Consider the following 209,618-nt stretch of genomic DNA (forward strand, 5'->3'; position numbering starts at 1 on the left):
CTCAAAGACACCTGAGTTTTTTCTGGTTTTGTTTGTCTGCTACCTTGGGTGTATTGAAAGGCGCCTCCAAATAAAATGTATTATTATTATTATTATTATTATTATTATTATTATTATTATTATTATTATTATTATTATTATTATTATTATTATTATAATATGAAAAGTATGTTGTTACAACATGAAAGATATCTTGTTATAACATGAAAAATATCTTGTTATAACATAAGAAGTATCTTGTTAAAGCATGAAAAGTTTTTTTATGTATGTCCTTATGTCTGTAAAGAGTTGTTTTGTAATTATTTACATGATCATCTGATCAGGATCTTTTATTTATCAGTTTTATTAGTGAAAGAGAGATAAGAGTATGAGGACGTATTGATCACTTCCCACACGCAGCTTTAGATGTTCATAACTCAGTTCATCTCTCTGATTTTCTGCAAACACAATTTATTTTATTTAAGTTAATCAAAAACAAACAGTTTCTTAGAAATCACATTAGACCATTACATTTATAATCACTCAGACGTGCTTGCTGGTTGCTTGGCTCACCTCAGCTCAGCTCCACCTGTTTCCATTTTAAAAGGAGTCTGCTTGACTTAAAATCAGAGACCAACAGATCTAAACTTGTCAGTTTGTTCTGCAACTCTTTGCACTTATGGCAGTTATAATTCAGTTAAACTTAGACACTAAAGAAACATTTTCTTACTCTCTTATTTTTCTTATTAATTATGTTAATATTCCTTTTCCTAATCTAAAATAACATTATGTGTAATCTCGGTAAAGTATTCGCAAGGTTTTGCAAATTGAGGGTAACCATTTCGACTGCATAGCAAAGATTCTGGATGCTTTTTTCCACGTTGTAAAATGTTTATTTGGAATGCATTTCGATGATAAGGTTAAGTTCTTAAATATAGAGACATAGGCGTCTGTTAAATGTGTTCAATACCATAAATCTTTCAACTGTGATTCCTTATTGTTCACTCTTTGAGTTCTCAAACATATTGTTACTTTAATAAACGTTTTAGTCATGTAACTCGGGAGACATTAACCGGAATATATTTTGTTACAATTAGAAAAGTCAATTTGGTGCAGAGCATAGGTGCAGAGTAAAACCTCCTGTCATGTACCATCTCTGAGCTACAGCAGCGTCAAGTTAAGCAAAAACACCGGTATGGTATTAAAATGATTGACACATGATTTAACTAATATGATTAGCGTTTCGGGGCTAGCTGTTGCTGTTGTGGCAAGACGAGGTAACGTTAGAGTTTGTACTTGTTAAATGGATAGCCAGCAAAACTTGTGAAGATGTCTTTATCGCTATGTGACGGCTTTATTTGCATGAAAATAAATGGACTGGTTGTCTTTTTGGCGTGTAGATTTATTTGAGTGTGTTGTGTTAGGCTGCCTGAACAGTACATCTCAGTAATTAGCTCGCATTAGCCGTTAATGAGTACGCGGTAAACTAGATCGTTAGCGTGAGAGATTATCCAACTTTTTAAGATTTTTTTTAAACTTTATATTTTATTTTTTTAACCAATTCCCCCCCCCCCCCCTCGATGCCCCCTGAAATTTAAGTTTTTTGTTTTTTTGTTTTTGTTGTTTTTTGATTTTGGCTTGGTCTTTGGTGTGCCTTGGCCACAGAAACCACTGGTCTAGATCAATAGGTGTAATGGCACCTGCAGCAACATTATTTGAATTAGTGGTGGCTGCAGCTCTGTCGCCTGAGTTGCCTCTGTCTAACTGGAGCCCCCAGGGGCTGTGTCGTAACTGGAAAAGTCATTGTCTTCGCCGTAAATGGAGCTCTCGTTGTCAGGGGCTGTGTTGTAACTGCAGCTCTCGTTGTCAGGGGCTATGTCGTAACTGGAAATATCGTTGTCTTCGTCGTAACTGCAGCGCTCGTTGTCAAGGGCTGTGTCGTAACTGGAGCTCTCGTTGTCTGGGGCTGTGTCGTAACTGGAAATGTCATTGTCTTCGTCGTAACTGGAGCTCCCAGGGGCTATGTCGTAACTGGAAATATCGTTGTCTTCGCTGTAACTGCAGCGCTCGTTGTCAAGGGCTGTGTCGTAACTGGAGCTCTCGTTGTCTGGGGCTGTGTTGTAACTGGAGCTCTCGTTGTCTGCGTCGTAACTGGAGCTCTCGTTGTCAGGGGCTGTGTCGTAACTGTAGCTCTCGTTGTCTGCGTCGTAACTGGAGCTCTCGTTGTCTGTGTCGTAACTGGAGCTCTCCTTGCCCCCTGAAATTTAAGTTTTTTGTTTTTTTGTTTTTGTTGTTTTTTGATTTTGGCTTGGTCTTTGGTGTGCCTTGGCCACAGAAACCACTGGTCTAGATCAATAGGTGTAATGGCACCTGCAGCAACATTATTTGAATTAGTGGTGGCTGCAGCTCTGTCGCCTGAGTTGCCTCTGTCTAATTGGAGCTCCCAGGGGCTGTGTCGTAACTGGAAATGTCATTGTCTTCGTCGTAAATGGAGCTCTCGTTGTCAGGGGCTGTGTTGTAACTGCAGCGCTCGTTGTCTGGGGCTGTGTCGTAACTGGAAAAGTCATTGTCTTCGCCGTAAATGGAGCTCTCGTTGTCAGGGGCTATGTCGTAACTGGAAATATCGTTGTCTTCGTCGTAACTGGAGCTCCCAGGGGCTATGTCGTAACTGGAAATATCGTTGTCTTCGTCGTAACTGCAGCGCTCGTTGTCAGGGGCTGTGTCGTAACTGGAGCTCTCGTTGTCGGGGTCGTAACTGCAGCTCTCGTTGTCTGCGTCGTAACTGGAGCTCTCGTTGTCTGCGTCGTAACTGGAGCTCTCGTTGTCGGGGGCTGTGTCATAACTGGAGCTCTCGTTGTCGGGGTCGTAACTGCAGCTCTCGTTGTCTGCGTCGTAACTGGAGCTCTCGTTGTCTGCGTCGTAACTGGAGCTCTCGTTGTCTGCGGCTGTGTCGTAACTGGAGCTCTCGATGTCTTCGCCGTAACTGGAGCGCTCATTGTCTGGGGCTGTGTCGTAACTGGAGCTCTCGTTGTCAGGGGCTGTGTCGTAACTGGAGCTCTCGTTGTCAGGGGCTGTGTCGTAACTGGAGCTCCCGTTGTCAGGGGCTGTGTCGTAACTGGAGCTCCCGTTGTCAGGGGCTGTGTCGTAACTGGAGCTCTCTTTGTCAGGGGCTGTGTCGTAACTGGAGCTCCCGTTGTCAGGGGCTGTGTCGTAACTGGAGCTCCCGTTGTCAGGGGCTGTGTCGTAACTGGAGCTCCCGTTGTCAGGGGCTGTGTCGTAACTGGAGCTCCCGTTGTCAGGGGCTGTGTCGTAACTGGAGCTCTCGTTGTCAGGGGCTGTGTCGTAACTGGAGCTCCCGTTGTCAGGGGCTGTGTCGTAACTGGAGCTCTCGATGTCTTCTCCGTAACTGGAGCGCTCATTGTCTGGGGCTGTGTCGTAACTGGAGCTCTCGTTGTCAGGGGCTGTGTCGTAACTGGAGCTCTCGTTGTCAGGGGCTGTGTCGTAACTGGAGCTCCCGTTGTCAGGGGCTGTGTCGTAACTGGAGCTCCCGTTGTCAGGGGCTGTGTCGTAACTGGAGCTCTCTTTGTCAGGGGCTGTGTCGTAACTGGAGCTCCCGTTGTCAGGGGCTGTGTCGTAACTGGAGCTCCCGTTGTCAGGGGCTGTGTCGTAACTGGAGCTCCCGTTGTCAGGGGCTGTGTCGTAACTGGAGCTCTCGTTGTCAGGGGCTGTGTCGTAACTGGAGCTCCCGTTGTCAGGGGCTGTGTCGTAACTGGAGCTCCCGTTGTCAGGGGCTGTGTCGTAACTGGAGCTCCCGTTGTCAGGGGCTGTGTCGTAACTGGAGCTCCCGTTGTCAGGGGCTGTGTCGTAACTGGAGCTCCCGTTGTCAGGGGCTGTGTCGTAACTGGAGCTCCCGTTGTCAGGGGCTGTGTCGTAACTGGAGCTCTCGTTGTCAGGGGCTGTGTCGTAACTGGAGCTCTCGTTGTCAGGGGCTGTGTCGTAACTGGAGCTCCCGTTGTCAGGGGCTGTGTCGTAACTGGAGCTCCCGTTGTCAGGGGCTGTGTCGTAACTGGAGCTCTCATTGTCAGGGGCTGTGTTGTAACTGGAGCTCCCGGGGGCTCTGTCGTAACTAGAGCTCCCAATGTCTGAATCGTCTGCTCTGATGGGGCCTGGGCCCATATCCTCCATCAACTCCAAAGCTGCGTCTCCATAAGCGCTGCCGTCCAGGTGAACCATTGTGATAAAACGGTGTGTTAGGGCTTGGTCGGGCGTAATTCTTTTCTCAGGATCCAGATCGAGCATCCGTTTCAGTAAGTCTAAAAATACCATCCTGTCTCTAAACTCAATATCGCTCAGTTCCTCTGAGCTATCCTCAAATACTTTATCCAAATTTCCAACAGTGTTAAAAATCCACTGTGGAGATTGGGTTTGTAATCCAGTAGCCTGCTCGTACTGCTCTGGTGTCTTTAGTCTCCATCCTGGATTGGTGTTTCCATGTTCCCTGTTGAAAAACTGGTCGGTGTTCTTCCCAGCATTCAACAGGTAGTCTTTTGGCTGACCTAGCAGATGGCAAACAGTTTTCATTGTGTCGTATGGCGTTCGTCCTGGGAAGAGGTTGATACCAAAAAACAAGTATGCCAGGACACATCCCAGTCCCCACATGTCGATGGCTTCAGATATGGGGAGGCCCAAGTTCACCTCTGGAGCTCTGTATGCACGTGCTTGCAGGATCGCTCCATCTTCTACTGTGGCGGATGGAATGGCCAAACCAAAGTCGATTAATTTCACCCTGAAGGGCCGATCCTGGTGGTTGATAAGCATGATGTTGTCAGGTTTCAGGTCGGTGTGAATGATTCCAATTCCCTTCAGGGCTTCAAATGCTACAAGTAGCTGATGTGCTATGGGGCGGATTTCTTTAAGAGAAAATGGCTCCTTTTTCTGTTTCATAAGGTCCCAGAGGCTCCTGTCCAGCATCTCGAAGACGAGGCAAGCCTGGTCTTTGAATATAAAATTGTCTATGAATCTCAACAAGTTTTTCTGTTCTGGGTCAAGCCTCCTGAGTTCTTCCATCATTTTCAATTCTCCGATGTGATTTTTTATTCTTTTGCTGATCTTGATGGCCGTAATCTCGGATGTTTTTAGGTTGATACACTTGGCAACTTTACCAAAACAGCCTTCTCCAATAAAGTCCAATACAAGGTAGCGTTCAGACTTGCTGGAGAGTATGTCGTTCTTTTGTACGTGATATGGTACAGGCAGTGACACCTTGTTGTTTGCATTTTCATTATGTGAGGTTAAGTAAGACATTTTTGCTGTAAAATGTTCCTAAACACTGTCCAAGTTAAATATATTTAAAGTAGGACAGTAAGTAAGTAATTTGTCGTTAGACCAGAATTCTGACTGTTTTGTACTTGGTCCAAAACAACATCAAAGACAATTACATCATCAAAGACCAAACAGAATTGTGAAGTAACAGTTAGTTGTTAATATAGACTCGGAATGTGAAACGATGATGTCACATGATGACATCATAAATCTGTAAACCTTAAAAAACATCATTCTAAACTTCTTCTTCTCTTCTTTTTTTTTCTCAATATAAGTAGATTCGTGTTTGCCTCATACCTTTCCTTTGGTTTGCCTCCAGCTAACACTGTGATGCACTAAAAGTGTCTATATTGTACGGATGAAGTCCATTCTTTGATTGTTATACAGTACTATACAATTTCACACAGTTTAATACAATTACTTAATATTATGAATGTGACGATACTTTGCAAGATTGTTTATTCGCTGTTTGATTGTTAATAAATGTGTGACAATTCAAATTGATATGAAAAATGAATTACGACACACTTTTTCAACAGCAGATATCTACTTTTGACTTTGCTTGTTCGCCGTCCTACATCACTGTCGTCTTTAGGGTCTTTTTATGGCATACTATACTATGACATATCTTTATGGCATTATATTATGACTTTTTGTTTTATACACTTTTTCCGCATTGAGTTTGTTGTTGTGATGAAAACAGCAGAGACAGACCAAGGGACAACAGACAGAGTCATCATAGGTGAGGTGAAAGGTTTGAAATCTTGTGAAATAGAAAATGGTTTAAAAAAATCAGGTCAAGGTCTGTGTCTGTAATGTCCATGATTTCCCTTTAAAATCAGATGTCCTTATGATTCATGGCTTTGATTTATGCAAAGCCAGCATATTTAAAGGAGAGAGGGTCTTCTTCCCTCATGAGCTTAGGTCTATTTTGGGAACTTTAGTACAGACGAAAGTAAAACAAAGTTCTCTTAACAAAATAAATGATTAGTAAAGAAATAATTTCAGATTTAAATAAGATTTCCTTTTTCCCCCGCATTTTTTAGTGGCATGTCTCAAGAGAAAAAGTAAATGGTTGCATTACATACATTTCCTGTATATAATGTATAACACTGAAATTGAAATCAAGCGCTGAGCTGACTATTGATCTAATTTCTGTTACTACGTCTACCCAGTAAAAACATATTAGGCCACTGCCAAAAACTATGAAAATGACCAGACCACACATTCTCCAACTGTTTGTTCATGTTTGTTGCTTCAATGACTTTTATATTTTTAGAGTTATAAAGAATCTTAATATTTTTCATGGTGAACTTGAGTGAGCTTGAGGTGGTAGACTATGTATGACTGGTATGTTCAACCAGTCATCTCCGCTTAGCTGTATGTTAGCTTCTTCTTTCTTTTTGTACCAATACTATACATGTTTTATATTGTGCTATGACTTATTAATAACTAATATGTATTTGACTATGACTTTATTACTTTTGACATACTATGAAATTATACTATACGATATACTATACTTTGACATTTTATGTTTTATTGCATATTAATATTTGCTGTGAGAAGCATTTCAAAATATTCAAATGATTTTTGGAAGATGAGTGAATCCATGACTAGGCTTTATAAACTTAAAGGTCAACATGTCTTTTATTTCAATACTATTTCTCCAATATCTTGTATGCTATGACAACACAGACCATCAGTTTGACATAAAGTGCAATTTCAACTCTGGCATAACATCTTTCATTGCACAATAAACAATATCGTGTACGACAAAATTAACAAAACCAAGCAAAAGTCTCAGTGGCAAGATAGGCCATAATAGTTTAATTTATCAACATGTAGTGTAACTTAACGGACCCATTGGCCTTACAATACCTCACTTCTCCCTCGGTCAGTCGCTGAGACAAACTAGCTTGTTTACGTTCTCAGATGCCAAGGCTGCTCTCTTCCTTTGCACTATGTTGCCTGCAAGTGAGAAAGGTCTCTCAAGGGACAGAAGTGGCTAGATATTGAATATGTTGAATTTTGGACACATTTGTACTCCTTGACGGTGGCTTAAAAGTTGTGACGCCATCTGTAAAGCCTCCGTGAAGCCCCTGTCCTCTTCCACCTGCAGTCCATTGCAATCCATTTTGCGATGGAGTTGTTAATGTGTCTCAGGTAGACCGACTCATTCTGCGTCTGAAGGCCTTGAGGTCGCTCGCTTTAGCATCAGCGGCGGTGCTAGCGAGCTCCGAGCTAGTTGTTAATTTCTTTGCATTGAGGTGATAGTTCAGGCTTGAAGTTCTCCGATGGTTTGAAAATTATTTGCTGTAGGAATTGCACAGAACGGTGCTCCTATTAACAGTTCCATCCGGGAGTTTTTTTCTAAATGTAAACTTTCCATTCACTTCGTCAAGTAACGTTTTCTCATCCGCTTCAAGCATGTCGACAAGGCCACTTTGGCCGCACCGCGTCAGTTGACGTCAAGGAGCATCTAAGAGCGCGATTAATCTGCGTACATTTCTTTGTGGCATCATTTTTTCTGTGATTAATTAATCAAAATTAACGTACTAATTTGACAGCCCTAATATTTACATTAACATTTTTATTGAACACTGTAACATATTGCTTAAGGTTACTTAACTTTAAACCCATATGTTACAAGGCTGACACATGACACTCCCTACCATATCTGTCAATATGCCTATTGGAATTTCAAAATAAGGAACATTTTCTGGCGGACTCCGCCCATACCATAACAGCTTTTAGACACCCAGCCCCTACGCATATAATGTAAATGTAAACACCTAGGGGACGGCTATATACATTCAGGAAATACATGTTTATTTAAAGTATGTATTACTTTATAAGATGTATGTATTTTAATTGCATATATACATTGTATTCAGTGTGGTAGTCCCTAGCATCTGCAAGGGACTTGTTGTAAACATAGGTTGCAGACTTTGCCTGCCTCAAGGCTAGCTGAAGGCTACATATTTTGTTTTTGGCTCAAAGCATTGACATCTTTCCCTCAGCTTTGGTCACTTGGTCTGCCTCCGAAACAGTTCTTGTGACAAATGAAGTCATTGACAGTGTATGTTTTGTGCCTCTTGGGCGTGCTTGTGCTTGGACGATTTTTCATGGTGTGCAAATCTAAAATCTGAATGGCACATTTTACAAAAAGCACGAGTTTGCCCGACTCTGCTTTTTATTAAATATGCATCAGGAGACACTAGGGGCTTTATTGTGGCCGCCCATCCAAGTCCAGCAGCAAACTGTATCTGTACATACTGTAAATGTTATATTGTTTTACACTTTTCTGTTTATAATAATCATTAAATCATTTATTTCATTCATTGATAGGTAATTTCCTAAACTACATAATCCCTTTTCTAAATTAATAAATCATATGTACAAAATAAATCCTTCTTGAAATCAATTAATTAAGTTTTCATTCATTTTCATTTGTAGTTCATGTAAATTAAATACACAATATATTCATCATTATATATATTATTTATTTCAATTAATTTACATTTCATTTGTCTCCAGCAGAGAGAAGAGTCTGTCCATCCTCTCCCTGCTCTCCTCTCTTCTGCCTCCGTCTCCTTCTCCCTAAAACAAAACAACATGTTAGAGCAAGTTTATTACACCACTAAACAAAAGAAGATTAAGTTGCAAAATATGTACACTTATTATAAATAATAAAATGTGTATAATCAATCCCAACGATTGCACTGGACTTTTTAAGTGATATTCAACTGTCAGAAAACCAAGTAGGTAATATGAAGTATAAATGATCTATACAATCTATGTAAAATATAAATCAATATCTAAAACTCTTAGGTTTGAAAGTTAAGGTTTTAAAAGTGCTACTTTCAAAGGCTAACTTAGGTCGGATGCCGGCAGCCAAGTTGCATCCTACAGCAGCTCCAAACAGCTAGCTTAGCTAGCATCGCCACTAACGTTCCGTAACTTAACCTATCATTTTAGCGAACATTTTATGTTTTAAGGTCCTCTGATCTTATAACATTTGTATCGTTAGCTATTCGAGCGAGTTGAAACCCAATACTGCTGGCTCGAGGAGCGAGATAAGACAGATCCTGATCAAAGATAACGCCAAGATTCCTTATGGTGGAGCTGGAGGCCAGATTAATGCCATCCAGAGTTACTATGTCATTAGAAAATGCAAGTATGATAACTTCAGTTTTGTCTGTGTTTAACATCAAAAGGTTGCTAGACATCCAAGTTTTTATGCTTTAAGTTTAGCTAATTGATTGGTTTCATCTGGTTTAATTGATAGATATAATTGGGTATCATCCGCATAACAATGAAAGTTTATAGAGTTGTTCCTTATAATATTGCCCAAAGGAAGCATATATAAGGTGAATAGAATCGGTCCAAGTATAGAACCTTGAGGGACTCAAAGACTGACTTTGGCTGTCATGGAGGATTTATCGTTAACAAGTACAAACTGAGATTGCTCAGATAAATAGGACTAAATAGAACAGAGACAAGTCCTTTGTCTGATGCCAATAGAAGGTCATTGGTAACTTTCACCAATGCCGTCTCTATGCTATGATACGCGAAGGCGAACGGGCGGCCAGCGTCCAGGGCGATGTCCCTCCGGTATGCTGCTCAGCCGGTCCAGAACCGCCCTCCGGAGCTGGTCATAGCAATGTCTGGAGGAGGCTGGCAAGCTGTGTGCGGCTCGGTGGGCTTCCCCGGACAGCAGGGGAAGCAGCTGCACCACCCACTCCTCCTTCGGCCAGCCACACGCCGCTGCCGTACCCTCGAAGATGTCGCGGAAGGCCTCGGGGTCATCTTTCCCCGTCATCTTCCGCAGGACGATCGGCAGCGGCCAGACCGGATATATACCGCTGTGTATATATATGTATATATAAATATGTGTTTATATATAAATGTGTATATATATGTAATATATACATATATATATATATATATATATGTATGCAGTAAATACGCGTATATCTGTTTTGTTGACTATCCTGCCTGCTCTTCGTGGCTCGAGGTTGTTCCTGTGGTTTATTGCTAACACGGAGGCTGCCCCGTCACAGTGCATTGTCCATGCCCACCGGCTAACCTGCTGCTAGGACAGGGTCTTTTGTGTTTCGTGTCTATACTATAATAATAATAATAATAATGATAATAATAATAATAATAATAATAATAATAATAATAATATATGATGATGATGATGATGATGATGATGATGCTTCTACAGCACTTTTCTTGTAACTCAAAGACACCTGAGTTTTCTCTGGTTTTGTGTGTCTGCTCTCCCTTTCACTGTTTTGCTGTTTTTATCTCTTGTATTGTGTAAGGTGTCCTTGAGTGTCTTGAAAGGCGCCTCCAAATAAAATTTATTATTATTATTATTATTATTATATGAAAAGTATGTTGTTACAACATGAAAGATATCTTGTTATAACATAAGAAGTATCTTGTTAAAGCATGAAAAGTTTTTTTTATGTATATCCTTATGTCTGTAAAGAGTTGTTTTGTAATTATTTACATGATCATCTGATCAGGATCTTTTATTTATCAGTTTTATTAGTGAAAGAGAGATAAGAGTATGAGGACGTATTGATCACTTCCCACACGCAGCTTTAGATGTTCATAACTCAGTTCATCTCTCTGATTTTCTGCAAGCACAATTTATTTTATTTAAGTTAATCAAAAACAAACAGTTTCTTAGAAATCACATTAGACCATTACATTTATAATCACTCAGACGTGCTTGCTGGTTGCTTGGCTCACCTCAGCTCAGCTCCACCTGTTTCCATTTTAAAAGGAGTCTGCTTGACTTAAAATCAGAGACCAACAGATCTCAACTTGTCAGTTTGTTCTGCAACTCTTTGCACTTATGGCAGTTATAATTCAGTTAAACTTAGACACTAAAGAAACATTTTCTTACTCTCTTATTTTTCTTATTAATTATGTTAATATTCCTTTTGCTAATCTAAAATGACATTATGTGTAATCTCGGTAAAGTATTCGCAAGGTTTTGCAAATTGAGGGTAACCATTTCGACTGCATAGCAAAGATTCTGGATGCTTTTTTCCACGTTGTAAAATGTTTATTTGGAATGCATTTCGATGATAAGGTTAAGTTCTTAAATATAGAGACATAGGCGTCTGTTAAATGTGTTCAATACCATAAATCTTTCAACTGTGATTCCTTATTGTTCACTCTTTGAGTTCTCAAACGTATTGTTACTTTAATAAACGTTTCAGTCATGTAACTCGGGAGACATTAACCGGAATATATTTTGTTACAATTAGAAAAGTCAATTTGGTGCAGAGCATAGGTGCAGAGTAAAACCTCCTGTCATGTACCATCTCTGAGCTACAGCAGCGTCAAGTTAAGCAAAAACACCGGTATGGTTTTAAAATGATTGACACATGATTTAACTAATATGATTAGCGTTTCGGGGCGGGGCGACTGCTGAGTGGACCAATGAAAACATTTCACTTCCATTCTCGATAATCAGGAAGTTATTTAAAATCAACAAGAACGTGCTCGTTTGTTTATAAACCAGACTGTGGGAAGACGGCTGAAACTCCAGAGGGGATGTGCGATTAACTTTTGAATAAGTTTTATCTGAAGGGTATCGTGTCATTGGTCTTCTCCGCCAAACCAAAATGTACATATGTGTCCGAATATGGCTTCTGCTCCTGGTTTTTCACACACTAGCTGTTGCTGTTGTGGCAAGACGAGGTAACGTTAGAGTTTGTACTTGTTAAATGGATAGCCAGCAACACTTGTGAAGATGTCTTTATAGCTATGTGACGGCTTTATTAGCATGAAAATAAATGGACTGGTTGTCTTTTTGGCGTGTAGATTTATTTGAGTGTGTTGTGTTAGGCTGCCTGAACAGTACATCTCAGTAATTCGCTCGCATTAGCAGGTAATGAGTGCTTATTATGTTGATGTGGCTGTAGATGGAGCAAGCTGAATGTAATTAATTTAATTGACCCATTGAATGACTCTTTGTCTCTAATGTTTACTTGTCGGTTTGAGTCTATTAGTTGAAGAGAACCTGCAAGTTTCTGTTTAGCTTTTATCTGTGTAGTATTTATGTTATCCAGTGTCACTCTAATTTCCATTTAGTTCACACTTGTTGCTGTATTTACGTGTTTATCAGCACCTAGTTTTAGGATAATTTTACCCCTACCTGCTATTTAGCTTTCCTTGGCAAACATCTAGAAATTTGCTTCATAGGTGTATTTGAAAGCTATAAAGCAATGAATGAATTGTTGTGTGGTATTGTTGCTTTTAGGGAGGAGAAATGTCGTTTTCATCATGGCAGATGATATGCGGACATCATTAGGCTGCTATGGGGACTCTGTGGTAAAATCACCAAACATTGACCAACTGGCATCCAAAAGCCAAGTTTTTCTCAATGCATATGCGCAGGTCAGTTGGCGTTGTATATGTTGTCTTAAATTATAACCTCATGTAAATCCTTAAGTGTATTTTCCTCTCTCAGCAAGCTGTGTGTGCTCCCAGTCGTACGTCCATGTTAACTAGTCGTAGACCAGACACGACCAGGCTCTATGACTTCAACTCCTACTGGAGAGTCCATTCTGGAAACTACACAACCCTACCCCAGTACTTTAAATCTAGAGGGTACTTAACCTTATCTGTGGGCAAGGTATTTCATCCAGGTAAGATTATTCACATTCAAAACATTTTAATTAAAAATTTAAGTGAGTGATGAAGCACAATTTCCACAAGCAGGCACAGCAGCACATTTAGGAAGTGATGCATACATCTGTGTTGACTGGTTACCACTGAAACTGCAGTAAGAAGCACAGATGTACCGCATAGTAATGATGAGCCTGAGTTGTATTTTGAGAAGAACACACTTGTATTTTCTTTCTTTAGGTATTGCCTCTAACTACACTGATGACTACCCCTACAGCTGGTCCATCCCTGCCTACCACCCTGCTTCGTTTAGATATGAGAAAGAAAAGGTGTGTAAAAATAAATAAATAGGGAAAAGTATAATTTACACATGTGCAATTAAATAGGTTATGTCTGACTTGGTACACCTAAAAAGACTAATTGCGATTGAATATAATATCAGTGATAATTACACTAACCTTTCTGACAGAAAGAGATCATTCGAAATGTTTTAATAATATGAATTAAATCTGAAGTCTAATGTAGATCTAGCAAGTCTGATCCCTCATTTTGTGGCAGAAACAAACAACAAAACTGCCTTTTTATTGTACAATTTGTAGCTTTTCATTTTCAGAACACATTTAACTTTGGATATTGGTTTAGAACTTAGGGTTTTTAACCTGGAAGACATTGTCTCATTTCTTGTCTGAAACTGATCAAGAAATAAGTTTATACTGTCAACCTTGTTACAGAAAGACTGGTGGAAGTACATCTACTTTGCTTCAAGTAGCATTGTTTCTGCATGCTCTGTTGGTGAATGTACCAGAGAGTGAGCATTAACTTTGAAGTTATTCCTCCTCCTGTAATTTGTATTTAGATCTATCTATCTATCGTGTAGTTTTTAGGTATGAATGAGAACAGCTGGGTGAATTTCCATTTGGCATCAGATTACCAGAGCGGCCAACATAAATTGAAGATGGAAACTGACATTACATCTCAGCAGGAACTGTGCATACACTTGGCTTTTAATTTGTATAAAAACCTTATTTACAGATGTGTAAAGGAGACGATGGCAAACTCCACGCAAACTTACTATGTGCAGTGAACGTCACACAGCAGCCTGGGGGAACCCTCCCTGACCTGGAGAGCACAGACGAGGCAGTGAGGCTACTGAAGAGTCGGGCCAACGGTGACGTTCCTTTCTTCTTGGCTGTGGGCTTTCACAAACCGCACATACCCTTCAGGATACCACAGGTACATGTCCACAGGCCACCGACTCCTTCAAGAAGAGCCTAAAAACCTTTCCCTTTCCCAAAAGCCTTTCCATAAAATCTTATGTTTGTTGTTGTCCTGCATTTTAGCGCCTTGAGATTGCTTTTAGCTTTGAAAGGCGTTTTATAAATACAATTTATTATTGTTAATATAAACACCTGTGCACTCCTTAAGATGTAACATGCATAATGGTTGCATCACACAAATGATGTGATTTATAACATGCTTTAACAAGTTCATTCGTTAACACTGTTTTTGAATCGGCTAAGAAAATGCTGCTTGTAAGCCCACTGTATCTGAGCCACACTTTTTAAACCATAGCGGTCAATAGTGTCATAGTATTCATGTTCGTTTTACATGGCTCATACAGTGCATTGTAAAAGAGCAATGTATGGAAAATCCTTCTCCTGTCAGATGATCACATGCTGTAGATGTGTAAATGGCTTTCGGGATGCTTTTTTTACAATAACAGCCCACCTCAGTACAGAGGCTTGTGCTCACTCGTTGGCGGGTGTGGTTTGATAGAAAGAAAATGGTTCCTACATGAAACGGCTCACAACAAGGTCTGTGGATTATCTTGAGCAACGGGGTCATGATGTCTGGAAAGACATTGAGTATGTTCTGTTGAGTTTTTCAAATGTATTTCTTTTGCGATTTGTAATAAGTGCCATCTTGTTACATTTAGGGATGTCGCAAGAACAGACTTCAGTACCAAGTCGATGCCAAAAATTCAAAAAACATGACGGGCTTGTGAATTACCGGCGTCAGGTTGTCCTGGGTAGGGATGGGTGTCGAGAACCCTTTTTGAACTTGTTCCAAGTTGTCCGATTCCTTGGTATCCCATGCCTCCGTGACTATCAATTGATCTTATCGATCCGTTCCGGCAAGTTGCACATGCACAAAGACTAAACGCCTATACTATACGCTTTCTATATTATGTTTCAGTTTTCAGAGAAAGTCCTGCAGAGCTAACGTTAAAGTAGCGAGGTTCAAATGACTCTGTATGATGCATTCAAGCTCTATTCAGAGAAGATTTGTATTGGGCGTAGGTACATTTCTAACGTTATCATGAGGTGTTCAAATGAAGTCTTGTAAAATGTTTTTGGGAGAGAATTCTTTCTTAGCAATATATAATGGATTTGGACAGGGCCGTTTAACTTCCTACAAAAGACAGTGTCCAAACGATATCGAAGTGTATGTTGAAGTACATGGAATCCCCATGTCCACTTTGATATCGTTTGGATACATTGTTTTTATATTTGCTTTTTAGAATTGTGGAATTTCACTTTTATTTGTATAGTCTACTAAATGTCTGGTATTCTTAGTTCAATTATATTCGAGAGAAGGAAGACATCTGTAGACTGGTAAACTATCTACATTGATAAATAACTCTACAGCTAAAAAGAACCAGTTTGTTTTTGGGTATCGGCTGACATGTCAGTCTCTCTATTGCAAACTCATGGTTTTTCAACACTACGTGTCTGCAAACACTAACTCTTGTTGGCTGTACTTGACTGCATGCAACTATCCTTCTGGTGGAATTTCTGTAATGCTCATTCATAAAGACTGATATTCAGTCCCAGTGATGCATTATACAATTCACTTAGTCCCCATCCACGATACTTGTGGAGTGGAAAAGTGAAAGTCATTGTCCTGCTGCAAGAGGCTGTTATGCTTGACACTTCTGTGGTGGACAAAGACTCTAGGAGAGTCATGATTCTCACAAGACCAAGGCTGAGCAAATAATGGCTGAGAATGACAATGAATGATGGCGTTAACATGGAGGAGAGAGCATGTGATGACTGGAACAGAAGAGTGAGGAGTGAGAAACGACTTTTTAATTAATGGCCATGTTCTTATGAAGCGAAAGCCTAAAGTTACTAGTTTTGGATGTGGGAATGTTTATGTAAAAAAACGGGGAATAGAAAAGGAACTTCTGACAGATATAATTGAGAGATGCATACTGTATGTGAAGTGACTTTAAAGACTGATCTTGATATATAGGAGATGCAATCCGGCGTGACGGAGGAAGAGCGCATGATGAAGTGGAAGGAGTAGAATGAGGAGACTAATGTCAGCATGCCAAAGAGGTTCCCACAAGTGTAAATTGAGAGATAAAAAGAGGGAAAGGTCAAGCCAGCTCTCTGGCAGGTGATGTGTGCTACATGTGATCTACCCCATATTGTCTGGACACGCAGCAATCTCAGCCAGATTAAATATTTCCTCATTTGTACTTAAAAGAAAGTCCAAAAAACATGGGTTTTAGATGAGTTTTCTTTTCTTTTCTAGGTGGGACTGGTTTAGCCTCTGGCAGTAGGCTGTTAAAGAGCAACAGCAGCAAATGTGCCATCTTTGTTTCCAGCTTTCCAGACAGGTTTCTAGACCTGGGAGTCCTCCTTGAGGCCACACAGTAAAACAGCTCCTTTAGTACAGACTATGGCAGGCATGTCCAAAGTCCGGCCCGGCGGCCAATCTTATTTTTCATTAGCCTGGGATGAAAGCACAGATACATCTGACACTGCACAGCTCCTGATCTTTTTAAGAGGAGTTGACGATGATATTAATGTAACAAGTGACCTTTTTACGCATCTCAACCACTGCCCTCAAACAGACCTGGCCTGTCTACTGAAATCCAGATCTCAGTATCAGCCTTCTCATTAGTGTCAGTTACCTGTTTCTTGGTCAGTCTGAAACTCTGAATGTTTTGAACGGTAACATCGATCACTATTTACAGTGAAAAGCCAAAAGCACTTATTTTATTAAACTCTTGAATAAGATGTGGCTATAACTGTTGATGTTACTTACCTGTAGATGAGACACAAACTATTACTTTCTGAATGGTCTTGTAGAAGACGAGAGCAAAATTCACACGTTGTAAACTTTAATGATAACAGAAAACTTTGCATTACTTATAACTCCTGTTTAAAATGAACACGAGGTAGAGATATTATCAACTTCATGGAAGTTTAAGGTATTCCATATAGTTTGTTCAATGTTATCCGACTCTCCAGATATGAATGAAAGGCAGAACTGTTTTTACAGTTGTTCACGCCTGCCTGAGTGGCATGAATTGTGATAATGGTTACATTGTCACAATTATCTTTATTTTTCAACTGGCAAAGAAAATAGTTATTTAACAGTGTATTTTGTATGTAACTTTTATAGTTAAAAAATGTCAGAAGGGACTTTTGGCCCTGGACATCTTCACGTTATCAAATTTGGCCCTCTTTGAAAAAAGTTTGGACACCCCTGGACTATGTAATGCTTAAATTGATCCTAAAAGACAATGAAGTTGCGGTGTTCTTCCGGACCCGTTGGAGTTGAAATGGAGAGATGCTGAGGCAGGTGATAAAAGACTTAACGGTAGTGGAGACCGTACTAAAAGCATGGATACGTTTTCCAAATCTTTAGGCTGCTGGAATTTTTGCATCGTTTCTGACCAACAAACAGAACCAATGAAGTGGATCGTCATAATGCAAGTCCAGCTGTTATTCGTATTGTGTAGTAGGTGTACCTAGTTTTATTTAACATCCTGTTTCTTATATATTACAGGAGTACCTGAGTCTATATCCCATAGACCAAATGACTCTGGCCCCTGACCCCAATGTCTCTAAACTCCTTCCACCTGTGGCCTACAACCCCTGGATGGACGTGAGGAGGAGAGACGATGTCCAAAAGCTCAATATTAGCTTCCCCTATGGACCAATTCCTAAAGACTTTCAGGTATGAACTGGCTGCTCTCAAACCATTTACAGTGGCAAGAAAAATAATGTGAACCCTTTTGGAATTGCCTACATTCATGCATAATTCATCTGTAAAATGTGTTCTGATCTACATCAAAGTCACTCTAATTGTTTGATTTATGATTCTTTTCCAAATTTAGATGTTTATTAAACAATCTCAATATTAAAATCTCTGTCTAAATAGCTCTGTCACTAAGGTTGTGATTTATGTCTCGGCAATAAAACAGATATTGTGCGACAATGGTGCTCATGAAAGTGGTCCATGGAGGAAACCACGGTTCTCCCTTAAAATAAATTGACAACATTCTATTATGTTACTGAAAACAAAAGACCTTATTTTATTACAGATTGTTTGGCGTAATAAAGCAAATGTATAGCCATCCTAAAAGGGGAGCATGGACTATGGATCGACATGATTTGTAGTCGTTTTGCTGCCCCTGAGCCTGAACCACCAAGACTCGCTGAGAAAACAATGTGCTCAAATGTATTGAAATCATTTTTACAAGCTTAGGTTTTAGGGTGGCTGTCGGTCATCTGATGCTTAATTCGGGCATTAAGTTGGGAGAAATAACATGAAAATGCCCCATGATATGGCTTATACGTAAGAAAAGTAATGTTATCAATCCTGGCCAACTGAGACTCTGACATGAACTGAGACTCTGTGACATGAACTGAGACTCTGTGACATGAACTGAGACTCTGTGACATGAACTGAGACTCTGTGACATGAACTGAGACTCTGACATGAACTGAGACTCTGTGAACTGAGACTCTGACATGAACTGAGACTCTGACATGAACTGAGACTCTGTGAACTGAGACTCTGTGACATGAACTGAGACTCTGACATGAACTGAGACTCTGTGAACTGAGACTCTGACATGAACTGAGACTCTGACATGAACTGAGACTCTGACATGAACTGAGACTCTGTGAACTGAGACTCTGACATGAACTGAGACTCTGTGACATGAACTGAGACTCTGTGACATGAACTGAGACTCTGACATGAACTGAGACTCTGTGACATGAACTGAGACTCTGTGAACTGAGACTCTGTGAACTGAGACTCTGTGACATGAACTGAGACTCTGTGAACTGAGACTCTGTGACATGAACTGAGACTCTGTGAACTGAGACTCTGTGAACTGAGACTCTGTGACATGAACTGAGACTCTGTGAACTGAGACTCTGTGACATGAACTGAGACTCTGTGAACTGAGACTCTGTGACATGAACTGAGACTGTGACATGAACTGAAGAGAACCATTCAAGATTTCTTGACATACGAATATAATTAAACTGTTTTATACAACTCTAAATGTGGAGATGTGATCAACACATGCAGGACATATTTGGTGGAGGTAACTGCTGTAAAGTAAGGTTTAACTACTTTCTAAAATCATTAGGTCACTTTCTTTGTTCCAATCAGGTTCACTTTATTTTTCTTGTCTTGAAACTTGGTTTCCATGGTTTCTACCGCCTGAAATATACACTAGAAGTATTCTGTGTCATGTCTTCCAGCTGCGTATCCGGCAGCACTATTACGCTGCTGTGTCTTACATGGACGCTCAAGTTGGGCGGCTGCTCGGAAGTCTTGATGAGCTGGGGCTGTCTAACAGCACTATGGTGGTGTTCACCTCAGATCACGGTGAGAAGACTCACGCTTCGGTATAATCAACCATCCGAGTAAGATTTCTAGTCAAAACACAAATAAATAACTGTACAATGCACATTACTTATGAAGTTTTTAAAAGAAGATTTTGCAGACATGTCAGAGTTGACTCTTTCACCACCAGATGGCAGTGTTGTAACAGCATATTGTGCTATTACCTCCTTCCACAATTTTGCTGTACTCTAAAAACCCATCTCTTTCTTGCACTACCTCCCTTTTCTTTTTTTTTTAAACTTTGTGACTTGGAAACTTAATTTCTTTTTTTAATGTCTCCTTCAGTGGAGGATGCTGGAGTGAATCCTTTCCATGACTGTTTGATATATATATATACCCAGTAAAGTTCAATCGCATGCCATAATTTTCAAATATTAGATGACTGGGAATCTATCTAACATTTTATTTTTATGCTGGAGAGTCACAGATTTCAGTGTATTTCTACCTTTTGGTCTGTCTTAACATCTTCCTCCCTCCTGTTGCAGGTTGGTCGTTAGGAGAACACGGCGAATGGGCTAAATATTCAAATTTTGATGTGACGACACGTGTCCCTCTTATCTTCTATGTTCCTGGAGTCACCACATGCCATAATTGGCGAGAAGAGTCTACCTTTCCCTTTATTGATGCCCTCACCCAACCGGAGCGCATCTTTAAAAGTAAGGCCCCTTCACTGACAAAAAAACCCACAAAATGTGAACAATCCTTATCATTTAAAGTAAAAAATTGAAAGTTTGAATCTTTGGTCCTAATTCCTCATAAAAAAATGTGTTGGATGTATAATTATGCCAACTTGACTTTAATGAAGTCTTTGATATACACGGAGAGCTCTCAAAAGTATTTAGACAGGGATAGATATACTTTGATATTTTGCCTCGGACAGTTTTTACTTCAAGTGCAAATGGTGCAATGATGATGAAATCTAAGAGCAGGGCGTCGAGTAAATCTTAGTGGATATCTTGACTTAATTTGCTGTCAGTGGCTATGTAAGACTTTTTCTAATTGGCTGACCTCTCTTCCAGATGACAACGTTATAAGAAACGTGGTGGAGCTGGTGGATGTTTTTCCTACCGTCTCTTACATGGCTGGACTCAAAGCACCTGAACCTTGTCCTGATGTTTCTTTCCAGGTATATGTGGATGGGAGTGAATGCACTCATTGAATCTAGTACTTGTCACTTATTTAAGATATATGTGCCTGTGAATATACTTAAAACTTGATTTTTGTTCCAACCACAGTGGCAATGTTTAGTTTGTTGCGTTTTTCATTAGCAACAGTGGCGGCATGGCTCTAGGGGAGGAAAACTTTGTTTTTCCCACAAGCCTCCAAGGTGAATGAAGAATCTAAAAACAAAAGTTTAGCGGAATATGCATAACCAGTACTCGCACATATGAGTAGCACACCTGAGAAAGTGTGAGACTCTTTATGTGGAAGTGTTTTAAATAGTAAGGTTTTAGTTAAAATGCATGTGACTATGTCATGCAATGACTGGACATTTGGATTATACTGCACGAGTCGTGCACGATTGTAGACGGATGTTTTCTCATAGTTTTGCTGTTGGTAATCGCTGCCCCCACTTAGTTCAATTCATCAATAATTTGTTTTTGTATTTGTACTTTGAATTATTGACCATGTTGTGGGTGAAGTTTTCCTTTTTTTTTTTATCTTAATAAAATATTGTTCTTCAGTGTAACTTTGATCGAGCTTGTTGAACTTCTGTAGTCAACTTCCCTTTGGTTTAGTTGACTTCATGTCATTTCCTTTACATATTTCACATTTTACACACACTGCACAACAAGAACAGCACCGAGACCTTCAGGAACCTTTTGTACAGTTGGTTCAAATACCGCTGTGTTAACATTGACAAACAAACTGAATGGAGAAGTACACACTCCATTAACATGCCTGATGTGAATGTGATCTAATGGACTTTCCTTTGAACCCTTGTGTCTGTTTTCTTGCTTTCAGGAGGAGTTGTGTACAGAAGGAGACAACCTGGCCCACACCTTCCGACACAGAGAAAGGGGAGAGGATGAGGAAGCCATATCTTTTAGCCAGTACCCTCGACCTGCTGATACACCTCAGGTACCAGATGGGAGTGTTTAGAAAAGCAAATCAAAAAGCTTTCATGAGCCACCTAAAGGTTACATCATTATTAGTTTCTATCGGGCAGGCACATTCTTTAAATTAATATTTCACACCGTTACTTTTAATGAATGGATTATGTAGATGCATATAAAATGTTGAAATGAGTGAAGGTCAGGAAAGCGGAAGTCGTGTTGAACGAGTGTCGTTCCGCTCTTTGACCCCTCTGCTTTGTGTGCTTGCTCGTACGAGAGCTGCCAGCCACAAGCACAAGATCTTTGAATTAACATATCCAGATGAGAGTGCTGCACCTGCTGTAGGTTAATCTCCGTACGGAACACTTTGGCAGCCTGACAACAGCTCATCGGCCGGCTCGCAGGATGAGTTGGCAGCAGCTGTAGATTAGCACTGCAGAAAGTAGGGCTGCACCGAAGGTCTTTTTAGAAAAAGAAAAATATATTTTTATATAAACATTCAAAGCTTCATTAAAAACTTCAATAGAAGCATTGAATGTTTGTCCCTAGCAACTTTTTTTTATCTCAGGACAAAAATCTCAATTTGAATTAAGTGATTAAATGAGTTGCATCACAGTTCATTTAGCTTTTGTCCAAAGCGACGTACAAAAAGTGCAAACTGTTCTTTTACGGCAGTAAAAATGTTGTTTTTGAAAGGCTAACGGCAACAACTATGGATTGAAACAAGTTATTTCGTTCTATTAAAAACTCTAGGGAATGATCACATCTTTCTTTTTACAATGAATGTTGACTTTTTAACTTTATCTGGATTTATTGGAAATGTTTGGAACACACAAGGCAAACAATCCTACGAAGCTAGCCCTCTGGACTCTTTTAGAAATGTATAATACTAATAATATTAGTGTAGCCTGATCATCTGCAACTGTGCTCAATACCGGCTTTGTATGTATGAATAGTACGTTTCAAACTATTCGGTACAGCCCTAGCAGAAACGGTTCTACAGTTTTAAGCTGCTTCAATGTTCTTCTTTTAGGTGAACTCTGACCTCCCTGACCTTAAAGACATAAAGATCATGGGTTACTCTCTACGTTCCTGGGACTATAGATACACTCTCTGGCTGGGATTCAACCCAAAAACATATCAGGTTTGTACACCTGCACTGTGTGTGTGTGTGTGTGTGTGTGTGTGTCATTTTCAATGACTTTAACAGATAGTTTGTCTGTGATCCATCTGCCTCTATCTAGGTGAATGTTTCGGATGTCCATGCAGGAGAGTTGTACATGTTAGCGGACGACCCCGGTCAGGATAAGAACGTCTATAGTGACTCTGACCACGGGGTGATGATGAGAAAGATGGCCAATCTGCCTCGTGTAAGTTTTGATTGATTTAAGAAAAGAACACCAAAATTGCACTCGTTTATTAATTCATTTACTTACTTGTTTTCCGACTTGTGTTTGCTGTCCAGACTGTGAGTCTGCAGATGAGAATGAAGCTGCAGCTCCTCTACCTCTCAGCAGGGAGGAAAAGGAAGGCGTGATGACGAGAATAAAACACAACAGATGGACCGATGGAGAGGAGTACAAAGGGAAGATGGATGGATGACAAGCTAACAAGAGGGGAATGCCTTGCATATTTATTTTCAACATGATGCAGACTTGATTTAGTATTATGTGGTATCACTATCGATCTTTAAGGCTCAGTTCTCCAGGCTAATGTTCCTTGTTAAGACCTAATTGTCAGGCAGAACTGGGTGTTCTTTTACAGAGAAACATCCATAAGTACACAGACACTTCTGATTGGTTTGTCTTCCTGCTGCTAAACACAAGTTCCAGTGTTTTCATTGTCTGCCTCTTCACACCTGCTAATGATGTCTTTATAATCTGGATGACTCACTTGTGAGAAGGAAGTGTCATTCTAAGTTTACATGACTCCAATTTGAGCAGCTAGATTTCTGATTATCTACAGTGATGAAAACGTTTTTTTGAAATTAGCTTATTCGCTTCTTTTAGAGAGTTGGTTGAGAAGCTCTAGCTAACAGGCGAGCTTAGCGTAAAGACTGGAAGCAGGGAACACGGATAACCTGGCACTTTAAAGCACATTTATCAACAGGTTTTATATTTTATAAAATAAATGTAAAAATGACACGTTTCAGTTCTAGCACTGCCTAGCATAAAGCCGCACCTTGTTGTTTTTACATTTTTCTTTGTGAACGGACATATCAATGGAGACTCGACTTGTTAATCAGCAAAATGTTGGTTGTGGTTGGTGTTCAGCTTCCAGTCTTTATGCTAAGCTAAGCTAACTGGCACCTGGCTCATGTTGAGCGTACAGACATTCGGCGTTTAGGTCTAAAGTAAATCAAGTAGCATATTTCCAAAAATGTTGAACTATTCCTTTAACACGGACATCTGAGCAGCTGAACCAGGCGAGCTTTATTATTTTCAGACCACTTCACCTGGAAGCATGAACTAGTGACGGACACATCTGATGGGCAATGATTACATCACGTTTTACAAGCTTTTATCTGCAAAGTCTTTTCATCTGAAGGAATATTGAGGAAACCTGAAGAATTAGCCCCTTTTTGATTAATAGCGACACCAGTCTCTGTTTTCCGAGTGTTCTATTGATCATCCCGTCTGCCTCCGGTGTCGTCTCTTCACTTTGAAGTGCAACAGCTAAAAGGGACTTGCACGGTTTTGTACTGTAGTGTTAAACTATATGACATTTCTATTTGCACTTGATGTCACTCGCAGCTATTTGCTTCCCTCCTCGTAAACAGTCAGTTCAGATCAATTTGTGGACCCAAAATGAAGTTAGTAAATGCCACCTATAATTCAATGCAAATGAAACGGACTGGAGCTACATGTTACTGCAGTTCCAAAGCATGAGCATTTTGCGCTGTGGTAATTTTAGAAGAAAGCAATTTCAGCTTGAATTTCAGGTCCAATAACGAGGGGATTCGGTCTGTCAATTGTTACTGTAGGCTGCACTGGTTAATAAGATGCAGATGAATCATGTAATCAGTGTGGTTCTGTCAGGTGAATTCTTGACGTGGAAATGCATTGGCTAGTTCTTTTGTATTTCTTCCCCTGTTGATCTCATTACATTTGTGACACTTTACATAGTTCTTTCAGTGGTTTGCTGCTGCACATGCGTCCTGTAACGATGGATATAACCAGTACTGAACTGTCCATATGGGGGAAAAATGAGCTTATCCTTGATTTCTGTTGCGTCAGAGCAGCGTCGAGCCTGAGCTCCAGCTTTCTGAAGGGAAAATCTAAAATAAATGCTGCAGAAATAATTCAAATCCCAAGCTTGGCAAGGACATGCTGTTAATATATTTATGTCTGATTCGATTAGTTTGTTAAAAATTAAAAATATGTTTGCTGCAAAATTTTGACTGTTTGGTTTGTAATTTAGGATCACAACCTCCTCCTGTGTGTGTGTGTGTGTGTGTGTGTAAACAAAGCACACTTTGCAGCCTGTCCACACACCCCACCACTCCTGTTGTGATGCATTTTGTGCTCTCTCACAGCAGGCGTGTAAAGCTGCAGGGCGGTGAGGGAGCTCCTCAGGGACCTCTCCAGTCTATTCTGTTTTCTCTCCTGTCCTGTCTCAGAGCAGAGAATGCTTTGCTCTCTGGCGCTGGAAGAATTTGGACCAAACTGAACATTTCCTAATTTGTGCATGTTTCCAGAGTCAATCTGTCTGGGCAACACAAACCGTTAAAAGCCTTGTAATTGCATTTTCAAATATAGTATGAATTCAGTCTCATGCCTTTTGAGTTTTTTACCCTTTTTCAATTTCTGGGCAATCATGCAGAACATGTGTGGAACTCCGCTTGAAGTGAAGTCTGTATGGTACAAATGAAAAGTCAAAAATATCGAGTCCAGGGAAACGCTTCACGTCTCTCCCCTGCCAATTTCACCTCGTAATCATTTCTTCTTCTCTTTTCATTCCATTTACCTCTCCTCCTTTACACACAACATTCATATTTGCCTCATGGGTTGCAGTTGTACATTTCTCTATGATCTATTTGCAATGGATTGTATAAGAAATACGTATTTGTAAAACATAAATGATTTTACTGGCGAAGCTTCAACTTACAATTGTGTTTTTCTGGCCACTAGGGGGCAGCAGAAACTAGCTATAACACAACACTGACTATCACCTTTTTAAAAGCGCCATGGAGGTTGTTTTAACCCCTCTAGCACTATGGAGTGGTATTATGTGAGATTTAGTTTGTATCCTGCACCGGGACGATGGAACGGAACATGATTCTCAGTTCCAGGAAAATTTTATACTAATGAAAATATTGTTATGAATATTACATTTCTGCAAATAGATCAGCCAAAATACTAAACATTGGAGGAAGAAAATGTGAAGTTAAGCCTCAAGGATACACGCAATGACTTTTGATAAGCAACACTTAAGTAAACATAACTTTTGTTTAAGTGTTGCTTATTAAGAAAACTCCAGAGGGCAACTTGTAAGTATGTAGCTAACTTGTTAGCATAGAAAACTGTTGCCTATTCACATATCCAGCATATATAAGTCCTCATTTACACCAGCAGAGAAATTCATTTGGAGTCAAATTTCTGTCCACCTGATGACTAACTCTCCTTTTAGCTCTGTTACTGGTCTCCACAAACTCCTGAGGGACATATCTGACTTCAGCTGCTAAATGCTCCACTATGTTCACCAGCTAGATGCTATCTTTGTTTACCATAGCTTGTTCAACCTGAGTTGCATGATCTGAGTAAGTGCAGCTGTAACTACTCATCTACTCTGCCTGTATTCATGTTGGAACACATTTCTGCTGCAGTAGTTTTATCAGATCAATATTTATCGCCGCAAGCAGTGATCTCTGACTACGATCAAATTGATCTAATGACAATTACATTACTGTTTATCTGCTGTTTTTTCTCACTCTTTTGCTCTGCTGCTGCCCTTTTTCTGTTTCTCACTCTTACCTGCTCCTTCTCTCCAATCCACTCCGTCTTTGTCTCACTCTCGTTGCCTATCATTATTTTTCATACACTAGTAATCGCATTAGCGCTATGGGCTCATATTCTGGCAGGTCACACTGCCTTTCTGTTAACGTTGCCGACATACACAATTACATTAGAGAGAGGGAGAGTGTGTAAAAACCGCTTAGCTCAGCTGCATCATGACTAGGGTTCGTCCCGTGGGTGTGTGTGTGTACGAATCCAGGAATAGTAAACAAACTGTAGTATACTCTGCCTCCCAAGGACTTGAATAAGTGGTTTCAGAGTATTTCTCAGAGGAGCTGTTTTTCAACAGAAATCTTCAAGGGCCAAATTAATTTTGTAGACTCGGCTGTCTCCTCCTTTTGAGGATATTAAGCTGCTTACAGTATTTTATTTGGCCAGTTTTACATTGTTGTAAAGTTATAGTATGCCGTAGCTGTTAGTAAGTTTAGTGTAGCTGCTTATGCTCCATTATGTTTACCAGCTGGTTCCACCGTGTTGTGCTGTTTGTTGCTTAGTAGGTAGTGTACAGTGGGTTCAGTAGACCTTTTTCGCTGAATACAGCTAATGGGTGGAGTTTGAATTATCATCGTTATGTATGGAGTTTGGTGACCGCACACAAGTCCCATCACATTAGTGGTTTATCAGCCTTATTTAGTAAAAACACCTGTGTCGGTGTGCACCCATTGATTTGTGGACTACGGTTTGGAAACCTTGAGTTTGGTATTTTAGCCATCGCCATATTGTTTTTTTGGATCCAGAAGTGTCCATATTTGGACGAGAGGGTGGAGCTGAAGAGAGGCGGGGCAGGTACCTAACATAGCAAACAATAACTCACCAGCTAACGCTAGCTTGGTTAGCGAAGTGCATCCACAATTCACTCTAACTGTGATATTAATTGGGATGCTAGACAAAATTGTATGGAAAAAATAAACAGCCGAATCATTAGTGTCTTTAAGTACAGCTGAACACTGTGGTAGTGATGCTGTGGTAGCAACTTGTCAATCACTAGGAAGCCACAGCCATAAGCATAACCTGCTTCATAGATTATTTATCATCATTTACTAAATTGACATCATGCTGTATTGAAGAAGACTTGACGCTAGCGATTTAGACCATAAACGTATGAAGAAAATGTTTGCTAAGATAATAAATCAATTGAGAATAAGGGTAATTTTGTCATAGACTTCTATACAATCGGATCTTTTTACAACCAGTGGAGTCGCCCCCTGCTGGCCATTAGACAGAATGCAGACACTTTAAACTAACTTACTGTGTTTCATGCAACACTTGTCTGACATTTGTTTTGACCCCTGAGAGTAAAAACATGTCGTGAAAATACACCAAAATGCAAGATGTCATCTTTATTAGCAGGGTATTTAGTCATTCAGTCCTCTGCAGTAAACCAGTGTTTTGTGCTTCTCTGCTCCACTGTCTTTTCTGATTCACAATGTAGACATCTGTACTGTCACTCCAGAGCACGTGGAGCATCGAGGAAGCAGCCAATTAGAAGTCAGACAAGATGTGATATGTTGGCTGCCAATGTGAAACCAGTTTAATCAGGAGTCATTCAATTAGAGGTGACGAGCTCTTCCCTCGTTAGCGCCTCTGGAGCTGTGAACTGCAGAGATGAACAGGAAGCCCCCTGTTAGGATAAAATCACTTTTGCAGTGGTTGGCATGATTGTTTCTTCTGGGTTTGAACCTTCTGGGCCTTGGTCTTTGTAGAGTTTGCATGTTCTCTCTGTCCCTGTGGCTTTTTTCTACCACAGTCCAAAGACATGCAGGTTAGCTCTATTGGTGCCTCTAAATTGCCTGTAGGTGTGAATGTAAGTGTAAATGGCTGTCTGTCTCTATATGTGTCAGCCCTGTGACATACTCAGTCCATGGTGTACCCCGCATCCTGCCCAATGGCAGCTGGGTTTGGCTCTACATTCTAAAGGATAAGCGGGATTAGCTAATGGATGATGGACTTTTAAACATAGAATGAGGAGCACTCAATTAAAATTGCCTCTCCGCACAGTGAGACGGAGGGAATTAATTTTCTGACTGGGTTACTTTTAATGAAGTTGAATGACTGTGATGAACTCTTTGGTGGTCACTGGTGAGGGAAACCTGTGGTGTTAACAATGGAGTGAAATGTATTATTAGTGAAATGTCAATTACAGGCTACTGTTTGGAGAATAACAACAGAAAAGTCATTACAATAAATTATTATACAAAATCATAGTATGTCATAACAAGATTATAAAAGTCAGTTTTGTATTTCATAAAATCTAATCTTTTTATGATTTTTAAATATTTTATGAGAAAATACCATAAAATTATCATATTATATTATGCCATAAAAGTCATGAAATCATATTATAGTATGTTATTAAAGTCATATAGTATGTCATTAAAAAGTCATAGTACAGTATAACAAACGATTAATAATATATTATGTCATAAAAAAGGCATTAAAAAGTAGTATGTATGTATAAAGTATAGTATGTCAGAAAAAAAGTCAAGATAATGGATGCCATAAAAATGTCTAAATATATATATATATAAAGAATATATCATAGCATATTATGCCACTAAAATGTAATTAAAAAGTCTAGTTATGCCACTAAACATTTTAAAATACATAATTTTTTTGTTAAATTGGCTTTTGTTTGTTTTTTTCCTCATCTTATTATTCATTGTATTTATGGCAATATTCATTTGTATTTTTGTATATGAAAATATGTGCAAAAGTTACGTTTTAAATATATAGTATAGTGTATATAGTTCACCACCATCAAAACCTTACAGTATAAGTATGTAAAAAAAGTCATAATATATTATGGAAAATCTCACAGAAAATATAATTATAAAAAAGTAATGGTATAAGCGCCTACCGCTTATCCGGGATCGGGTCGCGGGGGCAGCAGCTCCAGTAAGGAACCCCAATCTTCCCTTCTCCGGGCCACATCCTCCAGCTCCGACTGGGGCATCCTGAGGCGTTCCCAGGCCACCGAGTCCTGGGTCTTCCCCGGGGTCTCCTCCCAGCTGGACCTGCCTGGAACACCTCCCTAGGGAGGCGCCCAGGTGGCATCCTTACTAGATGCTGAGAAGTGTGATACCCCTGTAGTTGGCACACACTCTCTGGTCCCCCTTTTTAAATAGGGGAACCACCACCCCGGTCTGCCAACCCCTAGGCACTGTCCCAGACTTCCACGCAATGTTGACGAGGCGTGTCAACCAAGACAGCCCCTCAACACCCAAAGCCTTCAGCATTTCTGGACGGATCTCATCAACCCCTGCGGCTTTGCCACTGTGGAGTTGTTTGACTACCTCAGTGACTTCCATCAGGGAAATTGACGATGATCCCCCATCAGCTTCCAGCTCTGCCTCAACCATAGAGGGCGTGTTAGTCGGATTCAGGAGTTCCTCAAAGTGCTCCTTCCAGCCGGCCGATAACCTTCTCAGTTGAAGTCAGCAGGGTCCCACCCTTGCTGTACACAGCTTGGATGGTTCCTCGCTTCCCCCTCCTGAGGTGCCGGATGGTTTTCCAGAAGCACCTTGGTGCCGACCTGAAAGTCCTTCTCCATAGCTTCTCCGAACTTCTCCCACACCCGCTGCTTTGCCTCTGACACGGCAGAAGCTGCCGCCCTTCTAGTCCTTCGATACCCTGCAACTGTTTCCGGAGTCCTCCCGGATAACATAACCCGGAAGGACTCCTTCTTCAGTCGGACGGCTTCCCTGACCACCGGGGTCCTACCACGGTGTTCGAGGGTTACCGCCCCTTGAGGCACCTAAGACCTTGAGACCACAGCTCATCACCGCAGCTTCAGCAATAGAGGTTTTGAACATCGCCCACTCAGGTTCAATGCCCCCAACCTCGACAGGGATGTCTGAAAAGCTCCGCCGGATGTGTGAGTTAAAGATCCCGAGGACAGGGGCTTCCTCCAGACGTTCCCAGTTCACCCGCACTACCCGTTTGGGTTTACCAGGTCTGTCCAGAGTCTTCCTCCACCCCTTGATCCAACTCACCACCAGATGGTGATCAGTCGACAGCTCCGCCCCTCTCTTCACCCGAGTGTCCAAAACATGCAGGCCTCAGATCAGATGATACGATTACAAAATCGATCATTGACCTTTGGCCTAGGGTGCTCTGGTACCACATGCACTTATGAGCATCCTTATGTTTGAACATGGTGTTTGTTATGGCCATTCCATGACTACCACAGAAGTCCAACAACAAACGACCGTTCGGGTTTAGATCAGGGAGGCCCTTCCTCCCAATCACGCCTCTCCAGGTGTCTCCATCGTTTCCCACGTGTGCGTTGAAGTCTCCCAGCAAGACTACGGAGTCCCCTACTGGAGCCCCCTGCAGGGCTCCATTCAGGGTCTCCAAGAAGGCCGAATACTCAGAACTGCGGTTTGGGACATAGGCACAAACAACAGTCAGAGTTTTCCCCCCCATAACCCGAAGGCGTAGGGAGGCGACCCTCTCGTCCACCGGGGTAAACTCCAACGTAGCGGCGCTCAATGGTATTGTATGCCACTAAAGTGTCATACAAAATTGTTACTAGGCATTCAAGAACATGTCATAGTATAGATGCCATAAAGAAATCATAATATAATGTCATTGAAAATGTCATAGTATTGTACAGCCACTAAAGAATTATAAACATGTGTCAGTCTTTTATGTCTTAAAAATATTTTGTTTTAAAAATCATAGTATACCATAAAATGTCAAAAGAAATCCTAATATCACATCCAGAAGTGAATTCATTGGTTCAAAGACGAACCAATTGCCTGAAATGCAGACCGGGATCAATCATCAAACCACACCACCCGGACTCAGTGGTTTGTGCAGCTTTGCCACTTCTTTGCAATAATTTAAGTTCAGATATAATATTTATTCACTCAATAAGCATATGGGCTCATGTTAGACATTCCACCCTCTCCCCCATTCAGTCAAATGACAAGCTCATTCCTGCATTTACTCTGTGGTCTAACAAAGGGATCAGATCAATCCATAATCGAAACATAGAAGAAACAATTGCATCTTTCTCTCAATTATCTCAAAACTATGACTTACCTAAGAATCATTCATTCCGTTATTTGCAGATTAAGAGCTTTGAACAAAACGCATTCGATTAATTTCCAGATAAAATTGCACATCAACCATATCCTTGAATTGAATTGAGACCGTATAGGATTGACATCCCAGATTTATGAGCTCATTACCAACATCAGTCCACACTCCATTGAACACGTAAAAACAGCCCGGGACTCTGATCTGGGAGTAGTTTTAACAGATGACCAATGGGACTCTGTCTTAGACTTGATACGCACGTCACCTTCGTCCACTAAACATGTCTCAATCCACCTGAAAGTGATGCACAGAGTTTACGCTACAGTTTATCCAAACATAGAGGCCGAACCTCTCCACCTTCTGGATAAGTATTTGTAAAGCTTTTAGTGAGATGTTTGTAGCTCAACATGATCCTGACCCGGTCTGTGCACTCTTTGGTTTCATCTCAATGGAATCCCGAGTGTTACCAAACAAAGCCTATGTGGTTTTAGCTTTTACCACCCTGAGACGTCTTATCCTCTTAAAATGGAAACGACGTGCTCCTCCGTCCTTTTCTCATTGGGTCAAAAATGTTATGTACTTCTTAAACTAGAAAAAAGTTTAATACACACTTAAAGGGTCTCTCAGACCTTAACTAGGTTATGGAGGCCTTTTTGTCTTCAACTGTTTAGACATAGTAGAGTGGAACCAATGAATGTCCCATTACAGTAGTGAGCATCCTCCCTTCTCTCTTTTTATTTTATTATCTATGTTTTTTCCCCTTTTGTTTGAATAATTCATACAATTATCAGATGTTTTTATATCTTACCCGTCCTTCACCTGCATGTATTGTGTAAACTGTAATCCTCTGGGCGGGGATATTTGATGAATATTGCTTCTTTGTAGTTTTTACAAAGAGAAAATGTAAGTTCAGTGCACGGCTTGCCCGTTCACATGTAGAATCATCCCAAACAGTAGCAATATTTATTTCAAACTCTCCTCATTATTCTTGTCATTTCTGTTCCTGAGTTGACTCTTTAAAAATAAAAGTCTGCATTTGATTTAAATACATATCCATATAAAGTGAACTCTGCTCTTCAGTAAGATGCTTTCATTTAAAGGCCCATAGCAGTTTTATATTCAGATAGTGTGTAAGAATATAACATGGGGATGGATAATGAGCTTCTTACAACTGTAAAACTCTGCCAGCGTAATGCGGCTGCTCACACATGAGAACTCGCACATGGGCCGTCTTGATGGCAGCGCCAGTTCTCATGTAAAAGTCAATAACAGCAGTGTGCATGAGCTTCCAGTGCTCATGCTACATTAGCTGTTTCTATCCAGCTGTGTAAACATTTAGTTTTAAAGAATAAATCCAGTGTTTCTATCTGAGCTGTTTAGCAGCTTCAATCGTGATGTTGAAGGATCTTCATCTATAGTTTGTATTCATGGCTTTAACTGCGGGTCACATTACCCATTGGGGTTAATGGATACTTATTGCTGCAATATATGTGTGTGTGTGTGTGTGTGTGTGCATATATTTTGTGTGTGTATGTTTTTCGTGTGTGTGTGATGCTTAACCATATCTCCGAGAGCTTATTTGACTGCATGGTTACCTATAGCAATTAAAGCTATAAATCTAAGCTGTCAGTGTGTTGGCTCTACACACACACACACACACACACACACACACACACACACACACTCAGCTAATGTCTCAGGATGTGCAAATAGGCTTTCCACCTCCTTACTCATTTAGGGAAATACTTAATTAGACGGAATTTATGTCACCCAGAAAATTCACACTTTAATTTGGCTTTTAACACAAGACCCCCTTGTCTTTGTCTTTATTCTTCTCATTTCTCTCGCACACTCTGAAGTCCATCGAGCTCTCCCCCCCCCCCCCCCCGCCTCTCAAGACACACGGCCTTCTTCTTCTTCCCTCTTGAATTCTAATGTGCGGCTATATTCAATGAATTAATCATGCATGGTGAAGTAGGCTAATAGTTGCTATGATGTAGAAATAAGAGTCCATTAGTGCTAATAAGAAGACTAGCTTGGCTCTTATAATGTAATACATCAAGGCCACTCAAAGGCGTATTTATAAAAGATTCTTGTTGAGTGCAAAATCAGAGAGATTATATTCATTAACAAAACTTATTGTAAGAGTGCATATTATGAACTTCATATTAGAAACTTCATAATGCAAAATGAAAGCAAGGTTTTATGTTGTCTTGTACACTACGTGCCTAAAAAACCTCATTATGAGTGCAAATCTTTCTCAAAGCCGCATACAGCCCAGTGTTAAGAGACACTACAGGTGAATAGGGTATATTTTTTTAGATGATAATAGATAACGCCATGAATCTTCTTCAGTTGATAACTTACATTAACACAAATAAGACCATGAGGGCAGCAGGGCCACTGGTTCAAACAGATTTTAATCCATATCTTAGAGACATTAAATATTTAAAAACAATGGAACTGCATCACAATTTCTGATCATCACAAACAACTTCATTATAAAAAGAACCATATAAAAGGCCAAAAGATAGCACTGATAGAAACAGAAAGAAACGGCTGAAGTTGTGCAACACATTTAAAAACACAATGCGATCCATGTTAGACAGACGTGTTCTCAGGTGTTGTTTTGTAGAAATCTTTACAACGTTGCGTTTAGCCTACGACTTTTCTGAGGCACCGTGTTGCTGCCCGTCTTAAAACCACCAAAGTCTGTCTTAAAACACGCTCATTTTAACACATTGGGATGCCCAACACTTGCCATGTAGCATTTTCACATCAATAAATGCCACATTAATTTTGATTCTGTTGTATACTTGAAATAAATAAAGTAGATTATCACGAGGATCGTGTCGACTGTGAATCTGCTGATTTAGGTTCAAATCAGCAGATTTACAGTCGAGGATTGTGATTAAGGCTTGTTTTGATAAAATCAGGCCCTAATGACCACTGATGGTGGGGAAGTGCTTCGTTTAAAAACAGCTACATAAGAGTAAGCTGAGCTGGGCCTATTCTACATGGAAACAGAAGGACGTGCTCAACGTCAACACAGCTCGTTTTGTAACTTCCTGATTTATGGGTTGTTTTTATCTGGGCCATTTTGAATCCCTGCATGATTTCACACTTTTGAGTCCGAGGATACAATAATAGCTATTAAAGTTAACTGCACATGGGGCATCAAAGCAACCTTGGCTTCAAAGGGAATATCACTGGTCGGCTGGTTAAAAGGATACTGCTATAATGTTTTCCTGTTTACTGTAACATCCAAAGGCTGTCTAACTGTTAGTTGAAGTTAAGCTCTTTGACTAACTTACTGATGAGTTTAATTTGATGATTTGTACGTTTGTCTTCTGTAAGGCCACTACATACAGAAGTCCTACTACATTATCCTGATACAAGCTTTATAGCAACTACAATACAAAGTGCCTGGTAAAGAAATGGAGCTTATTCGTTTTCTTTACGAGAACAAGAGAAATTCAATACCTTGGTCTGTACGTCTCAAGGCTAAATAACGAGACTCATGGGAAGGCGTATGAATAGCGTGCCACATGTCGACGCAATTTATACTTTTTCTTGTCATTTAATGTCCCATTCTCATTCAGTCTGTCTCATACGGTCACAGTTTTAAACATGTGCTTAACGTTGTGAATTCAATGTTCAACAACAACAAATCTACTTGTTAGGTTTAGGAAAAGATCATGGTTTGGCTTAAAATAGTATGTTTGTTAAGTAAATGAAGTGAAAGGCGTAAGTTAGGTAGTCAGCGTAAACACATACGGACGCACGGTCACAGTTCTGAACAAAGTGCTTAACGCTGTGACTTCAAACTAAACTACTTGGTTTGGGATAAAATAATAAATATGTTCAGTTTGTTTAGTGAATGGATTAAACAAACGGGATACAAGGGGTTGATTAGGGGGCTTTAGAATTACTATGCAGATATTTGAACTTTAGCGAGAGGCCGTTCCCCGTCTCGTCTTTATGCTAAGCTAGGCTAATCGCCTTCTAGTTTCTTGGTCCATACATAACACACTGACATGGGAGTGGCATCAATCACCTTGTCCAACTCTCGAAATAGAAAGCACATAAGCGTATTTCCCAAAATGACTTATTACAAAATGATTTGCCAAAGTGCTGTGTTTTATTACTGCCGAAGATTTGAAATCTACCACAGCAGGAGTAATTAAAAACAAAAAAAGGTCTATTCTTAGTAATTAAGCATCATTTAGAAAAGATGATGTAACATGTAAGCAGATATGTTCTAGAACTGACCCGTGTGCTACTGCCAGTGTATTAGTGTCTCCCTCCAGTGACCCCAACAAATGATTATTTTTGGGATAAATAGAGAATAATCTCTCTTAAATACTCGCATGACTCTGACAGTACAACTCAGGACAAGCACATGGAAAAACCAAACAAAGAAAAAAAGCATCTCTATGGTAGATCACAGGAAAAACAACTTTATTATCCTTATAAATAAATACTGCTCATTTACTGTATGAGGCAGTTTTGGCACTTTCCTAAGCAATCAAAGTGTATCTGTGATTTTCTGAAATGCAAACACATATTAGAGACACTCATCACTACTGGAGAGATTATCAACGTATTATCGGCTTGTACCCATCTGGTGTCAAAATATAAATCAGTCTGTTTAGCGCTCTATTGTAATCACACCAACAGCGACGTTGATTCTGTCACTGCTGCTTCTGATAAACAAGTTGACAACTGATAATGTAACAGGAGCTAATGAGATATTTAATAAGATGTCAGCAGAATAAAAGGCCATGCTGAGGCAGTCTGTCCCGAAATGTCTCCGAATATACCGACATACTGACATTGCATATAGTCAACAGAACTGTTGCATGAGTTCAACATTTACCATCATGTGACATGTAGCATAGTGAGATGAAACCGATGTTTCCCATGATGTCACCAATGCAATGTTTTTGACATTTTACAGCATATTATTGTATAAGTATATTGTACCGCTGCATATAATCAAAATAAGGACCATTGTGTGAAATGAACAATAACCATATAGCAACATCACTGTTTCACCATAAAACAAAACAACATCAAACATCATTGAATTGGACTGAGCAACACTGTGGATCAACTCTTGCCTTGTAAGGACGGAGGTCTGACAGTTAGTGGGTTTTGTTGGTTGGCTGTTGTAGAAGTTCATTGGCTCATTGGGACTCTGCTAATTTGGCTTCATGACCTCAAATCATTTTAGAAAAAGGCATTTTTGTTAAACAACAGGGAGAGGAGTTTCAGGCTTACAGATGAAGAACCACGAGTCCATTTTAAAGGAATAGTTTTGCATTTTGGGAAATACGCTCATTCACTTCCTCGCTGAGAGTTACGCCTCTTATGTCTGTGTGCTAAATATGGAGCTGGAGTCAGAAGCTAGTTAGCTTAGCTGAGCAGAAGACTGAGGCGACGTGAATAACGAGACTTCTATGTCAACATTCCCACTCGGACAAGAAATGTACGTATCAGCGCTGAGATTCTCTAACACTGACGCCCGGACATTGTTTTAAAATAACTTGTAAACATATAAACATTCTAATTAAGCCAATGATTTCTTATTTTATCCAGCCCTAAAACAAACTGGATACGATGTGTCAGTGAGATTTAGAGGTGCTAGAACTGTAGATAGATCTTGTTACCATTGGACAAAACCAAGCTGGCCGTTTCCCTTGGTTCCATTCTTTATGCTAAGCTAAGCAGCTGCTGCTAGCTTCATACTCAGCGAGTGGTATCAATCTTCTCATCTAACTCTCTGAATGCAGCGTATTTCCTAAAATGTGGAACCTTTCCTGTGAAGTGACTTGATGTTCTTGAACGTTATTACCTCCATCAGACTGTTAGCTTTTGCGTTGTGCATTTAAAGCGACTCTGTATTTGCAGGTGATGTAGAACATTCACACTGTAAATGACTGCAACAAGAAATACATTGACTGTTTTTTTTTTCCTTTTTCAAAATGGACACAAGTAGTTCTTGGTCTGAAGCTATTATTTATTGCATGCGATGGTTTACATTTTTCAGGCGTTTCAGACAAACCCATACCTGCTCAAATCATCAAGAAAAAAACCTCCAGCAACGAATGCAAATTTGACACGTTAAATCACACATTTGTCTTAAAGCCAAACCCTGGTGTCGTTATAAACGCCAGTAAAAAGCTTGTGGAAACATTTGATTTTACGAAAAACAATCTCATATTTATACCAATATGGTATGGAAAATCATTTAGATTAATTCTTTGTTCTTAAATAAATAGAGCAATTCCCACTGGACACAAATAGAGGCACTTGAGTTTCTTTTTTTTTTTTTGTCAAAGTGAAAATTAATTTTCACATCCGCATTGTCTTCCATACACATTCAGCGATGGTCAAATGATCCAAAACTTAAAAACTCATGCTCAATGTGCTGCATTTACAGAGGCGTAGAAAACAGATCCAGACTCTAAGTCTTTATATCACATGTGAAAACAGGAGGAGCCACAAGGAAACAAACTCTCCTCTTGTTTCGATGAGCCACAAAGGGTTAAAAGTCTGACTATGTTTGGTGCTGTGTAAATGCAGCCAAAGCCTGTGCATGGACACACACAGTCATACACACTCTCTCGCTCACACACACAAATATATATATATATATATAGATACCCTATTTTCTTGTTTCACTTCCTCATTCATTCACAAGTAATCATTCACAAGACACTAAAAAACAAAAACAAACAGTCTGTACATTATGGTACACACATCAGTATCGTCCCGTCAGGTAAGGATTTAAATAGACAATCAGCTGTACACATATACGCACTAACAACACAACACGACAAATGTTGGGACTCGACTACAAGATATCCAGCAGAGGATCTGATCTCATTAAGCGCTGCACAGATTTTTCGACATCAGGGGAGAAATGCCGACATGACACTTTCACCCTGTTTACTTGATCTGCACGTGGGTGGCGGCTTAATTAGAGCCAAATCACACTGAATCTTGTAGTTTCTTCCCCCCCGTAAGTGTTTGACACCTTAGTGGGTGGGTTACTATGGGAAATAGAACTGAGTGGAATTTCACAAAAGCCCATAACCAGTAAGAGAAGAACCAGACAGATGCTTTTTAAGATGGAAGAAAGTCCTCATTTGTAGGACGAGTGAATTGAGTGCTTGTTCTGCTGAGCTGTTAACTCCCCGTCCTGCCTCTTGACCAATCCTCAGTCTAGCTCAGTTAGTGTTCGGGTTATCTTGATTTGATTGTACAGCTTCTACTTAAACAAACCACTGATCCAGATCACACGTGAGTCACTCCATGGCAGCTGGGCGGAGTGAGGCGCTCCTGATAGATGCACTACATTAGGGTATCGAAGCTCAACACCCTTTTTGGACCAATATGTGCCAACAGTACTGTACAGGAGTATCAAAAACTGTCAAGTATGAATAGCTGGCATCAAATGTCAAATTCATTATCTTGTTTACTTATTCTTTGATTTCTGATTTCAGACTTTTTTTTACGGCAGAATCCTTGTATGACTGCTGTATTTATGTTTCTCTATATATTATTTTGGTATTAGCATTTAAACTCATATTGGCATAGTATAGAAAACTTTCAAAGAGCAACTGGCCCCATTTAGAGGTCTAAACGTGAATAATCAGAATCCAGAATTAAGAAGCAAATTTAGATTTAAAATGATAACCCTTAAGACTTTACTTCTGTTCGCTTTAGCGACACCTAGCGTAAGCATCTCTTAATATTGCTAGTCCTAAAATTTCATTCCAAAAAACACATTTATTGTTGACTGGGGCAGGAAACGATCTTTGAGCAGCTAGTCTGTCAGAAATACAACAGAAGAAGAGCAACTTGTGTGTCTGTATCTAGCTTCGTCATTGCTGCAGCTAAACATGTACAGACGCAAATATGCTTTCTCTTTAAAATGCCCGTGAAGAGCTGCTCTGCTCTTCTGGGTTATGTCATTGCATTAAAGCGTGAGCCATCTTTGGTTTTCCAAATTGCGTGAAATGTTTCCTGTGAATCCCCAGCGCACGTGTACGCCGCTCGAATCTGGCGCAGGAATGGCGGACTCCGCCACTGACAACGCACACTACTATATGAAAGGTAACTGACGATTGTAAATACATTCAATGGCTATAGCAGGATAAATGCCAGCCATAGATAGTATCAAACACTTAGTTTTAGGTGATGAAATTCTTAAGGATTCTAACGTTTTTTAAACATTTGACTGACTTCTTCTTATAAAGCAGTTTTGTATCCCTCATTTCTGTGTGTTGTTAAATTCCTGTAAGAATACACAACAGGCAGCTTCTAGCTTCTGACTGAAGCAGACGCAGAGACTAACTTCAGCCTCCATCAATTCAGCTCCTGTGGATGTAGCTGAGCCTCTTTTTCTTTCCCAGCGTGGTCCTTAACTAATGGATTGGACCGGTACTCCACTTGGATCAATATCAGCCTGAGGCTTTAACTCTAGTCCCAATCACAGACACGTTTCCAGGCCACTGCTGGAGAAGGTGAGCCTCTGTTGAGCTCCTTCCTTCCCTCCAGCCTCCTTAATCACATCAGCCTCTCATATATCTTTTTGAAAGTGATCATGTCTTAGTAAAAATACTTTTTAAACTTTCCTCTCTGCTTCTTGTTTCTATTCAGAGACATATATAGTCCCTTTAGGAATTTAAGCTACCTGCACTGATATACAGTTTCTCCAAAAAGCAGCATCAGCCAAATGTTTAATGTGCTAATTTGTATTCTGTGATTCACAGTATAAATCCCCCAAACTTAATTACTGTTCAGTCCTAATTGCAGGTGAATTTTAGCCCAATTAATCCACCCAGTGTACGCCGTTACATTACTGTAGGTGGTGTCGGGTCATTTGAAAGATCCCAGTGGGACCTGAAGCATCGTCATGAGTCTCATCTCACTTGTTATCCCAGTTCTAGCTCCAAGGCCCATTTCTTTCTCTTATTTTTTATTTTTTACATTTTGGCTGGGGTCCAGTCCTTACAGCAGTTGAGCCTCTAAGCGGAGCCAGTGCAGCCCCTGCCTGATGTATCGGACCAGCTCAGTCATGCTGCTCTGCTGACTCAACGCCTCCATCACTGAGTCCAGCTCCTGGAAGAACTCTACAGGAGGGCGAGGGAGAGACACAGTTACTGAGGGTTACTGTCTGTGCTGCTGCTTGTGCTGAAATGAAAAACATAACTACAGCATCAAGAGACAAAGTCAGGTCAGTCATTCATCCAAACATAGACACAATCAGAACTTGGTTTACAACACGAGCAGTAATCTAATTAATGAAAATCGACCCCTAACTTTAAATATTTTGCTTAATTTGGTGACTCAGGCAACATTAAATGGACTAATTAACTATTCCTTTCTAAAAGCTAGTTAGCTTAACACATGGTTTGGCTCAGGCAGCATGATAGTAATCTTGACATCTTGTTAGCATGCTAGTTAGCTTAACGTGGTAGCTGAAGATTGTTTATCTGATGCTTAGTCGGTCGCTGCCAGTGATGCAAAAATTCTAGCTAGCATGTTGACATGTTGTGAGCTGGTTGATGTTATAGCTAATAGCTGATGGATGCCATGCCATTGTTCGGACGACTCATTATTCCAGAGAGTAAATAGTCCAAGAAATTGGACCCATTAGCCTGAAAGCCTATTTGACAGCCTCAAGTGTTCCGTAAACACACTCACCCTGCAACAAACACAAGCTCATGTCTTTTTTTGAATGATGTCATCTACTATGAATGAATGCTATGACCCACCCTACTCTGCCTCTGATTGGCTTAACTTAACCCAGTGGTTCCCAAAGTGGGGGGCGCACAGAGCTATTACAGGGGGGGGCGCGGCAAGGCTTTAGCCCTGCTAGCATAACATGGACAAGTTTGTGACAGGGCTCCCAGGGGGGACTCGAAAATATTCTTATCGACAAAAGGGGGGCCCTGCAGAATAACTGCCCTAACCAATCTCTCTGAAATGGGGAAGGTCCAATGACGTCATTCTGCATATTAATAAGCCATGTGCTTCTGTTTGTTGCAGCAGAGTGTGTATTTTAGGATCAATGGCCGTTTGTTTTCAGGATAATGGCTATCGAACAAATGGGCTTTCAGTCTGATGGGACATTTCTCTGAGTATTGTTTTGGAATAATGGGCAGTCCTGAGCTGAGGATGTGAGCTGGTGATGGTGTAGACAAAATTAAGTATAAGCGTGGGCTGTGTTGAGTGGGCGCAGGTAAAGAGGAGGGGGGTTCTGGGACACTGCAAAACTCAACCAAACAGCAGTTATTGCACGGGCCCACCTGGTGACCTTGTAGACTGCACTCCTACACATCTTGAAACAATGTGTCTTTTCTTTGGTAACACAGGTCAAGGGACATCATTTCTCATACCGGTGGGATCAAGGTTGAGTATCTGCTCTTAGCTTAGGTGAGGGAAGGATTCAAGGATGCTTTTAAGGTGCATCAGGTCAGAGAATACTGCGAGAAACACGTCTAATATAACAACTATTTATAAGACTAGTGGGGCTCGATAAGCAGGGACTATTTCATGTCTCACTACTACTTCTAAACATTAGAGGAAATATAAATAACTATTTTTCTTGCCTTTAGAAAGATATATTTGTGTATTGGTGTTCATTAGTAACAGTTCTGTCTGTCATGACTTTTAAAAAATGTTTAACTTTCAGCTTGTCACTTGTTTTTTTATTTACAGGTTGATATGAAACATTTCTTTAGCCTTAAAGATTCATCTGACTACTGTGTGTGACTGAGCAAATGGCCAGTTGAAGAATCAGCAGTTTATTAAGAACATGTAAAGTCATTTGTGGTCCTACCTTGGCTGTCAGTGGCCAGTCTGTCAGCCGTCTCCCAGTGTTCATAGCTGCGCAGGATGTTGTTGGTGATGTTAACGTGACTGGCAGCCATGTGGTGAATCCGTTGGGGAATAGCCACACTTCCCGACGAGCCCGGGGCACCTCCAGATCCTCCTCCCGCTCCTCCACCTCCGCTGCTGGCTGGGGAGGGGCTGAGTGAGAGGGGAGATGGAGTCCCATTGACCCTGGAAAATATAGAGAGGCAGTGAGTCCCAGTAACACCAAGAGAATTAAACAGGGAGCTTCTGTATGCTGGAAGGGCTTTTGAGTTACTTGATAACATACAAAGAGGAAAGTGTGCACTCAAGTCTGTCAGCCAAGAGTTTAGTTGTTACATATTAGACTTACTGGCGTCAAGGATGTGTCTGCTTAATGCCGTCTTTATTAGTTTTCTATTTTTAAAGATACGACTGCGAAAAAGTGCTTGACTGCAGTCGACAGCACAGAACAAGAACAGCATTATTAAGTGGGTATGGGTAAGAGATAAGAGACTGATTCAGGAAGAACAAGATGGAAAGTAAAAGATTTGCCAACCAAACCAAAACAATGTGCCTAAAGGCTGTAAAACGTAAAGCTGAGAGGAGCTGTAGAGCCGGTGACGTGACACCTTCAGACTGCATGTAGTCATCTGATCTTTAACATACGTGTTTTGATTAGTGCAACTTTAACTTAATTTACCGATGATACAGTATGTTAATGTTTATAATAGGGTTGTCACAGTGAAAGCTTTCCCCCTGCAGTGATTAATGATGCCATTTTTTGTTTTTGCAAATGACTTAATTTATCCTGATCTTGGTATTATATAAATATGCTTTATTGTATATGGTATACTGTTGCTTTTTAAATGACAAAGATGACACCGTTTTAAAACAAAGTAAATACTTGTTTATCGTTAAAGGCAGAACATAGCAGGGCAACGAGGCGCACACTTTTTGTCCGGTTGCTGTAATACAGAATCTCGGTGAAACGTCAGTCGGTCTTCGCCCCGCTCCTTCTCCACTGTGATTGGACGGCTGGGTAAAAAGTGACGGATTAGTGCAGCGTTTACATAAACTAAAGTCTCGGCAACCAGAAAAGAAACGCAAAACGTGCAGCGCTCAGTGCACAATATCAGCTTTAGTCTACCTGCTGCCATTTGTAGCGTAGTGTAAACACGTGGCACTCTTTAAGCAAAGACTTAAATAAAATGCACTTGCCTGAGGGAAAAAATAACAATTTATTTAACATTCATTACGCACGCATTCAAGTGTCAAACAAGAAGTGCTAAGCCTGCTGAGAAATAAAACAAAAACGAGAACATAGCGTGTGTGGCTGCTGCTTGCCTTCCCCTGTGGTTGGTTTGTAAATAGCTCAGTATTGCGATATTGTGGTTATCGCGACAGCCCTGTAATGCTGTGGAGATGAGTCAAACTAAATGACAGTCTTTGGTTTTGGAAAGAACTATAGCAAGTACAAAAAAGAGAGTGATCATTTCATGCCATACAGCAATAAAAAGTGTTGTATGTGAGAGTGTGTGTGGCATGGCTGATCCAGTGTACAGTAACGTCAGTCCTGTCAGATCACACTGCTCCCTCTGCCTGCCACAGCTGGCTGTGTGGCTCTGCCAGTGATGTAAAGTCTGTGATGTGGCCTTGACCATTGCTGACCCAACGACTTGTGCCTGACACACACACACACGCACAGGCACACACACACACACACACACACACACACACACACACACACACACACACACACACAGCTCCTCCAGTCCTGCTGTTGTGCAGCGTCAGAGCTGTCCAAACTCATTAGCTTCACATCCACTGCTCCTCCATCTATCATCACCCCTTCTATCCCGGCACTCAGCAGCCCCTCCAGTCTTCTCCTCCTCACATCTACAACAAATCAATGCCTTTATTTGCTTCCTGAAGGGTTTGTTTGAGCAAGTGGCTGTCAGGAGGCGCCATGATATTTAGCAGCAGAGCTCTGTTGAATTATAAATTCTCAATTATCTCTGTGAATGAAGGGGGGACATACTGAATGTGTGTGAGTGTATACTCACTTTCCATTGGTCCTCCAGGGAGAGGGTGCTTGGTGGGAACTCTTGGCTGAATTCTGGGTCACAGAAAGACAAATGTATTAAAACATTAATTTTGTATGGCTTACACTTACAGTATCTGCTGTAGGAGATACGGGAAAGAAGGAATAGAGAATGAAGGAGAAATTAAAACATGCACCAGAAGTCATACTTTATACATTTTATCTGTCAACTATGAAACTACAGCCAAAGGAGCTGAAAGACTGAAACAGGGAAACAACTACCCTGGCTGTGTCGGGAAGTTACAACATCTGCCTACCAGCACGTCAAGCTCAGCAGAGTTATACCTTGTTTGTTTGTTTAGTACAAAACCCAGTTCAGCTGCTATAACTTCAGCAGACTGCTCCCACACATTGTGAAGTGGTTGCAGGTTTAAACACGTTTAACGTTGTGAATTGAAACAAAACTACTTGGTTAGCTTTAGGTTGCGTTTGTTTCGTAACGTAATGGATGTTACATATGTTGCGTAAGTTAAGTTTGTTGCGTAAGTTAACCTAACAAGAGTAACTTAAAACAAGTAAATATCGACTTCTGGTTTCACGAACAGCGGTCCCTGGTTGAAGCCCAGAGTTTGTCTTCATGCTACAGTACGTCACCTGACTTGCTCTTTTGATTTAATAATTCCTACGCCCACTAGAGGTCGCTACTGAACGATTTTGAACCTCCCTGCAGTGATCCAGCTGACTAATAAATAAGGAAGTGGGTGCAAAACACAGGAGCCAGGCTAGCTGTGTCCCCCGCCTGCTAGCGGCAGCTTCATATTTAGCAGACATCTAAGATATTCTCTTCTAACTCAATAAAGTGAGAAAGCATATTTCACAAAATGTTGAACTCCTTCTCTTTCTATTAATTGGTTTAACAGGGTTAGCACTTATTAACAAACATTGCTGTTTGGAAGCAGACATTTACTAAGTGATAAATAAAGAGCCAGTGCCTTACAGTCGTGTGCCTCCGCCAACTAGTTAAGTTGCAGTTTATTCCTGTCTGTCCAGACTCATATGTAGTGAACACTTTGAGGGAATTTAACTAAATGTATCGCATGTATTTCTTAGTCAAATGTAAATGGACGTGTGTGATTCCAGTGGATAATGTCCAGTGAGAAACAACCTGTCTACCTGTCGCACAGACGGACCACGGCTGTCGCCGGCACGGAGGCAAAACGTAAAAGCTCAACTAACTGAATACATTTTAAAGTAATTACCTTAAAATATATATATTTTTACTAATGCAGTAGGTTGAAATAGAGTGATTAATATCTATTGGCGTTCTTTTCCCACTAATACATTTTAACCCGTCATTTAATCAGCGACATAACAACCCTCTGTAGATCAGACATCAGCTGAAAGTCTAAAATATTAATGTTAATATAACATGAGCCGAACCCCACTGAGCCACCAATTTGCCCCGTACAGTATGTGTCATTTCTAAACATTAAACCGTATGTAATGTAACTCAGTGACAAGCACTTAAAATCCACATTAATGTGTCATGTGGATAAGTATATTACAGAACTGTTTTTGTGCCATTTCCCTTTTTAAACGAACTGCTCAGACGGCTTTCAGCTTCTCTCTCTGTCAACACGTTGTGTGTGTGCACAGCCTGCACACACAGACGCAGTAAACCCCCAGTCAGTCCCTTCCCAGGAATCCAATCCCATCAATGCAAATGCGGCACTGTGATAATGACATCCTCAGTAATTAATTCAACTAAACATAATTAATCAAAACAAGCACATTAAACCCTAACAATCCACTGTGATGATTGATGGAGCTAATTAATACATTAATATCAAAGAGAAAGAATGGATTTTAATAACGTCATGCAAAATTAATGCACAGGCACCATGAAAATGAATATAAAATGTATTTGAGGGATTGAAATTGGCTTTTTATGTTTTTTTCTTCCACAGAGGGAGAAAATGAGAGAAGAAAATAAAGTCTGTGTCCAAATGTGTGTGTGTGTGCAATCTGTGTGTGTTACCTTGAAGTACTCCATGAGCGACCGCGAGTACTTGACAGCGTGGTCTTTCTTCAAATGGAACATCCTCAGATACAGCAGAGACAGACAGCGGTTACTATGGAAACAAAACCATTAGAGAAGGCAGATGAGTCCGCTGCACACATTCCCTTTAAAGCTCCTTCCTCAGTATTGTTCTCATGTCATCCACACAAAATGCACCCAGACTTCAAACACGCCCCACAAGTCTGCATGGGTTAGGAAGAACTTCAGTGAAGTAAAGAATGTGGGAAATGTATAATGCTAATATAAAATCCACATCTTTGTGAATTCATTCATTTACAATTGACAAGCCGAGCACGCAGAGGGATATAGAACACCCCGAGATGTTTTTGGATCACTGAGGGTTTAGCGACTCGGCTGAAAGTGTATGTTTACGTGAGACCAGGGGTTACAGTGGGGTCCGGCAGGTCGGGGAACCTAAACGGCCGGTCCACATAAAAAGCTATTTTAGATCCCTCATGTGTCTCACGGGACAGATACGCTTCCGTTTTATTAAATCTATCAATCAACACTGACTCCGTGAGGCGCGAGGCGCGGTCGTACACCTTTTTAAATTGGGGGCTGATTTTAGGGGTACCAACAATATACATAGAACAATAAACACAAATCATTCAGTGTTAACGTACGCTTCATATATCTCTGCCCAATGAATAGTTTCCAGGGTCCAGCTCCAATGAGGGGCATAGACAGCGGTTTAAATCACACACACATCCCCCTGTACGTTCACATCCACGCTGAACCACCACAGGAACAGATTGGTTCTTAAATGGTACGGACAACTGATTTAAGAGTTTTTCTAGGTAGAGTGTTGCAGGACTGTACTACAAGTCATGCAGATTGTCTCCGCTGGGGAAAAACACTGGTTTGACTTTATATTAATAATGATTATAATTATATTGCAGTTTCTCACTCAGTGTGTTCATGCAGGTCGACAGTGTACCATGACCTACAGGCAGCCGCTGATGTTCCCATCTCTGTGACTCCTGACCTGCACTCCTAATCAACGACCACTTTGCATTTGCAAGATGTTTTTTAGCATCCAACTTCAAACCATTCCCCCTTTTGTCACATTGTTGGCAGCTGTACTGATGTTTTCTAATTGTTTCAATACAAACACTGACGGTGCTAAATGTGTTGGGTTTGTCGCCTGCTGCTTTCAGACAGCGCTGTTCAAATCTTCTCTTTTGTCTCTTCTCCTTTTTTTGTGGATGAAACCACAATCCGTACTTTTATGCCAAAGGTAAAAAGACGTGTCTGTATTTCTCCACCAGCATTTAGACCCTCATGTACTGTAGAGGTGTAATGCTGACAGACAAGAGGGGAGAGGGAAGGCATGTGCTCCAGGATGACAAACTTTTTTGGTGGCAGATTTTATCATCAAAGTTTAGGAGAGAAGGTAGAATATAAAATAACATTTTGTAATGAAATGAAATGTTTGACCACTGCAAATGCACTTTGGTGTTTTGGTGTGTGCATGTCATCAATAAAAAAACAGAATCATACCACAACACAGCTAGTTTCTTCTCAGCGACGGTGGCTGAATGGCTGGCGAAGTTCTTCAACCTCATGGCGTACCTGCGGAGGACCGACGCTCATTACTCATCTGCTGACATTTCCACTGGTTTACGGACGTGAAATGTAGACACACTTTACTTTTCTCTTAATACTGAATACATGTTTACTCAAGGTTCATTTTAATTAGAAAATAAAGGTTAAAATCATTCAAGGAGCTTTCTGAACAGAACGAATATAAGACGGGGGCATAGGCAGTTTGTGATTCATTTCTTCAGCTCGCTGCCAGCCAGCCTCCGCCCTGCTGAAGTGCCCTTAGGCAAGACAAGCTCCGGGTCAGCTCTATCTGACTCTGTGGGAGGATAAATGCGTCCTTTGGTTACTGATTAGGTGTTTTAAAAGATGCTGTAGGGTGTCAGCTGTTGCCTCCCGCCCTCAGTGACCGAATGTGATTGCTTAGCGAGGTGGTTAATCAGTCAACATGAAACTCAGCAGTGACAAGTGAATCAAGGGAGAGCAGCAACACTTTTAGACTTCATTGAAAGATTCTTGTCCTTTCTCCTGCTCCCTCCTCAGGGAGGCCAGAGGCCAGAGTCACAGATCAGCATCTTGCTTGAGGACACTTCAGCAGGACGGATGAGTGCAGACAAGCGGGGCTTGAACCTGAGTCCTTCACTTAAAAGACTTTCTCCCACTACAGCACCCTGCTGTCAGCTTTCAAAGGAAGCAGTCATTTGTTATTTTGGGTTTGCTCTCTTAAAGTCGCACTAAGTGACTTCACACAGTGGCAGCTCTGAAAGGCTGAACAACAGCAGAGATGCTGTAATGCAACACAAGTTAAACTCTGCTCATTAGCAGCTCTGCAGATGCTTTTAGACAACAAAGATTTAAAAAAAGACAACGATGGAGAGTCCACACGTGTCTGAGTAAAACACCGGCTTCACGCTAATTAGAGTTTATTCCCAAACTCAAGTCTGTTATTTTCTGTGGGCAGAGAGGTGAACACAAGTAACCACAGAATATTATTTTGACTAATAGGCTAAATCTATAACAGGTCAGCGAGGTTAGGCTGATAAGAGACGTGTCATTTTCTACATATGAATCCTGGAACAATATCATCTGGAAGCAATGTTATGGGAAATGTGCAGAGACGGTGCTCACGGTAAGTAGCCGCTCATTTACTCTGTTTTTAGGGAAGAATTATGGAATTACAGCAGATACACTCACTGGCCACTTCATGAGGGACACCAAGCTTCTGCTCAGCTCTGCCATATATTCTACCTTTACAGTTTATAAAGTTACATTCGTGTTGATATCGTCAGAACTGTGTAGCTTCCATGTCTATAATTGAGGTCATAGTTAATGGTGTTGTAGTGCTTGACTGCATCATTTTTTTATCTTCCCTTTTTACATGCATGAGGAAGAATATTAGAAACTGAATATAATGCAACACCACCACTAACGACGACCTCAATGCTTAAACATAGAATTGAAATGACACCTTGATGAAAACAACCCTGAACATTTCCAGCATGATAAAGTCTTCATGCCACAGCATGAGATTGCACAGGTGTACCTAATAAAGTGACCGCTGAGAGTAAAAGCTGTATATCTGGTTGTAATAGCAGCCAAAAATTATTATGACTGTAAAAATGACAGAGATCAATTTGAATCTTTTTCTCCACTTTAGCTGACTTTAATACCTGCCTGTTATTTACAGTCTCAACAACATTGTTTCCACTATGTTTATAAGACAAACGTTTACTTATATTTATGTTTCTTTCTTTTGATTGCTGGGGTATATTTGTATGGAGTAAATGTCTACCGTTCGATCCCCCAGTCGGAGCTGGAGGATGTGGCCCGGAGAAGGGAAGTTTGGGGTTCCTTACTGGAGCTGCTGCCCCCGCGACCGTGATGGACATGTCTACTAGTGTTAGTGGAGGGATGAAACCTTTTTTCATCATTCATTATCATGATAGTAGCATCAGTTTAATATTATTTCCTTTAATGATATATGACATAATTCTACAAGTGTTTCAAGTGTCCCTGAACTTATTTTGTTGTTATAGTTCATGATAACAGACCTGCGAACGCACACGCACAGCATGTTCATGCTTTCTGTTTACTGTTGTGTAAAGCTATACTAAAAGGGCTCTACAACAATAATAATAATAGAAATGACCAAAGCGATTTAAGGCATTTCATATACGTCTTTAAATCCAGGAACTTTCTCCCAGCACCCAAAACTTTGATGGACTTCCATTATATTATAATTAAAGTACCATTAGGGATATATGTGGTGCCTAATGTGCTTTAGTGCTTTGAAAGAAGTCATATAAATCATCACTTTGGATCTTGTGTTTAAACGTTGTTTCTCTGTTTCACTTGATGAAGTCACTTTTCTGTCTGTCCCCACGTCCAGTACCTGATTAGCTCCACCGTCTCAGAGTACATGGTGTACGGGGATTTGGCCTCGAGTGGATCTCGCTCCATAGCATTTCCACACTCTATGAAGGAGAGGGCGCCGTCTGCGTAGTTCACCGCTTTACCAAACTTGTCCATCTACAGAGAGGAAGAAAACAGAAAGGAGAACATATGAGTGACGCAGAAAAAGCAGAAGTGTGACAACGAGAAAAATGAAAACAAATGCAGCAAAGGAGAGACAGAACACATTAATACAGACAGAGACTGAATAAGTCTTCGCAGCATTGTGGCAGACGCACTCTTTGAATAATCTCCCGCTGAGATGCAAATCCCCAGGTAAATATGAGGAAACAAATGCGTAAACACAAGATAAATAACAAGTTAAATAAATCTCATTTCATTGTTCGGGAGGGGATCAGATAATTCTTTTGATATTGTATAACCTTGCAGACATCATCAGTCCTTGAATGCAATGTTCCCTTGGAGACAAATGGGGCAATAAATAACACAAATTATACAGTACAGTACTTGATACGAAATAGATTTTCATTCTTCGGAGACTCGTACACACACATGAGCGAGTGCACACATAATTAGAGTCTATACTGCAGATGTTAACATTGCTTGTTTTCAAATCATTTTCTGTGCGTCTCTTTCTGCCTCCTGTATGTTCTCGAGCGTAGAGGTGTACATGTGTGTGTGTGTGCGTGTGTGTGTGTGTGTGTGCGTGTGCGTGGGGCCTTACCAAAGCATCAGCCTTGTGCTTCAGTCTCTTGGCCTCCTGCATGTAGTAGTCTGCACTGTGGACTCTGGGAACACAGAGAAAAAGAACATAAATAGCATGTTTGCTCTGACACGTCGATTAAAAAATAAATAAAACTAAAAAGCCTGCAGAGTGATTTACATAATCACTTGCAGTGAGTTATATACAGTAGCCTACATACCTCAGGCTTAGTGTAACCTTAGTCTCACAACAAAACATGTTGTTTCATGAATAATGCACGAACCCTTTGGGACAAATAAGTAACAAGATGTATCATGTCTCCAGGTTGCATCACCACTGGACCCGTGCTGAGGTAGTTACAGATACTTCATGTAACATACAGATGAAGATGGAGCTCCTCCCTCTAATCAGACCACTTGTTTCAAGATAAGACACGTCAGAAGACACGTTTTACTCTTTAACTTATCATTATGAAGTAAATGTTGATTGCACAATGTAATGACTGTAGAATAAAGACACCATCAGTGTTCGGATTGGTTCCCTGTAAGCTTTCACTCTGCTCCCTGCCACCGGGTACCATCTTCCGGGAAGATGAAGGCACGAAGCTGCCAAAACAAAATGCAGTGTGTCCTGCGCAGTGTTGCCAAGTCTTTTCCAAAGAAGGCAACTAGCACGAGCTCCAAAAGACGGCAGATGACAGACAAACTCAAATTTGCATATTGGTGACATCGTCACACTTTCATTTGAATGAAGCTTAGTGGTTGTGTCGGTTGCAGCGAGGGAGAAATGGCCGAGAGGAGAGGGAGAGCAGCATTGGATGAATTACAATATAATATATTACATTAGATTGTCTGAATAAGTCGCTAAATTAGTAGTAGGCTCCGAGGAAAACAGAAAGCCATCTTGTTGTCTAAGCAACAGCAGCGCCAACAATAATACCTCAACCTCAAGGTTGAAGAGGGATCTGTTTCCACTTTAAGACCTCAGAGTGCATTTGAGGTCTTCATTGTTTCCTATAATCCGAGACCCAACCCAGGATGTGAGTCTGACTGCTCGGGTTAGTCTCAGGTCGGAGTCAATATGTCTGATACCTCCCGTTATTCAGAGTGTCACAATCATTACAGGAGGACAAGATAGAGTGTTACTTTATGTTACGTTCCTTTAGCAGGCGCTTTAGTCCAAAGTGACAAGTTCAGGCGGCCACCACTGACTAAAAGATATTGCACGGTTTGTCCTTTTTTGTACATCTGATTGCAATCATACATGTGGAAAAGTATAAATGTTGCCATTGCACCAAGAACACAGCAGGCGGAACAAAGAGAGAAAGAAAAATACATTTTCAGAGCGCAAGCTGCCGGTCCTCCAAACGTAGGGCAAGGAGTGTAAACGTGACAGAGAGAAAGCGTATGTGTGATTTATTATCCCAGTCTGTCAGAATAAATGCTCTTCAGTTCCCACAACTCTCTTCAACGCTTATCATTTCACTGGATCTGCTTGTGGCTTTTAGTGCAGATGTTTTGCAACGAGGATCAGTTGCACGGAGAGCGGGCAATTTTGGTGCAACGGTTTTTATATTGCCTCATTTAAATACGTACAAATAGTACAGGGAGAATTACACGTTTCTTAAAATCTTATTTGTGCAGGTTTAGCGGCCGCATAAGTCGTGCAATCCTTTTCTGAATCCGCCCGACTTTACAGTTATTATACTTTTGTTGGATAAAGAAAACTCTCCAAGTCTTAATTGAATGTATTTAGTTACCTCAGCATGATTAACACGATGCTTCTGATGCAAAAAACAAGAGACGTAACATTTATGCATGCAGTCCCATGTAAAGAGCAGACACATGCTGACTCCTAACGCAGGAAATCCAGGGATTACTTATACAAGCACGGTGCAGACGGCAACGTCTTATGAGCAACAACGATGATTAGAATGAAAATGTATTTATAAATCGTGACAGACTTCACAAGCATCAACCTGATGCAGTGTATAAGTACATATTGCTGTGCTTCTACATACGTGTCGCTGAATGACAGTTTTGGCCGGCGAGGTTCGACCGGTTCCGACCACACCTCCGAGTCTGACTGTCCGTTGGCATGGTAACCGTCTCCGCTGGGCTTCTCGCCGTTGGTATCAACTTCCTGAAGTAGAGAAGGCATTCAATCCACGGTTATAAAAGTATCACAGCTACTTAAACTTTACTGTTGGCTCACTTTGTTAATGAATAGTGTAGCTGGCACATCATGAGTCGGGGAAGATGGAAACAAAGGAGCCTCAGAGCGAGTTGGTTAAACTGATTCAACCGTCTCAAACTAATGGTCCTGAAGTCGTGCGTGTAAATACTACCCACTGTTTTGCTTTTAAACTCACTTTGTAAATTCTTCTGAAAAACTTGTGAAACTTAAGATGGAAATCTTAAATTTAAATGTTCTAACTACTTCTACATTTAGTCCTTTCCTGGGAGCTGCTCTTCATTACATGTCCTGCTTCATGCATCTGTCCTGCTGTCTCGATGCATTACCTGCTACCGTACAACGAAGTCATTACGTATATTTACTCAATAACTGTACTTTGAGGTACTTCTTCTTTCCATTTAACTCCACTGCAATTCAGAGGCAACTACTTGTGACTTGTTTTACTTACTATATTTATTGTATAACTTTAGTCATTTTGCAGATTTATATTATAAAGTCAACTGATAAATGATTGCAGGTTAAGCTACCCAGCAGTATAATTAAAAGTTCCCCCATCTTTACCAGCTGCCACATTAATGCAAACATAATTGTAACCCAGTAAAATAATACATATTATATAGTATTTCATAGTATGAGTACTCTTCCTTTTGTACTTTAAGTATATGTTGATGCTAATAATGCATTGGCTTTAACTTGGTGCAGATTATCTTTAAACTGTAGTATTGATACTTTTAGTAGGTAAAATATCTACTTCTTCCACCACTGAGCAAAACACTTATAGAACAACGTATTTGAGTGACTTTGGCTCCTGAAACGGAAACTGCAGGTAAGGAAATATGACTGAATATAATGTTGGTGGAGATGTGTGTCATGCTGTAGATCATGGCATGTCATTAACTCCAGAGTTATTTTTGGAACAGTGTCAGTGCCAGGTGAGAAACTCAATTTTGCGAGGACATAATGCCAGTAGCCTACTATCCCTCCAAGATACTGCAGTATACAAAGTGAGGACAATGAAGCACCAGAGCCTGAAAACTAGCGAACATGCTTTCTCTCCAGTCGTGTATATTCTAATAAGAACAAGTTTGCTTGTGTAAATGTTAAATATACAGTAATAGTACATTTTGAGCACTTACGCTGCCATTTCTTGCATGTGATGACGCCTTGCCTTCACCTCGCCTGTGTCTGTGTGAGGAAGTGGAAGTGGAAGAGGAGGAGCAGGGCAGCATCCCAGCGGCGCCGCCCTCCTGGCTGAGAGAAGAACTGCTGTCACAGGTTCGTTTACGAGGGGGAGCGTCAGAGAGCGGGGACAGGAGGGGTGGAAGCAGCTTGTCATCGCGCCGTCGAGACTGCTTCCTGTTTAGTGAGCTACTGAACACACACACACACACACACACACACACACACACACACACACACACACACACACACACACACACACAAAAAGGACAAAACAGTTTGATTATTAATTTATTTATCGTAGCTGAATACGATCTTTTAACTAAATGTTTATTTACAACATGTGCTCCAATTAGTTGGCTAACTTGTGCTGATTGCTAAAGTGTGATTCTTCAATTTAATTACCACCCTACCCGAGTGGCATGTGAGGATGAGAGGTGTGAGACAGTTCTGGTTGGCTAATAGTGATTGTGCTTCAGGTCGTGCGTACATCAGTCATGAGTTTGGTTTGTTAAATCTTCTCCAAATATTCACAAAACCAAGGATCACAAATAATATAATACAATAAAATACACCTTATCAATCCGGACTTTGTCAGAGTAGAGAAGATCATTTTGCATTTACATTAAAACAAATGCAATTTTTGTGGAGAATCTTCAAATGTTGTGCAAAAATGACTTCTACTTGCAAATGCACTCACTCTAGTGATGCGTTTCAGCCTGAAACTATTGAGCACAAGTGGAAAATGTTTCTTGATTTTAAAAATGTAATACCAAAGCCAACAAACTATGTGTATCAGTGACTTGTGTTGACGCTCAAAACGTATCATTTTAGTAGTTTAGTAATCTTTTGTTTGACTTTTCCTGACGCTGTTTTCTCTTGCTCCTAAGATACAGACCAGGTGTCGGGTCCTGAGGTCCCGCTCTGTACCAGAGCTGCCTACTGCGACCCTGACACGGATCCTCTGAGCTGCCCCCTCCCCTCACCCTCTGACCAAACTCTACTAATGTCCTCATATTAGACTGTATTTCTGTCATTGTTCCTACTTTCCATTCATTTCCCATGTCGGAGGAGGACCTGTCTTTATATTTCCTCTCCCAATATTTACAGTTACAGTATGTACAATGTTTTTATGTGTGACACGTTTTGTCTTTATGAGAGCTTGGACCGGGTCAAACATCTGTTTGATAATCGCATAATGAGACACTGATATATAAGACAGGATTTGGTGCAATGCAAATGAATGGACTTGATTTTACTGTCTGTGTTTGCGATCACAATATTTAATCAACAATGTCAATTCTAAGAGCCAAACTTCCAGCATGTAAAAGCGTACTTCTGAGCTCACCATGTGTAACTATGTTGCAGTTACTGAATGATATTTTCCTTCTAAAATTGTTGTACTTCTGCCTTCCCTGCTGGAGCATCGACCATTAATTCCCTCAGTAGCCGTATTGTTGCTCCTGTGACTCATACTGTTTGCAACACAACAGATAATATTTTTATGTTTTTCCTCTGCCTGGAAACTCTGGGGGTTTGATGCAGCGAGAAAAGTTGCTGAGCTTGCAGAACAGAGCCCCGGGCCCCGACATTAGTGATAATATACAAAACCAGGGAGACAAAGACTAATTAGCTGCTGTAGAGCGAGCAGTGTGTGAATGTGTGAGTTATGTGTGTGTGCGTGTGCTTTTGTGTCTGTGTTCAGCATAATTGATGTGTGCATGACTATGCTAATTTGTGTGCATTTGTGTGTGTGTGTGTCTATCCTTAAGTGGATGCCGGTGTGTGTGTGTGTGTGTGTGTGTGTGTGTGTGTGTGTGTGTGTGTGTGTGTGTGTGTCTCTCAGAGATATTTTAAAGGGATAATACCTTGAGAACATCACCAAAGCACAAAATGACCACATTATATCCGCCAAATATGCCATTGCAATACATTTGCAATGTACAGTTAAATATTTCTGGTTCAAAGTCCAACTTAAATTAAATAGTTGTTTTTGTCTGTTACAGAATTCATATCTGCTCTGCAAATCACCGAGTTCTCCTTTGAGTTAAAGTCACAAACCAAAAGAAAGAAATGTAGATTTCATATTTTTGGTTTCATGATGGCGCCCCTATCTTTCACTTTGTAGGAATACTTTTAGACTGAAGACTTGGTCCCAGGTTTCCTGCTCAAGTCTCCTTCTTATGTAACTCAAAAACATGAGCACACATCTTGTTCTGCACCATGGGTCTTTGAACGAAGACAAAACAAGCATTCCCCGGGGAAAAGGTGCACTGCAATGTCATTAAAACAGCCTTTTTTATTTTTAGGCATAACGCCAAAGTCAGACCTTTTTTCTCTCTCAGAAAGATGTTGAAACACTCACTTATTATTATTATTATTATTATTATTATTATTATTATTATTATTATTATTATTATTATTATTATTATTATCTCTTTAGACACATTCAATCCTGTGAAGGGCTCATTGCAAAGGTGTAAACACAGGGATAATTGTACCTGTAGGCACACCTAAATGCCTTTATTTCACATGGTAATTATGTATTTAAAATGACCGACACAGGTCTTCATCAGGGTCATGGCCAGCAGCTGCGCGCTGCTTCAATCTGCAACTTGTTCTATTCCTGACTGCACACACAATGACTACAGCGTCACCTTAACCTTCTATAGTTCCATACATTCAAAAACATTTTTCATGTTATTCTTGAACTGAGACTTCACAGAAAAGAGTATTTCATCATCACTTCACTTTATTTGTGAAGCTTTGGGCTGCAGGTTTGTATGAAAGGTGAAAGTTGAGTTTCTAACGTCAGTTTTGAGGTTAACTAGCTGGTTAGCTGCAGCACATTAAGCAGCATATAAACTGACCTGCAAATGACCTTTGGTTCGTTCAGATGCTAGTGGGGTCTTAACTTCTTAATATCAGTAACAACAGAGTCTGCCCACATGCTACAGGAAGTTTGTTCACTTTGTCAGCCTGCCGACAGCTGTCAATCACAACCAACATGGACACGCCCCTCCAGTCAGCTGACAGGAAAAGAAACATTTTTGATAGTTTCTCAAAAACTGTTTTTCATTTCATTTAGTGGTAAAAATCTATTGAATAAGCTTTTTAGAAAACACATTGACATTAGGATTTTACAAAAACAATAAGGGATGACTTCAGATTCAGAAGACTATTTCTGGCCCTAATTGAATTTCCATGTGTTCCAATGCTCAACACACAACTTAAACCCGATCATTAACATGTCTTCTCTAATTATCTGATATCAACAAACAACCTTTCTGATTAAACAGAGTGATAATAACTGTCAAAAGTCACAGTTTAGAAATAGCTGAAAGGGTCTGAGCAGGATAATCACATCATCCACTTTACAGCTTCCATAAAAAGCCTCTTAGATGATAAACACTCTGAGACGTCTGCCGCACAATGTCGTGGTTCAAGTCCAGGTCACCCCCCTTTCCCTTCCACCTCTCCCTGCTGTACACTCTTTGATAACGCTGAGATGCTATAAAAACATTTCCTCTGTGGATGTCACGCTGAGGCTTATTTATAGCCACAGCCAGCTTAGTCTGTTTTTAATAATTCACATGGAAAGCTGAAATTCAGTTTGTGGTTGCTGTGTCACAGCGTGGATTGAACTCACCTCTCCGGTGACTTACATCACCTCATTAGAAATGTTAAGCCTTCCTAAAAATACTCTGTAAACTTGTGTCGATTACCTCTGCTAGTGTCTATCCCAGTCACACATGGATTCATCACATTTCTGTCATGTCATGCAGCCTTTGTTATTGAATTCACAATGAGCATGAATACCTGTTAACTAATGGCACCTACACACGAGGTCCGATTGCTGAACTGATCTGTGTTGTGATGCGGTATCTTGAAGTTGTTGTGTTTTGCACATCACTCAAGTGATCAGCACCAGGGGGTCACACATTACAAGACTTTACTAGGAGGAATCCCCGACGAGTCTGTCTGCTCTCCGGAAAACACTCGTGAGAAAGGACCACACACAGGAGGAGTCTAGAAGTTGGCGATCTCAGACCTTGTCTTTGAAAACTTAGCGATCGTCTCTCACAGGAGTGAGTGCCGATTTGCTTCTGACTTTGGGTTTTTGTCGCGATCTCCAAACAGTGCCAGCAAGTGTAGTGTAAATGACATGGTTTGGAAACATACTAGTAGTGCTGTGGAGCAATGCTTCTATAGTCTCTTGTGCATGCGCATGTCAACGTTTAGGTGAAGCAATACATTGTCCTGCCGAGGGTCTCACACTATTCCTCTGCCTACACATAAGTGGAGAACTGAAGAAAAGTAGCTGTGCGCCAACAAAGGCAACGCAGAAGAAGATCGCTCGGAAGCAAACACAGATGTAAACAACGCTGGTTTCAAACTATTCCAAAATCTCAGCTTTGCAAATGTTTTGTGAGGAAGTAAACACATTCAACAGACTTCGTGTCTCAAGGATACACACAATGTAGTGCAAACATAACTTTTTGTCTGGTGTATAGTACGTTAACACTTACTCTGTCGAGCTGTTCTTGTGGTTGTGTATTGGAGAGATGCAGGGTGGGAGGAGCTGACAGTCTTTGTCCAACCGCAGCTTCTTATTGCCGTTGACTGATGAGTCAGTGTGGTCCGACTGGAACATAGAGGACAGAAAACACACAATATCTAAGTACAGGATTTACATTTGAGAGAGAGAAGGACACAGATTAGAATTTAAATATTGGAGAATTCAAACTGAGAATCCCGTGCCACACCTTGTGTTTCCTCTTGCTCTTGCTGGTGTGTTTCTCTGTGGGGACCACCATGTTTCCAGCTGCCTGCCTCCTGTGTTTGCCTCCGTTCTCTCCTCTCACCGTCCTCCCTGCCAGCCTGGGAATACTCTGCTCCGGCACAGGGGGGATGTCCAGGACCCCCAGACCTTGGCACACCTTCTCTCTGTCCCTCCCCGTCGTCCTCTGTCCCTCCCCGAGCCCCAATCGTTCTCTGTCCTCTCTGTCCATCTGCCTCTCTCTCTCTGTTAATCTGTCTCTGTCACCTTGCCTCTCTCTGTCCTGCACTAATCGCTCATTGTCTTCTTCCTGTTTCTCCCCTTTCGGTAACTTCTGCCTCTCTCTCTCAGCCTGCTTCTGTTTTTCTCTCTCGGCCACCCCGACCCTCTCCCCCTGTCTCTCCCCGTCTCTCCCATCACTTCCGTCCCTCTCTGATGTTCCCACTTTGGATCTTTCCACCGGACCCTGGCCAGGCACCCTGCTGAGCAAGCTCAGGTCAATTTTCACCCATAAACTCTGAACCTCTTGGTATTCCCTCAACGGGGACAGAGGCACCTCGTGTCCAATGTTGGAGGGTGGCGACATGGGCTCTTTGCACTGCCCTCCCAACCCTCCAGGATCAGGAACAGAGGGGCCAAAAGAACCAGTTGTGTTGCTAATGCTCAGGGTGTTACAGCTACTGGTGCTGTTACCACCAGCGCTGATGCTACTATTACTACTGCTGCTACCATTACTGGTCACGCTGCTACCATCTTTGACTCGAAGTCCCTTCCCTCCCAATGTTCCCACACTGCCAGCAGAGGCGAGGCATGGGAGGAGAGGCGTGTGTACGTGCGTGTTGGACAGAGTCTGTGTGTTAATCGCAGAGCGTGTGGTCTGAGGTGGCAGAGTGGGGATTTTGATGGCTTCCTCTGAATCAGAATGGCATTCGGACGAGGAGGAATCTGTTTCGATGAATTCTCTGGACTTGGGTGTGATTTTGGTGCTCGGACCTCTGTGTTTCCTCTTGTCCTGCTTTAGAGACAAAACATGACAAATGGGACAAAAGGGAGGGAGCTTTGAGACGATTGAATAATACTGCTAATAATTCTTTCTATGACGACCATGCATTATAAGCATACTTATAATGCATTGCAATCTGCTTATAGTACTGTCTAATTATAGTCATAAGCACTCATAACATATTTATAATGCTTTACAACAATAATCAGAACATATTATAAAGCATTTTATAAGGACTTATGAGGTCAGGCAACATTTTTTATAATTGTTGGTCACAGATTGTTGTAAGGATCCTAATGTATTATAATTCCCATAGTTGTGATGCCTTATAATCTTTTTATAATGCATTATTGTGTGATTATAAGTTACACTAAGTGGTTAGTCTGCTTTCAGAAAAGTGAAAGAAATCTTTAAATCTATGCAAGAACACAAAAAGTAAAAATAAATAGTTTTTACAAAGCAAGCAATGACAACTCATATACAATATGATTATAATGCATTATAATCATATTATAATTAGGGCTGTTGAATTAGCACGTTAATTGCGATTAATTAATCATTGGAAAAATAACGCGACAAAAGTATTAACGCAGATTTATCACGCTCTTAGATGCCCCTGACTTTTGCACCCTACCCCCGGAGCAGTAATTCTTGACCTTAATAGTAATTATAAACTGTTTTATAATGTGTAACACATTATAAGTATGTTTATAATAGATTATAGATATGGGCACTATCCTGAGAAGCACTGTGGCTGCTAATCAGGAACGTCCCCACAAAAACATAACATGTAACTTGTAATCTACACCCTCCACTGTGTGAAATACTAAACTACTATGCTTTTTATCTTTCACGATCTCAATGAGTAGCTTCTACAGATATGCTGTCAGCCAATGCATTTTTAAGCATCTGCGAAAGAAAAAAACCACAAAGTATAATCAGTGAAGCTGATGCCTTTTCTTAAAGCTGCAACACATGGCTGACTGCCTTAAGTGACCTTTCAGCCCTTCAAACTGTCAAAGTGCAGATTCTATATTTTTCATTGTGTCAACAAATATCATTAAAATACCAAAACCAACAATGTGTTAGTCCATCCCCAACATCGGTTCTTACTGAAGACGTACACCTTTTTAAAAGCATCACAATTTCCTCATTTCCTAAACAGCTGGGCACTGTGGTTTTTAGCAAACATTGCTCAAACAGGAAAAAGAATTCAGCTGTGGATTAACACACATTTGGTGCTATATTTAGTCAAATTAAACATGTTCCTGGAAATGATAACAACTTGTAAAATGGTGAGTTTTTAAGACAACAATGGAGTCTTCTTGCACAGAGGAATAATATACATCAGGCTTTGGATACACTGAAAAGATAAGAAATATATATAAATATATATAAATAGGATTTATTCATTGTTGGTCTTCTGATAAGATTTGTTGATAATAATAAGAATATAGATTATCACCCAGCCTTTAACATAAGGAACTGTCTTACAGCTGTTTGTGCCTCATCAATCCAACATTGAAGGCAAACCTACTGGATCTTGTGCAATGCTGTAATTAATATATAATTACATTCATACTAGTGCAATAATTACATTTATTCTAGTGCAGTAAATCATTGTATTGTAGCACAAAATGACATTGCATGAATTGATTTCACTGTTTTAGAGCTTGTGTTGTTGTCTGTGAATGCTTTTGTTTTTTTCCCCGTGTCTTTTAATTGCGCTGATCAGGAGTCGCGCTCCTAATTCCGTTGTATTCTGCACAATAACAATAAAGCCTTTCTATTGTACTCTGTGCTGACATTGTTCTTGTGTAAAGGATGTGTGCCAGCAAGCAGAACCCGCCTGCGTCTGCTTACTTTATTACTAGTTACCTGCATTTCTGACCTTGTTTTGTATCCGATCATAATTGATTCCTCTGATGTGGAATGTTTAATTGTAGATGTGAAATGACCAATAATTGTTATTAGAGACGAAAGGGAATAAGTCGCAGTGATGCGTGTGCAACATCAACATGAGAAAGCAACTACAGAGGCAGATGCAGCAAAGAAAACAGCACTAATGTTCCCCGTCTCAAGCAAAACCCACTCGCTTGGCAGACACAAGGCGACAGTTTTCTCAAAACTTTTGGAGTCTTTCCAATGCGTGTTGCCATCTGCAAAACACATTTTCAACAAATGCCATGTTGTGTTTTGAAGAAGAAGAAAAGAAAAACTGTCCCCTATATTATGTGTCTTTACACTGCTGGCAATAGCTTTTCCTTTATTGAGCAGAAGTCTCCAGCGATGCTTTCTGGAAAGTTCTTCTTTCCTCACTGCTCACACCAACAATAGCCGTCCTGCCAGCTGTTCTGCAGCTAAGGCTGGCAGCGGATCAGATGCAGTGACAGCACCCACAGCACAGACTGTAGATGTTAGCACTGAGAGGGAGTTTTAGGGTTATTTTTGGGCAAGATGGTGCAGGTTTAGACTGACTGACACCAGATTATGTAAGGCACTTCTATATGTAAATGATGTAGAGTCAACCACGGTAGAATGGATGTAAGTTGACAGCCCTTGAGAATTAAGTGTCTTTTTTTCTTCTTTTAATAATGTACATTTAAAGTCACACACAGTAGGCAAAGTATATGGAATGCCATTTAAGACAATATTATACATGATATTATAAATAAATGAGGCAAATAAATATATAAATAAATGTAAATATGAATATATGAATGAGTCAATAAAGTTCAATAAATTAATAGGTTTTTAGTTAAAACAATGGAATACTATTTATTTATTCATTTGAGTAAAACAGATGGAAATAAAAAGAGCAGGGAAATAAATGTGGGATTAAAAAACAAATTCCCTGAAAGAAATAAAAGCATTTATTTATTGATTAAACAATATTGACTCATTTATATTTATTTGTATAGTAACTGCCATGATTAGTTATTTTTATGATTTACTGTATTTCATAGGCATATTTATTTATTATATATATTATATATATATTTATTTTATTTGTTTGTATTGACATACATGGCATTCCATTGAGTTAAAGCCTTGTAGTGAAATTATGATTTTTTTCTCCCTTATTTAATTTTCTTGAAGCTGATTATTGTTGTAACAAAACATAAACATTTGATAGGTAGGCTTTTAATAATAAATGATCTGTACTGTGAGGTTGAATCAACGTTTGGAGCTATGAATGTCTGTCAGGCTGATTGGACGTCCGGGTCACACACGTCACTGTCAGGTCAGTTTCCTAAGCCTGTGAGAGGAGCTGCCTTGGTTGTTGTTGATGTCAAGATGCACGTTTCCTTGTTTCAGTATTATGGACGGCTGTCTGTTCATTTGTCTCAGAGTTTTCCAAGCATATTGTCGTCGGAATGACGGCATAAAGGAAAATAAATGTGTTTTTCGAGGCAAATAAATATAATGATGTGAGGCACCAGTGTCATAAAGATCAACACAGATCAAAACATGGCACATCCTAAAATAAATTCTACGTTGGGTAAACTGGTTCACTTCTTTTGTTCTTCCAAAGATGTGCGTCTCTCTCATATGTCAACCTTACTTCAGTGGATTTGTGTCTCGAGCTACATAAAGTCACCATTTACAGGATTATTTATGACTATGGACTCTTTTACAAACTGCCAACAATATCCTGTTGATTCTTTGTTGATGACATTTTGACCTTTAGATGTTTTAGTTTGAATTAAATTCATTTTATTTAGTAAAACTCAATTCACTGTAAAGATATTTAAATCCTCTGGAGCTATTTTACTTGTATAATTGTTATATAATCTTCATTCCTGTCCTTTTATATCTATGTCGCTGTTACATAAAGCCAGTTTACTGTGAGTGGTTTTCTTTCTCTCTTTCTCCTTGGAACTACCCAATCTTCATAAAACCACAGAGTGTTCACTCATTATGGGTTAAGACGATGGTCGATGCTTCAGTTCTCTCTCTCTGACTCCCTCTCTTACTTTCCAAATTTCGATAAAACCAGCCAGTGTTGAGCTATAATAGTCACGTAATAATACAGCTTTTATCCTGTGGAATTTTATGGCTCTGACCAATCATCCAGAGACAATAAGGTCTGTACAATAAGTGATCATTCCAGGATACACGGACAGTGTTACATGTGTGCAGTAACTATTTCTTTACATATTCCAGATGTGGATCAGTAAAGGGTAAATGTCCCGAGGTGCTTGTGTCATGCATGTCTTCTTTGAGGAAGTCATTTGAATGGAAAAGGGATTGTTGGATTAGCATTCCAGCAGTCATAAATAATTATTGGATTAATTTTGAGAGATTAGTATTATTATGAGCAACTATTAAGGTCTTCAGTGAGAAGAAATATTGAGAAACTCTTTGTCACCCACACACACACACCCACACACACACCCACACCCACACACACACACACACACACACACACACACACACACACACACACACACAGCCCAGCCCTAGAAACTAACCTGGTTTCCACTGACAGCAGGTATTGGAACGGGGGTTTGCTGTAGTGCCGCTGGTGGAGTTACTGTGTTGTTGTTTGAGTTGGTAGCACTGCGAGGCTCTTTCCTGGGGGCTGTTTTCCCACTGGGGGGTTTGCTGCGTGGCCTCAGGGGGTTCTGAAGCTCCAGGGAGGGGGGGGGCAACAGGTCTTTCTCCTTCGCTGCAGGGCTACAGTGGGAAAAAACACAACAAGAGGTAGCGTCACAATGCGTATTAGATTCACCCTTGAGCAAGGCACTGCTACTGTCACGCAGTATCACAGACAGACAGCAGAAGATAACGCTTGCCTTGGCCAGCTGCAGGGGGTGAATGTGTGTTAAAATGAAGAAAATATATAAGACAGCATGAAATAATTGAAAACAGCATGCATTCAGCCGAACTTGTTCAGATGTGGAAAGCCTAAGAATGGAAAGGGGAATGGAAGAAGTGGCTGAAGGAGAAAATAATAAAGAAACAAACCTGTTTTTTCTTCCAAATGTCTTAACATCAAGCTGAGCAGCCAGTTTGGCAAAGCATCTACTCAATCTGAACATTTTTCACAACAGATGTGGGAGTGACAGTATTCAATGGCGAGCTGCCAAGAAGCTCAGTGATCCACTGGAGCCTCTGTAAGCTCTCCATACTAAGTGACAGTGCTGCTTTAACTGCTTTTATAGTTTTACCAATAACAAATGACATGTAAGTTATAATATATTGTTATTAGACAAGAAATAATAGTTTTGTTCTTAAAATATGAAGGAATTTGCACTTCCATTAATTAGTGAAGACTGCACATCAACATGCTTTGCCTGCTCGTTCACTCAGATGCTCACAGGCACAACAACGATCCGGATTTAGTTATTTACATTAAGAGCCATTGGTTTCAGTGAAGCAGCCATGAAAAGAAAACGATACTTTAAAGTTTCTAAATACAATATTCAAAGCATAAATATAGCATCTGCTCTGTAAAGATATAGTGAAGTAATGTCTACCTGAGCAGAGAACGAAGTCGCTCTCCCTCAGTGTGTGTTGTCATCCAAGCTTTTCTGTGCTTTGTTTATGTAGGCAGTCCGGCCGTGTGTGCATGTTAGTGCATGTGAGTCCCTGTTTGTGAACCCCACGGGCTAGCTAATGGCCGCCGTTCAGTACAGGGCTCATACGGCGGTAACCAGTGATAAACGGCATTTCACTAATCCAAAAAGGTTGAGACTGCTCAAAAAAGCTCTGCATACACTTCTGGACCCGGCATATTTCATATATGTATGTTTATTTTCTTATGCTAAAAATAATTATTCAAAAAGATAATGGCGTCACTTTGCCAAATATTTTATATAAAGTTTATTTTTAGAGCACATTTAAACACGCTTAAATTGACAAAAGTGCTGAACAAGAAAAAAGTAAACATTTTAAACGACTCATAAATTAGTTTTACTTTTGCAATACAAACACTAATTGATAGTAACCACATACAACCAAGACGTCCAGCAGGGTTCTTGTTCTCTCTTACTCACCTATGCTGGTTTGTTCTGCTCCATGTCTGGCTCTGATTATCCTCCACACTGTTTGACCTCTCCGTCCGTCTGGGCTGTTTCTTCCCTGTGGTGATCCTCCTTGGGGTCGTGACCTCTGGCCCTGACAACAGGCCCGGTGACATCCTCATCTTTGACCTCTGGGCCTCCCCGGAGGCCTTCTGGCTAAGCTTGGCCTTGGCTTTCTCTCTGGCTGGGCTGCAGGAAAGAAAGAATTGATTTTTCTTTTATTTGTCACATTTGTATTGATGTTTGCCTACAATTCATTCATCCTTCTATCAGTATGTGATTCATTCATTAATTCTTTGAATAAATGTAATTTGAAAAGTTAATTTGGCATATTTCCAAACAAATACACAGCCTCTCGTACCAGAAGGCTCCCCTTGTATCCTTGTGTTCCACCGTAGGTGCAGCTGGAACCGGGGTGCTGTTGGATCCGCAGGGCTTGGTCTTGGCAGCTGTACCCACTCCTGCTGCTTCACTCCCTGGAGAGAAAGTCCCTGCACGCTGGGTGATGGAGCCTGGGCAGAGGATCATTGGACCAGAATAAGTATTCCAGATCAAAATATTTTTCTTTATTCCGTACCGTAGCTTCTGTTTAACACGACAGACCTAACTGTCAATACCAACCTGTGCCATGCTTTTGCTGTGGGGGAACCAGGGGTTTGGTTTGAGCTTGGACCTTATTCAACCAGCTATCCAGCTGCCACTTGTTGGCGGCGGGGGGCTCGGGCTACAGGGGGGGAAACAATTTATAGATTATTCAATATTTCAGAAGTCCATACACTCTACATTATATTAGGAGGGCTGTATGTATAGTGAAAGGAAGCCCTGAGAGGCAAGTGAGAACAAACAATTGATGATCCATTTTTTAAGTCTGATCTAAATTGTTTCTCTCCTGTGTTTATGACTTATGAACCGGTTAAATAAAACTGTGAAAACAGGAGGGAAAATGTTTTGGCAGGTGAATTTGTTTTTCTCAGGATCATTTTTCTAAGTGTTTGTTGGCTGCAGCGCACCACTACCCCATGTTATAGCATTAAAAGCATTTATAATTTCTCCATGCACTTAAAACACAAGGTACATATAATGATTGATATGTTGCCAGAAGAAAGACATAACAGTAATGTTACATAACTTGCTAACACACAACCTTGTGTCCTGGCAAAAATATATTGTTTAACCCGTTGGTAGTCGTAAACACAGGAGAAAAACTCTAGGAAATATACAGATGTGATTACTTTGATGTTTTAAAAGGGATTTTGTCTTGAAATCATAAATCATTTAAGTGCAGACAGAAAAAAATAATGTTTTTCAGTGAGAACTGAACATAGCTCTATCTATTCAGTTTCTATGTTGTGGATTGTTTTAACAAATGGCTGCATATCTTTTACTACGTCATGATTTTCTTTCTGTTTCTCTGCATGTCTCTCTCTCTCTCCGTGGATATGACTGCATAAGCCTCTGAAGCCAGGCAGCGCTGAGACATTAAAATAATGTGATAAATAACGTTATAATTCAGATCTGCAGTTAGAGTTTTATGACTTTCAGAACACCACCCAGAGACTATGGGAAGAGACCATTTAATCAGTCAGTCAGGGACACTGAAGTGAATAGTGGTGAATCAGGGAGAAAGGAATAAGCTAATGAAAGCGCATTTGTCTCTTTATGAAATGTTAACAAAATTGGAGGCACTTGTCAGCGCTGCAGACACACATTGCATTGTCAATATCTTTTACTGCCAATTGTTGAATGATTGGGATTTCTGTAACGAAAGCTAATGCTACCCCTGCCTTTGATAACAAAAGAGAACCATCAACCAGCTGGCGTAAACAAAACCTGACTGCGGTAATAATTGGCTGCCTCCAATCTGGAGCTAGAAATATGCAGATTGCTACTGTACTGACTGTTTGTTGAACAACAGGAATACACCATAAATGAAGGTTAATATCTGATAGTAATATTGATATATGCACTCTTGCCCCTGTTGTAAGGAGGTTGAATGCACTTATTGAATGGACCACAGTGCCTGCTTTATGACTGTAATGTCATGTTACACTGACGCAGTTGCTTAGACATAAACATCTATACACATTATAGAATAGCTCCATCATCTCCAGAACTTATTTCTTCTATATATTTCTCAATACATGAAACATAATATTATAATTCATGGTTCCCACACCTTCTTATGCACCAAATTCAAGGATTTTTCAAGGACTTTCAATGCCAAATTCCCTCAAATTCAAGGACACCAACACGGCATACTTTGTTACAACACTGAGACTTATTTACCAGATAAAGAGCTTCCATTTCTATTCTTTATATATATATATATTCACAAAATATAGAAATTCAAGCACTTTCAATGATCCATGTCTATCAAAAACCTTTATGGTCTTGACTTTTCCCCCTCAAATTTACAAACTTGGAAGAATTTCAAGGAGCCGTGGGAACCCTGATAATTACGTTAGTGATTTTGACATTTGTTACACAAAAGGTTCAGTTCTGCGTATGTTATCTATACATGTCATCCATAATCTCACGTTACCCACTGTGTGCGCACAGAGTTCACTTGTCATCTTACCTCTGGAGTGTGTGTGCGCGAGGCCTGGTTATACTCGCTGTCACTGGAGCTGCTCTCTGATTCATCTGTGTCCGACTCCGAGCTGCTCTCTGATTCACTGCTGCTCCCTGAAGCTCCACTACAGAACAAAGAATAAAGGAAAAATAAATAAATAAAAAGTTTCCATTAGTTATGTTTTTGTTTGTTAAATAAGTCATTCCAACAGTTTGAAAACGAAAGGAGAATTTATTTCTAAATCCAAAAAAGACAAAACCATCAGCGGACACCCGTCTATCTGTAACATGAGAGCAGCGCAGAATTAAATCAACATGTCACTGAGAACAGACAGTTATTGATTCACAGGACGGTGGGAAAGCACCACTTTAACTGAACGGAAGGGAAAAGGACTTCACTCTGCAAATTCAAAACACAAGATTTAACTTTATGCAGATGATATTTCACTTTACCTTCAAGAATGATCCAATCCTCTACAGGAGGCATTCAACCCCATACACCGTCACATACACGTACACGTCACATACACGTACACGGTCACATACACGTCACATACACGTACACGGTCACATACACGTCACATACACGTACACGGTCACATACACGTCACATACACGTCACATACACGTACACGGTCACATACACGTCACATACACGTCACATACACGTACACGTCACATACACGTACACGTCACATACACGTCCCATACACGTACACGTCACATACACGTCACATACACCGTCACATACACCATCACATACACGTCACATACACGTACACGTCACATACACGTCACATACACGTCACATACACCGTCACATACACGTACACGTCACATACACCGTCACATACACGTCACATACACGTCACATACACCATCACATACATGTCACATACACGTACACGTCACATACACGTCACATACACGTCACATACACCATCACATACATGTCACATACACGTACACGTCACATACACGTCACATACACGTCACATACACGTACACGTCACATACACCGTCACATACACGTCACATACACGTCACATACACGTACACGTCACATACACCGTCACATACACGTCACATACACCGTCACATACACGTCACATACACGTCACATACACGTCACATACACCGTCACATACACGTCACGTACACGTACACGTCACATACACCGTCACATACACGTCACATACACGTCACATACACCGTCACATACACGTCACATACACGTCACATACACGTCACATACACGTCACATACACCGTCACACACACGTCACATACACGTCACATACACCGTCACATACACCGTCACATACACCGTCACATACCACTTTTTATTGATTCCAAAAATGTTAAAGCCAAATTGACTCAATTCTATTTTTTCACCTTCTTAATTGAGAATGATAAATCTGACTATATAAATAAAATAAAATGACAAGATTACCTCTATAGGTACAAATATAAAAAATCACAACTGCTTAAAAAACATTCTAAGTTCCTGATCTTCTGACAGCTGGCAGATCATTCTTGACATTTTCCTCGTCGCTATAGATTGAAGCCCTGTCAGCTTTACTGATTCATCCTGCCAGTTAGTCTCAATCAGTGTCGGGGTTATTTAAGGTATCAGTTGGGACTTTCTATCTTGCCCATATTCTGTCGTTGGCGTTGGTTTCAAGATCGTAGCTTCCCTACCAGTGTAGTTGGAATGAGTTGACCAGCTGAATTGTTTGTTTGCCATTCCCATAAAGTGATGCTGGACAAGTAATATGTGTTTATTGATGGTATATGTTTGGTGGAGTCATGCTGATACAGTCCCAGTACAGCTGCTGTTTTGCTGGTGTAAGCTTTACAACTATAAAAACTTCGCTAACGAGGTTATATGTTGGTTTGTTTGTCAGCAGGATTGTGGAAAACACTAACCTGATTTTCATGAAACTTGGTGGATGGGTGCAGCATGGGCCAGGAAATAACCTAACACATTTAGGAGCAGATCCAAATCACGATGTGGATACACGCATTATTTTTCACTTATGGAAACGGCCTTGGCGGAGATCTGCGCTCTCCGAGTGCCCTTCTAGTTTGTAACATTGTTTTGCAGTGGAGAAGCTGTGCCTCTAGTCATAACACATGGTTTCTTAATCTTACAGTACATACTGTTATTTCCTGTGGTGAAATTACTCAGGTGGTGTAGTTAGATGTTCATCTCCTCCTTAGTTAGCACAACCTATTTTACCGCTCAGAAAATCTCCTCGACACTCTGTCCCATTGGAACAAAACACATGTACTCACCACATGTTTAAAGACAATTGATTTGGAGGTGTAGGGAGGGGGAATTTTCTACACTGTTGTAAAAAAACAACAAAAACATCAATATAATTCCTAATCTACTCCAACTGCCTCCATTATCAGAACATACCATCACACTCTTAAGTAACACAGAACCCTCAACGAGCTGTACAAACTACTCTTTGTTCATCGGTTTTGTGGTGATGTATCTCTTTTCACCAATTAAAAAAAAAAAAAAAGATAATTATTGGGGAAGCCAGCCACCATGTCACTGATTTAAATAAAAATGACACAGAATTTAATAAACGCCTAATAAGCGCATAAACTCAGCGTTTTGAACCCGTTCAATTGTCTCATCCTCTCTGGTGCTTTGGTTGGCCTCGTGTTCATCCATCCTTCCACAGTGCTTTGAAATGGCCTCCTAGAGGCAACATACCCGCACGCCCCAACTTAAGAACACACACAAACGCACTCACACACATAGAAATTGCAATTATGTGTAGTTCTCTTTTTGTGTATGTGTGTGAGTGTGCATGTAATTTCAGTTCAAGGCTGCCATCACAGCAGGCACCAATCTGTGTGAGCAGTCAAGCAGCAAATCCATCAACTGTTCCTGAGGCAACACACACACACACACACACACACACACACACACACTGACAGATACTGTATGAATGCTGAATGTTTTTCTTCTTCTATCATTACTCATCTCTTCTTTTTGTCTCTCCCTCCCTCTCTCTTTCAATTTCAATTAAATGTTCACCTCACTTTGCTCTATTAGCATCACAGTTGAAACAATATTGGCAACGCGTCGAGTTAATCTCCCTGTATGCATGTTTGTGTGTGTGTGTGTGTTTCAGTCTTCCCTATGGAGACACTCGTCCATGAAATAACTGCTAGTTATGTGTTTATATAACATATAAAAGCAGCTTCAAAAGCGGTTTTGAACTAATTTATAATCGGTTAGATTCTGATTTTAATAAGCAATGGAAAGATCTACAGAGAATAGTCTTTCTGCGTTTTTATTTTGGTTAACAGCATCACCATAAAACAAGAACTGTAGTCAGATATACGATTCCCATTAAGTAAGTTATTGCTTATTATATTCAGCTTTCTCTCTAAGCGTGAACATTTAAATTTCTTTCATCCACATTATTTCTGAATAACCTGGGGAAGTTATTGATGCACATATAAACAAACATTGGCAGTATATCACTTCAGGCAGCACAATGAATTACAACAGGAGTGCTAAAGAGAAGGCTGTAAGTCTCACATCTGCCACAAGCACTGATCACCCTTAAACCTGCATTCATCCATTGATTGTTTTGCCACTTAGGGGCATATTTCTCATATCAACCCAAAAGTTGATATGAGAAAACAAATGTGTAAAGCGGTGCCTACATGATTTACACATCCAGCAGACAGAGTGCGATGAGCACATTCCTTGTGAGTTGTGTTTCTGGTCCAATATTCCCTCTTGTTTTAGTTCTCCACCGACTCCTGAGGAAAACATCTGTCTCTTTAGCTGCTAAACGCTCCACTATGTTCACCAGATAGGCGCTGCTTTTGTCTGTCTGCCATTTGCTGCTGAACAAAGCTGTAAGAACACAGTATCAAAATGAAAAATGAAAATGAACAGACCACGAGCTAAAGGTCCCGACCAGCGAGGTGCAGAGGCATTCCTCAAAACCTCAGGTAAGGCATTTAAACGTACCTCATTTCAATATGTGCAAAAAGCACAGGAGCAGCGAGACGCTATTTGCTCGGCAGCACCGTTAGAATTACAGTTTCTTTTTGGTGCAGGTTTAGTGTCCGCACAAGCTGCGCAATCCTTCTCTGAATCCGGCCCTCAATTGGCAGAGGGTAAATGTCGTGAACTAATCGTACAGAAGTGCTTTTAGACACAGTCATTCTTATTAACCTGTAACCTGTCTTTGTAACCTGTACAGTCTGTAAAGCACACTGAGACAAATGTATAATTTGTGATATTGGGCTATACAAATAAATTTGATTTGATTTGATTTGATTAAACATGATCTCGGGTTTTTCAAATCCATCCAATGTTCTTGTCTGGCTATAGGTTTATTTAATGTATTTTATACTGGGCTGTAATGTGTGTGTTGTGTTCATTAGCTGCTGTCACTGCTTGGAACACAAACAAGATGTTATCTGACAAGTTATATGTTAGAATCACTGAGACGTGACGTTTCTTGTATGAGGATTGTCAAACACTTTGTTTTTTTACAGAGAACAGCCTGTTCATACATGGATTACTGGAAGACTGAGATAGAGATGCCAGACAGATGGCGATAAGAAACATACCCCTTATTGCCTTTAAGAATCTTTTGATATGTAGCTAAAGAGAACCAAGAGTCCTGTGAGTCAGCAGCAGCTCTCTGTTGTGCAAGAGACTCATTAATGTTCGTGAGTCAAATCCAAAAGAAGATACTGACCAGTCTGGAGCATTTTGATTCACCTCTTAAACTGGTAACCTTCTGAAGTTACAAACAGTTGTAGCTAACATATTTACAAAGTTTGTGTTGTTGAGAACAGCAGCAGTCACTGAGTGTGTTTTCACCCACCTGTGTTTCTGCACCTTTATCAATTTGTGCATCAAAAAAGTCAAAATATTGCAAACAATTTCTCTCCGCTTGGCTGAAAAAGCAAAACGCCACAATGGAAAGACTCAGCGGATCAACCGTGCTGCACAAGAAGCATGTGACTTAAACTGAAGCTTCTGCTCCCCTGGAGAGACGGAAAGTAGCGGAAGACGAAAACATCGCATCTGTGCGATGGAGAGACTGTGATCTTCCTCTACGTTAAGAAACAAACAGAAATACAATATTTAAATCACGTTTTCCACATTGTTTTGATGTGTTTGAGGTTTGACTGGAGCTCTTTTAATTTCATCTCTTCTCGATGGTTTAATGGCAGCCGACTGGAAAATGAGCTCCAGCGACTGTTTATCTTGATGCACCCAACTCCTAATATTCACACAACAGTGCACGGAAAAAGCTTCATTTGGACATGGATAGGCCTCAGACCTGTCTCTCTAATTACTACCAAATCACATAGTTATTTATAGGAAATGGTTAAGAAACTGACCATAAAATTAAGTATTAGGATTTAATTTCCCAACATAAGAGTGTACATTTAGTTTCAAAGCCTGCGAGCCAGCATACATGTCTGGAGAACTAAATATACTGAAATCAACATGCACATGGACATAAACATTCAAATGTAACTGGGCACTTCTTTTTCAGACAAAAGCAGCATATATAAGAACAACTAGCGAATAATAATAATCTGAGGCTCTTCTCCACTAAATCACTAAATCAGCAGCCAGTCTAGACAGAGCATCACAGAAAGATAATAGCATTTGGGGGATGCTTCATCCAAAGCTCCTTATTGTTTGATGAGTGCTTACATTTGAACTCTGGCTAACACACATTGTTGATACGACATTTGGCAAGAAATCAAGGTGAGAACTTGTCATTAGCTGGAAACACTGGATGAGACGGGAGTGTATGACAGCGCATAGGAGAAGGACAAGTCTGCTGCATATCAGTCTTTATTCTCCGTCTTATATTTACAACATGAAATGTCTCTTTTACTTTATGAGACAAACTGCAAATGTGTCGTACATGCTGTAAAGAATCATGCGAGGCACATTTAATATATTTGATGCTTTTTACTGGCTTTTCATTTGCCAAAAGATACTACTGACAGGAAGCATGAGACGCGTCAATATTTCCCACACTGATGTTTGTGTTTTTGTTTAAATAGCATCGTGTAAAGTTAAAGGAAAGCGTGAGTGTCTTTCCCTTTCAATGGGATTTTCAGATGAGTGCTCTCTAGCCTATTTTATTCTGGCAACACAAACAGTGTGTGCTGGAGGAACGAGATGAAAGGAGATGAATATGTGTGTGAAAGCATTACATCTGGCTCACTTTCCTCCCTTTTCTTCCCTCAGGAATCAGCCGTCGAAAAATAATTTAATGCCGTAGTCGGTGCCAAATTAAAATGCAACGCCAGCTGGTGCAGACTGACTGACTGGCTTTTTATTGGACATTTTAGATACATTTCTGTGAAGTTTTGTTGCAGTTAAGAATTTGTTAATGATATTGTCTTATTGACAGTTATGGTTAAATATATGTGAAATGCTGTAGTTTTATCCACAAAGCAAAGTTTCACCCGCTTGTGAAGAGGAATATATCTTTTATTCAGTTATACTTCTGTTTCCCATAATGTATCTATTGTTGGTTTTCAGCTTTATGTAAAAATTCAGAACATAAAGAACTGAGGAAACCATCACTTCCTCTTCAATGCTGTCTTTCTCTACTTTCTATATCTTATACATCGATACAGGACTTGTGCTTGTTTAGGACGCGGAGCCTTCACTCAGTTTTCTGTATGCATGCTTGTGTCTATGTTGCATAAGTAACACAGATAAGACCTACCAAATAGCCTTTGTCAGATCTTCAGGCTCCAGTGGAGGCTTTGGTGTCTGTCTGTTTATTTGCGTGATAAAATCACAAGCACAGCAGGGGAAATGAAAGCCTTACAGCCTTGACAAAATGATCTGTTGGTTTGATATGTCCGGTGGGCTTCACAAGATCCACACAACACACACATACTTACAAGCTAAGCTAAGTTAGCAGCTACACTTTGGTACACAGTGACTTGTAATGAAATGTTCTTACAGCACACCTGAGAGTTACCTGTTAAAGGCTGCTGAGTGGACGCAGGCAGTTCACTCGTGTTAGCAGTAAAGAATGGCCCGAAGGTAAGAGAAGTCCTTCTCACTACTCTAAGTACTCTACGTCTATGTTCAGACCGACAACACTGCTGACAGAAGTCTACGTCCTCCTTCATTGCAATGAGGCAGCTGTGTAGATGCAAGCGGGCCAACCTTTGCAGCAAGGCGATGCAACATCATCTTCCTTGGCCGATCAAATACATGATATGATGAGTGCAAGATTCATTTCAATGGTCATAAACCGTCACCTCTCAACATTTAGCCACCAACACAGCATCCCTTTGCATTTTATTTTAATACAGTGTTTTTGTCAGTCTGAATGCCCAATAATACATTATGAGCTCTTATCAAAAGTTTACTAACTGAAATGAAACTATTGATATTTGGCTTTTTAGCTCCGATAACTAGCGAGAAGAAATAGGCACGCTCGTCAGAACATTGAACTGTGAGTTAAAATAGGTTTCCTGCTCCTTCCACTCCGCCCTGTCTCACCAACACGGTTCAACCTTTAGTCAAAGGTTGAATCTGCATTTTTCAGCCATATATGTACATTTGATGTATGTTTGACTGAATGCTGAAATGACTGACACATTACCAACATCTGAAAACATTAAGCTTAGTGTGAGTTGGTGCGTTACAGTAAAAGTCGTACCTTCTGTTTATATTTAGCAATTATTATATTTAGTCTATATGTAGGAATTATTCTTGAAGCATGACACTTCATTGTTCAAGCTGTCCTTCGCGTCTGAACTGTTCTGTTTCTTAGACTTTTGCACCAAACATCTCAGCGGATGTGCAGGTCATGGCTGATGTTTACCCTCCACTTTGCACTTCTCCCCAGACTTCAGCTGACTGTTTGGTCCCCTGAGACAGGATGTCAGGACCAGTTCCCCTCTTTAGACGGACACTTTGCATGTTCAACCTTGACATGAGCAAATGTCTTGTTTACCACCTGCATCTATTGATTACGTCCTGAAGGCTTGTGCCTCCCGTATGAACTCCTCGACCTCCATCATCCATGTTATTTTCTTTGGAAAGTAAAGATTGGTCTGATTTTATTTTTCATTCTGTGTTTTTAGAAATACATTAACAGAATAGTGAAAACACATGGCTGGAGTTTTGATTATATATTAAAGTACCTTGACCCAAACAACCCAGAAGGCACAGTTGAACTAGGATTACAGAAAGGAAAAAGAAATCTTACTTTGTTTTTTCAGTTTATTTTCAGTGCGTTTTGAATACAGTAGCTTTAATACAACGCAGTGCTGCAGCTACTGTTCAGGCTGAGTACTCATGGAAGGAAGTTTGGGGAGTTAAATCTACAAGTACAGAAATATTACACGTTAAACTCTTAAGGCAAATTCAGATTTTTTGTTTACTAAATTAGGGGTGACCCCGAAAGGTCGACTATTCCACAATGCGATATAAGGAGCCCGTGGTGGGAAGATGTGGTTATTATTCCATGTGGGCTACATGTATGAGTGTATGGCTGAATGTCTGATTTGACATGGAACCGCTTACTAATATTAAATCATGATTTTGGTATAAATATCAGCCTATTAATATTACTGTCAATTGAAAATAAGTTGTGCGTCTTTCAATCAATCTCCTTAGTGTGTGTGAATAAATCAACATTTAGACAAAACAAAGTCAATCGAATAAAAGTGATTTAGTATTTAGAGATAAAATATTGCGTAGAAAATAGTTTGCCGTTTCATTAATAAAGAAAATGTGAAATTTTGTTAATATTCATGAACTCTTACAGAGTTCGGTTGAATTAATGAAGTGGGTGGGGTTGTGCTGCATATATGAATATCTGATTACACTCTTCTGTCAGAATAGTCGGTGATATTATTGTTTGGAGACATGTTGTTTTGTAGCATAAACATTTATTGACTTACTGTATTAGGTGTTATGCAATATTGTCCAGATATCGACTGCCTTGATCTAGAAGTTATTATGCTGTACTGTCACATTCCTCAACATGATTTCAGGAAATGAGCAGATATCCTATAATCATCATGTGTTCCTCCATGTGCTCTTTTAACCCCTCCGGGTCCGACCGTGTTGCACTGTACGGCTCGGCTTGGACTGTTTCACCGTTAAGTACCCGGCGGGAATTGAACATAAGGAGGACAATCCACAGACAATAGACAGTTACAGCTTTTATTTCTCCTCCCAATCGTCTCTGCTGGAAAACTGAATTGATCAGCCTCTGAAAACAATGGCGCGCATGGCTTTGAGCCAGACGGGCCACGGCTCAGATAAACTGCAGCCAGTAGAGACAAGATGTAACAGTGTGTGAAGGATCACGGTGAAAAACAGGTAAATATAGGGTTCTTAAAATGAGTGAAGAAGTGAGTGAGAATATGTAGAATCAGAACGGTATTACAGGATTGTGAAGTGAAGATGTGGAGGCCATCTGGGCTCAGTTCATCTGTCATCTTATCATCTGCCTTCAGCTCGCTGCTTCTGCCCTCCACTTGGCAGGGCTTCCTGCTGCACAGCTGGCTTTACAATCTCTCTCTCCGTCTCTCTCTCAATCACTCACACTCTCGCGTGTGCGTGTACACTCCGGCATGTGTGTGCGCATGCATACTTGCATGTGTGCTTGTTGACTCAGCGGTGCGTGTAAACCCATGATATGTGGAGCATTTTGAAGGGATTTATGAAATGATTGCAATTATTCCATTGCAGTACACCAACAGTGTTGGGGGAAGTATTCATATCCTTTACTTAAGTAAAAGTCCTACATTGAAAATGTTACCAAAGTAAAAGTATGTCAGTATAATCAGGAAAATGTCATTTTAAATGTAAAATGTAAGATAAATAAATGTATTAAATGTTACATTTGTGAGAAATGCCGTCACAATTACCCAGAGTCCTGAGTGACACCTTCACAACGTTTGTTTTGTTCAACTAGCAGCACAAACCTCAACATTATATTTAAAAATACTTTAAATGACTGAGATAAAAGAGAAGTTTGAACAATGAAATGTTTGTATGGAAAATGACTTATGATTTTCTAAAATGTTGCTCTTATAGTCAAACTAAATATGTTTTCACTGTAAACTTCTTCATTTGTAAAGTAATAAGACACTTTATTGTCAGAGAAATGTAAAAAGTACTATATTTCCCTCCCTGGAATTAGAAAGTGGCATGAAAAGAAAAGACTCAAGTAAAGTAATAATACTTGAGTAAATGTACTTAAATTCTACCTGTTTACTAAATACATGAAGCTTCTTGACTCACTGCTGAATCATTTTCAATTGGAGGAATGCTACTCCTTTTACAGGACGTCATGAATCTGTGAGGGGATCATTCTAGTGTCAAAACATTGTTCATCCTACTTTTTATATATTATTATGGGAGCAAACGAAAGCAAATATTCTAAACTTTAAATGAAATACAGCAACTGTTTTATTTTACGACTTGTATGTGTTGCACTTATCTTCTATCTTTTCATTTTGGACTTTTCCCTGACGATGTTTTCTTTACGTGTTTTATGCTCTATATGTGTCACTTTAAACTTTAAAGTGAAAGCGTTAACCATTTTATCTTTTGAATCTAAGCTTTTATTAATTTCCATACGTAAGTCTTCTAATTATGGGAGGATTTGGTGAGAAATGTCAAGTTAACCACACAACACTAAGATTGTGTCCCATGTATCAGACATGCATTTATTTGATGTTCATGGTTCATTGTGTGTCATAAATTATGAATTTACAGCATGAAAACAAAAAACCCTTTCACCTTCTCACAAGCACAGTTGCTGGTGGGATCTGTGTGTGTATGTGTGTTTGCCCGGGGCAGTACTGTGGGGAAGGCTATAATAGGTTTCCATTCCTACATATGTAGTGCGATGCTCCCTGGCAGCAGCAGGAGTGACGGTGTTTGAAGAAGTGCATCACATTTGAACTTGTGTCAGACTTGATGCAGCTGACTGGCAGGGTGCATCCCTGCTGCTTAACTTGTCTGTGTTTTTAACCTGCCTACATGTTGTGTGATGTGTATGTTGTATCATTGGCCATGCTTGTAAACACATTCATCTCTGATGAGTGACATCACAGGAGGAGTCTGATTACCAAGTCTTTGTGTATCTGGTATAAATGCATCACAAGCATGGCTCTCATAATATCAAGAAGTAAAGACTTGCATTTGACCAAATTTGACCCATAAACCCTTGCTGTTTTTGGGTTATCACCAAGACGTTAAGACGTAACCTACAAAAAGTCCACGGATAAACTGTCCAGTTAGCGTCCAATCAGGCAAAATGAGCCAACTGCTAACTGACTGGTAACAAGCGAGCTAGCTTGGAGAAGTGTTATGACATGTTAGCGGTTAGCTACAGTGTATTGCCACTGTGTCACCAGTTTCTAACACTACGTATTTTGCAAGGACACACTGATGACCTTTGCTTTACTGCTTTGTGATATTTTCTGGGGGTGTAACAATCCATCGATCTGGATCGATAAATCGATTAAATGATCAATGATCCGATATCATCCAGGCAAAGTGAAAACATCAATCCATACGATCATCTTTAAGATACGCTTTCATTCTGGCATTCCCATGGCTGGTCTGTGTCAACGTTTCCATCCAAGCGCACTTACTTCCTAATCAGTGCTAGTGGCCTATCGCCCTGCAGATACTGGCAAGCAGCCAAGAAAAAGACAATGGAGGATATTAACTCCCCTCTCAGGAATAAATCAGCAGTCAGGATATATTTTGGATTTTGGGGTGTAAAGACAGGTCAACAGACAAAGCACACGCTCGAAGCAAACAATGCCACTGCGTGATAAAATACTCAGAAAACACAACGGACCTGGCCGGGCACCTAAAGAAGGAACACTGCATGTCGTCTCATGTGGATCGCGGGCCCTTGAACAGGATCGTATTGAAATCATATTGCAGCAGACCTTTCAGCAAATATCGTATTGTTGTCCAAAGAATCGATATAATATCATATTGTGTGGAGAAACTTGTGATTTACACCCCTACTATGTTCTGGGGGGACCAGGTGTGTTGTGTTATGTTTTAACAGCTGAAGTGTTTTCGCCCCTAACAGCCAGCACTCTCGTGAGTGTAGTTTGCTAGCAATGTACGCACCGATTATGTGAGTGTGGCTGATGTCTCCCATTGTTGCTGTATGTGAATATTTTGGAGTCCAGAAGCCTCAGGACATTTTTTGCTCAAGTCGAAACAGCAATAACACACAGGCACGTGTTTTAATGCTGTTACCACTAAAATAATTATAATAAAAAGTCCTCTCAGGGGATGTATCATAAAAGACAGGATATAAGGAAGACAATAGGAATAGGGAGGCAGATAGCATAAAGATTTTAAAGATTACAGAGCAGAAATATAAAAATGATTCAGTCAAATATACACTGCGGTGGGATGGATAGGGTGGGTGGTTGTACGTGTGTGTGTGTGTGTGTGTGTGTGTGTGTGTGTGGCAGCAGAATAACGATTGGTATGTGGGAGAGGTTGTCAGAGCAAGGATTAAAAAAAGTGTGCGTCTGTATGTATGGTGTGAGGAGTGTGGGTGTGTGTGTGTGTGTGTACGTGTGTGTGTGTGTGTGTGTGTGTGGGTGTGTGTGTGTGTGTGTTGCTCTCCGTTGGGGATATAGCCAGTGGATCGCTCGCAGCATCTCTAGTCCCAGCGTCCCCCCGGATATGTGTATGTGTGTGTGTGGTGCTCAGTAGATTGGGCTGCAGAGTGAATGGGCTCATTAGCGGTAGCAGAGTAACACATGGCCTGGGGCACACACAGACACACAGCACACGCTCCCTCACACACACACACAGTCACACTCCAGACTTGCATACTAATGCCTTCAGACTGTGAACACAACGAGCCTCATTTATAAAAGATTCTTATATTCTTATGCACCAGTCTGAGCTTTACAACACATTCCAGGCAAAAGATGAACTCATGAAAAATGTATCTCGGTGCCAAAATCAGCTGTTTACATGAATTATCTCCAATGTTCTGTGATGTTATAAATGCAACTAACATTTTTTCTAATGATTAATTAGGTGACATGTTCCCCCAAGATGTTACAGGAAGACAATAATAAATCACAACATGAAGCCCACACAGAATGTAACTGTGGAAAATGGAAATAGACTTTATCACCTCCAGAAATGACAAAGAAAATATAAGAAAAGTTATTAAGGACAGTTGTTCATCTACAAGTATATGAAATCTGGGTAACGTAGTGAAGACATTGCAACCAATGCAACTAAAGACATTCTAGAATTCTCTGCCACTGGTCATGAGATGAGATGAGGCCATTAATTTGATATTTACTGTCAAATTGAGTCGATAGTGTGACATTTTGATTTTAAATTCCAGAATAAAACACCCAGCAAACCTGTGGTCCAGGGCGCACGACCAGACTTTCCTTTAGGAACCGATAAGCTTAGAAGAAATAAAAAAAATCCCATTTTAGCACGTCGATGGGACAAACCCCTGGTTCCCATAATACTAGTGGTACCTATGGTAGTAGTGGTACCTATAACACTAGTGGTACCTATGGTACTAGTGGTACCTATAGCACTAGTGGTACCTATAGTACTAGTGGTATCTGTGTTACCTATAGCACTAGTGGTACCTATAGTACTAGTGGTACCTATGGTACTAGTGGTACCTATAGCACTAGTGGTACCTATAGTAATAGTGGTACCTGTGTTACCTATAGCACTAGTGGTACCTATAGTACTAGTGGTACCTATGGTACTAGTGGTACCTATAGTAATAGTGGTACCTGTGGTACCTATAGCACTAGTGGTACCTATAGTACTAGTGGTACCTGTAGCACTAGTGGTACCTATAATACTAGTGGAACCTGTGGTACCTATAGCACTAGTGGTACCTATGGTACTAGTGGTACCTATAACACTAGTGGTACCTATGGTACTAGTGGTACCTATAGCACTAGTGGTACCTATAGTACTAGTGGTACCTGTGTTACCTATAGCACTAGTGGTACCTATAGTACTAGTGGTACCTATGGTACTAGTGGCACCTATAGTAATAGTGGTACCTGTGGTACCTATAGCACTAGTGGTACCTATAGTACTAGTGGTACCTGTAGCACTAGTGGTACCTATAATACTAGTGGAACCTGTGGTACATATAGCACTAGTGGTACCTATAGTACTAGTGGTATCTGTGGTACCTATAGTACTAGTGGTACCTATAGCACTAGTGGTACCTATATTACTAGTGGTACCTGTGGTACCTATAGCACTAGTGGTACCTATAGCACTAGTGGTACCTATAGTACTAGTGGTACCTATGGTACTAGTGGTACCTATAGCACTAGTGGTACCTATAGTACTAGTGGTACCTGTGGTACCTATAGCACTAGTGGTACCTATAGTACTAGTGGTACCTATGGTACTAGTGGTACCTATAGCACGAGTGGTACCTATAATAATAGTGGTACCTATAATACTAGTGGTACCTATGGTACTAGTGGTGCCTGTGGTACCTATAGCACTAGTGGTACCTATAGCACTAGTGGTACCTATAGTACTAGTGGTACCTGTGGTACATATAGTACTAGTGGTACCTATACTAGTGGTATCACTATAGTACTAGTGGTACCTATAATACTAGTGGTACCACTATAGTACTAGTGGTACCTATAATACTAGTGGTACCTGTGGTACTAGTGGTACCTATAATACTAGTGGTACCTATGGTACTAGTGGTGCCTGTGGTACCTATAGCACTAGTGGTACCTATAGTACTAGTGGTACCTATAGCACTAGTGGTACCTGTGGTACCTATAGCACTAGTGGTACCTCTAGTACTAGTGGTACCTATAGTACTAGTGGTACCTATAATACTAGTGGTACCTATGGTACTAGTGGTATCTATGGTACTAGTGGTACCTATAGCACTAGTGGTACCTATGGTACTAGTGGTACCTATGGCACTAGTGGTACCTATGGTACTAGTGGTACGTATAGCACTAGTGGTACCTGTGGTACCTATAGCACTAGTGGTACCTCTAGTACTAGTGGTACCTATAATACTAGTGGAACCTGTGGTACCTATAGCACTAGTGGTACCTATAGTACTAGTGGTACCTATAGCACTAGTGGTACCTCTAGTACTAGTGGTACCTATAATACTAGTGGAACCTGTGGTACCTATAGCACTAGTGGTACCTGTGGTACCTATAGCACTAGTGGTACCTCTAGTACTAGTGGTACCTATAATACTAGTGGAACCTGTGGTACCTATAGCACTAGTGGTACCTATAGTACTAGTGGTACCTGTGGTACATATAGTACTAGTGGTACCTATAATACTAGTGGTACCACTATAGTACTAGTGGTACCTATAGTACTAGTGGTACCTATGGTACTAGTGGTACCTATAGTAATAGTGGTACCTGTGGTACCTATAGCACTAGTGGTACCTATAGTACTAGTGGTACCTGTAGCACTAGTGGTACCTATAATACTAGTGGAACCTGTGGTACCTATAGCACTAGTGGTACCTATGGTACTAGTGGTACCTATAACACTAGTGGTACCTATAGTACTAGTGGTACCTATAGCACTAGTGGTACCTATAGTACTAGTGGTACCTGTGTTACCTATAGCACTAGTGGTACCTATAGTACTAGTGGTACCTATGGTACTAGTGGCACCTATAGTAATAGTGGTACCTGTGGTACCTATAGCACTAGTGGTACCTATAGTACTAGTGGTACCTGTAGCACTAGTGGTACCTATAATACTAGTGGAACCTGTGGTACATATAGCACTAGTGGTACCTATAGTACTAGTGGTATCTGTGGTACCTATAGTACTAGTGGTACCTATAGCACTAGTGGTACCTATATTACTAGTGGTACCTGTGGTACCTATAACACTAGTGGTACCTATAGCACTAGTGGTACCTATAGTACTAGTGGTACCTATGGTACTAGTGGTACCTATAGCACTAGTGGTACCTATAGTACTAGTGGTACCTGTGGTACCTATAGCACTAGTGGTACCTATAGTACTAGTGGTACCTATGGTACTAGTGGTACCTATAGCACGAGTGGTACCTATAATAATAGTGGTACCTATAATACTAGTGGTACCTATGGTACTAGTGGTGCCTGTGGTACCTATAGCACTAGTGGTACCTATAGCACTAGTGGTACCTATAGTACTAGTGGTACCTGTGGTACATATAGTACTAGTGGTACCTATAATACTAGTGGTATCACTATAGTACTAGTGGTACCTATAATACTAGTGGTACCACTATAGTACTAGTGGTACCTATAATACTAGTGGTACCTGTGGTACTAGTGGTACCTATAATACTAGTGGTACCTATGGTACTAGTGGTGCCTGTGGTACCTATAGCACTAGTGGTACCTATAGCACTAGTGGTACCTATAGTACTAGTGGTACCTATAGCACTAGTGGTACCTGTGGTACCTATAGCACTAGTGGTACCTCTAGTACTAGTGGTACCTATAGTACTAGTGGTACCTATAATACTAGTGGTACCTATGGTACTAGTGGTATCTATGGTACTAGTGGTACCTATAGCACTAGTGGTACCTATGGTACTAGTGGTACCTATGGCACTAGTGGTACCTATGGTACTAGTGGTACGTATAGCACTAGTGGTACCTGTGGTACCTATAGCACTAGTGGTACCTCTAGTACTAGTGGTACCTATAATACTAGTGGAACCTGTGGTACCTATAGCACTAGTGGTACCTATAGTACTAGTGGTACCTGTGGTACATATAGTACTAGTGGTACCTATAATACTAGTGGTACCACTATAGTACTAGTGGTACCTATAGTACTAGTGGTACCTATGGTACTAGTGGTACCTATAGTAATAGTGGTACCTGAGGTACCTATAGCACTAGTGGTACCTATAGTACTAGTGGTACCTGTAGCACTAGTGGTACCTATAATACTAGTGGAACCTGTGGTACCTATAGCACTAGTGGTACCTATGGTACTAGTGGTACCTATAACACTAGTGGTACCTATGGTACTAGTGGTACCTATAGCACTAGTGGTACCTATAGTACTAGTGGTACCTGTGTTACCTATAGCACTCGTGGTACCTATAGTACTAGTGGTACCTATGGTACTAGTGGCACCTATAGTAATAGTGGTACCTGTGGTACCTATAGCACTAGTGGTACCTATAGTACTAGTGGTACCTGTAGCACTAGTGGTACCTATAATACTAGTGGAACCTGTGGTACATATAGCACTAGTGGTACCTATAGTACTAGTGGTATCTGTGGTACCTATAGTACTAGTGGTACCTATAGCACTAGTGGTACCTATATTACTAGTGGTACCTGTGGTACCTATAGCACTAGTGGTACCTATAGCACTAGTGGTACCTATAGTACTAGTGGTACCTATGGTACTAGTGGTACCTATAGCACTAGTGGTACCTATAGTACTAGTGGTACCTGTGGTACCTATAGCACTAGTGGTACCTATAGTACTAGTGGTACCTATGGTACTAGTGGTACCTATAGCACGAGTGGTACCTATAATAATAGTGGTACCTATAATACTAGTGGTACCTATGGTACTAGTGGTGCCTGTGGTACCTATAGCACTAGTGGTACCTATAGCACTAGTGGTACCTATAGTACTAGTGGTACCTGTGGTACATATAGTACTAGTGGTACCTATAATACTAGTGGTATCACTATAGTACTAGTGGTACCTATAATACTAGTGGTACCACTATAGTACTAGTGGTACCTATAATACTAGTGGTACCTGTGGTACTAGTGGTACCTATAATACTAGTGGTACCTATGGTACTAGTGGTGCCTGTGGTACCTATAGCACTAGTGGTACCTATAGCACTAGTGGTACCTATAGTACTAGTGGTACCTATAGCACTAGTGGTACCTGTGGTACCTATAGCACTAGTGGTACCTCTAGTACTAGTGGTACCTATAGTACTAGTGGTACCTATAATACTAGTGGTACCTATGGTACTAGTGGTATCTATGGTACTAGTGGTACCTATAGCACTAGTGGTACCTATGGTACTAGTGGTACCTATGGCACTAGTGGTACCTATGGTACTAGTGGTACGTATAGCACTAGTGGTACCTGTGGTACCTATAGCACTAGTGGTACCTCTAGTACTAGTGGTACCTATAATACTAGTGGAACCTGTGGTACCTATAGCACTAGTGGTACCTATAGTACTAGTGGTACCTATAGCACTAGTGGTACCTCTAGTACTAGTGGTACCTATAATACTAGTGGAACCTGTGGTACCTATAGCACTAGTGGTACCTGTGGTACCTATAGCACTAGTGGTACCTCTAGTACTAGTGGTACCTATAATACTAGTGGAACCTGTGGTACCTATAGCACTAGTGGTACCTATAGTACTAGTGGTACCTGTGGTACATATAGTACTAGTGGTACCTATAATACTAGTGGTACCACTATAGTACTAGTGGTACCTATAATACTAGTGGTACCTGTGGTACTAGTGGTACCTATGATACTAGTGGTAGCGTACAACGGAAATACTCATGTCACGTACAAGTACCTCAAAATTGTACCTAATACTTTATTAAAATGATTGTGCATTATAATTTTTTTTGTGTAGAAAATGGTAATGCTATTGTGGTGTACATATTAAAGTTTACATTATCATTTTAATAAAGTCCACTATGGGCTTCCATACAGGTTTAATAAAAATCCAATATTACAGTCAGAGCAAAGCTCTTTATTTCAATAACACTCTGCCTTGATATTTACACATATGTTTACCATATGCTCTGTTTTTAAAAATCGGACTCACTGATCTTCTATCATTATGTATCTATGTATGATGCTGCACAGGATTTTATGTCTCAACCATAATCCCAGGTGAGCCTGCAGTAGCCCGGCTCAGATGTGGAGAGATTTATGCACTAACCTACAAATAGTGAGTATAGAGGACATCTGCTGCCTAATTTCAAATAGTATAGAGTTGATCGTGCGCGTGAGGGCTTATGACTGGGGTTATCAAGTGGGCACCTGCCATCACAGATGCTTCAGTGAATTAGAGCCACTACACCTCCAGAAAGCTTAATAGTGCTTGTATTTGCAATAACCTTCAGACATTACTAATCCAAGACAGAATCTTTGATGCACACTCTAACACTTAAACAGCAACCAGTAACCTTTATCTTTTAGATTTAACGTGATATCCACAGCCACAGTGATGTCTTTGACCTTAACAGCGCTCCAACTACAGAGAATCACTGAAACACTGACCATGGCTGCCTCAATTGTATGTTTCGGGGCAGACAGCATTTATTTATAGCTTGTTGTTTGCTTGGTATTGAAAGTCACTCCCTGACCTTATACACTGTGCCAAAGAGCCCACCAGACAATATAGAAGAATAATGCTTTAGCTAAATGTTCTCATGCAGACCACACTTTACATTTCTCCCTGCACAAACTACATCCAACACGCTTCATATACAACATGTAGATATATCATTGAGGTAAATAAATCCTAATGATACAACACAGAGAGGCCATTTGTCTTACCTTTGGGCTGTGCCTCGGACTTTGGGCTTGTCGGACACCTGTGAAGACACAGACACTGTAAGTTGTATTATTGCTTTGATTGAACTAATCAATCAATCAATACTGAGAGGATGCAGAGCATGGGTATGTTTTGCAGACATACAGGATTGTACCAGCATGTGTTTCCATAGTATTACATATGGTAATTTGATGAATTTGTTGGTGACACGAGAGCTTTAAAGATCAACACGATGATGGATGTCAGTGGATGTGTTGTCGGAACACGTTCACGTTAAGAGGCTGTTTGATGAATCCCTGACTGACAGTGACTGTGAATGATGGAACAGAGCTCTGCTTTTATTGATCCTCTAATAGTTTAATTCTATTTATTTAGTCTCCACAAACACACTCACAACAGGAGGTGTAGCAGCAACATGTACGTACAATTGTGCAGAAGGTGTAGCATTAATAAAACATTTCTAAAAATGATTTGTACTCCATATGCACTATAGTAAATAACATTGCTGATGAGACAAATACTATTGCTGTTATTAATATTACTATAACTGCTGTTAAACATGGACATTATGGAGCTATTCGGTTGATTGAGTGTTTGTTAGTTTTACCAGTTTATTATGGGATGTCTGAGTATTATTTGTCGTAATTTCTCCAAGAAAAACATGAATATTTCGAGAAAAAAAGTCCCAATTAAAAGAAAAAAGGCTTAATATTTAATAATATACTTAATATTCTTTTGGGGAAAAGTAGTAATATTTGAACAAATATTTGTTGTACTTAAAAAAAAGAAAATGGGCAAAATAAAACATATTTTTATTGTATTTTCGGGGTCTCATAAGTGGCCTGAAACAATATATAACATATCTGAATGACTAATACCACAAATAATAATAGTACGGTAAAAATATTCTTTATACAGACTTTTCAACAGGGCTAAACGCTGTATATATAGTACAGTGTATATATATACACATCTAAATATATGAAGTACCTCACAGGGAATTAAAAACTACAAAGTAAATCAGAGGGTGACTGTACTTATCGATTCAACTTGAAGACACTATCCAGCGTTTCCTTCTCACCCACTTAAACCTCCATCTCCTGACCCTCTGTTCTTCCCTCAATCTGCTCTCTTCCTCTCCGATTCATCTCAAAGAAGAAGAGGTTTTTTTTCTTGTCATTAAAATGAGAAAAAAACCTATGTTCTCTTTATCTCCTCTTCCTTTATCCTCTCCTTCCCTTGTTTCCTCCCTGCCCTCTCTCTTAACCCCAGCCTCTGCTCACTCCTTTATTTCTATTCATACTTGTCCTCCTTTCAGTAAAAGAATGGGGTGATTAAGTTAGTCAGTGAAGCCTTTCCTCCCCCCCCTCCTCCCCTCTCATCCTCCCTCCGTCAACTCAGAGTCAATTTTGTACATGACTACATCAATTACAATAACAAAACAAAAACAATAAACTCAATTTCTGCAAATATCAGACATTAATTCATCTTCAAGCACTGAAACCCAACAATTAAAATGAATTACTCAAACAAAAACAGGACATTTTTCTCGCCTCTGGCTTGTTTCTCTCTAAGAATAAGGTGATTAACTGGACCAGTCAAGGTTCTGATAGATCGATGCGTAGCTGCAGGCTGGAACAACAAGCCTCCTCAGATCTTTGGCTTTGGGAGACTTGCAGGGCTCATGGAGAGGATCTAATAAGTGAATGTATTGAGCTAGCTAGTGGCTTTACTTGGATTTAAATAAAGAACCCAACCAGTATTTATTCACTCAATCTCCTCTGTAACTACAGGGCTGCAAGTATTGTTCCTGACAAAGAGGGCAAGCTGTTTTTACCGAAAAGCAAGACAATTCAGATAAGCTTTAGAGACGTAACGCGCTCTGTATATGATTTATTTCTATTTGTCAAATCTCCATATCCTCTTCCTCTTCTTATGTGGGTGCAAGACATCTCAGCATTTCACATCAGGCCTGGCGATACAGTTTTAACAAGGCTTTAAAACGCCCCCGCACCATCTTCAACTGCAGCCAAACAATGGATCCTTCGCTCGTCTATACGGTGTCACTTTACTTTGCGTTTGACACTTTATAAAGCATTTCTAACACCTGAACAACGGGTTCAAAATCCTCAATTTCTGATGCAACTCTTGCGCGGAGGTTGCACTGCTGGAAATATAGCAGCTACTGGATTTTAACTTGTGCAAAACAAAGAGACTCTATATCCCGACATTTTAGCATCTTTCCATCGTCTGGAAGCTGGATTTAACGCAGCTGCTCCATCTCCAATATTATCTCATCTGAAATAATATTAGCCTTTACACTTGTGTGCATATCTTTTATCTTTTTCAGCTCAATAACATATCCACGCATGATCAGATAGACAAACACTCATCCTAGTTCTACACACGCGTAATACCAACCCTGTACAGCAGGTAACAGACAAAATGAACAAATGTTTTTCTTTCTCACATGTCAACCACGATGAGCTTTCTATATTCACTCTCCTGCCCTTCACCCCTTATATTTACTCAGTGACCTTTTGAACTTACTGATTGATGACTTCCTAGACCTCACACACACACACACACACACACTCTTGTTTGCTTTACTTTGTGCTGACCATCTGTTATAAGTATCTCTGTTTCAAGCTCGATTAGTAGCCTCTTTTCTAGATGCATTCAGCTGTGTCTGTTATACAGAGACCATACCACTGCACACAACCGGAGTTTAGACTCTACAATAATCCAATAAACACAATAAGACACATTTACTGTATCATAGCAACGAGTTAGCTGGTGAATACAAAGACAATGAAAAATGCATTATTACTCAAACAACTCAAGTTTGGGCTTCTTTAATTAAAATTGTGCTTCAAACTGTGTTTTGACCCTTGTCTTGGTGTCCTTGGGTTCTCTACTAACATCCACACAAACTGTATTTCCAGCCTTTACATCTGTGTATACCAGCTAGCAGCATTCCTTGTCTTGGTGCAATACGCCACCAACTCCTGATCAGTGCAGTGGAATGAAACCATCAATAGGAGTATAACGTTGTCCGCACGCTCATACTGCTTCATGTGTGTTCTCCTGTGCATGCACAAGTTAACAAAATGATGGCCCACTCATGAAATCAATGCTCTACAGCAGGGGTGTCAAACTCATTTTAGTTCAGGGTCCACATGCAGCACAATTTAATCTCAAGTGGGCCGGACCAGTAGCATCACAGCATAATAACCTATAAATAACAACAACTCCAAATCTTTCCCTTCGTTTTAGTGAAAAAAATTACAAGTACATTCTGAAAATGTTCAAACTTAATCTTTTTACAAAACATTATGAACAACCTGACATTTCTTAAGAAACAAAAGGTGCAATTTCAACAATATTATTAGTTTATCATTTACACATGTGTGTTACAATTTACAGATCACAGTATATCTACAAAGGCTTTTACTTTATGATCAAAACAACACATTTTTACACTTTGCAAAGTCATCCCGCGGGCCGGATTGGATCCTCTGGCGGACCGGTTTTGACCCGCGGGCCGCATGTTTGACACCCCTGAAGAATACAGATATTATGCCAGGGTTTCCTGCAGTATTTTTACAGTGTTGGTAAAAATGTCCGCTGGAGGACAGTAGATGTGTGTGGTGGACCCCCCCTTCTGTGTCACATGCAGGCTCATTAGACAATACCTCCCCCCATCTGTGTATCTCCACCCACGGTTTGAGAAGTACCTTTGCAAAGGTGCAGCATGTTATTCTCCAAAGCCAATCAGAGCAGACTGGGCATTTCTTGGGAAGGGGGGGGGGGGCTTAAAGAGGCAGTGTTGTAGGTAGAGGGTGAATACAGATGTTTTCAGACAGACAGTTCGAGAAAAACAATATGTTTTTTGAACATTAAAGACATGTTCAAATAGAAATCCAAAATACTGGTATGAAAGTGAAAATGAGCATAATGTGTCCCCTTTAAGTTTGATGTATTATGAATTATATACCTCTAAATATGTTTGCAGCTAGCTGACTGTGCCACAGTGTAGTAGACATGCATGTGTTCCTCAGTGTGCTGGACATTTTTCCCAGCTGCATCTGTATTTTTATATAAAGACAGAGCTTTTAAGCTTGACTTTGCTCTGACCAAGGTGATCTGTCATCGTAAGCTCGCAGAAAGGAAAAGAGAGAAATGCAGGGAGATAGAGAGACAAAGGACAGTCCTGCAACGGTAATTGGGTTGCTGTTTTTCCGTCAGTTTCTAAAGTCATTAGGAACATCTCTCTCTTTCCTACCATCTCTCGTTTCCTGTCCTCTTTTCCCTCTCTCTTCCATCTCTCCTTCCTCTGCTCTTTCTTTCAATTCCCTCCTCTCCTCCGTCTCTTTGCTCTGTGCCAAAAACATATTCATCATACTCCTCTGCTGCCCTCACAGCGTTGTGCCTCAGCATACTAATGACAGTGTGTAGCTGTGTGTGTGAGAGAGAGACTGTCAACATGTGTTTATAGTTATGTGTTTGGTGGCGTAAATGCTTGTGAGTATAAGTCGGCATGTGTACACTGTATGTGCTTGTATTTGTGTATTTGATTAAGAGTGAGTGTGTGTTTGTGTTGTGTTTTACTTCAGGCTATAAAAGCTTGATAATACACCATGCCCTCATTTGCTATAAGCCTGTTAACAGCATGCACAGAATAAATGCCACTGAATCCATCTGAGCCTGTCTCCCTCTGCATCGCTCTCGTTCTATCTCTTTGTTTCTCACTCCGTTTCTTTTCTTTCCATCTTTCCCTCTCTTTATCTTCGCCTCCTGCATTGTTATCAGTCTGTCTCGTCTTCCTTTCTCTCCCCCTTATTCACTTTTACCTTTTCATCTCTGGTTATGTTGATCACACCCCATGTCTGTGTCATCCAAAGAGAAAGAGATTGACGACAAGATATAAATACAGAGGGGGAATGTTTGAGACATTTTGGGAAACTTTCCCAAAGAACACACAGTGAAATACTTCTTATCCTGCGTCTCTGTGTTAACTGTCTCTTGCATGTAAACAAAGTCTCTGATTTCTATTCCTGTAAAACATTCAAATATTTGTGATGACTCCTCGAGAGCGTATACACACAATCCAAATACGGTTTGCAGCCACTAGCTAACCCCATCATCATTATAAAACCGCACTTGGCCGTTAGCTTGTGGGTTGTAGTAGCTAGCAGAGCGATGCCACAGTATGATGTCTGTGATTGGGTCTCCAGGCCTAAAAACTTGGTTTAGCCACTTTTAGTCAAAGCACTTCTTAGTGAAACAGAATATGTGGGGTGGAGTACAGCTACGAGAGGGATTTCAATGAATCATTTAGATTTGAATGGACTGCTTAAACACTGCTAATGCTGCATTTCCACTGCATGGTACAGCTCAGCTCAACTCAACTTGTTTTGTTTTTAACAAAAGTTGTAGATAGTACAGCCCTTTTATCAGTACCACCTCGGTCTAGGTCTCAAGCGAGCTGAGCCGATACCAAAAGGTGGAGTTAAAACACTGCAGTCAGAGAGAAGCGTCACTAGCACGACGCGGGACATCCAGCACAAACCAGCGTTTCTTCAATAGATTGAGCGAGTGTCGCGTTGAAGATGACGTCGCGGTAGTTTCACGAGATGTTCTATAACGACCGGCTGAGAATCCCGCCTACACTGATGGGGTTCTATCCACAGTTGAAATACAAAACAGAGAAAAGCACCGGGTACCAAAAGTGCGTCGAGTCGAGCCGAACCATGCAGTGGAAATACAGGTTTAGTGGACATAGCGATACGGAGCTGTAGAGGACCTCCACCTACTGTACATCTGCCTCCCCCACGTTGCAAGATGAGGAGGCAGAAGATGACGAAGAAATGAATAAATTAGACCTCAATCCAAACACGCACCTCCCACTACAGTATGACACGGCGCTGCTAGGGGCTACAACCCACTAGCTAACAGTCAGCTGCGGTTTCATACGATGATACAAATCACATTAGATCGGATACATTATGTAAGTTTAAGATGAGTCATTATATATATTTTTGATGTTTTACAGTAAGAGAGAAAAGAGGGATTTCGATATTACATGTAAAGAGGGATAAAGGCATTGCGATGCACTTGAGACAGAACAGTGAGAGAAATCCAGAATAAGAATGAATTGTATCCTATTTCATGCCGTCTACTCAACCAGATACTAAGAGTAATCGTAATGCAAAGCCCTCATTAAGGAAGCCACTTGCTACAGTTCTCAATCCACTCTAACTATCTGCAATTAACAGATCTACTTTCAGCATAATTATAATAACTAAAACCACCATAAATTACCTGCCATCATTTATAATTATAACATGTACCATCATTGTAATTATACAATCAGAAGGGCAGCTAGAAGAGGATGAGGGGAATCGATATGTTTTCATTAACAGAAAATATCTGCTAGACTCTTTGATGAGCGCTGATATCAGTCCGCACAGTCGGGGAGAGGGCAGCAGCACGACCCCCACCGACTGCTTTGAACCCATCTCTGGCATCATTAGTGGCTGATGATAGTGATTAGAGGAGGGAAGGCCACTGCGCCAATTTCCACACCAAAAAACAAGAAAGAAGAGCGGGACAACCGCGGGGAGCCCCGGAGTGACAAACCTCTTCGGCCAACGGACACTGAACTAAACGTGGGGAAAAATCCTTTTGGATAAAAGACCAACATGATGCATAACATCGCCAAGAGTTGTCACTATCAGACAAATGATGCCGAACGTATGGACTTTCAAAGTTTGAGATTCTGACCTTAAATTATTACATTATTAAAATGTGTGTTTTAGCCCCCAAACTATAGATCAGGGGGGGGAACCTTTTTCCTATCAAGGGCCATTTTATTTTTTACATCCTTCGAGGGCCATACTAATTATTGAACTCATAACCTCTGACGCAGCCCATTCATTTCACCTTTCTTTTATGCTGTGCAAAAAAGCAACTTTTTTATCCATGTATCTTTCTGTTTTATCAGAATCCTTTATTAGTCCCACAACGGGGAAATGTATCTTGTCACAGCAAAAGAACGATGAAGTAAAAAGGCAGTACACAATAATTAAATATAATAAAAAATAATATAAGTACCAAGAGGTTGATAGAAAATAAAGTGAGTATTGCAGCAGTGGTGGAACAGTCTGTTCTTGGTGTGGGGGTCTACCTCTCTATCTCTCCATGTTGTTATGTTACGCTCTGCAGAGAGCTGCTTGTTGGGCCAAACTCCACCGAAGAGCGTTAACTTTATCCAAACACTCGTCCTTTCAGCTCGTGCAGTTCGGCATGTTTTGTGCTGTAATGACGCTCAAGATTATTTTTAATCACCGCAAGTACGTCCGCACAAACTAGACACACTGGCCTTTTACTTCCACAAAGAAATAATCGTTCGTCCATTTCTCCTGGAAAGTGGAACATTCCACATCCACCTTTCTCTTTGTTACACTCGCCATGTTGCGTTCACTGATGTCAACGACCGTCTCGTTTAATATTTAAGTTTTTTGACATGACGTGGCCACGTGATGACACGTTCCGCTCGTGTTGTGTTCAAGGACCTTGACCGTGGCCAGGAAAAACAGTCAGTCGCCCGTTTAAAATATTGGCGTCTAGTTTTTTTTGCTAGTGGATTTTTTTTGCGGGCGTTTTACGAACTACCTCGAGGGCCGGATCAAATGGTCTCCCGGGCCGTATACGACCCGGAGGCCGGAGGTTACCCACCCCTGCTATAGAGCCTACCCGTGTGCCACCCACATAATTAGAGACTTCAAGCATCTTTAATTACAATCAACTAATAATTTGATCACAAAAATGATAAGAACACTCCAAGACACTCTCTTTTTAATAAATTAAAATGCCTTTATTATATGGCATAGTCACGTTAGACCTAAGAGGGTTTGTTTTTGGGTTCAACATGACTATGTCATTACAAAAAGACATTATAATTGTTTAAAGAGAGAGTGTCTTGGAGTTTGTGTCTACATATATTCTCATCCAAAGAGCATCTTAAACGCACTCAGGATGAACTCAGACCTAATAGTTCAAACTATAAAGAAAAGGCTATGATAACTTGATGATTTACATTTGCATTCAAATGGTGCTTTACAAAACTTAAAGTAGAACATTAATAATACAATCGTCACTCGTAAAAAGACACATCTGAGAGCTCCATCTGTTAAACTGTTGGTTGGACTTTAGTTCATTTCATGCACCGATTTCTTTAAATGATTATTTCTCCTTTTTCTTTTCTAATTTTACTTTTTTTCAACTCATAATTTATACATCACATGATTGTGATGTTTTTTGTATTTTCATTTTATTTTGTTAAATGATCTATAAACCAGGTAAAGCTGGAAATAGAATAAAATAGAAATAGAAAAAACTGCAGGCAAGATTGTGAGTATAAGTTGCTGAACTGAAATAAAAACTAAGTTAAAAAACAAAAACAGTAAAAGTGTAGTTATTCAGGTGGCATACTCCACACACATTTCATCATCCTTCCATGATTGCATTCAGACCAGCGCTGCATATTACCTGAGGCATCATGTTTGACAGATGAACAGTTTGCTCTGCGGTCCTCATCCCTCACATGATTAATATATTATATGTATTAGAATGATAATACATCTTGAACAAAGCAATTCTTTTGAAGATCCCAACTGGAATTCTTGTTTGGTGTTTGTAACTTTAGTGGCACTGGTCAACACTTCGGGACAGAAAGACTTCTCCTGAACACCCGTTACGTTTATACAGTTTATGAAGCTTTCCAAGTGGGCACACTGAACAATCAAATTGAAAAGCTAATTTATGGGAAAGTAATGCTTTGAATGCGACAAAGTATACACTTCGACCGGCTAGTGTAAACTCACAGCCTATTAGAAGAGGAGTCTTTTTCAACAGTGAAACTCGAGCTGTTACAGTCTTAACTTTTTACGACGTCAGTGTAACTGGAATTCTTTGCCCGAATTTGTTGACCACAAAAGGTCTTCCTCAGGTTTCTGCACATCGCTGCACAGTGACTGGTATAGACAATATGTGTTTGAACCGTTGTGTTATCCATGTAGATAATAAAAGAAGAATTGGAAAGAAGATAGCAATGTGCAGATGTGTTTTTTTGTGCAGGTTATTGATACGTGGCACTTGCAAAGGAAATCACACATGTGCCTCCTTATGATGGTTATTACGATTGCTTTCACATAATTACCTGTTGTCGTAGCAGAACGCTGGTGGGTGTTGTGCCTGCTGCTCGCTGTTAGTCAACATATCACCAGCTTGGGGTGCCGTGGTGGCCTAAGGGTTACGATCCTTACCATTAATTGCCGTGTCGGGTCCATGTAGGGACTGTTGTTGCATGTCCACATCTCTCTCTGTGCTCTGTTATCTCTCTACTGTCAGCTTCCAAGTTTGTTTGTGTCCCACTTTCCTTAACGGGGGAAGAGTTTACTAAATGATTTATTGGGTATTGTGTCTTTTATAAACTATTTATATTCTAGGTGTTGACCCTTGATCCCTATGAAGTCGCACAGGTTGGTGACATGCTTTGACCTGAGTAGCGGAGGATTGAAAGTTACCTTGAGTAAGTCGTGGTGTTACCTCCACCAAAGAGGTTATATTCTCAGTTCGGTTTGTTTGTCGGTCAGCAGGATTATAGAAAAACTACTGGCCTGATTTGTATGACACTTGGTGGAAGGGTGTAGCGTGGGTCGAGGAAGAACTCGGCTCCAAATCAGAGGGCGGGTACACAAATTATTTTTCGCCTATGGAAACAGCCTTAGTGGTGGTCTGCCCTCTCCAGGTGCCCTTCTAACTTATTGTTTGTGATGCCAACTGCTGTCAGTTTCACCAAAAACTCACTGATTAGTTGGATTACTCTTCTGTAAAACGTTATCATATCTGACAAAATCATTTAGTCACAAACATAACAAAAGCAGCTTGACGCTGGTTGGATGCATGGATCAAGTGATGGAGTAAATATTAGCAGTAAATAAGAGGAGGAATGGATGCTTTCAGAATTGAGAGTTAAACTGACTTCTGGACCGATGAATGACTCAGTAAATGTCACAAATACAAAGATGAACTTAATGTCATGGATGTGAATGGAGGACAGATGGAGCGAAGGATTGATTTTGCACAGAGAGATATGAATGAACGGAGCTCACCTGCTGTTCGGCCTCTTCTTCGTCGCTGCTGATCTTCAGGTCATCCTCCAGCATTCTGCACGGAGACAAAGGGGCACCTGTTGTATTATTACGGCCCTGAACGTCCCCCGTCCCCCCCACCCTGGTTGCTTGCATTAGGTCGGATATGACGACTCGTGATTTGCGATTCCCTTTGAAGAACCTTTCTGGCAAACCGATTAATTACACAGAAAAAGCAGCGCTGGTTCCTGTTGGGGAATGGGGAAGTGGACAGTGGATGGAGCAATTAATCGCTAAACAAATCGTACCAGATGTTCGGTCTTTACAGCTCGCTGAGGAAAGCCAGATTGTTTTTTCACCTGGAAAACTTTCTGTCTGACAACCGCTGACCTACGGCCAAGAATTCCTGGGGAACAAAGTGGACGAGCTCGGCTGAGATCGGTCCCTCCGTCAGGATCGTGTACGCATAAGTTCTATTAAGAAAAAAGACCCGCTTAATGTTCTGTTTTCTTTATGAGACTTATTGGTTTTATTCTCCCCGTGTTAGAGATGAAATTCTAACAATACAGATGCATGCAGGCCGTGATAAAGATATACGAGACACAGTCGATAACATGACCCCCCTCAGAGCATCACCTGCTCCTTACCGCACAAATTATTCAGTATTTATGTGCTGTGCATCGGCAAGCTCCCATGTTTTATTGCTTTATATAAACCTTCCACACAAACTACTGTTATTTTTAAGCTGGCACTGCTATTGTTATGACAGGAGAATCCCCTAAAGGGATTTTTACTGCCTTGCGAACCACTCTTGTCAGTGCCTGTACCGCTAAAAAAAACACTCCCCAGTGTTGTGGTGTTTTCAGATGGGGCCGTACCAGTCGTGAATAACTGAAGCACAATAAGAAAAAAGCTTTGCAGATAAGGGGCACGGCGCAGTACGCGGCGATGATAGATATGTTTGAATGAATGAATAATGGATTCATGTTTTATTTCATAAGAAGGGACAGATGGAGAGAGGGAGATAGCGAGTGAGATGGAGATGATGACGGAGAGTGAATAGAGAGAGAGGACAGGAAGCATGGAGGGGAAGGGAATAAAATGCGAGCGAGTGTAGGACAGACGCAGCCAGATATAAATGAGTTATGGACTAAAGCATCGTGACACGCGGAGCTCAGAAAGCACAGCGCCACATTTCTACAAGTATTTAATTGCCGTCATAAAATGGAGTCTTTATTTCTTAAAGTACAGCGGCAGTAGAGCTCCATTACTTGCGGAAGTTTGTCTGAGAGGATGTTAATATTTTCCGAAGCTAAATCAAAGCCGCACTCAGCTAATGACTGATTGCTCAACACGGCGATGAAGAGAATTTCAGATGTACTGCAAAACAAAACGCACACATAAATCGCTTACAGGGAAAACTCTCAAACTAAACAAGATTCTCCCAATTCATTTCCACAATCAACATTTATGTAGACCGGCTCACAGCCTGTATTCTGTCCCTCATTGCAACACAGAGGTCTGTGTTATCCTCACTTACTACATTCTGTTCCATCATTGCTGCACTGACTCCCGCACAGATCAAAGGTCATTGATGCTTTGATTTTCTGTACTCTATTCACCGTCTTTTTATGTTCATCATGACTCCAAAAACATTTTCCTTTATTTCAAAGTGTGCCAAAAACTGTGAAACCCATAACCTGGTGTGGCAGAAGGTTAGTCTATGGCCAACCTGCGGGGTCGCAACCCTAACAAGAGACACAGCGGGTCACAACATGGTTAAAAGAATAGTGAAGCACAAACTGAAAGATTGTTAGATGGAAATCTCTCACTCTTATAAAATGTTTGAATTTCCTTTGATGGAAGTGTTCTCTGGACCTAAGCACACGCCTATATTTCATTATACATTAGGAAAGGACTGTGGTCCCATGTAGCACAACCAAGTATGTGGTATCTATGAACTCATAGCAAGTTGAACATCAGAGACATTAATTAAACACAATGTTAGCGTGTTTCCTGACAATCAATACAAGTCAAAGTATTTAGATACAGTACTTGCCTATATGTCCGTACCAGATTGAAAGACTTTGGACTAATAAGAACAAATGTTTCCTTATCATATTACATATGGTCTTTGGGCACAAATGGGGGCTGTCACAAACCAAAGAGGTTAGGGGCCACTGGTCTAAGGATACAGTCAGGAACACACGTGCACAAACCTATAGCAGGTGGATAGAAGTTGCTTCATGTGTTTCCGTGTGTGCAAACTTGCTGCGTTGGATGATTATTCAGAAATTGAATCTGAGACACTGTATTATTTCTTAAGTTGCCAAACACACAACACAAGCAGCAGGATCGGTACGTTTGAAGCTGTGCGTTAGAATTGTTTTGTGCTTCTAGCTGAGGCCTCATTGGCTATTCTCACTCACACTGTGCCTTGTTGTCCAAGGAAAACATGTATCTGTATTGTAAAAAGATCTCTCCCTGTTTACAACTGGAAGCATGAGAGAATGAACCATCAGATGTGTTGGTAATGTTGAAATGTTATTGGAAATGTACAGTAACAGTACAGTTACAAAGCTTGCATTGCCTTGAATGCAATCTTTTTATAGTCTTTATAGCATTTTCTTTTTTTATTGCTTCTTATATTTTGTTATAATATATTTTATATGAATTTTATATTTGTTATTTTTCTTTAAAAGTATTTCACACGATTGTAAAACCGGAGTGACAATAAACACCTTGAATAATTGTTGCATTGCACTCACTTGGCAGACGATACAATAAGTGCATTCACACCCCAACTTGTAATAAAGTGTTAGAGAGCAACACCAGCACAACAACACCGGCTTCTTGTTGTCCTCCTGACCTGTCACCTGTTACTTGGTGACAAAGCCTCAGAGTCTGTGTTCTTTACACACTGAAGCCCGACAGAGAAGTGAACCCGGGTCGTGTTAGTGCCTTGCTGGGGAGGCGACACTGTGCAGGGCCCCGTGTGAGACGGTAACAGTGCTGCTGTTAGAGAGCGCAGCGATAACAAAAGCAGGAACTGGGTTGTTCTGCTGCTGCCGGCAGGTGAGACGACCATGCTGCAGACTGAGCCAACACAAAAGCCGGTTGGACTAGACAAGAGTCTTCTTCGCTTCTTCCGCTCTGTTACATACATGTTGTCTCCACGTCATGTGATCGGAGTGTAATGAAAGGTACAGGGCTCTCTGATCTGATGAAAGAAAAACACTTTTGTTCCTAATGTGGCGTTAAGGTACGTAACCTATTTGCAGGGATTACTGTTGGATGAGTTTTCTATAATGGGCGGACATAGTTAACATTTAGTAAAGAATACAGCAATTAGCCCCAACAGCACAATTACTCTAGAATAAGACGAGCTCGGCCTATTCATTATCCCAAACATTATACGCTGTTGAGCATCACAGGGAAAACAGAGAAGAGCCCTAATTGCTGCAGTAAACTAGGCATTGTTTTTAACCAATAACAATTATTTCATCCCAATAAACAAAGCAGCATTCTTGCTTTAATACAAGATGGGGAAAAATACACCTCAGGGCAAACAATAGTAATCAAAAGAAATAGGCTTATCAGCTTTGGAGGCAAACTAGTGTACAAAGCCACAGAAAGCACTCCAGCTGCAGCAGACATCATCCTAATGGAGATATAATGAACTGTGTAGCAACCCAAAGAGGAGGACATGAGAGTTTACATGTTGACCTCCTGCTGAATTACTGCAAACTATTTGACTGCAATGACTCTTTCTTTAAACGCAGGATTTTTGCTTCATCTCTTAGCCATCAAGTCTTTTTCATTTCTGCACATTTTTGACATGGTGCTTGCCACATTTCTGCTCCTTTTATTAATTAGCTTTCATCAAATGTTTAAATAATGCATTGCACTTGAAAACTCTCATTTAATATGACAGTGGATAGAGCGAAGATCCTCTTCCCCAGATGAATAAAGAAATTAAACATTTGGAGGAAAGTAAAAACGAACAGTTTTGGGTTTTAAGTCACACTCGTGGGTTTAGGTAATATTCTGATAGACAAATAGAGTGCGGATAGTTTACTTAAGTAAAAGTAGTACAAATACTGCATTCAAAATGTAACTTAAAAGTATAAAAGTATTAGCATTGAAATATACTTAAAATAAAAGCAAAAGTCCCATTTCAGAATGATAAATATTATAATATTGAATTATAATTATTGACGCACTTTTCCTTTGTGTGTCTCATTTTGGAAAAGCTAAAGGCCGAGCTTCCGTGGTCACAGTTACTAAGTTATGATTCCCAAATCACTCTTCGGGTGGAAGGGGGTTAGTAAACCGTCAATTTCTTTAAAATAATAATATATAATATAATATAATAATAATAATAATAATAATAATAATAATAATAATAAAAAAAAGATTTCTTCTGTGGTCGAGCGCAGGATAAATCAGGGTCGTCAGGCGGATTCAAAAACCAAGATTTCTTCCTTTCCCATCTCCCCCGGCCATGAATCCTGGTGTACAGCTGTGTGAGTGAAGTGGAGTGGGGCCAGAGATGTTGCAATATGCTCCTGGCTCACGTTAAATTAATGTAGCTGCACTTTCCACGCTCTGATCCACACACAATCTTTTTTTCCTCCTACTAGCAGTGAATTTCATCCAAGAGTCAAGCTTAATTTTACCTTGAGGCAAACGCAGCAGCGGGTCAGAAATGCTCTGTTCATGTGCGTGCGTGTGTGTGTGTGTGTGTGTGTGTGTGTGTGTGTGTGTGTGTCAGGGAGGGTGATACTCACGACTTCTGTGGTGCTGTTGGTGGTTTCGCAGCAGGCTTGTTAGCTGATACAGTACATCGCTCTGCAACACAACAGAGGACATTCAAGCATCACTGTTTTGCACGTGTCTGGGTTTGTGTGTTGATTGCTTTTTGACAAGGAGCCGAACTCAAATCACTGTAGACGTGCGTTACTATTGTCACGCTGGAAAACACGACACTCTGCTCCACTGTTATTTAATTAGCATGTGTGTGTGTGTGTGTGTGTGTGTGTGTGTGTGTGTTATTTTGCTTTGCTGTGGTAACAGGAGTTTGGGTAAAAACTCAAACTTGTGACTGCAATGCTCTGCCTGACAAATGTTGAGGTGATGATTTATTTTCCAAATGGATATACAGACCTTTAGAGCAGAACCCTTTTACTGTATTTTATATTCTAGTCATGTTGTGTTTCTTCTGTTCATATCAGAGAGAAAACCCGCCAGTGGGGAAATATTTCAGCTTCATACCCATCACAAACATCTCAAAACACTACAAGATGGGGGTTAACAGCAGAGCACCAGTTCAAACAAGCTTGTGATGATCTGATGCCCACGAGCCTTAATGCAGCAGTGGGAAAAATAATGAAATATATCATGAGACAAAGAGATCCTTCTATACATTGATATACGAACAGTATATGTATGTTCAGGCAGCTATCCCTTCAATATCTCGTCTTGTATTAGAATCAATGGGCAGGTTTAAGGCACTAGTGGATTTATAGGATCTGCATCAATGTAACGAATTATCTTAATTGGCGGTAATTTAAAGGGCAACTCCACCAAACCTGTGAGAACTGTTGTGTAATAAATATTACAAATATGACATTTTCTATTATCTTTATCTGGACCCTGAATCTGTAATAACGTTTTGAATGATCGTTTGATTACTTTGCCAAATAGAAGAAAATAACCGTGTCAAAATAACATTTTTCCCTCAAAAACCTCAACACTCCCTTGTTTGTGGTTATCTGGACGACAGAAGTCTCACGTTTGTAACGACGTAAAGCAGGAGTGTGAAATGTGTAAGACGTGGTCATCACCAGCCAGCGAGGGACTAAATGAAAGATGCAAATAATCTGTTTACACATGATCTGTATCTGGATAATAACATTTGATATAAGAGCCTTTGCATTTACACCTGCTATTTCAACCCCGTCACCCTACAAAAATGACTAAACTGCATTTTTATTGTCCGAGGGAAACATGTTTTATCCCGGGTTAAGGTCGCAGTATTAAACATGTGGTTATCGTTGTCAATTAAAACAAAAATGCAACAAAACCACTTTAGGTTAGCTTTAGGGAACAAAACATGCTTTGGCTTAAATAAGTATGTTTGTTACGTTATTTCAGGTAAATTCTAATAAATCAGCACTGACTTTTGGTTTTCCACGGGACACAAATGGTCCAAAACTTACACACTCCGGGAGAAAATATTGACAATTCAGTTTCATTGTATAGGAAAGTAATTCTGAGTAGAGCAGGCTGGGTATTAATAAGTGTTATTATCATTATCGTCTACGTTGTGATCAGATGTCAAAGTGTAAACTAGTTGTGCAGGGCTGGTGCATCTGTCAACAAACATGGAAATAATGCCATTAAAAGGCTCCATTCATCGTTAAATCACTTGGTCAGTCTATCAATCTTACAGATGTGTTTTTAGTTATCCAGATCTATAGTTTGTATGTTAATGCCTAACGTGTGTAAATGAGACGTAGAAGTCGAGCAGAAAACTTCCCCATCAGCTTATTTAGTCTTTAAACAAATAAATTATTAACTATATAATGATATATATCAATATCAGAGTAAAATGACATGTGCTGTGACTGAACATTTTATTCACATTTCCCACTTCTGAGTCGATGCTATCGGTTCAATCAGCAGCCTCATGAGCAGTCTGTGCTCCACTCACCACTTAAGTGTGAGCTCGGGATGAGATGATCCAAAATGTGTAATTGTCCATGAATGGCAGCAAATCACAGTCTGCTGTGTTTCAGTGCCCACATTGAAATGCTGACTGACAAAGTGTGTGTTCCTATGGGTGAGCATCCTTGCTGCTTTCAATATTAAAAAAAAACATGAACTCCACAATCAATCACACCAATTTAACCATGTGTGTAAAAGCCATGTTTGTCTGATTATTTGTTCGGATGAACACAGAAAGATAAAAGCAAAGGTTTTGCAGCTGTGGCTCCTGTAGCTATGAATTCATTTGAACATCAAGCTGCTTTTTCTCACATTTCTTCTGGGTGGTATTGCCTTTATGGCCTCTCCAGTGTTAATTACCATAGAGCTAGTGTGTGAGAGTGGATGCTGGGAAACTTACTCTGGGTGTTGTAGCCTGAGGTCACATGCTGTGACTCCTGGAGAGGGAGAGAGAAAGCCAGAGGGCGATGAGTTGAATGAATAAACCAACAGATGTCATTATTGATTTCACAGCAGTACAACGATGCCATTACACAGAATTCAGATCCTCTCATCTCCCCGCGTCGACGCTGCACCTCATTCTTAAAACTCAGTGGCAGGATTAGTGTGACGCTGGGGGCTGAAAGCGCCACAACAGTCTTTCCTAATTTATTAACTACCGGGTCAGATTTACTGCTTCTGTGTATTTCTTTTAACATCCTCACCAATGTGATGTTTTGCATATTAAAAAATGATTCATAAAAGCATTGAAAAACACCTGCTGTTTCAGTCACACTATGACTGAGATAAATGTCGAATATAACATTTATGTTGGTTTTAATGTGACAAATACCGCCACTATTTACATTACAAGGTGTCATAAAGCATTGTTTGTGGAAACTTTTCCAACATCTATCTCCTGAAGTGGCCATTCTTTAGTCCCCGCTTCTTATTGTGTCTCAGTCTTTGGTGATTACTGTTGTCGTGTTCCTGCACTTCACTTCTCCAACGTCACCTGTTAACAAACAGCGTGGGTGCTACTTCAATGTCATTCCCTTGAAATTTCTGCAGGTGAAGTTTGGCTTTCTGTAAATGCCGTGCTTTTGCTTTGAGTGTTCAGCCCTGGTTGTTATCACTGTTCATGTTGAAAAATGTTTTTCATGAACAGTAAATAATTTGCTGCATGCCACAGACTTTTTCTAAGGCAAACAGAGATGGAATAACACGTTTCTAAAATAGGAAATGGAAAAGCTTTCTTTAACTGGAGGTGAAAATGTTCTTTCAGTGATGATTGAGAGGAGCCAAACAAACATGAGTACAACTTTCTAATAAGGGACAATTTTGCTGAAGGCGTAGTCGCACCAGCATTTAAAACGCTAAAACTTTGCAGCTAAATCAAGTTATTCTAATTTAATCGCTAGACTCACTTGAAGGAATGAGTAAAAAAAAAAGTCCCGTCTAGTTCGCCATATTTAACCAATAGCGAGCCATCCTGAACACGCTGACCTTTGACGGAACAGAGGGTTTGGATGGAGGATGCTACTTTAGCTTATTAGCTGAACTTTATTAAACCTTCTCCGCAGACGAGGCATGCTTTGCAGACAGTTATGAGACAGAACTCAATGGTAGAAATATGTTTTTGGAATAAAATGATTGAACTTATTTTCCTGTTAGTAACAGGGCAAAGCGCTTGGGGAGCTATTCTAAATACTTAGCATTAGCATGTTCCCTACTGGTTTATGCATTATTGGTTAGCTTGTCAGTAGGGTTGGGTTTTTAGCAATTATTATTTATTACAATTATATAATTTTATTGAGCTAATTTATTTATTTATAGCAAGTTAGAATCACTGCTCAGTGGGCAGCTGGCACAGTCACAGTCACACAGTCACTATGTCACCAAACTTTGCAAAGACAAACTAACGTTGTGTGGCCGTTACTTATAATGGGTTTGTAAGTAAGTAAGTTGTAATTAATGCTTTCTTAATGGTTAATAATAATACTTTACTAATGCTTTCTAGATCAGTTGTAATGAATTAATTTGAAGACATTTTGGGTTGCCAGATTGTGAATAATCTGTCTGGCTGGTGGGTTTTAGCCAACGCATTAACAAAGTCATGAATGAGTTTGAACACATTGTAATAATCCATCAAGTCTGCAGGGAAATTAAGTCAATAAATACTAAGCCACAGATTATAATGGACACAGATTTCTTTTTTTACAATAATATTACAGCAAAATATAATAAATTGCAGATTTACACAAGTGTAAATGATTGTGCAATGTTTAAGGTATTATTAATGCTTTATTAATAAATGAACTAAATCAGCACCTGATCAACTAAAAAGACGAATCAAGTGTCCTGTTGGAGGATAAACTCCAGCCAAAGTAATTTATTCCAACCTGGCAACCCAAAATGTGTTCTTATCAATGGCTAACAACTGACTATAAGGCAGTGGTTCTCAACCTTTTTTGGGCCAGCACCCCCCTATCCATTATCCAGGGTTAGGTAAATAAAATGTACGCTTCCTTTTTGTCTCCCCTGAATTCTAATGTTGATTATTATTCTGTTTGTGTTATTCTAATTATTATTCTTAGTATTTATAATTTATATAACATTGATTATATTAATTTAGTATTTAAATTCTTATAATATTTTTCTTATTATTAGGCGGCTATATTATGTTATTATGAAAACTCAAATTCTCTGAGATTGAAGTTACATAATAAAATTTCAAAATAATAATAAATATTATATTATTAAACAAATGTTTTGTTGTTTTTACCTTCAATTGCCCTAATACACCATGTACCCAGGGAGCAAACAAAGACATTTTATTAAGAAGTGTTAAACAAATGCAACGGTAAAAAGATTAAAACTTTAATCTGTGCCATAGATTGCAGCCAATCAGAGACGGGTCAGACATTCAAACTGTAACCAGTGTTAAACACAGCAGCCTCAGAAATGTGAAACAATTTGCACTCTCGATAAACGAGCACAAAGGAACAAGTCTGAGGCGCTGCCCACCCAACAGTTAGCTCTGCTATAACGTTAGCTCTGCTGGTGTTAGCTCTGCCGATGTTAGCTCTACTGGTGTTAGCTCTGCCGATGTTAGCTCTACTGGTGTTAGCTCTGCATGTGTTAGCTCTGCTGGTGTTAGCTCTGCCGATGTTAGCTCTACTGGTGTTAGCTCTGCATGTGTTAGCTCTGCTGGTGTTAGCTCTGCTGGTGTTAGCCCTGCTGGTGTTAGCTCTGCTGTTTGCTCTGCTGTTTGCTCTGCTGGTGTTAGCTCTGCCGATGTTAGCTCTACTGGTGTTAGCTCTGCTGGTGTTAGCTCTGCTGGTGTTAGCTCTGCTATAACGTTAGCTCTACTAGTGTTAGCTCTGCTGGTGTTAGCCCTGCTGGTGTTAGCTCTACTAGGTGTTAGCTCTGCTGGTGTTAGCCCTGCTGGTGTTAGCTCTACTGGTGTTAGCTCTGCTGGTGTTAGCCCTGCTGGTGTTAGCTCTGCTGATGTTAGCTCTGCTGGTGTTAGCTCTGCTACTACGAGCAGCCAGAGTGCAGCTCGTCTGCTGATGGTCCAAGTCCCGACCAGAGTGTTAATGTTTTAACATTAATTCAGATTAGTTTTATTCATGGTGTATCTTTGGAATAACATTAATGCTTTCGAACAGTGGTGGCTGAGGGGGACGGTGCTTGTTTTTGTTTTTCAAGCAGCACTTTATCGCTCAGCAAAATAAAAATAAAAGTCTAAAAACACACAATGTTAACTTTATTCAAACGCACTCGACTCGTCCTTTCAGCTTGTGCAGTTTGGCATGTGTCGTGCTGTAATGCAGCTCGAGAGCCTTTTTCATGACCGCAAGCACGTCCACACAAACACTGGCCTTTTACTTCCACAAAGAAATAATCGTTCGTCCATTTCTCCTGGAACATTCCGCATCCACTTTTCTCTTTGTTAAACTCGCCATGCTGCGTTCGCTGATGTCAATGACCGTCTCGTTTAATATTGAAGTTTTTGACATGACGTGACAACGTGATGACACGTTCCGCTCGTGTTGTGTTCAAGGACCCTGACCTTGGACAGGAAAAACAGTCAGTCGCCGGTTATATTCTATATCTGACTAGATTTGGATTTATTTTTTGCGTGTGGTTAGGAACTCGCGGGCCATACACACAAACGCCCCCCAAAGACATGTGAACCTCTGAACGCCCTCTGGGGGGGGGCGCTGCCGCCCCCGCTGAGAACCCCTGCTATAAAGCCTGAGATTTATTAACATTTATTAAGGCCATTAAATACAAATGAAAAAAGACATTTATAAAGAGTGCCTGCCTGGTTTGAAAGCGGTACCCAAAGATTTAATATTCAAATATTTACAGCTACAGCTTCCCTCTTCAAGAATATGTCCACGTCCTCACAGCTCTGGACTCACACAGTAAGGAGGAGAATTAAACATGCAGTACTTCATTAACATCGTAATTTCATTGGCTGTCACTTGCGCCACCACGCAGGATGAGGCAACAGTAATCTGATTCTATCACAGCAATCACAGCTGCCGTGAATTTATGATTCACATCTAATTAGCAGACTGAAGATTCTCAGTGACAGACTGAACTTAGTTTTATAATGAGCCACCAATACATGTGGGAGTTTAAGTGAGTTGGGTTTTCAACACTTTCACATCTTTTTCCACTCACTGATTCGTGCATAACTAAAGGAAGGGATGTAGTGAAAGCAGATGATAACAGCATTTAAAGGTTCTATATACGGCATTCAGAGCATTGATATAGTAGAAAACAACTCTTTGTGATGTTTAGATATAGAGGAGTGATGTCGTCCTGAGCAGAGAATGAAGTCGCTCGCCCTCTGATAAAGATGCTACACTAATAATATTAGTATTATAACATTTGTAGATTTAGATTCCAGGGCTGGCTGCGGAGGATTGTTTCTGACTCGAGTGATCCAAACATTTCCAGTAACTCCCGAGCGTTGTAAAGTCCAAAAGTCAACATTTATTGAAAGCAGATCTATAATTCACAGCATGTTTTTATCCATATTTGTTGCCTTTCAAAAACTATTTTTTCGGTCCAAAAATGGTTTGCTCTCCTGCTTGCCGCTTACTAAGGGAGGCTGGCACTTGTTTTAACTGGGCGGTCTAACTATTACATTTATATAACCACAATAACAGTCATGACGTCAAAAAATATAATGACTATTATAAAAATATGACATTCGGTACAGCCCTACTATTGAGCCTTAATGTGAGCAGACACATTTTACTTTGGTGAATTTGAGGAGTCTGTAGTGGGACAAAGACAGAGGACTCATACTAACCTTATTTGGAATGGGGAACTTGGTCTGATCCGCCTTCCCAGGAGTGTGTATGGCAGTGAGAGGAGGAGGCCAGGAATGTGTCATCTCCTAAATACACAAACACACACATTTGTATTACATACACATCATTTATGAACATGTAGTAGTGCAAACTAAATACAACTCACAATAAATGTGAGTTTGCCTTCGTGTGGAAAGTACCTGGCGAATAACAATGACGACTAAAGTTGAGCAAATTTGAGCAAAGGGACTGCTTATGCAACATCTTATATGCAAAGGAGTGGAGTCAGCATTTAAATCAAGGTTGAGCTGAGGAGTCCCCATCAGAGTGGACTTTAATATATCTTATAGCGCAAACTGAGAGGAGCGTGGGGAGTTGGTGGCACACTCAGGAATCAGTGTACTGAGAGTGAACTAAGTGCAGAGTTGTTGAATTACCAAAATAAAAGCTGACTCCAGTTGGTTGCATTACAGCTGAGCAGCAGCAGCAACAGCAGCAGCAGCAGCAGCAGCATCCCAATTCAATTATTCTAATCACAGTCCTCTCAGTTGAATTCTAGTCTCAATATGTACAAGCTTTAATTAGTTAACAAGATAAGCATATGTACATGTGTGTGTGCGTGTGTGTGTGTGTGTGTGTGTGTCACAGCTATATAATCTGTTAAATATTGGTTGTTTCTCTTTCTCATATCAGTGGAGAGATAGTACCGCATACAGTATGGGGAAATCTGCTCAAAAAGCAAAGTGACGCAAAATGTTAATTTAAGCACTCTCATCAGCATTTGCAACTATTTTCAGGCTCCATCTGTAAATAAATACTTCACACACACACACACACACACACACACACATGTTCACACACACACACACACACACACACATGTTCACACTCACACACTCTGCCATACATCAGGTCACTTGGTCAGAGGGCTTGATAGGTCACTGACATCACAACTTCCCATCATGCACCTCTTCATGCCCCTCAGGAGTGGATGACTCACATTCCTCAGATGACTCATGTTTTCGTGTGTGTGTGTGTGTGTGTGTGTGTGTGTGTGTGTGTGTGTGTGTGTGTGTAAGGCTGTGTGTACAAGTGAGCTGGATGTTTTTGAAGATTCATCCCTCCTGATGGTGTGTGTGTGTGTGCATCTGCACATGTAATTTAATATGTGTGTGTGTGTGTCTATAAATATGTTATTACTGTTATTGTATGTCGGTCACCCGATCACACAGACATTAACATAGACCCACATGTCTCTGTTGTTTTAGAGGTATTACCTACTAGTCGTATTATCCATCATCTACCATCTTTAATGCCTTAATATATGGGTGCATGAGCAGGGGCGCGTCCAGGATCAGGTGGCACAGGGGGGACCATGAATCAGTCAGGGAGGGGGGCACATTGGAAATCAGAAAATTCCATCAGAAATAAATACAGCGTTGAAAATTGTCTTAGAAAACATTGAGCATGATCATCGGGCTCTGGAGCAGTGCCCTGTGCCCTTATACAGGTGTATTACATGAAACACTGCACAAGACATGGACTCGGCAGGTACTCTAAACCTATGGCGTTGGGGGAGCACCAGAGGGGGGGCAATCATATTTCATCATCATTATCTGGTGCCTGAAGAGCAGACTGCTTAAAAACTTCTATAAAGCTGTAAACATGTTTTAAACTGACCCCCGGCAAATCATAAGAAATGGATGTCAATGTAAAGGGTTGCTTCACCCAATTTACAGAAACAAGCTCCCGTGGTATTTATCAATGAAGATAGTTTAGATTTTTTTCATTAGGATTTCTGAATCCACCTTGACCTTGAGGGGTGTGAATCTTTTGATTCTGGATTCAAAATGGATTCTGGATTCAGTACATCGGGGGGGGTTCATTTCAGGATCTACTCCAGTCTGCTGTGCGCTTAAAAAGACGGGGCGGCATGATGGCATGAAAGCAGAGTAATGTGCCCCAACCATCCATACAATGGCCGTTACTTTGGATAATCCACAGCTCTCACAGTACACAGTTTTTATCGGGACTACTTCTTCAGTTGAAAGTTCCAATGAGAAAAGTTGAGGTTTGTGTGTTTTTCAATGTGTGCTGTGTTACCATCCATCACCTCCATATTTGGGTGGCAGGAGAAATCTAAAAACGTTTGACACGTAAAATGCAAAACTATCTGCATGACTACACGTCATTAATCTGGTTGAACTGAGCCTTTAAACACAACCTGGTTCATTGTTCTTCTGGTTAGAGACCATGAGGTAATGCATTCTGATATAGAAAATAAAACCCAAGGTGGAGGCAACAAAGAGGTAGGTTATTCGCTTATAGTGCATCCTTGGTTTGCCTAAGATCCATCTTTATAGTTCGGATAATGCTACTCGTCCATAGTTACCATATTATTAACATGAATTCATCTATGGGAGACACAGAAATGATTTCTATCATATCATATGGTGGTTCAAATGGTTCAAACATTGCAAAAAAGTCAAAAGTCTTTTGAAGGCTTGAAGTGAGTCTGAGTGGCTTTATCTCAGCACACAATATCTGATACACACTGTTACCTTGAATTGTGAAAACATCCAAAACAACAATGTTTCTGTGACAACCGACAACAGCTTGTAGCTGTGCCGTCACAGAAAGGGAAAAAATGAACCTCGGGCCTCCGCTCCGATTCACCTCACCTCACATTCTGAACTCCCAGATCTTTCCACTTGACACGGCTAAAAAAACACAGACTGAATTCAATAGCGCACCGATATTATTGACAAAGGCTTTTCATGCACAGCGCACACTATCTGTCACACTGCCTGTTGGCCAGCATATTGATTTGTGAAAGTGAGAGAGAGAGGTGAGTGACAGAGGGCAGGGAGGGATGAAGAGAGGAAGAAAGACAATGTAACAAAGGAGGAAGAGAGAGAGAGAGACTAATACAGAGAGGAAAGAAAGAGATAACTTCACAGAGTCTGAGAAAGTCCTTGTCTTAACAGCTGCAAGAAGAATTGTGGGAAAACATTTCTGTTTTGACATCGCCAGAAAAGGCAGAAAAGAGGGGAAAACATTTTCCTTGATGTCATTTTGATGACATGCAGATAGGAAAAGAGGATAGAGAGAGATGAACGGAGGGAAAAGGAGAGGAGAAACTTGTGGAAAAGGTTTGTGCATGAAGTCATCCTATAAACACAAAAACTTGAATAATAATTGACCTGAGCCAACAGATCCCCCCCCCCCCCCGTCCTTTCTTCCTAACATCACTCTCTGGAGAGAGACGAAGGTCTTTGTGAGCAAACAGAAAACAGCTGATAATCAGTGCAATTACTCTGTGTGTGTGTGTGTGTGTGTGTGTGTGTGTGTGTGTGTGTGTGTGTGTGTGTGTGTGCATGCGTGCGTGTCCATGCAACATACCCGCAGAATCTCTTCAACACAGCTGGAGTCATTTGGTAGGCTGACCTGGAGAGAACAAAGAGAGAAGAGAGAGAGACTTCAACACTATTTTTAGCAACATTACTTTACATGTGAAACAGCAGAAACAGAGCGTTTCAGGCAATGAAAAGTAAAGCAGATTCACCCACACCACAGTCAAAATTGACCATTCTCTACACCCCGTTCCCCTCCCGTCAGTCTTTCTGTTCTCACATGGCACATCTGCAGTTTACAACAATACTTGTGGCAGATTCCCAGACGCAGACCATTGATTTTGCCGGACAGCTTTAACCAGCTGATTTAATTAGCTGTATTTAGCCAGCAAATTAAAAAACCTAACAGCTTATATCGTCATGAGTTTGTTGACAACGCAGAGTTTTTCATGTTTCCAGCGACTCGTTTAATAGAACCCTGTCAACAGGTATTAAATATGTTCTCGATGCTACATGCATAATAACGGGCTCGAAGACTGAGGCTGAAAAGCCCCGTGTCCCAGCAAGACATGTTATGCCAAATAAAATAGCAGTTTTGTGTTGCAGTGTAGAGCTAGAGTCTAGTGCCAGTATCTTGGGTTTGATCAGACTGTTGTTTCGCTGTATGTGACTTATGTGTCAGCTCATGTTGCTGGGGTTGTTGGAGTGTAAACTTAAACGGCAGGACATAGGTAACACGTGGTGTTAGATTTGTTTTTTAATTTAGTTTTTTTTACCATATTTAGTGAACCTCATCCCTTTGTTTTAGTTGACTAAAAGTCTGGGCATTTTAGTCTCATCTTAGTCTTGAAAACCATATTGAACATTTCAGTCTATCTAATCCGGCCTAAATATCCTCTTCTTTCCCAAACTCTGTTGTTGTCATTGTTAACTTTAACTTTAACTTAAGTAGTTAAGTTACTCCACGTCGTCCTGACTGCTCACTGTGTGCTGCCGCTGTGGTCCTGATAGATTTTGGTCGTTTTTCTTTTTTTGTAACTACATTTGAGTCTTTTAATGCAACAATATTACATGTTGATACAGTCAGTTAGTGTGTCATGACGTCGGTGCCGTCTCGTCATCGTCTCGTCTTAGTCGTGGAAAACAACAGCCGGAAATATTTAGATAGTTTTTATTAATGAAATGAACACTGCACTAACATTAGGCTAAACTCTGAAAGCTTGAAGGATCGGCTTTACCACAGAGGGCTAACACCACACACAGAATGTTTTAATGTAGCCTGTAACCCACCAACTCATGTGTCCTAGTTAGTTGTACTACTGCGGGTTACGTGGTACGCTAGTTAGCCGGCCCCGCTCATCACTGTATCTTACAGCAGAAGACTGATTAATCCTGTCCTGTCATGTTTTTGGTTTTGATATATATATTTTTAAATAGACACCACACTCCAAACTCTTCAGATTCCCAGAAGTGTTTTTCCTACAGTGCTATGCTCACCACATTCATCTATTTCAAAACATTCATTAAAACACGTCTTATTACTGCTCAAGTTGCAGATCTAGATTAACACTTTGAAAGTCAAAACATTTGTGCAGTTTGGTTGTCTATGACAATATAGTGGAATTATTTTTATCCTCCTCACTATATCTGTGTGTGATTTATAAATACTGGGTTGTGCATGTGGGCAGAGAAAAGTAATGGAGCAACATTTACAAGGCTGAGATATTTCAGTTTTCAAATTCAAAAAATGGCCATAAAATGCATGTGGTTTGGCCTGTGTCGTGTTAACCACGGGGCCATTTCAGCTCCACAATTCATGGGACTGACTGGAGTTTTATGTAAGGAGAAAGAAAGAGGCTGCTTAGAGCTTAAACATATGCAAGTACTCTGATTGAATTTACCAGTTCAGTGGCTGCACGCTGTTAACATGTGCCCTTGTCAATAAAGTCTTTCCTGTAGAACAGGAGTGATCCGGACTGAAGACTGAAGTGACATCCAATGCCTGGGCGGTCGATTCAGACAGCTTAAGAACACACTTTAACGTGGTCATGAGAGGTGAAACATAAATAAAATACCCATGTCAAACAATGAAAACTCAACCTTGAAATAAACTCAGGTCAGCCAACGTGCCTGTTGAGCTGCACAAACCAACAGAGTTGCTCTTTTATTTATTCCAAACTAAACTTAATTGCCGCAGCTGGAAACACACGTCTTTGTAAACTCAACTTACAAGACACACGAATAAATGTCCTTTTCCAAATTATTGCTTCCAAAAAGTAATTAAAAGCAAAATAAAGCCGTTCGCTCGGCCAGATCTGGGCTCAGATCAGTGCAACAAACAGGCTCATTAAAGAAGAAGAAAGAGACGGAGGAACAGCTGGACGATGCAGAGAGACTGAGAGTGTACTCATGGCGAACATGCTACAGCACCACAACCTCTGTCACACTCCATTACTAACAGCCCCAACATGGACAGAGGAAAAATTTAGTAACCATGATGTGGAGGATGACCTCATCTTCAGCCTTAAATCACAGACCGTTAACATAACAAAGCAATAAAAAGTGATTCTGGCTGAAGTGAGTGTGTGTGTGTGTGTTGTGTGTGTGTGTGTGTGTGTGTGTGTGTGTGTGTGTGTGTGTGTGTGTGTGTGTGTGTGTGTCTGCTCGAGCTCAACAATGAAACATCCATCTGTTTTGGAGACATGAGCTGTTCTTCTGCACCAGCTCCTTACTCTCTACCTCAACATTATATTAATTAGACAGCGGGTCAACAGGAAACCGTAGTGGGAGGACGAAGACGGGTGCTTACCAAAGAAACATTTGAGGAGAAAAAAAGGTGTGCATTTAATTGTGTAAAAATTCATCAACACTTTATTTGAATTAATGAAAGAATATGTTCACCATTACAGGCTTAGCTACAATAAAACCAAACTTCCTTTGCTCTGTTTTGCTCTTCAACAGCTCCTGAGGGAAATATCTGGCTCTTAAGCTGCTAAACGCTCCACAGTGTTCAGCAGCTGGTTATTAACTTTGTCTGTCTGCTGTTTGCTGCTGGACAGGTATGTGTACAGAGGGTATATTGGACATTTTATTTGAGCTGAAAACAGCTACCTGTTGTGGCTGAAAACAAGGCTAATTATTCGACAGTGAGAATTAACTAAAACCGTAAAGTTGAAAGTCGTAAAACCAAAACATTAAAATGTTCCGTGGAGCTGCATGAACTGCAGAGTTGGGGGATGATTCTCGTTGGGTTCATCACTATAAGTGACACCTTTCGCATTACATTGGGTTTTTTCCCCCCATTGTTTGTTTATATATATATATATATATATATTTTTATATTGTTTGTTGTAGCTTTAAAAAAAAGAATTCCATTGTTGCATTTGAATACACAAAGTAGAATTACAGTCTCATGTCACACCAAAATGAATAATGAGTTATGGCCCAAAACGTGTTTTGAGAAGTCACACTGTCCTTGACCTTTGATCACCAAAATCTAATCAGTTAGTTGTTGAGTCCAATTGGACTTTTGTGCCAAATTGGAAAAGATTCCCTCAAGGCGTTCCTGAGATATCACGTTCATGAGAACAGGATGGATAATCCCAAAACATTACGACTCCGGCCACGGCTGTCTCCGGGGCAGAGGCATAACAATGGGCATATTGACATTGATAATGCCATGTACTCGGGAAATAAGAGTTTAACGGCACAAAACAGGAAGTTGGCATTGTTTTCCAGTTAAAAGATTTTTTAAAAGATTCTCAAAATAGTCAAATAAGTGTAGATGGTTGAAAAGGATAAAAGAAAAACACTAATGTTAATAGCATTATACAATATGTAGAACTAGATTCCAGTGGTGGGAATCGTACTTGTGTGATCCAAACATTTCCAATAACTCCAGAGCGTTGTAAAGCACAAAAGGCAGCATTTATTGAAAATGTATCTCACCAAATATCCGGCTTCAATCCATATTTGTTGGTGTTTAGCTTCAAAAACATTTTGCTCTCCTGATTACCAACCACGAAGGGATGCACACACTGACGAGTTATATTATTAAAGAAAGTTGATTTCATGAAAAAACTCATTAAATCCAATGAATCATTTTATTCAAATGGAGGATTTATTTGAGTTTTTAGGGCGATGACGTCACAAAATATGATGCAAGACATTTGAAGCTTCATTCAAAAACCTCCATAGAAGCTTCAAAGGTAAAAAAAAAAAAAAAAAGAAGACATTCGTTACGGCCCCAAGAGACTGTTTACCATTTCAATTGTAAATTAAAGTGAAGTGACATCAGTCACGTTATTATGTGATTTATCGATTTAGAGATGTATTACACACAAACAATCAAAGTGGGTGTTTTGTGCTTTATAAGACACTTCCTGAGTTATTTTCCTGATAGTTTCACACTATAAAAGTTGCCGTATGCAAACAAGAACATTTAAATATGATTTCCTACCTCAGTATAAAACACAGCTGACAGACAAAATTGGAAACACTCATATGATTTCAGGCTCGCTGAGTCTCTCTATTTCTGTCTCTATCCATCCGTCTATACATCTGTCTCTCCCTGCCTCGCTTTCACCATCCCTGTCCATCACGGCTGTGTTTAGTTCACTGGAGCATGACGCTGACACTGCCAGGGTTTGGTGTTTGATTCCTGTTTGCAGTATGGACCTCTAAACCAGATGGCACACTGTATGTTTTATAATAAACATCGCAGCACTTAGTCGCCTCGAAGATGGAAGTCTATACTGAGTTCAGTGAATAGAAACTGTCTTTAATGGCGTTTAGTAGACATGTGACATTTACATGTATTATGTGTGTATGTGCGAGAGAGTGTGTGTCCGTGTGCATCTCTCAAATTGATCTTACTGTGAGATCACGGTTAATGTCAAGGACTAAGAGATGGAGGGAATATAAAAGAGAAATGAAAGATGAGTGAGAGCTGGAGAGAAAGTCTGCAGGAGGAGAGAGGACAGAATTCAGAGAGAAAATAGATACCAGAAAAATGAGAAAGGAGAGAGAGAGAGAGAGAGCGAGAGAGAGAGAGAGAGAGAGAGAGAGAGAGCGAGAGAGAGAGAGCGAGAGAGCGAGAGAGAGAGAGAGAGAGCGAGAAAGAGAGAGAGAGAGAGAGAGAGAGCGAGAGAGAGAGAGCGAGAGAGAGCGAGAGAGAGAGAGGAAAATATAGCAGAGGCAATTACTGAGGCAGAAATCCTTTCTCTCTGAAATAGCTGCTCAGATAGACGTCTACACACATGAACACACCGACTCTCTCTCACACACGCACCATCCTAAAGGCAGATACAGCCAGTCATAGACAGATACATGTTAATATACAGGAAGACACAGAAGCCTATATCCACACTGTCACACACAGTACTGCAACTAACCTACTTTCATTATTGATTAATATGCTGATTATTTTCTCAATTAATCGATTGTTTGGCCTATGAGCAGAAGATCCTGATTAATTCATTGAGAAGCTGGAACGAGGGAATATCTGGCATTATTGCTTGAAAAACTACATAAACTTGTCAGTTATTTCTCTTTTGATCGGCTGATGGTTTAGTGATAACCTTGCATGGTGACAAATCTATCTTACAAATGTGTGTCATGCACAAGTGCCCAGACAACATGGATTTATATGACAACAAAGAAGCCACTGAGATAAAACTAGGGATGCTAATAATTAACCGTTTAACGGACAATTAAAATGTTAACGGATTAATGTTATTGGGCGCATTGTTAGGCACTTCAACCTAAGCAACGCTGCAAACAAGGCACTAATCGTGTCGGTTAAAGGTTAATGAGGGTCGCTATCGGTCAAAAAATAAACTCTAAATAAGCATCTCTAGGTGGAACATTTGTAGAACATAACCTCTTTCATATAACATTACATTGCACACAAAGAAGTGTTTCAGAACCATCCGCAGAGAGGCAGTCAATGATGGACATTTCACTAAAAAAGTGTGGCTCTTAAATCATCTTATAACGAGCAATAAAACGTGACATGGAACTCGTGTTCATTCTCACTTAAGGTCACTTTCACACCTGCGGTTCACTTGTGTTGGATCAGAGCAAAGAAGAAAATATATATATTGTTGCATTTTGGCTCCGGCCTGTTTTGTGTTCATATTGACTTCTTACAAACCAACTACAAGCTGTAAGCAGGACGTTTGGACTGACAGTCACTGCACGGTGACGGCCATCCTGCACCATCAGCTCCACCCACTTGATGAAAAGAAAAAGACATTTCGGCGACTTCCCTTTGTTCTCTGGTGTCACCACGAGCTCACGGAGAAGGAGCTGCCTGGGGGATAGTATTGTGTTGTTGTTGTTGCGCTACCTTATGTTTTAATGAGGAATTGCCAAAATACACACATTAGGAAACAAGCACAGTTTTACACAGCACCTTTTCACTTCCTGGTGTATCGGGGGAAATCCGCACACTCGCAAGCGCCTGAGCAATGGAGCGAGTTCAGCAAATAAATCCCCATTACTAGCAGCTGCAACAGTGACGCTGCTGTTGTTTTCACATTGTGAGTCTGTGTGTGCGTCATCAAGGTAAAATGTGCTCCTGGAGACACCTCCTGTAGCGGGAGCTTTCCCCCCCACACACACTTTTTGCCCCTGACAGATGTCTCGTTGATATCAAAATGAAGTTTGGAGAGAGGTAGGGGGGGGGGGGGGGGGTATGCCCCTGTCTTCATTTGGGGTCACAGCTGGTGTGATCCCACGGCAAGACGGTCTCTAGTTCACTTTGTCTTATTAAAAATAAACGTATCATCATACAGTCAATCAGGTGATTCAATTTAGGCAGAATAGATCATTTTATTATTTTATTATTTTTCAGCAACTGACAAAAACAAGTCATTTAAAAAATCACAAACTTTTGAACCACTCTTTGAGTTGGTTCAGGCGCACAAGTCGCTGATGGTGTGCCGCAGCATGCTTTGGCTGTCAATCACAGTCTGTCAATCCACAGCGGAGTCTGAGAAACAAGCAGCCATGTAGCTGAACTGAGATCATGGACTGAACATGGAGCACAGGAGAAGACGGGCCGGTGCATGCTGAAGGATGTTTGGCCCACTGACTCCAGGCAAACTTTCAATCAGCTAAACGTAGGATTGTACTGTCGCTGAAATGCACAACCGATTTGAGTCAAGGTTAGCTCACTTAGGCAGCCATAAGAGACGTTCACGAAGGAGCAGAATCAAAGAGTCAGCTCTTTTAAGTGTAACGTGGCAATTATTATTTTGCATTAGCCCTGTTGATTTTATTATGTGGGATTTAATCCAAGATGCAAAGTGGTTTAAGGTGGTGTAGGAATGCAAGACCCCCAGACACCTTGTCATTTATATATCTTTCCAAGTTTGCTCCAAGTGCATGTGTTTCACCATGATTACCAAATCATCAGGTATTCAATTTGTCCATTTATATTGGTCATTAAAAGATGCTTTGGATGGTTGGTCCATTTCTGCTTTGAGATCATTTGAATTGAACCGTGAAGGTTCGTTGTACAAACGTTATCTGTGAACACTGTAGTTGTCTTTCACGAGACAATAAATCAATTTAAAATACCTCAGATAAAAAAAAGGGGAAATTGAGCTTGTCTTGATTTAAAATGAACATGAAAGCACAGTGAAGAGCACACAGCAATACGATTGGCATAGTAATCACTTCATCAGAAGTTGAGCTAAGCATCTGTATAGTGGTACACAGAGGGTTGAATAGTGATTATTGTCTCTGAAAAATAAAGAGGTTATAACATGTCCCACATATATGGTATGGATTATAGCCTGACGCTCCATTCTGATTGGCTGAATGAGTGCTTATTACATCAATTTGTCGTATTAGCGAGGAGCCAGTTTACACTCCAGAAGCAGCCACCTATAAAATTGCATTACAAACACATTATAATATGATCCCACTCAGTTGATTTGCTTTTATATAACTGTCTTTTCATGTTTCAAATCCACCAGTGTCTTGTTTCTTTTGTACGGGAATTAAAAATCATTAGGAGGTAATTATAGTAATGTGTTTGAGGAAACAGTCTTCTCTCTCCGTGTGTTTGCCCGGGTGTGTGTGTGTTTGCGTGTGAGAGAGATGAATGACTCAGTGAAAGCACGTGGGATGACAAAACATGAATTAATAAAAGCACCCCAAAAGACATACAGTCTATTCATATCTACAATAACATAGATAGTAGATTTGACTTGGAGATTGGCAGGCAGAGAAGATGAAAGGGAGAGAAGAGATTCAAAGAGAGAAGATAATGAGCAAAGAAATAGAAAGACAGGCAAAGACAAAGTCAAACAGAATGAGATTTAGAGCCGGATGAACGTAAACACTTTCTCCTGCACCGTCCTCCGAGAGCTATTAAATCATCCTCTCCTATTTCGCTTTTTATTTTACAGGATATTTTCTCATGAAGACGAGGAAAATGTTTACCTTGTTGGCTAAATTACACAACGTAACTTCATCTTTTAACACGGCCCTCGTCGACACCAGAGAGACCAAAATATGCCACTGAGAAAAACTGTTGCTTTGCCGTCATGAAAAATGTCAAGTAAAACTGTCAATCATCCAGTCGTGGTGATTGAAGTTTTGAGTTGTATACGGTTCAGACTGAGGTCCAACAGGGTTTGGAAAATCTTCAAGGATTTTTTTGTCCACAGGCTTCTCGTTTATTCAGTTTCATCTGCTCCTTTTATCATCCATATTTCAGCTGTTTACAGAGCTGGAGTGACCGCCATCACTGGGATTACCAGCATGCTAGATAGATCATAAGCACTGCCCTCAGAGGAGACTGTGTGTGTGTGTGTGTGTGTGTGTGTGTGTGTGTGTGTGTGTGTGTGTGTGTGTGTGTGTGTGTGTGTGTGTGTGTGTGTGTGTGTGCGTGTGTGTGTTGGTTCAACAGCTGCTGTGTGGGATTCAGTGTGATTAATTGTGCATGTTTGTGTATGAGTCAGCCTGCCTAATAATCTAAAGATTGTTGAGTACATATAAAAGTAGGTCCCTCACATCGTGTGCCCTCTTCACATACTTTCATTACCTCACCTCTCACATAAAAAGTCAGATCGTTTTCTGGCTTGTGTTGGAAGTTTGTGTTGTTCCCATCAACTGCACTTAAATACTTCATTTAATTTGCTGCAATAGAGATTTTTTTCATTCCCACTGTATGGTTTTACTCTGATGTTGATGACACAAGGCCTCACTCACTCTGAATGGGTATCTCATAGCACTGCTGCATCATGTAAAGCTGTTGATGGCCGTGTTGGCACTCTTTGGTGGTGGACGGTCGTGTGTGCTTTTCTGGCCTGCAGAGTGACCTAAGCTTAAAGCTGTGTTCAGACTGAATTCTCAAAGTGAATTCTCACCTCGCGTTACTCTCGTGAATGCTGTAGCTGGAATATTTATATAAAACAGCCAATGTGGAGTACTCCTTCCGGAAAATAAGAGGGGCTTACCTCCATAGATGCCACACACCTGAGCAACGTCTATTTCTGCTTCAACCACGACCACTCACTTTTCTCCAACTCCTCTCCTTTGTGTCCCCGTCTCTGTACAGTACTGACGGTGAGTGGTTGAGCTCCTGGTGCTCACAGACGGCGAAGTCTGTGCTTCACCTCTGGTTCTCATTGCGTCAAGCAAATGTTTTGCTGAAGTTCAACATTTTAACTTTGCATCGCCCGGCTGAAATTCACGTCTATTCACATCATTGCATTGACCTTGTATGTAATCACCCCGCGTGAAACAATTGCTCCGCGTTTGGTCTGAAAACACATTTACACTAAAAAGTTGACCTTGGAAAATACCACGTTTGAAGATTTGATAAATTGGCCAGGAATATATATATTTTATTTAAAAAGAAAAAAAGGCCAAGAATCTCTTATATGTAGGCATCACAGAGATGGCACAGATCTATAGGATATTTCACAGATTTGATTTTAAAAGAGAAACTTAACACCAGTTTAAAGTCTGCGGACCTAGGATGGTGTAACTGCAGATGGTGTACTGTAGAAGTGTTAACAGGTTCAACACAAGTGAAACGTTGAACTACAGAGAGCAGGGAGACATGGTTTCTCAGGCAGTACATTTTGATACGAAGCCAAAATGTACTAGAATTTTTGCACATCTGCCAAAATAAATGCTTAAAAGAGAATATATCAAATTCATGTTTTCGGATCTGAAAGCTCACATTTCTCATGTGAATGTCTGAAAATAATATGTGCCGATATGTGATGTTTTTATGTGAAATGGTGCTTTAGACGTGATAAAATATCAACTGATATGTTGTTTTCCTGCTATGACATGTCAAAATGTTGGCAGTGGAAAAGCACTTTGCTTTACAAAGGTCCAATATTGTAAAAGTGAAATTAATTATAAAGTCGGTCTAGACACTTTTTTAGAACCTTTTTCCTATCAAGGGCCATTTTTTTTTTTACAACATCCTTCGAGGGTCATACTAATTATTGAACTCATAACCTCTGCAACTTCTTTTAAGACGCAGCCCATTCATTTCACTTTTTTTTTGTATCCATGTATCTTTCTGTTTTATCAGAAATCAGAATCCTTTATTAGTCCCACAACGGGGAAATGTATCTTGTCACAGCAAAAGAACGATGAAGTAAAAAGGCAGTACACAATAATTAAATATAATAAAAAATAATATAAGCACCAAGTGGTTGATAGAAAATAAAGTTAATATTGTAAATGGCAGTGATGAATTGCACAGCAGTGGTGGAATAGTCTGTTCTTGGTGTGGTGGTCTACCTCTCTATCTGTCCATATTTGTATGTTACACTCTGCAGAGAGCTGCTTGTTGGACCAAACTCCGCCAAAGAGCGTTAACTTTATCCAAACGCACTCGTGCTTTCAGCTACTGATTTTTTATTATTATTATTTCATCACTGCAAGCGCGTCCACACAAACTAGGCACACTACTACTTACACAAATAAATCATCGTTCGTCCATTTCTCCTGGAAAGTGCGACATTCCGCGTCCAGCTTTCTCTGTTTTACACTTTTTTTCTAGTTTACCTCGAGGGCCGGATCAAATGGCCTCGCGGGCCGTATACGATTCCCCACCCCTGGTATAGAAGTATCAAAACACTCAATCCACAGAGCACATATTCAGAAACTGTGCCTTTAATCGAGGCTCCAGGAGTTTTGTAAAATTGTGATGTCCCAACTAAACATATAAAAGACAGAAAGTGCGGCGACAGCAATGACCACTGAGACACTGACCAATCAGAGAACACTCTGCTTTTTTCAGGAGTGGGGTTTAAAGAGACAGGCGCTAAAGCATTTGAGCGTTAGAGACAGAGGGTGAACACAGGTATATTCAGACACTATGAGGAAAATAACATTAAAGCATCTAAATATATGTTAGTAGAAACCCAAAATACAAGTATGAACCTGAAAGAGAGCATGATGTGACTCCTTTAACAGAAAAAACATCGGGACTGTCGGTTGACTCATCCCTTCAGTATTCATGCTGCTTATTCGAGTTGTAGGTTTCCTTGATGCACATCCATCACAGTGGGCTGCCTACCTCTGTTGTTTTTGTCTAAACTAAATGTTTCCAATGAGCCGAGGCCCCTATACAGCCTCAGAGTTGTCACTCGAGCAAGGTAAGGTTATATTATGCTACTATATACATACACATGTACCAGTTCTCCCTCTCTTCGTCTCTTTGCTCGCTCACTCCCCCCCCTCTTGCTCTCAATCCCCTCTTTCTCTTCTGCCTCACTCTCTTTTTGCTCCCTCTATTCCTCCATCTCACTCTCTTCACACCAAGCTGTGGAGAGGCAGATAAGGAGTTGATTTACCATCCAATTAAATGTCGTCATTGAAACATTGCTTCAAAAAAGCCTGTCGTTTTCACCCTGTGCTAATTGGTCTTCCACTTGAATGTGCATGTGTTAGGATATGTTTGTCTTTTAGTGTGTGTGCTATATGCGGAAGTTGTTGTGTCTTATAGTATGGTGCTTTATATTCTTTCTTTCTCTTCTAAACACTCAACTGTCCAACTGAGCCAAGTTATATATTTGGATTTGAAAAAAGCTCCACTAATTTATATTTTGTATGTTAACACTGAATCACTACACTTGAAAGGGGTCACTCACAGGCACAAAGAGAGAGTAATCCTGCTCTTTAGAGGCTAAACACTATATTTTAGTCTTGTTTTAGCACATTTTTCCAGCCACATTCACTATACAGTTTGGTATTGCCTCTCACATAAACTATGATTCAAGCAGCAGCAGGCAGCTGCTTTCAGCCAAAAAGCTTCAATAAACCCACTTTATACTACGTGCCCAGCACAGAATTACAGAGAGACTGTTAGCAGCTAGCTGGTTAAGGGAGTCGAACACCTCGCTAACGGCTGAAGAGACAAAGATATTTAGTGACCAAAACAAAGCTAAAAGTGTGAATATTGAACTTGCGTTTGTCACATGGCAGACAGATTACTTAAAAATCATTTCAGTGTTGCTTTAAATCTGCTGGAAATGTATTTGTTTTTTTAAGTTTGATAACATGTTAGCAATGACACAGTGATATTTTGGGGCTGCATGTCTGAAAAAAAATCTAAGCTAACCAGAGTATTTCTCTCTCTACCTCTCTCTCACACACACACACACACACACACCCACAACCACACCCACACACACACACACACACACAAACACACACTCCGTCACTTTCTTTCTCTAGACTGAAAAGAGGGTTTTTATAGAATTTTAATAAATCCATGGGGAAGCGGTCTGAAAACTCATTTATCAAACATTTAACACTGACTTAGCCATTAAAGGGGGCGAGAGAGGGATAGAGGAGAATAGATTGAAGAAGAGGAGCTATGATCAATGCCGGTGGACCATATAATTGCACCAGGAGTGGTTTAGCTGAAAACATTAGCCTTGTTTTCTGATGGATCACATCCTGGAGCCGGCTAGCCAAGCTAAACGCTTCAATCTGTATTAGTACAACCAAGAGTCATCCATCTACGGGAGCTGGGCCACAAAAATTAGAAATGTTTTCTACACAATTGATAAGCTGAGAGGTGAAATGCAAGGTTGCCATTTTAAGAAAGAATAGGGTTAGGGTTAACTTTCGTCAAAGTGCTTGGAACCTAAGCGTTTTCTTTGCTCTTCATTACATAAGCAGAAGTTTTCAAAGAGTGAAAATTTTCCTTCAAAACCAAACAAAATATATTTTTCTTGTCTTGGTCTCCACGCATCGATTTGCAGAGATAATAAAGACACGGGGTCACGTGTGAAAAGAACTACAGTACATCATCTCCTCAGCAACAACACTGACCTTCCATTGAATCATTTTGTTTTTCCTAGTGAAGCATCAAGCGTGCCAAGACGAGAGTTTCCAGCTCCCTCTCACCCCATTACGGCATCTTTTCTGGCTGCTCTGAAAAATGCTTCCGATCTGTAACAAGGGGAAGCATCAGCCTCAAGAACCATTTGTCCCGCTGTTGTGTTGACATTTCACAATGATGTCACTACACAACTGGCTGCTGTGTGTGTCACTTCCAAACTTCCCATTTTCAACTTATTGTGCTCTGACTTTATTTATTAGTTTCCATATCTTGTGACACGACTGTTAATCTAAGTGTAGTTTTACAAATATGTCTATGATTCATAACTGCTGGCTGCTGTCTCCGGTTGATTTCCACACAGGTGTTTTTAATTATCCTGGATGATTAGACCATTGTTCAAGTTGGGCAGCTCATTGTTTAGAGTTATGTTGGTATTAGGCTACGTCACCACTGAACTCCATAGTAAGAATGATGAAGGTGTAATTTATCCTGCACTAACTAAGGTTCAACACAAGATGTTGATTGACAGCCAAAAATGAAGACCATTCATTTATATTTTCATGCATTTGCAACCACAATCTGACTTTAAATAACACCTGGAACAATAACTAAATGGTAAATGGACTGCATTTATAAAGCTTTTCTAGTCTTTGAGACGACCAAAAGCTTTTACAACACAAGTCAGCATTCTGAACTGAACCATTTGTTTCTGTTTCACTTCACCTTCTATTTCCTGAATAGCACGACCTCCAACAAACTATTGAAAGCTGCATTCAGTTTCCTACCCAATAGGCTTTTGTGTTGTTGGGTCACCTATATGTGTTCTATCATATTATTATTATTATTATTATTATTATTATTATTATTATTATTATTATATGTAAATCTGCTAATGCATCCTATCTGTAGAAGTATTGTATGCTATACTAAAATCAAGAAAATCTAATTAAATGCTATTAAGATAAAAAACAACACTGCTTGAATCACTTACGCAGCCAAGTAGCAGCACTGTGGAGTAACTGCTGTGGATGACATCTGTATTATACGACAAGGGGAGGGAGATTCACTCCTGTGATTAATTGCGAACAGAACACCTCCCACAAACACCGACACACACTTTATCTTTCTTTCTCTCTCTCTGTTTCATACACACACATTCAGCGGCAAAGAAAAACCCTTTTATTAGAATACACAACACATACACACAGCTATATTAACAGGAAAGAAAAGGGCTTTACATAGTCAAGCGCACCTCTGTTTTAATTAGGGAATAAAAAGAGTGACTGACAGGTGTGTGTGTGTGTGTGTGTGTGTGTGTGTGTGTGTGTGTGTGTGTGTGTGTGTGTGTGTGTGTGTGTGTGTGAGCGTGCATGTGTGTGTGACAAGACAAAATTCATGCTAAGTATATTGGATTTGATCCGTTGGCAGGGTGTGTTTGTGCTCGCTGTGTGTGTGGTCTGTCTGTGTGTGGTGCTCAGCATGACGCCTGTGTACCAACTAAATAAGTGCCTCTTGAGAGGGGGGACGGCGGGTGGGAGGTGGAGGGGTCCTCAGCAGTACAATAGGGCATCAAATGTGTGTGTCCGTGTGTGTGTTCCTCTACACATTTGCATGTTTATCCACGCACACATATACATAATTCCAAAAGGACTGAATAAATCCTTTTTGTCCACAAAATCGATGGCATCATTTCAACCAAATTATTGTTCCTCACACTGATGGGACATTTTATGTAGATTACTACAGACTTCTTAAAAACAACAACTATGAAACACAGTTTGGGGGTATTGGTCTGTAATGAAACAGCATGGTAGATGAATATATATCTATATATATCTATATATAGATATATATATCGCTCCATATCTCTTCAACATGCAAAGTACACAACTACATTCCAGGGCTGGGTATTGCCACTGATTTCCAAAATCAAACGGATTCGATTTCACAAGGTCCCAATAAAATTAGATTTCCAATTAAATTCAATATCGATTCAATAAGGGATATTTCAGTTACAATACTGATATTGCTCGGATATGAAAGAGATAACTAAGATCACTGAGATAACTATGCTGCAAATTGCTCCCAAATTGAGGGGACAACTCTAACCTTGTGCATCATTAAAAACCATGAATTATTGTTAGTGTTCACGTTTGGAGATTGTATTTATAAATGTTTTGATGGTAGTTCCACAATATTTCACCCAACCTGGGCACATCTTACATATGACTTTGCTTATTTCCAGCTCTTTTTAAATCCAAAATGCAACCAGACATCAGCCTTTAGGCTCGCCGGTGCCTTCAGTGGAGCAGCTCATCTTTGGATTCAACTGAGCTTCACTAGTGCGAGACTAACTGGGTAAAGCTTCATCGAGAAATGTTCGATCTCAGAAAAATCTATTTTTTAAACTCAGCCCTTTTTAAATAGTCAAAAAGCATTGATGATGCTAATTGTGCTTCAGTTGGGTTCCACTAGCATTTTGCTAACAAGTGTAACGTTTGCCACCAGTATCACCTGAAGTTTTGTCTCTTCGGACAGAGCGAATTCATCTTGGAGTCTCTAATCTTCAATAGAAGAAGTGTTTTATTTTGGAGAGATCCTCTTTCTAAAGATATACTCCTCGTTAGCAAGTAGCTAACGAGCAAGCCGTTAACACCTGGCTCGTTAGTCTTTGGCCTGTAAATAACAAGCCGCGTGCTCAACCTCCTTACTGTCAATGGCAAAATTACCACAAATTGAAATGAACATGCAGAATTGCTTATATGTTTATATATAACCTTTATCTAATGAGGTAGTCTCGTTGAGATCTCTTTCGCGAGAGACTTGAGAACAGCAGGACAAACAGAACAGAGATGCGACGCACAACAAACAGCATCAGAACCACACACATCTCCAAAAATGTTAAAGAAATGTAAAGTTTCAATTCATCCACCGGGATGACACTTTCAAGTTTCTGTGTCCTTTGAAGTTTGTTACATTTATATAAAAGTACTGGAAGGCAGTCTTCCTGAGTTCAGTATTTATCCGTGGTGTGTCAAGAGACAGCTGGTCCATCCTGGGATCTGCTCTTATGAACTACAGTTTTACATTTGAGAAGAGATGTGATATACGGAGGCAGCTTTAGTGGGAGACATTCATAAACAAAAATGATAGCTTGTAGTTCTTTTGCTCTGGCTCGTGAGGACCGGCCTACCTTTTCATATAGTACAGTGATGAGAACGATATTAGTCTCCTGTGATGGCACATCTCCCAAGGCTCTCTTGAGTCAGTCCTTTTTATTAAGCAGCTTTTGCCGCTATAGAAGATTAACCTTTGCACATATTAAATTAACAAAAGTGTTTTTGTTGCTTATAAGCAGTGGTGGAATGTGCTGTATTTAAATACAAAGGTCAGGTACTTGTACTTTACTAGAGTATTTCCATTTGATTTACTTTATACGTCTGCTCCACTATATCTCACAGGCAGATTTGACTTCTTCCTGCACTACATTTATCTGACAGCTTTAGTTGCTTTTCAAATGACATTTGTTCAATGTGCTGATGTTGGATGTTTGTGATAAACTGAAGGATGAAGAGTTCCTTCATGTGTCGAGAACATTCTCCTCCTTCTTAAGCTAAATAAACTCTTTAAAACGCCTCTTGGATCGGCTGGAAAACGCATCGTCCCAAAGATGAAAACAGGCTATTTTTCTGAGAAACTCATGAAAGAGACGCGTGTTCTCACAGGACAGAGATAAAGCTACTGACATGTGATGATCTTATAGAATATGATGCATTGTGTACATTAAACCACCCAACAGTTTATGAAGGAGTTAAAATTAGCACAAATGTAAACATCTACAGCAGTAAATTCTCATATATAAGGTATATAAGGGGAAACACAGGGGACTTTTTACTGTAAGTACTTTAAGTACATTTTGCTTAAAATACTTACATACTTTTCCTTAAATAAGGTTTTAGAATGCAGGACTGGTACTTGTAGTGGAGTATTTCCATAGTGTGGTATTAGTACTTTTACTGAAGGTAAGTATCTGAATACGTCTTTCACCACGGCTGATAAATTCCACTTTTCACTTGAGAAGATTATTCGTTCTTTCAAAAGTTACATCGTCTCACTTTAAAGATCAGCACCTGAACATAAACAATGTTATAGCAGCCCCGGTGTGTATAGCTTCACTTTATAAGTTAGAAAATGAACAATTGAAAATTGAAAAGAGGATTTAAACTTAAACATAATGCTAGTGGCCTACCATCCCTCCACTGAGAGTCTGCCAAAGTGCTGACCTGCAGCAGAACACATGGAGGTTTTTGGCAGATGTTGGACTGTCTGCTAGAAATACAATAAAACATGTTATAAAGAAACAGCTACATGTGCAGCAGAGAAACCTCAGCACCAACGCAGGTGCCAGCGTTGGCCCTCAGCCCAGACCCTCACAACCACAGAGCTATAAAAGTGAGGTGAGACCTACAGTATGTGACTTCACAGGTGAGCTGTGTGTTTACACTGCAGCCAACTTTGCAGCAGTTCACACCGTGGTGGTGTAGCACACACTCGAGGGAAGACAAGTGAGCTGGCAACACACACACACACAGACACTCACACACACACACACACACACTCACTTCACAGTTCACACTTGTCATTAAAAGGCGTTTTCCCTAATCACCTATGTATTTCTCCCTTCTCTTTTTCACCTCTGTGCTTAATGAACGTTTTTCTTTGCTTCTCATGTTTATTCCAAACAGACATATTGTTTCCTGCGTGCCTGTAAATGTGTGATTACTTAACACTATTAACAACAATATGAACTGTTTGAACAACTTAATTTCTTAAGTTTTAACTAAATTCAACTTCTGTTATTTCCTCTCCTTCACTTTCTCTGTATCTCCCACTTTCCTTTCTTTCCCCTCTCTCACTCGTCCTCCCATCTTCCTCTCTATGAAGTTTAAGTCTAAATCGGGGGATTTGGGGGGTCTTAAGAGCTGAGGTGTAAAACACCGGCTGGTTCTCTGTAAGCTCCTAAGAGGAGAAAATAATCCAACACAAAGTCTTTTTCTCAACAGCAGCTCTCCTCCCCCTAATCACCCTATTAGCTGCCTCTCCTCTCCTCAAAAAAATTCCAATAGTAGACCAAACTGATTTTCTATAAACTGGTTGCTAATAATTTATCACATACACCGGATAGCACTGTCTTGTTAGTCATCAGTCTTGGTAGTTTGCCCAAGTTTGTAAGTGTCTGTTTATTCCAATATTAATGTCCATTTAAATCATCAGCGCTGTAGCCGGCTGCACAATGACGAGGCATTTGCCCTGATTGCGGGTTTGTTCAATCAACCAATCACGCTTCATGTTTATTGATACTGAGCATTTCCATAAATCTCAGGCTTCGTGCCGAGGTTCATCTCTCACTGCCAGACTCCTGTAATATCAAGGAAAAATACAAAAAACTGAAAGACATAAAATATTGTCAGAGAAAGAGTGAAGGAGCCATTTAATCGTCTATCTTCCATGTAATCTCTGTGATGCGTTCAGTCTCCAGAGAACTAAATCATAAACAGGGAGAAGAAACAGAAAATGTTGTTTCCTCTCACTTTCCTCCCCGGTCACATCTCTCCTCCCTCTCTCTGTCTCTACGATGCTCTCTCGCCCATCTCTCTCATCTCCCTCTTCTCACTTCCATCCTTCTCCCTCTCTCTCTTTTTTATATTCATAGGATTTTAAAATGTCGGTAATGGCCCTGGTAGATCAAAACACTCCTTCTCCCACTGTGTGTGCATGTGTTTACGTCCATGTGTGTGTATGTGATTTGCATATCGTGGCTATGCTCTGATTGGCAAACTGGCAACGCAGAGCCCAGCGGGGCATTTTTTATTAAAAGGCCCAACCACACACACACACACACACACACACACACACACACACACACACACACACACGCTCACGCTTACACACACACACAGACACACACACACACACACACACACACACACACACAGACACACACACACACACACACACACACACAGACACACACACACACACACACACACACACACACACACACTAGGAGCAGTCACTGGCCTGTATCAGAACCTAATGAATAAAACTAAAGAGCTAGCAGTAGGGGTTCTCCGTGTATTGTTTTGTAACGCCAAGAGTAATAAAGATTTTTATTACCATATTTTTATGGCCACCAGACATAAGCTGTTATGGAATAGTCGCATATCTTATTAGCCGTTTGGACAGTTTTTTTATTGTCCAAGATGAAGTTGCCTTGTTATTCATTATATTTTACTAGTCAAGATGTATTAGTATTAACTATGTTGTAGTACCATAACATCCTGGGGAATTAATATCACTGCTTTAAAACAGTGCCACATGCCATCAGTCACTCACATATCGGCAATGTGTTCAAGACAACATAAAAGACATTTCAATTTGGTAATAGAGGAGTGATCCTAAAAAATCTCTCTCTTATTAAATGACGTAAAGTTTTTCAGTGGTTCTGTAATGCGTTATGTGAAGTGGCCTAAGAGCTGATACACGGACTTATCAGCTACATTTTAGAGAAAAGTGGGCAATCCACTTTATTTGGCAGCATATAGCAATGTTAAAATGAAGTCTACAATAAAATGCAGCTTACAATAAAAAATAATTCAATAATAAGCCATTCAGCATAACAGGTACTTTTACCTTTGAAAATACATTGTCAACTATTTTGATAATTATTTAAGACATTTTTCATGCAGAAATGGCAGAAATGGCTGTTTTCAGCCTCTCAAATAGAGATTTCATGCTTTTCTGTTTTATATCATAATAAAGTGAATATCTTTGGGTTATAGACTGACAAAACAAGATATTTAAAAGACATCACCTTGGATCTGACATTTTATAGACAAGCGATTAATCGAGGAAATAATCAGTAGATTAATCAATAATATAATACAATTGCAATAAACTGTAAATACTTCTGTACTTTTACTCAAGCAATATCTTGAATGCAGGACTTTTACTTATAATTGACTCTTTTTACACTGTGACATGTGCTATTTCTACTTTAAATGATCTGAATACTGCTTCCACCACTGCTCCACCATAATTATTTTATTAAAATGTTACACACGGCTTTAAACATGAATTAAATTCTTGACTGTGTGAACCGGGTACATGCTGCTGCTGGCACACTAAGCCCCCGGATCACTCCCGCAGACAATGTGGAAGCTGCAGTAAAAGTAAAGGGATTGATTGCTGCGACCCCCAGTCAACGATCAGTGGGGATCCGCTGCGTGTCTAGCGCTCGGCCCTGCCCTGGCTTGAACCGCAGAACTCAGATTCACCGGTGTTGCGTGGCTGAGAATAAAAATAAATAAAAAAGAAGCTGTTTCATCTGACCAGCCTCTTGAAAAATGTCTGATTCGGGAGGTGTGAAGGGAAGATTTACTAAGGAGCGAGATGACAGCACTCTGAGGGGCGATAATACACACCGTCAGCCTCTTATAGTGACAGCAGAGATCAATGCTGATCATTGCAGCTAATACAGCAGAGCTATAATGTTAATCCTCAGGGTAAACAGTTCATCGCAAATCATATTCTGTCTGTTAGGAACATCATCGCTAAATAACTAACTGCTCTGTGGCAGCCGCAATCATAAAACCACCATTCTGTGTGTGTGTGTGTGTGTGTGTGTGTGTGTGTGTGTGTGTGTGTGTGTGTGTGTGTGTGCGTGCGTGCGTGTGTGTGTGTGCTCTCTCTCAGGAAAAAGCAATCTGGGAAATGTAAAAAGAAATGTAGCAATGTAATTTTGAGTTTGTCAGCAATGTTTTAGCTGATGCCGACATGCTATTTGCTTTCTTGCTGCTTGTTCATCTTCGCCTAACATGACATAACACCAGGGGTGCGTCAGATTTTCTCGTCCGTCATTTTTCTTTTCAGACAGATTCCGTCATAATCTTTAAATTTCAGTTTTTAATGATAATAGGACATAGGCCTATTTAAAAGGTGGAATCTGTGATTCTAATCCAATACACTTAATGTCAAATCTAGAGAGTATTACCTCACGATCCGCTCGCTGTTAATAAATCTGGTGTTTATTGAGGTTTTTTGAATGAAACTTTGAATGTCTGTTTTTTGGACTGCAGTGTAAATGTTGTCTTTGAAAAGCTAAACACCAACAAATATGGATAGAAATAGAATATCACTGCGTTTGTTTTTGTTTTTTAATAACTAACAACACAGAACAAACTTACATGTTCATCAGAAAACACTGACCGGTGGTCACTTTTCATGTCAACACACACAAAGCATCAAATCTTCTTCTAATCTGTCAATATGACGGACGGCCTTCAGAGTTTTCCACCAAAATTCAGTCAATGACGGTAAAATATTCGGTTAACGCGCCCTCTGAACACCACACCATTCACATGAAGTCATTATCACAGAGCACAGCCTTCTCCAGATGATCTCTCCGAGCTCTTAAACATGGAACTTGAAAACCCACAGAGGCTAGCCCAGGCTGCTGCCCTCTCTCCTCTGTGATATCTCTTATCAGAGTGCAGATATTGCTGTGATGACACCCCTGCAGCACCTTTCTGGTGGGAGACCTCCCCTATGCTATTTGGCTAAAGTACATCTCTCCCCAAGCCCCCTCTTCTCTGTCTCACTGCAGCCACTCAAGAGTAGTTTGATTCATTGGACTGCATTCTTTGTTTCTAGAAGACAATTTTATGATCATTTTATTATCCGCATTAAAGCTAAATCATTTCATCTCCCTCTCTCTGCAGAGGCAATTAGTCGGCTCTGTGAAAATCAAATAAATGAAAGTGTTTAAAAGCTTTCATTGCGTCTCAGAGGAGCTTTGAATTCACACGACTGATACAGTGTCACCACACAAAGTTTCCACAGGATACTTGCTGCCTATATAAATGTACAGGCACTGATATAGTGAAAGATGGCATTGTGTGTGTGTATTGGTGTATGTCTCGGCCGTGAGATGACAGGCAGCCTGAGGGAAAGAGAGGCCTGATGGGTATTATGCAAATGAAGCCAGCTGTTTGCTGCATTGGCAGACTCCTCATAACTCTCTTCTAGTTCTGCTGGAAGTGAGAATATTTTATCCCTGTTTTCCCTCGTCGCCACGTTCTCTCGCCTCCTCTTTATTTCCTCAGAGAAGGTATTTCTATATACCCTAATTTTCTACACACCCTTCTCTCTGCATTTTACCGCTATTCCCCCGCGCCCGCCTGACTATCCATCTGCACTGTTACAGTAATGAATGTACAAACAGGGAAAGCTTCCTTAAGCATTTGTTGACTTCTACAGTAGAAAATAAATTATTCTGAGGCTCTGAATCCACAGCTCACTGAAAAACAAACAAACTGTTTTTCCATGAATAGGTCTCATGTTAATTCAGATATTTTACTACTGCACACACTTAATTTCAGTGGGCAGCAACATCTCTCGCCTTCTGACGCTCTCATCTCACTATGACCCCTGTCCTGTGGTTGCAGACAACGTCACTCATGGGAGTTTCCCTAAATGCGATACAAGGTTAAAGCTAAAGTAGGCAATTGTCATGTACATAAGCTATATTGTTTTTGTTATTATTGTTTTAACTTAAATTGTATATAGCACTAAATTGTATATAGTACTCTTTTCTTCAAAATATTTTATATATTTAATTTTTGACAGCTGAGCTGACATGCTGTCTCTCTCAGACACATTTCATCGCACCGTTGACCCTGTGTTATCTTACATATGACAAATAAAACTTGAAACTTGAACTTGATTTATTTTAGAAGCATTTTTGTTTTATTTGTTGAGATTCTCTTTACATCCCAACAGCAATCAATAAAACAAAAAAACTCAAATAAATCTGGTATGTCTGACTGTCGCAGGTTATAAGCCCATCCAATCAATTCATTTGACCGCATTGATTGGATGGCCTACCTGCCCGATTTTTTCGGTTGGCTTACTCTTGCTGGCTTCTTGTTACTTACCCAATTTTAAGTATCTCAATAAAAAAAAATCTGTTAACACTGACGTAATATCACCTTATAACGATGCTATGGCTAACATGTTATCAAACAGCTCCCGATCTAACAGTCGGAGAACAATAATAGCATTCGTTTGGAGTCGGGTTTTTGTCCACCTGATGCACGTAAGTCCAGTTGGCTAATATCTGGCTCCTTTGCTGCTAAACGCTCCACCATGTTCACCACTAGTTGTTAACTTTGTCTGTTGGTTGATTGTTGCTTCATGAGAGTAAACCAAAACAGTTAGGTTGCAGGCTGTAAAACCAAAACAATAGGCTGAAAGACGCTTAAAGGCTTCTGAAGAGCTGTTTTTAATTGATAGTTCTCTGTTGGTTCATCACGACAACTCTTTCACATTACACATTGTTTGTTTTAATATAAAAATATTGATTATTATTATGATTAAAATGACCCAATCTTGTGTGCATCGGTAAGAAGGTTATAAACTACTACACTGTAGCGAGACTTCACTATTTCTAAGCATGGATCTTAATGCAACGACTCCACAAGCCTTTGACAATAAATCAGTACAGCTGATGCTGATTTGCACTGGCTTATCCAACTCATAGATGCTTGATGTAGCAAATTAATATGCAAATGAGCATATGACATCATCTGGCACCTTCAAGCAATACTTATCGCTGCCTTCCCTCGAGCGGCAGCGACACAGATGCCAACATTACGTGTTTAACCTACCAGAACTAAAGTTAACGGCTAAAATATTCCAGGCAACTTCAGGTAACATTTGCACTGCTCAATGCATTATTAAGTGTCTAAAACTGAAAGACAAGGACCAGCTCAGTTGTTGAATTTAAACACGACTGTCTTTTATCTTTTCAAGAACGAGCAAAAGTACAAAATGTACATTTTGTAAATAAATAAAAAATATAACAATTAAAAGATTAAAAGAACAACCGTTTTAAACTTGGTTTGCATGTCAGTCGATTCTAAGGTTTTATATTGCCTTCATATACAGCATCATCTTTTCTGCCCCTACATAACCTGTTCAGCATATATATTGCTGCCGACTGCTTTCTGCTGCTTAAGCACAGAAAGCAGTTTCTGCTGAAACATAAAGAACTTTGACAGACCTCACGTTAGAGGGCAAGCCGCTAGATGTAGTAAGACCTTCTGAATTCAGTTTAACCAGCTTCCTAAGCCGACATCTGCTTTTATAAAGGCAAATGCCCCCGTTCACTTTAACCAAGCTAGTGTTACATAAAGGCAGGACATTTTCCTGCATAAAAATGCATAAATGAATGCTTTCTCTGAGAGCAGAATTGATTTGGTTGGTGTTGGCCTCGTGGTGATTACTGACTGGAGGTCTTAGTCTAGCCTGCTTCTTATTTACCGCTACATTAGTGGTGAGGCGCCGTGTGCAGCTCTACACGCGCCTGACGGAAACACCACAGCAGGCCTTCAAATCGGTGTGAAATTACATCAGCTCTATACTTTGAACTACATGTAAATTAAACTTGTCACAGTGCTGTTGGAAATGTCACCTGTCACCTCCATGTTTACCTTCTTGCAGCCTCGCTCGCAGAGCCTCACAAATATACTTGTAAATCCACTTGACTCGAGTGTTGTTTACCTGAGTGGGAATGCAGCGGAGACAATTGAATGTCACTAAAAGCGTCTTGACAGTTTGACTTCATGTGAAGAAGAAGTGTTTCTGTAAAAGCATAAATATTGCTCTCAAGTGTTCAGGGGTCCATTTTTTCCCTTTGAGGATAAAATATTAAATAATTTTCCTCTATTAAAATAGCATTTTTTATAAGCCTAATGAATTTATGTGTTTGTAATACATTAAGAGTTATTCAATTACAATGGTATTTCTTGTACATGTTGTGTGAATATTGAAAGACAATACAATATACTTTTTAGTTGATAGTTTTGTTCAAAAGAAGGCCTGATCTATAAGCTAAACCATAAATTAAAGTTGCATTACTTATAATTTGGGGGTGGTGATGGTCTAGTGGTACGCCTTCCAAACAAAACACTAGAAGGTCGGGAGTTCAATACCAGGCTGCCACCAGTGTACCCCTGAGCAAGGTACTTAACCCTGAGCTGCTCCAGGGAGACTGTCCCTGTACTTAGTTCAATGTAAGTCGCTCTGGATAAGAGCGTCTGCTAAATGACCTGTAATGTAATAATTTGGATCAAATGACAAATCTACAGAGCATTTTCACTCAACTCTGCAGTTCCCCTCAGCGTCTTTCAGTTCAATGTTTTGGATTTGTAGTCCACAACATTTCTGTTTTGGTTGGCAGATTTCACTGCCAATAAAGGCATCAAACAATCACGTTGTGCGTAACGGATGTCACATCAAAACGTACAATATAGTAGTGAGGATGAGGGTTATGCGTTGTGCCTAAACTATATGAGGATTATAAAACAAAAACACAGAGGCTCCATGGTCTGAACCAAGACGACCAGCATTATTACTCCTTTCATCCTTGACCATCCTTGGCAGGGTATACCAGAGCCACCCCTCCCGTTCTTACCCATCAAACCCTAGACACATACACTGCCTAACTGTTTACCAGAGGAAATTCAAATCCCCTTAGAACATTTTGCTAAAAGAAAACACAATAAAACAGAGAATGATGTTGAATCCAAATTTTTCAGGAGGACAAGCTGGCGCAAATCTACTCAACACTTGTTATTGAACAAGTGTTGCAACTGTTGCAAATTTGCATCGCTGCCAGTATGAATGTTTTTTATGCGAGGAGAGGAGATTTAAGCCTACTGTAACTCTGAGGAAAAGATCAATAGTGTTATCACTCTCCCTTTCCTCCCTGTGTCTCTCAGACACACACACACACTTGGGAATAACAGGCTCTAATCAATAATTCTATAGTGCTAACAGAAAGCTTCCACAGCAGTTTAAAAGCTTATTGCACACACACCCTCAACACACACTCGCAAAATCACTGAACACTCAACAACAGGACTGTGAGCCAAATATTGAGTATTTCAAAAACATTCATGGCACCTGCACTAATTTGAAAACCGTTAAATGGAAAATCAATCATGCTAATTCACTCCACATGAATCTCTTTTATTGCTTTTGCATTCATGTGATGAATTAAGACGACCACTGTTACTCATGTTACTATGCTGCTAAACTTTCAGCTCACACATTCACTAATCAAAGGGTAACATGTGGACATTCTACCCTCGTTTACTGGCACAAAAAGAGCAGCAGGATTCTCAAAGTCTTTCATTTGGTGTCTGGTTGTCTGGTTCAATCCTCTGATTTGCAGCTATTTGCTGTTTAAGCTGCACGACACATCCAATAACTCATCTAACCAGAACAAATACAGCGATGATAAGGTGCTGTAATCAGTCAGTCATTGTCTTCCTCTATCCCCCCCCCCCTCAATTTCTTATCATCAGTCTCCCCTTTTTCTCCCTCTCTTCCTCCCCCTCAGTCCTGTATCGAGTTTACATTTTTCCTTCCAATAAATTCTCCTCGGAATAAATATGAGAGGAGTGAAAACTTAACGGTAAGCAGGCGATAACGGAGCATCCGTGGATGTGTGGGTGAAACAAAGTGAAAGAAAGCACTCACGGCCATGAATGTACTTACTCTCTTTCTCACCCTCCACGAGAAAGCGTTGAAAGTAAAATATATTTTAATTCCCTCCCTGTCTCTCTTGCTTTCTCCTTCTCGGCGCCATATGCTCAAAGCTCCATCTCGAGCTCATTTGGAGTGCCACACACACACACACACACACACACACACACACACACACACACACACACACACACACACACACACACACACACACACACACACACAAACACACACACACACCAGCTCTATCAAAGCACAGGAACAGCTGGCTTGCTTGATATGGATGACTACTCGCCTGTCAACCAGTTTCACACAGCACACACACACACACATCATCAAGCCTGGTGTTTCTTGCTGTTTTTGAAAAGGAAAGTGAGTGAGAGATAGATGGAGGGAGCGAGAGAGAGCGAGCAGGTCAGAGAGTTAAGTGAGTGAGTCACAGAGTTAGAGACTTGTGGAGGAGTTTGGTATTGTCAGATTAATTTGACATTTAATGTGTGAACATTCACCGTGATACCATTTAACGAAGTTGCTGTTATTATGGAAAGACGCAAACATGCACTCAAACCCACGACATCAGAAGCCAACATGTTCTCTCTCCCAACATGTCACATACGGACGCTTGGTCAAGACCCTTTAATGTGATTTTCAACGTGCAGGGCAGTGTTCATTTTGGCAGCTATTTTAGATTAAGTCTTAATCTTCAGACGAAAATGCTTATTAGTTTTAGTCACATATTAGTCAGTATTATGTATTTCCAGTAGTAATATGAATGAGTTATAATATAATTGTTTTGCTTTCCTTATATTTCCTAACTAAATCAAAAGAGAACGAAGGCAAAGGAGAGTGCTGATGCTCTGCTCTCTATGGGTTGAAACTTTTAAATGTTGTACTTCTGACCACAGCCCAATTAGTGATATCACAGCAGATGCTTCAATTAGCTGTCAAAAGCAAAACTCCTGTTGTCACATCACTGATTGGGCTGTGGCCAAAAGTGCAACATACTGAAAGTCTGGAGACTCATTCGTCACAAAATCTGAAACTATATCAACTTAACGGATATTATGATGACATATAAGCATCTTCTTTATTTAGGAAGTTAAGAATTAGTTTCTTTACTCACAAATATTTGTTATCCCTGCTAGTCACTCCACTAAGCAATATTATGAATGGTCTTCTATTTAGATGCACACATTTGCTTGGGGTGCGGCTTATGAAACAAAAATCAGCACATGGGCTATTTTGAACATTTTAAAAAGTATTATGAAAAATAAATTAAAATGATCAATAATACTTGTGTAAAAAATAGTTAAGATTATTTGTGACTCATCTGTAAACAACATGTGATATGGATGTTATAGTTATAGTACAAGTCATAATGGTATTTCTCTTACCTCCCCTGCGTGGCTGAGGCTCAGTTTTGGCAGTTTATTCTTCGCATTCCCAGAGTTTCCTCCGTAAGCCTGACTGTTGTTAAATCCCTCTGTGGCCACTAGAGGGGGTTTGAGCTGGGGAGAATCACTAGGCGCCTGGTCCTGGCCATCCATTGGTCGAACATACGCTGTAGGCTTCTGCTGGATTGCGATGGGCTTCCCTGATAGGCTACCAGGTGGGAAGGTGGGGGTAGTCAGTCCAGATGTGGGAGTGGTTAGACCAGGTGTAGGCGTCGTCAGAACTGATGTGGAAGCCAGCGGCGAGGAGGATGTGGAGAGGTGAGAACCCGTCTCATTTTCAAACGGGGAGGATTTAAAATGTCCACCATTTTCTGTGTTAGTGGAAGACTTAAAATGGCCACCGTCTGTAAAAGACAAGGAAAAAGGAGAACAACAAAATGAAAAGTGAGAAATAACCAAAGCAACACCTGTTATCGTAGAATATTACTCTGCTGTCAAAATCTAATGACAGTTGAATGCCAAAAATGCCCTCTACCAGATGGATGGAGCCAATCACAATCAAAGCAAATTATGTTTTGCTTGGTGGTTTAGAAATCAACTGAAAGATGTGGTTATCATCGGATGCAGATGTTAATTTTCAGAAACCCCGCTCAAAAGGTGATAGTCGGTTTTGCACTCAAATTATTCACTGAAATTATTCATCAGCACTCATGGATCAACAAATACAAAGATTACCCATGAATATCAAAATATAAGAAGTTCTCTTCTTGTCGTATGAATGGCAGGATAAACCAACAACACTCTGAGATATTCCCCACTGTTGAAGGAATAGTTAGACAGTTTGGGAAAATGTGCTAATTCTTGACGAGTGATGAAAAGATACCATCCTCTTTTCTGTCTGCTAATTTTGTAGCTAGAGCCATGACACTACTTATAATACAAGAGCAATGTATTAGCTTTCACGTCATGTTGTTTAGATCATGAAGACCGAGTGGGAAGAAACATATGTGACAGTGACAACATGTAAATAAAATGTATAATTATTATTATGTCCCACTTGTTAAGAAGAACTACAGATGCATCAACAAACTGTTAGCAAAATGGCTGCAAAGCCCAAATCACTAACATGTAAATAAAATTCAATAGCAACTCTTACATTGATTTCGCTCATTTAAAAAGAGCTTTACAATTTTTGTAACCCGTTCATTAACGGCTCCAGACATTTCGAAATAGCGGGAACTTTTCCTGTTCTCCCCATTCTGCCGACATTGCAAGAATGCAGCGTTAGCTTAGCATAAAGACTGAAAGCAGGGGGAAACAGCTAGCACTGTTAACACTGAACAGAAGTGTATTTCCCAAAATGTCAACCTGTTCCTTTGAAGCCTTTCGGTATAGGACTTACCTGGGAGAGGAAGTGTTTTGGAGGGATGCGAAGAGTGCCTCCTAGAAGAAGAGGAGGAAGAGGAGGACGAGGAAGAAGAAGGGCTTGAGTCCCCTTTTAGACCAAGTTCATCTTTTAGTGAGCTGAACAGCTCTTCATGTCTTTGCATTTGCTGTTCCTCTAGTAAGGACATTTTCCCCCTTCCACTCGTAGCTGTCGTGACCTGCCCCTGCCCGTTCTGCGCTAACCCTAGAACCAGGCCTGTTCCTTGGGCGCTCTGTCCGTGGCCTGCCCTTGACCAGTCTATGGAGCTTCGTGACTTTTTGGAGTTCTGATGTGGGATCGTTGTGGCGCTTGTTGACGATGCGGTCGAAGCAGGAGGTTGCATTGAAGTTGACGATGAGGAAGAAGCATTTCCCATCCTCTTGTCCCCACCTCCCTCTCCTCCTCCTCCGCCTGTTCCTCCTCTCAGGGCGTCGTTAAAAAGCTGGGACTCCACGGCAGGCCTCTCCGTCGTTGAAGTGGTTGGGGTCTGCGGGTTGTTGCTGCCTTTAGGGATACCCACCAAGTGGCTCTGGTTAGAATGGCTGGTTAAAAGGTCTTTCATTTCTTCGTAGGAACCCAGTGTGTTCTGGACGCGATTGGCCAACGCATCACCTTTATTGGTCTGAAAGGAGAACAGAAAGAAGAAAAAAGACAAGAGGGAGGGAGAGAGAAGAGTAGTAATTAAGTCTTCCATTTATCCATTTCTTTCGGCTTGATGAAAAGCCCTCTTTATTCATTCGGAGAGGAACAGCGAGAGACGGATAGGGTGACCACTGACCAGACATCAGGACGAGATGATTAATTAAACACATGCCACCCTTAAGAGGGTCCCGTCCAGGCTGCTGCAGTAAAATTAATGGGGCAGGAATCATTATTAGCCTGACCCCAGACTCTCAAGCAATCATGGCATGGAGGACAGTGCGGGCCTTACTGATGTATGATGGTATAGCACCTTCAGCTGCTACGTGCTAATGCTGAGATGTTCCTCAGAATGAAGAGTACTTTTTGTGTCAAAATTGAAGGTTTCTTTAATGATAAAAACTTTGGCTTTTTGAAAGGGCAAGGACGATCACCAGGGGTTTCAGTAGATCTATATTTGGAACAGGATTCTTGCAAAAAAGCCATGGACGAGGAGGAAAAAGTGTAGAACTGTATCCGGCCCTCTGACATTTCTTTTCTATCTGAGCGACAAATTGTGAAGCAAATATTAATCATGGGCCAAGTCTGAATTATGCAAGGTCTACAGCCTGTAATTTAATTGTGACATTTCGTCATAATTTAGACAAATGATGAACACCGGAAACACGGTCAATATGAAATGTGGCATTGTAATTTTATCGTACATTACTTTTGAGGTTTGATCAATAGATTGAGTCGTAAAGGAAAGGTATTTGACAACCTGTGCTCCGCTTGTCACCCCTGCGGTAACAAGGAGTGTCAAGTAAAGCTACAATAGGTTCAAAGGTTGAAATGAGAAGGAGTGAATAAGACTCTTTATCTCATTTTCAAGACAGGGTGAAATTGCCTGTATTTGGAGAGGTTAATGAATTCATGAATAATGAACGTATGTTCATAGGAAGTAGGAGCTTAACTAATCTTAAGTAATATTTCTGGAAAGAGCATCAAGTTACATGTAATGATAATGAATAATGGCCACACTGATTGTAGAGGAACTTAACACAAATCATCCGTGAGAGGCTGTCAGGGTTGATTTTCAAACTACATCAATATCCACGAAGCCCTGAGAGGCAAGTGAGAAAAATTATTCTGGTGATCCAGTTTCTGAGTCTGATCTCAAAGAAAATCTCTGCTGTGTTTGTGACTTAAGAACAGGAGGAAAAAAGGTTTTGCCACGATCAATGTTTTGGCAGGTGCGTGGAGAAATTAAAACTCACCTGGAAGAAATTGTTTTTTGGCTTTTACAGCTATTTAGGACTTATGGCAGAGGTGCACTTTTCTCTAGTGGTCAAAAAGAGTATTACAACAACAGACATTTAATGACAAAATGATCTTGACAAAAACAAAACAATTTACCTGCCAAAACCTTTTTTCCAACCTGTTTTCACAGATGAAAAAAACAATTTAAGGAACTTCAAACTATTATCGTTCTTAAGTCATAAACACAGGAGAGAAAACTATTTAGAAAAAGAAAGTTCTCACTTGCCTCTCAAGGCTTCCGTACTTCTCCCAGTAGTCAGAGGAGTAAAATCACACATCTTGTACATCTCTTGTAGGTTTAAAAATAATAATATATCAGTCAATGAACATGATCTATAAGTCCGTTTTACTTGACTTATTAGGAAAGCATGCACCTTGGTTATGTTTCTGAGTGTGTGGTTTTGTTTTGACTGTGCAAACAGCTTCAGTCAATAACCAAATAATACAGTTATAACAGGCAATGATCCATGGAGAGGTCTGTGTGTGTGTGTGTGTGAGTGTGTGTGAGTGTGTGAGTGTATGTGTGTGTGTGTGTAAGACACTTCACAGCATTAAAGATTAATATAACACCACCCTTGCACTTTGTTCTAATAGAGACTAATGTAAGCACCATTTGATGATAATTGCTGTATTGCGATGCCCTTTTTTTTCAAATGATCAAATCGCTTTGATAGTAATTTATGAACCAGGCGAAACTGGAATGGATGGTCTGGTTTCTGGTAAGTCACACAACAAAGTACCAGTAATCTTAAATGTGATCTGCCAATTATGTTTTATTTCTTGATTAACTGATTAATTGCTTAGTCTATGAAATGTCAAAAACTAACTCTACAGCAGGTCAGGGGACCACCACCGACATTGCCATTAATTGGGGCCACGGCGCTAACATGGATATAAGTTACTGAAAATGTTAATGAATTTTCTAAATCGATGCCAACAATATCCCTTCTTATGTAGTTCATAGGAAGGAGGCACTGTTGCATTTAGTTTTATGCTTATGTTTTATGATTTCTCTCTTGATTTTTATAATTCCCATTTATTCATATATACCACAAAGCAAGTGCAATATCTACTTATCCTTTGTTTACTGTGTCTTTGGTAGGGCGCCGACTCGATTAGTCAACTAATTGGTCATTTTAGTCAAACTAAGATTTCTTTAGTCGATAAGTCTTTTTTTGTCATGATCGTGATTTTGTATATCCTGTTTTATTTTGAAGTGTTCACTCCCCCTTGTGTCATGTCCAGTTGTACTTCCTGTCTGTGTGTTTTCCCTCTGTGATTGTTGATTTGTTCCTCCTGTGTCCGTTCACCTTGCCCTTGTGTTTTAGCTTCTCTCCCCAGCTGTGTCTCGTTCCCTTCGTTTAGTGTCTGTGTATAATATCCCTGTCTGTCCCAGTGTTCCTTGTCAGTTAATCATCTAAGTGTCACCCTGGTAGCAGATGTCTCCCTCGTGCTCCCTCGTGCCGTCCCGGTTTGTGTTTAAAGTTTTAATTTTTGCCTTATTTCGTAAGCTTTTTGGAATAAAGCCCTCTTTTTTGTTAATCTCCTCGTCTGCCGTCTTGCATTTGGGTCCTCACCTTTTCCCCACCGTGACACTTTTTGAAATGCTTTTCCCTTTCTGAATGACTTATTTCCAAGAAACTTATGAGCACATCTCTGTGGATAACAAACTAGTTGAAATGGTGCTTTTGTGTGATTCTTTTTAGAGAAACTACGTTTTACTGATCTGTCGATTAAATCAACTAATCGATTAGTCGACATAATTGTGTGTGGAGTATCACTGTACTGTCTTGTCTCTGTACTGTTTGAAGTTGGTTGCAGAAGTGTGTAGCACTATTGCAAAATGTCCCCTTGGGGAAAATCAAGTATATCTTATCTTGTCCATCAACTAATTGATTAACAGACTAAAAGTTTCATCTCTGGAGTCCTACTCGTATCGGATGGAATTCCTTGGGGTTTAAGTGATCCAACCTCCTACTGTATATACACACGTTACATTCACTGCATTTGTGCAGGATCATGGAGGGGTGTGTTTCTCGTAAATTTACGGACACAATCCTAAGGATTATCTAGAGCAGGGGTGTCCAAACTACGGCCCGCGAATCAACTGCGGCCCTCGGCCCATTTTTAATTGGCCCGCAGCTAATTCTAAAAGTCTAATGGAATAAGGCCCAGATAGAAACTTGTGCTTGAATGTTTTGTACTTCTGAGTTCTAACACAGAAACACAGTTGTGACTTGCCAGCTAACTTAAAACATCAAGTGTCAGATAAAACTTGTGCTTTAGATGTTTACTGATTGCATGTGATGAGAGCACAGATGCGACAGATCCCGCACAGCTGTTCATTTTGTTTGCGGGGAGTTGATGATAACTTTTGCGTTACGGAAGAGCTGCTTGGTCTTAGGAGTCTAAAGGAAACAACATAATTCGAGCACGAGGACTTAACCACAGATATTTTCAAGCTTTCCTGTCTGATGTTGATGCTGAATACGGGGACGCACTCCACAGTTCTGATGTGCGCTGGCTGAGTCGCGGCTCCGTGCTGCAGCAGTTTTATTCCCTGAGATCATAAATCGATCTGTTTTTGAAAGAGAAGGAGTGACCTCTTCCTGAGCTGAGAGACCCTCCATGTTGGGCAGACCTGTTTAGTTGATCTTACTAGATCTTAAGAGCCGACTGCGCACATGAAAGCATTCTGTGTGAAGCTCCGTCTCTTTGAGACACAACTACGCAACTTCAATGTTGCGCACTTCCCCACTCAAACTATGTGAGCAAACATTTTGTGTTGACTCTGAACAAAAGCAGATTGAGAACCACAATGAGCGACAGCATCTCTGTGATGTCCTTCGTATCTCAAACACCAAACTTACTCCTGACCTGCAGCATCCTTCAGTCCAAAGCATCACTGCTCCCACTGAGTGCAACGCTGTTCCCATTATAGGCGAGTTAAAACATATATTACACAGTATTCATGTTAATAAGCTCAATGTTTCAATACATTCAGTCAAATAAAGTTTCTAACATTAGAAAATGTTAACAAGCCCAATAACTTATTTGTTTAACAAGTTTGAGATATATCCATCCCCATGTCCCCGTCCCCCCCCCCCCCCTGTTTTTTTTAGGCAATATACCTCAAAAGTACGAGTGGCCCTAGCCCTATTGTATATTTTTCTGTATGTGGCCCTCAGTGAAAAAAGTTTGGACACCCCTGATCTAAAGGCTGAAGCATAACTTATACCTCTCGAGGGCTTCATTTAACAACCACCAAAATCAATAGCCAGATAAGTCTCCTAAACTTGGACTCACTTACTAATACTTTCCACTGCAACTTGCACAATGTCTCTGCTCAATTTCTCAAGAGGAAGAAAAGACAACCTCAAATAATTGAGATGCTAATTACAGATGGGATCAATGTCATCAGATGACCTCTATGTTTGAACATGGTGGAATTCCACAAAAACGCTCAACACAAATCTATGCGACTGGAAGCAGCATTCATTTGTTGTACTATGTCTTATTCTACTTCACTGTATCCTTCAATTTTACACTCTAATAAAGCAGAAAAACTACGAAAAAATACAAAAAATGAAACGGGGCAAACAATCAAGCCTTATTTTCAAAAGATTCATACAAGAAAGGAGAGAATTGCTTTCAAATAATCGTAACAGATGTAATTTCTGTGTGCACACACACACACACAAACACTACACACCGTGGCGAGCCAAAGTTAGCTGTGAATAAATTAGCTCATCTCTTCTCCATCTCGGGCTCATGAATAAAAGATCTGGTGGCTGAAGAGGAACAGAAAACACATTTACAGAGAGGCAAAATGGAAAAAAGAGAAGGAGAGGATGAATACCTACGTGTGTGTGTGTGTGTGAGTGTGTGTGAATAGATCATCCCAAATAGCTGCTAACAGCATAACACTCTTTAACAGGATTAGAAGAGGGATTAGCTAATAGCTGACAGAGAGAATGAATACTGGAGAGAGAGGGAGAGAAAGACACTACACAAGTAGAGTGACGGACACATGATAGATATACAGGTAGAAAAAAATGAACAAGAGAGGGACCGGGAATAAGAAAAGTTCTATAAATCCTATGTGATAATGAAAAAAGGCTGATATGGATCTCTAAAGGAGCAGTACATTCAGTCAGCACTTAGACACAGACAAAGTACAGTGAGGTTGTAGAGGTCTTGGTAAATCCACCGATTTGCATCAAGTAAAGCAACACCCTCAGAAAAAGTTTTAAAAAAAAACTTGTGTGGCAAATCAATCCGCACAAGAAGGTAGCAAGGTGTGCCAAAGCCATTTTCAAGTTTAGTAGCAGTGAGAGATAAACTGGGGACGTGTGTGGAGGAAAGAAATGAGTCAGAAAGAGGTGGAATATGAAACAAGTAAACATGTTGTCCCCTATGAATGATGCAGTCACCCCTTTAGGCCAGTCACTTAGAAGATGTATCATTGCTCCAAGTTTTGTTTTGTGGAATTATGTGCATCTTGAATTATAGTTCCCAGTTTAGATTAATCACTGTTATTAATGAGGGATGTAGAGAACCTCAGCACAGCAGCAAACCTGAGTCAGGTGCTGGTTTGTGAAAGAATCCAAAATGAGTTGCAAAGTACTCTTTGGGCTCGACTGAGCACAAATCTAAACACATTTTCTATATCGGCAAACACGCTTTTTCTGATCATACTATATTTAGTCTTTGGGCATGTGGGATTACTGCTTTTTTATTATATTATATTATATATATATTAATATATATATTAATAATTAATCATTGTGGTCTTTAGGGGAGGGGTTTGAAAGGTATAAAATATATATATATATATATATATATATATATATTATTTTTTTAATGGACTTAGAACATTTGACAAAACAATCTTAACTGAAGGTCCACTTTCTCACCTGTTCTGGTGCTTTTGACCCCATCACACTGTCCTCATAGCAGAATTAGATTTGAAAGATTTGACATTTAACAGCTCGGGCGGCGACCAACGATTATTTTCATTATCGATTAATCTGTTACTAATCGTTTGGTCTATAAAATGTCAGAAAATAGTGGAAAATATCCAACCCAGTTCCTCAAAGCCCTGGGTGACGTCTTAATATCTTGCGTTGTCAATCCAAAACTCAAAAGATGCTATAATATGATATAAAACAGAGAAAAGCTGGATATCTACATTTTAGCATAAAAAATTACTTTAATGGAACGATTAGTTTGAATACTTAGCAATACGATAGTAATACGAAGTAGTTGGTCGGTTATTTTTTGACGATTAATTATTCAATTAGTCGACTAACCATTGTAGCTCTATTTAAAAGATTATTCAGATTTAAGAGCAGATTTTAAACATCTTGAAAAAAAAAAAATTTTTGCACCTGTTGCGAAACTTATACAGGAACAGATAGTGAAGATTTTATGAAGCCTTAAACTGAAGTTTATGTATCACTTGATCACATAATTAGAATCCTCTATGCTACCACTGTAACCTGCCACCTAATTGAAGAGCAAGCCCGATGAAACACACCCGCTAGTTCCTCTTCCAGTACTTGCAAAAATGTAGAAATAAAGGCGAAAAAGGGATAAAAAATATTAAAATTTTGGCTCCAATCACTTTAAGCCCTTAAAACAGACACAAAAATGCATCATCCTCTCGAGTCATCTAAATAGCAGCAGTGGTGTCTGAGACATCACAGTTCACACCGCCCAGTCCACAGTCATCCTCGCTCTCTTCTCAAACACACACACACACACACACACACACACACACACACACACACACACACACACACACACACACACCTCGACCTGACCTTAGCACCATTAATTAGTTGCAAACAATTAGTTTGAGTGTGGAGGCACCGAGGAGTAGATTCATTATGAGAACAACCTCTCATGTGCTGCCGAACCTCGAGCAGTGTCTCAGCGAGAAGCCCCCATGTCCTCTGCGTTCAGACACAGCAGCAGTTAAACACATTCTGTCAACATTCAAAGCCGGCCTATCCCAAGGTCGATACACTTGGCGGCTTAACCAAGTGTTGAAGTGCCTGGCGGTAGCAAATGAGAGTTAACAAACCAAAATCAATTTTAAACAGCGGGGCAGGAGAGTGTCCGTGGACTTCATGCACGGCTAGTTCACTTTCAGCTAAAGAAGAAACAAAATGATGGCATCTCAAGTACCTTACAACAGAACAGACCACAACCTCATTGCAGCCTCGTGCTGGAGGAGAGAACAGTATTGGCCCCAGGGGGAGAGCACGAGGATACAATAGCCTGTGATGATCCAGAGTCCATCGTCAGCTTTACCAACCGCCAAACAGCTTTAAAGTGCATTATGGTACAAATAAAATGTTTGGATAATTGTTGGTTAGTAATAACAATTCCTTTCAATTGATTGCTTGCACAGGGCAAAACTGTTTGATATGAGCCTAAATCACAAAGTGGGGCTGCTCTCGAGGAGAGCGGCCCATCCTCACTGATTAAGATGTCGTAAATTCACTCCATTTCCCCAAATGAAATTCAGGTGTCAGGTATGTCCATTCTCCTCCCGCAGAGATCAATCAATACTTAACAGCGAAGTATAAAACTGTCTCCTAAACAGCAACGGGAGAGCACTCTGCGTGGAGAAAGCGGCACTCGGTGTAAAGAATCACAGCTCGTTGTTCAGAGGAGTTTGTGAGGCTCTCTGACGTTAGCTTACAGGATTGTTTGTGTTCCAGTCCTTAAATTCAGACTGATGGACAGTTACTGTTAGCTTGACATTTATAGAGTTGGTTATTTCAGATGCAAAGGTAAAGCTGGTGTGTGGGACTTTAACATATAAATGAACGTCTGTGACATTCAAGCCTTTGCCAAACGGGTTCACACAATGCTGATTGAGGCCTAGTCCACACGTAGAGCGGGATTTTCTAAAACTGGGTTTTTCTGCGTTTGTTCTCAAAAGAAATCCTGTCCAAACACATTGTTCACAAATGAATCTCCGTCCACACGAAAACGTAAAAACGCAATTGAAGCGTTCTCAAGGCCGGTGGGCAGGTTGGGCCACACACGGGTCTCGTTCAAAATCGGCGACATTTGCGGTGGGTTCTGTGTCGTTGGATAATTGGGAGTTGATGGAAATGTTGGCTGTCCCATTTTTCTGTAGTGAGATAATATAGCTAAAAAACTCAAACTGAACTTTTAGTTATTAAACCAGGCAAGCAATATCGTTTAAGTATACTTTTGGTTTTTATTTAGTTTCACTAAAAATTGTCACTGCTTATTGTCCACCTCCTCTAGAGCAGGGGTCCCCAACCACCGGTCCGCGGACCAGTACGGTCATCATTTGGTACCGGGCCGCACAGAAAGAATAAAAAAGTTTTTTTTGTGTTGGTAATATTCATTGTAAACATTTTAATGTATCATATTATATATATGAATAGTAATAATAATATCAATAAAGTGCACAATATAAAATGGAATAATTACATTAAAATAATATATGTAATAAAGGTTATAAATAAATAAATAATTGAATGATATGTTTTGCACTTTATTGTGTGTTCCCCAGTCCGTAGAAAAAATGTCTTGCATGAAACCGGTCTGTGGTGAAAAAAGATGAGGGTTTAGAGTGGAAGCAGGGGAAACAGATAGAACAGCTAACGTTCACTTGGCTAACCAGCACTTCCTAAACTGAATAATCAGCATGTTGAATTGCATTTATTTAAGCCAGAAATGTGGGAAAAAAGGTGCCAATTTCAGTTACATGCTGTAAATACAAAGACAAACCTCCAGTTTTTACATCACGCTCTACTAGGCACCTCCCAGATCACTAAACGCATGGACACCAGAGAAGTATTAATCATATCATCGAACTTGCGGAAAGCAAGCGAATAAGCACATTTCCTAAAATGTTGTAGTATAACTATATAATTGTGGAATCATCTATTAAGTTTTCATTAATTAATCATTCTTACTTTAAAGGGTTCTCCAAACAGGTTGAATCCAGTGGAAAACAGGTCTTCATCCTGTTGGACCTCCTGGTTCCTCCTCTCCCACTCCCTCCTCTTCAGGGCGCTGCGATCCGACTCCAGATGACTGGAAGGACACAAAGAGAAAAGCTTGTTAACATCCCCCACTGAGGCCGACACATTGCCTGCCACCAATCAGACCCACTGAGTACTGCTAACAAGTAATTTTTGGATCTACAAAGAGCATTGGCTGAAATATTCCTCCTGCTGTGTGATTACAAGAGCCGGGTATCTGGTAAAAGGATGCAACTAGGTAACTCATGTCAGTCTGAAAATGGATCAAATTCCACATAAACAAGGAAGAAAGAGAAAAACAGAATCCTTGTTTGAGTTTCAAAGTGACAACAAGAAAAGATAGTTTCTGTAAAACAAGAATCCAGCAGAGCATAAGTAGAGTCTGTAATAATATCAAACTTGATTAATGAAGCTGAATGGTTTATTTATATTTAGACATGGGCTAATCCAACCTGGCTCTCTGACATGTCTCTGGATAGGGTACCTCACTTCCAACACATGCTGTCTTCCACTGAAATGAATATCCTGGTAATCGCTTCCCTATTAAACACATCAACACGGTGACCTAAGTGTTTGTACAGACAGTTTCAGAGAATATATGGAATGTTTTCTGTCTCTTTGAATCAGCTCAGCTCCGAGTTGAAGTAGTTATTTTTACTCTGGACTTTTGAATGAACTCCAGCAGTGTTAAATTTGATTTGTAAAGACTGTTTGATCTTCAAACTCCCATAAAGTGCTTATCCCATGCTACTACAGACTTTATGTCAGCCAGAACTTTCTAAAAGCTATTGCCCATTGCTTTGCCTTGTATCTGCAGGAGACAGTTTGATTCCAAAAAGAAAATGTTTTCTTTGTCAAAACAACATCAGCCGAGGTTAATATACTTCACGACGAACTTTACAAAGGTTGTTTCATTTAAAGTTGGTCTTCCTATTTTCTGCAAAAGATCTGGAGTGTGGGAAAAAATAAATTGTCCAATACCAGACAAATACCAGTTTCATGTCTGTGGGTCTGTCGTGGAGCTGGGGCCAGGAGGCAATTAGCTTAGCATAAAGACTGGAGTCTATGTTGAGTGTGAGTATGCCGTAATGCAGGGGTAGCCAACGCGGGCACTTGGTCGCCCGCAGGGACCACATGAGTCGCCCGCACAGCATGTTCTAAAAATAGCACTAGTCACCATGAAGCTCCGTCTAAAATTTGTATTTAATTGTTTTGCTGTTTTTTTATATCAATAACACTTGAATTATTCAGTATTTTAAAATGACAATATTGAATATAGAATTTAAAAAATAAAAATGTTTTATGCATATGAACTACAAAACTACTAAGAAAGTTTAAAAGTATAAACTTACTAACGGCTGGATTTTAAGTGGCATAACCACATTCATTCATTAAAAACATACACTATGCTGGTATGTAAATGCATAATAATTGCATCTTCATTTCCCTTTTCGCTGAGACAAGCTAGCGGGAGCAGCTACGATGCGGCGCTAGGTGCGTTTTTTATGCTAAAAGTCTTTGTACAAACAGGATATGATCTGAAGATGTTAATGATTTCATAAGAAATGTTACAGAAGTGATATTTTGTACTAAAATATAACTGGTGTGATTTTGAACAAAATGCTACAAATGTTCTCATTCATAGAAAACTGTCAATAAAGATATTTACAAAAAATATCAGAGATGTGATAACTTTCAAATGTTGAAATAGATTGAGAACATAAATAAATAATGTTTATGTTTAAATATATCTGTGTTTCCTACCATGGTAAATCATTGTTAATAATTATTGTGAGGAATAATTAACAGTCTCTTCACACATGAATATTTATTATGATTATTATTAATGATAATATTATCATTAAAGGTGAACCGTGCAAATATGTTATTCAGGAAGTTTGTATCAAACAAGTCGCCCTTCGTATTATTCAGTACCCTTGAAGTAGCTCTCAGTATCAAAAAGGTTGGTGACCCCTGCCTTAATGCAACCGCAAAGGCTGCAACACAAATCAAATTTTGCACAAATTATCCTGTTTCTTGACAAGCAAGTATATCAATCTGCCAAGTACGTCACTGTATCCGACTGCAGTTCACCAAGAAATAGTTACAGCATGTAACTCACCCTTAATCCACAAATAGCTGTTTTTACATGACTGTTTGACAGCTTCCAGGCTTCATGCTAAGCTAAGCTAATCTTTTTCTGGCTCCAGTTTAGCACAAAGACACAAGAGTGGTATTGATCTTCTCATCTAACTCTCGGAAAGAAACCGAACAAGCTTTTTTTTCTAAGATCATACCTATTCCTTTAGCACAGCCTGTGTTATTTTTGTGAAAGGCATTAGGAACAAAAGAGGCCAAAAGCAGTCCATTGGTGAATAATGAAATGTATCTGTATTTACGTTCTATGAGGAGAACCAACATACACTCTACTGTTCGTGCTGTTTAACAAAGCAATAAATTGTCTGTTCCTACAACATTATCCCGAGTTCAAAAAGGCAACCCTTTTTACAGTTTTTCTATTTATAATAAGGTCAACATGATGTAACATATGCCATTAGCTGGGTACTTTCATTCATGAGTGCATTCATTTTTAACGTAGGTGGGCCCAGTGGGAATTGCAGTCCTAATCCAGGCAGTGTTTATGACGTGCAGTACCCACTGAACCACGCCGCACTGCAAAGGACAGACGCGTTTATGTCCGTCACACTGTCATTGGATGGATCCCAATAAAATGTGCTTTTAATCTTTCAGCATTGCTACACTACCGATATAAACTATAGTTGTCTGTCTTGAAAGCCAGAATGATTGCTTGTGGGTATGATTCAAGATTGTTTCTTGTGGCATTTAAAATATGAGACAGCCGACAGTAAACAATGATAAGGATGATTGGAGGGTGGTCTGTGGGGAATAGAGAGGGTGGTGAGCCCCAGGCTTTTGGAACATTTTCCCATTGCGTAATCATGTATTTTTAGCAAAGAAAACCCGTTTATTGCACAGTAACCGATTCACCCTGCCCTCCTAAACTTTTTCAGCCTCCACTGAGAAATCTACAAGCTGGCAGCCAAACTCAAATCTCAGAAGTACAAAGTGTAGTGTGTGCATGTGTGTGAGTACAAGTTATGCATGAGGCTGTGGCCTGCCGACCCTGGAAAGGGCATCCTGTTTTACCACATCCACTGCCGAGAGATGAGACATGCCGGCTAATTAGCGATCAACACAATTAAAAGAGACTTTCTCTTTTTCTCTACCAGACCTCGCCTTCAACATTTAATCTGTCAGCAAGATGCGAGTGGGAGGGAGAAAGAGCGGAGAGGCAATGAGAGGAAAAAATTACAGAGACCCATGGGAGGGGAGAAAAAAGACCCAGTTTCAGGGCAACAGACAGTTTCTTTAAAAGGAAAGAAAAATAACAGAATGATGAAAGACAGAGCAGAGGGATTGGGAGAGGAAGGTAGAATATGAGGAAAGGATGAGTAAAAAAACAAGAGAGAGGAGTGGGAATAGCAGAAAAAAATGATTGACAGGTTAGGTGTTTGTGTGTGTGCACGTGTGTTACAGCAGTATACGCAGATCATTGTGTGTGCTGGGACTGCTGGTTGACATGAGCATTGTCTGTCACAGCAGAAAGATAACTGACAGAGCTGCTACTACGGCAAACACACACACATGTATAAAGCACGTACGTACACACACACACACACACACACACACACACACACACACAGTGCTGCAGTCCCATGCCACAGATCACTGTCTCTGTCTCCGTCTGTCACACGCTAGACATTCACGCGGAGGGAATCAGGTCAGACGAGGTAATTAACACATCCAGGATTTATTTCCCAGCGTGCGGCAGGAACAGAGTACGACACTACCTGGCTGTCACACACAGGTTAAACCGCCACGCTGTCTTTTTACACATCAATGAATAAAAAGAAAATTCTTTACAGGTTTTTGAACCATAGTGCTGTGGTCGGCCAGGTCCTTAAGAATCGTTACTGCTATGGATGCTTTGTCTAAATCAAGGTTTTTGAGATGTAAACAACTGTTAAAGGGATAGTTTGACCTGAGGTTGTATGAGGTACTTCTCCACACAGGGAACTGAAGCCGTTATCTCTCTCTCTTCAAAGCCACCAGACTCCTTTGACAAAAACAGTAATTTTACCGCGCAGAACATGGGAGTTGCTGGTCTACTACTGCCTCGATCCGTTAGTTAGTGTTATTGTGTGACTTTGGTGAATTTGAACTTACCCTTTAAAACACAAAAATCACACAATAACACAAACCAACTAACCAATAGAGGCGGTGGTAGACTAGTAACGCCTGTGTTCTGCAAGGTACAATTACTGTTTTGATAATGTCTTCAATTCCTCATCTGAAAAGCCGAGAAAACTTTAGCACAAAGTTAAAGTTCTATTATGATCTTAAAGTCAAACTGTGATTGACAAAATAACTTTTTACCTAACTTTTTTTTAAACAAATGAATTTCTGAATTAAATTTGTCCTTTAACTTGATAATGTATATATTTGTAACAACCATAGAGGATACATGAATTACTGCCCATAACTATTCGGTATAAACATTACACACATTATTATGTATTACTCAGGAACAGCAATTATACAGGTTACACAGCTTTACCCAACTACGGTCAGCTAGTGGCTTTACTCATCAATAATTTGATAGCTTTAATTTAGCATTGCCTGCTGAGAGCGAGGTATATATTTATTCCTAACTTGACCGACTCACCACTCTTTCAGTCGACAGGACTCGGTTAGCACGGCCTCTTTAGCACACGTGTGCGGGCTTATAACAATTTATATGCTGTTATAATTAATATTTGACAACGTTATATTGTGTTTTTACTATTTTATCAAGTTCAGCAGCAGGTCCTCTCTCCACAGTGTCACCCAGCGTCGGACAAGCGTATGCTGTCTCGCCCTCATGAGCCCGCGCTACGGTGCTGCAGACCTGCATTCTGATTGGCTAGGGCACTTCCGTATTATTAACCCTTTTGTTGCATGGGTTTAGTGGCGCCAATTTAGCAATTTTATTGCTAAATTTGGCGATTTTTCAGACTACACAGGAATGTTTTATTTAAAAGCACCTAGCAACACATTTAACTACTTTTAAAATGTATTTGGAAACTTTGAGCAACCTTTGAAAAGTGACTCTGATGCTATAACGCATGCTGTAGGTTTTAGTATGCATCAAGAAAAATATGAATGTGTTATCCATCCATCCATCCATCGTCTACCGCTTATCCGGAATCGGGTCGCGGGGGCAGCAGCTCCAGTAAGGAACCCCAATCTTCCCTTCTCCGGGCCACATCCTCCAGCTCCGACTGGGGGATCCTGAGGCGTTCCCAGGCCAGTGAGGAGATATAATCTCTCCACCGAGTCCTAGGTCTTCCCCGGGGTCTCCTCCCAGCTGGACGTGCCTGGAACACCTCCCTAGGGAGGCGCCCAGGTGGCATCCTTACTAGATGCCCGAACCACCTCAACTGGCTCCTTTCAACGTAAAGGAGCAGCGGCTCTACTCCGAGTCTCTCACGGATGGCTGAGCTTCTCACCCTATCTCTAAGGGAGACGCCAGCCACCCGTCTGAGAAAACCCATTTCGGCCGCTTGTACCCGTGATCTCGTTCTTTCGGTCCTGACCCAGCCTTCATGACCATAGGTGAGGGTAGGAACGAAGATCGACCGGTAGATTGAGAGCTTTGCGTTCTGGCTCAGCTCTCTTTTCGTCACAACGGTGCGGTAAAGTGACTGTAATACTGCCCCCGCTGCTCCGATTCTCCGGCCAATCTCTCGCTCCATTGTCCCCTCACTCGCGAACAAGACCCCGAGGTACTTGAACTCCTTCACTTGGGGTAATGGCTCATTCCCTACCCGGAGTAGGCAATCCACCGGTTTCCTGCTGAGAGCCATGGCCTCAGATTTGGAGGTGCTGATCCTCATCCCAACCGCTTCACACTCGGCTGCGAACCGATCCAGTGACTGTTGAAGGTCACAGACCGATGATGCCATAAGGACCACATCATCTGCAAAGAGCAGCGATGAGATCCTCAGGTCACCGAACTGCAACCCCTCTCCTCCACGACTACGCCTCGATATCCTATCCATGAAAATCACGAACAGGATTGGTGATAAAGCGCAGCCCTGGTGGAGGCCAATATTCACGGGAAACGAGTCCGACTTACTGCCGAGTATCCGGACACAACTCTCGCTTTGGGCGTACAGCGATTGGATGGCCCTCAAAAGTGACCCCCTCACCCCATACTCCCGCAGCACCTCCCACAGTATCACCCGGGGGACCCGGTCATACGCCTTCTCCAGATCCACAAAACACATGTAGACCGGATGGGCGTACTCCCAGGCCCCCTCCAGGATCCTTGCGAGAGTGAAGAGTTGGTCCGTTGTTCCACGACCAGGACGGAATCCGCATTGTTCCTCTTCAATCAGAGGTTCGACTACCGGCCGAACCCTCCTTTCCAGTACCTTGGAGTAGACTTTACCAGGGAGGCTGAGAAGTGTGATACCCCTGTAGTTGGCACACACTCTCTGGTCCCCCTTTTTAAATAGGGGAACCACCACCCCGGTCTGCCAACCCCTAGGCACTGTCCCAGACTTCCACGCAATGTTGACGAGGCGTGTCAACGAAGACAGCCCCTCAACACCCAAAGCCTTCAGCATTTCTGGACGGATCTCATCAACCCCTGCGGCTTTGCCACTGTGGAGTTGTTTGACTACCTCAGTGACTTCCATCAGGGAAATTGACGATGATCCCCCATCAGCTTCCAGCTCTGCCTCAACCATAGAGGGCGTGTTAGTCGGATTCAGGAGTTCCTCAAAGTGCTCCTTCCACCGGCCGATAACCTTCTCAGTTGAAGTCAGCAGGGTCCCACCCTTGCTGTACACAGCTTGGATGGTTCCTCGCTTCCCCCTCCTGAGGTGCCGGATGGTTTTCCAGAAGCACCTTGGTGCCGACCGAAAGTCCTTCTCCATAGCTTCTCCGAACTTCTCCCACACCCGCTGCTTTGCCTCTGACACGGCAGAAGCTGCCGCCCTTCTAGTCCTTCGATACCCTGCAACTGTTTCCGGAGTCTTCCCGGATAACATAACCCGGAAGGACTCCTTCTTCAGTCGGACGGCTTCCCTGACCACCGGGGTCCACCACGGTGTTCGAGGGTTACCGCCCCTTGAGGCACCTAAGACCTTGAGACCACAGCTCATCACCGCAGCTTCAGCAATAGAGGTTTTGAACATCGCCCACTCAGGTTCAATGCCCCCAACCTCCACAGGGATGGCTGAAAAGCTCCGCCGGAGGTGTGAGTTAAAGATCCCCAGGACAGGGGCTTCCTCCAGACGTTCCCAGTTCACCCGCACTACCCGTTTGGGTTTACCAGGTCTGTCCAGAGTCTTCCCCCACCCCTTGATCCAACTCACCACCAGATGGTGATCGGTCGACAGCTCCGCCCCTCTCTTCACCCGAGTGTCCAAAACATGCGACCTCAGGTCAGATGATACGATTACGAAATCAATCATTGACCTGAATGTGTTATGTGTTATGTATAACAAATTCTAAATAATGCATACAAATATATAGGTAATTGACAAGTTAATACTAAGCAAACATGTATTTCTTAATTTGCTTGTGTTTTGTCTATTTGCATGTTTTTTCTTCATTTTAATTTCCGGGCCACCGTAGTATAATCCACTTTGGAAAAATGTGAGAAGAATTCAAATTTCACTTCAACTGTGAACTATAAATATTCAAATGTTTTGGGTTGTTTTTATATCGGTCTTCATATTCTGTTTTTAATGATATCACATGTTGATAGATCAGAAATGGAAGCTAAATCTGTATGTCTGCACGGCTGATAGATAATAATAATAAAAGATCCACTTTTAAAAGACAGAAAGGAAGAAAGAAAGACAGAAAGAGGGATAGATGATGGACAGACGGACGGACAGATGGATGGTTTGGTGGGGATTAATAGCAGTGGTGATATCAGCAGTGGGCATACTGTCGATGTTGATATTTTCTCTGAATGAAAATGTTGCGATGGCAACTTTCTTTCCTACCACTCTGCTTTCCTTCTCTGTGTGTTAATGTGTGTGTGTGTGTGTGTGTGTGTGTGTGTGTGTGTGTGTGTGTGTGTGTGTGTGTGTGTGTCCTGAAGTAATGCTGATAGCCAGAATAAGCTCTGCGAATTTAATCTCAGCAGAGCTATGCTGTGCTCCCCTGATAACTAAACACACACACACAAGCGCACACACCAGTGCCTGAAACACAGTCTCATCACCCTCTCATTCACTTTCACTGCACAGAACTTCAGTAACACGTTCTCCCTTCCTCAGCAACTGCTACTCAGCTGCCCATTAGCAAGGAACTGAACCTGCAACTCAGCAGGCATCGGCCCAATAAAAGAATATAGATTTCTTTCCTTCATGAATGAAGGTTAATCACAGGGGTTATCGTGGGGAAAGTAGTACTAGAATACATGAAATAAAAAAAGCAATTAACAGTTTTACCAATAGGCCACAATGTATATGTTATTATAGTAAAATGTGTATGCATCTGTGCAGAAATTATGCTGCTTGTTTTTTTTATTTATTACATTTTTACTTATATTACACAACGCTGAACCCTTCCATTCAATGTCAGTAAGAGATGTTTCCAACACACCGCGCAGCAGCCAGATGTTAAGGCCGGTCAGCGGATTGAGTTGAACATGTTGAAGTTTCTGTGTTCTGTCGTCAGCAGGAAGAAAGACTTCGGTCTGCGTATGTCATCATGAGAGTTTCTGGAGCTGCTTCATTGAAAATCAACTGGAGCCTGACTTTGTGGACTCACGCTGAATTTGTGTCTCATGGGAATAACTGTCAGAACAGTTCAAGGCAGCCGCTTGGAAATATATTTTAAATCATTTCAAGCCATGAAGACATTTTGTCAGCGAGCCAATACCAGAACCCAAAAAACCAAAGCAGCTAAATGGAATTCAGTCGTCATCGTGTGTTACTGAGAGTTACGGGTTTGACACCAAATACAAATCTTTCACTTGAAACCAAGCAGGTACAGTGCAGTAGTTAAATCCTCCTTGTTCTGCTGCTTCTTGCACATCAGAGATATAATTTCAGATAAGAGTTCATAGTAATGTATGTATTGCAATATATACTACAAGATATTAAAGTAAATTAATGAACATGTAACAAAACAAACAGAATAAAATAAAATCTGGGCAAACATAGTAGCGAATCCAACTACTGACTAAAATAAGCCAAACCAAAAAACTAAGGAGAGAAAAAATTTGAATTATTTATCTAATCATGCTCAAGTGCAAGTCCAAATCTTAGTTTGGATGTACCTGGTGGTAAGAAGAGACCTGTCTCCCAACAAGCACAGCTGGAGAGACTCTGGCAACAGTTTATAAAACCTCTACCTTTACTTTTGACACCTTGTTTCCAAAAAGGAGAAACACACGAACAATTACATATTAAATGTAAAACACTTAAACACTTTAATTTGTGTATAATAATACCTCTGTATAATTTTGCAGTGTGTACATTTGCCCGCACCTTGACATCCTCCACTATGTTCTTCCATCCTCTTCTGTTTGAATTAAGATCTCTCTCCCAGATTGTTCTTAAATGTTCACAGTTACCATACAGAGTGAAGAATGCATTGATTGAATAATTGAATCAAAACTGAGGCTGGTTGTGCAATTATAGGCACATTTAAATAGCATAATAGTTTGCTCTTCTTTTGTACTTAAAATGACTCCCAAAACTGTTTATGCTAATCCTATATTGTACATATTGCCAAAATGTGTCTTTAACCTCATGGAAGCATCGTAATATGTCTGGTATACAAATCACTGACTTACATAATTCAACGTGAACTTGATGGATTGTTGCAAATCGAATATATATAATATATATATACAATATAATCCCTGCTTATATTGAGAGAAATGTAACATCTGATGAGCTTTGGTTCATGTGGCTCAGGAGTACTGTCTGATGTGTGACAGCACCTCTATTGGCCCAAAGGGGGCAGCAAGCTCATTTTCTATCTGTGTCCATGCGAGCTGATTATTATTTCCATTATTCCAATGTTTAGTCAATTCTGTCATTTTAAATATTCTATACAATTCTACATCAACCCTCTTCGCTTCTTCCCATCTCACAGAAAGTCCCTAATTAACCGATTTAACTGGTTAAAAACATTTCTGCATCTGTCCATCTAAATTGCAGTGAAGTAATTACCTCCCAATGAGAGGTTCTCCATACAGGCATTACCTCAGAATAGGGGCTATTAATTTTTCTACATCCTATTTTGTGAATTATCTTAGACCACCTACACTGTAACAAGATGAACAGGCAAGATGTTTTTGCTCGTGTACAACAAAGATTTAGTGGCCTTAAACAAATAAAAAACATTATGTAGCGTAGCATGGGTTCAGGCAGAGCACTGAAGTCATGCTTTATTAGCTGATTGGCATCAGCTGCTTCACAATCACTGGCTCATTCCCAGCTGTGTGGCTCCCCAGCCTGGTCAAGAATAAATCATAGTCAATTTGTTTTCGAGGGAAATGTACTGTGACCCAGATATTGTTGGTTTTTGATGTATCACAAATACGTTTCTAATCCAAGTCTGCTTAAGTCCATGCACAGACGAGGTCGAGGTGTATTGTTGGGTCAAACAAACACAGGACTTTCAGCCAGGAGGCCGCTGTTTGTGTCCTGTATGAAACCAAAAGTCAATGTTGACTTACATACTTAATTTATCTCACGTACGTAACATAGGCCTACTTCATTTACATAAGTACTTTTTGTAACAATAGGTATTATTTTAACTCATACCAGGATATTTTATTAAACCTAAGTGTTTTTTAATTCACAATGTTAATCATGTGTTTAAAACTGCAACTGTAGGGCGCCCCAGAAACTCCCCTGTAAGAGTGGCCGCTCATGTACAAAGGCTGAGTCCCTACTGCAGGTTCGAATCCGACGCCCATGTCTTCTGTACTATGAAATAAAGGCACACGTCATTTAAAAATGCAGTTTTGTTGTATGGGAAAATACATTTTTAAGAGACATGGTTCGGCTACCAGCTGACTGGTACCTTCCAATCGTATCTGTACAGGTGGCTTTCTGCTACTAGCTCCACCACCCCAACCATGTCCTTATATGGTGTTTTTAGTATTGTTAATGTAATATGTAATGATCATGTATGTGTTTGTTAAAGGGGATTAGTTCTCCCGGCAGAATCCCTCTGGGATTGTTTGAGAGCTTTTTCCACCAAATCTAACTGTAAAGCTATATTATACAATATATATATTAACTATAAATGGTCAATTCCAATTATTTAACTGAAATAATCCAATCTCAAACGCACTGCCACTCAGTAAAAGTAAGCATACTCTCTTCTTTACCTGGCAAGATTGGGTAAACCCAATACTTGTACAACCTTTATTTATTTATTTTTACATGGACCCTTAAGTGTTGGAGTTTTTGTTCCAGAAAGTATTAAATCCCCCTTTTCAGAGAACACAATGGAGCTTTGTTCATGTTCACAAAACAGTCCAACTTGATTGCAAAGAGATTTTTTTTATTTTGCATCAAAGGTCAACCGACGCTTTTATTAGTGACACTTCTGCCAGTAATGGAGTCATTATGACAATTTGCTTTAAAATGAATCATTTTATTAATCTTTTGATTTTTAAATGAAACACTGCTGATTATTATAACTTTAGCTCAAGTGGTGTTATAAAAAGCCCTTCACATGTTCAATCTTTGTATTTTATGTAACCTGCATTTAACCAAGCAGCTCAATTAGGAATACACCCTTGAATGCGTTTGCGGTGTGTGTGTGTGTGTGTGTGTGTGTGTGTGTGTGTGTGTGTGTGTGTGTGTGTGTGTGTGTGTGTGTGTGTGTGTGTGTGTGTGTGTGTGCATGCGGGTGGGTGGGTGGTTGGGTGGGTTGTATGAGTGTGTGTGTATGGGAGTGTGTGGGAGTGTGTGGGAGAGAGCGAGGGGATGAGGGGGTAGAACGAGTGTTTTGGAATGACAGGGAGAAGTGAGGGGGATAATGAGAGGAGGAGGAAGAGGAGGAGAGGGGGAAGGAGAGAGGAATAGCTGTCAGGCAGCAGACAAAAGCTTTGTTTGAAGTGTCAGTTCAAGACGCATTTTGTGCGTGTTTGTGTGTGTTTTCTGGTTTGTGCACTCATTCAGACGGCATTAGACATCAGAGAAATATCAGCAGGCATTCCTGGATAGGCGGAGGGGAAGAAGAAGATCCAGAATGCCATCAATATAAGAATATACAGCCTTTAGGTTTCTGTATGGGGATGGTAAGAAGGAGGATATCAGAAATCACTGCTTTGTGTCTTTGTGTGTGTTTAACACAAAAGCAAGTATTATAATGAGACACAGCCTTCAAACACATTGTTACCTTGCGGCCTTGTTTTAATGCACATCACACAGACCGTGTGCTTGACACTGATGGATAGATAAATATACCGGGAGCGAGGACGGAGCAGGGATATGAGAGGACGGAGCAGCTTTGTGTTTTTATGCGTGTGTCACATCATACTATAGAGATAACAATGACACACAAACGTAAAGAAATCACACAGTATGTTCCATCATTAACATATGTACATATGTTTGTACCTAAACAACAACAGTGATCTTAAATCTGCTCAATATGAAAAAAAGCCTTCTAACCCTTTCTGTGTTTCAGAAACAAAAACATCACAGGTTATGTGAAAGTACGACTAGATGTAAAGCTGTGTAACGTCCTTAAAGGATCACATCAGTGTTTTGCAAGATTACAAGAGGGTGTGTTTGATTTCAGACAAACAAAAAAATGATACAAAATAAAACATTTAAATTCGTCGATGAATCATGCAAAAATGTATTATTATGTTTTCCATAATCATGGAAGTATAACCAAAACTACAAATTATATGGAAACCTCTGTATTGTTCCCCTATTTCAAATTATTTTAAGGGCCCTTTCGCACTTTTTTTTTTTGATGGTCCAGATTTTCAGTCCAATTGCAAGAAGTTCTGGCAATCTGTCGTCAGAACTGGAAAAAGGAAAAACAATGCAACAAAATAAAATGAGCCGCGGTGGAGGAGAACAAATGTTTAATTGACATTTGGTCCGATGACCTCATAAAGAGTCAGTTGGAAAAGAAAACTTTTCAAGGTGATGAGAGGGAGGATACGAGAGGACGGGAGTGCCCGTCTACAAACTGGTCAATGTCAAGTATAAGCACGTAGGTCATCATCAGGTACGTCATGGGTAGTTCTTTAGTGCTCTCGCATCATTGCAATGTGAAACCAAAACCAACCGGATCAAATGTATAACAATGTAACAAAAACGTGAAATGTTGTCCCCTTTTGGTATTTCGAGGTGTGAAAAGACCCTTTTTTCCCTTTACAGATACCTGATTCTTTCTGGAGGAGAAAGTTGTATTTACCATCTTATTTCTGAGTCCTAGCTTCTTTCTAGGACAATATACTACGACAAATTAGATTAAAAAAATGTGTTAACCTGAAAAACATTGTTCACAAAATCTTTACCCCGAGTAATATCTGCATTTCTTTCCCGCTTCGTTTGCACACTGCCTTAACAACCTCCAGCGATGACGTAGGGCAGCCTGCATGGAGACAGGCAAGACCCGAGTCAAAAAAAGTCCACCAACCACTCGCCGCACCACTCACTGCTGCTTGTTCGGTGCATTGCTTTGAGCACACAGTGATAATTGAAGGCAACTTAGATGAGTGCATCAACACATATGTTACACCTCAGGGTGAAGTCGAACTCCATAAGGTACTTTTAGGTACTTGTGCTTTACTTGAATACTGGGATGGTTTCCATTTTAATTATTATTCCATTAACTAGGAGGCGTTGTGATTTGATAGGGGTTCCTTAAAATCCTTAATTTACCATTGCTTTGCAACACGGAAAAAATAAGAATACCAATATCTTAACACAGTGCTAAAAAGTGTGTGTGTGTGTGTGTGTGTGTGTGTGTGTGTGTGTGTGTGTGTGTGTGTGTGTGTGTGTGTGTGTGTGTGTGTGTGTGTGTGTGTGTGTGTGTGTGCGTGTGTACATGTATTAAATCATGTGCCTCTTTCGTGTTGGGTACTCTAACACAATGGCTTTTGGAGCCCAGTGAAACAAAGGATTGAAGAGAGCGAGAGAAAAAAGCAACGAGATGTTAAAGTGTGTGTGAATCAATGAAAACTGGCCACTCAGGCGCATTTCTGAGTGCAAACACTTTTGAGAAAAATCATTGTCAGAGCAAACACGAACTGCAGTGACTCTGGAGGCCGTTCTCACGCCATCTCATCTCACCGCGGCCATCACGCCCCAGAATTCATTGTAAAAGTCTGAAATGGCCCCTCGCTGCTCTTTGTGCAAGGATAAACTTCATGATGATATGGTCTCTTAGAACATATCAACAATTTGATGATTTGGCTTTAATGTATCCCACATGTGCACGATAGATATCTTTCAAATGTTTCCAGTGGTAGAAGGCAGAAAAGTAATCATTTAGAAAAGTTTGACTCAGCTCGGTCCAACTGCACATCAGTGACGATGACCTATTCTTCTTTCAGAATAGAAGAAGAACATTTTCAGATGTGTGATACTTCACAGCTTAGGTGCGAAGATTCATACTGTTTTCATTAATAATGGAACATGTATTTCTTTTTATTAATTAGGTGCTGCTGACAAATGTCCAGATGAAATGTAGGAAAGGATTTCACAAGTTTTGTTAACAAAAAAGAAACAGAAATGGGGTGTGGAGAGAGGCATCTTTCAACAGGCTTGAATAACCTGACTTTACCTCTGGATTACTGTGGAGCCGATGTTACAACACAATAGGCTTTCACAGATGAGAGGTGACATTAATGAACTAACTCAAGTTGATTTCAGTTTTTCAAACATTACAGACCAAGGCCTTCTCCGACGTCCATGCTTTTGCAGCTACACAGGATTCTAAGGTGAAAGCACCTGTGAGACCATTCACTGAACATGTCCTTGAAAGTTCTGCCTCTATATAAACCCTAAATGTGTCCACATCCTGCACTTTGTTATTACTCCAAAGGAGAGCAAGCATTAGTTAGTATCTTCTTACTGTACAGCAATATTCAGTTTAGTTAAAGATGTATTAATTGTGCTGAAAGCTCTATGATTTGATCAGGATTCTGTTAGTTATTAACTGAAGTAGAAACATTTTTCGTGATCGATTAGTTGTTTAAGTAATTTATCAAGCAAAACTGCCAAGGGACTGTGAGGAAATCATTGTGGGCGAGGCTGGGTGGGGTGCGGAGGTCATGTGTTGATTTTTGAAAAGCAAAGCATTATAAACACTTTCTTTGGCCCCTCCCTTTACTTTCTAACACTCTCCCCCCAATATCTTTGACTAATATAAAAATTGAGTTGGTACAATTTATTTCACCATTAATACAATTATGTAGGCAAATCATAGCCATTTAAAGGCACCCTGTGGAGTTTTTTTGGAAATGTAATTTTTGCTAGGTTACCAAGGACAGCTTATGATCTTCTGAATAGTGTAAAACCAGCAGCAGGAATGTTCCTGTGTCCTTGTGTACGTGCACGATATAAACAAAACAGGGAACAACTTGTAAAAGCATTTCTTTATAGCGTTACTACTCGCCAAAAAACTTCATGGTTCCCTGTAAGACTTTACACCTGAGATTAAAACATTGATACTCTTATGTTCTGATAATACAGTAAACATGAATTAGATCACATGATGCTGTGGGCTCTTATACACGACATAAGATGTCTGAATGTCTGTCATACATAAACCGATTACATGCTAAGTCACAAATAACTCAGCAACGGAAGGCGATCATAAAATATGTTAAAAATAAAAATAAACGATAACTCCCTGCTTGCTGTCAAAAGAAGTGAGACCATCCTCCTAAAAACAAAAAGACATGACCATCCCCCTTTCTTGCTCCTCCTTCCCCTCATAATAACTGTCATACACTAAGCACTCACTGTTTCCAGCGTCCTTGTTGTGAGGATTAGCTGCTTGTCTTGTATCTTTATATATTCAATATCTTTGGGTTTTGGTCTCGGCATGTAAATTAAATAATTTCTTGGGAGATTGATCAATAATAAAACATGTGAGTTGAAGCCCTAATGGAGATAAATGGAATTGTGAATGTGGTTTTAAACATGCATCATGGATTCATGATCATAGTGCACAGAACCTGTATTCTTTTAGATCAAAAACATCACATTTTCTGTGCACCCTGTTCTCACACACACAGTATCCTCTGCCTTCACCCTGATGTTCTCATGGGCTCTCAATGAACTCTGATTACACCCAGCAGTGGTGATGTTTTGACGCTACAGAGGGCTGCTTCCCATCATCAGATTTCAAGATTTCTTTCCGCTCCTGCCTTTGATGTGTAACTCCCGAGTCTGCCTGAAGGGTGTTGACATGTGGCAGCGGGCCCAGTGACGGAAAAAAAGGCATGATGTGAATCACTGGGGAAATGAGTGTGCAGCGGCGACAATGACACTGTATTCCTAACATTAAAATGTGTCATGGCAATTATTTCACAGGAATTTGTAAAGCTAAAAGGCTACAGGTGGCGTCTCCAGCTGCTAACACAACAAATGAAAAAGCATAAATGATGGTGTGAAACCTGATTGCTGTTGCCTTTTGAAAGGGAAAGTGATTATTCCCTGATTAGCCAGATCAGTGATAAGGGCTTTCTTTATCTTCTGACTTTCACCTGATGAAGAGGGGTTAATAATTTAACACACACTCAAAAAGCAACCCCCTCCCCTCTACACACACACGTCCATACTTAATCTGCAGACTATTAGCTGATGAGAAAGAATTAGTGCTTGCTAAATTAGTTAATTAGATAATGAATGAATACACTTAACTACATCCGGTATTCTGTGATATCAGAGCGGGAGAGAGAGAGAGAGAGAGAGAGAGAGAGAGAGAGAGAGAGAGAGAGAGAGAGAGACAGACAGACCGAGAGAGACAGAGAGAGAGACGCGGCAAATTATCAGATAACAGGTTAGAGAAAGAAGGACAAAAGACGGAGCGAGAGTCAGGCCGAGGCATCTGGTGACATTAATTTTTGCCTCTGAATGCTCTGAGAGGCGAGATCTGGACACACACACACACACACACACACACACACACACACACACACACACACACACACACACACACACACACACACACTCACGCAGTATCCCTCACCGTCTTTCTCAATAACAGCCATTATGAGGTGTCCTTACACACTTGGCACACACCATATGGACCCATGCTACAAGCCTGCATGCGTACACACACACACACACACACACACACACACACACACACACACACACACACACACACACACACACACACACACACACACACACACACACACACACAGTGTGATAAGAAAACAATGTTCGACAGGCAGTTTATCATAAGGGCAGGAAGAGACAGAGAAAGATTAGAGACCATCCCCGTATTCACAGGAACATAAACACTGTGGGTGTGTGCGTGTGCGTGTATGTCCGATTTCTAGAAAATTACTAGTAATTTTGGGGGAATTACATTTAGATTATGTTGACATGAACCTTGCATCTCCTCATGACTGACAAGTCCCAAGTCAGGAAACATTTTGAGTTTCTAAACGTATCTAAAAGTCATAATGCGCTCTTTAACAAATGTGACACAGTATTTCCAGTTGACGTTGCGCATACTGCAATTAATGTTTTGCTGACCACTGCAGAGTATTTGTACATTATCTTTGGTATCATTGTTTCCTACTGGGGCCTGGTAGCGTAACGTTCTTCATGGTCCTCTTGTACTACTCGTGCTGTCAGATCTGGGTCTGGGGATTTAAGTGTCGACTTGCCGGGAATGAATAATAAAAACAGTTTATTCAGGAAATTAAATTTGTTGATTTGTGGCACAGTTTTTAAATATCATACTTTTAAATCTTAAATGATCAAGTCAAGTCAAAAGGCTCAAATCCAAGTGAAGTCCCGAGTCATTGGTGTTAAGGTCCAAGTCGTTTTATTTTATTTTGTCTAATGTCAACACATTTTTGACACGTTTTTGTCATGTGACCAAACATCCAGTACACAATATGTGTGTGTGTGTGAGGGTAAATATACAGTACACACTATGTGTGTGTGTGTGTCCCTCTCCCCATATCTAATGACATTATGTTTGTTAATATCTGTATCATATAATCCTTGCGCTTTAATCTCCTTCACTTATATCCCTGCATATATACATTTCTGCTTATGTGTGTGTGTGTGTGTGTGTGTGTGTGTGTGTGTGTGTGTGTGTGGGGGCCTGCTAATTTCCACGGTGACTGCAGTGTTTAAGGCTGTTTATATGTTAATGAGATCTGTCATCTAGAACATAATAGCTTCACTAATGTAATCACAGCCATTATCACGCTTATGATCTCTGTCTCAGACATTATCGCTGATGTCACATGCTTGTCAATGCTGCTGGGATCGTCTGACAGTGTGCCCCGCGTCACTTCTATAATGCACTGGTCGCTTGCACGAGGTTGACATTTTAACATGCTTCCTCTGCTATTCACTGTCAAGGAGTTATGATATTCTGAAAATGGAATTGAAAAGACAGCCGTGTAATCCTGTTTTAATCCCGACCATTTACATGTGTGTACATGGCCACATACATGCATACGTGTGTGTGTGTGTGTGATGTTTCCTGTAACTCAAACACACTGAAAAATCTAGACATACTTAAGAGTTTACAGCAAAGGTTTGCAGAGGTGGATACTTACGAGTTTGTCGTAAAACCGATATTTCATATATTCTCTGGTTTTAGCTCTGTTTTGGTCTCCACTAACAGAGGATCTGACTCTTTAGCTGCTAAATGCTCCATTATGTTTATCAGAAAGTCGCTAACTTTGTCTGGTGCTGAGCTTTCTTCTCTGGAAACAGCTGATGCCTCTGGAAACGGGTTGATGAGAGTATTGAGACTGAATCAAAAACTGTGAATGAGGGGACAGAACCATACTTTTGCTTGAATATTTTTAGATGATCTTACGATACCTAAACTCCTCTCTATAGTTTCCCAACACATATCTATCATTTCTCAACAGAGACTTAAATCTCTTTGCAAGGCTGATGTCCACCCTAAATGTAATCAAGGTCTCTTATGTTGCATTAAAGTGGTCACATTTTAAGATACTAAACATTGGCACTAAATATCATCTAGCTTTAGTGCAAATATTGGCTTTAAAATACTACTATACAATACCATTATGCACTTATCCACCACACAACAACAAAACAAACTACAACAAAGTGAAGCCATAGATTGCTTTTTTATTTTATTTTACAGTATCTGCAGAAGTGTCGTAGCTAACCGTGCTGTATGGCACCTTGCAGAGTCACAACTACCTGTTGTACAACAGCTGACAAGTACAGAAACACAAGAAATAATAATGAATGAGTAACAGCCAATTATCCCCCTTCAGTGGAATAAACAAACCATCCTTCTGTTCTTACATGACCTCGTCTACTTTGCTGCAACACTCTGCCTGTCCTCCTTTTCCTTCAACCAATCTCTCTCGCTTTCTCGGAGCCTTTGTGTGTGTGCGTGTGTGTGTGTGTGTGTGTGTGTGTGTGTGTGTGTGTGTGTGTGTGTGTGTGTGTGTGTGCGCGTGTGTGTGCATGTGTGTGTATGTTTTTGCCTGCCAGCATTAGCAAGCTGTACTGGACACACACAGACACACAGATAAACACACACACACAGACACTCACTACTGCCTGCCAGTTTGTATATGCAAGACAGACGAAGGAGCAGCATGTGTGTGTGTGTGTGTGTGTGTGTGTGTATGTGTGTGTGTGTGTGTGTGTGTGTGTGTGTATGTGTGTGTGTGTGTGTGTGTGTGCATGCGTGTCTGTAAAAGATAATACAATTTTTGGGACTCCGGCAGCAGTACCTCTTCTTCTATGTTGCTATGGTAACAAGCTCCGGACCAGAGAGTGAGAGCAGGAAAGATGGATAGAGAGACCCCCAAGGACACACACACACACACATACACACACACACTCACACACACACACACACACACACACACACACACACACACACACACACACACACACACACAGCAAACATGCCTCCACACCACCTTCTTCTCTCTCTGTCTCAGACAAAGGCTTTTCCAGCCAATTATCCGGCCCCGGCACATGAAGGGTTAACAGCTGCTCGGTGTCTGTACCACAGAGATTTTACCTCGAGCCATTTGGTCTTGGCTGTAATCGCTGCACACTACTCTGCAGCGTTACATGTATGCCAACTATGTGAAATAGCATTCTCTCATTGTGGGAAATTGCATTAACAGCAGCGTCCCGCCACACACAAATTACATGCTAGCAGTGTGACACAGTCTGACTAACCAACGTACCAGCAATATCCCTGTGTCCGTTAATATCATTTTACTTAATTAATTAGTCCATCTTTGATAAGCCAGAATCAATATATGACTAGGAATTCTATTTCAGTAGATCTGAATACATATATTGTTTAAACAGTAACAGTAACAGAATTAATGTTCATATGCACTAATGTCATCACGGTAAATCAGAATCAATAGTGTTTATCACAGTAGGTCTGGCTCAATATAATAATATCTTTAGGCATCATCACAATTATGTTTGTATGTGTCATTACACGTGCAGCTCAAGCAATTTCTTTTTCGTAATTGCAAATCCAACATAGAAGGAGCAACATCAGCATTCAGATCAAATGAGGTTTTTTAATTATAATAGGCTCCTTTAAGCTCGGTTTTGGTCCCCACCAACTACCGAGGGGAATATTTCTGGCTCTTTAGCTGCTAAATATTCACCAGCTAGGTCTATTTTCTGCTGTTTGGTGCTAGGCAGGTAGTTTACCGTTGGATTATCAAAGCTTTTTTCTTTTGCCTGCTGCTGTGAAAGTTGATGAGAGCATTAAAGTATCGGGCTGTGGCTTAAGCAAATGTCTGTGTTTACCTTTGGAAAAAATGTAACACTCGAAGACAAGCAAGAAAGATTTCAAAGTATCTGGGGCCCATTTATGAATTATCCTAGGTACCAGGATGTATCTCAAGTCTGAGGAAGGATGATTACATCATCTGTAATAAAGGTCATTTAAAGGAACGGTTGCAGATAAATGTAGAGCAATATACAGTAAGTGTTGAATATTTAGATTTTTTAAATGTGCCTATTGCAATGTACCCACTCTGGTCCATTTTGTGTGTTTTTTTAAATAACAATTTTTATTATTTACCATTTACAGAAAGTTAATTTTTTATTTTTTTATGAAATGTTAAAAATAAATTTAAGTATTAGGCCGTAATACCAAAACAATGAGCTGAAGGACGCCTAAACGCTCGGTGGAGCAGATAATTAGCTGTTCTTCACCTTCCACACAACACAGTCATTTAATCCATTGTTAATATAAAAATAATAATAAGGAGATTCTAATTTTCAGCTGTCATCCTTATTAATGTGGCGTCTTAGTCTCACTTTCTACATTCAATATAATTATACATTTACTATTAATAAAGCACGCACTTTAAATACATACAGTGAGTGTCTCAAAGGCAGCATAGATCAAATTATTACTAAACAGCAGGATACAAAAATGCTGTTTCATTGTTATTGAAGACTTTCATATCAAATTGTGTCAACCCTGGAGAGAAAGCACAGCCTCCTATTTTCAGGTGGGTAAACTGGAAATAGAAGAGTGACTGCAGTACTTATGGCTGCATTGGGAAAAGGAAGAGAGTCTCTTACAAAGCGGCACGACTACTGTCATTTCGATCCGACAGATCGAAAGAAATGACCTTTCCTGTGAACTTTTAGCTTTTCTACCCACAACAACACAGAGTGTCGTCTTTACAGAAAAAGTGCAGATCATTTCTAAACACATAAAACTCAATAAAGATTGACCAGCTGGCTGTTGAAAACCTGATACGGACAGCTGTCAGGGATCTCTTGTGAGCACTTTAATCGCTCACTGCAGGTGTATAGAAATCCTCCGTCATTTATCTTATGTCTGAGAAGAGCAATCCGGCCTGGTGGCACGGACGTCAGCCGTTAAGAACTTCCTCAAGGGGCTAAAACACAAAGCCTGTGGCCACATGAACCCACGTCAGAGTACTTTACAGGTAAGATGGTGGGTGATACAGGTGTCAACCTGCTGATTCACACAAATAAAAGCCAGACCAGGGTGATTTTTGTTGACTTCTCAAGTGCACTCAAAATGTGCTGCAAGTTGATCTTGTGGGCCACGAGCTGCTTAGGCTGCTCAGCTGATCCTGTGAAGTCTTTTCTAATAGCAGGTCAGATTCTGTGGACACTCTACTAACACGGCATCACTATCAGATCAATCTGTACAGAAAAGCCCTGAGGGTTCTGTATTATCAGCAGCGCTGTTTACTTTGCATACAGACGACTGCGGGAGTACAGACTCTGATATGTTCCCTCTGATGACACTGTAATCCAGGGCGCATTTAAGAGGCTCCTGAGTGCCACCGGTGCTTTCGCTTCCTGGAGGAAAAGCAATCACCTCGATCTGAGAGCATCCAAAACAACAGCAACGGTTATAGACTTCCAGTGTAACCCAACACACCCGTCAAATTTGACAGCGGATAGCCAGGCCATTGAGCTTCACTTTTAAGAGCAATGATGAACAGATGCTTGTAGGATGACAAAAGATGCTCTTCTTGAGAAAATGCAGATGTCTACATTTTGCACAGGCCTTTTACATTTTTTACTGAATTAGTGTTGAGGTTTGACATCATTGTCTGGTTTGGATCTCTGTCTGAGCCCCAAACTAGACCGTTAGTGGAAAAATCATCAGCCAAGTTCTGCCCAACCTCACAGCAGTTTACAAAAAAAGATTCTTCAGAAAGACTGAACAATACCTGCAGACTCAAACCACGCTTCACACGGAGTATACACTGCTGCCAATGGGCATAGGGCATATTCTAGATCATAGGTCTTCAACAGAGGGTCCGCGACCCCCAGGGGTCCGCAGAGGTACTGCAGGGGGGGTCACGAAATTGTTTGTAGATAAAGCAATTACACATTCCCTCCTCCTTCCCTACTTCGCGAAGGGCGGCGACACACACCTACAGTCAGAGACAGAGTGGAGGAAAGGAGAGGGGTGAACTAAAATACATTTCCGCCACGCGCACCCCCGCCCCGAACCCCCACGGACCTCTTCAAGCCTCTTCTATACAATATATATAGTAGGGGGTCCCAGCACCTTGCTACACCAGTTTGGGGGTCCTTGGCCTGAAAAACGTTGAAGACCCCTGCTCTAGATGATCTCTTAGTCAGATTAGGCGATCATCAAGTCATTAAGTTCCTCCTGTGATTTTGCCAAGCAGACTCCAATGCAATGGTTGTCTTTCACTACATGGGATAAAATAAGGAACTATGGGCGCCTGATTCCCCTTTTCCGCCTGCAGACTCAGGCCATTGGTGGGCTGATGCAATGTAGTCTGATACCGACATAAATGAGCTTGTGTACAGTACGTGCACCTTTGTCTCTGCATCCATCCGACAGAATCCTGCTCATCTGCAAAGACTTTCACAGCACCCTCGATGGGCTCAGACATGCAAAACACATTGCATAAAGATGAGCTGTAAAGTTTACAGAGTTCTGTTCGAGAGGTCTAGTGTTATGACAAAGCTCTACTACAATCTCTTTTATCTTGTACAAAGATTTAAAATAAGAGCAGAGCAAATACAGTAGCAATTCCATATTTTTGCAGCAATGTGTTGGAAAATAACAAAAATTGAATAAATCTATTGTACAAAAGTCACTTTTGAGTTTAGACTTTGCACAGCAGACAGTAATCTCAGTACAAGGCTCAGATATACTCTTCATCTCATCAAACCTTTTAAATGACCAATACCAGGGGAGCAAACATCCTCTCTTTCTTTGTCTGTCTGTCTCTCGGAGCTGTTCCTGGGGGCTCCAGGAAAAGGGCCTGACAGGAGAGCCGTTGTTTTCTAGGTCAGTTCTTCCTGCATGGCAGACCATCGAGGCCACCCACGTACCTGGTCGCTACACCGGGGAAGTGATGTTTTGAGAAGCCTCGTTCTTCAGCAGATTCAGACAGACAAGGACTTTGTGTTCTGTCAGTGTGAAAACGTCAGACGGGACCTGGAATCTGTTTTCAGTTGTTATCCCTTCGCAGGTACAGGCTGGCTCATGGTGATGTGGCGTTACACACTGACACAGCCAGCTCCAGAAGAGAAAAAACACCCACTTGTCAGACTGAAAGATCAGTTTGTCATTACACCGGCCAGACATTGTCCTGCTCTTACAAGTTGGATATCCTCCAGTCGGTGTGATCCCTCTAAAATGATGAAATTAGTCGAATTGATCCATACTATTAAGGGAGGAATAGTTGAGCGTGAGGGCCTTTAAATGGCGTGACGAAACAACGACACAGACATGCAAAATACTTGCCTGTGAAAATCTGCCATCAAATCTACTTTATACCGTCAGCGATGCAAATTTGCGACAGTTGTTCAACAAAAGGTCTGAACAGTTAAGCTAACGGTCTCCTGGCTCTAGGTTCATAATTAGCGTACGAGAGTGGTATCAATGTTCTCATCGAACTCTCTAAGAAGGCTAAAAACTGTTTTCCTAAAATGTCAAACTATTACATTAACTGATTGTAATGCGAAAATTGTACCTGGTCTAAGCGCCGCTCAAGAAGTCCTGTGACTTTAATTAAAAACAGCCCAGAATCACAAATCACATACTTACAGACTTACAGAACACGCTCAGACCATAGACCCTCGGTTCAGATACGGACAAACTCCTTCAACAGAAACTGAAAAAAAGCTTATGTCAGATATTTGTTTCATTCTTTAAAATTTCTGAGTAGAAAAACCTCAAAAGATACTGAACCTTGCCACAAACTATTTTTTATTTTTTTTTAATCTGATTTTATGTGAGATTATCAGTATAAATATCCATCAGAATGCTGCTCGACAAGCCAGTCAACAAGTGAGCAGGCAAGTTGCAAGTATCTCACAAATCTCAAAGGTTACTGAAAGGCTACAAAGCCGTGAATCAGGCAGCTGCTGAACAACAGCCTTGGCCTTTTCAAGGAACCAGCCACGGGGAGCTGCTTCTCTCAGTGATAGAGTGGAAGTGGAACTAGAGAAGAAGTGGGACTGATGGCCATTTTGTTCCAATTGAGGCGTTCACATTTCAGATTTTCTTTTCCACTATAAACAGCAGGAACATTGAAATCTTATATTATGATTTATTAGTTGAACTCCGCACAATGACACAAAATCCTAAAATGTCCTAAGTAAAACCATATGAGTCACACTCTAAAAAAAGAAAGCTCTGACTTCACAGGGCTCGCTCACAACTTCTGAAAAAGATGATAAAGAAAAAAATCTCCAGAAAGTAATTACGGCTGGATCCTCGGCACCGCGCCGAGTAACATTATAGAGATCTCCTTTAAGGCTTTGGAAATAGGAACGTCGAACATTATCTCTGACTAAAATAACTAAAGCATGATATTATAAAATAAATGAGGAAAATATTACAAATCCCCATGAAGTCAAAAGACTTGAGTCTGAAGGATTTACTCTGATAACATGGCGATTATACTGAGAGAACAAGAGCGATATAAGAAGAAAGCCTGAGAGAAAAAGAAAAGAATAAAGAAGTGGAGGAGAAAGGACTGCATTAAGAGCGTATAGAGAGATGCCGGGTATTATGTTTTTATATGAGAGCCTGTGGGAGGTAGTATGTATGTTAGGCTTTGTGTTTATGTGTTGTTATTTACAGTAGCATTAACAACTTGACCTGGTTTCTTCTTTCTTTCTTTTGAGGTTTGAGTCCCGCAGGGTCTGAAACTCGATTGTTTTTGCTCAGGTTGCTTATCATTATTATTTTCCTCCTGCTGTTTCCCTGTGTCCCCCTGGGAGCCTGCAGTCTTGTGTATAACTACATATCTAATGATGTGCAAATGCTGCAAAGCAAATGTTGCTCCTATTTGCCTAATGGTGGCGCTACAAATAAAGCTCAGAGCCCAAAATCCCCACCGCAAGTTCCAATGTCTCGAAATGATGTGGGAGTCATTATTGTTGCATCCAGATGATACATAAAAAATGTTTAGGGACTCTATTAAAGTGATTATGGGGGAAAGCAGGGTAGTATTAATAGTTCACATCTTTTCCGTACAGGTTTATATGAGAAATTGGGGTCTTTGTTTTTAGTCAAGGGAAGGCCAGGGGGGGATATTAAACATTAAGTTATGTCTGTGTCAAACCTCTTCACACGTACACTCCTTTAGTCTAACATTTAATTAAATTACAAGTTGGTTGTCATTTTTAAGGATTTTTTATAAACATGGAAATCCGCTCTCACACAAAGAAAGTCAGCAGAATAATTAGCATAAGAAAGGCAGAGTTTTTAGAAACTTTGTGTAATTATTTGTCATTTTGTGTAACAAATAAATTATCTTATTTTTATCCCTTTAATCATTAGGCGACCCTTCAGATGTTTCTTTCTATGTTCTTACTGTGCTATGCACAACAATTATACGAAAAGGACAATTTATGCATATTTTTGTTTAGATTAGACCGAGGTATTGAGTGTTTACAACATAGTATATTGTAGTTAATTGTTAAAGAATTTATTTATTTCAAGATGAAACTCATCTCAAGAGATTGAGTAAGACAAATGCTTTATAATGCTTTCAAGAGATGGAAGGAAACATGCAAAAGTATTCTTTTAATTTCTCCTCCAGTCATCTAATGAATAGCACACGAGAAGCTCCATGAGAGGGGAATAATGACGAGAACATCAAAGAGATGATTTGAAAGACCAACTAACAAACAACCCGTGAAGAAATGTGGGATTTTGGACAATAGTCAACACAAACAGTAGGAGCGCACAAATGTGTGTGTGTGTGTGTGTGTGTGTGTGTGTGTGTGTGTGTGTGTGTGTGTGTGTGCGTGTGTGTGTGTGTGCGTCCAGTGAGTGTGTGCCCGAGGATAAAGTAATCGATTCTCCAGCCTTCAATGTATGTACGAGTATTGACACAGACCCGTCTCTCTGTCTCCTCTCGTCCTCTTGTGTGTGCGAGTGTGTGAATACTCAAAGCCTGAAGAAGACTAAAACTAAATAAATAAATAAAGACTTGTCCATACACTACCCAAAATGCATCGGGTTCAACTCCCGAGAGCTGAAAAATGTCCTGAGACGATTTTTAAAATTTTTCGCTGATGAATCATGCTTCAGTTGACTTCATCTGTCATCATTTGTGTGTGCGAGCCAAACTTAATGACACTAAAACACAGCAGACCATCAGATACACAAAACAACACCTCAGGATCAATACACATTTAGACAGTCTTTGCGTGGTTACAGATGCACAGACACACATAATCCAAATGCACACACACACACACACACACACACACACACACACACACACACACGTTGAACACGAGCCAGATTCACACACACACTTAGCGTATTGATTGATCTCCCTCTTAGCCATTTTCTCCACTAGCTGTATGGGCAGAGTGAAGGCTTACAGCTTGCGTCTGGCCTCACCAAACCACTGCCATCTATCTACAGGTTAATGAGGCTCAACTAAAGGTTTTTTTTTCTACTGTGCTTAGCAGTAGTGGAGTCAGGATTACACACATTTTGTCTAGGATGGTAGAATAACATGAACTGTATTAAAAGATGGTGAGGCCTCACTGAAAAACAAAGAATGTAGGAGAGAGTGATGTCAACCTCCACCATTAAAGTTGCCTTTTGTTTTTTTGTTTTTTGTTACTTTATTGTTTCTGCAGAATATTCATTGCATATATAATTATTCTCAAATTCTCATGTGTGGAGATGCCCCGATCTCGTTTTTTGTTGCCGACACCAATTGTCGATGGTTGATGAGCCATATTGGCCGATACCGATCGTTTTTGTTTATTCAACTTTCTCGCAAAAACAATATTTTATAAGATTGAATTTGAACACGAAACGTTATAATTAACCTTTACCCAATACAATTTTTTTTCTGAATACAGCTTGAACACATCATAATGCATCCTCTGTTGACATTAGCTATTAGCTCCGTTATTTACCAAGCAGGTGCCCACCGGCTGCTAGTAGCTTGTCACGCATGAGCAACCACATGTTCAGCTCCTGGCCAGAGAACGAGGTGGGAGACGGGACTACAACACACACACACACACACACACACACACACACACACACACACACACACACACACACACACACACACACAGTTGTTGCTGTCAGCCGCAGGTGTGTAGTACTAGTTTGAGAAGCGGTGAGAAGATATACGATACAGGAAGGCCAATTTGAGGCAATCAGAAGAAGAAAAAAAAAAAAAAGATATGTTGTTGTATGTTTCTATGAGACAGAGGAAAGAGAATATAATGATTGCTAAAACTGTACAGAATTCTATCATTCTAAGATGGGTGAGGTAAACAGTAGATATACACCGTGTCCATGTTACAAATAATCAACCGTGAATGTTTGCATACATGTATTTGATTGGTCTTCATGGATTACATCCATCAGTTTTCTAATAATGTGTGTCGTACAGTTGCAGCTGCTTGGAGATGTAGACTAGATGGGGGAGTTATGGGGAGGAGAGAAAAGAGAATAACAAATGTTACATGTTTGCCGTTGTAAGCTGTTTCCTAATGTCAAATGTTCAAAACAAATGAGATTTTCTTTTTTTTTCAAGAGTAGATACAGGACTTTAAGAGCATTTCCACCGAGGAGGAGATGTTATAGGGCAACATTTAAAGTGAATGCTAATGGCTATCACACAGACGCCCCATGAACCCAGCATGGGAGCCTGCCAAGGACTCATTGACTACAAGACCACAGCTTGGGAACCACTAAGCTGGTACACCGACACACACACCGACACACACACCGACACCAACACTGACACACATACACACACACACACACACACACACACACACACACACACACACACACACACACACACACACACACAAAGACATAAGGAGACATACTGCTAAAGCAAGAGACGCTAAGAGAGATGGAGATACTCAAGCTCACACATTCACACAGAAAATAGATCGCTGTGTCCTGCTGGCATTCAGATAGACAAATTGTCTGTCTGTAGATAATAGAGCCTCAGAAGTGAGGATGAGGAGCCGTCCTGAAATTCATCTGTTAAAAAAAAAGAGAGAAGATGCGGAAGAAGTCAGAATGAAAAAGGAGCGAGTGAAGAAGACATCTCGACAGAGTAATAGAGATAGGAGAGCCTCAGACAGAGAGCGGGCATGTTAATTAGGGAGTAGGTTGATAACAAATGTATTAGCAAGCCTCTGAAGGAAGGCAGGGGAGAGGAAGAGGGGTGAGAGAGATAGGAAAAGGTTAACAGAAAGAGGAAAGAGACTGAAGAAGTCGGTAGAGAGAGACACGGGATAATCATGAAGTAGTTGATAAAGAGGGAATAAATGTCCTGGAGGGGAGCAGGAGTAACAGAGGAGCAGTGGAGGAGAGAATGAGAACTGGTATCCTTTTGATAATAAACTGAAACGTTATTACCACTCTTATTTATTAACTTTAGTGAACAATACTTAAGTAGTGATGTCTTAAGGTCAGAGAAGATGAGGAAATAGAACATCCTTTCAAATGGTAAGTTGACATTTTGGCTAACACAGAAGCTACTTATCGATACGTCAACATGACCACATACACACGTAATGTACACGGAATATTATATTTAATACAGATGAGTGTACTATTTAGCTTTACATGAGCTGAAATGTATTACATTAACAGTGTGGCAACCAAAAAAACAGCACATATGGTTACTACTGTTCTAGGCTAACCAGCTAGCTAGAATCGTAAAGCGTTGTTAAAAGCTAGCTGCTGCCTGTGGATAGAAGTCAGCCTCATGTGGGTATCTGGATCTCGTTTCTCTCTCTCTTTTCTCCAAACTGAGGACTACACACATACACCAGTATTTTCCTTTATTTAAACATACCCTTTTCTATGCATTTTGGCCTTTCGTCCACACCCAAACAGCATTTTAGGACTGAAAACTGAGCTTTTGTAAAACTCGAACCATACTGAAGACTTGATGCTGCCGCTACCGCTAACAGAGCTTTTTTACATGTTTACACATAAATGTCCAGTTTCATTCCACTATATTGAAGAACAGATTCACTATAAAAGGTCATTTACTGTTCCATTATCCAACACCACCATGACACAGACCCAGCCGCCAACATCACCGGTGTGTGTGTGTGTGAGTGTGAGTGTGTGTGGCCCAACCTGCCCACAGGCCTCGACAGCGCTTCAATGGTTTCAACTTCAACGTTTTCATGTGAACGATGCCTGAGCCTAGTCAAATGCAGTTCTCCAGACATGAAAAGGTTCAAACTATGTTGCATCCTTTGAAATTTGAAAAATACAGACAATCGTAAGGACTATTTAGTCACTCATCCATTATAATAGATATTATTACAAATAAATTACTTTTAACTACTTTATTGCCCATTCATGGAAAAGTCCACACAATAAAATGCATATCACAATTTTAACACGCAACAGAGGAAATCTGTTGGGTGTTATTCCAAACAAATATTCCAAACAATTTACCAATAAGTCTTTAAGTCCCAGCCTCATGAAACATGTTCTACTTACACTCTATGCATTTATTTGCACTTATAATAACAAAGACAAGATTGGTATTATCATGAAAAAGTACATTTTTGTGCACTTACTGTGGGACGTTAATCAAATATTATGCTTTATTCATTCAAGACGTTTCCTTTAGGAAGTTACATCTAAATATTAATATTTCTGTTCATTCCAAAGTCCCAAACCATTAAACCACTAATCCCTTTGGCTCTTCCCTTGTAGCCCAAGGGACACACACACACACACACACACACACACAGACACACACACACACACACACACACACACACACACACACACACACACACACACGCACACACACACACACACACACACACACACACTAAGCTGGTCTTTGGGGAGCTGGGTCCTCTCCTTCAGGGGAAATAAGAATGTGTTCATTTCACCACTTAGGAGTCCTACTTTGTTGAATGTAGTGACAATTATTATTATGTTGTGAAAGATAATACATTACCTTATCATCTTGCACTACATCATGATACCATGTAACATACTGTAGGTATTACAGCACCTCCCAAATGTTAGCGTTTCATGTGGGGATTTTCTTCCTCTTTGGCAGTTCCAAAGGATCACCAGTCAATCAAACAGACTGCACTGTCCAGAGATCACCAGTCAAACGACAAGTCTCTGTGTGTGTGTGTGTGTGTGTGTGTGTGTGTGTGTGTGTGTGTGTGTGTGTGTGTGTGTGTGTGTGTGTGTGTGTGTGTGTGTGTGTGTGTGCGTGTGTTTTCCTCTCTGTTTGTCTTTTCTCTTTGTCTGTCCAGCCATGCTGCTCATGTTAATCAACCATTTCTTCTCTTTAGGACACACTAATGGGAGACATCAAACACATCACTTCCTCGGCTCCACATGAGTTTTCCCTAAAAAGAAACCCTGTATGACATCAAATGTTTGCATCAGTAAGTAATACAAATTTGAAAAAACCAGTAGAAAAAGCTGCTGTGTTGTATAAATCAGTGATAGAAAATATTAAAACAGACGGTTGTTTAAACAGAAATGGTGCAGATCATTTTTTTTAAATGAGTAATTTAAAGTCCCTCCGCAGCAGCAACTTGAAGCAGCTGATGTTGCAGTGTGCAGTCCTACATGCGCTCAAAAATTAAAACATCAAAATGTTGCGATTAAACAATCTCTTTATAGTAGGACATAGCGGCCCCATGTCAAAAATGCAGGTGTTGTGCTTTGATAAGAGGATCATTAGGCAGTGTGTTAGCAAATGTCTTCAGGGTTCTCGTGTTAACACTGTAGACCAATTACAGTCAAACACACACACTCTCTCTCTCTCTCTCTCTCTCTCTCTCTCTCTCTCTCTCTCTCTCTCTCTCCCTCCCTCTCTCTTCTTTTACTCTCTGCGTTTCTCCGGGTCTCGCTGCCCCTTTCTACCCGGTGTAAATAATGTAATTTGTCACAGACAGGCCTCCGTGTAGGAGATGACCTTTCGAAACCTCACAGTAAATTGGCCTCGGCTAGAAAAGCTACGTCATTAGCCCTCTCCGTCTCTATCTTGGTCACACTTCCTCAATGTCTCCCTGCTTTCAAATTCAGTTTTAGTGTTTCTGTTTAATGTTAAATTCAGTGTTTAATATACTGTCCTGTGAGGCTAACTAGCTCTTGCTCGCTGTCCCTTTCTTTCTCTCAAATGTACCACAGTTACACTCACACACAGGCAAAAAAATAACAAAGAAAAAAAGATGAAAATAATACTCAATGTTGAAGTCTTTTTCTTCTTTCATCTCTACCAGCATACTGTTGTCAATCCTAACACTAGTGAGAAAGCAACTGTCTAAGTTTGGAGATTTACTGACTTACTAATAAATAAAAGTCACAATACACCATTGGATAAGAAAGCACACAAAGTCGATAACAATTAAATTCATGGTGTCATGTCATAAGATTTTAATAATTAATTATGGTGCCCACCACCGTACAGGATTTAGAAATACTGAGGTTACCCAAACGCCCCTGCCTCGCGATGTTTTAATTAACAGAAACAAGTATTATTTTGATAGTGGGTATTAATCCCAATAATACATTCAGTTTTGAATATATTGAGCTTTACTAGAACCAGCCAATTAAATAAACACCTTTTTTTCTTACAGTAATCGCAGAGTATAAACTACCCCCAGGTTGCTAAAACCTCCCAGAAATAAACACGTAGGACATGACTTCAGTGCCCTCAGTGTTAGCTACGCCTGCGGTGCCTACCCTGTGCAAGCTGAGTGTAAATTACGCGTGACTTCACAGAGGTCTGAGTGTGCGGCTCTGCCAACAGGCTGGTGTGATGAAACACGGAGGAAGCTTTCCCCTCTGCAATCTGCATTTATGTACTTATATAGAACATAATAATCATCGCAGGTGCAGGTGTACAACAGCGATCCTGTGCGGAAACATCACAGCATCTCGGTGTGTTCACCACAATGACGTTAGGAACAATAAACCTGCTCAAACATTGAAGTTCAGAAGGCTAAAACATCCCTCTAACAGACAGCTAGACAGGTTTCCAATATGTCTCTAAAGCATGGCTTACTGCCACTTTAAAATACTCAACCACAAACAGATATACATTCACAAAGCAATACCACCTGCCAACTACAGCAGAGAGGAAAGGACTACTAGAGCACTGGGTTCAAGGTAGTGTGTGTGTGTGTGTGTGTGTGTGTGAGTGTGTGTGTATGTGTGTTTGTGTGTGTGCGTTATCATTCCTCAGCACCATGCTCCTCTTGGCAGATGGCTCTGCCAACCTCAGGGCCTGGGGTGTGTGTGTGTGTGTATTGTCTTGGTAACTTGGGGGCACGAGGGCAGAAGCTACCTGGTGTTGGCTGCCAAGATTCTCTCTCTAAACCCTCCAACACACACACACACACACACACACACACACACACACACACACTCCTGCTGATATGCCTTGCCCAGTCACGAGTTTTATTATGTATGCGACAGAATTTAGTTTTTTGTTCTTAGAAAGGTGCAGCGGTTAATACTGTTTCTGAAATATACTGCAGTGAAGACGATGATAGTGAATATTATTTGTATTATTAGTGTTACGAGTAGCAGGAGTAGGAAACTTGCACTGGTCGATTCCAGCCTGGTTTCCTGAAAAATAACGTTTTACATACAACAAAACTGCAGTGTCAATTACGATCCGAGGGATTATGTTTGTTTTTTACGTATAACGAATACGTTTATAATCAAAGTCTGCGTATGTGTGTGTGTGGGTCAAACAAACACAGGACTTCCAGCGAGGAGGCCGCTGTTTGTGTCCTGTATGAAACCAAAAGTCAATGTCGACTTATTTGAACTATTTTAAGTTCATTTACATAACACACTTTCAATTCACGACGTTAACCATGTGTTTGAACTGCGACAGTAATCCTGGAGAAAATAAAGTTTCTCTGGAAATGTAGTTTGTATGGGAATGTACACGCTACAGTGTCATAGAGGATTACATCATAACTTCATTATGAAACAATTGAATTAGTGTCTGAGAGCAAACACTGTACTTCATTAGCTAATTAAACTAATTACAAATTAATATTCTACAACAAATTATGCAACACTACTTAAAGCAAATACTTGATTAACTAAATAAATTCATTCTTAATTGGTTTTAACAACAAATTAGAGAACGTAATTCCAAGCAGGCTCTTCATTAAGTAATTTGACCCGTTCCTAATTCAATTCTCACCGCAAATCAATGAATATTATGAGGCAAACAGTTTATGAATTACTAAATAAACAACAATACACATTTTATATGAGCACGCACATTGTGATGAGCAACCCTTTTCAGCAACTGTATGCTGATACATATCTGATGGATATTATAATTTCACATCAGTTTTATCCTTTGTGGGTTTGAATGTGATTCAGAAACGGTGCAGCCGCTCGCCCTCCCTTTATCTCTCCACTATGTATTCTCTGATAAAGAAAACAACCCCAAAAGTAATCTTTAAAAAAAGACATAAAAAGCACTCTTGAGCAATAACTACACAGATAAATACGAGTATTAAAAGGTGGGAAACTCTGCCAATATTAGAACAGCAGCTACAAGCGTGATCCCACTTCTGGTCCCGTGGGGAAGATCTGCTACAGTTATGTACGCTATTCAGCTTTATAGTCTAATTAGTAGTTACAAGGCTTTTAGTCACATCTATTGACAAGGCAATGGCAATTTTTGCACATCATTAACTGAAAATAATCTCTCAACACAGTGCAACAATCTCCATGTCTGCTTATTTGGTAAACTGGCATCTTAAATGTGAAATGTTTTAAACGCTCCTAATCTATAAATCTATTTTAATAAAGACATTGCAGCTCAGAGAGACATACCTCAGTGTAAGCACTTCAGCTGCACTCATGAGTGACTTTTTATTGCACCTCATTGAGCCACTGAGTGCCTGTTGGGTCTTATCCTCTGATGTTTGTCATGGCGATGTGCTGTGTGTGAATGCTGTTTATTTAATTATACTTTCATTATGTGTTTGAAACGGACTTTAAGTTCATTTTAAACATTACTAATAAATAAATACAAAATCAACTCTTCTTCAATGATGATGAAGATGTGGGTAGCTCGACATTTGATGTTTATTTAAGTTAAGTTATTTAAAGATTTTATATAAATCCTAATCCAAGTCAATAAATAAAGTGGGAATTTGACTCTGGGGATAATGCGGTTATAGCTAATAGCCATATTGCATTTTACTAAGCCCTGTGGCAGTTTGGGTAATTATCCATGACATGCAGGGGAGAGTGTGTGCAGTAATCATGGGAGTCTCAAAGGTTTTTTTGTGGAGAGCATGGTGATGTCCTCAGCCAATGCTAGCGTGACTGTCGCTAATAATAAAGTGCTTTTGAAGGACTACAAACATGGTCACAATATCCACATTGGGACTCCTGAAGGAGCAACGGGGGAGTGTGCTCCAATCGGTTTCCTTCAGAGCTGGTTACCAGAGTTCCTCACCTGCAGACATTTAACTGAAGCAGGTAAATCACACCTGTGCTCTTAGCCAGCGATTATTTGATTTCCTCACATCCTCACAAGGGGCTCGTAACGTTTGACAAGGAGAAGTTGATGCTCTGGGAACGTGGCGTATAACAGAACATATGCGGCACTGTATCCTGCTGAGGTGCAAATTATGGCTGATGAATCCACCATGAAGAAGTCCCAGAATTCAAATCTCTCCTGGGCTGGACAGATGGCAGACTGCATGTTTCTGGACATTTCCGAGTCGACACTCGATAAATCTTAAATCATTTATTCCCTAATATTGTTTATTTGTTTACAAGCGCAACACAGTTTGACTCTGGTTTGCCACGGATCAAACCTTTGGCCAAGGTATAATATTGTCATGTTAAAACATTGTGTTGCTGTCAGTATGTTGCATAATATACATTATGTCAGGTAGTGTTTGCAGCCAAGAGCTACAGAAGCCCTTTACATTGCCCACTTGTATCAAAGTGTCTTTAATATCACTTATACAAGGTTATATACATCTGTTCAACTTTGCTCACTTTGTCTATGAAAATAGTAATAAACCATGGAAATATCCGACAAAACCTTTGAAGAAATGTTTGATTTTTAGTGTTTAGTAAGTTGAATTAGTTCAGGATGTTGATGAAAATATTTCCAGTGCCCTTTCTTCTCATTTATTTCCCTCTGCAACAAAAGAATGATGCTTCTGGATCCAAACCAAAAATGATTAAATGAAATGTATTACTTTTTGCTTCTGCAGAGACCTTCTTTGTTGGACTAGATCTTCTAAGGAACAGAAGTCAATTTTAAAAGCTTCCATTGCTATTGATGAAGCTGTACAAGAGTGCGATGTAATTCTGTGTATAATCACTCATTTATTCTCATCTTTAAGGGATGCCAATATTTCCTTTTCCCTCTTTCTCCAGAGACAGAAAATAGGTCTTTATTCAGACCAACTGCAGAACTGCAGGTGAGACACACCCTCCTTACATCTCGGTTGGGCACAATTTCACTGATGAAGATAAATGTTGTGCTGAGGATTTTATATCCCATCCAGATGGTTGATATTTTACTTTCTTATAAGACACATGAGAAACTGAACAGATGGCTTAGCTCTTTATATAAACAAGTACAAACCTTAAAATGTCTACACTCCAACTCCCAGGTTTAGATTTACTCAATACAAAGTGTTAACAGTTGAGCTCTGTCTTACACCAGTTCAGCAACAACCAATGTGTATACTTTCTTTATCAGAAGATACTTTACAGCATGAAAGATGAAAGTATTTGTGTGATGTGATAATATAAGTGGATTTTCTGCCCAACAATTAGCTCAAAGGCTCCGTCTCTTTAATTATGACTTCTTAAGATTCTTCCAACTGAGGCATTTTATTATCTCCTCCACTACGTTGATGACTGACAGTATTGTTTCAGTTACTCTACTTCTAGTGTTTATATAGATTGCTTTTGCTTAGGATAGTGGGAAAAGCAAATGTCTGCAGTAATTGTTAATGATAAAGATATCTGTAAGCATGCTGTATGTAATCGTATTACAGCATTTCAGTTAAGAATGGTTCAGCTCTCCTCTTGAGAGATATGGTAGACCGTTTTTAAATCCTAATATGTCACAGATGTGGTACTTGATCACATGTTTAAAGCCTCGTTGCAGTGAAACTGGATCTAAATCCTAAAAGAAACTAAGAAAACACTTTAAGTTCATTTGGAGAATCTGTTAAAACAGCTGGAAAGGCACAGCTGTATAACATCACATCCAGGAACAAATCAGTCTGTAGTCCTCACAATTACTCTTTGGCCCAGAATTGAATAAATTCTTCTGCAATACATCAAATCCATATGAAGCGCCTTGGCAACTTTAAAAGAATCTGCAAACACTTTCTTAAAGAGGCTTTAATCAATGTGTTTTACATTAACAATGGATTAAATGGCTGTGTGTAATGTGAAAATTGTTAATTGTTGTGACAAACCCACAGAGAACAAGAAAAGGTCACTCAGTAGAGTGCAGATCTCTGCCAGGTGTGTCGCCCTCTCTCCCCTTAAACCAAGAAGAGTTGAATCCCACTCAGTCGTCCCTCCCAGATCCGTTATAGTCAAGATGGCAGTGAATATAACACAAACAGGGATTTATTCATCTTGTATGGTGCCTAACTTTAGTGGATCATAACATATCGAGTATGGAATTAATCTGCATTAATCGCCGGTTCAAAACGAGACCAAACTTTTCTATGGATGTCAGTTTTTGAGCGACAACAAAGGTCAACATGTGGCACAAAAATGAGCGCAAAAATTGGTCGAGTAGTATGCAGTATTATCTGTGGACAGACAGACACACACGCTCACACACACACACACACACACACACACACACACACACACACACACACACACGAGTGTACGCATGCTCTCCCCACAGGCTTACTTCTGGCGGAGATAATTATCAACTAACTCGACAATTTCCATCAGCTGTACACAGCGTCTTTCAGCTCATTGCTTTGGTTTTACTGGCCACAACTTCTGTCTCTCGTCAGCTTTGTTTTCACCCGCAGAAGGAAGCCGTGTACACCACCTGCCCAGCACCAAACCAACAGACCAAGTTAGTGAACTGCTTCTGGAGCATTCAGCAGCTGCAGAGCTGCATTTTCTTCCAGGAGTTGGAGGAGACAAAAACAGAGCTAAAAGGAGAGTCCATGTTGGATTACATTTCATCGGGTGGACAGAGACACATTTCCAAATGAATGCCACATTTGGAAGTCTTCTGGACATTTCATTGGGCAGCTGTTTGTTTTGAGATAACATGTTAGTGTTTTACATCTTCATTTGTCCCCAAAACAATGTATGCAGATTTAAATAAGTATACTCTGTGCTGTCTTTATTGCTGGGTTTATCCATATTAGTGCTGAAAGAACAATTGGTTGTTCAATCTAATACTAACAATCAATTTATCACACAAAAATGTAAAGATGTCATTGAGGGCTCAGGGAAATGTTGAAGTGTGTTTTCAAAGTTTTACGACATTTTTTACTTTTCATAAAGATTCATTCTTTAATTGAAAAAACAACTGGCAGATTAATCAATAATGAAAATAATTGTAACTTGCAGCCCTACTCCCAAATATGCTTGGTTTGTTCCTCATCCATCCATCGTCTACCACTTATCCGGGATCGGGTCGCGGGGGCAGCAGCTCCAGTAAGGAACCCCAATCTTCCCTTCTCCGGGCCACATCCTCCAGCTCCGACTGGGGGATCCTGAGGCGTTCCCAGGCCAGTGAGGAGATATAATCTCTCCACCGAGTCCTGGGTCTTCCCCGGGGTCTCCTCCCAGCTGGACGTGCCTGGAACACCTCCCTAGGGAGGCGCCCAGGTGGCATCCTTACTAGATGCTGAAACACCTCAACTGGCTCCTTTCAACGTAAAGGAGCAGCGGCTCTACACCGAGTCTCTCACGGATGGCTGAGCTTCTCACCCTATCTCTAAGGGAGACGCCAGCCACCCGTCTGAGAAAAAATTTCAGCCGCTTGTACCCGTGATCTTGTTTCTCATTCCTCCTTTTAATCCGCTGGTTTAATCCGCTGGCATGGTTTGCTACTGTTGTGAGTCTTTGAATGTATTCATAGTTATTGATGTGTTTGTCTGTATTTTGTTTACGTGGAATTAGAACTTCTCCCAATAAAACACAACAATAAAGCTAAAGTTAAAATTGAAATTTGATGCACATTTGTTTTTCTATGACATATTCAGAACCACGGACAGCGAACCCAGATGGACTCCAGGTTATCTCACTGGTTCTCTCAGCTTCCTCACTCGTCACACCTGCTGACTGAGCACCTATTTAACAGCCCTGAGGGATAATTGTCCCGCCAGCGTGGGATAAAAAGAACTTCTTCAAGATAGAAAGCTTCCTTCAGTGTTATCTTGCTGTTGCTGGTTTTTGAGCATTTGTTTGTGAATTCTTGGCAGTTTGGGACGAGACACAGCTTCCTTTCACAGCCTCCGAGCTGCTGATGATGCTGGTGTGAAGTATCATCAAGTGGAGCTGGTTTGGCAAGCCGAGGTCCATCACACAGCGAGAATGGAAATTTCAGTGTGATGAATGATTTTGTGCGTATCGAGCTCACACGTGTGACCAAGCTGATTGAGAGCTTGGGAGGATTGATGGGCAGATTGAATATTGGACTGTGAGACTGAACATTGAATGCATTGACTGTTAATTGACTCAGTCGCCATTTTTTCTGCAGACTCTATATTCTCCACTGAGCTTATCCCCAGACTCAGCTTTTCATGGTCTGGAAACAGCATTATGGCTGCAACTGCAAAATGTCCTATTTTTACATTTTAAAAGCAGCATAAAAATAAAAATCATTCAAGAAATTTAAATACCCAGTGAGATCTAGTCAAAATAATAGAAATAATAATAATAATAATAATAATAATAATAATAATAATAATAATAATAATAATAATAATAATAATAATAGTCAAAGTGTCTTCCCACAGATGTGAACTTTTAAGATCCAAAACTTGCAGCTGGAATGTTATAATTCTATGCTGACGATATGTGTAATCAATTCCTTAATTAACTACTTAAATGGTTCAACCAATCACTATCAGTGTCAATTAACAGTCAAAGCGATCTCCCCCAGATTCCACTGCCATGATTAGCCGGCTACATGATGGGCAATTACAGCGAGGAGTACGCAGCATTCAATGCAAGCCCTATTACAATTATACAAAGCCTTCAGATCTCCAAGCGAGAGAATGAAACAAGGAGTGAGATGGGGGGAGGAGGAGGGAGAAAGAGCAACAAAGAGGAGAAGAGATAAAAGGGTATTTCTCCAGGAGTAGGAGGAGACCTACAGTGTTGGATTCGTTCAAATTTAACAAAGGCGTGGGGAGCTTCAAGATTGTTTTCTCTCATTTCTTTTTTTCCCTTAAAAAGGGAAAATCCACTGTCAAACAGGAGCCGCACATCAATGTCGGATGACAGACTTTTAACGCCAATCTGACTGATTTTCATGGTTTCTATTGAAGGTGTGTGTCAGCTTTTATGCCTGTAAGATTTAAGAGAAAAAGCTCCATTTGAAAATAACTCTCTCTCTCTTTCTATTCTGGTTTTCTTCCCGTAGTGGAGGTGTTCTCCTCCCTATAATATTGGACAGTTGAGTCCATTTTGACATTTATTAGCACTGAGACGTCAGCCACATCAAAGAAGCTTTCCAGAGCTGCTGGTAAAAGACTCTGGTGATGAGCAGCAACATCATGTGCAGCACTGGCTCCATCCCCAACCAAATACATCTCAGCGTGTTTCCTTTGGCCTGGACCATAGAGGAAAAGTTGAATGTATTGTATAGTTTGTATTTTGCTAGTGTAATGGTTCAGTATGCTTGAAATGAGCTGACTCGTGTGAGTCGACTACGTCTAAAGGTGTTTATAAGTTGTACATTTTATGAAGTCATACATTTACGAGAAAAAATAACAAATTCTCTGAAATTGAAGTTACAAATTTACAAGAAAAGAAACTGTAAAATAGTGTCAAGTAACCACATTGCTTCACTGTGCAAGGTTGAATCAACATCATCCCGCCACAGACAGTAAACAGGGGACACACGTGAGTGAGGGGGTGCGTCAGTATGGAGCATGGCAGCATCAGGTAACAGTCACACCTTCATGTACAGGTAAAGATGTAATCTTTTTCACCTTCCAGCTGATCAACCCCTCAGCAGCTCCGCTTAATGGTTTTTTTAATCAGCTGTTTCTGACACGTTCCTGTGTTTTCTTTTCTGTAATGAAGCGGTTTTTTTTCTGTGCGAGCCTAATTTCCCATCAGGACCAACTGACAACAGCGGCGTGATGGAGTGGTGGCGAGGGTGGGGGGGTTACATGTGTAGACACCCTGAGCTTGCTGTTGAGCCCTGAGCGGCTCCACTCCAGCAGCGGGGGGTTAAGTACCTTGCTCCAGGGCCCTTCCATGGTGGCTGCTGAGGGACAGCAGTGTGTGTCACTTTCCTCGCACACATTCTTCCCCGCTGGAATACGGATTCAAAACAGCAACATGGTTGCCAAGTTATTGTGCTCCCACTACAATACACAGTTGAAGTGGAGAGGCTGACAGTTGTACAGTATAATGTACCTCTTACAATTCTCCTTTCTATTTTAGCACCGTGTGAAACATCCTGAAAATACATTCAATACAGTATTTATCCAGCATGAGAACGCTGTCTAATAACCTTTTTAACATAATCACACGTGGATCTTTTAAATGTTATTACTCCAGAAGGGTTTTCTCTAGGGCTGCAGCTAATGATTATTTTCATAATCTATTAATCTGTGATTATTTTATAGATGAATTGGTTAAGGTCCAAGCTGATGTCTTTAAATGTCTTGTCTTGTCAGCCCCAACCCCAAAGATATTCAGTTTAATATGATATAAAACAGAGAAAAGCAAAACAAGAAGCTGACAACAGCATTTTCTGCTTCTCTTTTTAATTAAATGAAAATGGATTATTAAAATGGTTGTTGATTATTGTTCTGCTCCATGTATATATTGTTTTTTGTCATGCAAAATTGCAGAGGTCTTTCCCGTTTTTGTTCATCCAGAAGTCATTTCCTGAGCATGGGTCTACTCCCCATCTCCTCATATCACACCGATACACACAGCGAGGTGGCTGTGGCTCCGCAGGTAGAATGGGGAGTCCACTAATGTCAGGGTGGGCTGTAAATGGGTGAAATTGTAAAGCACTTTGGTTAAAAGCTCTTTATAATTGCAGTCCACACAGTAGCTTAAAGTGGGAGGCGGCCAGGACAATCAGAGAAGCTGTTCTGAATGTTTCAAATAGGCCTTACGTTACGTCTAATTTCTCTACAAATCAATGTTGTAATAAATTCCAAATCATGCAGAGAAACAGAATTATGTTTTACTTCTGTCAGCTGGCGACTCTCAGTCGTCTTTTAAGCCTCCAACATCCCAGTGTGAAAAGCCTTAAACAGCCTCCTCCCCATGTGAGTCTTTGTTCTAATGTCCTCTGCTGCATGTTCAATTACTTCACTGAGGGTTGTAATGTAAAGGCAATGCAATAATGTGCAGCATGGATCAGGGCTGCAATTAACAATTACTTTCATTACAGATTACAACATGACCCCATCTCATTATTATGTGATTATTCTTTTTATGGTGACCAAGATATGTACTTAGCAGAACATTTTACAGTGTACAAATCAACCAGTCAGTGCTCTCTGGTGGACAAACTATGTAAAGGTGAGTATTGTTTCTAAATCACCTCAAACATAGTGGTATCAATACATTCTGCATATGTACATGTATATATATATTGGCTGAAGCGATTTATCAATCTTGCTCTATTACGAATGAATGAATAGTTTTTTATTAATCGTTCAATCATTTAGTCAGAGAAAGTGGAAAATGGATCCCAAGGTGACGTGATCACATGTGCAGGTTTGTCCAACTGACAACATTTATTTTCATTATTGATTAATCTGTCGATTATTTTCTTGTTTAAGTTGTTTAGTCTTTAAAATGTCAGATAATGGTGAAAAATGTTGATCAGTGTTCCCCAAAGGCCAGGAAGACGTCCTCAAATGTCGTGTTTTGTCCACAACTCAAAGATATTCAGATTATAAAGGTCATAAAGTCATAAAGTCTTTTAAAAATTACTTAAACTGACTAACCAATTATCAAAATAGTTGCCGATTAATCTAATAGTTTGCAGCACTAATCTGAAACCCAAATGATATTCAATTAATATATTAATATAAACAGAAAAGCTGCATTTCCTCCTCAGAGAAGCTTGAATCAGAGAATGTTTGGTGTTTTTCCTTTTAACAAATGAATGATCAAAATAGTTGTTGATTCATTTCATGGAGATCAACCAATCGATTAGATGGTTTCAGCTCTTCAACAAAGAAGTCAGTGCACTAACTGTACCTCAGTGGAGTATGGACACAGCTTCATACAGTTAATGCAATGATTCAACACTATTAAAGGCTATGTTCCAGAAGAAGCAAAGCAATGTTAAGCATTTCTAAAGTAAACAGCTCCATTGCTTGTCTGCAGAGATGCACAACCCACACACATTAAGGTTCCACTGACATCCCAGAATCATCACAACACAACTTCACTCCTTCACACTGTGGCCATGACTGTGTGTGTTCCCAAAACACACCAACCTGCAGCATCTGTGCTGCACCTGAACTCAACACGTTTTCTAAGTAAATCTCATTTTAAGGACTAGAATGAAATAAACTCTGTAGTAAAGTGTCAAACTTGTGTGTTGGCTAACATTCATTCACATTGTCTGTCTGCTGTCCCCCCTGCATCCCTGCTGCTCCCATGTCACCGCTCTGTCACACAACCCGGTGCGGGCTCATATGCAAATCAAACGTTCCTTTAATATCACAATGAGACAGTAAAAGCCGGCGTGTGTTTGCATGTGTGTGTTTCTGCATGTGTGTGTGTGTTTGTATGTATGTGTGTATGTGTGTGTGCAGGCTGCTGAGCCCCCCGGTTCGTCTCAAGCAACAACGGCAGCTTTACGGTGACAAAGAAAGACGGTTTGCACGATTTCTCCGCGACTCACTTTGGCTGCCTCTCCATCTCCCAAAAAACCCCCAACGCAATTTAACCTTCTTCTTTTTTTAACCACAAAAGCGGGGATGCCATGTCCGTTCATTCCTCTTTAAAACCTCCCACATTAACATAATACAACCAGCGAACATGTTAAAGCAGTGTGCGCAGGACTTACCATGGTTGTTCAAGCTCCCAGTCTCTGAAAAAGTCGAATTCAAAGAGATCCATTGCCGCTTCGGCTGGTGGTGCTGGTTAAAATCCAAAGCTGGTGCTACGCGGTTCTACATAGGCTACTGATACTGACGGACTGTGTGAGCGTGTGTGAGTGTGTGTGAGTGTGTGTCAGAGAGCAGTAGACACAAGCGGCTGCCGCTGCCAGGAGGCTGCTACGTGGTCGAGGCAGGCTGACAGGCAGGCAGGCAGGCAGAGGTGGAGGGAGGGAGAGAGAGAGGGAGAGAGAGAGAGAGCACACACACATACACACACACACACACACACACACACACACACACACACACACACACACACACACACACACACACACACTGGAGAAGGCTGAAGAAGACAAGCCACACTGAGATATTCACTGCAAACATTTTCCTTCATAACAAGCCGAGTTATTTATACTGCACGGATCTAACAAAAATAAACCCTGTCGTCACCCCCCCCCCCCCCCCCCCCCCCCCACCCCCTACACCCAAATTATAAAAATAAGTGCACTAATTGTGCTTGGTGTTACAGATTACTTTGACATGTAATCAGTTACTGAATACATATTACATGGCAATATCTGTAATTAGTAACGTAATCCATTGGATTAAAAACATAATCTAATCTAATACTTTTGGATTACTTCAGTATCAAACATTGATGCAGCCACAAACATTTCAGTTCCATGAAATAAACGTTTTCTCTCAAAACATTTTCAATGCAAATAAAATGCATTTTGCATATCTAGCATTTACACTTGGTCGTATCAAATTACGCTTAAAAATCCTTTCTGGCACGAACTCCAGGTGCGCTGTGTGTATTCTACAACATGTGGGAGCTGCTTCCTTTTGTTTTTGTTGCTGCTGGGTTTTTTTTTATCAAAGGCCACATGGAGGACTTTGCTCTGGGAATGCCAGGGAGCACTTACTCACTATGTTCATCTTCCATTTCTTATTGAAATAAAAAGGAATAAAAACTCCATTATCCATAAATCATCGTTAAATATTAGTCACCGTTAACAGAACTGGAAACCTGGCAGGACTAACTTACTTTGATAAACAGTGGAACATATTGGCATTTCCAATTTTTTAAAGACATAATTAAAAACGCAATGAAGTTATCCTGACAATGTAACTTTAATCTGGAATGATTGTAGTTACTTATTTCTTGTAATCTGATTACATAATCCCAATTACATGTAATCCGTTACGATACCATATAATCAGAGTCGTGAAGCCACATGTTACGGTCAGTGAAACACACTCTTCTGACTGCTCTGAGGACAGTCATCACCTCTGATGTGCTAAATGTTCATATTGTCAAAAACTTGACAATGTCAAAATCCATAAAAGGTGATTTATTTCTATTCATATTCTATGTGAGTGCAGTCGCTCACTGAGCTACGAGGCTTCTTTGTTCAGTCACAGTGTTTGCAGTAATGTATGATCTGGTAAACCTTGCAGGGCCGTAACCAGGATTTTAGAATGACTTACTGCATATCTCGACGGCAGACGTCAGCTCGTGGGACCGCAGTGTTCACACGACACTGAAGCGACTGCCTTCACCGGCTCCCCCTGGTCCGAGCATCTCTGTATGCAGCCATGATTTCAAAGCAGCAAAGGAGCAGCTGAACTCTCTGTGCAGCTCTCCTGAGAAAGTATTCCTGAACTATTTCTGTATCAACACTGATGTATATGATTTAAACAATCAGTAAACAGCAATAAAGGAGAAAACATGACTTAAAGAAACAATAACATCAAAGAACAAGGTCAGATAATAAGAAAATGAAGATGATAAAACTCTACACTATGTAGTACATTTCAGTTTGTCTGTTTTCTGTCAATGTTATAACCTCACCTGATGATCCAAATGTTGTGACTGAATATAAATCTGTTGATAAAATACTAAAACTTCTTTGCCTATTTAGTCTAAAAAGACCGGAATAAGCATCCAAAATCCACCATGTATAATTTGTGTGTACATTTAAAATGACATGGTATCTATGGCCCTGGTGTAGAGTAGTATTGTTCCTGTTGTCTGACGAGGAACATCTAAATGCAAAGTTTAGACTTGTAACCATGAACTTCTGCATTAGAAGAAAGAAATTGGCAAAACATATTTAAAAATCCCAAAGTAAGTCAGCTGTACAGAAAAACAACCCATTTCTTTTTATACTCAGAAAGTGACTCATTGAAAGTGAAGGAGAGTAAATACACAGGCTCACAGCTCCCCAACTTTACTGGACTGAACCGGTTTCATTTCGGCCTGACCAGGTCTCCACTAGGCAAATGGAAAACATGTCTTAGTATTATGTACATGGATTATGAAGATTATTTTTATTTGTTTGAATATTGTTCAGTATTGTGAGCTGGCATGTTGTTACTTTTTGGTGCATGTTCCTCTCTGCACTATTGTTTTCTAGTCAGTAGGTCGGCTGAATATTCTGCAATGTTGAAGAAAGCTGAATTCTCCTGCTTGCAGAGCCACACACTAATATTTTAGGATGCCATTTTCGCTGTTGGAAACAAAGCTAGTTTGCAATACAAGCGAAGAGAACAAGGAAGTTCTGTTTGGGAGCGGCATCTACAGTCCGCCCCCTGGCTACCAAGAGACGGAGACAGGAAATCCAAGATGAAATAGCTTGTAGTTCTTCCTGGCCTCCAACTAAGTCGCTGTCACGTCAAATGCTGCCGCTGGATGCAGGAGGAACAACAACTCCCCTTTCTCTGTCAACATTCTACGCACTGAGGCATTTGTTGCTTCAGTCGACTACATCTACCTTCAACACTGAGTGGATATCTTCATAAAGTTGGGGAATTTCTCCTTTAATGGAAATTATGCTTTAGAACAACTTGTTTTTTATTAGCAGGTCGTCGGTCCTATTATTTATGATAACTCAGAACTCACTAAAGTTATTGCTGAGATCTTGGAGCGCAGCAGCAGCATTGGGTCCAGCAGGGCAACAAGCACTAACGGTTGAAAACTAATCAAATGTTTGCTGAATTATCATTTATTTGGAGGCACAACAGAACTAAATGGCAGCTTGCAGATGAAGACAGTGGGTGCGCACAGGGAAGCTGTGTTAGAAGTTGAACCAGGCAGAAAGCTGTGGTGGATGTGCACAATGGACGCTTACTCAGCAATTACCTGAAAACATGAGAATATGTTATAATAACCTTCATTCATTTATTTTTAATTTCTGTGTCATGCCAAACATTTGTCCCATCCCACATGGGATTACAAGACACCACTATTTTACATACATCTTCCGGTCTTGCTATGCAAAGAAGAAATGAGCACAAACAGACTAAAGACACAAAAGAATAACTGTTGGAGCTGGTTGCCTCAAAACAACCTTTAACCTTTAAGATATATATATTTCTTATTTATTCAAATATTTTCTATGTATGTTTGTTATGATTTGTATAATGCAGTAAGTGTTTTTCAAATGATAAGATCAATGTTCCTTGCAGTGTTTCATTTGGAAGTGTCCAGTTTTGGCTGCTGCTGTTATTACCTCAGCCAAGGAGGTTTTGTTTTTGATTGGGTTTGTTCGTTTTTATTTGTTTGTTGTTTTGAGAGTCTGTTTGTCAGTGGGATTACAAAAAATCTGGTTGAAGGGTGCAGCATGGGCCAAGGAAGAACCTATTGAATTTTGGAGAGGATCTGAGTCACAGGGCAGATACACGCATCATATTTCACAAAAGGAAACGGCATTGGCGGAGGTCTGCGCTCTCTGAGTGCCTTATTATTGTAATTAGTTGACCATGACTTCTGCATGATGTAATAATTGTTTTTACCTATACGCACACCTTTGCCCTGTTTTACCCCCCCCCCCCCCCCCCCCCCCCCTTTGTTTACCTGCTGCATTTCACCATCAACATCTGCCATCTGGTTTGCACTGAATGTGCTCTGTGTGCTCTGTCTCCGTGATGGATTTGTTTTCATTATGTGCACCTGACAGTACGTATGTGTTTAAACCATACAGTCGGTTGAGCTGTGAGAATATCCGAGGACTCATTTGTGCTGTGTGCTCGTTACTTTTCTGGGTTACAAAGAAGAATGATACTGAAGATGTCAACAGACAGATTTTGAGTGTGGACCGGTGTCGCTCCAGTGTTGAAACGCTGCCTGTTCAGTGCAGCAAAGTTCAGCAGCTATAATCCACTGTGTGGTCACTGACTCTGCTATGCTGCACCTGACCTAAATATAGGATCGAATGTCCAAACAGCTACTCCTCTGTGTCTTCCAAACTTTAGCCACAGCAACGCCTGCTCATGCTTGTGAGTGCAATCTACTGATGGATACACTACAGGGTTCATAGGTTTGCACACAGTTGCCCCTGGAATTTGGTGCCACTCGTGCAAAGTTGGCTTGTTTAGCTTCAGTGGAATAATCTTATGCAGAGAGGCATCAAAGCAGGATGCTAGTACCGACAAATGTTCCCCAAAACATTTAGCACTGCGCAGTTCCAGGTGGTCCTTGAACCCCTCACAAACTGTACTTGTCTCCACATTTTTGTATCTTAATTCTGCCACTTCACCTTTGTTTGAGATCAGCCGAGGCAGCAGCAGCAGCAGCAGCAGCAGCAGCGTGTTAATAACAGTTTAGCAGCCCTCCATCTTCATTCTCTATCATACACTTGCTGCAACACATGCCCAGCAGCACGTTTTACTGTTTACGCCTTGCTATGAATAATGATTGGCCAGATGGTTGAAAGTTCTCGCTCAGCATGTGCTGTAGCGCTAGCTGTAACTATGGTGCCTCTGTGACATCACTGTCTTCTCCTTTAAAAAGTCCTCCTACGCAGCGTGTTTTTACTCGTGATGAGAGGACACGAGAAGTCCCAATGTATCGGAAGTAATATTTTGAAGATATACTGCGGGCTGTGTGTGTGTGTGTGTGTCTTTGTTTTGGATGGTGTGTCTCTGTGTGTGTGTGTGTTTCTGGTCTAGGGCAACATGCCAGCACTACTCTGCATCACACTCCGCAAGTAGAAAACAGCAGCCTCAGATGAAGAGAAGAGAAGATAAGAGAGGAGAAGAGAGTTAACCATAGAGCATGATGGGAATAAAACACTGCCCGCCATGAGCAATATTGTCTGAAAGTGCTGTTTCATGACCTTGATCAATTCCAGCCATTTCAAGCTCAGAAATCAATATTCCAGGCGTCTGCGGACCTTAAAAACACCACATCAAAATTCAACCAATTTTCAAGGATTTTAAACACCTGCGGGAACACTCATTTTGTGTGTGTGTGTGAGTGTGTGTGTGTGTGTGTGAGTGTGTGTGTGTGTGTGTGTGTGTGTGTGTGTGTGTGTGTGTGTGTGTGTGTGTGTAAGAAAAGGCTGTCCAAAACTAGGTCAGACACTGAGAGACAGAGAATGACTGGAGAGAGAAGCAGAGCAAAGGAAGGGAAAGATGTGGCAGAATTTTTAAAAGCAATTGTAGGGATGAGTTGATGGAGAATTAGGTGTCAAACAAAGATGGAGAGACATTGAGATACACCGTGATTAAGGGCAAATATATAAAGAGCTACACACATAAATTAAATTCCAACTCATTACATATCTTTTTACTACGAGAGTAGCTGTTTGTTTAGAGATTGTCGTTGGTGCCTTTTGCAGTGCTATTGTTAAAGCCACAGCTGTGCCGGTAATTTATATTTAAATGATGACACAGAGAGTTAGAGTCTCACACACAGGCGCAGAGCACACGAGAAATACAAACTGATAGTCAGGAAGGACCAAGTTCTCAGCTTTCAGCTCATTATACTTGCTGTGTATCTTGCAGAAGTTGAGAAGTGCATGTCATGAATTTTCAATATGTGCCCGGGCTCTTCTCCTGCTCCTCTCTCTGTCTGGGAGGTGAAGAGTGTACACGGCACCACAGCTCCCCCATGTGGATATAAATAAGTATTACAACATGAAAACAAACCAGTTGAATAATATTTTCTATAACACATTTAGAAAAATCTCTTATTTTACCAGCAGTGTGACTCCAATTGTATTCTGATCTACCTCTATTTCTTTTTTTAAAAGCTGCACAGAGTAACCTATGCTTAGTCAGAAGATCCAGATATAGCATAAACTGATATCACCGTGTATCTTTATACACTGGAAAAGTGTGTGTCCTTTTGTAATAAAACAGGTTTGACTCGTTATACTCAATAAAAAAAGTTATTAAGCATTTTTATTGTGCACAATACTTCATTTGTATTCTACATCTGCCATGTGGTCCTTCATAATGTCTATTATAAAGTGTTTTTATGGTAAATATGATTGACCCGAGTTCATGGATTACTGAACATGCCTACAGACTACAGGCCCAGGGGCCCAAAGTGTCAGGCCCCCCCTGACTTTCACCTTAAAAAAGGCACTTAAAGAGATACATGTCAACCAGGAAGACACTCAAAAGGACCACAAAGAAACAGAAAAGGACTACAAAGGGATATTAAACAGCTACAAAAAAGACCAAAACAACTACAAAGAGACACAAAATGACGACAACCAGACAAACAATGACCACAAAGGGAAACAAAACAACAACAAAATAATCTAAACAACTATAAAGTCTGTGTGTCTTACTCCGAGGAAGGAGAGGAGCTGGGGCCTCCTGCATGTCTGTGCCCAGGGGTCCAATGTCTCCCATGGCCTAGCTCAGTTTAAAATTGAACTATCATCAACGACTTTACCAGAGTTCAGAGTCCTGGCTGTGTAGCAAGCTAGCTAAAAAGACTGAAGCTAAATTTCAAGTCTGATATATGTAACCAGATTAAGCAGCTAATTATCACCAATGACTACATTTCAATCCTTGCCTACGCTCGTGATCTGTTGGGATTGAGAGTGAATAAAGAAGTGGGACTACTGCACACATGGCAGTGTGGCTAGAGTGATTCTTTGGCATTTACAGAAGAGCTTCATAGCTTTTCATTTTTTCAAAGCAAATACTGCTTTGTTCAAAAAGTCACAAAGCTTTTAGAATGATTAAATTAGCATTTAGAAGACTTATTATTCTATCCACTCCAATAGTCTTTAAATGAGTTCAAGAGTTTTCCTTTGTCCAATTTGGGAAGCAGTGATGGAGCGGAAGAGTTTGGCCTTGGCTTTTGATTGTCACTGTGCTCAATAGCCCCACAAGGGAGCCTAATATTATAATGTTCTTTTATTCTGAGCATCCTCGTGGTCATTTCACTAATAGACCAAACATGCTGCTCCTATTCAAGGCCACACTGCTTTAGCATACAAGGTTGTAATGAACGGAACAGAAGTATGTCCTTGAATCAACCATTAAAGCTAAGGACCCCTGAGGTCCAACTGACCGCCACAGCAGAATCTCAAATTACATAATACCGGGCTGTAATGGCCATGATTGAGCAGGTCAGTTATGACATCACTTTTATCTCTTCTTCTGTTTTCCAAAACCACCACCAAAGTCACTGAACAAATGCAACAGATTAAAAAACACACAGTAAAGCTGTACGAATCAGGATTTGTATAGTAACAATGGATCCATAGACTGTAATGTGAAAGGTTTTGCTCAAACCCAAACAGAGCTAGTATAGTGCAGATCTCCACCAGGTGTGTCTGGGAACCACCACCGCTGTAACGTTTGTTTGATTGAATGAAAACATACCACAATTGTCTTACCGAGGCGCGCACAGAAACAATTCCTAAACCCTAGCAGAGACAAAAGTCCAAACTGAAGCAATGGTTCATCACTTCTGGCCTCTTAAGTGAAGAGGGGAGTCAGCAGTCAATGATGCTACAAATCAGTCGATAAAACAGGATTTGTGAATCACAACAACAACCACAAGCTAGGAGCAGCGTGTTTGAACCATTAGTGAAATGACCGCAAGCATATAGTCACAAATGAGCACAACAAATATTAGGCTGATCCAGTACTCTTTGAGGTTAGCAGCCGACACACAGACAGACAGACACACACACACACACAGAGAGACACACAGAGAGAGACAGACAGACAGACAGACAGAGAGACAGACACACACACAGAGAGACAGACACACAGAGAGACAGACACACACACAGAGAGACACACAGAGAGAGACAGACAGACAGAGAGAGATAGACAGACAGACAGACAGAGAGACAGACACACACACACAGAGACACACAGAGAGAGAGACAGACAGACAGAGAGAGACAGAGAGACAGACAGACAGACAGACAGACAGACAGACAGACAGACAGACAGACAGACACACAGAGAGAGACAGACACACAGACAAAGAGACATACAGACAGACAGACAGACAGACACACAGACAAAGAGACAGACACACAGACACACAGACAAAGAGACAGACAGACAGAGAGAGAGAGACAGAGAGAGACAGACAGAGAGACAGACAGAGAGAGAGACACAGAGAGACAGACAGAGAGACAGACAGAGAGAGAGAGAGAGACACACAGAGAGAGAAAGAGAGACAGACAGAGAGAGACAGACAGAGAGACAGACAGACATACAACTGAAGGCACGATCCCCTCCAGGCTTATGGACCGAAATCACCCATCTCACCATTCATTCCCCTTACGGAGCATTTCATCTTCTATAGCAGGCAGCAGCGTTTTTCAACAGAGGAGACTCTGATAAACCCGCTGCACACTACCTGCCCAGCACCAAGTGACTAACCAAAGTTAGCAACTAGCTGGTGAACACAATGTAGCATTTATCAGCTGATAAGCCAGATACCTGCCAAATCTTAGCATTTCAACATTGTCATTGTGGGCGTGTTAGCATGATAGCATGATAGCATTTAGCTCAAAGCTCTGCTGTTCCCAGGTACAGTAGCATGGCTGTCGACTCTTAACCACCACACAGGTCAGAGTGATTTATCCCTCTTATACTATGGTCACATGATAAAACTATAACTAATGTTTATTTATATGTTATAGCAAGTGGCTTTTTAAATGTTGTAATAAATGTTTCTTTACTACTCAAACGAGAAGGAGCCCTCATCAGTGGAAACCACTGTTACAGCTTGAGTTTGACTTTCTAACAGTGAGGAGGCTGCTACATCTGCACCATGCATCTGGACTCACATTTAAAACTATGTTTTCTAAGAAGAAAGAAAAGGAAAACAAAAGGTTGCATTATGTGCCCAGCATGATACATTAAAATGAAAAAAATCCAAAATACTCTTTTTATTTTTCACATTTTAACCCATAACTCAAAACTATTTTGAATATGAATACTGGGCTTCCATAGCAATGATTACGCACATTTGTATCGCTACTTCACCAGTAAAATCATGAAAGTCATAAAATGCAAAGAGTAGCCGGAGCTAACGGAGGAAGATCGACCTTTATTTATTGAAACTGCTTGCATACAAAATATATTGCAATATAACCAGACATGTGAACCCGAACATCTTAAATGTTAGTAGTATGTACAAAAGGAAACACAAAATGCCCAAAAGTGCACACAAGGTTTACAGCTTTTTGACTACCCTGGTTTAAGTATCTACAGATCCTCTGTGCGTCTGGACTTTCTGGCACTGTACTGTTGAACAATGTGGAGTTTATATATGTTGATGTTTTACAAATGACTGTTGAAATCTGCTGCAGTGCAAGCAGCAACAAGGAACATTATTGTCCTATGTGGTTCCTTCCACATAAACCATTTTGCAACCCCAACTGAACTAAAGACTTAGTAAAGGAGGGATGCAAAATGATCATTCGGGATAAAAGGATTGAGAGTTTCAGATTTTGACTCCCCGATTCAAATTCTTGTGCTTTCTGCATTATCACTGTATGTTTGACATTTACAGGAGCTTCTGGGATGTCAAGTCAGAATCTTGTTGAAGTTTGTTGAAGTGGTTGGGTCAATAATTCAGTACTCTGGCCACATTAGCAGGACAACACATCGCAGGGTTGTAACTTTAAGAGTAAGAACTGATTCATTCAGTCCAATGCCTCGTTCCAATTTGAGCGTCCCTGACGAAGAATAATCGTCATTCACGCAAAATGCAGATTACTTCAATAACATTGTCCTTCTGCATCCCACTGGATCATGAGTATAAAACAACACTCTGTACACCAGAACATTAGAACAGCACACAATCACAACAGTTGAATATCAGGAAAGCGACTACCCCGCATTTTGCTGGAAAACCCTCAACAACAAATGTTTTGTGAGAAAAACTGTGAGCAGCCCTCAAAATATCATTAACATTGTCAACTGACATGAAACGTTTCATTATGTGAGCAGCTGCTAAAATGTATTTGCTCCAACAGAAAAGTTTCATGGGAATACACAAGCATTACTCTCTTTAAAATCCATCTGTAAGTATTACACAGTTTGGTCGTTCGACTTTATATTGAACCACATTACAAAGGTCATAGTACTGTTGTTATGGACTGGAGACAGAGCATTGCATTGAGGACAGTCGTGCCAAAACACACAGACGTTAGATATTAAGTAGTATCTTAATAACAGTTCAGAACCTGGATGTCCTCAGCAGTGCTTTTCATAGTGCCATTAGGTGCAACATGACATTGCCAGGATAAATCTAGTTTCCAGTTTCATCCTGGGAACTAAATGTGCGCATGCTGTTCCTTGTCGATAACATTTTGGTTTGGGATCCCAAATGGTTTATGTTCCATAAACATCTTTCCATATGACCACATTTGAAATGTCTTCAGAAGGCTAGATACCAGACCAAGAAGCTACATTTATGTTTCTGCCATGACCTCGACTGTACTCATCTTAAGTTGTTTCCATGGCAGGCAACTGGAACCCAGCAGGATCGGATAATGAATGGAGACTCTTACTGTAATTACATTCCTCATTGTATAAATGCTTTATTAGCACCAATTCTTCAATGATCCCAACTGGTCAGCATGCAACACTCCTCCCTCATCTTTTTTAAATGCACATTTTCCACTATAAGACAAGCCTTGGACTAGCATAACGGTTTGTTAGTAATCCCGCTAAAAATCAAACCAAAGCACAAAATAAAGCCATTAA

At 40.5% G+C, this 209,618-nt stretch overlaps 2 protein-coding genes across 2 annotated transcripts; one reads left to right on the plus strand and one right to left on the minus strand.

The window, feature by feature from the left end:
- The first annotated feature begins 11,818 nt into the window (after positions 1 to 11,818).
- ids (iduronate 2-sulfatase) lies at positions 11,819 to 25,074 on the plus strand. Its single transcript, XM_029442161.1, has 13 exons — positions 11,819 to 12,030; positions 12,593 to 12,729; positions 12,803 to 12,980; positions 13,201 to 13,289; positions 13,993 to 14,193; positions 17,764 to 17,934; positions 19,479 to 19,605; positions 20,109 to 20,279; positions 20,643 to 20,749; positions 21,589 to 21,705; positions 22,714 to 22,824; positions 22,925 to 23,050; positions 23,146 to 25,074. The coding sequence occupies exons 1-13, from the start codon at positions 11,955 to 11,957 to the stop codon at positions 23,215 to 23,217; spliced, it is 1,683 nt and encodes a 560-aa protein (XP_029298021.1). The 5' UTR covers positions 11,819 to 11,954; the 3' UTR covers positions 23,218 to 25,074.
- A 9,065-nt stretch (positions 25,075 to 34,139) lies between these two features.
- On the minus strand, positions 34,140 to 198,710 carry aff2 (AF4/FMR2 family, member 2). The gene is given in 27 exon segments (XM_029441534.1): positions 34,140 to 40,881; positions 42,594 to 42,817; positions 44,674 to 44,726; positions 46,690 to 46,783; positions 48,232 to 48,303; positions 50,666 to 50,802; positions 51,410 to 51,473; positions 53,409 to 53,530; positions 54,721 to 54,955; positions 59,293 to 59,408; positions 59,530 to 60,558; positions 65,022 to 65,226; positions 66,549 to 66,764; positions 66,937 to 67,087; positions 67,197 to 67,299; positions 69,154 to 69,271; positions 88,776 to 88,813; positions 98,952 to 99,006; positions 103,721 to 103,781; positions 106,060 to 106,096; positions 110,971 to 111,057; positions 114,374 to 114,418; positions 142,663 to 143,066; positions 144,065 to 144,710; positions 153,994 to 154,059; positions 154,061 to 154,114; positions 198,593 to 198,710. Coding segments are annotated over 27 exon segments (4,557 nt in total). The 5' UTR covers positions 198,596 to 198,710; the 3' UTR covers positions 34,140 to 40,759.
- Between the last annotated feature and the right edge of the window lie 10,908 nt (positions 198,711 to 209,618).

This window comes from Cottoperca gobio, chromosome 10 (assembly GCF_900634415.1).
Source record: "Cottoperca gobio chromosome 10, fCotGob3.1, whole genome shotgun sequence".
NCBI lineage: Eukaryota > Metazoa > Chordata > Actinopteri > Perciformes > Bovichtidae > Cottoperca > Cottoperca gobio.

Excerpts from the sequence above, each read along its gene's own strand:
- ids (XM_029442161.1), top strand. The coding sequence starts at position 11,955 with ATGTACATATGTGTCCGAATATGGCTTCTGCTCCTGGTTTTTCACACA. Across the intron at positions 12,981-13,200 it reads GGGCAAGGTATTTCATCCAG|GTATTGCCTCTAACTACACT; the intron begins GTAAGATTATTC and ends TTCTTTCTTTAG. Across the intron at positions 22,825-22,924 it reads TCAACCCAAAAACATATCAG|GTGAATGTTTCGGATGTCCA; the intron begins GTTTGTACACCT and ends GCCTCTATCTAG.